The sequence below is a fragment of the Vombatus ursinus genome, unplaced genomic scaffold, assembly GCF_900497805.2.
Source record: "Vombatus ursinus unplaced genomic scaffold, bare-nosed wombat genome assembly UNPS02014812.1, whole genome shotgun sequence".
Taxonomy (NCBI): domain Eukaryota; kingdom Metazoa; phylum Chordata; class Mammalia; order Diprotodontia; family Vombatidae; genus Vombatus; species Vombatus ursinus.
This window is the reverse complement of record NW_020954590.1, coordinates 19,472,936-19,720,086: the sequence shown is the minus strand read 5'-3', so window position 1 is coordinate 19,720,086 and position 247,151 is coordinate 19,472,936. Positions and strand designations below refer to the sequence as shown.

Below are 247,151 nucleotides of genomic sequence, written 5' to 3'. Positions count from 1 at the left end.
ATTACAAAGACAACTTTGGAAGACTTGGGAACTCTATCAAAACAAATATCCACTCCAATTCCAGAGGAATCATGATGAGACATGTCACCTACTTCGAGAGAGAGGTAATGAACTCAGTGCAGATTGAGGCATATATGAATACACATACATACAAATATATGTATACACATACCTGTCTGTCTGTCTGTCTCTATCTAGCTATCTGGACATGGCCAATGTGAGAATTTGTTTTGCTTGATTATACATGTTTATAATAAGGATTTTGTTTTTCTTGCTTTCTCAGTTGGGGAGGGGGAAGGCAGGGAGAGGAGATAGGAAGAGAATATGAACCTGAAAATAAAATGAAATTAAATTTAAGAAAAAAAATAGCAGACTTTAGCCTATTAGCTTTTTTCCTGGAAAACAGAAATATCTCTGACATTACCCCAGTGTGCTTTCAATTTGTGCCAACATTGCATGCTAAAAGACTTCAGACATCATTTAGTCCAGCTCCTTCATTTTAAAGATAAGGAGACTGACACCCAGAAAAAGTTAGTGCTATGCCCAGAGTCACACAAGTAGTAAATCTCCGAGCTGGATGCCAACCCAAGAGCTAGTTCCAAATGCTCTTTCTATGACACTGAGCTACCTCTCCAATGTGCTGCAGCTTTGAGAAATGCTAATCTCCAAAATGGGGAACAAGAAGTCAAGGGATGGATTAATCAAGATGGAGAAGAAGCTCTCTACTTACTGCTCAGCTGCAGGCAGCATGTTCTCCTCTCTCTGCCTTCATCTGTGGGTCTTTTGGTCATTTCCCTGCTTATTAGGACCCCCTAGAGAATGAAGGGAGGAGAGTTGAAATTGCAATTCATCATCCCTTCAGCTGCACATTAGCAGGTAAAGGATGAGCAAGGAAAGGAGTTGGAGACAAGGGCCAAAGCTATATTAGGGCTGGATGGCCATGTATTCCCAGGATGTCTCTTCTCTATTAAAGAGAATGATGCCTTAACTGTACTTTCAGTGTCAAAACTATTTCATCTAGATTTTCCTATAGACTCTTTGGGATCATTTCCCACAATGAAGACTTATTCCTAAATCTATTTCCAGAGTTATTTTATTCACATGGACTGTTATAACTCAATAAATTCAATCCAACGAGATATGCACTTATTAAATACCTTCTTTGAGATGACCACTAGACTAGGCACCAAGGGAGGAAAGTTTTTACCCACATGAAGCTTAAAGTTTAGTAAAACAAAAGGATAGAAATATAGACACTGTGTTACATGATAAATATATCAGAGGGCTGGGAATCAGTGTTATATGAGATCTGGGAAGGACGGGTCACCCCTAGTCTCTCTTCAATCAATTTTTCATAGCACCTCCATATTCATCTTTCTTTTCTTTTTTTTCTTTCTTTCTTTTTTTGTTTGTGAGGCAATTGTGGTTAAGTGACTTGCCTGGAGTCACACATCTAGTGACAGATTCATCTTTCTTTTGCATAGATTTGGTGCTATTGCTCCATTCAACACCCTGCAATAGCTTCCTATGGCCAAATGAGATTCAGATTCCTTTGCCTAACACTCAAAGCCCTGCTTTGAGGGGCTTACTGGGGCTATTTGCCAGTGTCATAGAAGCTATCTTTCACAATGTCCAAATAAAAGAGAGATTTATCATTAATTGAGATATTCTACAAATGCTGTTTGCTAATGATATTACATTGATTGCATTGACTCCTACAATACTACCAAAATACTGCTCTATAATCACACAATATAAACTGGCCTACCTAACAACTACAGTAGAAAAACAAAGCAGATATAAAATGGATATTGCATAAATTATGATGCTAAGCATTTATTAAATGCCTACTATGTGTCAGGCATTGTGCTAAGTGTAGGGGTTACAAAGAAAAAGAAAAAGATAGTCCCTATTCTCAAGGATATTGGGAGAAGCAACCTGCAAACAACTATGTACAAACAAGATATATACAGGATAAATGAGATAATTAATACAGGCAACTCATTGAATTAATCCATTAATACTCCCAGCCACCTTCTGGACCTCTGCCCCAGGAACCTTCTTCACTTTGGCAAAGACTTTACCTCTACAGTCTTCTCCTTTGAAAATTCATTCTCAAACCTCCATAGGGAGGTGCAGACTTTGGGGGTGGGGATTAGCCAGGAGCCTACCTTGCTCAGTACTGTAGAGCAAAGGAAGAGGCTCTACACCCAGGCAGTAAAGAGTTCCAGATTCAGAACTGTCATTGCATGCAGGATATGGGAACACTATTGGTTGGCAGCTTTGTCACCCACTACCCAGTTCCAGGTCATAGATCCAGAGTAGACTGAGGAGGGTACCTGCATCCAGGGGTGGTGTTCAGGGGTAAGGAGCAGTCACATGCCCTAGGCTGTGTACTGAGAAAAGAACAAGTTCAGAAGCAAACAATTAACAGTATAGCTCAGACCCCAGGAACAGAGCAGGGTCTCAGGTTTATCTTCTAGCACAATGTGAAGCTGCAGGAATCCTAGACCAAACAGAAGTCTATCATTCTGTTACCCTGAATCTGGAGAACTTTCCAGCTGGCTGATAATAGGCTGAGTCCAGCAGCAATTCACTCTTGCTCAGTTCCATGCCCAGGTCAGGAACTTGCAGAGCTCAGACTAGGGGGACAGCAATCAGATTCAAACCACTTTGGACCAATTGAAAGCTTGCAAGTCCCCAGCCTGAGCTGGTCCTGAGGTCCTGGAATAACACAACACTCAGTATCCCAAGAAAACAGCAATAGGACCAGCTCAGACCTTTCCTTCAGAAATGCACAGAGCACAGTGGATAGAACACTAGGCTTGGAATCATAAAGGGTCATCTTCATGAGTTCAAATCTGGCCTCAGACGATTACTAGCTGTGTGACCCTAGGCAAGTCACTTAACCCTGTTTGCTTCAGTTTCCTCATCTGTAAAATGAGCTGGAGAAGGAAATGGCAAACCCTTCCAGTATCTTTGCCAAGAAAACCCCAAAATGGAGAGTCAGACATGACTGAACAACAACAACAGCAACAGCCCTGATATCAAGTATGAAGTCAGGAAGTAGGCCCAAGGACTGAACAAAGCAAAAAAAAAAAAAATACTACCTTAGAAAGCTTGTGGTCTGCAGGGATGCTCAAGACACAAATCCAGAAGAGAATGATGCTAAAACATCTGTAAGCAAAGCCTAAAAGAACAGCACAGCTTGGACACAAATTCAACTAGAATTCCTAAGAAGACATGAAGCGAAAGTTAAAAAATATTTTTACAAATGAAATGAGAAACTGAAGACAAAAATGGAAAAGAAATGAGCACTACAGAGTAAAGAATTGGAAAAGGAATTAGCAACTTGGTGCAAAAGGTACAAAACCTTGTTCCAGTCAAAAACTCCCTGAAAATTAGAATAGACCAAAGAGAAGATAATGACTCCACAAAACAAGATGATATAGTAAAACAAAGTCAAAAATATGAAAAAATAGAAGAAAGCAAAATATCTCATAGCAAAAACAACTGCTCAAGAAACAGAGTAAGGAGAAAAATCTTAAGAATCATTGAATTACTTGAATGCTACTGTCCAAAAAAGAGCCTAGCTAGAATATTTCTTAAAACTACCTAGATCTCTTACAACCAGAGAGCAAAGTGAAAATAAAAAAGATCCACTGGTCACTCTTGAAAGAAACTCTCAAATGAAAACTCTTAGCCCAAATCTAGAGCTTCCAGATCAAGGGGGAAAAAAAAGCACAAGTAACCAGAAAGAAAGAAAGAATTCAAGTACGAAGGAGCCACAGTCAGGATCACACAGGATTTAGTAGCCACCACTATAAAGGGGGCATGATATTACAGAAGGCAAAAGATTTAGGATTATAGCCAAGAATGACTTACCCAGAAAAATGTGTATAATGCTATGGGGATGGTGGGGGGAGGGAAAAGAAATGGGCCTTTAATGAAGTGGAGTTCTGAGCATTTCTGATGAAAAAACCAGAGTTACATAGAAACTTTGAAGTTCAGTCTCAGGAGGTAAACATGAACAAGCAATCAGGAAAAATTGCTTTACAGTCAAATATGGGCAGATGATACGTGTGTCCTCTTTGAACCCTATCATTATCAGGGATCAGAGAGGGATTCTAATTAGAAAAGGCCTAGGAACAATTCTGTTATGTCATGATCATCTTAAGAGAATGGAAACAGGGGAAGAAAAATACTCTAGGCAGGGTAGAAGGAAGGGAAAAGGTTAGAGAAAATTATCTCATCAATCTGGGTGTGCAAGTAGACATCTATACAAACAAGGACGAGGTGGGGGTGATGGAGGAGCAGCTGACACTTGAAACTCACTCTCATTGGAACTGGTCAAAGAAGCAAAGAATACACACATACACACACACACTCACATACGGGTACAGAGTTACATTTCACAGTAGGGAAATAAGAGAAAAGGGGAGAAGGGGAAATAGAGAGAGCGTAGAGTAAGAAAGGGATTAGTCCTAACTAATCAAACCAAAATCGAAGAATGTACAAAAATATTTATAGCCCTTTTTGAGATGGTAAAGAATGGGAGTCTGGGCGAGAGTGCCCATAAATTGGGGAATGGCTGAGCAAGTTAAGTGAAGTGTTATTATGCTATAAGAAATGAAGGGTATAGGGGCAGCTAGGTGGCGCAGTGGATAGAGCTCCTGCCTAGGAGTCAGGAGGGCCTGAGTCCAAATCAGACCTCAGACACTTGATACTTACTAGCTGTGTGACCCTGGGCAACCAGATTGCCTCACCAAAAAGCAGGGGAAAAAAAAAGAAATGAAGGGTATAGTTTCAGAGAAACCTGTGGAGTCTTGTATAAACTGATTACCAAGCAAAATGAACAAAATCAAAACAATTTATGTAATGACAACAATATAGTAAAAACAACTTTAAAAGAATTAAGGACCCAAATCAGCATAATGACCAACCACAATTGCAGAGGACTTGTGATGGTACCTACCTCCTGACAGAGGGGAGAAGGACTCAAGAGTGCAGAATGAGATATTTTTTATTTGGCTATTACCAATGCAGACATTTGTTTTGATTGACTATTCATGTCTGTAACAGGGGTATGCTTTTCTTTCATTCTCAATTGGGAGAGGGGGGATTGGAGTAAGGGGAAGAGAAGGTAGATTTTTGCTAACTGATATATATGTATATGTGTATGTGTGTATGTATGTATGTATATATGTATATATGTATGTGTATATATACATACACACACACACACATATATAAACCTCCAATACAAGCAAACAAGATAGTCCTTACCCTCAAGGAGCTTACGTTGTAGTAGGGGAAGACAGCACATAAAGGGAAGCTGGTACAGTGTAATGGTGAGGAAAGGGCTGGTAAGTGGCTTTTAATTGGTCTTTTCTTGCTTCAATCTATCCTCCATTCAGTAACAAAGTGATTTTCCAAAAGCGCTGGTCTAACCATTTTACCTCCTTTAAAATCAGTGATTCTCTATAGCCCACAGGATCAAATATAAAGTCTGTTTAGCAGTTAAGTTTTTTTTTTTTTAACAACCTAGCCCCTTCCTACCTTTCCATGCTTCTCATACTTCATTCCTCTCCAAGCATTCTACAGTTGACCTACTCTGGTCTACTTGCTGCTCCTGGCACACAAATCTTCATCTCTCTGTTTTTGTGCCTTTGCACTGGTTTGCCTTCATTCATGGAATGCTCTCCCTCCTCACCTCTATCTCTTAACTTCCTAGCTTGCTTTAAATCCAAGCTCAACTTCTGTCTTCTGCAGGAGGTCTTCTCTAGTCCCCCCCAGATGCTAGTACCTTTCCTTCTGAGATTATCTCCCATCTACTGTGTGTGTGTGTGTGGCGGGGGAGATAACCAGTTATTTCTGTGTTGCTTCCCCCATTAGAATGTAAGCTCCTTGAAGCCAGATGTCAATTTTACCCTTCTTTGTATCCTTAGTGTTTAGTATAGTGCCTGGCATGTAGTAAGCACTTAACAAATGCTTTATGACTGATTACATGGATTGACCTCCAGCTTATCAATATCTCTTAAAATGTGTTGCATAGGGGGCAGCTAGGTGGCGCAGTGGATAGAGCACCTGCCCTGAAGTCAGGAGGACCTGAGTTCAAATCCGGCCTCAGACCAAACACTTGACACTTACTAGCTGTGTGACCCTGGGCAAGTCACTTAACCCCAATTGCCTTAAAAAAAAAAATGTGTTGCATAAAAATGACCAAAATACTCCAGATGTGGTTTGCTAGGGCAGACTATGTCTGGATTGTTAATCGTGACCACTACGCTTCTCTCAATCCAGATAATATTAGTTTCATTGACTTCTATTTCATAATTAATACCAAGTTTTCAGTCTACTAAAACCCACAGATCTATTTCAAATAAACTGCTCTTTAGCCATATACTTTGTGAGGTGGAGTATGGCTGTATACATATAAACACACACACACACACACACACACACTTTGTGTGTGGAGTTGGTTTTTTTAATCCAAATGTCATACTTTACATTTATCACTATTAAATTTAACCTTGTTATTGGTTCTAGTCCATCAAGATCATTTTGCATCCTGTCATCCAACCCAAAAACAATAAAGAAAAATATAAGGAAAAGAAAGGCAAGCTTCTCTTCTCAATATCGACATCAATACTTGTACAAGATTCAATAATGCAGCAAGCATCAGTAATTTAATATTCAATGCATCAACAAATCTAAAAGTCTGGAAAAATTATTTCAAAAAGAAGTTGTCTGGTTTTTCCAAGATCTGTGAACTTCTATAGCTATTTTCCACTTGGAAAACTGAGGACTATATAATTGCAGTCTAAAATAATAAAGTGAGCAAGCATAGTAGCCTAATGTTTGATAAACCCAAAGATCCTAGATTTTGAGGCAACAAAATCTCTTGGAAATACTAGAGAGTCATCTAGCAGAAACTAGGTTTAGAACAGCATCTCACATGGTATAACTAAGAGAAGCTCCAAATGGGTACATGCCTTAGGCCTAAAGGGTGACATCATAAACAAGTTAGAAGACTAATGAAGGAATTGCTTATCAGATCTATGGATAGGGGAAGAGTTCATCATCAAACCAGAGATAGAGAAAGTCACAAAAAAGTGAAATAAATCATTTTTATTATATAAAATTTTTAAAGTTTTTGCACAAATTAAACCAATACAGCTAAAATTAGAAGATAAACAGAAGACAAATTGGGGGGAAAATCTTTGCAAGTAAGTTACTCTGATAAAGGTCTCATTTGTAAGGTATATAGGGAGCTGATTCAAATTCATAAGAAAACAAGTCATTCCCCAATTGATAAATGGTCAAAGGATATAAACAGGTTATTTTCAGAGGAAGAAATCCATGCTATCAATAGCCATAAGAAAAAAAATGCCTAAATCACTAATAAATAGGGAAATACAAATTAAAATAACCCTGAAGTTCTACCTTATGCCCATCAGATTGGCAAAAAAAGGAAATGATAAATTCTGGAGGGACTCTGGGGAAACAGGTATTTTAACTCACAGTTTGTGGATCTTGGAACTTGCAGGAAAACAGGGACATTAGTACACTCTTGGTGGATCTATGAAGTTCTATAGCCATTCTAAAAAGTAATTTGGAATTATGTCCCAAAAATTAGTGAGCTGTGCAAATCCTTTGATGAAGTGATACCACTAGTCTATACTCCAAAAAAATTAAAGAAAGAAGAAAAGGACCCACATATACAAAAATATTCATCGCACCTCTTTGTGTGGTGGTAAAGAATTAGAAACTGAAGAAGATGCCAACATCTGGGGGATGGCTGAACAAATTATGGTATGGTACCAATTATATATGGTATGATGGAATACTGTTGTGCTGTAAGAAATGATGAAGGGAACAGTTTCAGAGAAACCTGGGAAGACTTGTATAAAATGAGGCAAAGTGAACTAAAAAGAACCAAAAAAGAAGAAAGGATGTCAGTGGGGACATCCCAGGACCCTGAGCCCAAGAGTTCCTGGAATAGCAGTGACCTCACTCCACTGCGCCTCCCTTCTAGCCTGATCTCAAGCCATTATCCAGGAAATCAACCCTTGATGTGACCAGACAAGCCACAGCTACTCAAGGCTCAAAAAAGAAAGTTCTCAAAATCAGTCTTTGGTACCTTTGAATGATTCAGCATCAAAAATGAATATGGTCTTAGCAACATATGGTTTATAGTTTAAGATACATTACCATTCATCCTATAACTGCACCCTCCTTAATGTGTTGTCTCTCTCATTGAAAAAGCAAGGACTTTGTGTTTTTCTATTTGTATCCTCAGGGCATAGCATAGTACCTGGAATATGGTAAGCCTTAATAAATGCTTTTTCATTCATTCATTTATTTTATCCATTCATTTGGAACAATTTATGCAATAACAATATTGTAAAGAAAAACAATTTTGAAAGTCTTAAGAATTCTGAACATGACCAATGACCATTAACCAATGGCCAAGCATAATTCTAGAGGACTCATGGTGAAACATACTTCCCACTTCCTGATAGAGAAATAATGGACTCTGAGTGCAGATAGAGACATATATTTTTTGGACGTGGCTAATGTGGGAATTTGTTGCTTAACTATATGTGTTTATGGTAGGAATTTTGGGGTTTTTTACATTTTTTTAACACAGGATAGGAAAGGTGATAAAGATAGATAGAAAGATAGAGAGAGAGAGAGAGAGAGAGAAGAATCTATTTTGTTTTCAAGTTTTAACAAGCTTTTAGAAAACGGTGTTTACTAAGGTGATAAAATAAGAACAATTGGTACAACACCTTTCATCTGCCTATCCTCCAACATTTGTGACACATTCTCTTTCAAATATATACAGAGACCCAAGGATAAGGGACTCAAGCTGAGAGAGCACATATGTCTGTGGGGAAACTCACAGTTCCTGATTGCTGGAAGTCCTTTTCTCCCATTCATGAGGTGCTCAGGAGGTTTCTCCTTAGGTCTTGTATATTCTATTTACTAAGCTTATAGAGCTGTGAGTCCAATCTGTTCTTGGCTTTTGTAGACACTAAAACCAGGTGGTCTCGAGATGCTATTTAGTACACTGATGGCAGCTGCTGGCTGGGTAGTATGCTAGGACATTAATGGGAAGATAGGAAAGCCTAATATCCTCTGGACACTTCAAAGCTGGCAAGGTGATAAAAGATGGTGATAGTGGGGAGAGGGGAGAGACCTGGCCAAGCCCTCTCCTTCTTCTTCGGTGGTTCCTTTTTAGGAGTGTCCTGGAAAACCACATGCTCTGATTTTTGGAGTTGCATCTCTTTTTGACTCTTTGATAATTTATAAATGATCCCCATGGTGTGGCCAAGTTACCTCTGCATACAAGCCTGTCTGAATACAAATACAATTCTTATGCAATGTCAAAGACTATTTAGCATGTAATCCAAAGTCTGTTCTGATTTGATTAAGGCATTTCTCATCTAGCTAAATTATCAAGGCTAAAATGGGTGAGGTGGTTTTGAGGCCACCCTTACATATTATAAAAATCACTAAAAAATAAACCAAACTTTTAAATTATCAAAGAGTCAAACACAGATCACTGGGGCACCAGAATGAAGATTTCCTTTCAGTTGACTTAACACTAACAATTACTCTTTTAGACAAGCCATTCTACCAATTCAGAACCTACTTACATATTATCATATAGCCAATTTTTCTCTATCTTACTGACAAAAATAGCGTAAGAGACCTGGTTGAATACCTTGTTAAAACCTAGGTGAATTATATCTACAGCAGTCCCCAGACTTACCAGTGTAGTAATCCTTTCAAAAATGCCCAACTAAAGAGCATATATTTCATTCTAGAGGTGTTAGGGAGACACTGATGGGGAGTCTGAGCAGGGGAATAACATGGTCAGATTGTTGCATTAGGAAAAATTTTTTTTTTGTTAACTGTGTCAAGAAGGATGACTTAAAGAAAAGAGAGACTAAAGGGACAGAGACCATTTAAGAGGTTAATCCAATAGCCTGGAGAAGAAGTGATGAAAGTGAGAGAGTGGATATTACAGCCCTTCTTCCCTCCCCCCCCACCTCCACTTTTTTTAAAATCCAGATTTGTGATTTCATTGATGTAAGGAACTTTGAGCATAGATCCTCCTACCAATGGAGATTGGTACCTGCTCTGTAATTTATAATCCTAGAGAGTTGCTGGGGCACTTCAGGGTAAATGACTTGCTCAGAGTCCAACTAGTATGAGAACTGTTCTCTATCCACTGTGCTCTCATAAAAGATATTGCTAAGGTAAAATCAATAGGTCCTGGAAATTAAGTGGATTGGGGAAGGGGAAAGGGGAGTGAGAGAAATAGGAAAGAGTTAAAGGTAACTGAGGTTTTGAGCCTGGATTCCAAGAATAATGGTGGTGGCCTCAGAAGAAATAAGGAAGTTGGGAGAATGGGACAGGATTGTGGTAGAAGGTGGAAGATGATGAATTCAATTTGGGGGCATGTTGAGTTTGAGATGTACTGAAACATCCTGATGGTGATATGGGAGCAGGCAGTTAATACAGGCCTGTAATTCAAGAGGAAGAGTAATGTTGGGTATAGATTTGGGAATCATCTGTATAGAAGTGATCATTGAACTCATGGGAATGGATGAGACAATCTAGGTAGTGAGTAGAGAGCTGAGAGTCTAGGGCAGAAACTTTGGGGATACTTCCTGACTTCCAGTCAAGTCTTGCATCTCCTACTGCCTATTGACATCTGGAACTGGATGTCTCATAAACATCTTAAACTCAACATATCCAAAATTGAACTCATCTTTCCTCTCAAACCCTCTCTTCTTCCTAACCTCCCTTTCACCATCCTCCCAGGCTTGTAACCTAGGTGTCAACTCTACCTCCTCACTTTTTTGCCACCCTCCCACTGGCCCCCCACCTCTGCTCATCCCAAGCAGTTGCCAAATTCTATCAACTCTCCCTTGCTAACAGCTCTTGTATATGTCCCCTTCTTTTCTTTGACACTGCTGCCATCCTGGTGTTGGCCCTCATCAAGGCACACTTTCTGGTTGCTCTCCCTGTCTTGTTGCCTCCTACTCTAGTCCACTCTCAACGTAGCTGTCAATTCTAAAGTACAGGTCTGACCATGTCACCACCCCCACTTCCACCTAATAAACTCCAGTGGCTCTCTATTACCTCCAGGAAAAAATGTAATCTTCTTTTTATATTTGATCCTGAAAGTCTTTTAAAATCCTTCATAACCTGACTCCTTCCTGCCTTTTTAGTCTTCTTACACTTTATACCCCTCCACATATTCTGTGATCCAGTAACACTGGCTTCCTTGATAACCCTTGAACAAGTTACTCCGTCTCCCAACTCTGGGCATTTTCACTGACTCTCTCCGGTACATGACTTCCCTGGATTCCTTCAAGTTTTAACTAAAATCCTACCTTCTGTAAGAGGCCTTTTCCAATACCCCTTAATCTTAGTGCTTTTTATCTGTTGAAACTCATCTCCAATTTATCCTCTATGTAGCTGGTTTGTACATAGTTGTTTGCATGTTGTCTACCCTATCAGACTGTGTGTTCCTTGAGAGCTGGGGCTGTTTTCTCCTTTCCTTGTATTCCTACCACTTAGCACAGTACGTGGAACACGCTAGGTGCTTGATAAATGCTTGCTGACTTGACTGAAATTCACATTTATGATATGGATTCATGGTAAACCAGTGAAGGATTCGAAAGTGTAGTAGCCAGAAGGAGAAGCAGGAGTGTCACAGAAACCAAGGAAAAAAAAAATATCCAAGAAGAGTGTTGAATGCTGTGAAAAGATGAAGTTGTGGAGAATGAGAACTAAAATTGGATTTAGCAATAGAGAGGCCATTGGTGACCTTTGAGAAAGGAGTTTCAGGCCAATGGTGGGTTTGGAGGTTGGATTGCAAGGGGTGTAGGAAGTAGAGGCATTAAAAATAGATCACTTTTTTTCTAGCAGTTTAGCAGTGAAAAGGAGAGAAATATAGGATGTGATAACTTGAGAAGAAGGAATGATCAAGGGAAGGGAGCAGGGGATGGTTATTAAGGGGGAAAATTAGGGAGGTATTAAGAATGGGGGAGAGCTGAGCGTGTTTATAAGCAACAGAAGATAAGGTGGTAGGTAGAGATGGATTGTAAGTAGAGAGAATGATTGATGGGACAAATTCTTGAAAGAGATGGGAGGAGACAGGATCAGGGACAAGGGGAGGGACTACTAGTGAAGAAACATTTTGTCCTCTGAACTAAAGAATGGGTAAGGGTATAGAGAGGCTTTGAGGTTTAGAGGTGAAAAGATAACAGAGGTTGAAGTGCCTCAATCTCAGTAGAATAAGTATCCAGGTCATAAGGGTTTTTTTTTGGTGGAGGAGGGAGCTTGTAGGTATTGTTGAAATGGAAAAGTAGGTTTGGAAAATCTACTGTTAAGAGTGTGATGGGGGAGGGGGGGTCAATTAGAGATGAGCTAAAGAATTTCTGTGTAGCAGTGAGATTAGATAACATAAATTTGTAATGGACCCAACCCCTTCTATACAGACATCTTTCCTTCCAAATGTTTCTCCTAGATAAGTTTCACTAGCATATGGAAAGATACTCTTTCATCTTTTAAAAATTTTTTTAATTCCCTTTCTCTTTTCCTCCTCATCACATCCTCCTGGGACTGGTTTGATAAGAGATGGGATTAAAAAAGGTGTACTGACCATAAAAACCCAACCAAAACAAGGCACAGTTACAAAATAATCAAAATAGTCACATATGGAACTTCCTACCCATTCCTCACTCCCCAGCCCCAAACCCAAGAGAAGAATGTATGCATAACAACCACACAGATTTCCTGCTTGCTTTCACACCTTGGGTGGTCAACCTGGCCATCACTTTGGGCCCTTGAAGGGGGAGTGAAATAGCCAGAGCTAAAGGCCATCACCCAAAGTGTTAGAACTTTGTGTTTTTTCCTAGCCCAGTCTTAATCTTTCCCTTTTCTCTTTAGTTGACACTCTCCTCACAGGCATTACTAAACAAAGTTATGATTTTGACTCACCTTCTTAGAAGCTTTTGTTCTTCCTAAATAATTACAAACCCAATTCCTATCATTTTATTTTTTTTAAAGAAAGATCATATATTAAATATCACTTTCATTTCCAAATATCTTTCCTCTCCCCACCTACCCAGAGAGCCATCCTTTTTAAGAAAGAATAAGAAAAGGGGGAAAGCAAAATGAACACATAAACAGAATGGGATAGTGTAGTGATGTCCTACATCCATAGTCCCCTACCTCTCAAAAGAAGGGAGGGAGTTGCATTTCTTTTTTGGCACCAAGCTTTGTTGTTACAATTACACAGCATTTAGGGGGTATATGTGGATGTGTGTGTGCACATGTGTTACATTGGTGTAGTCATAGTGTGCATTGTTCATTATTGGTTCTCCTTGATTTACTTTGTATCGATTCATTGAAGTCTCAGTTCTTAAGGCATAGTGACATTTCATTACATTACGTACCACAGTTTGTCTAGTCATTCCTCAATTTGTTGGCATCTATTCTCTTTCCAGGTTTTGTTGGTTTGTTTGTTTTTGTTTTTGCTGCTATAAATATCTTTGAATATGAGACTGTCTTTGATCTCCTTAGGGAATGCATGCCAGCAGTGTGATCTCTGAGTCAATGGGCATCCTAAGCCCTTTCTTAACATCATTTCAGATTTCTTTCCAGTGTGATTGGCCGATGATTTTAAATGTCACTGACAGCAAGATGTAGTGGATGGGGCCCTGAATTTGGAGTCAGGAAGACTTGGATTTAGATTCCATTTCAGACATCTTCTGAGTTGGGTGATACCAGACAAGTCGATTAACCTGAGTTCCTAGTCTATAAAGTGTGAATAATAATAGTACCTAATTTATAGGGTTGTTATGAGGATCACATGAGGTAATATATGTAAAGTGCTTTGGAAATCTTAAAATACAATTAGATAGATTCAAGACTGGTTGGATTACTGGACTCAAGGAATAGGTATTAATGGTTCGATGTCAACATGGCAAGAGGATTTCAGTGGAGTAGCCCAGCGATCTGTGTTAGGGCCTGTGCTGTTTAACATTTTGATCAATGACTTGGATAAAGACATAACTGGTATGTTCATCAGATTTGCAGATGACACCAAGCTGGGAGGGATAGCTAATACAGTGGATGACAGTCAAGATCCCACAGGCTAGAGCATTGGGCTGAATCTAATAAAATTCAATAGGGAGAAATTCAATAGGGATAAATAAGTCTTCCACTGGGGAACAACAACAAAAAGTCAGCATCACAAGTATAAGATGGAGGAGACATGGACATACAGCAGTTCTGAAAAAACTCTGGGGAGTTTTAGTGGACCACAGCAGTGGGAGGTGGTAGCCAAAAAAGTGAATTAGATCCTGGGCTACATTAAGAAAGGAATAGCTTGCAGGAATAGATAGGTGATGGTCCCTCTGTACTGAGATCTCCTAGAGTATTGTACTCCAGACAAAGGTAACCAGGATAGTGAAAAGCCCCAGGTCCATATGACATGAGGATTGGTGGAAGGATCTGGACATGTTTAGCATGGAGAAGACTCAGAGGGAACATGACAGCTGTCTTCAGATATTTGAAGTGTTGTCATGTGGAGAAGATATTAGGCTTTTTCTATTTGACCCCAGAAAGAACAACTAGGGACCATGGGTAGAAGTTGCCGAGAAGTTTATTTAAGCTTGATTTCGGGAAAAGTCTGCTAACAATTCGGGCTGACAAAAAGTGTGATGTGTTACCTCTCGTGGTGGTGGGTTCCCCTTCCTTGTGGATCTTGAAGCAGAGGCTGGACAGCTATTTGCCAGCTGTGTTATAGTGAGGATTCCTTTTCTGTTTGGGTTATATGAGATTGCCATTGAGATCTCTTCTAACTCTCAAACTCAGCAATTCCATGAAGTGGTATATTGATGTCAGCTATGATAGGAATGATGATAGTGATATGGTAACATGCCTCTTAAGCCCATTTAAGCCAAAACTAGAGGCAGGCACAAGTTTCTAAAACCTAAGCCCAAAAGAAGGAAACTGAGTCTCACAGAACTTTTGCTACCTATATGACTCTACGCAAGTCACTTCACTGCTATGGGCCTCAGTTTCCTTCTCTGTGAAAAGGAAAGGCTGTGGCTTGATGACCTCCAAGATCCTTGCAACTCTAAATCTATAATTTTATGACTGTGGATACACTAAGCCAAGTTGTTCAGCTCTTCTGCAACACATTCAAATTCAACATTGCATCTTTAGCAGGTAAGAAGAGGAAATGGTTCTTTAGCCTTTCAGACTGCTGTGAGAATTATCTTCAGGGACAAACCCCAGGCCATGCCTGAGCAGGAAGTTGTAGCAGCTGGAGGAGCTGTGGTTAGGGAATCTCCCCATGGGGCTTAGCTTTTTGCTCCATCTTGTTCCTTCAGTGACAGCAGTATTCATTTCTTTACTTTCTGGCCAGTTTCTTTGCTTCCCGATTCCCTCAATCCTCCAGGCCCTGTACTTTAGGAATGCTGAGGGCAGCAGATTGTGTTAGGGGGTCCCTTGTGAGAGAATCATTTTGGGTCCAGTTCCAAAAATTTCACAGACAGCTCAGCTTCCTGAGGTAGGTCCCAGGAAAACTGACAACACCTCCCCATTGTTGAAGTTAGGAAAAAAGATACCAAAAATAAAATGTAGCATCTGGAAAAAAGAGAACTCATTTTATAAGAAAGAGCTGGGGAAATGGAGATTTTCCTTCTAAAAGGATAAGCTTTTCTGATCAAACCATGTTCTCAGTTATTCCAAATCTCAAATGCTCTCCAAATCAGAGGCAAGTTAGGTCAGATTTTTTTTTCATTTAAAACAACTCCAATACTTGTTTCTTGAACTTGTACAGGTAGTATGGATGAATTAGGTTTTGTCATCCTAATCAACTCATTGATTAGCTGTTCTGAGGGACTGGGAGAAAACTTCCTTTTTATGCATTTCCTGGAGCAGCCTATTGGGGAATGCTCTACTCCAAGGTAAAATGTTTGTGCATTCTTTTTAAAATTTTTTTTTGTTTTTGCATTCTAAATTTGCCCCATTTAAGGAGAGAATGTATAAAAAGGAACCCAGGTAGAAAATACCAAAAGGCCTGCAGGAACCCCTTTAAAGAAATGCAAGAGGAGCCCCAAACCCCAAGTAATATTAGAATACTGGGGATATTAGCTAGTATTTATATAGTGTTTTATAAATATTATCTCATTTTATCTTCACAACAACCATAGTGTGTAGGTGTTATTAATATTTCTATTTTACATATGAGGAAACTGAAGCAGAGAGAGGTTAAGTGGTTTGCCCAGGGTCACACAGCAAACAAGTGTCTGAAGTTGGATTTGAACTGGTCTTCCTGATTTCAATGCAACACTCTATCCACTGCATCCCCTAGTCCAAAAGCCACCTAGCTGGAGATTTAGGAGAGTTTCATGTCTCAGGTAAAGCAGAGGCAAACCATTTTCTCTACTTATAAAGTGATCTTATTATCCAGTGATATGCAAAAGGCAATGAGGTGCAATAGATAGAGCTGGTCTTGAAGTCAAGAAGAGTTGGTTCAAGTCACATCCTGCCTGCATGACTTTGGGGAAGTTATTTAACCCTTTACTGCTTTAAGTCTCTAAGACCTACCGAATAGTTGGAGATCCCTATATCAATGAAATCAAGGATTTAGTTCAAAAAGAAAAAAAAATGAAAGGGTATCATCTTCTGGATGAAAGTCACCAGAGATGATGTGTATTTCCATATTCAGAACCAAAGACCCTCTTTTCCTAGCTAGTCAGGCCTAGATTCCACAAAAGAAACAAACAAAAAAACAGGCTGGGTTAGTATGAAGGAAAGGTGTGTGTGAATGGCGGTGGAGTGAGTAGGGCCAACTAGGCTCTGATTACTCCTCTCCCTCTTGACCACTGAGAGCTCGAAGTGGACAGGAGGTAGACCAATCTGAATGGCCAGAAAGTGGGGAATGTGCATGAATGTTATGCAAGCGCAGTGTCATATCGATGTGTTTTTAATTACCTGAGAGTCTGGGCTAAAGAGGCTTTACTGCTCTTGATAGTCAATTTCCTTCTTCATATCTGCCTTACTCACCAGCCAGCTGCCTTTAGCTGAGAACAGGAAGTTTTTACTATGCTCATAACTAAAAGCCTTGGAACTCTTGTCAGAAGCTCCTGGAGGGTTACGATCTACTCAAGAACTCACAGTGGAAACTATTATTTTGAGAGCATAATTCTGAAAACTGTGGCAGCATTTTGTATTTTTCATCTAAGGAGACAGTTCTGAATATTTTAAGTGTTTTGAACCAATTAAATCAAACCTAAAGTAGCTATCATAATATATGAAATTCAAGCCCGAGGTTCACAACACAGTCCAGGCTGATGGATACTTCCCACTCTGCCTCAAAGCTCTGTGCTATTTGGTGAGGTATCAGGGGAGTAAAATGGATGTAAAGTTCATCACAGGAAATTTGTCCCTGGGCAGCTCCTGGCAAGGTGATTTTTAGTGATTTAACAAGTAATCAGATAGGAAATTGTATTTTAAAAGACTGATAGTGGCAGGTCCTCTGTCACATCGCTTAGAGTACAAAAGTGGTCCATTAAACTGAACCTATATTCATTTGGTGACATTTGAAAAGCATTTTCCTAAACCCAAGAGTTCTCACAAGTCTTCACATTTAAACAAGGTATGATTCAGAGAATCTGCCAACCCCCCTCCCCCAAAACACACACACAAACAAAAACAACAAAGATGTACAGGTTCTGCTAGTGAAGAAATTTTCCTTCTTATTTTTTAACAATTGAATAGGTTCTGTACCTAGAAACCTAACATTGGTGTTGTGGCTATATGTGTCATCTACCAACATTACTGACCCTAGTGGCAATCCCCATTCCTTTGGGCCTAGGGGCCAGTTGGGGAAAATACTGCTAGCACTCAATCTGAGAATGGATCATGCCCAGGAAAAGGCAGAAGTAGCTTATGCCTTAAATTTGGTCTCACTTTGGGGTGTGGAGGCAGGGTTGGGGGCCCAATTCTGAGTTGTGTCACTCTTGGAAAAAGAAGTAGAATGGAGTCTGACCCCCAAGTTTTTCCAGTTCACAGCAGACTTGGTCTTACTGACCTCTCTTTCAAAGGCAGGGCCTCTGACATGGAAAAAAAAAACAACCCATGATTGTATTAGTGCCTTTACTGAGATTATTGGATATCCCTATTACCTGGTAATTTTGACTTTAATCATTTCACTTGATCACAAAGATGATGCAAATTAACTGACTCATTTTAGGAGATATCTTCCCAATTCTAAACTGGTCCAAGAGATGTGATTGACTCAACTATGCACTCATTTATTGTGTAGGGCCAGGAACACGGAATTGATGTAGTGTTTATTTTTAACTAGAGAAAAAGGTGACTCAGCTAAGGAAGCGTCGTAAGTTTCATTTAAAATATTAGAAAAAAAATGACCTAATATACTAAGATGATGGAAAAGAAAACACAAAGTCAGTGAATCTGAATTAGAAGTAACTTTAACACATGGGGACATGATCAGGAACAAGTATGGCTGAAAGATGGAAACCAGAAAGAAGAATCGTGTGTGATATAGCATTATCTTTAAAGCCTGCTATTGAGATACCTATGTAGTATAGAGAGTGGAACTGTTATGGATGACGGAGCAGAGAACCTCAGAACCTCAAGCTACAGAGGGAACTTCCAGGCTTCCTGGTTCAATCTAGACCTAACATGTCAACAACCGTACTTTCCATCAGACTCAACTTTGATTATTTAGTTCAAAATTCTATAATGGAGTAAAGGGGAAGGGATAGAAAACACCTATTTGCCAGGCACTGCACTAAATGATTTACAAATATTATCTTACTTGATCCTCACAACCATCCTGCCAGGAAGGTGCTATTATTATTTCCATCTTACAGTTGAGGAAACAGGCAGAGAGGGGTTATGTGACTTGCCCAGGGTCACACAGCCCACAAGTGTTTGAGGCTAGATTTGAACTCTGGTCTTCCTGACTCCAGGTCCACTGTTCTATCTCCTGTGCCACCTAGCTGCCTCTTAACAGCTAAAGGTAACTAAAAGGATACAGAGAAGTGTGGGGTGGTTTGGGGGAGAAAGAGGATGAACTAGAAAAATGATTAAATGGTGTGGCATGTAAGAAAACAAAATCTAAAAGGAAAGGTTAAGCAAACTGGGATTATTCAAGCTTAGAGTAGGTAAAGCTGAGGGATAATCTTGAATAGCAAGGATGGTAACCAGCAAAGAAATAAAGGAAAACTGAAGAAATATGCTTAAATCATGGGGAAGGAATTGTGTTGAATATAAAGAACTTCTTTACTTTGAAGATTGTTACATCTTGGAGTGGGCTGTAGAATGTTTTTCTTTGGAGGATTAAAAAAAAAAAGGTAGATTTTAATCTGTCTTGGATGACTTTCAAATGACAATAAATGACCTTTTAAGGTGCAACCACTCAACTTTATGATCCTATTTTTCTATTGCTTGTTTAAATCTGTGATTTAAATTTATACCAAAGATGCAAATACCTTTGATGACACTGCTTATGTGTAATCATTTAAATAAAGCTGTATGTATAGGACATGTATCTTATAGACATAAATCTATATAGCTAATATAGATCTTAAAGATATACATATAGAGGTTATCTGGTAGGGCCTCTCTGATCCTGGTATTGGAGAAGGCTTCACCACAGCCCTTGGTGAAGGATTAGCATATGTTCCATTGAGCTGATCTGTAGTATAACTGAATCCACGTAACAAGAGTGCTGTTTGGTGGAGTTTTACTCTTTTTTTCTAACTCCTGTTTTTCTACATTCAGTATGAAATATTTAAAAAGACTCGAGTAGAGAGAATATTAACAAATGTATTTAGCAAAATCATCTCACCCAAATATTTTAAAAAGCCTAAGAGAGAACTTGGTGTACAAAAAAGACAGTGTTTCCCAACAGCACAGTCAATCACGGACAGGCATACAATCAGTTATCTGGAAGTTAGTTCTTTCAATTTAATCAGTCTTTTACAAAACTTCCCAATCATTTAATAAAAGATGGCTTTCTTTAATAACCATAGACATTGGTCACTATTTAAACGAGACATTCTAAAAAAGTAATCACAGAATAGTTTATAGTAATTTACAAGTGAATGGTACACATTTAGATACAGAGGTAGAAGTTCACTTTTACAATGTTTCACTAATACACAGATACCAAATTCAAGGCACAAAATAGTTTCCTTTACAAAAAAATACTGTAAAAATGTCATCTGCTGTTCTACAATTTGAATAAAACTTCTGAAAGAATCTTTACACCCTTTCACACTCCAGAGAGTAAGTTTTTTTTTTCCTTACTAATCATAGTTGGCACAAAAATGGGAATTTTATATAAACTGTTGCTTTGATGAGCTGCTATGTACTTTAGGCATGAATCCAGGTAAAGAAATATAAATACAGCAACTTCCTGGGGGAAGGACACTTTATGCAGCAAAATTCATAGGTAGAAAAATGTAAAGTTTTCCTAAACAGCTAGGTCTCCAGAGTGATGGATAGACACCTAATAAAGTTTTTCAAATATAAAATTTGGAATTAGGCTTAGAAAATTTATTGTAACTTTTAATAGAAGAGACCTGTTCAGCTTTCTACCATAACACTCAAGAACATTATTTTAGCTTTGAATAGGTGGAGATTTAAAAATTATTTTTTTGCAAACAGTTGAAGATACATGCACATATGAAAACAGCCCAACCACCACTTTTGCAAATCAGAGCTAATGAGTACAAGTAAGGAGAATAGTACTGCCATCATTCTTTAAAATTGCAAAAAGTTGGCTGAAAGGAGTTCTCAACTGCATGAATTTATAAATCCTGGAGAAATTTTGAAGAAAAACACCTGAAATACACCAAAGTTACTATCTCTAGACTTTTTCTTCATTTTCAACAACAATGATAGTCTGAAGATAGCTCACAGTGCATTTCTATAAAAAATGTTACTGGTTTTAATGTCCTCACTAAAGGACACTGTTGGCAGCTACTTAAGTTCATTTTTGCCTATCACATTTTCCAAGTACTCTAGTCAGTTAATTTACAATCTATTAAAGAAAAAAAGTTTGATTTCTAAAAGTTCACACAGGCTTAGGATCCAGAAAATGTCAGGATAGATGCTGATGTGCATCACTTTGAAACATTTTGATCGTCTTCAGCTCCAAATGACAATCTGGACCAAACATTCTTAAATTCCATTTTTTGCTTCATTGTTGTTTGTAGCTTGTTTTCTTTGCGCAATGAAGGGGTACATGCACTTGTCTGCTCCTAAGAATCGATACATGCAGACGACTGCTTCAAAAGGTAGGATGCTGAAAAGGAAAGGAGATTAGATCATTTTAAAAACAGAACCTTAGTTTCAGAAAACATCTGGAGTAGAAGACATCCAGGTTGACAATGTTGCACGCAAAGAGATTCTAAAAGTTACCTCTTCATGAAAGTTACAATGTACATGAGGCGAGGGGTGCAAATCATGGGCTGGTCTGTGAGGATGGCCTTCATGGCCTGTTTCACACAATAATCTGGCTTTAAAGGTGGCAGAAAAGGCTCAATTTCTTTCCTGGAAATGGTATATTTAAAAAAAAAAAACAACTAAAATCAGAACAAAAGCCAAGCATCTCTGTTTTCTAGTAAAGTACAACATAGTCAAATCTAATAAAAACCATAAAGCTAAAAAACATTCCTTCAAATTATTTTTGTAGCCTCTCCAGAGAAGGCCAAGGCTAAGGCTGAGGTTGTACTTAGGTGAGGTATAAACACTAAACATGGAGGTGATGTTTGTTGTTGGAGCAGTGGCAAAGCTTGGGGTATTGTGAGAGATGAACCTTTCTTTAAATTACCGAAGAACAAATGCTAAAATATTTTCTTAAGTAGTCTAAGAACATTTACTCTGTTAATGTTATTTAGTCCATTCCTCTCATTTTAATAAAAAAAAAACCAAACAAACAAAAAATGGGAAGTGACTTGACCAAAGGCATACCAATGGCCAGAGGCAGAGCTGAAGTGGAGCTCAGGCTCCTCGGCTCCTCTTCCAGTGCTCTCCCCACTAGGTTGGTGAACTATTTTTTTTTAAGGTTATCATCCATTTCCCCACTAACAGCCATCAAATCCATGGCTGATGAAGTAAAGTTCAAGTTTGAGGTGGTGTGTGCCTATGGATGTTTGAGTCTATACCATCTCCGAATGTATATCATCTTTGGAGAAACTGTTACTTTGAACTCACTATTTCTTCCTTTCTCTGTTAATGTGGTTAACTGAAAAGTGACTATGCTAATTAAATCCCCACTTGTCATCATGCTCAGTGCTGCAGAGAGCTTCTCAAAATCCACAGCATCAGCTGAGTACTTAGAGTAAAACAAAAACAAAATTGAAAAAAAGAAAACATGATTGAATTAGGAGTCAGGCTATTTATATCCTACTCTGTTCTGACTCATTTTTAAGAATGGAACAAATCATTTAACTGTGTCCCATTTGCAAATGTGGCAATAGTCTTCCACCCACCTGCTTTGATGGAATGTTGAAGTTAAAAAGCAACATGTTAAGAACAAGCTCTGACCAAGCTCAACAAGTTCAGTTGTCTTTCTTTGCTCAAAGTCATTTAAACAAACTTCTCAAAGCCTCTCATTCATCTTCTTATGGACGGGCTGTAGGGTCAGTCCTTAGCTCAAGTTAGAGAGAGCCACTCCAGGCTCTTTCCACATGGGACATTCTAGATCCGATCACTAGGGAAGAGAAGCACCTTCTCTCACCTTTCTCTAAGAAAGCAGGTGGCCTCCAACCGCTCGGCTGGGACCCACTCGGAAGAAATGCGTCTTTTTACTCTGCTGTCGTCAGTTATGTTCTATACGATCAAAACCCACATTAAATAAAGCTGCTGCCCACTGTTGCCCTTACTTACACTAATATAGAAACGAAGTTATTTCTCTAGAAATAACCTCTAAGAATCTTGCAATTGTTTGTCTTAAAACAAAAATTAGGAGTCACCTTGATACATTCTGTCTTGATGTTATAGGTATGCTTCCTATCATTTGGAAACAAGGAATCTGTAATAGAGAGAGTGAGCCTTCTCTGGCCAATGAAATTTTGAATAAAATATAGGTGAGACCTTTAAAAAAATAACCTCTAAGAGAAACCTTTGATGCTTAGGTTGACTCTTCAGGACAGAGAGTGCTTTCCTAACAATTTTCCTATTTGATAGATAATTTCATATTAACTTTTGTGAGCTTATCAATATGATGCTTTAGTCCTGTACTTTAATTTTAATACATACAAATGAGTTTTCTTATGTGTGAAATAGTAATTACTGTCTAATAGTTACGGTGACAAGGTAGGCTATAAATGTCTGAAAAACCATACCAAGTTCAAGGATGACTTTACTCTCCCCCTCACCTCCTGCCCTCTTTTATAGAAAAGGAGAAAGGTGGGTTTTTCTCACCTGATTCTGCAGCCTCTGAACATACCAGTATCTACAAGGTAAGGACAAACTAATGTTGTTTTAATTCCATCCTTTTCAGCAGCCTTTAGCTCATGGCTCAGGGATTCATGAAAACCCACAACTCCAAATTTGCTCGCACAATAATCCTGTGTTAGAGGCAAGAATAGAAATACTAAGAAGTGTCCACAAGTCAAAGCAGACTAAATGCACCAGTCCCATTAACTTTAGTTAGATGTCTGATATGTTACAGGTGAATGAACAAAGAAAAGGAAACTATTTTCATGGCAGATATTTGATTTGGGTCAGTGCAGAAATAAGATTTCCAAAGTGACAGCAGAAATAGATGAACTTTTTATTTATTTATTTTTTTTTGGCCACAGCTACTACGTATCACATTACTTTGGGGAAGTTACCACAAAGATTCTATGAAAGCTAACAAGCTAAAGTTAAAAATGGAGAGAGGCTGCCTTTGAAGTGTCTGAAAAGTTGACAAATGGTCTCTTGTTCAGTAAATGAGACTGAAAAACCAGTTTGTTTAAATTAAGGCTAGAACAAAGCAGACTAGTCTAGCTTAGAGTATAACTTGTTTGAGTCTCTGACTTTTTTTTAAAGCTAAAGTTCAAATGAAAAAATATTAAATAGCTTGGCTTCAAGTTAACACTAATTTAGGAAACTCATGCCCCCAGCATAGTGAAAAGGATGTCCTTCCTCATTACCTACACCTGAAGACCAGAACCAGGACTTTTACCTCCCTGACCATAGTAGAAAAGATTTATTTTTTCATAAGCCTGGATTTAAAGCTGTCGTGTTCAGCCTGTTCTCTTAACATGTTCATCTGCACTTATGTTTTCTACTTTATCTTCTAGAATTCTGCAGGGAAGACACAGTGGCCCTTTTATATGCTTAATAACACCCAACACTGTACCATGCTCACTTTTAAAATTAATTTGTGATGTATAACCTATACCAAATTGTTTTCCTTCTCAATGAGGGGGGAGAGGAGAAAAGAAGGGAGGGAGAGAATTTGGAACTCAATTTTAAAAAAAAAAGAATTTTTAAAAATTGTCTTTATATGTAATTTTAAAAAAATATAAAAAAAATAAAATTAGTATGTGATTAGGAAGGTCATTTTAAATGAAAAGGTAGTCTTGGGAGGTTTATGGGTTACATCTCCATGTACCATAGCTTCCCCTTCTGATCCACTGAAACAGGGATGAATTAACCTGAGTAAGTATTATGTGTCTCCACCATCCATTTTAATAAGGACTTGACCTGGCTTCTGCTTCTTTGCCTTAGTAACTTCGTTCAGGGGTCAGCTTATGGACCATCTCCACTGGGAGGGCTTTTCTGGGTCGCTTGATTGTTAAGGCTTGCTTCTACCTCCTCAAATTACCCTGTACATATTTATCTCTGTACATGCTGTATCCCCTCCCTGGCACCCCTGGCAGAGCGTAGGCTCCTTGGCAGCATGGTTGGGGTGGAGGTTCAGGGGAAGGAATGGGGGAGATTTGTTCTCTGGTGTCACCAATGTGTTGTACGGTGACTGACACTTTACAGGTGCTGTTTGGATGGGACTGCAAGTGTCCTGCCTGGGATGGCAAACCCTGGCCAAGGTTCAGCATTAGCAGTTACAAATCAGGGCCATTAACGTCCCTGACACCCAGGAAGAATCAGTACTTGTCCTTCTATCTGGACCAGTACTAGCACAAACTGACAGGTTTAAGTACTGATAACTGCTGTCAATTGTGATAAAAGTTTAGATTCTTAAGGGAAATTTTGCAAAAAGTCTCAGTCTCATTCTCATTCTAACTAGCAAGACCAGAAATCCTTTGAGGTGGGGGTTGGAAGGAGTCCTTAATGGGCTATGAATTGTTTAAACAGTAGTTAACCTTATTGCTACAAGTGGACTTGACACTTAAAATATACAGATTTAACAGAAGAAAATGATTTGTAGTTGACAAACCTCAACTCCAGCAGTACTGAACAATCCTAGGGAACTTGCAACTGTCACAATGTGACCATGATTAATCTCCAGCATTGTAGGAAGAAAAGCTTTGGTGGTCTGAAAAAGAAAGTTGAGTGCCAACAATTATTCCTAATTTCATCTGAAATTTATCTAGAACATGAAACACTGTTAACAGAAATCCAATTTTAGCCTCAAAATGTTTTATTTTCCCAATTTAGTAAAACAAAAACAAAAACTTCAAGACGGTGGGTCCTGTAAATGTCTACTTAACACAACAATGGATTACTCCTATGGCAAGGACACATGATCATCTATCCTGAGGTATTGTTAAGGAAAAGGGTAAGAACTGTTAAAAACGGCTCTTTAAATCAGTGGTCTAGATCAGTGATCTTCAAAGTAGGGCCTGATGCAAGGGGTATGTGATCAACCAATCAGAGGTGGGAAGATGGTTGAATCTCACTCTCCTGAAGATGATCAGTAATACATTTATTGCCAATACAACTCTACCTACCCTGATATTCTAATATTCCTCCCTGCTGCCTTTACTGTTCAGTTCCCGACTCCTCACTTCTGTACCAGGAACCGGTCCCTCTATCACCTAACTTCAGTGTAGCTCACAGAGGTTATAATCTAACCACTGGCCAGATGTCCATTTGGACCTCTTCTTTCCCTTCCCCCTACCATACCCAACTCTGACCAATCCTCATATAACACAGTTTCCAAAATCCGGCCACCACCAGGATATGCTTTACTTTGTCTATGCCATTCCTAACATGTGGCTTTCAGAAGTGAACACGGTGTTCTAGGTATGGGTCTGATCAGAAGAACAATGACCCCTCTCGTTCTGGAAGCTGCCCCTTAATGTACTCTGGTATGGCCACTATCATTATATATCTTTGGAAAAAAAAAGGAGTTGACTCATTGAGTTGCGGCTTACTAAATAAGAATCATTTTTAGAAGCACTAACACTCAGAATGGCTGAGACTGATTAAGAATACTAAGGACAATAAAGAATCTCCAGATCTTTTTTCTCCTCACATGAACTACTGCCTAGCCACATCTTCCCAGTCACTGACAGTTACTCAATTACACTGCCAATTTAATTGCCTAGTTCTTTCAATACCAGATGACACAGTCCATCTAATTCTGGTGACTTGATTCATTCAAGACAGTTATTATATTATCATCTTACTTTAGTTTTAACTCCCTCTTAACCTAAAAAAAAATTCTATCATTTCCACTCCAAAGAACAATTCTTCTTGGCACAGAAGACATTAAACAAAATAAGAGTTGAATAGTTTGGCCTTCTCGCTACCCAAAATACTCTAATAAGTAGAAATCCTATCCTTTCTTCGATATTTCCTTTTACTTCAACACAACTTTTTTTAAAAATCCCAGGAAACCCTTCTTTATTATCCTTAGTATTCTTAATCAGTCTCAGCCATTCTGAGTGTTAGTGCTTCTAAAAATGATTCTTATGGAAATATACCAGTCTTTTGTATTCATCCTCAAATCACCTACTCCCTCTTCCATCTTTTATATAACTTTTAAAAATCTGGAATGGTTAGTGGGTTCTCTTCATGCAGCTCCCTTTTCTTCACCTCTTTGGAATAACTTCTCTTTTTATCTTCAGGGTTTCTTTCTTGAGAGTTTTCTATCCCTCTTGGGCCAACTACTCTTATATGAAGCCACTGGATCCTGCCTATCATCAGTGTGAACTCTTTGAAATCTGTTCTGCCAAAATCTAAGGTGATATCTTTCCTCTCCTTGATCATAAGCTGTATGAATTCAAAGATTCCTTTCCTTTCTATTTCAGCACTTGGTGCCGTCCTTTCAGAAGGATGAAATTACCATAAAGGCAAGCCACAAGTTTCTCAGCCATTCTGCTTGCAGCAGAAAGAGAACTCCAGTAGATATTTAGTGTCGAAATCTCTCATTGCTAGGACATCATTCCTTCACACCAGATTTGTGATCCTCTTCCCAAATCCCTCATTTAACTCCTCCTTCAATTCTATAGTATACTTCAGTGACAATATCACTTCTTTTTCTCCTATGGTGAGGACTTAATCATTCAAAAAGTATTTTTTAAGCATCTATAATGTTCCAGGTACTGCTTTATGTGTTGGGGATATAAAACCAAAATAGTCCCTGTTCTCAGGGAGTTAAAATTTTATTTACATTTAACCTTACATGTTTCATCAATGCATTGTCTTGACTCAGCATCAACTCCTTGGGTTCTTGAATTTCCTCCTAAATGGGTCTTATTGCTACAAACAATGCTTCACCACCACCCCTTTTATCTAGTCTATTCCTTTTGTACAAGACTTATCTTTCCAGAGCCGTACTCAGGCACAAGTTCTAGTTTCAGTGATGCCCAGAAGATAAAACTCGTTTCCTTACGTTAGGATCTCTAGTTTATCCTGTTTATTACCCATACTTTCTGCTTTCTGTGTAGAGACATCTGAGTTTATGGGTTTAATTTGCTAGCTTTCAGACACTGTTTTCCATAAATGACTTGATCTTCTTTTCAGCTATCCTTTCTATGTGATACCTGTTATTCTCTCCCTCTCTTCATTTTAGAGGCTTCTTGATCATATTCATAAGACAAATTCCTGTGTGGTATTTCAAGCCTTTCAAGCCTTGTTATACATTACTCCATGGTCCAGTCAAATTGCTCAGCCTTGCTTTCCCTCATGTGTGACATTCCATCTCGGTGGCTTTTGCACTGTTTCCACATCTCCACCATTCTGAATCTCTAGTTTGCTTCAAAGCTCATCTCAAGAGCCCTCTCCTACCTCTCCCCACCTGATTAACCATCTCCTATTACCCTTTGGTTTTTATATATTTTGTATATACTTATATGTGTGCATGCCTACCCAGATCAAATATATCTGAGAGCAAGGATGGCTTCATTTTCGTTTTTTTATCCACAACAAATAGCAGAGCATGTAGCACATTGTAGGTGCAAACTAAATGCTTTTTTAATCTAATCCAACCCCTCTATAAAAAAAAAAAAGGTAACTGAGGCCCAGAGACAGGATATGATTTGCCCAAGATCACACATGTCATAATTGGCAGAGCTGAGATTTGAACTCAAATCTTTGGTTTCCAAATCCAGCACATGTTCCACTACATCCTTGCTGGTATCTTTTCAAAAGCACTGTCATTTTCCCCCATTAATTCTGGGGAAGTTTGTCCCCATATCCTCTAGTAAATCCTGCATAAGTTGCTAGATTAATTTTACTGGAAAACCGTTTCCATCATGTCCTCACCCTACTCAGCAACCTTCAAGGGTTTTTTACTGAATACTATAAAGTCTATTTTATGCTTGGCATTCATTTCCTGTATAATCTGGCCCCAGACTACCTATAAAACTTATGTTAGCAACTGACACATGTAATGTTTGTAAATTTGCAAAGAACTTTATGGACTATTACCAACACCAGCCCCATTTTATGGATAAACAAACAGAAAGTTTAGGTGACTTACTGTTGGTCACACAACTAGTAACTGTCAGGAGTGGTATCTGAACCCAAGCCTAGTGCTGTGTCCATTCTATCCCACTTCCTATAAATGATTAAAAAAAAAACCCCACAACCCAACAACCTTAACTTCCACTACTAACCAACTCAAAAATTTCGCTTCTGTCTCCTTATCTGTCTTACCGTTTGATATTCCTTTGACTCATGCTGTTGCCTCTGGGATGCTCTTCTTTTTAATTATCTCTTTTAAAGACCCAGCTCAGTCAAAATCCCTTATATACCAAGAAAGGCTGCATGGCGTATAAAGATTATTGCACTTGGAGTCAGAAAGCTTGGGTTTTGAGGTGAGTGTTTGCTGCCTAGCAGGAGACAATTTCCAGAACAACACAATGGTTCTCAGGGAAGATGACCACTGCCAGGAGGACCCTGCAGTGGAAAATCCCAAATGATACCCTGGTGAATTACTGAGGCAATACAGGTCCAAGGTGAATGTGAAATTGAAATGTTTGCTTGACACTTTTACAAAGTTATTTTTACCTCCCAAGAGAAGATAATGAGCATATCATTGTTTTATGTTTCTGTATTTGTTAATGTAGGATTGTGAGTCTTTTACATACTAAGCATTTTCTATGGTGGAAAAAAACTCCACCTCTATCCTCTCTGTAATATTCCTATGGTATACTGAATATGTTTTCAAAAGGGACCTTATTCCCCACATTTTGGGGATACCCTAAATATGAGTCATAACTAAACTTTGTTTCAGAGACTTCTCTAGTTACTTCCCCCCAAGATAAATCTAGATCTGTGGGAGCCCAGGCTAGAGCCCCTTGGGGGAGAGGGCTTGTTAGCTGTGTGATCCCAGGCAAGTCACACCTCTCAGTCTCAGTTTCTTGATCTGTAAGATGAAAATGTCACCTGTCCTACCTATTTCACAGAGTTTCTATGAGGATCAAAATGAAATAACTGTGTGAAACTTTTATAAGTTATAAAGAACTATACAAATAAGCTGGTAGCATTATTATTATACTTCATATATGTTCTCTCACTTAATCCCAACAATAATCCCATATTGTAAATTCTTATCCCAACCTTGTCTATAGTCTTCTCAGAATGTACCAGTCCACAATAATTGATCCTCCTTTCCCCAAATTCCTATATGACACTATGTCCTATACAGTTTAGCACTTAATTATACATAGACTGCCTTGTAATGTTGTTTGTTCTAGTATTAACAGCCTCTCCAACTAGATATTCACTCAAGGGCATAGTTTGTGTCATATAATTTCCCAGTACTACTCATATAACTAGCAATACTAAGCCGATGGTGGGCACAAGTTAAAGACACATAGTTTGCAGAAGGTTTTTATTTTTTTGGTACTGGCAAGTAGGAGTGACTGGGGTAGGTAGTTCATGTCATTACCTTTATTTTGTTCTGCTGAAATGGTTCATGAACCCTAAGTTTTGAGAACCAACTGTTTCAGGACATTAAAATCTGTCTTCAGGTTCTAGCATAAAAGTCCAGAATGAACACTCAATTGTATAAGTAAAATAAAGTCACATTATCACAGAGCACATATGTTCTCAAAATAGGCCAGGAAAAGTATTTGTGGGTTTCCAGATCTTTAGTTAGGAATCATGCTTTGGCTAATTATCTTTATATTCTCTAAAAGTACCACAAAGTAGTAATAAGTCAAAAATCACTAATGACAAATTCTAAATCAGTTCTCATTACCTTTTCAAGACTAGATTGAAAAGAAGAAAAATAACCAAAATGGTGGTAGTAATTTCAAGAAAAATTTCTACATATATCTTTGCTAAATGGTCCAACATTAAGTCCTGAGGAATCCACATGATATAAAATCCTAACATTTGCTACTTGGTTAACTGACATTCTGAATCATGTCTGCTGCAAACAAGAACACAAAAGCTGTTTACAATCCAATTCTGGTTCTTGTGTTTAGAAAAATGCAGACAAAATAGTTTTGCCATGATAATCTTTACATATTCTTATGAGACATTTTTGCCTATAGGTATTAAATGACATATCTGTATTCCGTAGGCCTTGAAAGATAATTTCGTCCATTGTATATCTGATAAAAGAGAGAAATTTAACTGGGTTTTGATTTTGCTTCATTGGCTATCAGATTCTGATAGTGATAATGGTAACTTCTTCCCAGTTCTGATGACATTTTTAAGCAGATTTTATTTCTGTTTGAGACTAGTATTTGGTGTGTGCATCTTTCTGCGCAATGTAACAACTGGGCCAAACATTCTAGGAAATGTCCATCTGTCACAAAAGCCAAACATTTAGGTCAATTTCATACAGAAAGAAAAACCATCTCCTCCCCCCTCCACCACCTATGCCCCCCTAAATTAAGAGTAACTGAATTCAAGAAATCCATGAAAAACAACTCTGGTTTGATAGAGATTTTTGCTTTTGAACTGGCATCTTGTGGACACAGTAAAATTAGAGGATAAAACCAGAAATACCTACTTAGTGAGTTGCCCTACTTTTAACAGCTACTAAAAAACTGTACCAAACAGCGTTTTAAAAATGGAAACTTTGTTTTTTGTTAGCAGTATCCCTTCCTTGTTCCCCATCAAGGATAAATTTGGCTTTCTGTGAATAAAAGACTAAATTTGCCATAGCTTTCTCTATAGCTCTAAGAAAAACATTCTTTGGCTAATCAGTTGAAGGCCTGTCTTTAGAAAGAATGTCATTTTGTAGGCATCACAAAACTACTCTATGAATGAACACCCAACAGCAAGGACTAGTATGGACATTCAAATCATTACCACTTAATCAGTCTCCTTTCTAAACCTTGGCTTAGGTTTCACATTGTAGCATAATATAATATGTGACTGAGTGCTGAGTTTCCATTAAACATTTCCTCAGCAGCTTGTATGGAAGGAATCAACTATGTTGTTTATGCTTTCTCAAATAAACTCGGGCTTTAAATTCACAAGAACAAGAGTAAATTACTTAATCAACATCAATCTTATCATAAACAAGAAAAAGGATGTTACGTACTTTTCATTTTTACATGTATTTGTATGGAAAGCATCACATTCTGTAATTTTCAAAAGCAGCTTGACTTTATGTGCTAGTTTACCTTCCTAATTATTCTTGTCCCCTGTAGTTTGGTAGATGCTATCTGAGATGACTGGTACAAGGTATTCACTGGTTGACATAGTTTGATGGCAGAATGAAATTTGGCACTTCATTTATGCATTATTAATGCACACAAATATTACACCAAGAATGAGGTAGGGATCAGCAAAGGGTGAAGTGTCAGTTGCTATGGCACCAGTCAGTTCAAACTAACGTTCTAAGAGCTTTTCACTTGTTCCAGAATAGTCATGAGAAAAAATATAAGGGCAAATATTTGAAACGCATAATCCAATAGCTTATGTACAAATCTAGGGCTATGTTGCCAAAGTGGAAAACAATAGAGTTACACAATTATCAGATGAATTTCTGCCAGTCCATATAGTTCACCTGAAAGAAGTTTTGCTTTGTTACCCAGATGATAACAAGTGACTACGTAGGTCAGTGGATCCTCAAACAGTAGACAGTAGTCTATCACTGACTCTCAGACTTACCTGGGCAGACCTCTAAGTTGGTTGTTGGCATGATGCCGGCTTCCCCATAGCTGGCAGGGGATACCAGCAAGGAGTTCAGCTGGCAGAGACTTGCACACTCTCTCAGCAACCATCACAGGACTTCAGGGAAATACAAAGTAGGTCTGAACATCAGAAAAAAGTCTGGGGCCCTCATCCTACGGGGTTTCAAATTCTAGAGAATTGCACAATGCGTTGTCACATTCTAGCTAGAAGGGACTTATAAAATGGAAGGCTTTAGAGTTGGAAGGGACCTTAAAGGTCATCTACACTTTCTACATAGTATGTAATACACCATTTTGGCTATAAAGACCTAGAGCTATACATAAATTATTGCATTGTATATTTCAACCCTAGCCAAATATGATAAATTGTAGAAGATGAAATGAAGAGTTTTATCAAGAACCTACAATACCAAATTCTTACTAAATCTTTCAGTCAGAAAGTTTTCTACGAACAGGAAATCAGATGGACAGTGAAATTGTAATAGATGCTACCATGTTTTGTGAAATATCCCAAACATTTTCCATAATATCTCAACATTTCTCTCAAAAGTATAAACAACTTCTTTTTCCCCATAAGTAACTTTCAATGTTAGTTGTAAACCTCTTATGTTCTCCTATGTTTGCATAGTCTTAATGACTTCTTAAACACATGAGTGAAACTAAACGAACAGTTATAAGCTATGTCACATCTTCAGTAATCTGTTCTTACAGGTTTACGGCAAATTAACTCTCAACAGTCTAGCAATCCTTCCCTTCCCTTTCCAAAAATCCTCTCGTTCATGCTTGGTGTTCTTAATGAAAGATTTTTACAGCACAAAGAGGACTGCAGCTGCAGTGTCAGGGCAAATTAGTTGAAAACTAAACAAATGAGAATGCAAAGAAATGCTGTATCTGCAAAGTGTGGCTTTTGAAAATTTGAGACTGATGACATTTTAAAAATGTATTTAAAAGGATATACAAATTTTAATTTGTAAATAAATTATATTAATGGACACTAATGAAGAAATTAAAATTCTCACAAGAAAAATATTCTTAATGCATATGTATAGCATTCTCCTGATCAAGAAAAAACTTCTAAAAAGCATCCTTCCTCAGAGCTTTCCTAACTCCCTATTATCTAGCTGTCGACAAATCAGAGAAAGGATCCCAAGGTTAGGCCCATAATATTCTAAAAAACACAGTGGAGATTATGATAGGAACAGGAAAAAATACCTTGATACCTCAAACTCTTCTTAGAAGCAGGCAAGTTATTAATCACAAATGTGGGAAAAAAAATAAATGTGATGAATAATGATAGGAATATGATCATTAGTAGTGATTTTAAAGGGCAACTAGATGGTGCGATGGAGAGAAGCACTAGCCCTGGAGTCAGGAAGATCTGAGTACAAAATCGATCTCGAACAATTACTAGCTCTGTGACCCTGGGCAAGTCACTTTACCCTATTTGCCTCAGTTTCCTCATCTGTAAAATGAGCTGGAGAAGGAAATGGAGAACCCCTCCAGTATCTTTGCCAAGAAAACCCCCAAAAAGGAGTCACAAAGAGTCAGGCATAACTGATTGACTAAACAAGAAGATGTAAAAGCGGGGAAATGAACCCAGGTTCTCTGAATCTCCAAACCTAGTGATTTTTTCCTACTATATTATTACCCTCTGACACAAAAAAATACTCTAAAGAGATGAATGACAAAAAAACCATATGCACAAAAATATTTGTAGTAGCATTATTAAATGATAAAATGTTCCCATGATTGAACAAACTATGGCATATGAATATAATGGAATATTATTATACCATAAGTAATGGTAAATATGAAGAATTCAGAAAAACATGGGAAAATTTTAATGAAGTGATGTAGGAATGAGGAAAGCAGAGCCAAAAGAAGGATATACACAACTAACAACATAAATAAATCTACTATGATGGTTGTTACCAAAGTCAACATACACATTATTCTTTTTTGTTAACATATGGCAAACTATAAAAGTAGAAAGTGAAATGTTCTATTAATCACAATCATGTAATTAGAAGGATTTGTTTATCTGTTTTGGAGAAATATATTTTATTGGGAAGTTTTCTGAGAAGTGCATTTTGTGCCAAAACAAAAACATCCACAAACAAACTGTAAAGAAGGAAATTTTACCTTCTTATATGAAGAGAAGGTGATATTTTGAGGTTGGTTTTTTTGTTTTAGCAAGATCTCTCTCTCATCTCCATTGGAAAAGTTTATATAATTATTGTACTGATAGTGTAATCTATTAAGGCACTAAGACATAGAAAACTTTGTAAAACCATGTAAAAAATTCTAGAAATAGTGAAAAAAACTAATCAAATGCTTAAGAAGGAGGAAGGGAAATCAGAGAGTTGGAAAACTAAAAAAAAGGTATAGGTTACATGGACTAAGATTCTTAAATTTGCAAGTAAGTGTTAATGTTTTAAGATGCTAACCACCAAAACGCTGAAACTTTACTATACTCAGAAGTATTTAGAAAATCTCTTTTCCCAATTATGAAGCTAACTTTTAAATGTTAACCAAACACAAACCTAACCTTTACTAGTATATAAACTGTATGAAATCATATTTTGGTTCTAACAAACATATATTTTGAAACTTGTACCATTGAATTATAGCAATCAAGAGTTATCTAAATGGATACATGGAGAGTGACAGAAAGGATGCTTAACCAAATTGTGTAATACATTCCCAAGACTTTTGAGACTGATAACAGTAGGGGCAGCTCTCCAAGGCAGAAGTCTATGAGCATTTTTTAAGAAAACATTTTGAAAATTGTATTTCAATATAATTGGCTTCCTTCGTAATCCTATGTCTTGTATTTTATGCACTTAAAAACATTACTCTGAGAAGAAGTCTGTAGGTTTCACCAGACTGCCAAAGGGATCTATAACACCAAAAAAGGTTAAGCACCCTCTAAGATACCTAGACATAAATAGGTCATCTTAACTTATATCTGAATTAAGGCAAGGTATCTTTTCCTTAAAAATATAAGGCACACTATAGTTCCTTCTTTATTACTTAAGTAAGGAGAAGGGAACAGAAAAAGCCCAAGAGTCAAATTTTCACCATTACCCCTCCTATATTTTTTGATTTATTGTTTTTGTGGCTAGAGAGATTTAAAATTGAATTGCAGAAGCAGTTAATATCTAATACATATATGCAAGAACATTTCTATAGTTGCCTTGCAGCCAAAAAGCTAATAAAAGAAGCAACTAGACTTTTTAAATGGATACAATTAGAATGATGGCAATACTAATAATTCAGCAAAAATAAGTGCTCGTTAAACAGTGACTGCTGCTATTAAAGGATGGGATGATGTTACCTCAAATGGTGACTCAGAACTACAAAAATTTCACAATAGTACTAGTATATCTACTGCTCCAATTCAAGTCTCATATTTAAAATTCAATCTCTTCCCATAGATAAGAGACAAAATAAACAATTTTAAAAGATTATCAATAATTTCATATGAAAAATTATTCAAAGACAGTAATAAGAAATACAAATTCAAACAACTCTAAAGTTTTACCCTCACAACCAGCAAGCTGGCAAAGGTAGGAAAAGATGGAAATAGTATTGAAAGGGCTGCAGGAACACAGGCTCGTTAATACACTGTGGGTGGTGTTGTGAATTGACTCAACTATTCTGGAAGTTTGGCATTATGTAAGACAAATCACTCAACTATTCATAGCTTTTGCCCGTCAGATCACTAGGCATATCTTCAAAGGAGGTCAAAAAACAAGAAGGTCTCACAAATACTAAAATATTCATAGCACCACTTTTTGTGGTAGCTATAAATAACCAGAAACAAAGTAACTGCCTGATTGGGGAGTGGCTGAAAAAAACTGTGTATATTAATACAATGCAAGCAATATTATTGCACCATAAGAAATGATAAAAGAGAAATTCAGAGAAGCATGAGAAGACTTGTATGAACTGAACCAATGCAAGATAAGCAGAACCAGGATAATATACATAATGACGACAATAATGTAAATATAAAGAGAATGCGAAGTGAAGCTGAACACTAATTGCAATAAACATTTTCCCTTTAGGAGAAGAGAGGAGGAAATGCATTTCCTCCTTTCTTTCCTTGTAAAGGTGGTAAGGGGGAGGTGGGGTGGGGGAATAGAGGCAGGAATCCCACAGCAAAGAATGTCATATTACATTATTAGACATGGTTGCTATGTTGGCTGGTTTTACTTAATCGTTTTTGTTACAAAGGAAGGTTCATTGGTGAGGGGGAGGTGGTATATCCAGAAATGACCATGATGTGAAAAAAGGGAATCAATAAAATGTTAATTAGAAAAAATTAATCTGCTTATGATTTTTATAGGATGTAGTGTGTTATACTGGAAAGTATGATGAACTTGGATGTAGTCAGGAAACTTGAGTTCTACCATTAACTAACTTAACTGTGTGAACTTTGACAAATTACTAACTTTCTCTGGGACTGTTCTCTCGTTATTTATTTATTTATTTATTTATTTTTGGCTAGGCAATGGGGTTAAGTGACTTGCCCAGGGTCACACAGCTAGTCAGTGTTATGTGTCTGAGGCCAGATTTGAACCATGTGCTCCTGAATCCAGGGACAGTGCTCTATCCACTGCTCCACCTAGCTGCCCCTATTCTCTCATTTATAATATGAGGTAGTTGGACTAAATCAGGGGTTCTTAACCTGGAGTTGTTGAACTTATTTTAAAAAATATTTTGATAACCGTATTTCAATATAATTCATTTCCTTTGAAATTCTATGCATTTTATTTTATGCATTTAAAAACATTCTGAAAGGGAGTCCTATGGGTTTCACCAGACTGCCCAAGAGGTGCACGATACAAGAAACATCCAGAGCCCCTGCTCGGCTCCAAACATGAGTGTAATGAGTTACAGAGAAAAATTAACACCAAATGGCGTTTAGAGCAACACCTGTAATTTTTCAGATGACCTAATGAGGTATCAATTCCATTAAGATAACTGTTAGCATTTGGCAATTAGTAAATTGAATATTTAATGACTTAAAAAGTCATTTCTCTCTTTTCATCATATCGGCAACTAGAATTCAAATTTCTCAGTTAGTCAACAAGTTTTCCTACTAGTGCCATGCGTGGTGTTCAGTGCTGGGGATACAAAGAAAGGGAAAAGACAGTCCTTTCCCTCAAGCTCGAAGCTCAAGGATTCTATGGATATTCTTCCTACCCTTTTTTAGCTTAGTAGCTAATCTTCCTCTGATGCTGAAAGTTTTTGTATAGCACATCAGGACCAACTAAAACTCAATAGATAAGTCACTTGTCTAAAGAACTTAGGCCCAAATCTATTTATAATCAGGACACAAAGTAGATCAGAATTTTAATTCAATCCATAGATTAGAAATCACTAATAATTTGATAATCATTAATTAGTTTTTCTACAAAGTTCATAGTAATCATATCAGCTAGAATTTTTAATGCTCAACACTATTTCTGAAATCTTATTTCCTCTTCCTTTTCAACCATGTCATTGTACCTCAGGAATAGAATACCAGATCTTTTAACTTTTTATTTATTTTAAGGGCTGGACCTGGATGATCTCATGCTTGTTTCCTCCTACATTAAAGCATTTCATATAAGAACTACGAAAACAATTAAATTTGGGGGACATTCAGATCCCTCTTCCTTTTAGCTAACCCTTTCTCCCCTACACACCTCAGGGCTATTCTTGAATTCTCAGAATAGCTTCCTAGAATGAAGGGCTTAGATTATCATGACTCCTTTTTCTTTAACCCAAAATCAGTACACAATTGTTGAGAACTTTCTTAGGCATGGATATATGCTTACTTTGTTCAAGCCACAGAAGTTGCTCTCTGTTCCTCTTGCCTCTGGAATCAGTAGCAAATTAGTAGGTGTTTCCTTATTATGCTTATATACTACTTTTTTGATATGCCTTCTACCTCATTAAGAGTCATCAGCTACAAGTTCTTTCTTAAGGCTTAAAAAAAGTGTACCCTTCCTTGGGCATTTAGGGCTTTTTTTTTTTTTTTGTGTAGGTGGGTGTTGGGGAATAGGCTAACTTATGGTCTTCAAAGAGTAAAATAACCAGTCTCAATGAAGTGATGAATATAAGTAAAATTTAACCCCCCAAAATTAATTTCTAGTTTTTAAGCCAGAAAAACATCATCATTTTAATTTATACTTGCTATCTGCTAGAAGCATTTATAATAAGAGCTAGCATTTATGTAGCACTTAAAAGATTGAAAAACACTACATATATTTTATCTCATTTAATCCTAACAACACTGTGAGTAGGTGCTATTAACCCTATTTTACATTCGAGGAAAATGAGTCTGGGAGAGACTAAGTGACTTGCCCAGAGTCACAGAGCTAGTAAGTATCTAAGGCAGTATTCAAAGTCACATCTTCCTCTCTCCAAGTCCATTACTACCCACTACTACACCATTTCTCTTTCCCAGAATTCCAATGATGACAAATCCATATCAGCAAAGAAGGACATTGAGTCTTTCCTTCATAATTCAAGTTTTTCACATAATTTTCCCAGAGGTTTAGAACTCTAACAAAAGAATCTTAATTTAAATCTAGGCTGAAGCACATAATTTTCGGTTTATATGACTTGTGTTGTATAATCACAATCCTGCTACTAAACCAAAAAATAATAGCTTGCTTATAAAATCAGTAATACAAATTCAGTCTGTCTGCTAAATAATGAGTATTGCTTTCACAGGTTCACTATTGCTGTATTACTTTCATAAGTCTCTTTAAAAACAAATAGGAAAATCACAGTAAAAAGAAATAAGGTCAATATTGATCAGTTAACAATCAGAATTGTGGCTATATTCCAGTATTTAAGACCACCATAAACTGCTAAAATATTTTTATGCTGTTAACAAAACAAAAAGAAGACAGTTTCTCACCCACAGCAAGTTTCTCCTCTCATCTAAACTACAATTTTCTCATCAAGATTTCCATTAGCTATTTTGTTTCTAAGAGGCAGGCTTTACTTTTTGCATAAGATGCTTCATATTTATCCAGGGAAACTATAACCAAGCAAAAAACAGCCAAATGAACACTAATCTGAAGGGCATCCCTATCTCCTACCCTTAGAAACCTATGCTATCTTTCAGGAGGATCCACGTGAGCCCAAGTAACTTGGTTTAGAATATCCCTCGTCTGGAAGACCTCATGACAATGGGTTGGTTTACGATAAAGTGGAGGAACATGGGAGGACATTGTTGTATACTTCAAGAGTTGTTTACTTGCTCTCATGCTCTAGAGAGCTCAAGCACGTGAGCGTGTGTACACACACACACACAATATGCTCTGAATAAAGGCTGCTCTTAGGGAAAAGGTAATAAACAGTGTGTTGTCCCTTCAAAATTTTTATATAGGCATAAACAGGTTTTGGGAAGTTATACAATTCTTTTAATGACCCCAAGCTTCTACCTGAAGTAAAGGTTCACCTTTTGACATCAATATTCTTCTGGTGATATCATATAGTTACAAGTCATGGAATACTAAGCATTTTAAGAATTAAAGTGAGGGTGATTCAAAGGGAAATATGATACATGAAGGGTTTGAGCAGGATGAAGCATATTAAAAATAAGGAATTAGTCCAGAAAGGTGGTGTAAAAGATGAGGAATCAGAAAAGGTCAGCCAGTCACATGGCAAGACTGTGGAAGACCCAATGGATGGTCCACATGCTTGATTCATATTCACATGTCAAGAGAAGAGTAAGGTACTTAATAAGTATGTTGGAAAAATTTGTTCCCTCCCCTTGTAGCAAATATATGGGAAAACATGTATGAACCACACACAGGATAAGCAGGTATGCTTGTGGTCTGCATTGTTTAGAGGGAATAATCAATCACATTGATGAGAGTACAGTTCTACTAAAGAAAAATCAGATTAAAATCAATCATCAATAGCCTTAAAGGGAAAAAAAAAGTCACAAAAGGACAACAGGCAACCCTGGGAGTAGAGCATGGGAGGAAGGGGAGACTTTAGAAATGATGAGGATATTTGTATCTCTATACCCCCATTCCTTTTTAGCTGGTAGAATTCTTCTTTATTGTCTTCTCTCTCCTATCTCAACCCAGCACAAGCAGCTTAGCCTCCTAAAGTACTGTCCAATTCATTTCACTCTAGGGCTAGGCCCTTGAGAATGTCTATTTCGATATTAGATGACCTCAACTCTCTGATGCTGTTTCTCACATAGAAAGGGTACACTACTCTCAAAATGACCTTCATTTGAAGAAAAAAAAATCCTCTTAAAACAGAAGCTAGGATAAGCCTGATTATTGGCACAACTGTCATAATTTTAGAAATTTGTGGTCTTGTGACATTTGGTTTTTGCAAAAGAAAATAAAGCTGATTTCATAAGACAAAGTATAAGTAGTTATTGGGAATTACCACTGAATTATCAATAAGGTACCTTAAGACTTTATTATGTAATAGATTAAACACTTAGTTTTTTTCACAGGGATAAACTGAAATCATACTGCCATACTACAATAAATAAACCCTTAAAATCTTTGGTGCTAAGTACTCATACAACCTAGTTCTTCCAACATAGGACTAATTGCTTATTGAAATTTTTCCTTTCCAATCAACAAGAGCTACTGCAACCATCACTTTTTCTTGCCCAATTTATCATACTGCAACATGCATATTGAATTTTTGTAAAACTAGAGTTCTTGACTAGCAAAGTAAGATAACAACAGTGACATATTTGACATTTTCTTATAGAAAATCTCAGCATTACCTACTCAGTTGCTTATAGGGGAGCCCTAAGAGGACTTGGGAGTTGGAAGGAGGCAACCAGAATGCCTTCACTGGTAAGAAAGGGAAGAGAGACATTCTAGTGCTTTATGCAGGAAAAATAAGATCACTGGTAGGGACAGAATCCACCATCTCTAAAGTAATAGCTATCCCATGCTATTAGAACTAGAAAATGAAAGAAGATAAATGTGGAAGATAAAAGTAAGGAAAATTAAATTTTGATAAGTCTCAGCATGGTGCTGGTTCTTTAGGATTCTAGTATTATATAATTACCTAATTTATGGGAAAAAACTTTCTGGTGATATTAACTTCAAAGTTGTCATTTAATCAATGCCAAATTAGCCATGCTAATCAAACTCAAAATTTATTCGAAGACACTCAATTTTGTACTCAAAGTCAGAAGAATAAGTGACATTGAAATCAACTAGTAAGTTAAAAGTTAATTTATGCCAGCGTAACAATGTTTGCCTATTTCGAAGGAAGGCCCTCTCAAACATTAGCTGAAGAATTCTTTTTCATTATAGTGTTCTTTTCAGTTCATGTAATTTCCATTTCTTCTTTTTTTTTGGGGTGGGGTGGGGTGGGTGGGTATCAGACCTATGATTTGATATAGGGATCTCAAGGACAGAAAGCTTGCTCTACTCAAGCAGATTTGTATCTTCAACAACAAACATTTGTTTTAAGCCCTACTATGTATGAGACAGTTGTCTCAGGCACTCAGAGGTGAAGTAATTTACCCAGGATCACATAACCAGTATATATTAGATGGGGGGTTAAATCCAATATTTCTAAGGACTTCAGTTAGAACTTTACTGAGAAAAGAAACCATTTGCTGAGAGCTTTCTCTTCTCCATTTTCTATATCTCATAACTCCTTGCATAATCCTCCATTATCTTCTTTTCTCTAGTCTCTAATAATGAGGAAACCTTTCTCCATACAGTCAATCTCTCTACATGTAATCTTGATGTAATCCTCATCAATGTTCTTTAGCAAATTGCCCCTACAACCATCCCTTTCCCCTCATTTTTGTTTTCTCCCTATATGCCACTGGTTCCTCCCCTGCTGTCTACAAACATGTTGAAGTCAGCTCTATCCTAAGAAAACCAAAACCAAAACCCTAAATGCTTTCTAGCCCTTTCATTCCCTCATCCTTTATCTCTCTTGCCTTTCAGAGCCAAACTCCTAGAAAAAGCTGTTTATACCCATCACCTCCATTTAATCTCTTCTCAACCTGGTGCAATCTCACCTCTGACTTCATCACAACTATAATTGCTCTCTCCAAAATTACCAATGATCTCGTAAAAGAGAAGTGTGATGATCTTTCATTCTTCAGCCTTTAGGTCAATGACCTCTCTGATGCATTTGACACTGCTGACCATCATCCCCTCCTGTATACTGTTTCCTCTCTGGGTTTTTGTGACATTGTTCTCATTGTTCTCATTTTCCTCCTACCTGATGGATCACTTTTTTTTTTTCCTCTAGTCTCCTTTTCTAGATCATCATTTGCATCCTGCCTCGTAACTGGGGGAAGAACCCCAAACTTCCTTCCTGGGCCCTTGCTTTAATTTTCTTTATATTGAGAATTCTCAGATGCATAAATTGAATCCTAAACTCTCTTCTGAGTTCTAGTCCTGTATCATCAACTGTGTTTTAGACTTTATGTCCATTAAGACTATTACATGTCTATTAGACTACACTGGATGTTTTACGGATATCTCATATTCATCATGTCCAACACATGATTGTCTTTCCCCTAAAACCTATCCCTCTTTCAAACTTTCCTATATCTGCAGAGTGCAACACCATTCTTCCAGTCATTCAGATTTCCAACCTTGGGGTCATCACTGATTCCTCACTATCCCCACATCCAATGAGTTGCCAAATGTACATAGTTATTTTACATCTCTTCCATTAGAATGTGGCCTCCTTGAGGACAGGGAGAGTGTTTTTGCCTTTCTCTGTATCCTCAGCACTTAGCACAATGCCTGGCACATAGTAATCACTGAGTGCTTGTTGACTTGTTAACTGGATTCCACCTTTCCAGACTAATTATACATTGCTCCCCTCCATGACCTCCATAGTCCAGCCAAACTAGTCTTTTTGCTATTTCTCACATATGATAATACACCTCCCACTTCCAGGCCCTAGCTCTGGCATTCAAGTACTAGCTATAACATGAAGCTTTTCCTGATTTCTCAGCTGTCAATGCTTCCCACCTACCCCAACCAAACTATCTGGTATATTCTTTTATTTATTGTTATTATTATTATTATTTTTTTGGGGGGGGTGAGGGAATTGGGGTTAAGTGACTTGCCCAGAGTCACACAGCTAGTGAGTGTTTTGTGTCTGAGGCCGGATTTGACCTCAGGTCCTCCTGACTGCAAGGTCGGTGCTCTATTCATTGCATGTGCCACCTGGCTGCCCCTGGTATGTTCTTTTACACCTCCTTGTTATCTCCCCTTTCTAGACTGTAATTTTGTGGAGGGCAGGGACTGTTTCACTTTTATCAGCTCCTAGCCCAGGAACTGGCATACAGTGAGTGATGCATGCTTGTTTAGAGCCATTTTTTACAGGTATCTGGAGGGGTTTGGGGCCATGCTTGTTGACTGATTCCTGACAGCAGCTCAATATTTACTTCTGTAGCCTGCCTAATTTTCATTTCCAACTTCCAGACTGTATTGGTTATGTGACTCTAGGTAAATTACTCAACCTCTGAGTGAGTGAGACAACTCTCTCAGACTCTTAGCACAGTGCCTGGCACATATTGGGCTCAAAACAAATGCTTGTTGATCAAGGTGAAGATCTGTTTGGATAGAATAAGCTTCTCTCCTATATCAAATCATAGGTCTGGTCTCTACTGTTCCCCAGCTGCCCAAAAAAGGAAGGAAAAAAAAAAGAAATGGAAACCACATGAACTGAAATGAACAGTATGATGAAAAAGAACTCTTTAGCTAATGTTTTAACTGAGCAATGTACTAGACATTTAGAAATGTGAGGGCCTTCCTTAGAAATAGGCAAATGTAGTTATGCTGGCATGAAGCATGCATAACTTACTATTATAGTGCGAAGCCTAGAAAAAGTTTTCTAGAAGCTGTTAGAATAGAATCTCCCAACCCCTTCTAGCAACAACCTCGGTAACTATGGGAGAAGAGACATTTCCTCAATGGCAATGCATCTCTTCTTAACTGTTCCTGATGCATCCCGTCCAGCCATTTACTTCTTTATTACAAAAATTGACTCTCTGGGGACACATATTTGGAAATGAAGGTGAAAAAGCCAAAAAGTAGCAACTAAAAATTGCTGGAACAAAAGTTACATTGTTAATTAGGTATCAAGGAATTCAAAAATCAGTAAAGAAAATTTTCAAATGTAGGCTAATATCTCATGCTTCTCTATTTCTTCTACATCTAATTCACCTACAGAAAAGATCTCATTCAAAATTTTCAATAGGGGAAGCAGTATGTTAATTACCAATTCAAAGAAAGCAAAATTTGAGGCAATTGTTTTGAATTTAATATCCTTAAAGTATCCACATGCTTATGTAAATTATAATGCAAGTATTTCCCCACTGCATTTATTTGAAGAAAAGTGTTATTTTGGGCTCTGTCATTTAAATTGATACTAAGTTATATAATCTTAATATTCAGAAGAACTTAGTAATTCACTATTTGGAGCCTACTAGTAAATTATTTGCAGCACAGATAATTAAGTTCACATCTTTGTGACAAATGGAAGTGAAACAATATTGCTAACCTTGCATTTCTGACAACATACCTAAAATGCTTCTGTGAAAGTTACATTTCTACATTCTATTCTCTTGGTAGTCTCAACAATCTAGTAAGTTTTGTTTCCAAATGTGAATTCCTCATAAGTGACTTGTCAATTGGGCTAACAGTGTGTGTCACATTCTGTGACATAACTCCAAGATTCTCCAGTATTTTCTTCATTTGTTAACATATTCCAGCAGCATTTGGTGCAAAGTGTTGAAAGTTTTATGATAATTATTCAGTTATTTCCCTGTATTCCGCTACTTTAAGCTTCAGACTAGGTGGGAAGGCAGTTTCTAAAAGTTGAGAACTAGATATCTTGGCAGACTATAGGCAAAAAAATGAAAAAGAGCTAGACAACATGCCCCTCTAAGATAACTGTTAGAAAAATGAATCCCTTAGAGCTCCAGCCTGGAGTCAGGAGGACCTGAGTTCAAATCTGGCCTCAGACACATGACAGTTACTAGCTGTGTGACCTTGGCAAGTCACTTAACCCCAACTGCCTCACCAAAAAGGCAAAAAAAAAAAAAAGAAAAGAAAAGAAAAGAAAATGAATTCTTAAGATTAAAACAAAGTTATATAAGACTGAAGGATTTTGTTTCAAAAAGGTTAAAAAATGCTAATAAAAGGGATTTAAAATGTGTTAGAGGAGTATGTATAAAAGTAAATCTGACTTGATCTCCACAGGAGAGCACTACAAAATGTTAAGTAAATTGATGACAAAAGGTGTCTTTCCAAGGCCACTTGATTGTGGGTAAAATATGTGCCTAATTCCTATCTACACTTACATAGACTTTCAACAGCTGAATTGAAGACAGTCCTGAGACCCTTTTGGGATGTGTGTGTGTAAAGATGTTGTAGAAGGGATTCTCACTCAGGCATGGATTAGACCAAATGATCTCTAAAGTATCCTCCTTTACTTTTTCCTTTTTTTTTTTTTTTTGGGAAGGGGGTTGTTAATAGTGGCCAAGAGGTTCAACTCACAAAGGGCTGGAACGATTAAGGTCCAGGCAAGAACTAAGGACCAAGGACACCAAGTCTGATACTGTACTTTTTGGCTTAAGGAAATGGGATTGTTCTTTTGTTCCCTGTTTTGACAGGGAAGGACATATTCCTACATTCTCTATATTAAGGAAAGATCATCTGGGTTGAACTAGAGAAGAAAAGAGGAAAAAAAGAGGATAATTAGGAAAAACTGCCAAAAGGCAAACAGATAAAGGTCATCAGGATCTAAACATGAACCCTAAAATGAACAGCATATAACTTCCCATCCCTTCAGCCTAACGTCTACTCAAAGAGGCAGGTGATGCTGATAAATATTAATGAGTATACTTTCTCTCATACCCCTCTTCCCCATTAGTCATAGTGGAGAAGTCAGAACACTCTTTGTTCTCCCCATTGCCACTTCCTGACTCCCCTCCTAGCATCATCACTCAGCAACATCTCCTTTGAGGTTCATACTATTCAAATTTATCCCACAATCCAAGTCCTTGTAACCTTTATCTATCAAATTCCAGAACATTCTCTTTCCTTCCTCAGGGAGGTCAGTGCCTTGATCAGTTTCTCCATCTAAGTTTTGTCCTCATGATAGGTGACTTCAACACACACTTATGACCCCCCAGCTACCCTAACTTCCACTTCCTTGATTTACTCAATTCCAGTGACCTACTCCTCCACTTCACTTCAGCTGTAGGCAGAAAAGGTTATACAATTGATCTTGCCTTTGCCACCAAGTGCTTCATTTCCATAAAGCTTGGAATTCATGAACTCCAAACCTGATGTCCTTTCCTTTTCAACTGACATCTTATGATAATCTATGTTAATGAGAAGCAGTCTTGCATTGTGGACAGGGTAAAAGACTTGGATTCAAGTGAGCTGAATCCCACCTCTGATGCTTACTAGCTAGCTATAGGAGTATGAATAAATCATTTAAGCTTTCTGAGCCTCAGTTTCCTCATATGTAAATCGGGGATCATAATTTCACTGGGTCATTGTAAGGATCCAGTGAGATAACACATGTAAAGTGCTTTGCAAACATTAAAATGATATACAAATGTACTTTAATATTATCATAACAAACAGCCTCCTCCCAGAAGGAACTCCATGAAATTGTGAAGATGACCAGGAGACAGAACTCCCTCTGAATAGGACTGAATACTTAACTGGTAGCCATTACTATCTTTTATAAGAAATCACTAATTAAACCTAGACAGAACAAAATCAAGATGCATGGTGTTGAATTTTTAAGTTCAAAACACTTAATTAGGCCACTGCAAGGAACTTTACTTTTTCTTTTAAATGCTACTAGAATATTAAACTATTTGGAACCAAAAAGATAAACTGAATGAGCCTCATAGAGAGACAGCAGGTACATAACATGAGTGGAAGGAAATGTATGCAAATGTCAATTCATCCTGACTACACTCCCCCTAGTGGAATTTTCTTAGGATGCAAGTTGGGAGCCTAAACTATTATTATGTGTCTTCTAGGACTATGGGCATTATCATCCTCCTTTTGAAAAAAACTATCGAAGGTATATATTATCATTAGAATAAGTTTAAAATATATTTTTCTATACCTGACTTCTATCACATAACTGTCAGAACAGACTATCCATGTCCATTAACCGTTCAAATTAACTTATTTTTGCTTTCATCCCTATCTGAATTATTCTCAAACATGAATGTTGCTGACCTACATATTATTTTAATTTGGGATATAAAATTAAAAATTTCAGTGAAAACCAGAGCAAACATTTTCTGATTCTACTATTAACATTCTAAAAACAAGCAAACAACCCCAGACCCCGACAGACCAACAACATATCTTAAAGAGAAAAGGAGATTTAGTACTGGGGCAAAAATCAAATCACAAATTGGGTTAGTTTGACAAGGGTTAAAATACCTAATAGAATACAAATTTAGATTTATTCATAGGGCCAAATACCAATTCAAGAGAAAATACAAACATCAGATGCTGTGTCAATTAGAAAGCAAATTTAAGTTAGGAAAAAAAATGAGAATATTGTCAGGAAGTGCAAAGTATCATACCACAGTGTTTAGACTTCTACTAGACCCTTATCACTACTAGATCCTGCTAATGAACTATTGAGCACTATATTAGAAGTAATCATCCCAGCCCTTTGAAAAAGCTATTCAACCAATGTAATTTTTAGTATAAGTTCAAGAACACTTCCTTTGACTTCTTCTACAGATTAGCTTCTTCTTGGGAACAGAATGGATAATGCCTGCAATGCACACATCAAACTCTAACTATAAACAAAGGGAAATATAGAAAAATGAGAAATAATGAAAACGTCTTTGTAGGAAGTCAGAAAAGTAGCACATTCCACAAGAGTACAAAATTAGTAATTAATAGAAATGTATATTAAAGGGAGAACAATTCCCTGTGTTCAGTTACTTTGTACATATAATACTGTACTTCACAGGACAAGTCAGTAATATTTATTGGTAAACCACCAAAGTCCTACTCCTCAGCTCAACTCAGTCCAACTTAGACACACTCTTGTAATTTTGTTTAAACATGCATTTAAAAATGAAAGCCTATGAAGAAAATGGCAGAATGAACTATCACTACCTAATAAATCTAAAATTTCCAAAGATGCATCTAAATCTCCTTTTTAAGAAGTCATAAATTCAAAGTCTCCTAGCAGTTATACTTATAGATAAATAATGCTGTGCAATGAACCATGACCTCAGGAAAATTATTTAACCTCCATAGGTCTCAGTTTTCCCATCTGTAAAATAAGGAGGGGTTGAGCTAAATAATTCTTGAGGGCTCTCTCAACAGCAAAATTCTATAACATACCAGGCCTTAAAATCCTTAATATTAACATAAAAAAATATTTAAAGCACCTAAAATGATTATTCATTTGATTATCTAAAATGATTATTCATTACTTGTAGGAATGTGATTTCTATCTTAAGTTTAAAGAAAACTGGGTTCCTTATTACCATGGGATAGTATACTTGTGATTAAAATCAGGTAAATCACACAAGCACTTGGAAAATATTAATGATCAGGGACCATTCATTTAATACTAGGTACAGTAGTAGCACTAATGTCCTTAAGTGCTTCATTACTCAGACCTTGCTTTTACTTTTCTGAATGGATTTTACCTAAATAGGCTTTAGACATTTGGATATAAATGCCTAATTCAGTAATTACTATTTTAAAACTGTGAAACCTTTTAAGTTAAGTGGACTATTAATTAACTACCAATTATCTTGTCTGCCTACCATGTCAATAGAAGTAAATTACTGACTAGCTTTTTGACAGATTTAGTCTTTTACCATGCAAAATTCCTACAGAACATAAAAGGACTAGAGTTAAATGCTTTTGCTTCCCCCTTTTGGTTATTCAAGGATCAATTTGCTCTTGTATAAAGGCCAGATGTTGTCTTTTGGTCAAAAAGAATCTTCAGATAAACACTGGCTAGCTTGCTCCTAGGAACAGCAGATTTTCCCACCTCTTACAAAGATATTAATAATAATTTGGAGAATAAGAAAACAGATTTGCAGATCCCATACTCAGAAACCTTTCCATATTCAAAACAGTGAAAGTTTATTTCAAGCATTTGTGTCCCAATGAAGCAAAGAAAAACCCAAAGTGATACATTCCAGTAATACTTGTACCAAAGTTAAAGAATATTAGCTAATGTACAATGTCCAGGGTCTCATGATAACCTTAAATTGTTTCCCAACAGATTATGCTGGCTAGAATCTACCCAAAATCCATCACTTTTTGAATGCTGACCAAAAGAAGGTTACTGGGAAAGCTGCCAATGGTAATATAACACTGGCAGATGTAAAGTCATATAACAGACTTGTAAGAATCCCAAAGACTAGTACCATCAATCTTTAAAATGTCCAACATCAGATAAATTGCAAATGACCCAGTAAGGGACAAACTACAGTACAGACTCCTCTATTTGATATTAGGCAGTTGAGTCAAGTCAGACAATTTGGTAGTATCACTTGGGCTACTTAAACTGCTAAATTAAATACCAATTGCTGCAGTAACCACAGCATATTTATAACAACAATATACTATTATTATTGGTGGCAGCAGTAAGGCAAGAAAATGGCAAAAGGATATAATAACAAAAAGGAAACAAAGCCAAGATTTCTATTTTTTTGAATTGGCTCCATACTCTATAACAATTAATGGTAGACCTTCATTGAACCCTAGTTTTGAAACACTATAAAATTTATATAACTGTTAGTGCCCAGAATACAGTAGGAACTTAATAAATGCTTGTTGACTATTGGTCTAAAGAAATGCTTACCTTTTCAGATTTACGAATATGGGAGTATGTAAGATTTTCTCCTAATAGAAAATTATTTTCCTTTAAATATTTGAACAATGGTCTAGAGTTAAGTTATTGAGAATCTACTCGGTGGCAAGGAAATGAGGATACAAAGATGCACAGCACCCAGTTTCTGTCTCAAAGTAGTTTGCAATCTAATTGGGAAAGCAGGAAAGATACAGAAAAAGATAAACAGAAATGCTAGCTAGAAGCATTTCTATAGATGCTAGATGGAAGACACCCAACCCTTCCCTTTTCCTTTCTTTTTTAATCCAGGTCATATAACTCCTTTAAAGAACCAACTCAGGGTATTTCAGCTAGGAGGAACGGTGTGAGCCATGGTGTAGAGGGCAGGAAGTCATGGCTATTTTCTGTGGACTGAATAGACAGGTCTCCATAATGATTTTGTTTTACTGTGTATGATTATATATGTATGTGATCTCTGAGTCAGGATCCAGACTATGAGTTATCCCTGTAAAGGCAGACACTTGCACTCAGAAGTAGGGTTCAAGATCACCTGGTCAAATGGCATATGCAGCGTTTGTCTACTGGTTCACTTTTTGAAACAAACTTACTCTTACAATTCTACCCCTTTCCCCATTTCAATTGTATCTACTCCCTTCCCATGCCCAAATATAGTAGAAAGAAGAGACACACTGATCATTCTGGATTGAAACCAGCACCTTTGAACATACCTTTGTTCAGAAGCTACCTACATCTTGGTACTATAAGAGGAATCATAACTTGTATTAAGTCAAATTCTAGTGGTACTGAGGTTGATAACATTCAAAACTAAATACACTGCAAAGTTTTGTTTCAGAATTTTAAATTGATAGAGCTCAGCTTTCACTTGAAAGATTAAAAGACTACAAGAATTTGGAAAGGGCATCTTTATAATGAGCTGACTCAATATTGAAAAGAATTTATTTAGCTTAGATGCCTAAGGCAAAAACAGCTGGAGAATTCAGGAGCCTCCCATATTTTAATATGAAGTGATGTCATAATTGACAAAGCTTCCAAGAACTCCCTAAATTCTGTAGTTAAGCAACATTCAGAACATCCAGAACTCTAGAAAGCCAATATTCTCCTGCTTAATGCACAAATTCAGTCTAAGTGTAGTTTTTACAATTAAATATTTGATTCAATTTTTCCACATTGCAGAGAGAAAGATCGAATTACAAGTGCTTCAATTTAGGTGCATTTTCATAGCCAAGGCTATGAAAGTCCCTAAAATGGGATGAGCTTTATAGTCTAGGGGATATTGACTACTGTTAAGCAGGTTTTATGGGGTTCCTTTAGGGTATATATTTTAACAATGTATTTGAAAATTTTAAAGCTTTACAATATGACACACTAAAACAGCAGAAAGATAGATTGAATTTCAGTCTTTAGTGATCATTCAAGTTAATGGTTATGAAACATTCTTGCATCATCTCAAAGGTTAAAGAACAATTCTAATCTTAACTATGGCTTGTTACTAACCCATCGAGTATCCTGTCCTATTCGAATTTATTTATTCATTGTATCTTTTTCTGTGGCATAAAAGCACATCTAACTCAATTCAAGTGGAGACCATAGCAGCTTCATGTGTTATTCTTTAAAAGTTTGTGTCTTTTTTGCACAGTGCGTGAAGTCCTCATCCCACATGAAAGTACTTTGGTTTACTTCAAAGTAGATTACAAAACACATTGTTGGAAATCCTGTGTAAATACTGTTAATAAAGCTTTTGGTTAGGTGTGTACCACCTCTTCAAGTATTCTTTTGCCTCTCTGTATTCCCTCCCCTGCGCTACTTTCCTTCAAAGTCTACAGCTTGGCCTAGGATCATTTTTCTTTTACCAGCTATGCTATAGACTAGAGCTATGGTTTAACTGGGAATTATTTTGCCTTGCCCCATTTAAGAAATGTACAGAAAAAGGAATCTCATTAATTTTTTTTGCAACATTAATATTAAAGTCACCTAAATGTTCATCTCTATAAAACAAACAGAAATTGTATATCTAAAAGTATGTGTCTATATGTGTATGTATGTGTATATGTCTTTCCACAGACACAAACACATATCCCTTAACTGACGAATGAATCCAGGATAGTCCACTGTGTGAAATGGAACTTGGGCAGGCATTTCCAAAGACATAATTTTTCAAGTAGTTATTTTAAGAAATTAATGATTTTAATGTGCCCTCTTAGGAAAGAAAATTCTTTGTCAAATTTTATTATAAGCCTTATCCACCTAGAAAAGAGGTAGGAAGTCCAACATCCCCTCACCTTTCTTCCCTAAATTATAGCTGTCAGAAAAGGATGGAAAGAAAAGCAGCAGTCAGAAAGAAAGCAGAAATAAAGTCTTTTAGTACCCTGAACTATGCTGCTCCAAGTTAATCTTCCACCTTGGGTGCTTATGGAAAATAAGGACCACTAAGATATTTCAGGGTTAGCCTAATGGAAGTTGAGGAAGTAGAACTCCTTCTATTACTTCCTCAAATGCTGCAGCAGCCCCCTGTTGGTTAGGAGCTATGACTGCTTTGAAAATCCTTGGCTTGTCCTGTCCCCTACCTTGCAATAGTGACTAACTGCCAGAATAGAGATGACCTCTCTGCTTACACATGGAGCATTTTCAAAGTTGCTGTGACCTCAGATCATCAGGGGTAGGAGAAGAAGTCAATAGGCTACCCCTGATGCTGTACAGTGCCATGTACCCTGTAGATGCTCCATCAGTGTTAACTGACTGACAGGATGGCTCTGACAGACAGGATGGTTCCCCACTGAGTCACAAATACTGATCTCAGAATCTCAGGCAAATTGTAGATATATACATGACCAATCAGTAGATGTGCATGGCTGAAACAAACTTTAGAAGTGTATAAGAACAAAAATATTATTCTTACACAAATTTAGCATGAAGAAAAAATATAGTACCAACATTTCATTTATACCTGCTTGCTTTTATGGCAACCTTGCAAAAATGTACAATGGTAATGAAGCCCTCCTTCTTCTCATGAGGCAATCAGTTTGTAAAACAAACTAAGTCAACATTCTTGTATAAATATCAACTGTTGACACCAATGCAGAAGTATTACAAGCAAGTAATTATTTGTAAGGCTGTTTTACAGTGACAAAGTGGTATATAGTTGCTAGCTATGTACCAAGATCTTCCCTCCCTCCCAATCATCCCACAAAAGAAAAAAAAAAAAGACATAAATCAAGAATGTTCATATTTACCCAGAAATGCGCATGGCAATTGACCATCATGGTTCTCTCAATAAGCTCATCAGGGCACTCCAAGAGATGATGCCCAGACACCACACCAGCATTATTAACCAGGACTGACACCTCTCCAACTTCCTTCCGGACTCTTTCAGCTGTCAGGTAGACATTCTCTCTTTTTCCCACATCACAGGTGTAGGTAAAAACCTGTAAGTTGCAGGGAGGTAGAATTTCCTCCTCACCATTTCCAGCTGTTTTCAGGAATATAGATGAGGGAAAAGAATAGAACAAGGAGGGGGAAAAAGTGACTGGAGTGGTAATCCGACAAAAGATCACACAAAGCAAAAATACTACAGCAAGCTACAATTTCTATAAACAAAAAGTTTGCCAATTATTAAAGTTACAGCTGCTTTTCTCCCCCTCCCCCCCCAGTTTTGAAGAATTACAGCAATTTACTGGATACTCTTACTTAAGAAAAAGCAACATAATTGTGACAAGTACAGTACAAGCCAGAATAAACCCCACACCATCTGCAATAAGGTTCAGTACCGTGAACTATATGAAAACAGCTTACTGGGATCTAAAAACACCTGGAAACAACTGACTTCATCCCAGAAAGTTTCTCCCCCTCCCCTTTTCTGGGAACTAGTGGTGGTGAGGAACAAAATCTCTTTGCATTCTCCTCTTCTTCTCTCTCACAACCAATACAAAGTTCTTCAAAATAGAAACTCACCTCAAGCTCAAGAAGAAAAAAAGTTTGTAATCTAAATGTCTCACATGGGCCAAAAAAATTGATTATTATAAGGGGAATTTATTAGTCTTAACTAGAGAAACCAACCTGTCAAAAAGATGCCCCTGCACATGCCAACCTCTCAAGTGAATATGAAGCTTCCATATGCTAATTTCTGGATAAATGACATTTAAACTACATAGCTCTCATTTTTTAAAGAAATTCTTATTTATTCATTAGGCTTTCTCCACAAACAAGGATATGACCTAGATTTTATGCCCTCAAATATTAACAATTTAATGTTTAAAGTTACATTTTGTACTTTATTTTTCCTGGCATAAAAAGCAGCTCAATTCACATTTTTGAAAAATGCAGTATCTAATTTTGATGGCTAAATGTTGTACGTTTTCTTGAAGGGGAGGGGGAGTATCTGATCATGCCTTCCTTTGAAATGAACTATCTCATTAAAAAAAATTCAATACGAAGTTTTCTAGACCAAGAAATGAGTTTAAGGTGGGCTTTGATTCTTTTAAAAAATAGCCAAATTTAGGAACAACTATTGTATATAATACTGCGGTCTCCCTGGGGTTACCAAAAATAGAAGAAATTCCAAAAATGAGGCTCAATCTAAAGTGATTTTCAATCATTTGGTAATATATATTGTGCGTGTATATACACACATGTGTGTTATGTTTAGTGAAATAATTTGAACATTTTTCTGTGCAGTTACAACGCAATTAATCCTGTCCCTAGATGAAGCTTCTAGGATTACAATATAATAACGCATGATGCTACACTGTAGCAGACTAGATACCTGCAATCAGAACAACTTCTCAACAATAAGTACTCTTCCCATGGCATATGGGTGTGAGAAATTCTCCTTAGACCCTAAGCACTTTGTAATAAGTCTCTCTTAGTAATGTGTGTTTAAGTCTACAGAGAGCTCTGCTAACCCTATTTTTTCCTTAGGAACTAAATGAGATCCAATTAACACACTAGTTTTGTTCTCAGATTGCAGCACATTTTCTCCTCCTTAATATTGTGAGATGACCAAATACGTAGTTGCTTTATCCTCTAAGCAAATTATATTCACTTTTCTGCACGGGGCAATTGGGAAGGACTCTAGTTCAGATTCATTTTCTCTCCCTAGAGGGAGGCATGGACCATACAGGGCTGTCACAGCCTTCTGCGGGGGGTGATGGGGAGGACGGGGTGCGGGTTCGGGTTACCTTGCAGGGCAGCGGCATCAGCTGCCTCCAGGTCCTGGTAGATGTGGCGCACCATGCCCGCCGTCTCTTCGTTGCTCTGGGTGTTAATGTCCCACAGAACCAGCAGAGCCCGGCGCCGGGCGAACTCGAGGGCAAAGAGGCGGCCCAGGCCGCTGCCGGCCCCGGTGATCAGGCACACCTGTCCCGCCACGCTCTTCTCTTTGGGCCGTACCAGCCACTTGGCCGCGGCCAGCACGAAAGCCCACAGCACTTTGAAAGTGACCACGAAGAACTCCACTAGGATATTCATCGCGACGCCCAGCCCAGCTCTGCACCCGCCGCGGCGGCGGCAGCAGCAGCAGCAGCAGCGCCCGCGCCCGCAGCACCCGCACGGACCGACCCTGGCCTTTTGGCTTTCCAGCAGCTGAGCGGCTGCGGGACCCTCTGGCTCCTTGCCCCGGGAGGTGGCCAAGTGCCGACCTCCTTTGAGCCCGAGGAGCTCCCGGGGGAGGGAAGGAAGGACCCGAGGAAAGACCCCACACCTAACTCCTCCCTCCCCCAACTTGCCTCCCTGACTTTCGGGGGGCCCGGAGCGCGGCTGCTGCTCCAGAGGCTGCCGCACGCCCTCGGCCGTGCCACCCCCTTGCCCAGTTAGGCGCTACTGCCCCCCCAGTGCGGTGCAGTCGCCCCTGGGCCGCCTCCTGCTGGCTAGCCGCCCGCCTGGGAGCGCTCGGCCAGGCTCCGGTCGCTGCCTGGGCGCCGGGTCCAGCTGCGGTGACAGCCACACGTTAAGCTGCCTTCATGCTTCCAGCTGCTGCTGTGGCTGCTGCTGCTGCTGCGACGGCGGCCGCACAGCCCTGGCCTCGCAAGAGCCGTGCAGAGCCCGGACCCGCAGGCCGGCCGGAGGAGTTGTCAACTTAACCCAAGTTTAAAGAGCGGGGTACGGAAGAGGGACCAGAGAAAGTGACCAGTCCTTCCCGGAGGCAGGAGCAGCCCAACGGCTTGAAGCACCCCTAGTACCTGCCAGGCCCCCCAGAGGTCTCGTGTCGCCCACCCCCTCGCTCCCCTCTCAGCTCCGCGGCTGTCACTCGGGCACCGGGAGTCCGGAGCAAAGTGCAGCTTGCAACTCGCAGGCTTGCCCGCGCGCACTGAGCGGGCTCCACGCTCTGCGCTATATAAACCGGGACGGGGAAAAGCCGGCGGCGGCGGCGGCAGCGGCAGCGGCGGCGGCGGCGGCGGCGGCGGCAGCAGCAGCAGCAGCCCTCCTTCCCTCCCCCCGCCCCCCTCGCTCCCTCCCCTCTCCCCTCCCCCCCACGGCGCACCCCGCCCCCCACCCTGGCCCAGCCCCCAGTCCGCCCGCCCGCCCCGCTGCAGCGGCCACCGCGCCGGGGCAGCCCCTCTTCTGGCCCGGGCCGCAGCCGCTCAGCCGGCTCGCACCTCCCTTCCCTGCTCACGCCCCGCGCAAGGGGGTGCCCCGGCCTTCGCCTGTCCAGCCCGGTAGCCCCCGACATGGAAGTCACCACCGCCATCCCCCTCTGTGGCCCCCCGGCCCTGACCCTTTCCAGCCACACCGACTTCTAGAGCAGGCCTGGCCCAGGCTCGCTCCTGCCCCCGCCCCGGGTCAGGCTTTTAAGGGGGACACCCCAGGCAGCCGGGGAGGAGGGAAGGAAGGGCCTCGGCAGAGCTCCACCGGAGCCTTCCGAGCCTATAACTAGTATTGGCAGAGCCGGGGAGGCGGTAACAGGCACATCCGCTGCAGCAATGCCTAATCGCCGCCATCCCTAAAACGGAACCTGGGTAGCCTTAATCATCCCAATCCCGGATCTGCCTACAGTCCCCAGCATGCCGTGCTTCCTGTCCGGCGGGCAGGAACGCGAGAAAGGCATACTGGGACGTGTAGTTTCCGAGAAACTAGGTAGCTCAAAGGAAGGGAGTGTTTTTTTTTTTCTCCCAAGTCGTAAGTAGGTAGAAAACTCCCTACCCAAACACGGTTAATGAATGCTATACGTAGATTTAGGACCTCATGTTGTCAAGTAGGATAACACAAAAATGTTAGCATTGTGATGGAAAAGTTTAGTTGCATTCTTTTCCCCAGTACCTATTTCCTTCCGTAATTTGGTCAGAAGAGCCTCCAACCAGACATTACTTGAAATTTCGATTTCCGCGTTCAAAAGCAATCTAATCTGTCTCTCCTATACCCAGGCACTACCTCAGGCACCTATACATTTTAGGACCCCAACTCTTGCCAAGTCTTTAAGTGTTCAGTACGCATGCGCATACTTCCTCTTTTTCCAGCAGGAATCATGGCGGGCGTAGAGTAAGTAAACGCTGCTCCTCTTGAGAATCCTCCTCCATCCTCCAGAATGGAGGCTTACCTGCCCTCATTCCCTCGATCTGGCAGTAGCTTGGACCTTATGTTTCTTATTCATGTAGTTTGAATTTCATTTGGACGCGGGATTCCTCGAAACCGGGCCGGGATGCGGGCCGCCTTGGGGTGAATGGGAGGGAAGGTGTCGGGAGGAATTGGAGTAAGCCGGGGAGGGGGCCCGGCCTGCGGAGGCAGAGGCCGGAGCTTCGGGGGCTCTCGGGGCGCCACGTCCCTCCGCTCTGCTGCCGCCCCGCTGCCCGGGGTCGCCGGCGTCTTCCCCTTGCTCTTGCCTTGTGGCCAGGAGCCGTGCCGTGGCCCATGTTTGGAAGCCCCCGGTCTCTTTCCTAAAGTTCAGAGCGTTCGTTCCTCGGAGCCACAATGCTTTTAAGTTCCTGCAAATATTCCCATGAAAGAGTGGCGTTTAATGCGTGCACATAGTAGGCACTTAAACTTGGCATCCAACCTCAGTATGTTCCCTGCTTAGATAAGGTCTGTGAGAGATAAAAATTACAAGCCAAGTTCTTTTTTGTTTTTGTTTGGAAGGAATCCAGGTAGAAATCAGTTCTGGGTTTTTCGTTTGCTCCTGTTATGAATTTAAGTTTTTTGGGACTTCAGTTTATAGTAATTTCCAAGCATTCCCTCTTATCTCCTTGCTGTATTCTTGTATGTCCTAAGTCTTGATGCTTATATGTTTATATTCCCTCGATGAAATGAGTAGCTAATTGAAGGCAGTGCTTAAACTTTTTATGCTTGGCACATGAGTAATATAGTGCTTATGGGATACTAGGAATTTGAAGAAGTAACGTGTCTTTGGTTTGGGATTCCATATCAATGGTAAAACATACCTGTTATAGGAACTGGACTGGTAATTTAAGTATGTTGTCTAGAGTAGTGAGAGGTGACTTGCCCAGGGTGGCATAGCCAGTAGATGTTGGAGGGAAGGTTGTGATCTCAGGTCTTCCTGGCTCCAAGGTCTGCCACTTTAGCATTTCAGAAAAAATGCTGCACTGATATTTAAGGAAGAGCTGGTTCAAATAGCTCAGGTGTTGACCAACTGTTCTACCCTAGGCACGCCATTTAACCTCTCAACCTTAGTTTCCTCAACTATAAAATGGGGATAATAATAACACCTACCTTACAGCATTTTGTGAAGATAAGATGAGATACCTGTAAAGTGGTTTGCAAACCTTAAAGGCACAAGGAAAGTTAGTTATTGTCATGGGGTTTCCTTTTCATTTTCAAGTGAGGGTTCAACTGGAGGACTTCTGACCTCAATTCTAAAAATTCTGTGATATTAAAGTAGACATAAGAATATTGTAGAAATAATAGTAATAATAGCTAATGTTTTTATAGTGCTTGCCATATGCCAAGTTCTTCTCAAATATTATTTGATACTACTGCCTTGGGAGGTGGGTGCTACTATTGATTTGTCCAGGATCACATAGCTAGTTTAAGTGTCTTGAGTTTGGTTTTGAGTTCAGGTCTTCCAGACTTCAGACTCTTGTACTTCTTGTGTGCCTTAGTATATAATTGTATTTAGTGTTAGAATTATTAGATTCTGTTTGTTTGAAAGAGAAATACTAGTCAGGATTGTTGTTATTTTTTTATATAGAGAAAAGAAGAAGCTACCATCTGTTCCAGAATCCCTTCTGAAAAAGCGAAAGGCTTTTGCAATACTGAAGGCCAAACGCCTAAAGAAGAAGATGGCTGTAAAAAAGGTAATAGTATAGCACTTGATTTTAAGGAAGGCATTTCATTACTTCACCACCTAGAAGACAGAACTAATATTCACCTTTTTGGATTGAGACAAAGTTCTTGAGCAACAGTTTGGGATTGGACTGATAGACAATCTCCTTGAGATTTACTTAAGCAACATGATCTAAAGTGATTTTTTTTTTTTAGCACCTGGATACTGGGATGATATAGATAGTATTATCAATCAATATTTTGAAATAGTATTTGAATTAAAATTTTATTCAGTGACATGTGGATATTTCTTTTTCAGCTTCGTAAAATACGGAGGAAAGTTATCTATGAAAAAGCTAAAGCCTACCATAAGGAGTACAGACAGATGTACAGAAGTGAAATCCGGCTGGCTCGAATGGCACGCAAAGCTGGCAACTACTATGTACCTGCTGAACCGAAGTTAGCTTTTGTGATAAGAATCAGAGGGTAAGTTGAGTTCTGACTTGGGTTAAAGTTTTTTCATGAAATCCATAGCTTTCAATCCCAGGTGACTTGATTACCTGGCTCAGTAAACATTCAGATAAAAACCTTTATAGGACTGAAGCATGTATTCTTGCCTCTCAGAGTCTTTAAGACTATGACTGTTTTACTCTTACTATGGGGCACTAAAGGAAGTGAAAGCCTGATCAATTTTTTAATCCTTTTTTTCCCCCTCCAGTATCAATGGTGTTAGCCCAAAGGTCCGAAAAGTTTTGCAGCTTCTTCGTCTTCGCCAAATCTTCAATGGCACTTTTGTTAAGCTTAACAAGGCTTCCATTAACATGTTGAGGATTGTGGAACCATACATTGCATGGGGGTAAGGAGTTCTTCCTGTTTTAATTTCATTCACATTAATGAAATAATTCCTTTACTAATACACACCTAATTTTTTTGTTTATTTTAGTTACCCAAACCTGAAGTCTGTGAACGACCTGATTTACAAACGTGGTTATGGCAAGATCAAGAAACAGAGAATTGCCCTGACAGATAATGCCCTTATTGCAAAATCTCTTGGTAAGTTTGGCCTATTTAGGGGGATTGTTGTAGAATTTAGAGCAAGAATGTTTATTATTATTGGTTCATTTAACAGAAGACAAAATTAAGTGTGCAAGAGAGGTCTCTTGCCCCCAGTTATACAGGGTAACAGCACAACCAGGATTCTAACCCTAGTCTAAAGATCTGGTGCTCTTCCCAGTAGACTAAGATTTGGACTCTATACATGTTAGCTATATGTTACAGTAAGATGATATGTTTTGAGTTAGTTTAGCCAGTGAATTCTAGCATCGGAAATGTAATATATTCCATTGCTTTGAACTTTTAAAGCTATCTCTAACAATGAACATATGTTTGAATAAATGGATCATAGTTTATAAAAGTAATAGCCCAAGTAAATTTCAGGTAAATATGGAATTATCTGCATGGAGGACTTGATCCATGAGATCTACACTGTTGGCAAACACTTTAAAGCTGCCAACAACTTCCTGTGGCCCTTCAAATTATCTTCGCCACGAGGCGGAATGAAGAAAAAGACTACACATTTTGTGGAAGGTGGAGATGCTGGTAACAGGGAAGACCAGATCAACAGGCTTATTAGAAGAATGAACTAAAGGTGAGTTTCAAGCATTTTGAGGGTTTTTTTTTCCCCCTTTTTGGCTAGGCAGTAGGGTTAAATGACTTGCTCAGGGTCACAAAGCTAGTAAGTGTCAAGTGTCTGAGGCCAGATTTGAACTCAGGTCCTCCTGACTCCAAGGCTAGAGCTCTATCCACTGTGCCACCTAGCTGCCCCAAGGAAATTTTTTTTCTTTTCAGATTTCGTAACATTGATGGTTAGATTTGAGGGCTATGTTTCAAACCTTTGGGGCAGAAACCAGTAAGAATATTCTTAGTTCAGTTTCTGTGAATAAGTTAATTAACTTATTTAATTTAAATAAGTTTAGTTGGGCAGAGATCATTAGGTCAGACAGTCTTATTTGAAGGAGTGGTGGTTGTGACTGCTTTATTATTTTTTGTGGATTATGTTTAGTGTCCCATGCTTAAAGGATACTTTATGTAAGAGAAAAAACATTTCTAACTGATGGGTTATTTACTTTAAAAAATCACTTGCATCTGATATATTTAGTCTGTGATATTAATTTGAGCTAATGTGTTTGAGTAAGTTTTAATGTCTTTTTTTTTTCCCATTTCCAGGTCTCTAACATGATTATTTTTCTAATGGTCTGTTAATAAAAATGCCTGACAAAATTGATACTTGCTTTATTGGACACATTTCTGATTAATCAGGTTATGTGCTTGCCCCTGTCCTTAAAGCGGAATGAAGTTCAGGGCTAGGGACCTAGAGAGAGAAACCCTGGAGAAGAGAGAGCATGGGGTATATTTGGGGTCCAATCCACTAGGACCACATCAGCATGTTGCTTTCAGACATTGCTTGAGGACTGTACCCTACAAAATAACACAACTCTACCTGCAGTACATGTAGCTGTAACTAGAGAAAATACAACTTTTATTTGTAGGGAATGTTTTGACAATGTCATTATTGACACAAATTTCCTCCTTATTTAGAAACTGGTTAAAATGGACTTCTGGATCTGTGTCTGACTTCTGAAGTTTTCATCAGTTTTCACTTTTTTACTAAATTTCAGGGCATCACAGCCATTCATATACCTATTGTTTGTGTCACATTGTTTGAATCTTTGTAGTTTATGGCCCTTGCCTAGAAAAGGGGTTTTTCATCTTTTTTTGTGTCAAAGACCTTGGGCAATCTGATGAAAGCAACTGATCCCCTCTCAGACTGTTTTTAATAAATGCATAAAGTAAAATACACAGGATTACAAGGGAAACCAATGAAATGGCAATAGTAGGGGGTATTTTTGTTTTTTTCCATAGACCCCAAGTTAAGAACCTTTGGCCCAACTGACAGGCTAGAAACTGGAAACTGTTCCTGAGTGATTACCTCTGTTTGCCAGAAGTAATCTTGGAATTTCCTCTGGCATTTTGTACCCTTGAACATTTAACACATTTTAATCATAATTATTTAGGTCTCTTTCTTAGTCCTGTTACTTAGTCTTATTTCACATTTGTGTAGGTATTTACCTATTATTACTACCTATACAAGGTAATTTGGTAAATGCCAAAAAAAAAACCCAAACCAAATAATCAGGAAAAATCACTGAACAATTGGATGCTCCTCTGTGCTTTATATAGCTTCAATTCCCTATGCCCCACACACCCCCCTAATTCTCACACCACCACCACCTCCTCCCCCCCATACAGTACGTTACTTGGGCCATCAACTGCTTCCCTGTGTCATCAGTATGCCTTCTAAAACAGGCCATTATTGGACCAATATGGTTTATCATCTCAACTGGATTATAACCTGGCAGAGTTTATATACCTCTTATATGCATATTTCTTAGTATGATAGGTACTCAAAAATAGTGGATCTTGGAAGGGAACAATGAATGTAGAAGCCAAAGACTAATTGTTTAAAAATGGAGTGGGGAATATTTGATGAAGACAGGATGTAAAACACAAGGACTATGTCAGCCTATGTTGTGAGAAGGAAAGATAAGTTAAGAGTTAGGTTATAGAAGGCTTTGACTATACTATTAGGAACTGTGCCCAGTTAATGGGAAGTGATTAAAGGTTTATGCTCTAGCAGGTAACATCTGTCATTTTATAGAGCTTTGTTTACAAAATGTTTTGATCGATCTTAGTATGCCACTTGAGCCCACCCTTAGTAGGAGGTGCTTAGCAAACTGCTTGATTCAGTAAGGCATTGAAGTAGAACTACCTTGTTGGCAGAGAAACATGAAATGATAACTAAGTCATCTGCAGAGGTGAGAGTTGCAGTTAAGAGTAAATAAGATCTCAGAAGATTATATAAAAGAGCAGAAAGAAGCAGAATCGTTCGAGAAGAGACCACATTTGGGGGTCTGGAGAAAACATCCAAGAACCAGGGTCCCACTCAGGCTCGGGACAAAGGAGGAATTTGATTTTACAGTAATAACGCTGAGGAGTCTGGGATGCTAAGAAAAGGGAAAAGGCCATTATCCTTAAGCGTCATCTATCTTACCCACTTAAGTTTCGGAATGAGACTGGTTGAGAAGGGTTCAGACTAGAACTGGAAGGAGGATCATGACCAACGCATTAAGAGCACACAGTAGGTCCAGAAACTCCCATACTCTATAATGGGGCAAGCACTGGAACATCCAGGTTGTGCCTACAGATTTTTCACTTTTCACTTTGGGTTCTCCGGGAAGATATGGAATAGCCGAGGAAGGAGAGAGCCGCCCAGACCAGTTTCACACCTGCCGCGTAGTGTCCAGCCTTCCGCCCTCTCCGGCTCCCCGGAGGCTGCCTCTCATTGGTCCCCAGCCCTGAGGCCCGACGCTGCTCCGGGGGCCCGCAGGCCCCGCCTTCCCGCCCCTCCCGGCCTCGCGCGCCGGGCACCTAGCAACGCGCGCGCGCGGCGTGGGGGTGGCGGCCGCCGTCTCCGCCCCCGCTGGGGTCGGCTGTAGCGCAGCTGGGGGCCAGGGAGGACACGCCGGGCCCCAGGAGGACTCTCTGCCCTCCTCATGGGGCTCCGGGCCGCCGGCCGAGGGGTACGCTCGCTGCTGGCTGCGGGGACCTCGCCGCCCGCCCCGGGCCGGCCGGAGACCACGCCGGGATGAGCCGGAGCGACCGCTCCCGGGAGGGTGAGAGCGGGCGGGGGCGGGGCGAATCCGAGCCTGAGCCGGAGCCTGGGGGGCAGCGGCGTGGCGTGGCGCCGCGCGGGTGATCTCACGGCTTCCCAGCAAAGCAACTCTGGTTTATCTCCAGAAGGGGTAACTGAGGCGGGCCGGGCTGGAAGTGCGGGTGGTCTGACTCCAAGTTCACCGGTAATGATGGATCGGGGATCACGTCCCTTTGGCTGGGGTGTGAGCACGTGTGATCCTGCTCACATCGCCCCCCTTTCACTAACTTGTACACTCAACTAAGAGATATGGGGGTGAGGGTGGGGGTGGGGAGGGGAGAGGAAGAAGACCCTGGAGGAGGGGAAGCCCCTAAGGCAGAAACAGCTTTTAGATGCTGTGCTGACGTCTGGATGACCTTGGTTTGGTAACCGAGTGGATGGAGGAAACAAGAATAGCTAGAACTTAAGTGGAGACCCAGAAATCGTTTAATAGAGATTCTACAACACTGCCTTACATTTAAAGGATACTTTATGAATCACAAAGGGTTTTCTTCTTAACATCCCTGTGAGGTATAGGTGGATTATTCTTATTTTAGAGACAGGAAACCAGTAAGTGACTTGCTTACGGTTACACAACCCACTAAGTGTTGGAAATGCAATTTCAGCACCGGTCTCCTGAGTCCAAATTGAGCACACTTTTCAGGATACATTATCTTTCTAGAAAGGAATATGCACAGAGAAAGGGAAACTCTAGTCAAGATTAGATAGCTGGAAATGTCTGGAGGTAATAGGGAAACGTGGATAAGGGTAACACAATTTAATGGACTCAAGTTCAGATACCTTTGGATTTGGGAGGATTGAGATTCATTAATGAGGAGGAAGAAAACAGGTGCCTCTGCAGGAGAAGTATAGAAATGAGTTCATTGTTTAGAGGAGGAAGCCCAAGTTAAAACTGAGAGGAAACAAAGCTAGAAGTGTCTAAAAGGATTATAGACAAAAGTAATTGGCCAGGTGAATTTAGTTAGGAGAAAAATAAGTGTGCAAATCGAATGAGAGGATTGGTAAGTAAATTAGGTGAAATAACATTTAAGGTGATGAGAGTATATCCATAAGGAAATTAAGGGAGCTGCATGAGTATGGCAGCGTAAATCTGTGATGATATACTTAAGGTATAAGTAGTATGGTATGAATGAATGGCTTCCCAATAGTGGATTTCAGGAGACATTTTTAGGTATATTTAAATTGGGAATGAGAGATAGCTAAGTAGATATGGCTGGAATGATGGAGTGGAAGGTATAAAGGAGAGGACGAAGGTTAGAAAAGACAAGAGAACAACAGATGTACACACATGGGGTAAAATAGACAAATCCATCTCAGAGCCAAATAAAGTAAAGGTGTTTTTGGACAGAGAACTGAGGAAAGTTTTGGATAGGATTAAAAGTCAGAACTACTGGAAAGAAGTTAAGTATAGCTTGTTTTTATGTGATGTATTCCATTCCTGCCTGGATCTTGTTTTATCTAATTTTTAAGTTGCTAATTTGTATTAAGTCATTAAATGTATGGCTGACCTGTAAAGACTTGGGTGCTAAAGGAATGGATATTTTTTTCCTTCAATAGGGGTCACCCTTCCCATTAAATCAATTGTGTGACTTTGGGGATATTGCTTTTGGACAAGAGTGGATATAAAAATGTATCTCCTGTTTTGTAATTTTAACAAGGTGGCAAATCGTGGTTTGTAAAAGCCAAATATTGCTTGTTGTCCAGAAGCAAAACCGAGAGATTGGGGCACAAAGAATATAACCATAGAATCTTAGAATGTTTGAACTAGGAGAAATCTTAGATCAACTTGTCCAACTATCTCATTTGGAAGAAGATGAAGCCGAGGCCCAGAAAAGTGTGTAATGACTTGCTTAGGATCACATAATGAAGCTAATGGTAGATCTAGGCCCAAACCCCAGGAATCCGTCTTCCCAGTTCAGTGATCTTTCCACTGACTCTCAAAAGTACGTCATTATGAGACAGCTAGGTGGTACAGTGGATAGAGCACTGGACCTGGAGTCAGGAGGACCTGGGTTCAAATTCAGCTTAAGATGCTTGACATTTAGCAGTGTGACCCTGGGCAAGTCACTTAACCCTGATTGCCTCAACCCCATCTCTCCCCAAGTACAGCCTTATTATTATCCTGTGTTACTTTGTGAATGGAAAGTTTTAACATTGGCCTCTTTCTAAAACCATAAACACTTATTAGCTTATACAGAGAAATTGCAGTTAGATATTTAGACAGCAAACAGAAAACTGAATTTTTCCATATGTTTTAGGTAGGCTAAAGATGACTTGAAGCAAGAAGTGTGGCAAATTTGTTATTTTTCTGTGATTAGGCAATAATTAAATAAGCTCCATTTTTTTTTTAGTAATGAAATTCTCATCAGTTTTTAATCATTTTTTAAAAAGTAACAACTTTCTTCAATAAAACAGCTCTACTGGAACATGATATTTGTTTGGAATCTGTTCTATTATTCGGAGACTTCAAAAGATATTTAATGTTTTGAAATTAATCACACTAATTTCAAATAACACATGAATACTTAATAATAAATATTTGGCATTTTCCATCCCTTTTATCTGAAATTCCAAGAAATTCAATAAAATAAAGCCATCTTTTTTTTTTTTTTTGAAGGTAAGAAAACTTAATCTGAAGAATGGTTTAATAGTATGGCAGCCAAAAAAGTTAATGTGATCCTAAGCTGCATTTTAAAAGAAGTATAATGACTGAACAAAAATTAATAGTAACATTGTCCACTGCCCTGATCAGTGTATAAAACTCCACATCAGGAGTTTTTTGTTCAATTTGGGTACCACATATTAGGAAGGACACTCATAAAGAACTGAGGTGGGTACAAGCAAGATAGTAAGAGGTGTGGAGACCATGCCATATGAGGATTGGTTGCACTAATTAGAGAGATTTAGTCTGAAAAACAGAAGATTTAAGGAGCACGTGATAGTAGTTAAGAAATGAAGGGCCTTCAGGTGAAAGAGGGATTAAGTTTATTCTGCTTGTCCTCAGATGGCAGAATGGGGAACAGATTTAGGCAAGGAAGCAGATTTAGGCTTGGTGTAAAGAAAAACAGTTACAATTATCTAAGAGTGGAATGTGTTTCCATTGACAGGTGGTAGGATGTCCACTCATTAGAGGTGCTGGGGATTCTTTCTTCAGATATGTTTTGGACTTGGATGGCCACTGAATTCTGTCCCTGTTTTGAAGTTTTGTGATTTCAGTAATTTGTTTTGATTGGTTCCAGAGGCCAGGACTGACAGTAAGGGGTAGAAGTTGAAGAGAGATTTAGGCTTGATTTAAGGAAAAACTTTGTGATGGATTTGTTCAAAAGTGTAATAAGTTGGTTCAAGAGGTAATAGGTTCCCCACGCTGGAGGTGAGCACTTGCTTGAGATACTGAGATTTTCAGATACAAGTTAGACCAGATGATTAGATAAACTTGGAAAACCTGTCCAACTATGATTGTGAACTGAGCCGGAATGAAATTAACCAACATGAACAGGAATACCCAACTAATGATTAGTGAAGGCACAGGTGTTGAGCACAGAATTTTTGTCTTTGTCTCTATAGAGAAATTATAATTTTTGTCTTTTGGAAATTTTAAAAATATTTTTATGTTTTAGAATCATTCCCATCAGAATTAAATTACTTGCTGTCCACATGCAGTCTAAGAAGGTGAGCATTGTATGTTGTGATTTATTAAATATTGCATTGTTGAACAAGTTTATTTGCATAAAACTCTTTCTACCTTATACTTTGAATGAATGCCTACACTGTGTTTATATTCTCAATGTTGTTGAGATTAGAAGGAACTTAAGGTCAGAGGGTTTGTCCTTTTCATTGAATTACATAAACTTAGTATGTATGACCACGATTTTTTTTTTCTCCCCAAATGAGAGGAAAAATCTTAATTCTAGGTTCAAACTGTTTGGATTGTAAACTGAGAATGTTAGCAAGAGTTCAGATAGTGGTAGATATGAGATCATGCTGCCAACGTTTTAACTGGGTCCTATATCTCCCTACAGTGGAAAGGGCAAAAATATGGATACCTGGTTTCTGGTCCTGGCTCTGCAAATGAATGGATATAAGAGCTAGGACAAAACATTTAACATCCAGTCATTAGTTTTTTTTTAAACTTTCAAATATCATAATAAGTCCTACTATTTATTATTGCCAGTGGAGAGTGGAAAGAAATGTCGTGTAGTGAAAAAAACTCCTGAATTTGGAGTCAGAAGACATGGCTCACACCTATATGACCTTGGGCCAGTCACTTGTCCTCTCTGGCTTTTAGTTTCCTTATCTGTAAAATGAGTCCCTTTTAACTCCAGGGAATTCTTACTCCCATCTTGGCTGATCTCACCAATAGCAGTCACATACTTAAAAATTGGATGACCTCACCACTTATAAATTATATGATCTTCAAGATAGAATCTTAGAAATTTCTGCCTTCTGATTGTAACCTCCTATCTTTCCATTTTTTCTACCCTTTCATTCATAATAAGCCGTTTTTTCACTTTCGTAATGATCTCTGGTTTCTTGACTCACCCCCACCCTTCCATTATGCTCCTGTTTTGCCTCTTTCTTTTTGACTTCACTTGCCTCTCTGTAGCCACCTTAATGATTGATTATCTCCCACTCTTGAATCCTCTTTACTTTTGTCTTTCCCAGACTCCTATTTTATTCCCTACAGCAATGTCATAAACCTTTTTCTCTTCAAGCTCTTACTCCCACACTTGAAACAGATGACCTGATCTCTCACTTGTTTAAGAAGATCAAGGTTATCTGAGGTCTTGTAATTCTTGTCCCCTAAACCTGCCCATTTCCACAGTCCTCTTTGGCTGCTGAGGCCATAACCATTCTTGTATTCACAGATTGGTGTCTTCAGAGTCATCTTTGACTTATCCCTTTCCCTCATCTGATTTATGAAGTCTTATTGGTTCTACATTCCCAACATGTCCTCTTTTCTGCACACACAGCCATCAGCTTTCACCTGGGCTATTCTAACAGTCTCCTTCTTGGTCTTTGTACTTCTAGGCTCTCTTCAACCCATTCTCTACACATCTACCAACATAGTCTTTGTAAGGAAATGTCTGACCATGTCATTCTGCTCAGAAACCTTTAGGAATTCCCTTTTGCCTCTAAGATCAAATAGGAACTCTTTGGCCTAGCTTTTAAAAACCGTCACAGCTTGGCCCCCACATATCAGTCCAGCTGCATTTTATACCTCTTACTTCACTTCAGGAACTCTCTGTTCCCGCAGTACTAGACTGCTATATGCTTCATCTTTTGTATCCGTGTATTTGCAGGAATCGTTTCTCTTCCACCCAGAGGCCTTGTTTTCTTTTTTTTTTTCCTCGTTTTCTTTTAAGGCTCATTTCAGGTGCATCTTCCTTTTTGAAGCCTTCCTTAATTTCCATATTGTTAGTTCTCTTTCCCTCTTCAGTTTTAGTTGTGTTACATTTATTTGTAGAGATGTTGTGTCCCAGTTGCAGAATGTAAGCTCCTGGAGGCCAATGGCTGTCTTTGTGTCCTTAGTGCTTAGTTGATCTCTCACCTAATTGTAGGTACCTAATGTTTGTGGAATTGAATTACTTTATTCCCCTAGAGTTCTTGAAAAAGCCTCCTGAATTCTATAGCACCATCACAATCTTTTTTCTAGTATTTTATTCACAGAAGGCTTTGTGATTTTAGAAGATTTTAGAGCTAAAGAGGCCTTAGAGATTACTCAGTTATATTACCTTAGAATTTTAGTGTTGGAGCAGGTTATCTCATCTAGCCTCACTGCCTGTAGCCTGAATCCTTGTACAACATCCCTGACAGGTCAATATCCAACTTTTGTTTGACTTATTGCAGTGGTTGACAATTACAGTCACTATCTGTCAAGGTAGCCTGTTGCCATTTTTAGATTGCTTCATTTTTTAGGAAGTTCTTCCATACATTAAGCTGCAATCTGTCTCCCTATCACTTTTACTTGTTGGTACCAATTCTCTCCTCTGAAGCAAAATAAATTTAATTCCTCTTGGAACTGATGGTTCTACAAATATTTTTCAAATGTTATCATGTCCTAGACAGCTTGGTGGCTCAGTGCATAAAATGCTGGGCCTGGAGTAAGGAAGACATGAGTTCAAATCCAGCCTCAGACATTTACTAGCTGTGTGACCCTAGGTAAGTCACTTAACCTCTGTTTACCGTAATCTGCTGGAGAAGGAAATGGCAAAGCACTTCAGTATCTTTGCCAAGAAAACCCTATGGACAGCATTGGTGTGCTGTGGTCCCATGGGGTCATAAAAGTCTGACAGAACTGCACAACTGAACAGTAACAAAAATCATGTCCTTTGCTGAGTCTTTTCTCTTCCAACTCTTTCAATTTGTTTGGTTCTGATGAAATATGATATTGAGTCCCTTCGCTATCCTGTTTGTCCTTTAGTAGATTTATCCACTTTGTCAGTATCTCTCCTAAAACATGATTCCCAAAACAGAATTCAACACTCTGAATATGCAGTGTTATAATATGAGTGTTACTATCACTTCTCTCTTTCTGATCACTCTATGTCTCTTAATTCTGGCTACTATCACATTAGCTTTTTGGAAGTCTTCTTACAGCCATTGAACTTTTAGTTCTCTAAGATTCTTTGAGATGAATAGCTGTTTAGCTAGATATTCCCTCCCAAACCCTTGTATTATTATTCTTTTTAACCTAAATGTAAGACTTAAAATTTAGTATTTTAAAATTTCATCCCTTTAGGATATAGAATTGGAAATTACTTTAGAAACCATAGGCAACTTTCCCATGTTATAGATGTGATAACTGTGGCCTAGAAAGGTTAAGTTACTTATTCAAGGTTACACTTTATTGTGGTTGTTTCATTTCAGTCATGTTCAACTCTCTGTGACCCCATCTGGGGTTTTCTTGGCAGAGATACTGGAGTGGTTTGCCATTTCCTTCTGCTCATTTTACAGATGAGGAAACCGAGACAAATAGAGTTAAATGACTTGCTCAGGGTCACACAGCTAGGAAGTGTCTGAGGTCAGATTTGAACTCAGGAAGATGAGTTTTCCTGACTCCAGGGCCAGCACTCTATCCCCTGGGCCACCTAGACACTCCAGCAACCACCTGACTGCCCCCAAGGTTACACAGAGAAAAGGAGAAAAAAATAAACTCCAGAGATGACCACAAGAACTTTGATTTAAAATAGTGCACTTTCCACTACACTACACTGCTCATGTATTACTTTAATCAGTCCAACAATTAATTGTATAGATGAAGAAACTGAAGCTCAGAGAAGTTAAATAAGTTGTCCAAGGTTATCCAGCTCATTAGTAGCAGACTAGTATTATGATCCAGTACAGAGTTTTTCTAGTACATGACTTACATTCTCCTAAGGATAGGATTGGAAACCTTGTTTCTGTTGAAAATCCCATATACAGAAATAAGTAAAAAAACAACTTAAGGTGATTTTAGGGTTTTTTTTTTAATAAAAATAAATACAAAATGTTCCATTTAACTCTGTATAAATTAAAAATGGTGAACATCTCTTAAAATAACCCCATTTACCAAACTATACTACGGTTCTATATTGTGACCAGTCAAAAGAGGGAGAAAAAAGGAGAAATGAAGGAAAGAGACAGACTAAAGAGACAAATGTATACTCAGAAATACTGAAAAAGACTGAGAGGTCACAGAGGGAACAAACAAAGAGACAGGTGCTGAATAAGAAACTGAAACATAAATCTCCAATAACCCAGAGAAGCACATACGGAGCATCAGAAGAGAAACGCTGGAGCTACAGATGGACTTTCACGAAGATTCATCTTAATCCTGTGTCCTTTTAGGCCATGGTTAAGGCTGATCAAAGTTGTGTTGTATTTTTAACAAGTATAAATGTAAATGGAGAGGCAGAGTATTGTGGGGGAAAGAGTGCTGGATGTGGAGTTAGTAGAGTGAGGTTCATCCCATTGTACCTCAAACCCTTACTGGCTTAGTGACCCATGGGCATGCTTTTTGACATCTCAGAAATCCAGAGGCCTTATCTACCCAATGCGGATAATAGTATCTTAGGACATCGCCCTCTGGGTCAGATGGAATTAAATTGAAGACCTTGGCCTTCCTGTGGGTCAGTAGTTCCCTTATGATTTTCTTAGTTCTTCTTCAGCTAATTTTCTAATCCTTTAGTGGTAGAAAGCAACCTCACTTTTCAATTCCTTTTCAAAGGGAATAAGAAGTACTGTTCTCTAGTTCACTCTTTGCTAATCTTTTAAAAATTTCATTGTCGTTTCACTTGTAAATTTCAAAATTTGCCACAGTCCATCTTAGAGGCAAGTGTCTACACTCACTGGGGAAAAAATTGGGATGAAAGTTACTATTTTGAGAAAATATTGATGGAGATGGTCATAAAGAGATTGGATTAGGACAGGGAAGACAAGGTATGTCCTCTGAGCCTGTTTGGTTTACGATAACGAATAGGAACTAGAGGAGAAATTGGAGAGAGAAGAGCTGCAGTGGTCACTGGGCTCTTATGGTAAAGGTGGTAAGTCCAGAAATGAAAGTCAGGGCTCAAATAGGAGGCTATAGTTCCTCAATTACAGTCAGATTATGACTCAGGGGGGACATGTAGTGTGACAGGGAAGAGCAGAAAGTATCAGACACATGCCTGTGCTGATGGCCCTGACAGCAGTATGTGCAGTCAGAATTTCAAGGAAACCCCAGTTTACAGTCCCTTGCTACAGTTAGGTCTTCCTGAGACATTGCTTAGTTAACATTGTTTTAGTCTGACATACTCAAGCATTCCTTACCAGACTAAATAATAGAGAGGTTTGTCTTGTTTTAGAACTGCTGTTATCTTATTTTTTCATTGCTCTATGATTTTTCATTCTTTTATCTAGATGTTTTTGAGTATTTTGTTGTTTGTATCCTTACCTGTGTGGACTAGTATTCAGGACCATTGAAATAAAGGTAGGGGCACAAATAATAACACATTCAATAACATTGACGTGAAACAGTGAAGACCAATGAATTATCAAAGACATTGAGATAGAAAGGGGAAAACCTTCATGGGGGAACCCCACCCCCATCTGCAGCCATACTAGTTTCAGCTAAAAGAAGCCAGGGAGACCTAATCTGCTTCAACCTAGAATCTGGATTTTTACTGTGCCCTGGGTGTATTGCACATGCACAAAGAATAGAATCCTAGCCATAACATTTGATAACTGTATTTCAGTATAATTCATTTAGTTTCCTTTCTAATCATGCATTTTTTCCATTTAAAAACACTATTCTTAGAGAAGCGATCCATAGGCTTTACCATCCTTCATGAGCTATTGACACAAAACCTTATAGCACAACCCTTGCTCTACAAGAACTCAGTAGTTGACAAAAACTGCTGGGAAAATTGGAGAGTAGTCTGTCAGAAACTAGGCAGAGACTAGTATCTCATACCATATACCAAGATAAGCTCAAAATGTGAATGTGATTTACACATAAAGGGTGATATTGTAAGCAAATTAGAGGAGCAAGGAAAAAAAATTATGTCAGATGTATGGCTAGGTGAAGAGTTCATGACCAAACAAGATAAATGGGTTCACAGGAGATAAAATAGATAATTTTGATTACATAACATTTAAAAGTTTTTGTGCAAACAAAACCAGTGCAACCAAAATTAGAAGGAAAGCAGGAAACTAGAAAAAAATTGTATGGCAAATTTTTCTGATTAAGGTGTCATTTCCCAAACATCTATGGAACTGAGCCAAATTTATAAAAATAAGAGCCATTTCCCAATTGATAAATGGTCAAAGGTTATGAACAGGAAGTTTTCACAGGAAGAAATCAAAGATATCAATAATCATATGAAAAAATATTCCAAACTGTGTATACCCTTTGACCCAGGATTGCTGTTTGGGGTCTATGCCCCAAGAAGATCAAAAGAAAAGGAAAAGGACCCATAGTTACCTAAATATTTTTAGCAGCTTTTTTTGTGGTAGCAAAGAATTGGAAACTGAGACTCAGGTTGCTCATCAGTTGAGGAATGGCTGAACAAGTTGTGGTATAGGATTGTGATGGAATACTATTGTGCTATAAGAAATGACAGAGGAGAAAGTTCTTTCTTAGATGTCTGCTGAACATTTTTAACTGAATGTCCCATAGGCATCAAAATGTTCAAAACAGAACTCGTTATCTTTCCCTGACAAATACACTTCTTTTCAAACTTCCCAACTTCTGTAATTGCACCACCATTCTTCCAATAATCTAAGTTCACAACCTCAGAGTTATCCTCAGCTCTTCATTCTCCTTATCCAGTCAGTTGTCAAATCCTTCTGATTTTTATTCTAAAGCTCTTCTTGTATCTATCCCTTTTTTTCTGAATACATAGCCACCTTGAGGCTCTCATCACCTCTGGCCTCGATCATTGCAATAGCTTCCAAAGTGGTCCCCTTGCTTCCAGTCTCCCTTTTTAAGTGAACCCTCCACACAGCTGCTAGGTTGATCTGACCATCCCATCCTTTTGGACAAGAAGCTTCAATGGTTCTCTATTCTGGGATAAAATTCCTCTGTTTAGTATTTACTAACCTTTACAATGACTCCAATCACTCTCTCAGGGTTGATCACAACACATTTTTTCCCTCATACTACTTTCCAATGAAAGTGACCCACTTAGATTGTGTACAATATTTCATCTCTGCCTCTGTGACTTTGAACAGGCTGGCTGCCATGATTATAATGATTTCACTTCTTACCTGACTCTTGGAATACTTAGCTCCCTTCAAAGCACAGCTCAAGTACTACTTCCTACATTGGGCCTTTCTTGATCATCTCAGTTATTAGTTCTTTCCTCCTGCCATACTATACCATGGTATAGTAGATGCTATTGAATTGGATTAAATGGAATTTCAGCTCCTACACTGATACATTCATTACTTTTGGGTACCAGTTCCTTCCCCTTAGGTTTCTTCTGTCACAGCCATTTCTTTCTTTGTTAAAAACTCTCCCATCTTTCCATTCCACTTTTGATTCTAATCTATGTGACCTTCTGCCTCATAACTAAGTGGTTGACAAGCATTTAACACATATATGATTGCTCATATCTATTCATAATATGCAAGTGCATTACAGAGGAATAGGGAGGAGGGGTTATTCATCACACTTTTACTTGCTCTTTAGTACTCTTTTAGGTCCTTACTATAGCAAAGAGAGCTTTGGGAAATTGCCAAAATAAGTATCCCTTATTTAATGCATCAATGGATAAGAGTAGAGGAATAGTAAAGTGCATAGTACACAAAATGATTCAGATTGTAAACTCTAGACTTGCTATGGGAAAGTCCAAAAGTGGATATTTCAACAAATACAGTGTCAGTTGGAGTATGATCCACTTTTAGGAAACAAAACTCCCTTTGGTTTCTTTTCAAAAATGAAAATTTACTTTCTCTGTAAATCAGACAGCTCTCCCAGAGCATTATATTCATTTGATGATAAGCTGCAGTTTATATTTTATTTAGTGTTCAGTTAACCAGACAAAAGTCTATTTCCCAGATTCCAAGAAAATAGGTTTTGACTTTCTTTGAGCATGATACCCATTGACTCAGTTATTTATGTGTTTCTCATAAGATGTTTCTTATATTTAATGCTTAAGTGCGAATTTTTCACATTACTTTGGGAAACAGGATTGTCAGAGCACCAGTAAGATACCACTTTATAGACATGCTGCTTGGGCCAATTAGTCCTGTGTTTCATGACGTGCATAGTCTACTACTCATTTGGCATTGTGATACTACTTTGTAGTATATTCATTCATAGATAAATGTTTCAGTTCTCCTCTAAGCTCCAAGGCCTAGTCTTGTATGAATTTGTTCCATAAAGCTGAGTGTAATGATAATAATAGTAACAACAATAATTAATATTATTTGTATCTGTAGAGCATTTTGATGGTTTAAAGTGCTGTACCTATGTTGTCATCTTCATAATGACCCTGCAAGGTAGGTACTATCTTTATCCCCTTTTACAGGTGGGGAAACTAAGGCATAGAGAGATTAACTAAGCTCATACAGCTAGTAAGTGTCTGGGGAAGGATTTGAACTCAGAACTTTGTGACTCCAAGTCCTGTGTTCTATCCATAGCTCTACCTAGCTTTCTACAGTGCTTTGCATATAGTAGGTGGTCAGTAAGTATCTATTAATTGATTGATTCATTTATACAGGAAATTCAGATCCAGTTTACTGCAATATGATGTTATAGATCCTCAAAGGTAAGTAAACTCTTTCTTCGCTCTACATTTGACGTTTGTAATTAAATTTTTCAGTCTATTGAGGCACCATCCAGAACTTTACTTCTCTAGTATATAAAATGACATTTCAGTGTCAGATGATTCATATCAAAACTACTCACATTTGAAACATCTAGGCAGTGGAAGTATTATTTCTTCACCTGTACCTATTAATCATGAAGACATTTACTTCAATACCCCACTTCACTTTGTTTCTGTAGATCTTGCCTAGTCATTATAATTTGACTCAATTTTTAAAGTACAACCTCAAATAGAGCATGATAGTCTGTAAACATTTATTAAGCATTATATGTGCCAGACACTGTGCTAAGTGCTGGGGATACAAAAAGAGTGAAAAGACAGTTCTTGTCCTCAGGGAGCTCACAATCTAATGGAAACTCACAGTGTAAGTGTTGTTCAGTCATTTTCAGTTGGGTCCAACTCTTCTTGACCCCATTTGGGGTTTTTGTGGCAGAGATACTGGAGTTGTTTGCTATTTCCTTCTCCAGCTCAGTTTACAAATGAGGAACCGAGGCAAACAGGATTAAATTGACTTGCTCAGGATCACACAGCTAGGAAGTGTCTGAGGCCAGATTTGAACTCAGGAAGATGAGTCTTCCTGACATCAGGCTCTGCACTCTATCATTTGCACTACCTAGCTGCTCTCAGCTGATATTTTTATAACTCTGTAAGGTTTGCAAAGCAATTTTCGTATTAACTTCATAACAACCTTTTGAGGTAGGTGCTGTTATTATCATCACCATTTCATGGAAGAGGAAAGTGAGGTTAAGTATTTTTCCCAAGGCTTACAGTTTATATATCAATAGACATGTGTATATTTATATCTATCGCTGAAATGGAGTTTGAATATATCTACATGCTGGTGGCACAGTGGATAAAGTGCCAGGCCTGGAGTCGGAAAGACCTGAATTGAAATATGGCTTCAGACACTTAATAGTTATGTGACCCTGGGCAAGTCACTTAACCCTGTCTGCCCCAGTTTCCTCACTTGTAAAATGAGCTGGAGGAGGAAATGGCAAACCACTGCAATACCTTTGCCAAGAAAACCCCAAATGAGGTCATGAAGAATCAGATATAAATGAAACAATTGAACAATAGCAATAAGCATGTATATCTCTCTGTATATATCTGATTCTGATTTGGAATTTGAACTCACATTTTCCTAACTCTAAATCTAGCACTGTGCACTACAGTACACCTCCTTTTTAAGTCATACTATTTAATTGATAGGTGTAATATTATTGTTTTTAGTAAGGAAGGAAAAGAAAACTTATTTGCCATGTTTTAAAATTCTTTTCTAAAAAATTAATTTATTTTTGGGGCAGCTAGGTGGTGCGGTAGATAGAGCTCCAGCCTTGAAATCAGGAGGACCTGAGTTCAAAATCAGACCTCAGACATAACTGTGTGACCCTGGGCAAGTCACTTAACCCCAATTGCCTCACCAAAAAAAAGCAACAAAAAAAATTATTATTTTTAGTTTTCAATATTTATTTCCATAAGCTTTTGAGTTTTAAATTTTCTCCGTCTCCCTTCCTTCCTTCCCTCCTCCCCCCCCAAGATGGCATGCAATCTGATATAGGCTCTACATATACATTTTCACATTAGTTGTGTTGTAGAGAAGAATTAGAACCAATAGGAGGAACCACAAGAAAGAAGAACCAAAACAAAACAGAAGGAAAAAAAAAAGAGCTAATAGTATACTTTGATCTGCATTCAGACTCCATAGTTCTTTCTCTGGATCTGGATAGCATTTTCCATCATAAGACTTTTGGAGATGTCTCAGATCCTTGCATTACTGAGAAGAGCCAAATCTATCAAAGTTAGTCATCGCATAATGTGGGCTATTACTATGTACAATGTTCTCCTGGTTCTTCTCACTTTACTCAGCATCAGAACATACAAGTCTTTCCAGGTTTTTCTAAAGTCTGCTTGCTCATCATTTCTTATAGCGCAATAGTATTTGATTATATTCATATACCATAGCTTGTTCAGCCATTCCCCAATTGATGGGCATCCCCTCGATTTCCAATTCTTTGCCACCACAGAAAGAGCTGCTATAAATATTTTTGTACATGTGGGTCCTTTTCCCATTTTTATGATCTCTGTAGGCTACAGCCCTAGAAGTGGTATTGTTGGGTCAAAGGGTATGCACATTTTTATAGCCCTTTGGGCATAGTTCCAAATTGCTCTCCAAAGTGGTTGAATCAGTTCACAACTCCACCAACAATGCATCAGTGTCCCAATTTTCCCATATCTTCTGCAACATTTATCATTTTCCTGTGATAGTTGTGATGTGGTACCTCAGAGTTGTTTTGATTTGCATTTCTCTAATCAATAATGATTTAGAGCATTTTTTCATATGACTATAGCTAGCTTTAATTTCTTCCTCTGAAAACTGCCTATTCATATCCTTTGACCATTTATCAATTGGGGAATGACTTGTATTCTTATAAATTTGATGAAGTTCTCTATATATTTTAGAAATGAGTCCATTATCAGAGACACTGGTTGTAAAAATCCTTTCCCAGTTTTATGCTTCCCTCCTAATCTTAGTTGCTTTGGCTTTGTGTGTGTAAAAACTTTCCAATTTAATGTAATCAAAATTACCATTTTGCATTTCATAATGTTCTCTATCTCTTGTTTGGTCATAAATTCTTCTGTTCTCCATAAATCTGACAGGTGAACTATTTCTTGCTCTCCCAGTTTGCTTATAGTATTAGCCTTTACATCTAAATTGTGTACCCATTTTGACTTTATTTTGTTATAGGGTGTAAGATGTTGGTCTATGCTTAGTTTATGCTATACTATTTTCCAGTTTTCCTAGCAGTTTTTGTCAAATAGTGGGTTTTTGTTCCAAAAGCTCAGATCTTTGGGTTTATCACATGTTTTTAAATTCTTAAGAAATGGTAATAAACTTTTTTTTAACAGACCAAAATTTTAGGAAAACATTTTATAACATAAGTTAAAGACAGTTGATTAATTTAAAAAACATGTATGCAGCTATATCTAAAAATATACTATATTACTACACATATCCATATACACATATGTCTCAAATTAAATGAGTGTGTTTAGTAATTGATTCTTTGAACTTTGGAAATAAATTTCAGTGCTTTTGATTTAATCCAGTTAGACCAAACCTTACGTCTACCAACACTAAAGCAAAACCAAGTAAAAACTTATCAGACCAAGTACTAATATAAATCAGGCACTAATATAAGAAAAAATCATTCAAACCTCCACAGATTTTATATACTGCTTCTAAAGATGTATTATACACACTATAGCAAAGATAATATCTTATACAGATGTCTCCTTCTTGCAAGCAAGTAGGTATATCACCTATACGTTAACATGTTCGGACCTAGGAAAAGATTGCTATATGTAAGCTTCTAGGACTGCAAAAGCTGAAACATTTTTTGCAAAGAAAAAAAAAAGAAAACAATAGTTTCAATATTGTTAAACAACAAATTAAAAAAATGGTTTTTTTCATCTTGGTATTGGTGCTTGAGGAAAAGCAGGTTGAATTAAAAGGCAGGCTAAGAAGATGAGGATTTTTGTGGAGATTTGTAAGGGACTTTTGGGTACTTGCAAAGACTAGAAATTTATGGTTTTTACTCTTTAGTAGATCTAATTTCATTTAAAAATGTGTCCTTTTTTTAAAAGACAAGCATACACTATCATTTTTTTTTACATGATTTCTTAAATGCCCTAAAAGCCATGATTTTGTCTGTGCAGGTATTTCTTCCGCTGTTCGATCTCAGCTCTCTTAAGTAGATAGTCTTTGAGAGTTATTGTAGCTTAAACCTATCACTGTGTGGCCAACCTGATAATGAGGCTTTCTGACCTTAGCTCAGGCCAATTTTCCCACATAGACATGAAGGCTCTTTTCAACCTATACTTCAAGCTTTTCCAACTGGCAGGAAGGACCTTCCAGAGTTTGGGCTTACCTGAGAACCCAGGATTATCCACATGCTGTAGTGAAGCATTAGAATAGGACGTTAGTGGGAACTACATTTAAGGTTATTTTTGAATCCACAAAATGGATAAGAGGGAGAGGGATGGCTCTGAGGTAACTGGCAAGAAAAGGAAAAGAACAAAGGGGGATTTTCATAGTGTTTATGGAGAAAGAGATTAGCTTTGTTAGAATTAATTTTGCTGTGAGTGCTACAAGAGAAAGGATAACTGGTTATTTACAAAAAATCCTCCAGGAGGTTATTGGGAAAGGGCTTTAGGCCAAGTAATTGCCCAGGTACCAGGTGTCATTCTTGTTCTAGAACCTCCACAATTTGGTTTTAACCTCCCTATCCAGTCATGTTTTATATCCATCTCCCTTAAAATCATAGTAGCTGGAATGAACTGTAGGTCAAACTACTTGTCTTAGAGAGGTTAACTAAGTTGCTTACGGTCTCAAAAAAGTAGTAAATGGCCGAGTGGGCTACACGTCCCTCTTGCCTTTGAAGAGATGATGGACTATGCATATGACACAGCACAGATACTATCAGATTCACTTGATGTGTTGGGTAGTTTTACAGAACTTCTTCCCCCCCTCTTAAAAAAAATTCTTTTGAGAAATGGCTCAGGCTAGAGTATACTGGGAAATGAAGGTAATGTAAAAAACAAACAATATCAGTAAACTTGTTTTAAATAAAAAATAAATTTTGCTCAATTATATGCTAACAAAACTATAATTTAAAGAAATAGATGAATACTTACAAAAATATAAACTACCCAGATTAGCAAAAGAAAATACAAGGTATTTAGATAAACCAGTATCAAAAAAAGAAAATGAACAAGCCATAAATGAACTCTCAAAAAACTCTCCAAGACCAAATATATTCACAAGTGAATTCTATCAAACTTTCGAAGAACAAATCAGTGATAGTAATAAGACACCCTTCCAGTTTTTTCCTGTGGTACAAATGTGGTGTTGATATTTAAACCAGGGAGAGACAAAGCAGAGAATGTTCCCTAAAGAACATTGATGCAAATATTTATTTTTTTTAATAATTAATTTATTTATTTTTAGTTTTCAGCATTCACTTCCCTAAGATTTTGAGTTTTGAATTTTCTCCCCCACTACCCCCTCCCCAAGATGGCATGCAGTCTGATATGGGCTCTACTTATGCATTCATATTAAAAATATTTTCACATTAGTCATGATGTAAAGAAGAATTAGAACTAATGGGAGGAACCATGAGAAAGAAGAAACAAAATAACAAAAGAAAAGGAGAGCAAATAGTATGCTTCCATCTACATTCAGACTCCAGAGTTCTTTCTCTGGATATGGATAGCATTTTCCATCGTGAGTCTTTTGGAGTTGTCTTAGATCCTTGCATTGCTGAGAAGAGCTAAGTCTATCAAGGTCAGTCATTGCACAGTTTGGCAGTTACTGTATACAGTATTCTCCTGGTTCTGCTCATTTCACTCAGCATCTGTTCGTATAAGTCTTTCTAGGTTTTTCTGAAGTCTACCTCATCATTTCTTACAGCACAATAGTATTCCATTACATTCATATACCACAACTTGTTTAGCCATTTCTCAATTGATGGGCATCCCCTCAATTTCCGATTTTTTGATGCAAATATTTTAAATAAAATTTTATCAACTAGGCTACAACTATATATTATAAATATAGTATATACTATGACCAAGTTGAGTTTATTTTAGAAATGTAGAGTTGGTTCAATGTAAGGAAGACTATAAATACAGTAAACCATGTTAATAATATAAATAATAAAACCATAAACTTTTGACAAAATCCAACTCTTAATTCTAGTAAAAATTCTAGGTATAAGAATAAATAGACCCTTCCTTGATATAGTAAATAGCATTAACTAAATCCAAAAGCAAACATTGTCAATAATGGAGAAAAGCTCGAGGCCTTTCCAGTAAGGTAAAGGGTAAAGCAAGGATGACCATCATCATCACTACTATTTTAATATAGTTCTAGAAATACTAGCTATAACGAGAAAAAAAAATGAAAAAATAAGTATAGATCAAAAAAAAGATTTTTTTCAGATGATATGATGGTACTTCGAAAGAAATTAACATTTGTTGGAATAATTAATAACTTCAGCAAAGTTGAAGGATATAAGATAAATCATCAGCATTCCTATACTAACCAACAAAACTCAGTAAGAAGAGCAAGAAAGAGAAATTCCATTAATAATAATTATAGAAGAGAGAAAATTCTTGGGAGTGTATCTTCCAAGCGTCACCCAGGGACTATATGAATCTAATTACATAACGTCATTTGCAAAGTAAGATCTAAACAATTAGAGAAGTATTACTCATGGGTAGGTCAAACCATCATAATAAAAATGACAATACTACTGAAATTTATTTAATTATGCAGTGCTGTACCATACTCCCAAAAGAATATTTTATAGACCTAAAAAAAAATAATACCTCATATGGGGGCATAAAAAGTCGAGAATCTCAAAGATAATCATGAAAAAGAGTGGGAAGGAATGGGGTCTATCAGTATCAGATCTCAAACTATTACAAATCACTAACTAAAATGATTTGGTATTGGTTTTTAAAAAAGTGGCACATATAAGGTACATCATATGTAAGCAAAAAGTAACATATTGTTTGATAAACCCAAATATCCTAGTTCCTGGGGGAAGTACTTGCTATTTCACCAAAACTATTGGGAAAATTGGACAATATTCTGGCAGAAATTAGGTTTAGCATCATACTTCATACCATACATAAGCCAAGATAACCTCCAAATGCATATGTGAGTTAGATATAAAAAATCACATCATGAATAAATTAGAGAAACAAGGAAGAAATTATTTTTCAGATTTATGGATAAAGGAAGTATTCATGATAAGCCTAAGGATTACACAAGATAAAATGGACAGTTTTGCTGAAAAAGATTTAAAGTTTTCACACAAACAGATCTAATGTAGTTAAAATCAGAAAGGAAGCAGGTAATTGAGAAAAAATTTACAAGTTTCTCTCATCAAGGTCTCATTTCCAAGACCAACTAATTCCCATTTATAAGAGCCATTCTCCAATGCATTGTCAAAGGCTAGGAATATGCAATTTTCTGGGAAAGAAATCCAACCTATCAATGATTAGGAAAAAAAATACTTTAACTGTTAATTATGAAAATTCAAATTAAAGCAACTTTTAGGTTTTGCCTTATATCTGTCAGACTGGCAAAAATGACAGAAGAGGAAAATGACAAATGTTGGAGGGGCTATGAGAAAAGAGGTATAATAGTATAACTGTTGGAAGAGCTGAAAATTGGCCCAGCCATTCTGGAAAGCAATTTGTAACTATGACTAGAAAGTCATCAAATTATACATATCTTTTGACCTATCTGTACTACTGCTTACTGGGTCTATACCCCAATGAAAGGACCTATATGTTCAAAAGTATTTATATTTCATACAAATTATATAAAACACGTTCATAAATATTTTGTAGCTAACCTCCTTGAGAAGGCCATATACGACTTCCGCTCCTCCCACCCTTTTCCTAATGTTTTACATTTTGGTGTTTGACCTTGTTATTCAGCAGCTGTCTCCAAAGTTACCAGTGATCTCTTAACTAACAAATATGATAGCCTTTTCTCAATCCTTATCTTTCTTGTTAGCTTTGCAGCCTTTGATTAATAACTGTTAATAACACTACTTGATATTCTCTTTCTCATTTTTATGATTTTCTTCTTTCTTGGTTTTCTTCCTACCTGCCCAATTACTTCTTCTCTGTCTCCTTTGCTGAATCTTCATCCATCTCATGCCTACTAATTGTTAGGGGTCCCTCAAGCTTCTGTCCTGTGATCTCATCTGCTTCCGTGGTTTCAGTTTTCATCTCCATGCAGATGACTTTCATATTTACTTTGTAGCCATAACTTCTCTGCTAATTTCCTGTCTTACGTCTCTACTAGCCTATTATGAATTGGATATCTTGTTTGTATCTTAGAGTCATCATGTCCAAAATTGAGCTCATTTTTTTTCCCCAAAAAACTCTACTCTCATCCTAACTTCCATATTTTACTGTCAAGGACACCACTATCCTCCTAGTCATGTAGGCTGAAACCTAGGTGCCATCCTTGACTTCTCACTCTCTCTTACCTAATGATTCTACCCTCAAAACATCTCTTGTATATACCCCATCTCTCTTCTGATACTGCCACCACCCTGGTGCAGGCCCTTATCACTTCATTCTTGAACTATTGCAATAGCCAGATGGTTGGCTTCCTTGCCTGAAGTCTCTCTCTACTCCATCTTCCACTCAGCTGTCAAATTGATTTTCCTAAAGCATAGTGTCCTCCCCCTCCCACTATTCAGTCAAATCCAGTGGCTTCCCATCATGCCCACTGTCAAATATAAAATCCTCTGTTTGGCTTTTAAAGCCCTCACAATCTGCCCTCTTCCGGCTTTTCCAGTCTTCTTCTGTGTTACTCCTTTCCATATACTCTTGGGATCCAATGTTATTAGCCTCCTTGCTGTTTCTCATGCTCAGAATGATCTCCTTCCTCGTATTCACCTCCTAGCTTCCCTGGCTTCTTTCAAGTCTCAGCTAAAGCCCCACCTTCTGAAAGAAAACTCCCCCAGTCCCTTTTAATCTTACTTCCTTTCCTCTGAGACTACCACTTTATCCTGTATATGTCTTACTTGTACAGAATTGTTTGCAAGTTGTCTTCCCTCATTTGATTTTCAAAACAACTTTGAAGACTCTAGAATTCTGACGATGATAAGATAAATCAGAATTCCAAAAGAATAAAGATGAAACATGCTGCCTTCTGACAGGTCACGAATTTAAAATACAGAGAGACTTCTAAAGTACTACAGCCTTCTGACTGCTTCTCCCCTAGACTTAACAGCTTCTGAATGGAATTATACCATTTATAAGCAGGATTTGTCATTAAAGTAACATTCAAGATGTGGCACCTCTGGGTGGTTTTATTTTATTATCTGTTAACTGACCACAACAATTTCAGTCTGTCTGAAAAATACATCTGCAGCAAATATGATGGACCATTCCTTTAATTGCTTTAATTTCACAGTTGTTTGTAATCTACAGTGCTACAAACAGTGACCATAATCCCAGAATCTGAAATGTGGACCTTCCATCTCCACATTCCAGCTACCTAAACAGATACTGCCAAAACCTGAGAATATTTAAGCACCTATGCCTTAGTTCAACTTTGTAAACCTGATTTGACAACACCAAGCCCATGATTTACACATTTAAACCCAGATAGCTACCATCATGCAGAAGGAACCTCCCAGGCAGAGAGAAGGTTGAAACTACAGAATCACAGAATCGGAAGGGACATCGGCATTCATCTAGCCTGACCCATACCCCAAAAGAAATTCCTACCAAAACATACCTGACAGGTGGATCCCCCAGTCTTTACTTGAATACCTCTAAGGAGTGAGAATCCATTACCTCCTGAGTAAGCTAAGTCCACTTTTGGACGACTCTAATTGTTAGGAAGTTTTTCCTACCAATGGGCTTAATGTTAATCATAGTTAATATTTAATATGTATTTTTGTTGTGTTGAGTTGTTTCAATCATGTCCAACTCTTTGTGACCCTGTTTCGGGTTTTCTTGCAAGGAAACTAGAGTGGTTTGCTGTTTCCTTCTCCAGCTCATTTTACAGGTGAGGAAACTGAGGCAAACAGGGTTAAGTGACTTGCCCAGGGTCACATAGCTAGTGTCTAAAGTCAGATTTGAACTCAGGAAGATGAGTCTTCATGACCTCAGGCCCAACACTCTATGCACTATGGCGCCACCTAGCTGCCTGCCTGGCACATAGTAGAAGCTTAACAAATGTTTGTTGACATTACTAATTTTAGGAGCATCCCTGGAAGTTTGAAGATCATAGGATCATAGATTGAGAGCTAGAAGACACTTTAGTATTCATCTAGTCCAACTGCCTTGTTTTATAGATAAGGAAACTGAGTCCTAGAGAAGTTAAGTTAAAGGACAGATAATTTAGGAAAAGAAAATATTTGCTTTACGTTGTGGATAGTAATTCTGCCCTAAGATCACTAAATTCCTATTCATCCCCAAAATTCCCTCTAAGATCACAGAAGCTAGAAACTGATTCTCTGATTGTAAGATCAAGAAGCTGATGATGGTTCCTTGACCTTGTAATGATCAGAGCAGAGGCTGTAAAAATTGTGTAAAAAATGATGCAGATTGGTGGTGGGGGAAGAAGGGGGTTGATTCCCAAGAAACACACTCTGCAGACAACTCTTTGGGTGGTAGTTTACTCACCTACAACCATGCTTCTGTACCTTTGTTACAAGATTAGGCCTGGTGGTCTTGAGACCACTGTGACAGTTTCTCCTTAAGAGAGACTTTAAGCTTATACAACATACTTATGGAAAAATACTGACAACAACATTTTTTGACAGTTGGTACAGCTGTGTCCCCCAAATAATATTTTGTCTACCACCAGATTATTTTTCCCTCTGACATGCAGGGCTTGAGAAGCAGTGACAGCAGACTTGCAAATTCATCAGAAGCTGGAGAAAACAGGCCTTGGTCGGACTTTACAATATTTATGTAGTATACAGCATTATTCATTTGATCCTCACAACCCACGAAGGACATACTATTATTATCCCCATTTTATAGTTAAGGAAACTGAGGTAGACCGAGGTTGAATGATTTATCCTGGGTTATAGAGTGACTAAATGGCAGAAAAGAGAGTGAAACACAGATCACCCTGACTTCAAGTCCAGTGCTTTATTCAGTGTACCACCTGGCTTCCTCAGATTTTCCTCTACACAACTTCTACCCGTTGCTTCTAACTCTGCCATCTGGAGCCAAACAGAACAACTACAGTACCTCTTCCACGTGACAACTCCCACAAAGCAGTTAGGTTCCACCCTGGGTAAGAACATTGGACTTAGACTCAGAAAGACCTGAGTTCAGATCTTGCCCTAGTTACTAGCTGTGTGACTCAGGGAGAGTTGCCTAACCTCTCTGTGCTTCAGTTTCCTCTCTGCAAAATGGGGTCATAATAGCACCTGCCTTACAGGGTTGTTATGAAGATCAAATGAGATTATATATGCACAACACTTTGCAAACCTCTATTACTATATAAATGCTATCTATCTATCTAATCCTGTATTTACTAGAAGACAGCTATGTGTTCTCTCTGAGTCTTCTCCAGGCTAAAAATGCTCAGTTCCTCCAGCTGATCCTCATATAATATGTACTCTCAGCCCTTTACCATCTTGATAATCCTCCTTTGGACATTATCGATGTCCTTTCTAAACTCAGAATGGCACTTGGATTATAATAAACTATTCCAGATGAAGTTTGAATAGAGGAGCGTATAAAGGGGCTATTACCCTTTCAAAACCACTGTTTGCCCAGGATACTTCATCCTCCTTCATTTCTTTTTCTTTCTCTTATCTCTCTTCTCGTCACTGTTGCTCTGAGTTACCCTGGGCTGTTCTGGCTCCTTGGTCCCCATGGTAGCTACAGATATCAAATCTGGCAGACAATGATGAAGAGCAATCTGAATTTGACCAGAAAGTTGAAGTAGGAGAAAAAGAAACTGGTGAAGATATAAGTAGCAAAGTTCATCAGCTTACTGTTTAGGTGATGCAGAAATCCTCAAATTCTTACAGTCCTCTAAGAAATATTATGTGGTTTGTTGGGAACACAGACTGCTTACATTGAATGCTTGACAAAATTAAGCAATGTGTCGGTGTCCTCAGAAACCTTTAAGTTAAATGTGCAGATAGAAGCCAAATTCTGTGGGGAAGTTCATGCCCTTCAAAGTATGCCCTTCTTTACCAGCCACTTTTTGATAAAAGAAGTAAAGTTAATGCAATTTGTGAACCTACAGAAGCAAAATATGAATAGCAACCAGATGATAATGAAGAAATTTCAGAGGAGATAAAGGAGAAGGCTAGGCTTGAAGAGGAGAAAAAAGATCACCCTAAAGGAATTCCTGAATTTTGGCTTTTTAAAAAATGTTGACTTGTTCAGTGATATGGTTCAGGAGCATGATGAACCTATTCTGAAGCACTTGGAAGATGAAATTAAGTTCTCAGATGCTGGCCAACCTATGAGTTTCATGTTAGAATTTCACTTTAAACTCAATGAGTATTTCAGTAATGAGGTGTTGACAAAGATATATTGGATGTAGTCAGAGCCAGATGATTCAGATCTCTTCTCCTTTGGTGGACCAGAAATTATGAGGTACACAGGGTTTCAAGTAGATTGAGGGAAAAGGTAAAAAATATTACTTTGAAAACTACTAAGAAAGAATATGGTCTTCTGGTGCCAACATGGTGGAGTGTGACAGGAATTCCCTGGAGCTCTCCCAAATTCCCCTGCAAACAACATTGAAAATCCCCTCATAACTGATTTAGGAGGGGGGGAAGCAGCTTACCAGCACAGCAGGAAAGGTCTGCCTCCCTGGGGTGGGAGGGGATTAAGGTGGAAGGCAGCAGCTGCAGGCAACCTGCAGGAGCCTTTAGCAAGGCTCTAAGCCCCCGGGCAATCCACTAGTGAGGCCCCACCTGCATGCAAGCCAGGAGTCAGTGCAGCACAGCCAGACCCCACCCCAGCACAGGCCATCAGTGAGGCCTTACCCCCATTGCTGACCAGCTGCAAGACCATGCCCCCAGGACCAGCCAGCATCAAGATTTTGTCCCCAGGGCTGGTCAACAAAGAGTCCCTGCCTTCAAAACAATCCAGCAGCAATGCCCTGCCCCTGGGACAGACCAGCAGTGGAATCCCATGGCCCTGCCCCTGTACAAGCCTGCAGGGACCCCTCCCCTCCAGAGCAAGCCAGCAGCTGAGCCTGGAGGTCCAGTGAAAGCCAGCAGCAAGGCCCCTGACCCCTGGTACGAGATGCTTGGGACAGTGAAAAAACAGAACCCAACTCTCACATAAAAATGCCAAGTCACAAAATATATAAGTATGTGTGTGTGTGTATTTTGCGTGCACAAACACACCCATAAGCACATATGAGCAAAAAACAAAAACTTGACTATAGAAAGTTACTATGGGGGCAGCTAGGTGGCATAGTGGATAGAGCACTGGCCCTGAAGTCAGGAGGACTTGAGTTCAAATCTGGCCTCTAACTAAACACTTGACACTTAGACCCTGGGCAAGTCACTTAACCCCAATTGCCTATAAAAGTTACAATGGGAACAGGGATGATCAAAGTACCAGTTCAGAAGAGAACAATAGTGTCAAAATAGCTACACGTGAAGCTTCAAAGGAAAATGTCACTTGGTCTCAGGCCCAAAAAGAACTCCTGGAAGAGCTTAAAAAGGATTTTGAAAAGTAAATTAGAGAAACAGAAGAAAAATTGGGAAAAGAAATGAGAGTAACATAAGAGAATCATAAAAAAGAGCTAATAGCTTGGTAAAAACAAAACAAAAAATGGAAGAAGATATAAAAAAATTCACTGAAGGAAGTAATGCCTTAAAAAGTAGAATTGGCCAAATGGAAAAAGAGATATAAAAGCTTATTGAAGAAAATAATTCCTTAAAAATTCCATAAGTGGAAGCTAATAACTTCATAAGACATCAAGATATGACAACATAAAAAGAAGAAAAAAAAAAGAAAATGTGAAAATTCTCATTGGAAAAACAACTGACCTGGAAAATAGATCTAGGAGAGATAATTTAAGAATTATTGGACTACCTGAAAGCCATGATCCAAAAAAACAAAACAAAACAAAAACCTGGACAACATCATTCAAGAAATTATCAAGGAAAAGTGCCCTGATATTCTAGAACCAGAGGGCAGGAAATTGAAAGAATCCACCAATCACTACTTGAAAGGTATCCCAAAACGAAAACTCCCCAGGAACATCATAGACAAATTCCAGAGCTCCAAGGTTAAAGAGAAAATACTGCAAACAGGCAGAAAGAAAAAATTAAGATATCATGGAGCTACAGTAAGGATTTCACAAGATTTAGCAGGTTCCACATTAAAGAACCAGAGGGTTTGGAATATGATATTCTGGAAGGCAAAAGAGTTAGGATTACAACCAAGAATTGCCTACCCAGCAAAACTAACTATAATCCTTGGGGGTGGGGGGGAATGGATACTTAATGAAATAGAGGACTTTCAAGCATTCCTAATTAAAAGACCAGAGCTAAATGAAAATTTTCATCTTCAAATAAAAGACTCAAGAGAAGCATAAAAAGGTAAAAAACAAGAAAGAGAAAATTTAAGAGATTCAATAAGTTTAAACTGTTTACATTCCAAATGGCAAGTTATTGTATAAGAACAATTAGAAGGATTATACATAGAGAGAGGGTGCAGATATAAAGTGACTTTGATGAGATGATATCCCCCAAAAAACAAAATAAAGGGGTGAGAAAGAAGATTGCACTGGGAAAAGAGGAAGGGGAATATAGAATGAGATAAGTTATATAAAAGAGGCGTGAAAGAGCTATTATAATGGAGGGAAAGATGGGGTGGGAGTGGACAAAACTTGAACCATACTATCATCAGAATTGGCTCAAAGAGGGAATGACATACACACTCAATTGGATACAGAAATCTATCTTGCTCTATAGGGAAGTAAATAGGGACAGGGATAAGAGAAGGGGGAGGTATGGACTGATGGGAGGGTGGATTAGAGGAGTGGTGATCCCAAATAAAACACTCGTGAGGAAGGACAGGGTGGAGGTAAGAGAAAGAATAAACAAGGGAAAATAGGACAGAGGGAAATAAACAGTTACCGTAACTATAAATATGAATGGAATGAACTCACTCATAAAATGGAAGTGGGTAGCAGAATGGATTAAAAACCAGAATCCTACAATATGTTGTTTATAAGAAATACATTTGAAGCACAGAGATACACACAGAGTAACGATAAGGGACTGGAGCAGAATCTGTTGTGCTTCAGCTGAAACAAAAAAAGCAGGGGTAGTGATCATGATCACAGAGAAAGCAAAAGCAAAAATAGATCTAATTAAAAGAGATAGGGAAGGAAACTATCTTGCTGAAATAGGTACCAGAGACAATGAAATAATATCAATACTAAACATAGATGCATCAAATGGCATGGCATCTAAATTTTTGAAGACGTTGAATGAGTTACAAGAGGAAATAAACCATAAAACTATGCTGATGGGGGACCTCAACTTTCCTTTCTAAAAACTAGATAAATCTAACAAAAAATAAAGAAGTTGAGGTAAATAGAATTCTGGAAAAGTTAAATATGACAGATCTCTGGAGAAAATTGAATGAGAATAGAAAGGAATATACTTTTGTCAGCAGCACATGGCACCTAAACAAAAACTGACTGTGTATTAGGACATAGAAACCTCACAACCAAAAGCAGAAATATTAAATGCATCCTTTTCAGATCATAATGAAATAAAAACTACATTCAATAATGAGCAGTGTAAAGATAGATTAAAAATCAGTAGAAAACTAAATCTAATCCTAAAACATAAGTGAGTCGAAGAACAGATCATATAAACAATTGATAATTTCATTAAAGAGAATGACAACAGTGAGACAACATGCAAAAATTTATGGGATGCAACCAAAGTGGCATTTAGGGGACAATTTATCTCTAATTACATCAATCAAATAGAGATAGAACAGATCAATGAATTGGGCATGCAACTAAAAAAAAAAATAGAAAAAGAACTAATTAAAAATCCCCAATTAAATACCAGTTTGGAAATACTGAAAATCAAAGGAAAGATTAATAAAATTGAAAGTAAGAAAACCATCAAACTAATAGAACTAGAAGCTGGTTTTATGAAAAAAAAACCCCAATAAAATAGATAAACCATTGGTTAATTTGATTAAAAGAAAAAAAGAAAACCAAATTACCAGTATCAAAAATGAAAGGGGTGAATTTTCCACCAATGAAGAGGAAATTAAAACAATTATTAGGAGCTATTTTGCCCAATTAATATGCCAGTAAGTTTGACTATCTAAATAAAATGAATATCTACAAAAACCCAGATTAACAAAAGAGGAAATAGAATTCTTAAATAACTTAATCTTAGAAATTGAACAAACCATTAGTCAACTTCCTAAGAAAAAATCTCCAGAACCAGATGGAGTCACAAGTGAATTCTACCAAACATTTAAAGAAAAATTGATCCCAGTACTATGTGATCTGTTTGGAAGAATTGGCAAAGAAGGAGTCCTACCATAGTCCTTTTACAGTACAAGATTGGTGCTGATACCTAAACCAAGAAGAGCACAAACAGAAAATTATAAACCAATTCCCCTAATGAATATTGATGCCATTTTAAATAAAATACTAGTAAGGAGACTATGGCAATATATCACAAGAATCATACACTATGACCAGCTGGGATTCATACCAGGAATGTAGGACTGGTTCAATATTGGGAAAATATCAGAATAATTGACCATATCAATAACAAAGTCAACAAATCATATCATTATTTCAATATATGCATAAGAAGCCTTTGACAAAATAAAATGCCCATTGCTATTAAAAACACTAGAGAGCATAGGAATAAGTGAAGCTTAAAATGATAAATAGTATTTATCTAAAACCATCAGCAAGTGTTATCGGTAATGAGGATAAGCTAGATGCCTTCCCAGTATAATCAGGGATGAAGCAAGAATGCCCATTATCACCACTATTATTCAGTAGTGTACTGGAAATGCTAGCTATAGCAATAGGAGAAGAAAAAGAAATTGAAGGAATTAGAATAGGAAATTAGAGAATCCTAGAAATCAACAAAAAAAAAATACTTGAAATTATTAACAACTTTAGCAAAATTGCAGGATACAAAATAAACCCACATAAATCATCAACATTTCTATATACTACCAACAAAATCTAGCAGCAGGATATAGAGAAATTCCATTTAAAATAACTATAGACAATATAAAATGCCTGGGAGTCTACCTGCCAATATAAATCCAGGAACTATATGAACACAATTACAAAATACTTTTCACACAAAGTTAGATCTAAACAATTGGAAAAAAGGTTAATTGCTCATGGGTAGGCCAAGTGAATGTAATAAAAATGATAATTCCACCTGAATTAATCTAATCTGTGCCATATCAACCAAACTACCAAAAATTATTTTATGGAGCTAGGAAAAATAATAAAATTCTTCTGGAAGAATGAAAGGTCAGGAATACCAGAGGAATCAGTAAAAAAATGCGGAGGAAGGTAGTCTAGCTGTACCAGATCTCAAACTGTAATATAAAGCAGTAATTATCCAAACAATCTGTTACTAGCTAAGAAATAGAGTGGTGGATCATAGATTAGGTACACAATACATTGTAGTAAATGACCATAGTAATCTAATATATGATAAACACAAAAATCCAAGCTTTTGGGGCAAAAAGAAATCATTATTTGACAAAAACTTCTGGGAAAACTAGAAAATAGTATGGCAGAAACTAGGTATAGTCCGACATCTCACACCATATACCAAGATAAGATCAAAATGGGTATATGATTTAGACATAAAGGGTGATTCTGTAAGCAGATTAAGACACCATAGAATAGTTTACCTGTCAGTTCTATGGATAAGGGAAGAATTTAGGACCGAACAAGATAAAGAGAGTATTATGAAATGTAAAGAAGATAATTTTGATTATATAAAATTAAAAAGCTTTAGCACAAATAAAACCAATGCAACCAAAATTGGAAGGAAACTTGAAAATTGGGAAAAAATTTTGTAACAAGTATCTCTGATAAAGGCCTCATTTCTCAAATGTATAGAGAACTGAGTCAAATGTGTAAGAATACAAGTCATTCCCCAATTGATAAATGGTCAAAGGATATGAACAGGCAGTTTTCAGACAAAGAAATCAAATCATGGGAAAATGCTCTAAATCACCATTGATTAGGCAAACACAAATTAAAACAACCCAGAGGTACCAACTCACATCTTTTGATTGGCTAATATGACAAAAAAGGAAAATGATAAATGTTGGAGGGGATGCAGGAAAATGGGGACACTAATGCACTGTTGGTGGAGTTGTGAATTGATCCAACTATTCTAGAGAGCAATATGGAACTATGTCCAAAGGGCAATCAAATTATGCATACCCTTTGATCCAGTATTGCTATGTCCCAAATATTGCAATATATTCTATGTCCCCAAACAGATTTTTAAAAAAGGGGAAAGGACCTGCTTGTAGAAAAATATTTATAGCAGCTCTTTTTGTGGGGGCAAAGAATTGGACATTGAGGGGTTATCCATCAGTTGGGGAATGGCTGAAAAAGTGGTATATGATGGTGATGGAACATTATTGTGCTATAAAAACTGACAAGTGGGATGGTTTCAGAAAAACCTGGAAAGACTTATATGAACTGATGCAAAGCGAAATGAGCAGAACCAGCAGAACTTTGAAAATAGTAACAGTGATATTATACTTTGAAGAACTGTGAGAGGCTTAGCTATTCTCAGCAATACAATGATCCAAGATAATCTGAAAGGACTAGTGATGAAACATGCTCTCCACCTCCAAAGAAAGAACTGATATTGTCTGCATAGAGGCTGAAGCATACTATTTTTCTCTTTCTCCTTTTCTTCCTTCCTTCCATTTTTTTTTTTTTTTTTTGGTTCGAGCCTTCTTGTACAAAATGAATAACGTGGACTTTCTAGGATTCTCTAAGGAAACCATCACTTGCAAGAAGTGATAATTTTGCTGCTTCTTTGCCTATGCTTATTCTTTAAATTTCTTCGCCTTATTGTTATAGCTATCATTTTAAATTCTATATTGAATGGTAATGTGATAATGGACATCCTTGCTTTATCCCTGTTTTTATTGAAAAAGGTCTCAAATTTATTCCCATTATATATAATAATGGCATTTGGTTTTAGATAGATACTGTTTATCATATTAAGGAGAAGCTCGATTTATTTCCATGCTTTCTAGTGTTTTTGATGGGATAAGCTTTGTATCTTTGTAAAAACTTTTTTATACAACATGTAATTTTTGTGGTTCTTGTTAATATAGCCAATTATGTTTATTGTTTTCTTAATATCGAACAATCTCTTTTTTGTTTTCCCTGATTTGTATCAAGACCATATTTGCATGATACAAGGAATTTCATGGTACCTTTCCTTATTTTTTTTTTTGTGCAGTTTATTTAGTTTTGGCATTAATTTTTCTTTAAATATTTGATAGAATTTGTTTGTCAGTTCATCAGGTCCTGAGGTTATTTTCTTTTGAAGTTCATTTATGGCAATTTATTTTTCTAAGACTGAGGTATTTAAATCTTCTGTTTCTTTTTCTGTTAAATTGGGCATTACATATTTTTTCATGTATCCATTTAATTTAGCATCAGGTTTTGGGGACATGTAATTGGGCAAAATAATTCTTGCTCATTTCTTTTACAGCTTCATTGGTTGTGAATTCACCTTTTTTATTGTGGTAAATAGGTTATCTTTTATTAATCAAGTTAGGTAATGTTTTATCAATTTGCTTTTTTTTTCCCTCTTCAAAACCACTCCTAGCTTTATTTATTTATTCAATGTGGTTTTGTTTTGGTTTTGCTTTCAATTTTAATCTCTTCTTTAATATCCTAGATTTCTAGTCTGGTACTTAATTGGGGCTTTTAATTTGTTGGTTTTCTAGTTTTTCAAGTTACATGCTCATTTTATTGATTTGCTCTTTCTCTCTTTTATTGATAAAAGTATTTAGAGATATACATTTTCCCCATTCTCAAAATTTTGGTATGTTTTTGCATTGTTGTCATTATCTTTAATGAAATTGATTGTTTCTGTGTTTTGTTCTTTGACCCACCCATTCTTTAGAATTAAGTCATTTAGTCTCCAATTGTTTTATTAGCAGCCTTTTGTTGAATAGAATTTTAATGTGTTATAGACCATAAAAGATACATTTAGTATTTCTCTTTTTCTGCATTTATTTGTGAAGTTTTTATACTCTAATACATGGTCACTTTTTGTGAATGATAGTTGGAAACATGCATACTCCTTTCTTTTCCCATTCAACAATGTCTGGAGGTCTATCATATCTAATTTTTCTAAAATTCTTTTCAGGTCTTTAACTTCTTTTTTTTTTTTTTTGTTAGATTTCTTTCTAGGCCTGTAAAGGGTAAATTGAAGTCTCCTACTATTGTAGTTTTGCTGTCTATTTCTCCCTGTACCTCATTTAACTTTTCTTTTAAGTATTTAAATGCTATGCCATTTGGCACATATATGTTTGGTGTTGATATTAATTTATTGTCTATAGTACATTTCAGCAAAATGTAGTTTCCCTCTTTACCACTCTGTCTGAAATCATGATTGCTACTGCTGCCTTTTTTACTTTGGTTGAAGCATATATATGTTGCTCTAGCCCCTTATTTTTAATTCTGCATGCATTTTTTCTGTTTCAGGTATGTTTCTTATAAGCAACATATTGTTGAATTCTGGTTTTTAATCTATTTTGTTATCCTCTTCTGTTTCATGGTTGTATCCATCCTATTCATGTTCACAGTTCTGAATTGTGTATTTCCCAACTGCAGTAACTTGTATTAACTAGCAAACGTACTTGAGAATAATAGCTATAGTGACAATAATAGCATTTATATAATCTCCTTTGGTTTGCAAAGTGTTTTACAGATATCCCATTCAATCCTTATCGCAACCCAATAGGTGCTATTATCGTCTCCAGTTTTACAGATGAGGAACTTGAGGTAGAGGTTAAGTGACTTGTCTAGGGTCATACAGTTAATGTGTCTGAGTCTGGATTTGAACTTAGGTCTTCTTGACCCCAAGTCCAGTGCTGTATTCACTGTACCACCTAACTGCAAGATCACATCTAATGTTCATAACTCTTCATGCTTATGGATTTTAGTATTTTAATGTGACTGTGATCTACAAAGAAACAGTCATATTAAGATTGTTGTTTGCCACTGGGTTGAATAAAATCTGACATTTTCAGAATTTAGAGTCAGCTTAAGAACTTTGTATATTACATTCAAACTAAGTTAACAAAACATCTTTCCTTCTCTTTGTGGAATTGTGGGCATCTTAACTAAAAATGATCACCTCTCCCACCTGATGAGCCCATTTTAGGTTCTTTTATTGCAGTTTTAAAATAAATTACCACGTATAGTTTAAATTTTCACTAGATGTCTTAATTTGATGCGTATTCAGATGGAATTCTACCTTGATGGCAGTGACCGATAACATTTTTTTGGGAGAAGGGACCAGACTTCAAAAAGCAGTGTTATGTCTACTAATATGCAAGTGTGAAGGAACCAGTGGACAAAATTTTGAATCATAGTAAACTCCTAAAGATCATTATTGTTGAATTTATTATAGTCTAGGGGTTAGAGCTCAAGAGAGACCAGAATCTCTGAGTTCTATTCCAATTTTCTTTGCTTTATACATGAATATATTATTTACTCATACCTTTATATACCCATGTACCGAAATAAATAGCATTGTTTACTTATCTCACAAGAGTTTTAAAGCTTATCAAGTTACATCATATAAAAATTGTTCTTGATCACTAAAAGGTCAGAAAATTTAACCTTTATTATGTATGTAAATGTAATCTTTAGCACTAGTTTGAATCTAGGTTAAGTAGTTATTTAGATTGAAAACCAGTGGCTAGTACCTTTATCTTAGATTTGTGCAAGAGGCATTCTGATAACACATCTTTGTGTGGCTCCTACTAGAGTTAGGATTATGGGTCACATGAAAGCATCCAGTAATTCTGGATTTAATGACAGTAATTGGATTAAGCCTTTTTCTTTAATTTTATTTCTTATTTATTTAGTATTTTATTTTTTACCAGTTACATGTAAAAACAATTTTTGGCAAGTAATTTGATATAGGTTATACATGTGTAGTCATGCAAAACATATCCATAATAGTCATGTTGTGAAAGAAAATGTAGATAAAAAACAACAAAAAAAACTCAAGAGAAATAAAGAAAATAAAGAAAAAGTATGCTTCAATCTGCATTCAGACACTATCAGTTCTTTCTCTGGCAATGGATGGCAATTTTCATCATAAGTCCTTCAGTGTTGTCTTTGATCATTGTATTGCAGAGAATAGCTAAGTCATTCACAGCTGATCATCTTAAGTTAACTGTTACTTTGTACACAGTACATTTCATTTTATATCATCCCATGGAAGTTTTTCCAGGTTTTTCTGAGAGCATTCTACTCATCATATCTTATAGTATGATAGTGTTCCATCATAATCATATATCACAATTTGTTCAGCCATTCCCCAGTTGATGAGTATCCCTTCAATTTCTAATTCTTTGCCCCCAGAAAAGAGCTGCTATCAATATTTTTGTACATATAGACCCTTTTCCTTTTTGTTTTTTTATCTCTTTTGGGACTAGTAGTGGTATTGCTATGTCAAAGGGTATGCATGGTTTTATAGCCCTTTGGGCATAGTTCCAAATTGCTCTACAGAATGGTTGAATCAGTTCATAACTACACCAGCAGTGCATTAATGTTTCATTTTTCCCACATCTCCTCCACCATTTGTCATTTACCTTTTCTGTCCTATTAGCCAGTCTAATAGGTATGAGGTAGTACCTTAAAATTGTTTTAATTTGCATTTCTCCAATCAATAGTGAGTTAGAGTATATTTTCATATGGTTATAGGTAGCTTTGATTACTTCATCTGAAAACTGATCATATCTTTTGATCATTTATCAATTGGAGAATGACTCTTATTTTTATAAATTTGATTCAGTTCTCTATTTGTTTGAGAAATGAGGCCTTTATCAGAGAAACTTGCTTCAAAAATTTTTTTCACACTTACTATTGTTAACTTTTTCCCTTCATCCGATTCCCTCTCCCATTTATTCTATTCTCTCTCTCCTTTCACCCTGTCCCTCCTCAAAAGTATTTTGCTTCAGGGCAGCTAGGTGGCTCAGTCAATAGAGCTCTGGCCTTGGAGTCAGGAGGACCTGAGTTCAAATCCATCCTCAGACACTTAACATTTACTAGCTGTGTGACCCTGGGCAAGTCACTTAACCCCAATTGCCTCACCAAAAAAAAAAAAAAATTTTGCTTCTGCCTACCCCCTCCCCCAATCTGCCCTCTCTTCTATCACCTTCTGCCCCTTCTCTTATTTGTTTCCCCTCCACTTTGCTATGGGTAAAATCGATTTCTATACCCAATTGAGTATTTATGTTATATTCCCTTTTTGAGCCAATTCTGATGAGACTAAGGTTCATTCACTCCCCTCAGCTCCCCCCTCTTCCCCTCTACTGTAAAAACTTTTTCTTTTATGTGAAATAATTTACCCCATTCTACCTCTACCTTTCTCTTTCTCCCAATATTCCTCTCTCACCCCTTAATTATATTTTTTAGATATCATCCCCTTATATTCAACTCACACCTGTGCCCTCTGTCTATATACATATATATATAATATATATATATGTACTTCTTCTAACCACCCTAATAATAAAAAAGGTCTTATGAGTTACAAATATCGTCTTCCCATGTAGGAATGTAAACAGTTTAAAATTATTAAGTCCCTTATGATTTCCTGTTCACCTTTTATGCTTCTCTTTAGTCTTGTATTTGAAAGTCAAATTTTCTATTTAGCTCTGGTCTCTTCATCAAGAATGCTCAAAAGTCCTCTGTCCCATTGAATATCCATTTTTCCCTTGAAGGATTATATTCCGTTTTTCTGGGCAGGTGATTCTTGTTTGTAATCCTAGCTCCTTTGCCCTCTGGTATATCATATTCTAAGCCCTCAGATCCTTCAATGTAGAAGCTGCTGAATCATGTGTTATCCTGACTGTGGCTCCACCATACTTGAATTGTTTCTTTGTGGCTGCTTGCAATATTTTCACCTTGACCCAGGAACTCTGGAATTTGGCTGTAATATTCCTGAAAGTTTTCATTTTGGGATTTCTTTCAGGAGGTGATCAGTGGAGTCTTTCAATTTCTATTTTACCCTCTGGTTCTAGAATATCAGGGCAGTTTTCCTTGATAATATCTTGAAAGATGATGTCTAGGTTCTTTTTTTGATCATGGCTTTCAAGTCCAATAATTTTTAAATTATCTCTCCTGGATCCATTTTCAGGTCAGTTGTTTTCCCAATGAGATATTTCACATTGTCTTTCATTGTTTCATCCTTTTGGTTTTGTTTTATTGTTTCTTGATTTCTCGTGAAGTCATTAGCTTACATTTGCTCCATTCTAATATTTAAGGAATTATTTTCTTCAGTGAGCTTTTGGACTTCCTTTTCCGTTTGGCCAGTCCTGCTTTTTAAGGCATCTTTTCCTTATTGGCTTTTTGGGCTTCTTTTACCATTTCGCCTACTCTGTTTTTTAAGGTATTTTTTTGTGTGTGTGTCTCTTTTACCAAGCTATTGACTCTTTTCTCATGATTTCTTGCATCACTCTCATTTCTCTTCCCAGTTTTTCCCTTACCTCTCTTACTTGATTTTCAAAATCCTTTTTGAGTTCTTCCCATGGCCTGAGACCAATTTGTATTTTTCTTGGAGGCTTTGGATGTAGGAGCTTTGACTTTGTTGTCTTCTGAGTGTGTTTTGATCTTCCTTGTCACCATGGTAACTTTCTGTAGTAGGAGGTTTTTTTTTTTTTTCTGTTGTTTGTTCATTTTCCCAGCCTTTTACTTGACTTTTAACTTTTTGCTAAAGTAGGACTCTGCTTCCAGGGTGGGGGGCATATTGTCCCAAGCTTCAAGTGTTTTGTAGAGTTGTGTTCAGAGATACTTCTAGGGACTTGTAAGTTTTTAGTTCTTCTAAGATGGTATGATCTAAAGAGAGGTGTTTACTACTCTCCTGGTCTGTGCTTTGATCTATGAGTGACCACAAGCACTCTTTTCTGCCCTGGAACTTTGAGGAGGGTCCCTCTCTACTGTAGCTATAAGCTCTGATGTGTTAGTGTTCTTCCTTGCCTTGGGACTGCCACTCAGGACTGCAAGCCAGATCTGAGTATGGGCAAAGCAACAGAGTCCTGCCTCAGTGCTAGCAAAAAGACCCCTGTAATCTCCTTCTGACCAGTTAGTTGTTCCACCCCTTTACTATCTGTGGACTGAGAGCTCTGGAAGCAGCTGCTGCCACTGCAGCCGCAGCTGCTGATTTCGTTACTCCCAAGGCCTACTCCTGGTTTTCTGGGGCCCAGGCTGTGTTGGCATGGCCTGTACTAGCCTATGCTCCACTCTCACCCAGGTGTGACAGACCTTTCCTGTTAACTTTCTAAGTTGTTTTTGATGTCTGTGGAGTGAGAGTTCTGTAAACTGCCTCTGCTGCTGGGGGTTCAGTTGCCTCAAGGCCTGCTTCTGGTTTGCTGGGACCCCATCTGCACAAGCCTGGCTTGTGCTGGACTGCACTTCTGTCTCACCCTGCCAACCTTCCAAAGTTGTCTTGGGCTGGAAATTTGTTCCACTCTGTCTTTTTGTGGGTTCTGCTGCCCTAGAATTTGTTTAGAGTCATTTTTAAAAGTTATTTGGAGGTTATGGGGGAGAGGTCAGGTGAGTCCTTGCCTTTACCCTGCCACTGTTGTTCCACCTCTTGGATTAAGCCTTTTCTAAGAAAACTTCATTAAATCTAGGAGATTAAGAGCCACACTAAGATACCTCAGGCTAATTACTATTATTTTGGAAGAGAGAAGAGTTGATATATTTAAAGATTGGATGGTGAAGTTGATCTTGTCCATTGGCAAATTTCTAAAAAAAGAGAAAGCCAAGAATTTAAGATAATTACATATTTTTTTATTTGGTAAAAATATTTAGTAAAAAAAAAAATGAATATCACTTATTCAGCCCATAATATCATTAGCTACTTTGGCTGTCATATCATTTATTGGGTTGCAGTATGCTTAAATTTCTTCTTTCTTTTTTTTTTTAAATATGAATTGCTGTCTAACAGGGATGGAGAACCTGCAGCGTCCAGGCCACATGTGGTTCTCTGGGTCCTCAAGTGAATTTGACTGGATTCAGTACTTGAGACCAAAAGGCCACATGTGGCCTTGAAGCCACAGGTTGCCCACTCATGCTCTAACCTGTTCTTATGACATTGGTATTTTAATTCTTTTAAGATTTTACGTGTACTTATTAGGTGGGCAACTGCACTTAATTTTCTAAACTATATATTCTCTCTGTAAATGAACAGTGAACTATGCTACAATTATGCTACAATAGTTTAGTGGGCCACAGATAGGGCTATTCAAGACATTACTTGTGGATTCTGGGGAATTCAGATAGCTCCATTTTAGGCACAATGATATCTGACCTATATAATCCTGTAAAGTTTACTTCCAGATTATTCTGTGCTTGGCCTAAGATAAAGCTGGTTCAATAATTTCAGGTTCAAGGGCTAAAATGTAATAAAAAGCTCTCATGGATCATAAAATATAATTAAAAACCAACCTCACTAATAATAGATCAAAAGAATCCATTTTTAAAAGGGTCAAAATAAAACACTACTCCCCTCCTCCTGCAGATATACCTGGAGGGCAGCAATTGTTCCTCTATAGCTTCCAGCTTCTCTATATGCTCCATATACCTTCTCCACCAGACTCTCCACCCCTTTAAAGAACCAGTCCAACACCTACAACCAGAGTTGTGCCTGGTATCTAAAGTTCAGGGCAGGGCTGCTGAGAAAGGAAGAAGAAGGGGGTGAGGATAAAAAGGTAAATAGGAAGAGTCTCTTGCCCAAGGCCAGTGCACAGTGCATCGACACAATAGTCTGGCTGTCCCTCCCTGGCAAAAGCCCCCTGGACAAAACAAGCACAACTCCAGCCACATCCTATCACTTGGTGATAGGGTCCCAAAAATTTTCTAGGAGACCTTCCATTATTAAAAAAGCACCTGCTACATCAGTAAAGGAAATCCCAGGATGTCTGCAATCCTAACACCCTTTAGTATTCTGGAGTGACCATCGTCCTATTTGATTCAATTGAACAAGCATTTATTAAGCAGCTCCAGGAAGCAAAATGCTGTGGTAGGCACTGGCAATACAAAAAACAAAAAATAACTCAAGCTTCATGGAATTTCCATTCTACAGGCTACCACGACATGTACACAAATGCATATGCCGTAAGACAGGGAGCCGTTGGAACAAAGGAAAGTACTATCTAGGAAAATGTGGAATAAGAGAGAAGACTTTCAGCTGTGTGTTGATGGGAGTTAGAATTGGGGAATTAGAGGTTTCACAGGCAACTGGCCAGATGATTGAAAGAAGAGAAGGATCTTATAATTCAAAGATGAAGAAGTACATTCCAGGCTTAGGGAGGGACTTGTATGAATACGTGGAAGCAGAAGTTTGGCTGAGTTTGAGGAACAGCAGCAGAAGTTGTAGTCTAATTTGATTAGCGTGGAGAATATGTGAAATAGAGTAATGTGAAATAAGGCTGGAAGGTGAAGTAAGATTGTAAAGGGTTTTAGATGCCAGGCTAAGAAGATTGCATTTTATCCTCTAGGCAATAAAAACCAATGACAGTTTTTGTGCGTGTACATGATATGGTCAGGCCTATTCATTATGAAGATTATTTTCACAGCTTTGTGGAATATAAATTGGAGAAGGAAGAGGCTGGACGGAAGCCTCTAAGCTAGTGCAATAGTCCAGCTGAGGGGTGATAAGGGCCTGAGATAGGGGGGTAGCAGAGTGAGCACAGAAAAGTAGATGAAAGAGATGCTATGGCTGTAGAATCTTGACCACTGATTGCATATTGGAGGTGAGGGAGGGGGGAAGATTCATAGATGATAGCAAAGTTTTGAGCTTAGGTGGCTGGAAGTATTATATTAATGGGAAAGGCAGGTGGAGAGGAGATGATTAATTTCATTTTGGATATATTGTGTTTAAAATACTAGTAGGACATTCAGTTCCAACATGAGTTGAAAATGTGTGACTATCATTCATTAGAGATTTTAGTGCTGTATCTATCAGTTTGAGAATTATCTCTCATATTTGAAACCATGAAAGTCGTTGAGATCAGTTAAGTGTTGAAAGGGAATAGAAGGTAGTCCAGGAAAGAGCCTTGGTGGGGAGTGGAGGTGGTAATCTACATTTAGAGGATAAGGGGAGGATGGTAAACCAGGGAAAAAACCAATTCAAATGGGTTTGAAGAGAACAGTTTCAAGAATCAATCCATCAGTCAATTAATAAACATTTATTATGTGCCAAGCACTAAGTACTAGGGATACATAAAGAGACAAAAGACAGTCCCTGCCCTCAAGGAACTTGCAATCTAATGGGGTGTGTGTGGAGAGACAACATACAAACATATATACAAAGCAAGCTATATATCAGATAAATAGGAAATAGTTAACAGAAGGAAGGCACTGGAATCAAGAAAGTTTGGAAAAGTCTTCCTGTAGAAGGGAGGGATTCAAATTGGCGTTTAAGAAAGTCAAGGAGGTAAGTAGTTGGAGCAGAGGAGAGAGACCATTGGGGCACAACCAGAGAAAATGACTGGAGCCCAGAGATGGAGTGTCTGATCTGTAGAACAGCCAGAAGGCCAGAGTCACTGGATCAAAGAGTACTTATTGGAGGGAATAAGTGGGATTAAAAAAAACTGGAAAGATAGGAAGGGCTGAGGTTATGAAGGGCTATGAATGCCAAACTGCGTTTTGTATTTGATCCTAGAGGCAATTATTGAGTAGGGGTGGGGTGGGGATAACATGATCAGGCCTGTGCTTTAGGAAGATCACTTTATTGACTTGATGAAGGATGGACTGGAGTAGGGAGAGACTTGAGGTAGGCAGACCCACCAACAAGCTATTGCAATAATCTAGGCATGAGATGATGAGGGCCTGCACTAAAGTGATAGAAATATCAGAGAAGAGAAGTGGGTGTATAGAAGAGATGTTGCAAAGATGAAATCAATATGACTTGGCCTAGTAGATTAGATATGGGGGTGAGGGATAGTGAGGAATCCAGGATGACTCCTAGGTTGCAAGCCTGAGGGACTGGGAAGATGGTGTTGTCTTCTGTACTGGTAGGGAAGGTGGGTAGGAAGTTTTAGGGGGTAAGATGAGTTTAACTTTGAATATATTGAATTTAAGATGTCTAATGGACATTCTAGTCCAAGATAGTAGAGAGTTTAGGGTTGGAAAGGTACACTTGCAAATCATCAGCATAGAGATAGTAATGAAATCCCTGGGAGCTGATGAGATCCCCTAGTGAGGTAGTATAGAGGGAGAAGAGAAGAGTGCCCCAGGGTAAGAAAGTAGCTAGGAGTAAGGGATGAGAGGAAGCATGAGAGGGTCAAATGCTTCAGTATGGTCAAAAGAGATTGAGAGAGCTGTTTCAGTATAATGGTGAGGTCAGAAACTAGATTGTAGTTTTCAGAAGTAAATGGGTAGTGATGAAGTGAGTTTAAACAGTTCTTTCTAGTAAAATGTTCTATCAGTAAAATAGAGAACAGAATAGGACAGTGATTTATTAGGAGGAGACCTGAGCCTATTTCTGGCTGTAACGATTATATTGATAGGGACAGACTAAGGATCAGAGAAACAGACAGAGACGGAGTCTAGTCCCATTTTATTACCTGATTTAACCCTTCACACTTTGGCTACCTGGAGGAACCCAAACTGGCCCAATGTATAGGAAACAGTACAGTCTATGAAGGTAGGTCCAACTGCCCTAGACCATTAGGGAATCTCTAAATGTGTGGGACAGCATATGATTTTTGCACAGATGTGTACTCACTGAAGCTGTCAGATTTGGCCCATGACCTCCCAAATGGAATATCCTTATATGCTATTGCTTCATTTATACTAACTTTTTATAAAATATTCAGACAAGCCCCTTGTGTTGTCTTGCTTGGACTCTGTTGACAACTGTTTATCTCTTTATTGTATGAATGTTTTCTTTTCCTCTTTTACATGATGGACTTATTATTGACTTTTTCCTACTGAGTACTTTGATACTTATAAAACCCAACTTTTCCTTGGCCCATTGCCAAGCATTGTCCCACATTAGACTCTGAGCTCTTTGAGATTAAGGACTTTTAGTTTTCTTTGTATCCCCCAGCTCTATGTGCCTGACATATAGTAGCCACTTAATAAGTGTTAATTGACTGACCAACCCAAGGCCACAGCCCCATGCCCTGCCAAACCACAAGTGATGGATTTTCCATTGCCCCTGATTGGGACAAGGGTGAAAAGGATTGAAAAAAAAATCCATTGTCTATACATTTTAGCTATATTCCTAAAGTTCTTTTGCTTTAAAATTTTAAAAATGCATTTTTCTTTTAACCTAAGGTTAATATTTATTCTTCAGTTTGGAGCAGAAATTAGAAAAAAATTCCTAAAATTCTTGCATTTTCCTTTTTATTTTGTGGTTCACATTAGGGATATATCTTCATTTTCAAAAGAAGAAAATAAAATGCCAGTACTCAGTCCTGAAAACAGATACTTAACTTCAAGAGTCACCAAAAGTTCACTTGATGGCTGTTTTTTCTTTGAAAATAGCTGGAAGAAAGCAGCTCTTGAAACACTAAAGATGAAAAAAGGTAATGCTACTTTATTTTTATGCTTCAGAAGAAATGCTTAGTAACATCTTGAATATACAAAATGAATTTTTAAAACCTTTATGAGACATTTTATAATTTACCCTATGACATTCTGGTAAGGGTAATCTTTATTTTAGGAAAAAAAATATGAAGTGAATAGAGGTTATATATTTTGGTTACTCAATGAGTCTGTGGTAGAACCAGAAACAGTGTCTAGTACTATTTGTAATCTACAGTTTAAATAGAAGAGGACCTGGCCAAGGAAAAAGCCTCGAAGGGCCCCTTGGGAGGAGGGGGTGCCTGGAGCTACAGGAAGAACAGGGATTATTGAAGGAAATGGCAGAGTTATCAGAGAAGCAGAAGATCCAGGAGGACATAATCCTGTGGAAGCCAATGAAGTAGAAAGTATCAAGGAAGAAATAACTAGCAATGTCTGATGTCACAGAGAGATGATAGAAGATCGTGATTAATAATAGATTTCCTTTATTTTGCAATTAGGTCATGGTGTAGTATTAACAAAGTAGTTTTAAAAACAGTAGTGGAGATAGAAGCCAAAATGCAAAAGGTTGACTGGATAGTGAGGAGATGGAGATGAGGAGTGAGAGCATTTCATGCATGCAGGACAGCCAATTAAAAGGCATAGAGTCAGGAGAAGTATTGTATATAAAGAATGGCAAGAAGGCCAGTTTCTCTGGATCACAGAGTATGTGCAGAGGAGTAACGTATGAAAAGCCTGGAAAGGTAGGAAGTCACTACGGTTGTGAAGAGCTTTAAAAGCCAAACAGAGGGTTTTATATTTGATTCTAGAAGAAATAGGAAGCCATTGGAATTTATTGAGTAGTGAGGTGATGTGGTAAGATATATGCTTTAGGAAGATCAATTGGACAGCTGAGTGGAGGATGGTTTAAAGTGGGGAGAAACTTGAGTCAAGAGGTGGGAGGTGATGAAGGCATGCACTATGGTGGTGGTAATATCAGAGGAGAGAAGGGAGTGCATGTAAGAGATGTTTTGAGGGTAGAATCAGTAGGATTTGGCAACTGAGTGGATATTGGGGTGGAGTAAAAGAGAGTGAGGAATCAAGGATGACACCTAGGTTTTGAACTTGGAAGGACTGTTGTGCCTTTGACACCGATAGGAAAGTTAAGAAGAGAGGAAAGATAATGAGCTCAGTTCTGGACAATTTGAGTTTGAGATATCTATGGAACCGACAGTTGGAGATACAAGACTGGAAGTCTGGAGCGAGGTTAGGGCTGCATGGATAGATATTAGAGTCATTTGTATAGAGAAACCATGGTAGCTGCTGAAATCACCAAACAAAATAGAGGGTGAAAAGGGCCCAAGACAGAGCCTTGGGGAACTCCCAGGTATCAAGTCTGACCAGGATGAAGATCTAGCAAAGGAGACTGAGAAGAAATGATCAGACAGGTGAGAAGAGAACCAGGAGAGAGCAATGTCACAGAAGCCTAGAGAGAAGATAGTATCAAGGAGAGGGTGATCTATAGTGACAGAGCCTACAGAGCGGTCAAGAAGGATAAGGATTGAGAAAAATCCATTAGATCTGGCAATTAAGAGCTCATTTGATGACTTTGGAGAAAGCAATTTCAGTTGCATGTTGAGGTCAGAAGTCAGATTGAAGATGGTTAAGAAGAAGCACCAATTGTAGATAGCTTTCTCAGGTAGGTTAGCCTTGAAAGGGTGCAGAGGTTATATGACAGTAGTGCTGATGGTCTCCCTAAAGTCTGATCTGTATCAATCAAGGAATAAATCAGATAATCATGTGCCCCCCAGGTCTACATAGCAATTTAAATAAAAGCTTTTGAGGGAATGCCAAACCTAAGGTTTTCTTGGTTATAAGGAGTTTTTGATTACAAAATTCCATGCATCGTGAAGATCAGCTCTTATTTTGCAACTTAGACTTAGAAAATTACTTGGAACACTGAATGGTGAAGTGATATGCCTAGGATTGTAAGCTACACATCAGAGGCAGAACCTGAACCCTGTTCTTCCTGGCTAAATGGCCAATTTTCTATCTATTATAACCATTTGCTTCTCAAATTGAGGCATAAAACAGGAAAACATGCTTGCGAAATATCATCAGCAGGAGCTGGAAGGGATCATCTATTCCAACCCCCTTGTTTTACAAATGAGGTACCTGAAGTCCAGGGAGGCGAAGTGTCTTGTACAGGGTCGCACATGGCATGTATCAATTGAGATTTGACTCCAGAGCCACCCTACCAGATATGTTTCACAGTGTATGGAGGATGTCTTGGAACAAGTTCAAATGGAAGAAATGTGTTATTGATGATGAGGCTTTCTAGACCTTGCATTTGTGGGAAACATGTTGCTGATTATATTGAAACTCAGAAAGCCAAAATACCTCTCCTATGAGATCTATAGCCACTCAACACAGACTAGCCTAGAATCTACACAGGTAAAACTAAATGAATGAATGCATATTACCTGTAGTATGACATGCTGTTGAATATGCAGTCAATTCAATTTGTCCAAACACTGTAGATAGAAAGTAAGCTGGGCCCAGTATTGAATAGGAGGAGAATGGGCTGGATTGAATTTGGGAAATTATGCAGTACTTTCAATGATTCCAAGCCCTTGCCGCAGGAACACATTTTTTTAATACCAGTATTCTCCCAGTTATCTTATGGCTGCAGATTCTGGATCATGACAATTTCAGAAGAATCAGAGTTTCATGTAACCCACATGCAAAGGAAAGACATTGTGGGAGTATAAGTATATTAAAGCATATTACCAATAATAACTTTTCCATGAGAAATGGCAAAAAAATCAGTGCTAGATATTGGGAGTATTGGGGATGGTAAGGATACAAATATTTATAAATAAGACACAATTCTTGCCTTCATTCTGAAATGTATAGTATAGTAGGATGGATTAGGCATGGACTTGTGTACTTGTAATACAAATGTATGAAAGCCATCATAGCATCATGAGGACAAAGTTGGCCTTAAAGTCTAAAAGAAGTGGGATCAAGTCCTGCCTTTGACACATACAAGCTATGTGATGCTGAGCGAACAGCATCACAGTTAACCTCTCAGCACTATGCTACTCTCTAGGACTAGAAATTACAGAGCAGTTGCTGGTCTTCATTAGTAGAAGGATTTTCTCACTGGGAAAATGCCAATGAAATCACAAATCTGGAACAACAACAACAACAAACTCCACTGAATAAGAGAAATACAAAATGCTAGAAACTCTGAGGATGGAAAGATCACTTTCAACTGCTGCATAATTATGGAACGCTGTACCAAAGAGATGTTCAGCCATAGAATTAACATGCCCAAATAAAGGATATCAGAATGAAGGGATGGGCATAGAGAGAACTGAACAAATAAAGTGATAGAAGCAAGAGAGCATAGTATATTTTCAGTGGATAATTACATTTAGTTTCATCATAGAAAATATGAATTAGAGATAATGTGAGATAAGGCTAAAAAGAAGACTGAAGTCAAATCGTAGAGGGCCTTGGATGCTAAATTTTAAGAAGCCATAGAAGGTTTTTGAACAGTGAGTGACCTGATCAGATTGAGTGTAGGGTGGAGTAAGGAGAGCCAGGAGTCCTGAAAATAGGCTATTAAAATAATCCATGCAAGAGGTAATGAGGAACTGAACTAGTGGGGTAGCCAAGGGAATGATAAGGATTGTATATGCATCCTTGGAGAGAGATAAGCCATAGATGACTGTGTTACAGCTAGAAGTGGGATGATAGGAAATTCACTTCACCAAAACAAAACTTAAGTTGGATATTTCCTTAATTTGCATCTAGATACAATTTCATATTTAGCTGAAGGGGACAAAAAGCACTCGATATGGATTCAGGGGATCTGTCTCAAATCCAAGCCCTAATTATTGCTAATTCTGTGACCTTAGTCAAATCACTTAATCTCCCTATACCTCATTTTCCTCTTCTGTAAAATGAAGAGGTTCAAGTAGAGCAGGGGTTCTTAACTTTCTTTGTGTGTCATGGACCTCTTTGTCAGTCTGGTGAAGCCAATGGATCCCATCTCAGAATAAAGTTTGTACATGCATAAAATCAAATACATTTGATTATAAAGGAACAAATTATATTGAAATAGTTATCAAAAAATTTTTTAGAAAAAAGTTCACAGACCCCAGTTTGAGAACTCCTGGATTACAGGGGCTCTAAGGTCCTTTACAGTTCTACATCTATGTTCACCACCATCAACAAATACTTATTGAATGCCTCATATATAAAAAGAACCATACTAGGTTTAGAGATACGACATAATCCTTGCCCTCAAGGAAGTTACACTTTAGTTAGAGAGACAGGACATAATACATGAGAAGATAAATAAAAACAACAAAGACAATATATCCTGTTGAGGTGGCTCAGCAATAATTCAGAGGACTAATAGTCTGTTGAAAGCCAACTCGTTAGACCAAAAGAGTTAAGACAACTTTCAAAGGTACCCTACTTATTAAACATGGTACTTATTAAATATAGCTTTGTGAGACTATAGCTATTGTGTCTCTATTCATATGGTTTTATTTCAAATTCTGAGCATCTGCAGAATATCTGGTGTATTATGTGAGTTTCTTGGATGGTTTTTTAATTTTCTCCCACTTCAGTTTGGAATTGTTCACTCCTCTTTACTTATTGTCTGTGCCTTTGATGAAAATTGGATGAGGAATGAATAGTGTTAAAACTGTAGCCACAGGAGGAGAGTCTCTGTCAGACAATGGAAAGATAAAGAAACTCTCTTGGAACCTAGTTGTTGTTTTCTAACATCCTTTTGGTGGGTCAAATTTAGCCTTGATAGTAACTGAAATTGGAGACTCCCAAGTTTCTATTGAATTGTCATTTTACCTAACTCTCAGCTATTCTTTGGGATTCTGAAGCTTTACATATACTTGTCTGTGGCAGGAATGGGTTAGGAGCACTAAAATGATAAAATCAAAATTACTTTAATGAAATTATGGTATGTGGAAATAAAAATCTTCCAAGTAAAGGCCCTATATGAATTCAAGATATTCTTTACTTTTAAAGGAGTGATTTAAAATATTTGTATTTAATATATTATTTTGAATTTAAGAAGTATTATATTTATGATCAAGCAATAACATGTATTTCTTTGAAAATATTTAAATTAGAGTACTCCTCAATATTTGGTCTGAAAGATTTCAAGGAAGTGGGTACAATTCCATCTCTACCAGAAGTGCAAAGATACAGAAAAAATACAGAGGCTCCACTAGACGTGCTTAAAAGACATCCATGTACTCCTCTGAAGACACCTAAAATCAGGTAGATTTTATAGAAATCTAGATGTATTTTAGGGGCTTCTTTGCAGAAATGATTTTGATTATTTTTTTTGCCCATTATAAATATTTTAATGAAGAATTTAAATTGTCTGCTTCAGTTGACAATTTCTACATGTTAAGTGTTTTTCTTCCTTTGCCAAATTTGTATAGACAGGATAGAGTTATGTAATATTCCTTGGAAACCGATGGCTTTTATGGTTAGGCTGGAGAAACTTTATATACATAGGAACCCATTCATGAGAGAGTTAGAAGTTTTTAACATAAAAACCCCGCAAAATCCAAATAATAAGAAAAATACTTAAATGTGACTATTAGAAAATTTTCCTACTTGCAGTGACTTGAGAGCAGGAGTTTTTAACCTTTTTTGAGTCATGGACCCTTTTGGCATTCTGGAGGAGCCTATAGATATACTTCCTCAGAATTTTTTTAATATTAAAATTTCAGTTATAGATTAAAAATAAAGCTGTAATTTTTTTCCTATCCAAATTCACAGATTCCTTTAAACATAGCCATGGGCACATTGTGGATACATAGACCCCAGGCTGCAATAGAAGTAGAAAATTATTTCTCTTGATGACTCATTTATTACAAGTTATCAAGAATAATTTCTGCTATTTTTCTTGTAACTTTCCAGTATACTGAGTATAGAATCCTACATATAGTGGAAAAAACATCACAGCTTTCTTGGCTAATCGAAGTAGGATGAGAAGAAAAGTTCCTTAAAAAAAAGTGAGCCTCGCTGGCTCAGTTGGATGCTTGCAGGGCTAGCTCTCACTCTTCCTAGCTTTATTTAGCTACAAGGATCCTTCTGGCTGGTTAACAGAGAAAGACATGCTTTAAGCACTGTAGTGCTGGGCATCTCCCCTCCTCCCTATTTTGGCTCTGCCCCAAGCATCCTACTGTATTATATTTCCCCCTAAGGGCATCATCCACACAGCTGTCTAGCTAACCCTAAGGCTTTGGTCAGCACCCTAACTACCTGTGAGGGAGAATGACTGGATTCTGTGGAAGAGAGAGGTCAGAGTTTAAAGGGCCTCTCCCTCATGAGTCAGATAATATATACTTTAGATCTGAGGTTCTAGAATAACCTAGAACTATATTTAATCTAAACACTTATCTTTGTGGGGTTAGAGCTTATTGGGTAACAGGGGGAGAATTCTTTGTAAGAGATGTAGGACAGAAAACAAACTGGGTAAAATGGGCTTGGGGAGTAGGAAGAGAACCATAGGCAACCATTAGTCAAGATTGGTTGTTATTCCACTCAAAACAAGTTTTGAGGCTGCTAATCTACCAAGATGCGTAGGTCTGGGATGAACACTAGACTTGGCCCCCAAATTCCCTCAGTTGGAGAAGACACAGGGTCGTGGATGAGTGTTCTTGGTCTATAGATGCAGTGGTGTCCTTTTGCCATTTAAGTGTTTTTACTTCCAAGCAACAATCCTCTCCCTGATCCTGCCATGAGCAGAGCACCTCTGGCGTTGTGGCCCAACTTTTATGCTCTAATCTTGAGTTGAGAAGATATATGCACAGAAGTCCCTCAAAGAAACATCTTTATATCTGACTGTACATAAATGATTTTTTTGTGCAATAAAGTTTGTTTTGGCAGAAAAAAAAGTAAGCCTTGTTAAAACCATGATGATGTTTCCATTCTCTTATCTTTTTTGGTATAGCTTTAATTACTTTAGATTTAATATATTTTTTTTCATCATTTGATTAATTCTACAGATTGCCAACTGAGAAGAGCTCCAAGATTGAAATTCCAAGGTAGGTAATAGTACATTTCAGAATTTTTATGCCAAGTAATAAATTTGGAAAGCAGCCAGGAAAAAGGCTTCAGCTTTGAAGAAATGTCAGTTCAAATAGTGCATTACTCTGCATACACGAGAAGAGCTTGAAATACGATTTTTTTAATTTAATTTTTTGGGAGTTACATTTTAAGTTCCAAGCTATCTCCCTCCCTCTCACTCCACCTTGCACTAGAGAAGACCACCATTTGATGTAGATTTATAAATATATGTAAAACCATACTCTGCATACTTCTGTTTATCAGTTATTTCTCTGGAGGTGGATAGCATCTTCCTTCATAGGTCCTTTGTAGTTGATTTGAGTATTTATGATACCAGAATAACTTAGTCATTCACAGTTATTCCTGGAACAATATTGCTTTTACCATATACAACGTTTTCTTGGTTCTGTTCACTTTACTTTTCATTATTTCATGAAAGTCTTTCCATATTTTTATAAAATCAACCAGCTCATCACTTTTTATAACAGTAGTATTCCATCACAGTCATATATTACAACTTGTGTAGCCATTCCCCAATTGGTGGGCATCCCCTAAATTTCCAGTTCTTTGCCACCACAAAAAGAACTGCTATAAATATTTTAGAACGTATAAGTTCTTTTCCTTGATCACCTTGGGATACAGACCTAATAGTGTGTTTGCTAGGTCAAAGGGTATACACAGTTTTATAACACTTTGGGTATAATTCCAGATTACTCTCCAGAATGGTTGGATCAGTTTACAGTACCACCAGCAGTGTGTTAACGTCTCAGTTTTTCCACATCCCCTCCAAAATTTGTCATTTTCCCCTTCTATCATTTTAGCCAGTCTGATAGGTGTGATATGATACCTCATAGTCGTTTTAATTTGAATTTTTATCAGTGGTGATTTAGAGCATTTTTTCATATGATATATATAGTTCTGATTTCTTCATTGAAAAACTGCCTGTTCGTATCCTTTAACTATTTGTCAATTGGGGAATGACTCATATTCTTATAGCAGGAATGCAGGGCTAGTTCAATATTAGGAAAACTAACAGCATAATTGACCATATGAATAATAATAACAACAAAAACCATATGATTATGTCTATAGATGCAAAAAAGCCTTTGACAAACTACAACACTAATTTCTATTAAAAATATTAGAAAGCATATAAATCAATGGAGCCTTCTTAAAATGATAAGTAATCTTTCTAAAACCAAGAGCAAGCATTATCTGTAATGGGAATAAACTTGAAGCCTTCCCAGTAAGATCAGGAGTGAGGCAAGGATGTTATTATCACTACTATTATTCAGTATCGTACTAGAAATGCTAGCTATAGCAATAAGACAAGAAAAAGAAATTGAAGAAAAAAATAGTCAACAGGGAAACAGAACAATCACTCTTTGCAGATGATATGATGTTATACTTAGAAAACTCTAGAGAATCAACTAAAAAAACTAGTTGAAACAATTAACAACTTCAGCAAAGTTGTAGGATATGAAATTAACCCACATAAATCATCAACATTTCTATGTACCATCAACAAAGTCCAGCAGCAAGAGATAGAAAGATATAAAATACTTGGGAGTCTACCTGCCAAGACAAACCCAAAGATTGTATGAATACAATTATAAAACACTTTTCACACAAATAAAGACAGATCTAAATGATTGGAGAAATTCAATTGTTATCTGTAAGCCCAGCCAATATAATAAAATGACAGTTCTATCCAAGTTAGTTTACTTATTCAATGTCATACCATTCAAACTACCAAAGAATTATAGAGTTAGAAAAAAATAGTTACAAAATTCATCTGGAAGGATAAAAGGTCAAGAATATCAATGGAATCAGTGGGAAAAAAATGTTAATGAAGGTAGCCTAGCATTTCCAGATTTCAAACTATTATAAAACAGTAATTGTCAAAACAAGCTGGTACTAGTTAAGAAATAGAGTGGGGGATCAATGGAATAGAATAAGTACACAATACACAGTAGTAAATGATCAAACCCAAATATCCAAGCTTTTGAAGTAAGAACTCACCATTTGACATAAATTGCAAAGAAAACCGTAAAGTATGCCTATCAATTGGAGAATGGCTGAATAAGTTGTTATATGTGATTGTGACGGAATACTATTGTGATATAAGAAATGATGAGCAGGATGCTCTCAGAAAAAAACCTGAAAAGACTTATATGAACTGATGCAGAGTGAAATTAGCAGAACAAGGAGAATATTGTATACTGTAACAGCAATATTGTAATGATGATCCACTGAGAATGACTTAGCTATTCTCAGCAGTACGATGATCCAAGACAATTCTGAAGGATTTGTGATGGAAATTGCTATGCATCTCCAGAGAAAGAACTGATGGTGTCTGAATGCAGATCGAAGCATACTTTTTCTTTACTTTCATTATTTTTCTTGTTTTTTTTGTTTATGTTTCTTTCACAACATGACTCACATGGAAATATGTTTTGCATAATAGCATATGTATAACATATCAAATTGCTTGCCTTCTTAGTGGTGGGGGGAGAAAGAGGAAAAGAGGGAGAGAATTTGGAACTCAAAAATAAGAAAAAAAAACAAATGTTAAAAATTGTTTTTACATGTATTTGGGGAAAAATAAAACAGTTAAAAAAAAGAATGAAAACTAGAAAGTAGTTTGGCAGAAACTAGGCATAGACTAACATCCCATACCTTATATCAAAATGGATAAATTGATTAGGCATAATTAGGTGATATAAGTAAATTAGGAGAGCTTGGGAAAATGTACTTGTCAGATGTATGGATAAGGAAAGAGTTTATGACTAAACAAGAAAAAGAGGAGATTACAGGAAGTAAAATAGATAATTTTGATTACATGAAATTAAAATGCTTTTGCACAGACAAAAACTAATGTAGCCAAAATTAGAAGGAAAACAGGAAACTAGGGGGAAAATCTGCAAAAAGTTTCTCTGATAAAGGCCTCATATCTCATATATGTAGGGAACTGAGCCAAATTTATAAAAATAAGAGCCATTCCCCAACTGATAAATGGTCGAAGAATATGAGAAGTTTTCAGAAGAAATCAAAGCTATCGCTAGTCATATGGAAAAATGCTCCAGATCACTAGTGATTAGACAAATGTTAATTAAAACAACTCTGAGATACCACCTCATGGCTATTATGTGTGACTGGCTATTGGCTAATTTGCTAATAGATTGGCTAATATGACAAAAGGAAAATGAGAAATGCTGGAGGGGATGCTGAAAAATTTGGACACTGCATTGTTGGTGGAGTTGTGAAATAGTCCTACCATTCTGGAGAATGATTTGGAACTATGCCCAAAGGACTATAAAAATATGCATGCAATTCCATTACTAGGTTTGTATCCCAAAGACATCAAAGAAAAGGGAAAAGGACCTATTTGTACAAAAATATTTATAGCCGCTCTTTTTGTGGTGGCAAAGAATTGGAAATTGAAGGGAGGCCCATCAGTTGAGCAATGTCTGAACAAGTTGTGTTATATGATTGTGATGGAACACTATTGTGATATAAGAAATGGCAAACAGGATGGTCTCAGAAAAACCTGGGAAGACCTATATGAACTGATGCAAAGTGAAGTGAGCAGAATGAAGAGAACATTGTACACAGTAATAGCAACATTGTAATGATGATCTACTGTGAATGACTTAGCTATTCTTAGCAGTACAGTGATCCAAGACAATTCCAAAAGACCCATGATGGAAAATGCTATCCAACTCCAGAGAACTGATTAACTTTGAATGCAAATTGAAGCATAGTTTTTTTTTTCCCCAGCTCTATTGTTTTATTTTGTTTGTGTTTTCTTTTGCAGCGAGGCTAATAGGGAAATATATTTGTCATGGCCTCACGTATATAATCAAAATTAAAGTGTTTGCCTTCTTAAGGAGGGGGGTAGGGCAGGAGGGAGGGAGGGAATTTGGAGCTCAAAAGTTTTAAAAAAAATGATTGTTAAATTTTTTACATGTAATTGGAAAATATTTATCAAAATAAGTTAAAATAATTTATCTTTTATAAGGATTTGGAACTATCCTGTCCTTTGACCCAGGGATTCTATTGCTGGAAGAAGATCTTTTATAGGCTAAAATATCTGTAATATCTATAGCAGTTCTTTGATTACAGCAAAACATTGGAAACTCAGTGGATTTCCATCATTTGGGGAATGGCTGAACAAATTTTGGCATTTGAATGGAATACAGTATTACTGAATTATAAAAAATAATTCATATGAGGATTTAAAAGAAACATGGGTAGACTAGAATGAACTGATGCAATGAAAGAAGTAGAACCAAGAAAACAATATACATAGGGTCTACAATAATATGAGCGAAAATAACAGTGAAATAAAGGTGAATATTGTTTAATTGAAGTGACCAAACTTGGCCCCAGAAAAGAGATGAAAAATGCACTTCCTTCCTTTCCTTCAAGAGGTGAAGATTTTAGGTGCAGAATGTGGTGTGTGCCCTCAGATGTGTCCCTGTGTTAGTTGGTTTTACCAAATTGCTTATCTTTGTTAAAAGGAAGCCTCATAGTGGGAGTGGGGAGAAGCACTATCCAGAAATGGCTACTATAAAAACAGAAGTTGTCAATAAAACTTAAAAAGGAAATTGGCAAGCAAAATATATGTGTATGCACATCAGCTCCTCCCCCTACAAGATATGGAGAGGGAAAGAATAAAGGATGATTCCTAACTTAGCAGCCTGGGTGGCTGACAGAAGGGTGGTATCCTCCACAGAAATAGGGAGGTTTAGAGTAGAGTTGATGATGTAGATGAGGTCCAACAATAAAGATGGTCCTTTTACCAAAAAAGACACCTGAGAAGATAGTTCACTTTTTCTTTTGCCTGCTTCCTCATCTTTATGTACAATTTTCATGAGAATAGTCTATATATTAATTTAGGGTATCATTGATGAAAATGTGGAAAGGTTAAGAGACAATTTTCTTAAACTAAATCATTATGGTCATATACATAACTGACTGAGAGACTTGGAATTTATAAGGGCTTACTCAGTCTACCATTTGTTGATTATTTTTAAAAAGCATTTGATTGGTAGAACAAGATGCAGCCTTAAGGATTTTCCTAAAATAAAGTATCTCTCAGGTATGTGCTAAAACCATACAAGACCAACACATACAGCCAAGGGCGTCTTGGAGCCAACTCTAATGGGCTTATATTTTCAGTGTGAGCATTGACACCTAAGAAATTGGAGCTTGATTTATTGTTTTGTGGATTGTCTAGATTTAAGAAAGTGTTAATAAGGCTGATTAAATTTAAAAGCGTGTGCACACACATTTTTTCCCCCACAGAACCTGGTTATTAGACATTTACCAGCACACCCCTGTAATGCTCTGTAAACATTGTTTGAGCACAGTGGGAGAGCAGTAGAAGGCTCAGGGAATGAAGTCATCACTAGACTGGAGGCCTGGTGACTGTAAGCTAATAATAATAATTATTATAGCTGGCATTTATATAGTGCTTTAAGTTTTGCAAAGTGTTTCACATCCATTATCTCATTTGAGCCTCCCAACACCCTGGGCATAACCATGAACATAGTTTTTATTCAATAATCTGTTGAGTATCAACATGAAAGCATGAAACAAGGAGACATACTTATTTACTTATGGTATTTGCCATATTTGTTGATGATGTCCTGAACAATGTCCAAATCAGAGCACTCTCTATGGTGATGTTTTCTAAATGCTCTTATTCACAGGTAATAATACTAATTGCTTCAAACAATGGGATGCTTACACATTCCTCCCGAAAGCCATGGTGATTTTAAAATTTATTAAATTGAGCTTAATAACTATAAAGAAGACAAATCAAGTAAACCTACAAAATAAAGGAATAAAAGCATAAATCAAAACTCTTAAGTATTTTAACATAATAAAAATAAAGCCAAATTAATTGGCAAATAAGCAAAAACCCACTTTTCTTCTAGACCTTCTTTCAGATATGTATGAATTTTTTCTCCCTCTAGTTTTGTTTTCTTGTTGATAATATAGTTGTGGTCATCATTCTAGAAAGGTAGAGACTTTCATTTTTGTCTTTGTCTCCCTAATGCCTACTGTAATGCCTTGCACATTGTGGATGGGTGCTTAAAAATGCCATTTGATTGTTTAATGAATATGTGAAATTTCACCTTAGTAAAATAAATATTGTGAAAATTTAGTATTACTCAAAATAGACCATTTTAGGGGCAGCTAGGTGGCACAGTGAATAGAGCTCTGGCCTTGGAGTCAGGAGGACCTGAGTTCAAATCCAGCCGCAGACACTTAACACTTCCTAGCTGTGTGACCCTGGGCAAGTTACTTAACCCCGATTGCCTCACCGAAAGCAAAAAACAAACAAACAGACAAACAAAAAAAAAAGACCATTTTTAAAGTTAAACACAGAGTATCTGCTGTCTTACTAGCCATTCATGTGTATGTAAATTCATAACTAATTGATAAAATTTTTATATCACATTAATATTGATACTGACAAGCAGCTGTTATTAAAAAGATTACCTACAATGTAAAATATCATTAGTTTAAATGACTAAATGTTCAACTGTCCTTGAAATTATTCCTGTAGATTTACTTGCATATTATTTTATGTTCAAATTATAGTAATAGTTGCCCTGCAAGGAATAAGTCTTTGAGATCAGTTGTGGGAGTTGAGGAGGAGAGTGGGCAAAAGACTCTATCTTAAATAAGAATTACACTTCCAGTTACATATTATATTAATATATTTTGTGAAAACTTAGAAAACAATGAGAAGGAAACACAGAACAATGAAAAGTTGGGAAAGATGGGCAATGTAGATAAAAGATTGGGAGTATAGATCACAATAACAATAATGAGAGAGGGTGAGGGTACAAAGAAGTAAAGAACCAATTAATCAAGAAACCACAGTTGTCCCTGATATTTTAGAACCAGAGGGCAAAATAGAAATTGAAAGAATCCACCGATCTCCTCCTGAAAGAGATCCCCAGAGGAAAACTCCTAGAAATATTGTAGCCATATTCCAGAGTTCCTATGTCAAGGAGAAAATATTACAAGCAGCCAGAAAGAAACAATTCAAGTATTGTGGAAACACAATCAGGATAACACAAGATTTAGCAACTTCTACATTAAGGGACCACAGGGCATGGAATATAATATTCCAGAGGGCAAAGGAAATAGGATTACAACCAAGAATCACCTACCCAGCAAAACTGAGTATAATCAATCCCGATTGCCTCACTTAAAAAAAAAAAAACAACAAAAAACTGAGTATAATCCTTCAGGGGAAAAAATGGTCATTCAGTGAAATAGGGGACTTTCAAGCATTCTTGATGAAAAGACCAGAGCTGAATGGAAAATTTGACTTTCAAATATAAGACTCAAGTGGCACATGAAGAGGTAAACAGGAAAGAGAAATCATAAGAGACTTATTAAGGTTGAACTGTTGACACTCCTGCATGGAAAGATGATATTTGTAACTCATGAGAATTTTGTCAGTATTAGGGCAGTTGGAGGGAAAAAATTATATGTATGTGTATATATATACATATATATACAGATAGATAAATAGATAGAGGGCACAGGGTGAGTTGAAGATGAAGGGGTCATATCTGGAGAATAAAATTAAGGGGTAAGAGAGGATTATACTAGGAGAAGGAGAAAGGGAGAGGTAGAATGGGATAAATTATCTCACAAAAAAACAGAAAAGAAAAGGCTCTTGCAGTGGAGGGGAAGTGGGGGAAGGTGAGAGGGAATGAGTGAATCTTATTCTCATAGAATTTGACTTAAGGAGGGAATAACATACACACTCAATTGGGTATGGAAATCTGTCTTACCCTATAGGAAAATAGGGGGGAAAGGTGATAAGAGAGTAGGGGGATGATAGAGAGGAGGGCAGATTGGGAAAGGGGGTAATCAGAAGCAAATACTTCAGAGGAGGGACAGGGTCAAAAGAAAGAGCAGAATAAATGGGGGGGCAGGATAGAATTAAGGGAAATAGAGTTAGTTTTTCACAGCATGTCTGCTATGGAAGTGTTTTGCATAACTGCACATATATAACCTGTATTGAGTTGTTTGCCTTATCAATGAGGGTGGGTGGGGAGGGAGGAAGGGAGAAAATTTGGAACCCAAAGTTTTAAAAACACATGTTTAAAAAAAATGTTTTCATATGCAACTGGGAAATAAGAAATACAGGAAATGGGGTACAGAAATCTATCCTGCCCTACAGGAAAATAGAAGGGGAAGGGGATAAGAAAAGGGGAGTAGAGACAGAAGGAAAGGCAGACTAGGGGAAGGGGTATTCACATGCCATCTTGGGATGGGGGAGGGGTGAGATGGGGTGAAAATTTGGAATTCAAAATCTTGTGGAAGTAAATGTTGAAAACTAAAAATAAATAAATTTATTAATTAAAAAAAAAGAAAGAAACCACGGTTGTTCCTTAAGGAAGGTGACTGATATTGAACTTTTCTTATTAATTTTCAAGAAAATAACCAAGAAATAATCAAAGGTTGAGTTCATAGCACAGCCTTACTTGATAGGCTTTCTACCAACTAGGACGAAGGACAGACAACACACACTCAGCACTGTTACAATTACTTGGAGGCCAGATTATTGGGGTTTTTTTGGCCATTTTATTATTCTAAAGGAAATGGAATATTAATTATGAAGAGGTCCTTCCCATTTGTCCATTTATTATATGTTCATTGAGCAAATGTTTATTTATTTATTTTATTTTTCTTTTTTGTTGAGGTGATCAGGGTTAAGTGACTTGCCCAAGGTCACACAGCTAGTAAGTGTTAAGTGTCTGAGGCTGGATTTGAACTCAGGTTCTCCTGAGTCCAAAGCCAGAGCTCTATTTACTGTGCCACCTAGCTGCCCCTGAGCAAACGTTTATTAAGCATCTTGTCCATTTAGTCTACTACACTGAATTTGTGCTGTTTTTATTTACTTTCTTTGTTTTGGATCTGTTCTAGTTTGTGAAGTTATTTTCTGGAATTCTAAATTGACTTGTATACTGTCATTTAACTTTGTGAAATATGAGGAACAATTAGGCTTTAGGCATGTTATATAAATATCTTTTAAAATGTTTTTAAATTTTATTTTAGCTTGAATGAAGATATGCCTACTTGCCTGCCATCATTTTCTTTATCTCAGAACCCTGGGCAACAGTCTGTAAAAGAAGAGAATTTAAAAAACAGGAAAGTATATATTTCTTGTTCATTTTGACCCATAGCCCCACAATAGGAATACTTTATTTTTTGAAACTCTTGAGAGAATATCTTTTGCAAAAGTTCTCTTTAGTGATAATGGGATCGTCAATAGTAATTCTTAGGTAATGTTCATGTTAACATTGTTACGGTAATCTTAAAGGGAAGTAATGTTTTAAATCAGACTGTCAACCTCTGATATCACATTGGTAGTATAGTTTAAATAAATTTATAGCTCTTGAGAAGTTATCTGGCATGAGTTAGAACTTTTATAAAATAGAAAGATAAGAGTTTTTTCTTATGTTCATTTAAAATCAGTTAGTTATAATTATAATGGAATTCATTTGTTTAAAAATATAGCATTTTGGAACAGTTAGGTGGCACAGTGGATAGAGCACTGGGCCTGGAGTCAGGAGGACCTGATTTCAAATCCAGCCACAGATACACACTAGCTGTGTGACTCTGGGCAAGTCACTTAACCTCAAGTGCCTCACCCAAAAAAAAATATATATAGATATAGATATAGATATAGCATTTTTCAGTCATGTCCGACTGTGACCCCATTTGGGGTTTTCTTGTCAAAGATACTGCAGTACTTTACCATTTTCTTCTCCAGCTCATTTCACTATGAGGAAATTGAGGCAAGCAGGATTAAGTGACTTGCTCAAGGGTCACACAACTAGGAAGTGTCTCAGGCCAGATTTGAACTAAGGAAGAGGAGTCTTCCTGACTCCAGGCCTGGAACTTTATCCACTGTGCCACCTAGCAATCCAATAGTAATATAGCATAGAAATAAAATAAACAAGGACATAATAAAACTGGGAAATTGTTTCTAGAGAAACTAGTCTGATTTTTTTCTACTGTGTGAATGTGAAGATTTCACATAAACTCTTTGGGTCTCAGCTTCTTCATCAGTAAAATAGAAGATTTATACCCAGATAATTTGTAAGTTCCCTTCTGGTTCTAAATCTTGTATTGTACTATAATTTTATAATATGAATTAACACAGCTAATAGGTGACTTTAAGGGTATTCAAAATGCTTTATATTCATTATCTTATTCGATCCTCACAAAGTAATGCAGGCTATATTATTCTTAATTTACAGATGAGGAAACTGAGGTTCAAAAAGATTGAGTAACTCCTATCGTGAAAACGATAACAAAAAATTATATAATTATATAAAACTAAAAATTTCAGAGGCAGGATTTATACCTGTTATCTCTCCAATCTGAAGCCCAGAACTGTTTCTGCCAAACTACAGCAGCTCCGTTTTTCCGTGTAGTACCCTTACTGAAGGGGTAGATTTCCTTATTTAAGGAGTAAGAAAGAAAGACAGACAAACCAAGACTCAGACTAGCTGAGTTCATTATTAATTAAATTCTACCCAGTTAAATGATAGATAATGAGGATAACTTCACTGTTGGAGGCCTGATATCTTTGTCTCTAGGATTCATCTTACAGCCAATGATGATCAAGATTTAATTTAATTCAACACACATTTTTAAGAGCCTGTAGCATGTGTGAGGTGTAGGGTATATAAAACAAAAATTAAAAAAAAAAGCAACAAAACACAATACGATAGTCTATTTTCTAGTATATTTTCTTGGGAGGAGCTTGCAGTCTGATAAATGTTTGATGGCAGAGGCCAGTTGCAGTTCTCACTCACTTGTATCACTTTTTTTTTTTTTAACCAGAATTCAGAGCTATCATTTCAGTACAACATTACAAAACATTTAAATGAGTTTCATTTTAAGCAGACTGTTCAATTCTAAAGGATTTAATTCAATAGTGTACAGCACTGCTTTTATATAAAAGTAAATTATTATATGTCATTATTTAGGTCAGTGAAGAGTAACCAAACAGACAGCATGTTATCACCTCAGGAGAAAACAAAACGTGAGCAGAATGATTATTTTCTACCTCCCCTACATTTCCAATAATGGTTCTGATGTAGTTTTACTTCCTTTATTTGAGGCAGTCTTGTGTAGTGGAAACACTGTAACTGTCAATAGTCAGGAGATCTGATTTGAGAGTTGGCTGTCCCACTTCCTAGTCACCTAAACTTTCTGAGCTTCATTTTTCTTGTCTCTACAGTGAAAGGATTGGACTGAATAATCTCAGGAAAGTTAGAACAATGTAAAGGTCAAAGAAGTGTACAAGACTATCAACACTTTTGTAGATCAGTAAGCTTTAACAAATAAAAAATGGGAAAGCCAATTTTAAAATTACTTTGAATTTCCACTCAAAATCTGTCCTGTTTCCCAGTAGGCTAAACTCAAGCCCAATCTCAAATGGCTGAAAATATTTAAAGAAGTTGTAAGGTCCAAGTATTAATATTTTAATGGCAAAATGTGACTATAAAGAGACTAATTGTGTTTATTCATTGTTAATGAACAAACCAGAACTGTGTTGATCTAAATATTGACCCTACCCCTAAAATAAAATCACTTTAGTAAGTAAAAAATACAGATATGTATACTGAAAAATAATTATACAGAATGATAATATGAAATATATTTACTGTACAATTTTTTTAAAAACATTTTTCAGTTAATGGTACTTTATTTTTATCATCACCTACTTTACCATAACTTTTACTGTCCTTCTGATCTGTCCATTATAGCTATACCATTATTAGATGTTGAGATTATGATTATATGCTACTCTCAGGGAGCTAGATTTGGTGGGGAGAGGGAGGGTAGTGTGGCCTTTATTGGCCTCTATATGGTTGGTATATCTAAATAAGTGTTGACTCCTTTAAAGTAGTTACTCTGAGAGCCTATAAATTATTCTAATGATGCTACCATTATTCAACACATTTTTGGAGTGCCTTTTTGAATTGCCTTCAGAGACACTCTTAGAAAATCCATCTCATTGCTTTGTACTCACAACTTGACTTTTGACCAAAATACGATTTTATTCACCTGATTCAGAAATCAAACCTACTCTCAAACGATGAAGATTTACCATCACTCAAAGTAGTCAGGTAACGGCCACTCATGGATGTGGAAACAATTCTAACAGAGGGGGAATATTCAAGGTGAATAGTTACTTAGATGTTCTGGTTTGGTTGTTAAGACAGTCACATTACTTCATAGTCACACTGTGTATATTAAATATTAGTTTCCACTTAGTGTTTTTTATAATTTCTAGAGAAATTAAAGTATCTTCCAGCAACTTGCAATTACTTTCTGTAGCTTTTCTCTGAAAGTTCTAATATTTCTACCATCATTCTGAGTTATCTCAGAGCTGAAGCAACTGCCTCCAATGGGTCAGAAAGATCATTCCTGTAGAAATCTAGCCTGAGAAGACTTTTGGTAAAATGTTTCGAAAATGATCGAATGCATAGAAAAAGACATTGAGACTAGTCATACAATAAAAATGAGGAGCAAATAATGGAGAGCCTGTTCGCACCGCTGATTTCCTTGTGATCAAGAAAAAAGTGTGAAAGTTCCCCAGTATGTTGGGCAGACTCCCTCTGAGAGTTTCTGAGAGGATGTAGACAAGGATGGGCAGACATGAAGGGGTTTGATCTGCATCCTTGAAGGAACCAAGCACATTAACAAAATCTCGTATGTATTTCAGTCTGAGATGAAAAGTGATCCTGTTACATGTAGAGAGGTTGATGTTCTCCTCTAATCTAGCTACTAGGGAGGCGGAGACTGGTGCATCACTTGAGTTTAGGAATTCCGAGCTATAGTGGGCTAAGCTGAGAGGGTATCTGCATTAAGTCCAGCCACCAGTATGGTGAGCTCCTATGATTATTAAGGTGAGGCAAATAGCCCAGGTCAAAAACAGAGCGGATAAAAAGCTGCCATGTTGATGAGCAGTGGGATTCAGACTCAGTGGCCAGCTACCACACTTGTAGCCTGGGAGAGAGATAGGAAGAGCTAGTTTCAAAAAAAAGAAATGTAGTTTCTGGATTTTTTAAAACCATGGTTTTCAGGGAGCACAGAATTTTTAAATTAATTTTTCCTTGACTTGTTTTCCACATCAATTGTTTTTATATCATATAGCTTCCATTTTCTTCTACTTTTTCTGTCTTTTGATTTTGTTCTAATATTTCTTGCTATCTCATGGCTTTATTAACTTCTGTTTTGTTATTCTAGTTTTCAGGAAGTCCATGTCTTGGGAAAGGTTAACTGTTTTCTGTCCTAAGCTATTTATTGTCCTTCCAGTTCTTTCCTCAAAGCTTTTATTTCACTCTTTTAGCTTTGGTTTAATTTCTTCTAGGTATTCTTGTAGGACTTGTAGAAAATCATTTTTTCCTTTGAGTTTCTGCTTAACAATTTTTAATGTAGTTTTTCTTTGCTTTTGGAGGAATATCTAGTTTTGCAGACTTTTTTTAGTCAGTGTTTTCTTTGATATACTCATTTCCTCAGCCGGGGTGGCTAAATGAGGGCTTTATGTTAGGGTCAGGTTATACCTGCTGCTGCATTTTTAGGTGAATTGGTTGGTCCAGCTTGGTCATGTCCTGGGTTCCTGAGCTTACCTCTACCTCCAGGGTTAGGTATCCCTGGATCTTTGCGATTTAGAGTACTGGATCTTCAGGCTCCTCTCTGGCATCTCAGGACTAAGCATGAAGACTTAAGAGCCCTGGACCTGACCTGTCTTCATCTGAGCACTGCATAGTCACACTGGTTGGCATCAATTAGCACATGCTGGCTGTTGCTGCCACCAGCACTTCCAGCATCCTCACACTGGGGCTTTCTCAGGGGAATTCTCAGTTATTGCTGCCTCAGGACACAGAGCCTGGCATGGCCGTGGCCCTCTCTAGTTCCATACTAGCCATCCTATACTAGCCCTGGCTTTGCTCTTAGGCTTTTACCTGACTTCATGCAATTCTGGGATGAAAGAAGTCGCTGTATTCTCTTATTGGATCTCTTGATCATTATTCAGTCTGCTGTGAATTTCAGGGTTTTGCTGGAGTTCCTGTCTGATCACTCCCCAGTATCATTTGCTAGTTCATCAACCATATCACACGCCCCAATTGTAGGTATTCCCAAAGCTCTACCCTCTTCTGTTCTCTCTTTACCCTCATTAATCTTAGCAGCTCCCATAAATTTAATTTTCATCTTTAAGTATCTCACTCTCAAATCAATATATCTCACTCTAGTCTTTTTCCTGAACTTAAGGTATGCGTCTCCTACTGATTGTAGGATATTTCAAAATGGAGATCTTGTCGGCATCTCAAAGTATCCAAAACTGAACTCATTCTCTCACCTGTCCCCCCCCCCCCACAAGTTTTCTATTTCTGTCCAGGGCACCATCATCCTTCCAGGCACTCAGGTTCACACCCAACATCTCCAGTTGACACATTAGTCATTTCTTCACAATATCTTACAGACTTGTGTTTCACATCACCACCTTAGTTTAGGCTATCATCACCTCTCTCCTGAAATATTATAGTAGTCTTTTAATTGGTCTTCCTATCTCAAGTCTTTCCTCACTCCATCTGTCCTCTTTTATAGCATATATAAGCATCAAAGTGAAGATCTGACCTCAGTCCCCTACTCAGAAAATTCAATGGTCCCTACCACCTCTAGGATTAGATAGGATCAATCAATTAACCGGCAGTTATTTAGTACCTGGCACTACTGTGTGCCTGTTACTGTGTTAAGCACTGGGGATTCAAAGACAAATGTGTCCTTAAATACATACCTAGCTTTTGAAGTCCATCCCAACCTAGGTGAATCAATCTCCCTTTCCGGCATTGCAATTCATAATTCCCCTTGCAGCACTCTCTGGTTGAGCCACAGTGGCTTTCTTGATAATCATCATCTGATATATTTGTTTTCCTTCTTCACACTAGCTATCCCTTATGCCTGGAATGTACTCCCTCCTCATCTTCAGGGCAGTGAATGGAGTGCTGGGCCTGGAGTCAGGAAGATCTGAGTGCAAATCCTGGGAAGGAATAACATAACCTTTGAAAGCTCCCTGAAATTTCTGTATTCATTTTGGCTTGTTGGTTTTCAATAGCTCTGTGCTATTCTTTTATAGATAAAGCCAAGGGTGTTAGGAGACTCAATGCATGAATGAATGGTCAAGTATTTTGCAAAGCTTAAAGCATTATATAAATGCCAGTTGTTATTGTTTTTACTAGCCTGTGGTCATCAGGTCAATCAGGTCATCAGTGTGGTAATAACCTCATTCTCGAGCCTTCTACTACATTCCTGCGAAGCTCAAGTAGTGTTAATAAAGCAATACAGGGTTTTGCAGGTAAATGTTTAACAACTGGGCTGGAAAGAAATTTCAAGTTTAATCTTCATTATTAGCAATTTCTTAAGTCTAGACAGCCAGCAAAACAATATATTAAGCCCTGATATATACTTTCCAGTTTTTGAAGTGTAAGTGATCCCGCTGCAAATTTAATAATCAGCCCTCCCAAGCCAGTTAAATCTGGTTTCAGTACACGCCTGAATAAAGCCCTGAGTCACTGGATAAATGAGTGATGAACCACGTTTCTGGTGACTATTTCCTGAAGCAAAAATTCAGGCATGTGGTCTGACAAAATATATTCTTTTAGCAAACTCTTAATAAAAGAAAATTTTCTTTTCATGAAATCAGGACTGACTATATATGACTGCCTATAAGCGTATTTGTGTCTCTTGTTTATATAAAAATTCTTTAAGAAGTGGCAAACAAAATTTATAAGTATACAGTTTCTGATGGACAATAAAATATTCATGGAAAAGAAATAGAACTGGTTAATATTCTGAGGGAAGAATCTTCTGTTTGCTTGATAATCTGGCCAGAGAACCTACTTGCTGATCTACCTAAGCCAAGAATTACTTTTCTTATGATCCTGGCCGAGTCACTGTGTTTTGGTGGGAGATAGGTAGGCCAGATCACATTTAGGGAAAAAATTTGAGAAGTATGACATATATGCCTTCATCAAAATCGGTGAAAAAAGTTCTGAATGGCCTAGGAGAAAGGACAGATGCCTGGGACACTCCATTAGGGCCCACTCTCTAAATTGACATAAACCTATTACTTTTTTGGTCTTATCATTCATCTAGTTCCAAATCAATCTAACGATATCACAGCTCTCCATTTTGTCCACAAATATAGCATGAGAAAATTTGTTAAATGTTTTGATGAAATTTATGTGTATTGTTTCTAAAGCCCTCCTCTCATCTCCCCATTTAGTTACCCTCTCAAAAAAGGAAGTGAAATTGATCTGGTATGGCCCCACCTTGATAAAGCTTTTCTGACTTTTAGTGATCATCACTTCCATTTCTAAATTATTGTAAGTCATTCACTTAACAATATATTCTAGAATTTTGTCAAGAATTAAAGTGAAATCCATAGTTTCTGGACCATATCCTCTTCCGTTTTTGAAAATTGAGGTTACATTTAAATTCAGTTCCACAAGCATTTATGAGTGCCTACTCTGTATAAGTGTTGTACTGTGAGGTACTCAGCACACTAAGATAAAATACCCCCAAAAGGCTTCTATTCTCCTGAAGGGAACATTTGCGCTTCTCCATCTGTGGCATCTCTTCCACTCTCCAAACTTTTTCAAAGATCACCAAGCGTGGTTCATCAAAAAAGATGAGAAGAAGCAATTGGGTGTAAGTGACTTCCCCAGGGTCACACAGCTAGTGTCAAGTGTCTTGTCTGAAACTCTCTTACCATCTCTTCATGTCTTCACCTTCATATCTTTGTTAATAGTCAAAGACCATTCTTCAGGTGCTGGATTTGGAGTTAAGAGTTGTTGTTGTTTGGTCACTTTTTAGTTGTGTCTGACTCTTTGTGACCATATTTGGGGTTTTCTTGTCAAAGATACTGGAGTGGTTTGCTGTTTCCTTCTCCAGCTCATTTTACAGATGAGACAACTGAGGCAAACAGGGTTAAATGGCTTGCACAGGGTCACACAACTAATAAGTGTATGAAGCTAGATTTGTTTGAACTTATGAAGATGAATCTTCCTGATACCAGGCTCAGCACCCTATCCACTATGTCACCTAGCTTACAGGTGTTATCTCATTCTAAATATGAGGAAAATGAAACTCACAGAATATAAATGACTTGTCCATAGTTGTATAGCTATTGAGTGTCAAGAGTATTTGTACTGAGATTTAGTTTAAGATTTAAATCTCAGTACAAATCTGCTGACACTAGTTGTACCTTTCTTGCTGTGTTGTTTTCAGGCTCAAATGAGATAATATATGTAGACTTTTATTAGTAGTATTGACAGAGAAAAGAGAAGTAAGACAAATTTGGTTATGTCAGCCTCCTCATCATCATTTATCATCATCATCCTGTTTATTCAAGCTGCCCTGTCCCTTCTTTGACCCACCTCCTAGTCCTGTATAGCTAACAAAATCCTATTTTCTTTAGTATTACTTGACAGCTTCAGCCGGTTTTCAGCTTTCAATCTCCATATTCTCATAAGACTGGGATGCTGTTCTGTATTCATCCTCATTTACTTGCCCTTTCTTCCATCTTCAATAAATTTCTTCAAAAAATTATGAGCAAGACTATGAGTTCTTTATTTATGCATGTTAGTGTCTTTAACTTTGCCACCCTGCCTCTCTTCCTTTTTCTTCCCCATTGGGATAATTTCTGCAATGTCCTTAAACATGAGAGGCAGCCTTGGTAGAGTGCTTGGAAAGCTGACCTCAGAATCAGCAAGACCTGGATGCCAGTCCTGCCTCTGATATGTACTCACCTGTGTGACCCTGGACAAGGCACTTTACAAAGCAATGCTTTAGACAGCTCTCTAAGGCTATGAATTGTACAGCAGTTGCTTACCTGTACTGGTAGAGGGAGTTTGCTTATCTGAGTGTTCCCTGTACAAATGATAATTGCAGTCCTAATAACTATCCTGTCTTCAAGTATCATTCCTATCCCTTTGGGGCTAACTTCCTTAGTAGAAATTTAGATCATTGGTTTGTCCTTTTACTTTAAATTCTCTGTTAATCTGTTTTCCTAAAATCTAGGATATATGTGAGATTACATCCAGCTTTTCAGCTCGTTTCTATTATGAATTTTTTTTAAAAGGTAAACTCCTATCCTGCCTTCCTTTCATTTTTACTTCAATTACTAGTTTCTCCATGTATCCGATGATGATAATCATGATGATGGCTAACATTAATATAGTTCCTTGAGTTTGCAAAACTCTTTACGAATATTATTTCATTTTACCCTCACAACAGTTATGAGAGATAGATGCTTTTATTATCTCCATTTTGTAGCTGAGAAAACTGAGGCAGACAGAGGTTAAGTGACTTGACCAGGGTCACATAGCTAGCAAGTATCTGAGGCTGGATTTGAACTCATGTCTTCCTGACTCCAGATCCAGTGTTCTATCTACTGTGTCACCAGATACAAAATAATAGTTTTTCTCATTACCAAATTAAACTAAAAAAAATTCATATTGGTTAAGGAAAATTAAAGGAAAATATTCTTGACACTTTAGAGCTATTGAAGCTTTTGCCGATGGTAGTGTAGAAAAATATCATATTTTTGTACATATTCTACAGACGCACGGTTAATATAATCTCAATTATTAGGCTCTTTAACATGTACCACTTTACTTCTTCCTTTAGCCAGCTAAGTTGACCATAAAGGGTCAAGAGAATGAGTGAAAAAAATAAACTTTCAGTGAGTTACTGATTGTCTTAAATGTAACTGTTCCTTTTAGTTTTGTATTATTGAAATTCTACCATTTATTAATACTAATCACACTCCTCCCCTTGCCTTCCATTCTCCCTGTCACCTTTAATAAGGGCATATAACAAAATCTCCATGATGAATTAATAATTTCTTTCAAAATGTCTTACCATTTTGCTTATATTGATCTTATTGGCTAAGTGATAAGTAGTAGCATTTCTGTTTCAGAGTGTTCTGTGAAGACATAATTGAAGTTCAATTGTGAAGCAAGTATTTTACTTATTAATTAGATTTGTCAAATAAATATATGTATATATATATAATATATATATATACACACACACATATATATGTACAAACACACACATACACACATATATACATGCCTGATTGAAGTCTCGAGTTTTTGTGTGTTCTTTTTAAGGTTTTAGTTTTAGAAGTCCTCTCACTGGAGCACCACCAGAATATTTACAGAGACTTTCTGAACTGGCCATATTAGAATACGATACTATTCGTCAGGAAACAAGCAAAAAATTTAAAAAAGTCAAGAAACGAGAGCTGCCACACTACTGACAAATACTGTTTGGGGTGATATTGTTTTCTTCACTGGTATCTGATGTAGGTGTGTGTTGTTGGTTGTTGGTTTTTGTTTTGTTTTGTTTTGTTTTTGCAGTCATGCATAATATAATGTTCAATGATTTACCTAAAAATGGAAGTGTAAATAACCAATAAATATTGTATGTGTTTATATACTGAGCAGTATGTGGAATGTTTTGTGAACACTACAAGGAGACATTTAAATTTATGTCTTATGGAAAGATATACATGGTAGAAAATTTCTATATCTTATGACATAAACAGTCACTGTCTTTTGTGTGTTCTCATTAATGCCTATAAATGAACTATTAATATGGATGTATTTGTAAGCATTATATTTAGTGCATGGTTTTATAAGGGAAATTATCCTTTGACTACATGTAACACTCCTCCAACTCAGATGGGCATTAGCAGATTGGATCCCCAGAGGCAGAGTTGCTTCTACTCCAGGCTTCTAGGGGTAACCCCATGTGTGGCTATCCTTTTAACACTATCTCATGAACCCCAATGTGTGTACTTCTTTCTGATAATTAGTTAGCAGAGTCAGTTCTTTAGGAAAAGAATTTACTCAAATGTCATAGCAAAAACAATACTTATCATGGATAGAGCACCGACCCTGGATTCAGGAGGACCTGAATTCAAATCCAGCCTCAGATACATAACACAAGCTGTATGACCCTGGGCAAGTCACTTAACCCCATTGCCTAGCCAAAAAAAAAAAAAAAGCTCTTAGAAAAACAGTACTTATCACCCTAGAAATTGCAGCAACTTTGGTAGTTGTTATCTCAAGACATAGGTCAAGACGACTGTCGAGGGTCCAGATACATTGGCAGGCTTTGGCCTTTTTAAGCTCAGTTTTGCCCAGGTCTCAGTTTGTCTGAGGCAATGCCCATTCAGTAGTTAAAGGCTAAGTAAGAATTGAGACAGAAGATGGCCTAGTTTGCCTTCCCAAAATAATCAGTCTGGGAAGGGAAGACTCTCAGAATTTCTGGTCAAAACAAAAAACAATTGTTATTTGCACTCAGCCTGAGCCATCAAAACCCAAACCATGAGCACTTGAAGCTTGGGCTGGGACCTGTTGTTAGCCAATCAGTGAAAGCCTGAGTGATCTGGGTTCAAAGGTGTAGGCAAGTAGCTCTATGACTTTAACATAGTCTGGTTTTCCAGAACTATATTCCAGGAAATCATAAATGAAACTACACAAGACAAAAGAGTTAGTTGTCCTGGCTTTTTGAAAAAAAAATGATAGAATAAATAGGGAAGAAAAAAATCTAGCCCCCAAATCCCAAGATACCTTGTGAAGTATAAGGATCAAAAATTTAACTTTGGTATTCATGCCTCATCAAAAGCTGTAGTAGCTCTGCCCCTCTGAGTTGAGTGTGGAGCAAAACACTCCCCACGCTTCCATCCCAGCCATTTCCCACCACCTCACATTCAATTCCACCATCTTCCCCCCACCCCATTAGACTGTAAACTCCTTGAGGGTAGGGACTATCTTTTTCTAACTTGTATCTTTAGCACTTAGCACTGTGCCTGGCACATAGCAGGTACCTTAAAAATGTTTATTGAACAGAATAGTTACAAAGCATTTCCCCCAAAACCAAGGGCACATTCTCCCACAAGTACACATTGAGTACATAGGGTGAAAAGTGGGCATGAACTTTACAGTACCCTGATTGGGAGGCACACTTCTAGGGAACACTCATGGCTAAGGCAAGTCACAACTCCACAACTGAAGGAATGAGGGTTCTCATGAAGCTCTCTCTCTGTGGGCAAAGCATCATTGATCAATAAGAGGCTCTGGTAGGCTGGCTACTTGCAGGACATGACATCTCTGTTGGGTAAGCCATTCAGGAATGAACCCAGGTGCATTCCTCATAGGGTGAGAAATTGAAAATTGATTTTAATTCTATTTTTAATATGGTCTCCCATTCCATATGAGTGCGACTTCAACCTCCACCTTCATTCCCCTACTTTCAGGACAAACTCTCCTAAAGTGTGAGTTCTTGTCTTGTAATTAATCTCCATTCTCGACTCGGTTCTGTTGTGAATTGAATCTCCACCCGTGTGTTGAGTACCTTTGTAACCTCACCCACCACCCACTTAACTCAAATTCAGTTTGATTCACAATCAAGTTGTTTCAATCTAAGCAAGGTGCAGATTACACCTATGTCTGCAGACTAATCCTATCTCCTGAGAATTACTACCATCACCCAGCAGGAAGTATGGGGGAGGAGCTGAAGCGATTCTTAACCTACCTCTTCATTAAAATGTCTACCAGTTGGGATTGTCTTACCTTTGTCAGGGGAGCTCAGGCCAATCAGAAAGAGGACACACCTAGATTTAAAAGACCCTGTCAGCCCTCACTGAGGTGGCTGTCCACCCATTTTTGCTGCCAGCCATACCCATCACTGTTAATAAGCTGATTTTGCTTGGGAATCTGTGCCTTTATTAAATTTACTCAAGCAGGGTGTGGTGTTTTGGCCGGTTGGGTCCGCCTACTACTGGGCTGGGTCAGAGTGCTGAGCTGTTTCCTTACCAGGCTTCATCATTGGTCAGTTGGTCTCGTTACTTGGCTGTTGGGCACAACTGCTGTCAGACTGCCAGGCTCTTCTCAGTTTGGTCTCTGCTGGAGAAGTGCTGGATCCTCTGAAATTCCTGGGCTCATTCTTTGATGGAGAGCTATAGTCTTTCACCATTTTCAGCCCCTGGTTCAGCTGGTCAGTACTGCAGTCTCTTCAGGAGGAGTGTTACTTTGCTCTTGTTTAGTTGCGCTATGCCATGAGATTGGCAGAAGCCTCTTCTCTTTGACTCCCTGAGAATGTTAACTCTGAGGTTTATTACCTCTGTGGATGAGGTGGGAGTGATCTAACCTCTCCTGTATCACAGTCATTTTAGGTTCAAAGCAAGTTCTTTTAGTAAAGATACTCTATTCTCCTTCATGTTGATCAGATCCAGTAGTATCAATTACACTTAGACTATTCTTGGGGTCTTATGCAGATGAGCAGCTATGGACAGAGGTAGGAACTCCACTGGCCTCTTAATATGCAATTGAACTATTCAAGCCTCAAAGCCTTCCTAAAGTGGAGAATGTTTATTTTGCATTTCAGTACCTCTGACTTTTCACCCTTTACTTTGTATTTGTACTTATTAAATATTAGAACTGTGAATGACAGCTAATTCCTTATCCACCTCCTCCTATGGTGTTTGGAACTGGAAGGGACCTTAAAAAGCATCTAGTCCAGATTCCTCATTTTATAGATGAGGAAGCTGAAGCCTAGAGAGATGGGATGAGCTGTCCAGTCTTACAGCATGTCATATTCAACCTCAGGTCTTCAGACTCCAAATCTAACACTCATTTATTTTTTTTTTGTATGCAACAATAATATCATTGACGGACAAAGCAATTAGAAAGAAAAGTACCACCCAAAAAACTGGGAGAATAAATTTTATCTTAGATGGGAGCCAAAATGGCAGAGTGGTAGGAACCAGTATGGCTGAGCTCTCCTCCACAAACCCCTGCAAATGGATCTAAAAAGTGCACCTGACAAACCCTATGGGGATATCCAGGAAGTTCAAAAGCTACAAGCAGCAGCAGTGTGGCTCAGATTCAAGGCACAGAGTGAGATTGCATTTCTAGCATCTAATCCAGCCAGTAGAGGAATAATCAAGGCAGATGAAATCCCAGATGAAAAAGGAGCCTAAATTCTGCCACTCTGAACCAACAGAGCTTTTCAGCTGGTTGATAGGGACTCTTGCTCAGACCCAAATCCAAGTCAGGAACATACAGAGCTGGGGGATGGGGAGAAAGGAGGAGAAGGAGGCCAGAAGAATATGCAAACAAACAAACAAACAGAATCCCACCATTAAAAACTTAATGGTAGAAGGGAAGCTTCCACCCACAAAACCAAAAGATGAGAATGACTTCAAACATATATAAGCAGTGCTTCAAAGAAAAACACAGTCTGGGCACAAATTCCTCAAAGAGATGAAGCAAGAGTTTAAAAAGTTATAAAATGTTTTCACAAATGAAATGAGAGCACTTGAGAAAAATTACATAAGAAACTGGAGCTATAGAAGAAAGAAGGAATTAACTGGTATAAGAGGTACAAAATCTTGCTCAAGCGACAAACTCCCTGAGAATTAGAATGGACCAAATAGAAACCAATGACCTCATGAGACAACAAGAAATATTAAAGTCAAAACACTGGAAAAAATAGAGGAAAATGTAAGTGACCTCATAGGAAAAGCAACTTACCTGGAAAACAGATCAAAAAGAAAATATTTAAGAATCACTGGACTGAGTGCCATACCAAACTAAATAAATAAATAAAGAGCCTGGACAGTCCTATTTCAAGAAATCATTAACAAAAACTGCCCAGATTCCTTAGAACCAGAGGATAAAATGGAATGGCAAGGATGCACCAGTGACCTCCTGAAGGAAACTTCCAAATAAAAATTCCCAAGAATATCATAGCCCAAATCCAAAGTTTCCAAGTCAAAGAAAAATACTGTAAGTAAACAGAAAGGAAGAATTAAGTACTAAGAAGTCACACTCAGAATCATACATGCTTTAGCAGCTCCCACTATTAAGGAAGAACTTGGAAACAATATTCCAGAGAGCTACAGATATATGGGCCAATGGCCAAGAATAACTTATCCAGCAAAACAAAGCATAATGCTAAAGGGGGAAAAATGGACCTCTTTCTTATCTGAACTAGTCAAAAGAAAGAAGAACACACAGAGAGAGAGAGAGAACGGGGTACAGAAATACATTTCACTCAACAGGGAAATATGAAGAAAAAAAGAAAAAGGGAGGAGAAATATGAGGGAGAGTAGAATAAGGGAAATATAAGTCCTAAGCAAAACAAACTCTAAATAAGGACAAAAATATTCGTAGCTTTTTGAGGTGGCAAGGAATGGGAAAATGAAGAGGTACCCATAAATTGAGAAATGGATGAATAAATTGAGGTAAATAAATGTGATGGAATATTAACACTGTTCTCAACTGAGGAAAAGGAATGTGACACACAGAGGAGAAGGCAAATTTTGGCTGATGAAAACATAAAATATTTTTTCAAAAACACCTTAGCTTTGAGGCAGCTAGGTGGATGGAGTGGATAGCTAGGTGGATTGAGTACCAGCCCTGGATTCAGGAGGACCTGAGTTCAAATATGGCCTCAGACACATAACACTTACTAGCTGTGTGAAGCTTCTTGATTAATTTCATAAATTCAAAGAAGGAGGGTCTATAGCTTGCCCATGAATTACACACACACACACACACACACACACACACACACACACGCCCCTGCAGAGACTTGCATCTTCCCTGCAGCAGCACAGTGGAATAAAATTTTAAGCAATTATTTGCTGAACACAGTTATTTAGCAAAGCTGAATTATTTAGCCCACAGAGGCTTTTTAACTAGAAAGACCTTCCTAATATTGAGTTGGCAGTACTGAACCAATGAGAACATCTAAGAACAATGAGAAGATCTAACATTTTGTTGAACCAATGAGAACACCCTAACCATTGAGAACAACGAAGGTTTTGTTGGATCTATAATGGTTCAGTGGATAGCTGGAATAAAGTATGTAGTTAATTCAGTGGGGGGAAAAATCTAAACCTTACTGTTGAGAAAAAGAATTGAATGTGGGTACTATGAAAGCATCTAAATCAAGCCTACTAGGGAAAGGATCAATGTTTATATCCTTTGGATAAAACAAGTTATTAACAAAATTGTAATTTTCAACTTTGTGACTGAATTTGACACAAATGTTTTTCATTAAAGTTTTACAAATGCCTTCAGGGAGTTTAGATTGTATTGGGAAGAAACAATGTACATATAAATAAGTCATTGTGCAAGGGTAGGTCTCACCAATTTAATTAAAATGACAATACTACCTAAATTATAAAAGCAGAAATTCATTTGGAGAAACAAAAGGCCTTAGAATATCAAGGAAAATAATGAAAAAGGAAGGGACTTCCAGATCTCAAAATATAAGGTAGTAATCATCAAAAAGAAAATTGGTATTGGTTTAAAAAAATAGAAAACTAGACCAGTGGCACAAATTAGACAAGGAAGAATTTTAAAAATATATATAACTTAAAAAAAAACAAAACAACCTGAGAACACAAATAACTCAAGTACAACTTCCTCTTTGAAAAGAATTGCTGGAAAAACTGTCAGAAATTAAGTTTAGACCAACATCTTAAACCACATAATAAGTACAAAAATGGGCGTACAACCTGAATATGAAAGATCACAACATAAACAAATTAGAAGGAAATAAGATCAAGTGCTTTTCACATTTATGGTTAGGAGGAAAATTCTAAACCAAATAAGGACTACATTATAAGGCCATTAACCATTCCCCAATGGATAAGATATCAATGAATATGAACAGTTCTCAAAAGAAAAATTTCAAACTATTAATGACTATATGATTGCTCAAATCATTAGTAATAAGAGGAATGCAAATCAAGACAATTCTCAGATTTTACACACACCTAGCAAACTGGCAAAGATAACAAAAGATGGAAATATTTTTGGTAGGGCTACAGGAAGACAGGCACACTAATACACTTGGTAGAGCTGTAAATTAACTGGTACTAACATTCTGGAAAGAAATTTGGAATTGTGCCTAGAAAGTGACTAAAATTTTTACATCTTTTGACCCAGAGGTTCTACTACTGGGCATATTTCCCAAAGAATTCAAAGACAGAAATGTATGATTGGATATGGAGGGCAAGAGAGAGTAAGGAGTAAAAAATGACTCCAAGGTTTTTAACTTAGGTGATTGGAAGAATGATGGTGCCATTTAAATAGGAATGGGAATTCTTTCTTGGAGGACATTACTCAAATATCAGAGATAAGTTCTGTTGTGGAAATGTTGAGTTAGAAATGAAGCCATGGTTGGAGAGATCTGGAGTGAGTCACTTTTCCTTTCTGAGATTTGGTTTCCTCAACAATAAAGTAGGAATAATACTTAACACTACCTTACAGGGTAACGATGAAGAAAATATTTAGTACACATTAAAGTGTCATATAAATATAAGCAATATCCAAAAAGAAATAGAACATGATTTGATTTTCTCTTCCCCTTATATAAGAAGCAGAGCATCCCCTCACAGTCAAGAGGATGGGAAGTTCTTTGCCTACCATGTAATAATAATATTAGTATCAGCTAGTATTTATATAGTACTTTAAGATTTGCAAAGTGCTTTACAAATACTATTTAATTTGATCCTCACAACAACACTGGGAGGTAAGGGCTACTATTATCCCCATTTTATAGATGATGAAAATGAAGTTAAGTGACTTATCCAGGGTTACATAGCTAGTAAGTGAGGTCAAATTAGAACTCAGGTCTTCATGACACCAGGTCCAACTTTGACCCATGGTATCACCTGATGCCTACCAATATGTGATTTATACTTTAGAGTTTAATTGCTAGTTTCCTTCAGATTTCACATAAAGTAATTCAAATACACGAAACCATTCTAGATTTTTTTAGCTAGTTTCTAGCATGTTAATAAGAAAGGAGAAGGGTTGACTACAGTTATAAACAGCTGGCTCCCATTCATCAGGTGATTTGGCATGGAGTCATTTTTTAATAAGGGTGAAATAAATGGCTTATGTCACAGAAACATGCCAACTTCTGGTTGCTTGGCTCAGCAAGCAATCCTGTGTCTGTAGAAGACTGAATTAAGATCTACCTTAAAATAAATATTTGTGATTCTGAAAGCAGCTTTTGCTTTTTAATGTCTATCAGTTTCAGAATGGTTGGAGTCTGCACATTGATTGATGTTTATGTTTAAAGAATGGAGCCCTGGGTTAGTATAGTAATTGCTTGCAGGAATTGGTAATCTTGCTAAAGTGATGACAGGTTACCTTAAAAGCTTTTGCTAAACGTGGAAAATGCCTGATTTCACAATTAGGGACACAGTTACTTTCCTTTGACTTCCCACTGATGAATACATAACACCAATTCACGAAGGGAAAAAGCAAGCATTTCTTGAATTTTAGGAATTAGAATGTATTTCTGACATGGTGTTGTCTCTTATTAGATACAAACAAGACTTTGGCCTCTTAGTTTTCTGTGTCTTGGGCCAAATATGAGTATTCAGTGAAACATAGGTGAAAAGGGATCTGATGTTTATCTACCCATATAGTTAGGTGAATAAATTTGAATTAACCTTAAAATTCATAACTGATAGTATCAGTTTTTTGTTTTTGTTTTTGTTTTCTTAATGAAAGCATTTTATTACTAATTTAGCAAACCAGAGATCTGAGTTCTAATCTCAGCTGTGGCCACTAAGTGCTTGTGTGACTTTGGGCGAGTTACTTCAACTCTTGACATGAATTTCATCATCTGAAAAATGAGGGAGCTGGACAAGGGGGTCTTTAAAAAATTTTCTAGTTCTAATATTTGACAAATCTTGGTCTATATCATTTAGTGCATGTTTCTTCCATGTAAATTCATTTTGGTAAATTGCAAAGCTTATAATAATAATAATAGCTAACATTGCTGTAGAGCTTATTACTGTGTGCCAGGCACTGTACTAAGCACTTTACAAATATTATCTCAGGACTTAAGTACCTCCTCTGACATCAGTATATTATGTATTTGACTTGGACCTTTGATATCATTGGTGTAAGGAACACAGGCATATAGTTATTTGGTATTTTCTTGATTGTCTTTTTTCAGTAGCACTATCTTTGCTTTTCCCCAAGCATTTGATATCCTCTCACCTTTCAGATGTTTTGGTACTTAGTCCTTCAATGCTCTTAAATGTAGACCTTTTTTGCTTCATTTTTCTAGTTCTATTTCCATTTTTTCCTACAGCACATGGACTTTGACATCCAAGTCCAAATGTGAGGCTCCCCTACCATTAATAGAGAAATGAGTTTACTCCAAAAATCTCCATAGATCTTTTCATTTTTTATCTGTTATTCTACTTCTAGTTTCATTTTTAAATGCACCCAGGATAACTTGTCTTGGGAATTCTCTACAGTATTCCATAGAATTATTTTTCTCTGTCAATTTTTACTGTTTTATGAGATAATTTTCTGTCATCCCTCTTGGTAAGATGGTTTATGTTCTAAACTATTGTTGTCCTCAGCTGCCCTAATTCTCTACTTTGAAAGAAGATTAAATATTTGCTGGCTAAGTTAGTTACAAAGCTTTTCTGGTTCCCTAATTGTGGTGATTGGTTTTACAGCAGTTACACTTCCATAAGAAATTTTAAGTTTGTTGATATCTACTATTATTTTTATTGTCAGGTTGGAGTTCTTTTAAGGAGGACAGGTTGGAGTTTCTTTAATTGCATGTTGCATTTTCTCACTTTTTGCTTCTAGTTTGGTTCTGATTGTGACTCTGGGCAAATTACTTAACTTTTTTGCCTCAGTTTCCTAACTGTAAAATAGGAATAATAATAGCACCTACCTCAAAGAGTTGTTGTGAGGATCAAATGAGATATTTGTGCCTGGCATGGAGGAGGCACTTAATAAATGCTTATTCCTCTCTCTCTCTCTCTCTCTCTCTCTCTCTCTCTCTCTCCCTCCCTCTCTCTCCTCCCTCTCTCTCTTCCCTCCCCCACCCCAGAGTCACAGACAGTATGTGTCAGAGGAGTATTTAAACCTAAGACTTCCTTACTCAGAGACTAAGTCTTTATCCACTATGCCATGCTGTATATGTATATGTTTTATATATGCATATGTATGTGTGTTGTGTCATATATGTGTATATAGGCACATGCATGTATATATGTGTGTGGTGTATATATGTGTGTGTAAAGCTATTATATGTGTGCACACATATACATATGTATAATGTACATTTGTGTGTATATAAAGCTATTAAAGCTTAAAACTTAATTATGACTTTTGGGATACTTTGTCTATATAAAAATATACATGTAAACATATAAGTTAAAAAACAATGACACCATGAAGCAGGATAGGATTGTGTAGAGGTTTGTAAAGATAGGAACACCCATTCATTGATGGTGGAATTGTAAGCTTAAAGTTTCTCTTTTGGATCTCTATGTATATACATTATATGTTTTTGCATGTGTATGTATAATGGGGGATATGTTTCTATTTATAAAAGTTAGGGTAATACAGGTATGCAGTTTTACTTGCTAACAAGTACATTTGTTTGGTTATACACACATACATGTGTACCTATGTGAAGAAAAGGGGGAATGAAGAGGGGAAAAGAGGAGGAGAAAGGACAGAGAGAAAGAGATATAAAAAGAGAAGAGGGAGGAAGGGGAGAGGGGAGGAGAAAAGAGGAGGAGAAAGAACAGGCAGAAAAAAGAAAGGAGGAAGGAAGGATAGAGGAAAGGCAGATAGAACAGGCACATAGAAAGGGTAGAGGACAGAGACAGAGACACAGAGGCATAAGAGAGACAGAGAGAGGAAAGTGAGATGAAACATGTTGGGGAATACTCTTCGCTCCCTCAACCCGAGGATTTCTGTGCTTGATTGGTCCTTTGTTGAGGTCTCTCTTTGTTTTACTGTTAACCAGACTAATCTAAAGTTGGAAGGAAGCACACCTATAAACTATTTTTGTTTCATTGTTTTATTAACAGTTACTAAATATAAATAGATTCTTTTATAAGAATATAAGCTTCTTAAAAATAAGGATTGTTTCATTCTTTATTTTTGTATCCCTAGGACCACATCTGGCATGTGATAGGCACTTAATAGATGTATGTTGATCAATAAGTGTTTTACCAATCAGTTTCTTAAACACCTCTTGGTACATATACACATTACTATTTATATGATTTCAGTTGGGAAGCCATATGTATAAGAACATACGTTTATATACATTTATGTCAGAATCATGTAATTTTATAGTTTGAAGGGAATTCAGAAGTCATCTTCTCCACCATAACAATATTAATAACATTTATATAGCACTTTAAAGTTTGCAAAGCACTTTACATGTGTTACCTCATTTGATCCTCACAACAACATTAGGTATTGAGGTAGGCACTATTAATATCCGCATTTGATAGATGAGGAAACTGAGGTTGTGACTGGTCCAGGGTCACATAGGTAATAAACATTTAAGGTAGAATTTGAAATTAGGTCTTTCTGATTCCAAGTGCATCATCTTCTGTGCCATGCCACTTAGCAACTTCTTGGTAATTCAACAAATTGTGAACCAGCCTTTCAGTGAGTCAGCATTCACTGCCTCCTGAGGAATTTCATTCCACTTATAAGTGGCTCCAAATATTAGAAAATTGCTCCTTACATCAAGACTAAATTTGTCTCATTGCAACTTGTATACCCACTGTTCCTAGTTTTTTTGTTTTGGGGAGCAAAAAGAAATCTAATTCTTGCTGTTGTTCGTCCTTCATTTTCAAGGAGTCTTAGTGACATCGGGGGTAATATCTTAACTTGCTTGTGACTTGGACTTAAATGAGGCAGAACTCTACAAAGTCATCAGCCTCACTCTTTCCCAGAGTCATCGAAGTCCAGTGGCAGAACAAAAGTCAGGGTGACTGGCAATGGCCGGTGCATGCTCCACAGCACCTGCTTCAGCCGCCTTCATGAAACAAATGGTTCTCATCCCCCCATTCCCCAAGTGGTTTTCATCCATACATTTCATTCATTCGCTAATTCCTGTTTGCATGATGCCCTTCAAATACTTAAAGATAGCCATCATGTCCAGGCTGTAACCTATCAGTCTTTTCTTCTCCAAGCTAAATATCGCACTATATTATCCTCATTTTACAGTTGAGAAAACTGAGGCAACCTTTAAGGCTAAATGACTTGCTCAGGGTCATACATCTAGTAAGTATGTGAAGCTGGATTTGAGTTAGGTCTTCCTGATTCCAAGGGCAGCACAGAGTTGCCCAGCCTTCTATTGGGTCTGTGGTCTCCAGTCTCATCCTTACCTTTAGAATGTTTAAGAACATCTGGGGGCAGCTAGGTGGTGAAGTGGATAGAGCACAGGCCCTGGAGTCAGGAGGACCTGAGTTCAAATCCGACCTCAGATGCACTTTGGGCAAGTCACTTAACCCCAATTGCCTCACACACACAAAAAAAAGAACATCTGGCAACATGGTAAACGGTTATGACATGACTCCATAATTAGCTGTATATCCAAAGTGGGTGGAATTTAGAAATTCAATCCATATAGCAGTTAGTGATTGGGCCAAAAGCTTTTAGAGAACAAGGGAGGGTGAGAAATCAAAGCAAAGTCTGGCTCCCAGATTTCAAGGATTGAGCAAAACCCCTGCCATGTCAGTCTATCAGTGCAGAAAATATAAATATTACACGTGTTGAGATCTCAGCAGACCTTGTTAAAAACAGCAGAGTATGTGGTATTATAAACTGAGAATGACTGGAATTAGGTCCCTGATACTTTCCTCTCATCTTTAGAGGCTGGTAGAGTGAGGTACAATTACCAATTCCTGACTTTTTTTTTCCACTCACTCCAGGAAGGGTATAGTTTTAATAAGATGAAAGGTAGTCAGCAGGTTTTTGATAACAGAGAAAATCACAGACCATTCTCTAGTGTGGCCAGACTTATTTGAACCATTAAAAGAATCCTAATTGTTGGAGAGACTGCAGTCAGAGGGTTATACCTATACACCTTAATGAACCCTTCCTTTCCATCTAAAAAACCTAGAAGGGATTCAGCCCAAGTCCTCCTTGTGATCTTTGCTGATGTTTGGGGTTTGAGAATGGGAATATATTTTAATGTAAGGGTGGGGCTGATTGAGTAAATCAATCATGTCACCTCAACCTACTTGCATATATTACATTAGAAAAACTTAAGCAGGGATTCCTTAATTAGTAGATTGTATGGCTCCAATTTTTCTAGATGAAAGGAAGACTTTAAATATTTGGTTCTGGGGGGAAAAGATTGATTGTTGTGGTTCATTCTTTTTTCAGTTGTGTCCTCAACAAAGATACTGGAGTGTTTTGCCATTTCCTTCTCCAGCTCATTTTACAGATGAGGGAACTGAGGCAAACAGGGTTACATAGCTAGTAAATGTCTGAGGCCAGATGTGAACTCACAGGGATGAGTCTTCCTGACTTCAGGCCTGGCCTCTATCTACTGTGTCACCTAACTGCCCCTCCACCCCCAATGACTACATGTCCATGAAGAACTCAACTAGCACTCTGGTTTGCCCTTAGAAAGATTATACACAAATGCTAAGAATGAGAGTGAGCTGATTAGGTTTACCCTCCCTCCTTTCTCCCAGAAAAAGAAACCAATGCTCAGCCGCTAATTTATTCCTTGGTTACGGGCAAATTTTACAAAATACAACCGCTTGATAAATTCAGTTTCTCTACCCTTCTAGTTCTTTTTTCTGAGTTCTTTATGGTATGTTTGCCATGAAAAGTACTTTTTTCTTTTTCTCAGAACAGATGCACATAGTTAGTGTGGCTGCAAAATAGATACAGGGGAGTCAAATGCCCTAGGAACTGAGAATCACCCCGGTGATGGAGAATGTATTGTCTCTGTCACAAAAACTGTAGCTTGTTTTTGACACTGTTGTCATGGGGTTAGCACCAAGGTTCTTCCTGCAGTAGGCTAGAGGAGTTAGGAGGTTGCCAAGGAAGGTTGTGGAATCTCCTTCCATGGTGACTTTTGAGAAGGGGAAGGAACCAATTCACAGAAGTATTTATATGGTGGACATTGGATACATGGCACAATAGTAGACGCTATAGGGAAAATATGATTATTGTTCTCAAGTAGTTTATATTTGAGTTCAGACAGTAGGCAAGCAAACACCCAGGACGATTAAATATAGACAAAGTTAGATAGAAGTTATATACATAGACTTTGTATATATTGTGTGAAGGAAAGATACACACTGGTTGAACTGCGTCTGGATAGGTGGTTTAGATTCTGTTTGCTGAAAGAATGAAAAATAGGATGTTTAATATTTAAATATATGTCAGGTGCTGGAAAATGGTATTTAGTGCAAAAAGGTGATCTCCCTGCTCTGCTTTTTAGCGTGCCAACGTGGGGTGGGGGAAGCTATCACAATCTTGTAATTCCAGTCTGTAGTCCAGTTTTGAGGTGCCATTAACTTTTGTCCCTAGGAGCATAACTTGGAGTGGGAGAGGTAGGAAGAGGGGAACTGCCCCAGCTACAATATGGCAGGGGGTACAGAGCTCTAGCACAAGTGAGGGGAGCCCCCAGGGCCTGGGCCCACTTACTTCCTGGCTCAGATTTTTGGTCTGTGGTTGTAATCCTTTTCCTTTGATTTCTTCTGTGAAAAAGAACATTCTGGCTGCACTCTGAAAAGGGGCTACTCATGGGGGGAGGGGAAGGGAGGGGAGGGAAGGAAGTATCCCATAAAGCCAGAGATTTACAAATGCAGTTAAAATCCCAGGATTATTTCCCCAGGGGTTTTGTCCATAAATTGGGGAAGCAGTTCTTGGAACTTGTCCTGGGCACAGAAAGACTCAATACTGCATTCTTTTGTCCCTTCTCATTTTTCATTTTCAAATTAATCAAATAAAACAAAACCAAAAACCCCACCCCAAACCTGAGAAAGGACACCTATTAACTTGATACTGTGCTGCAGAACTGCTTTGATCTATGACAGAGTCTTCAGAGAGACCACAGCGACACTGCTCTGGTTTATTAAGGTTCTTGGTCCACCCACCCTTGATAATATCAAGAATGACTAGGTGGCACAGATGTATGGAAGAAAGCTGTGTCCAAGACCTCTCCCAGACATATATTACTTGTTTGTTAGAGAAGAACATCCAGACCTGAATTAACTATGGAAAGGATGAGCAAGGAAAAACGGTCACAGAGATTTATGGCATAAAGGAAGAAAAAAGGAGGGGAAAAAATGTAGGGAACAGAAGATGGAGGGATGACAAAAATGAAGTAGAAAGAAAACAAGCCTATGGATCTCCCTGCCTGTCTGGGCTAACCATGGAGCAAGCTTGTCACCGTCTGACAATGTTTAGAACTTTCTCTGGTAGAAAGAGGTAAATTTCCAGTGCCCCCTGAACAAGGTGTGGGGGAGCCTGGGAAAGATATGCGGGAAGTTGACAAATGGGGGAGATGAATTGAGGTGCTAAAGGTGTACAGCCCATTCTGTTTTCCTGCTCAGTTTTTTTAGATTTAGCCTCTTGAAAGTGAAGCTTGAAAGTAAGATTTGTTTTGTTTTGTTTTCAGTGATATTCCTGTGTCCAAGAATCCTCAGCACCTTATACTAAGCCTGGCAATTAATACACACAGCAGGCACTTAATAAATGTTGTTGACTGATATTTTGATTATGACATAAGAATTCCTTTTCAGTGGCCATCTTCATTTAGCCACCAGTTCCTAGTTAAGGAGAAGACACTGTTTTTTGCCTTCAAGCAGTGGTTAAGTGCCCAGCTTGTAGTCAGGAAGACTCATCTTTGTGAGTTCAAATCTGGTCTCAGATACTTCCTAGCTGTGTAACCCTGGGCAAGTCACTTAAGCCTGTTTGCCTCAGTTTCCTCATCCGTAAAATGGGCTGGAGAAGGAAATGGCAAACCACTCCAGTATCTTTGCTAAGAAAACAGCAAATGGGGTCACAAAAAGTTGGACACAGGGGCAGCTAGGTAGTGCAGTGGATAGAGCACTGACCCTGGATTCAGGAGGACCTGAGTTCAAATCCAGTCTCAGACACATAACATTTACTTAGCCATGTGACCCTGGGCAAGTCACTTAACCCCACTGCCTAGCCCCCCCCCCCAAAAAAAGTTGGACACAACTGAAATGATTGAACAACAACAATTGCTTTTTTCTAGCAATTTGTCTGAATTACTAGGTAACTTCAAACTCCAGTTTAGGAAGTAGACTGTGACAAGCTCGAGGTAGGCATTCATTTTCATACACCATTGACTTTGCAAAGGCAATATTTCAAGGATCATTTCAAAATGAAGATGTCTAAATGAATTATCTCTAAAGCACTATCTAGTGAGAGAGAAAACTTGCATCCTTAAATAGCTTTGGTGAAGGTATTGGAGATTTACAAAGATTCAGCAGCTCTTTGAGGCCACCAGAGCAGTATTAGTAAACATACAGGCCATAGAAACACCTTCTGGGTCAGAAAGTAGGCTGCCTAAGGCTTGGGAGTTTCTTTGTGGCATTCTCTTACCCCCTGCTATTGTGTCAGAGCTAGAAGTAAGGGGCTCTAGTGGTCAGTCAACAAGCATTTATTAAGCATTGACTCCAGGCACTACATGCTAGGCCCTGGGAATACAAAGAAATGAAAAAAAAAAAAATAGCTCTTGCTTGCTAGGAGCTCACAGTCTAATAGGGGAGAAAATAAGCAGACAAATTTTTATAAACAAACTCTCTACAGGATAAATAGAAAATAAATGAGAGGGAAGAACTAAAATTAATTTTTTTTGGATAAGGCCTCTGATTTTTTTGGTGTAAGAAAGTCCTGGTGTGTAATATCAATATACTATATATATGTTTGTATGTATGTATGTATATATATATGTGTGTATATATGTGTATATATATGTGTGTGTATATATATATATATGTATATATAACATGTAGTATCAATATAGATCAGCATCTACTCTACAATTTATAGGGGTAGCTAGGTGATGCAGTGGATAGAGCACTGGCCCTGCAGTCAGGAGGACCTGAGTTCAAATCTGGCCTCAGACACGTAATACTCGCTTAGCTGTGTGACTCTGGGCAAGTCACTTAACCCCAATTGCCTCACAAAAAAAAATGTTAAAAAAAATGCAATTTATAAAGTTGTTCCTTTCACATTGCAGGGGTTAGGGGCACAGTATCCCAGAGATCTAGGAAATCTGTGTAAAATTTTTTGGCCCTCCCTTCGTACCAGAGAAGAGGTCTAAATTTTTTCTTTTTCTTTCATGAGGTGTTCACAGTACCTTATTGTAAAATCTGAGTTAAGTATTTGGCTGTATGTCATCTACTGACCTTAGTAGGTTCTGTAAAACTTCCCAAAAATTCCCATTTAATTTCTTATGCTGCCCAAGATACATTGCAATCTGGACAGGGAAAGCCTCAATGTGGGAGGGATAATTATAGTCTTAAAGTGTTCCCTGGGGCAATGAGACTTGCCCAGGGTCACATAACCAGCATGTGGCAAAGTTCAGACTGGAGCTCAGGCCTTCTTCAGCGGCCCTCTCACCATCCACTATGCCTTGCTGGCGCTCTTTTGTAAATCCTAAAATGCTATAAATAGATATGAGCCTTTATGAATTTTAAATGTTTAATAAGAGATCTAGTCTATGCCATGTTTCAATCCTTTCAGAATATAACGTTGCATATATAACACTAAATTACCGATGATAGTTAAGGTTGGAACCAAGAGTTCAGGGACAAAAGGTTTACTCAAATAACCTGAGTTAAATTACTGCTAAGTAGTTTGTATACTCTCTGGGCTTAAGAAGCTCTGGGAGGTCTTGGAACCATCTTCTGGTAAATTCTCCACAACCTGCTTTCTGCCCTTTCTAACAATGATTCCAATCCTTTATGAGTCAGAAGATTCTCTAGCGAGTTTGGAGAAATCTGGATACTTTGATCACTGGCTCTTGTGCCGCGAGGACCACTCTTAGTGCTTCTTCTCATTGGATTCATTGTTGCCCTAACTCAATGCACCCTACATAGATGCATTAGTCTGTGTTTCTCTGAAGTCATAGTGATTTCTACTATTTCTTATTTTATTTTCAATTAATAAGCATTTATTTTCTCTCCCTACCTCCTCTCCCCTCTATTGACAAAAAAACACAAACAAAAGCCTTGTAACAAACATGCGTAGTCAGAAAACTCAAATTCTTATTGACCACATCCAGAAATATATGTCACATTCTGCATCTTGAATCCATTGGGGAGGTAGGTAGCAAGCTTCATCATCAGCCCTCTGATGGTTGGTCATTGCATTGAGTGAGAGTTCTAAAGTCTTTCAAAGTTGCTTGTCTTTACAATGTGGGGTGATCCTATTGTCAAAGTGAGTCTGTTACAGTTGGAATGTTTCTCTTTGAAGGTCAAAAGGAGAAGCCAAGCACAGTCATGAAGTTATGACATGACTGGACTTCAATTATGGGCAGAAAAAGTGAAAAACAAATGTGGCCTCCTTACATAGTTGGGAAAAAGAAAATGAACTATGTCCTGTTCAGCTGTCCATTCCTAGAGGGGCAGTTGCCCAACATTTCAGAAATGGAATTTATCACTTGCATATTGATGTGTGTTTGCAACAATTTTTTGGATTTTCTTTTTCAATGCCCCTTTCACAGTTATGAGTTTTTCCGGGATGAGGCTGATCCATCTTGAAGGCTTACACATGACCAAATTCATTTCACTCTGGATGACAAATTGCATTTGAATGCAAAGGGTGGAAAGGCCAGTGCTGTTATCCATTAAGTCACCCAGCCTTCCCTAAAGTATTTCAATTATGAGAACATGCTGGAATCCCCAAGTGCTAGATGTTGCTGCCTATTCCTAACATAAATGATCCTTATGAATATAGAAATATGCACTTATTTAGAATCCTAATTACTTGCTCTATCAAAGGAAAAATCCTTGAATTATGACATTATAGCCAGGGAATTAACAGGATAAACTTCACAGTGCCTAGTATGGTGCCATTCACCCTAAGGGCACTCCATAAATATTCAGTGATCATTAGGAATTTTCAAAATGATTAGTTTCATGAGCTCTAAAAAGGAGATCTGTACAGAGAGAGCCTCCAGAGCTCTACTTTAGTCTTTCAAGACCAGAGCAAAATTATGAATCTAAGGCCTTTGGCACAAAGATATATGAAGAAATGTGAAGAGGTAAACAAAAACATATTTCCTACCTCTACAGCACTTAATGAAGAGGAACCCATTATGAGTTTTAAGATGGGTGAAGGCTATTTCAATTCAAGTTGCCTGCAGGCCTACCTGCCCATCCTACATAGCTTTGTTTAGAAGAGTTGCTTTGCTATTAGGCCAAGTTTACACTGTTTAGTTTAATTAATAATGATGGAGGATCTCAGGATGCCTAAAACTCTACAAGACATTAAGTACTACAGTATATATGAGTGTGTGAGCAGGCACAAACAGTAAAATCTGATTTAATTTCGAACTTGCTGCTTAATCTAGAATTTGGGATCATGTAGATTTAGAGCTAGAAGACACCTTAGAGATTATCTAGTAAAATGTCATTATCTTCAAGATCAGAAAACTGAAGGCCAGAGAAGCAAAGGATTACACAGGTAATAAGGGGCAGAGCTGGATTTGAATCCAAGTCTTTTGACTCTAAGTCCAATTATCTTTTTTTTGTTACAATATGCTTCCTCCTCTGGGTTATCCAGCCAGGGAGTACATTAAAGTTTAACTGTACTGTCTGTTTTGTTGTTGTTGTTCAGTCGAGCCTGACACTTTGTGAGATAGTTTGAGGTTTTTCTGGGCAAAGATACTGAAGTGGTTTGCCATTTCCTTCTCCAGTTCATTTTATAGATGAGGAAACTGAGGCAAACAGAGTTAAGTGAGTTGCCCAGGGTCTCACAGCTAGGAGGTGTCTGAGGCCAGATTTGAACTCAGGAAGATGAGTCTTCATTTCTCCAGGCCCAGTACTCAGGGTTCTTTTTTATAGGCCTACATCTCAGGGAAATCTGGCCCTCTGTGTTGGTCTCTTCTTTATCTCTAAAATTCATTCTCATCTCATTTAAATAGATAACTCATGAATCCCTAGCCAGGCTACTTTAATTTGAATGCACAAATCCTCAATAATTTTAAGCCACTTTCCTTTGGGATTGTTCTTCTCCATTTTTACTACACATTCAAGTGAACACCATTGTCAAGGATTCAAAAGGTTATCTCGATTTTAATAGTATCACAAGCATTAAAAAAGTAACTTAAACAATACTACTTAAAGAAATAACAATTAGAAGGGTGGCCTCACCGTTTGAATTCACAAGAGAGACTAAGAAAAGAAGAAACAGCTTGGTTAGCTTCATCTTTGTCCTGCTCTCCATTGGGGAATGGGCAAAAGCAAGGGAGTGCATGAGACGTCTAAAAGGTGAGTGGAAGGGAGGGATCTCCAAGTTCATCTCATCAGTAAACTCCAATTCCTGTATGTCAGATGAGTGCTCTCTGGCTTTGAGCTGACCCCACTTTTGTCATGATATCCCAGGCCACAAGTTCCTCTGTGGGGCTCTAGTCCTGGGGAGAAGTAATTCAGTTGCCATGAACTGAACCCCAGGTGAAAAACTTCAACATAAGGATCCCGGTGGGGATAACATGCTGGCTCCATTCTTCACCATTCTCTACCATATTCCATCATCCTCAAAGTCAAGACAGTGGCCTTATTTTTCAGCTAGATGGAACCAGAACTTGTCTCTTTCCCAAGATCAACAAAGGCATCTTGCCCTTCAGACAAAAATGCCACTGCTCTCTGTCTAGTTCCCAGATTCCCAACATTCTAACTGATCCCTGGAGGGAGTACTGTATTCCACCCTGAGGCTGGAAATTTTCTGTTCCTTACAAAATCCTGAGGTATACTTGACATCTGCAAATAAAAATCACAAAGTAAACATCAAGACTTAAGAGAATAAAAATGATTAATCATCTTAGGGTGTCATACAAGAGATGTGCAAGTAATACAGTACAGTGTAAAACAGGGATTATTAATTTTTTTTCATGGACCCTTTTGGAAGTCTGGTAAAGCCTAAAGTCCCTTTCTCAGAATAATGTTTTTAAATGCATAAAATAAATAGGATAAAATATGCATAAAATAAAACACATAGGATTATAAAGGTGACCAATTATGTTCAAATAATTTTATATATGTATATACACATATATATGTAAATTTATAATTATATAAAACCAAGTTCATGCACCAGGTTAAGAACCTCTGGACAAAGGATCACTTGACAGGCTGTATTGTGTTTGGTTTTTTTTTTTTTTTTTTAGGAAATTGGGGCTAAATGACTTGCCCAGGATTAGCTAGTAAGTGTCAAGTGTTTGGTCTAAGGTCAAATTTGAACTCAGGTCCTCTTGACTTCAGGGCTGGTGCTCTATCCACCTACCTGCCCCGACAGGCTGTATTGTGTCTAATACAGCTTATATCTACATTACACACATGGCATATAATATGCACATTCATGATAATACACGATTATCCATAGTACCCAAGCTAAAAACAGCAAAACAAAGCAAAGACATGAATATGCCTACATAACAATAAAAAACACCATAAGCATGAGAAATTATGCAAATAAATAAGCAGGTAATACTGTATGACTCACAGGCAAATGCAGCTACAGTAATACATAGCAATAGCATATGAGCAAATAAATGATACATAATAAAGTAACTATACTTAAAACATGAAGTAATTAATACTGGCATTAATGAACATATTCAATATATGTAAAGCATGCATTACATTGGTAAGCTTAGTATTGTCTGTTACATGTGTAACCTCTTCTCTGATTTCTGCTGTGACATTATCAAATAGACCTAGCTCTCCTGTGACTTGTTGATCTATGTTCTCCTGTAACTGAACTAGCTGATGATATGGGCCGATCACGTCTCCATCAGAGCCATGGAAATGCATTTCTAAATTTGAACTGAAGGGTTATGCTCTGTAAGTTTTTTCAGTGATAAATGTTCTAAGTAGGAAAATTGTTACCTCTGGGTTTAGTCTTCTCCTTTCTCCTAACTGGCATTTCCCTTGGTTCAGGGGGAAGGTTGTTGGGTTATAATACAAAATCTTTTTTACTTGAAACATCACTTTCTGAGCTATTGTCTGGTTGAAGCAGTTTCTGGATCACTGGTGGGTAATTTCTTTTACTCAGCATCTGGCAAGCTAATTATCCACCACTTCTATTTTTCTCCTCATCAGAGAGTCCAACTAATTTTTCTATGGACAATAAGTGCGTGGGGGTAAATTGTCTTGACAGGGTCCCTGACAGTCTCTGGGGCTATTTCATAAATAAGCAAATTGTGCAGCCTTTCCACTAGTAAGTATGGAATAGCCTTCCATTGATCTACCTTGGAGGTACAAGGGACTTGTTTGTCCCTTGAGCACCAATATTTCTCCACATTCTTCTGACTCTTTTTGAAGCCCTTGATAACAAACAGGGGAATCTTTGGGGGTCTTTCTGGAACCAATGAGGTCTTCAAGGTACATCAATATTTCCAAGTAGCTCATGTCTCCAACTACTAACATCTACACTACAGAAGATACATTAGTAAATGTGTTCTAGTTTCTGTTTAGACATCTCTTGTAAAGGATCCTTGGTAATAAGCTGAGTTGGGGAAAGGGGGAGGGCTAATTTCCACCTCTCCCTTTTAGGCCCTATAGCCCCAAGAAACAGGCTTGGTTTGGGTCTGTTTCATTTGTTCTTTTCAGTTCCAAGTGGAGGTGGAGGTGTCCCCAGACCCAGAAGATGAAGCCATGGTGATTCTAGGATGGATATTGGATGGATATTGCTTCTGGCCCAGAAGGATGGCCTTGAGAAGCCAGGACACTGGGACTTAAGCCCAAGAGGGCTATGGACTTGGAACTTGGTAAGAACATACTTTTTGTTGTGGTTGTTCATCCTTTGTTTTGAAGAGGACTAATGACATCATGGGGTGATGTCCTGACTTGCCTATGAATTGGATTTAAATGAAGCAGAGCTGCACAAAGTCATCAGCCTTACTCTCTCTTCTAGAGTCATCAATGTCCAGTGGTGACACAAAAGTCAGGATGACTAGCAATTGCCTGGGATGCAGTGGATGACTGGTGTCTTTGATGTCTGACCAAACTCTAAGCACCTTAAAATACCTGCGTCAGCAGTTTTCATGGCCGCTGCAACAAACTATTCTCATCTGCCCATTAGGCTGAGGGAAGTCTTCACATACTTGAGGTAGACAGTCCTCCCCCCGCAACTCACCTACCGGTTTGAGGCCTGTCACCTACCTTCAGACTGGCTTGGCCCATCTGCGCAGATGGAACGTTCTATGTAGGAAGTGAATTAAACTGTGAACCTAATGCCCCTCACCTGCCCCAGAGATTGAAGTGGTGTAAGGAGGGAATTAATCCCTAGCAGGTATGTGTGTGAGCATGCTTGCTTTACCTTGGAAGTAAATATTTCTTTGCAAAAAGTAATATGACTGGTAAGTGGTTAAATGGAACTGGAGTGTAGGGAACCCCTAAAATTGAGGAAATGTAACCAGTGAAGGCTTGAGCTAATGGCAAAGAGACTAGATTCCCCCAAACCTCTGTAAGAAAACTGGAGAATCCTGGGGGCAGTTAATGTAACATCCCTGGCCTAGAGGCAATGGAGGCCTGAGTACTCACTGTTACATAAGTAAGGAAGCAGTGAGAAATGATTCATTTGGACCTCTACTCTGTTCCAATCAGTATTAATCAGTTTGATGTTTTACATAAATCACATAGGGATAATTAACTAAGATAGGTCTTTATAGTAGGCCTTTATAATGGGCCTCAAACTTTAGTGTAATGTTCACTACTTGTTTACCAGTTATGAAGCTCACATGTGCAACCACAAGAATGCTGATAAAGATATATACATCCTGTTTTATTCAAATTCCATGTCCAAACCCAGCAGGTCTTGATTCTTTGGAAAGTCTCCTAACTTATTTTTGTACCTCTGGACCACTCTCTCTTGTCCAGTATGAGCAGGTGACCATCATATGACCACTTAGTGGAGATGTCCTGTGCTTCACCCAACCTGTGATACCCCCCCATCCCCTTACCCCTGCTGATATATCATTTTGGGCCCTCAAGAGCAAGGTCTATCAACCAATGAAGTTCTATATTTTACCATGTCTCTTTTGCATATTTGGGTATCAAACACTATAAAAAAAGATCTTCATGAAGAAGATCTGAAGTCCACTTCATTAGAGGGGACCATGGACCCTTTAATAAAGTACCAATGGCTCAGAGCTAAGTGGTTTTTCTTACAGATTGGGTAATTATAATTCCCACAAAGCTGAGACCCAGAGAATTTAAATGACTTTCTCAAAGTTACAAAACAGTTAATGACAGCAACTGTACTAGAGCCCAGATCTCATGACTACTGGTCACTTTTCATTATTACCTCAATGTCTTTATTTTAATAATACTTCTGCCAGAAATCATCAGGTTTCTTTCTTCTTTCTTTCTCTTTTTTTCCCCCTTTTACAGAATGTCTAGTCCTTTATGCCTAAGAATAAATTAAAATGAGGAGGATTTGTGATTTTATCGGCATGGAGAATTCAGTGTTAGAGAACTACATGAGTCAAGGAGAGGTGATGACTTTTTTTTTGTTTGTTTTTTTAGGCAGTTAGGGTTAAGTGACTTGCCCAGGGTCACACAGGTAGTGTCAAGTGTTTGGTCTGAGGTCACATTTGAACTCAGGTCCTCCTGACTTGAGGGCTGGTGTTCTATCCACTGCACCACCTAGCTGCCCCAAGGTGGGGACTTTTTTCAGGGTCATATTGTTATTACAAGTCAGATCCAGTTCTTGCTGATTTTAATTCCAGCACTGTTCTACTCCCTCCTTTTAGGTGCCCAATGAGTATTTGTTATTTTATTTGCCAACAATGACACTGAGTTGCTGTTCCCCTATATCTCTGTGACCCACAGACTCCAAGTGGCACCCCTGAAATTCAGGGCACATCTTACACATGCCCAATTAGTTAAAAATAAATATTACTTTAATTTTAGGTAAAGACTCATTTGTGACAAAGGGAAAAACCAAGAGAAAATATATTATGTTAATTCTGAATAGCACTTGACAATGTTCCCTTGGTCTGAGTTATCTTTGAATTTGTGAAGGGAACAGGAACAGAGCTTTCCCAGAGACCATTCTGATAAGGACATTTGTGGATGCCCTGGGAACAAGTTTGTTGCCTCAGTCTCAGAATAGCAAGGACTTGTTTTCCTGCTTTTGATTGGGGATATAAAGGTAAATATGCAGTCACTCATGTGGAAAAATTTTCTGGCTCAGAGATGTTTCAGAAGACATGGATTACTTCTCAGTACAGTATGTGATAAATAAGGGTTTTTCATCTCACCCACAGGAAATACCCATATTCTCTGCTCAGAAATTTGATCCTTCTTATAGAGAACATTAGAGCCCTAGCCTCAGAAAAATGCCATTGCTTCAGTGATTCATTCATTCATTCTTTTGATGCAATGAAAAGAAACAAAGAGAATTCTGGACATAGAATCAAAGAAACCTATATTCAAGTCACATAACTTACTAGTGATGTGAACATGGGCACCTCTATGAACTTCAGTTTTCTTATCTGCAAAAGAAGGAGAAGGGCACCTGCAGATGCTTTCCTCAATAGGTTGTTAGGAGGAAAGAAGTTGGTAAACTTGGAAGTGCTTTAGAAATGTGAATTGTTATTCACTTATTCATTCATTCATTCAATAAATGTGCATCAAAGGCCTGCTCTGTGCCCATTGCTATACTAGGTATTGTGAGAATATAAAGATATTAAACATTGTTTTCAAAAATCAGAAATGGAGATAAAACAAGCACACAAATAATTACAGTGCTTAACTATGTATGGCAAACATATGAGAGTTGTCCAAGTGTGATGAAGTTTCAAAGGAGTAGAAAATCAGAGGAGGTAGACTCCATAGAACACATTGACAGACAGGATGGAAGAGGATGGGGGGTAGAAGAATCCTGTCTCACCATTATTTCAGTATTTGCTTTATGCTGGAATAGTGTGAAGGCATTTTAGGGAAAGAATAATATATAGTTCTTCAACTCTGATCTAATCATCTAGTCTAATCATTATATCCCTTCTTCCAAGCTTTTATTCATATTACTCCCCTTCATGTACTCCTTTCCAACTAAATTGGCCTGGTACCAATATACAACATTTCATCTCCCATTTTTGTACCTTTGCACAGGTAGTTGACCATGTATGGAATGCACTTTATCCTCTCAGAATCATTGACTTCCTTCAAAGGACAACTGAGGTGCCACACTTCTCATGCAAGTCTTTTTCTGATCCTCCTACTCCTCATTATCACTATTTCTTCCCACTGGAATGTTTATGTACTTTGTATTTATTACCTAGATTCATGTTATATCCTTCAATAGAATGGAAACTCTTTGAGGACAGGGCCCATTTTTGTACCACCACCTGCTTCCCTTTTTTGTAAGTCTAGGGATATGTGCCAGTGCCTGGCACATAGTAAGCACTTAATAACATTCTTTCCCATAACATTTTACAAATGAGTTTATAGTCTGCTATTGCCTTTGTGGGCCATCTCTCTCTCTCTCTGTCTCTCTCTCTCTCTCTTTCTCTCTTTTTCTCTCTCTCTCTTTCTCTCTCTGTCACATGTTTGCTGATTAAGGGGTATCTTGAACTCTTTTGGTCTTCTTATGGCAATTCATTTACTTTGGTTAAATTTCTGGATGAAATTATTATAGTAAGTGTCAATGTTGGTTCTGTTGTCCATTATCCATTTTTTACTTTTAATGAGTTGTTTGAATAATTCATGGTTCAGTCATTTTAATTGTACTCCATTCCTTTATCTTATATTTATTTTTTCTTCTTGTTTGTTTAAATTCTGGTCTTAGCTCTAATCAACTAAGATCAGAATTTGTCTAAACTCCTCTAACTCAGGGATAATTCCCTCATCAACAACATGTTGATAAAGTGTTCTGTAGTATGAAACTTGTGTGTAATCTACATATCTTTTGTCTCTCTCTTTTTTTCTTGCATTGTACTTTCCCATTTATTTCTCCTCCCCTTTACCTTTTCCCCATCTTTATGTTGAAATAACCAGGTATTGGGGTTCATGGTGATTTTATTTGGAGGATTTTGTCAACTTCTTCATAGAATTCCCTACCACTTTATCCTCACCAATCAATATTGGTCCATAAGTTGCAACTATTTTCATGATTTTTTTTATTAATACTTATCATTAGTACTGCAATACATGATGACAATGTGTCTCATAAAACAGTGTTGTTTGTAGCTCTTGGGCATACGACAAAAACCACTCCAACCATTCTTTTCTTTGTTTCTCCAAGGTATACCTGTGGCCCACTTTTACATTTGGTTTCAACTTCATCTTTTCTTCTGGTTTCATTTATATTAATAATGTCAAGATTGATATGATTGAGCTCCTCCAGCAATATATCCCCTTGCTAGTCATTGGACAAGGATCTCTCATGTAGAGTATCAATAGTCAAATGAAAGATTGTTGATAGTCTAAAAACTAGTTGATTGTTAGCACCCCTTTCTTCTTTCCCTCCACTCTGCATTTATCACTGCAGAAGTAGAGGGGACCACACAGGATTGAGGGCATTTTTCAATTTTTTCTTTGTTTCATGGGTTGCCATAGCTTGCATACTTCTGTGGGAAGTACTCTATGTGCAATGAAGGCATTGAGTACACAGTGACTTTAACTCTCTCTACCACAAAATATGTATGTCAACAAAGGACTCAAAGGCATACATAAACACATTCAGGAAGAGAAAAATAGCATATTGCATGCATTTTACTCTCCCTGGAAGGTAAAGATTCATTGTGAAACTTCTGGATAGATATTATATAGTCACCTTGGATCTGATCACTATCTGATGAGAGAAATGATTATTAACTAACCAATTATTGAGGAGATCCAGGTTTTTTCCCTTCCTAGATCCTCATTCTCTAATATGCCAAGTCAGGACATTGCTGATGGATGAGATTGCCCAACTCCCTGGGGTACAGCCTTTTGATTGTGGGTGGGAGTTGTTGCCCCACCCAACTAGAGAATCTTATAAAGAATTTAATCTAAGGTGAATTCCAGCCTATTGTGTACCACTCTGCCAGGTCTCAGCAGAAGTGGACACCCTTTTGTCTAGATTGCCTTGGGGGGGTAGTCTGGATAAGAAATAAGTGTCTTTGTCTAAGACAATCACATCTCCCAGCCCTTCATTAGAATAAACCCACCTCTCATCAGTCTTCTCATTACTTGCTTACCAGTCAGAGTTGATTGCCACCCCAACAACACCCACTCTTCCAAGGGCTTATAAGTGTTGAGTGGGTTCCATGACAGGTCATTGACATTTGAGAGTGCCATTGACCCCTTTTATTAATTATTGTTAGCATGATTAATGAAATGATTAATTACCCAAAGACAATGTCCCTTGAACTTTTTATATGTCACACTGAACAATTCACAGCAATTATTATGGAGGGTTGGCAAGGTCCTTTATCTCCTAGCCCCTCACCAACTGGCGTTTGTTATCTAGCTGTATAGGTATCATGACAGCGTATTTTTTTTCCTCATCTGAGAAATATCTTGTTTTGGAAATCTCCCTCTGGTTGGTTGAGGCTCAGCCCATGCAACTGGAAATGTTAATTTCAAACGATGCCAGTTGCTGGTATATGATCAGAAAAGTAAATAGAAAGGCAGAAGAAAATAGTGAGATCTATTTTCAGTTCTAAGATCAGTTCTATTTCCATTTCTCCTTTTTTATTTTTAGTTACTCATTTAAGTAATTCAGAATGCAATGATTTTAATTGAGGTCTATTCCTTTTTCTCATATTAATTTCTCTTATTTTTTTATTTTTTACACATTTTAATTTTTGCTCTAATGAGTTGATAGTCTATTTATATACACACAGCTTCAGGGATAATTTTCATATTAATAGCTCTTTTACTCTCTATTCAAATAAACTCTATTTAATTCTTTATGGTGTTATTTGGTGTTCATCATGTCCAGTACCTACCAATGTTGTTTTTTTTTTTAATTTAATTTAATTTTAAAGGAAGTGGTTTACAATATACGGAGATCTCAGAATCCTAGTCTTAGTCTCATCTCTGCTATAAGCTACCTTTGCTACTTCTGGTTAGAAGGGGAGAGAAATCCCCTCTCGTGTTTGCTGGAAGTCCAAGGGATCCAACACTTCTGATGTGAGTGAATTGTCCCCAAGAGGCATGGAGCCATTTCTCCTTGAATACACTGCAGAGAGAGGAGAGTTTCATTTGACAAGAGTCTATTCCCCCTGACTCTCAGCCACCAATCATTAAGAGTTTGTACAATTGTTTGTGAAGCTGTGAACTAATTCAACAATTCTAGAGAACAGTTAAGAATTATACCCGAAGGGCTATAAAACTATGACCCTTTGACCCAGCAATACTACTACTAGTCTGTACTCCAAGGAGATCAAATAAAAAGGAAAAGGACCCACATGTACAAAAATATTTATAGAAGCTCTTTTTGTTGTGGCAAAAAATTGGAAACTGAGGGGATGCTTATCAATTGGAGAATGGCTGAACAATTTATGGTACATGAATGTGATGGAATACTATTGTTCTATAAGAAATGATGAAGGTTATCATTTCAGAAAAACTCAAAAAGACTTTTAAGAACTGATGCAAAACACAATAATAGTAATATTGTAAAGGTAATCAACTGTGAAAGACTGAGTAACTGATCAAAATAATGATCCACCACAACTTCAAAGGAATCATGATATAAGATGTTATCTATCTCCAGATAGAGAACTGATGAACTCAGCATTTTTTTCTTTATTTTTCTTCCCCCCTCCCCTCCTAGAACATGGCTAATGTGGCATTTTTTTTTTTTTTGCATTAACTTCTCTTGTGTAATAGGTATTGTATTTCTTGTCTTCTCAATGTGTAGGGGAGGAGCTAGAGGAAGGGAGAGAATTTGGAAGTGAAAATTTTTTAAAAATATTCTTTAAAGGAGGCTGTGCAATAACTGGAGACCAGTCAGGAATTCCTTGTATCCTTCCAGCAATGTCCTGAAACAAAGGGTCATGATGCCTATTCAACTCGTTTCTGACAAAGGTGTACACACTATACTCTTATCAAGTGGATCAGAGGACTCATCAAATTAAGCAGAAGTTCTCAATATAGTGTATATATATATTAGAATAATCAATTACAATAAAATTTAGTCAAAATAAATGGCAAGCTCTACACTTGGGCTCAAAAAATCAATTCACAAGGACAAGACGTAGGCAGTGAGACTATATGGTATTTTGTATTAAAGAAGTCTGGAGGTTTTAGCAGCCTGCAAACTCAATATGATTCAGAGTGGTACAGCAGCCCCCCAAAATGAAGGTGCTCTTAAATGGCATCAAAAGGCATAATATTCAAAACAAAGGAAGTGATAGTTCCATGGTACTATGCTTTGTTCAGACCAAGTCTGGAATATTGTATTCTATGTTGGGCACCATATTTTAGGAATAACATTGATAAGCTGAAGAGGTACAGAAGAGGGCATTTGGGATGGTGAGGGGACTGGAAACTATTCCATATGAAGATCTGTTTATGGATCAGATTATTATCAGGGAGAAGAGAAGGCACAGGTGGACATGCACTGCGTACATTCAAGTACTTGTAGAACTGTCATTGAGGTAGCATAGATAGAGAACTAGGACTGAAATCAAGAAGACTCATTTTCCTGAATTCAAATCTGGCCTCAGATACTTGTGTGAGCCTGGGCAAATCACTAAATTCTGTTTACCTCAGTTTCTCATCTGTAAAATGATCTAGAGAACGAAATGGCAAACCATGCCAATATCTTTGCCAAGAAATACCCAAATGGGGTCACAGATCTTAAGAGGACTGAACAACAAAGGATTTAGGGCTCCAAGGGCCTTTAGAATTCATCCAGTCTAATATCATTGGCAATTTGAGTTATCTAAAGATAGACTGGGTTGCCTCAGGAGGTAATGAGCTTCCCATAACTGGAAGTAGTTAAACAGAGACTGAATGACTCATAGAAGTTGCAGAAAGGACTACTATTGAGATGTAAATTGACCATGACCACTTCTGATAAGCTTTCCAAATCTGGGATTCTGAGTTTTTGTGATTTCAGATTTTGTTCTACAAGAATGAGGTAAGGTAGACTATGGACAAATATATTCTAGCCTAGTGTTACATTCAGTTCTATGCCAATTGTTCTTCTCCAAGCATAATAATTTGAATATGGAAAGAAACTGATCTATGTAAAAGATAGGATTCTTTTCAAGGAAAATTAAATATATAAATTCAAGTGCAAGCAAGTGAAATAATGGAGTTAAACTCAGGAGACCTGGGCTTGAGTCCTGTCTTAGCCACTAATTAGCTATATGTCCACACTTGTCTGTCTTAGTCTCAGTTTCCTCGTCTCTAAAATATGATTAATACATTCGCGCTAACTACATGAATGTGAGATCTTAATATTATTTAATGACAATATCAGATGATTAAGGACCTACTTTAACTTCCTAGAAATTGCATCAGAGTAATTACTAACTCCTCAACATTCAGGGGTAACTAGATGGCACAGTGGAATCAGGAAGACTTATCTTCCTGAGTTCAAATATGGTCTCAGACACTTACTAGCTGTGTGACCCTGGGTAAGTCACTTAATTTTGTTTGCCTTAGTTTCCTCATCTGTAAAATGAGCTGAAGAAGGAAATGGCAAACCACTCCAGTATCTCTGTCAAGAAAACCCCAAATGGGGTCACAAAAAATTGGACACAACTGAACAACACCATACATTCTGAGTTAGGTAACCAAGTTCACTGCAGTTGAATGTGGGAGTGGTTATTGAGGTTTTCATATTTGTGAAATCACCACTGGTTCCATGGCCCTGTTCAAATATTGCCTTTATTATCTAAGTCAAATTTTTCCTCTTCCCCTCTCTCCCTCTAGATTGCCCTGTCTATGCAAGGTGCTGGCTGCAGCTCCAGAATCCCAGTTTTTCTTTTTGAATGTATTATTGTGGAATTCATTAGTTTTCTCAAGGGAGTATATTTCACTACAAAAAAAAAAAACCATGGTATTAGGAACTTGCTAATGGGGTATAACTGATGATTTTCTTGGTTTCACCCTTCTTTAACCCCATATGTTTTATCTATTATTATTATTATTGGGGAGTTAGTTGGCACAGTAGACAGAGGTCTACACACTATTCTCTTATCAAGTACATCAGAGGACTCATCAAATTGAGCAGAAGTTCTCAATATAGTATATATGTTAGAATAATCAATTACAATAAAATTTAGTCAAAATAAATAGAAAGTTAAGACCTGAGTTCAAATCCAGCCCTGGATACTTACTAGCTGTGTGACCCTAGACAAGTCACCTAACCTTTGTTCACCTCCATTTCCTTATCTGTAAAATGGAAATAATGACAACACCTACCTCCTAGGGTTATTGTGAGGATCAAATAAGATAATTGTAAAGTGCTTAGCACAGTGCCTTGCATGTAGTAAGCTCTATATAGATGTTAATTATCATCATCATCATCATCATCTTGTTCTTATCTTCATATTCAATTTAATTCAGATAGAAATGATCCTAGTCAACAAATCAATAAGCATTTATTAAATGCCTACTATGTCCCAGGCACTATGCCAAGTGCTAGACAGTTACTATTCTATTATGGTTCTTTTACGTTTAATGATTGGTGAACTATTGTAAAAGTGGATAAAATAATTTATTTTTGTAATTGAACCAAAATGATGAGATGCAAGCTCATCTCTTGGACAAGTTCAGTAGTGGACAGGATGATAGGGATAATATATACTTCTTTCTGTATGTACATGATTTTGATTTCTTTCACAACCTCTCTATATTTTTAGAGCTTTTCATCTCATGAAGTTAGTAGGTTATGAGTATTTGGCATAGAGATACCTATAAAAATGTTATTAAATTTTTGCAAATTGATGTTCTTTCTTTAAAGAACTAAGTTCTACAACTTTCCCTAGGAATCCATTCCAGGAAATTAGGAAGGGGAAGAGAGAGAGGAAGGAAATGAGCATTTATACAGCACCTACTATGTGTCAGGCACTGTGCTAAGTGTTTTGCAAACGCAGAAAGAACACTTTAATTTCATATTCCATAGACCAAAATGAGTGATGATTATGAAGACATGGGGAAAGTTGATGTCATTTGTGATTTCAGTTTCTTGGTTAATGGCATAGAGACCTATGATGTCATTGGTATAGGAAATTTCTGGCTGAGGAAACTCCTCCACCAATGTAGTTCAATGCTTCCTCTATAATTTATAGTTGCAGAAATTTGCTTAGAACATGGAAGGCTTAGGTGACTTTCCTCAATCAGTATGTGTCAGAGACAAGACCCAGCTTTCTTTAGAACTTTCTGATTGCTGCTTCATCATAATGAGAGCATGGAAAAAATGACTGTCCAAGAGGATGTCAGAAGCCTACCTACCATCCAGGGTAGGAGCAAAATGACTCATATAGAGAATGAAAAAAGACTTAGAAGCAGGAACAGGGTATTGTAAAATTATCAAGCGGGAAGCAGGTAGCATCACATAGTGAACTGATTACAAGAGCAGTAACCCAGGTTCTCTTAGTCCCAACTCTGCTGTGTGAACTCTTGATATATGAACTTGGTCAAGTCATCTCTTTGAGCTTTAGTTAGCTTATTTTTTAAAATGGGGAATTAGCCCATGCTAGGTATATTCCCCAAAGAGGTCATAGACAGAAAAATCTCATATACACCAACATATTCATGGCAGTACTTTTTATGGTAGTAAAGAACTGGAAACAAAGTGAATGATCATTGACTGGGGATTGGCTAAATACATTATGGCACATGGAATGTAATGGTATGTTGCTGCACCATAAGAAATTATGAATATGAAGAATTCAGAGAAGCAGGAGAAGATGTAAATGACCTGGTGCAGACTGAAGTAAGCAAAAACAAGAAAATAATACACATGACAGCTGCAGCAATGTAAATGGAAAGAACAGCAAACACAAACTAAATGCTGTGTAACTATAATGTTGAAGCTTAGCCCTGGAAAAGACTTAGGAAAATGTACCTCCCTTTTCTTTGCAGAGGTAGGGGTCTATGGGTATGGAATATTCACATATATTTAGACACCATTGTTGTGTCTCTTGGTTTTACGCATCTGGTTTTTTTTCTTTATAAAATTTTTTGTTTCAAGAAGTGGTTTATTGGTAGGGACAGGATCTGGGAGGGACCTCAGAAGCTATAAAACTCCTTCTTTACATAAAAAGAGGAAACTGAGGCCCAGGGAGGTTAAATGACTTGCCCAAGGTCACATAGGAAGTAAGAGGCAGAAGTCCCATGTGAACTTTAGAGTTTCCTGACTCCAAATTCACTGATCTTTCCATTGTACTAGGCTGCCAATCAATGAAGATGTTGTTTTAACAAAAGATATAAAGACAAATTATAAACAAGTAAGCTAGGAGGGTTGGGCCTGATGACCTTTAAAGTCTTTTCTTGCTCTAAACACCTCTGGTTTTAAGTCAGAAGGCAAAAAAAGTTAGGGTTATACTGAACTTCCTTTATATGTGTGTGTGTGTGTGTGTGTATACATATCATACATATACATATATACACATACACACACATACACACATACATACATACATGAGTTCTTATTCAGAGTAAAAGTCAATGAACCCATATTTCAGGAGCTACAAAGAATTGGAAAGAAATCAGCACTGGTAGGAGAGCAGTACTTTCAACTTTGCCCATGACCAATTCACCCAGGAATAATTAGGCCTCCACACTGAAGAGCAGCTTTTTAGTTTGTCAAAACCACAGTGGAAGGAAGTTCATTATCTCCGGTCTTTCAGATTTTCTCATTAGTGAGCTTTTTCCACATTAAATGTGTTAAAGGGCCTAACAACAGACATGATTTTGAGTTTAAATATTTCAGTAATTCAGAACAGGCATGCTAACTCCAAAAGGGTAAGCAGAATGGGATGGCTTGGAAAAAAAAAGTTGAGACCAAAAGAATGGGAAGGAATCATTCCAAAAAAGCAAAAAGTTTCTCTATTCTTGGTTCTCTATTTAAGGATTTATGTTATAGAATCTGTATCCTTTCCAAAACAATACCTTATATTTAATATTCTAATTGGACTTCTCAAAGTGCTAGTCATTGTCCCACTTGCTTCTTGTAGGAAATGATGAGGACATAATGTTTATTGATGGTGAAGTTGGTTTAATGTTATCACCTCCATTTTACAGATAAGCAATCTGAGGCAAAGAAAAATTGAGATGCTGGCCCAATATTAGCCAGCAAGGTAGTCAAGGAGCTGGAACTAAAACTCAGGTTCCTTCACTCCCAGCTATCATAACTGTTATGCTGTAACAATGTGCTTGTAGTAAAATCCCATCATGCACACATACTTTTTGTTGACTGTGTAACCTGTGACCCAGCATTCCAAGCTCTAGGCTTACATGGACTGGGCTCAGTCTTGGAGGGGGTACGATAGGGCAGTTCTTCTCAAAAATAATTTCTCATTGGGCTTGTGTTGTCCTCACCCAGAGTTTCCTTTGTTTATTAAGCAATTGGGGTTAAGTGACTTGCCCAGGGTCACACAGCTAGTAAGTGTCAAATGTTTGGTCTGAGGCCGGATTTGAACTCAGGTCCTCCTGACTTAAGGGCCGGTGCTCTATCCACTGTGCCACCTAGCTGCCCCAGTTTTATTTTGTTTTTGTTTTTTTTTGTTTTTGTTTTTGTTTTTTTACCAGAGTTTCCTTTGGAAACCTCAGAATAGAGCTTGTGTCTAGTTAGCTACTGATGTGACTAAGGGTCTAGGGTCTGAAGGTCTAGGACTAAGGGTCCTAGCTTCTATGTATATAGGCATTTAAGGCAACAATGCATATTAAGTATAGGACAGACTCCCAATGGGGAATGTGAACAACATGAAGACCTCATAAACAATCCACACAATTCTCCTCCTCTTTTCAATAGTTCTCATTGTCACCTTAGGGGCTTAGATCATCCTCCATCATTACATTACTATCTTAATGGCTTGGACTCCCCTCAGGCAAATGAACTTAAAGTTGTTACACTAATGCAGGGGTCACAAACCACAGCCAATGGGCCAAATTCAGCCCACTACCTGTTTTTGTATGATCTGCAAGCTAAGAATGGTTTTTATATTTTTAAATAGTTGAAAAAAAATCGGAAGAAAAATATTTTGTAATGCATAAAAATTATAGGAAATTCAAATTTCAGGGACCATAAAGAAAGTTGTATTACAACACAGGCATGTTCATTTGTGCATACATTGCCTATGACTGCTTTTGCATCACAAAATGAGTTGTGCCCAGTAGAGTAGTCACAACAGAAATGGGCCGAAGTACTCATTACTTCTCACCGCTGCTCCTTACATTACAAATTGCAGGGACAGTGAGATCTCCACTTACGGCCATACAGCAACGCCTTATTAATTTTTTTTTTTACCAGTGCATATCTATCATATCAAAACAAGAAAAGAAGAGAAAAGTGGACTTTGAATGTTGACTTTTAAAGCACAGTGGAATGTGGATTATTTTGTTGTAAAATTAGATAGCAAAGCATTGTGTTTATTATGCAATGACATTATAGCTGTGCTAAAAAATATAATATACTTTGACATTACAAGGCCTAAGTACTCATCATAATATTCCCCCCAAAAAAAGAAAGTAAAAAGAAAATTTTAAATGGGAATATCTTGTCATAGAAGAATTGTTGACAAAAATTAAAAATGAAAATAAGGCTGCAACCAAAGTAAGTCCGTGAAATGGCTCACTTATTAACCCATCAAGGAAAGCTGTTTGCCTATGATGAGTTAATTAAATCGTTTTTGACTGCAACAGCTGAAGAAATGTGAGGGTTGAGGGTGTAGGAGGTATGTGGGGGAGGAGGAACTTATTTATGACCTTGTTTAAAAGCCTTTTGGCTCAATTAAAATCATGTGCTTGTGAAGTGTTGTCAGTATTTGGTAGTACCTATCTGTGTGAAAAAAATTTTTCAAAAATGAAACTCATGAAATCTCATTATAGAATAGCATTCCCAGATAATCATTTGTGATTGAATTTGAGCATAGGAAACATTAATTTTAAACCCCAGTGAGGCAAAATGTTATTCCTCCCCAAAAGGAGGGATTCTTCTCATTAGTAGACCTAAATTACAAAAAGTGGTTCTAAATTATTATTATATTTGGAATTTCATCAATAAAATATTTGTGGAAATTTGTTTTTTCCTTTTGTTCTACAAGTATCTGCCTAATATACTTTATTTTGCCTCTTGGAGTGCAAGGCCTAAAATATTTACTATCTATCCCTTTACAAAAAATGTTTGCTGACCTCTGCACTAATGAATTGTTGGTGGAGCTGTGACTTAGGACAACAATTCTGGAAAACACTTGGGAACTATGTAAATCAAGTGGTTAAAACATCCATACCCTTTGATCCAGAGATTCCACCATTAGATATATACCCCAAGGTGGTCACTTATATAAAAAGAAAAAAAGGCTCCAAATATATTCAATGTTTATAAGATCAACTGAGTTAGCATAGGTGAAGTACTTTGCAAATTTTTAAGTGCTAGATATTATTATATTATTATGTTATGCTATTATGATAAGTGCTAGGTATTGCTATTATTATTCTAACAGCCTTTTTTTTTTGGTGGCAAAGAACTAGACCTTTTGAATTTAAGATGTCTTTGGGATACTGAGTTTGAAATGCCCAGCAAGCAGTTGGTGATGGACTAAAGCTCAGAGAAGAGACTAGGGTTGTATACACAAAGATGATGAGAATGATGCTGAGGATGATGATGATGATGATGATAGCATTTATATAGTGCTTTAAGGTTTACAAAAAACTTTACATATATTGTTTCATTTTATCCTCACAAGAGTCCTGTAAAATATTTAATACTGCAAGGTGAGGAGTGGGAGTAATATTACCCCAACTCTATAGATGAGGAAACTGAGGCTTGGAGGTTAATTGACCTGCCTAGGGTCACACTGCTGTTGAGTGTCTGAGGAAAGAGTTGAACTCAGCTCTTCCTACTCTAGGTGAAGCACTCTATTCACTGCACCACCTAGCGACCTGGACTGGAAGTCATCTGCATAGAGATGAGGATTAAACCAGTGGGAGCTAATGAAGTTATCAGGAGAAAATATAAAGGGAGAAGAGGAGCCAGGTCAGAACCTTGGGGAATAAGGGGAATGATATGGATGATAAACCAGAAAATGAGATTGAGAATGAATGACCAGACAAGTAGGAGGCAAACCAGGAGACAGTAATGTCATGAAAGCCTAGAGGAGAGAGAGTATCCTTGGGGACAGGGTGGTCAACAGTGACGAAGACTATTGAAGAAGATAAGTTCAGAATCTGGGTTTCAAAGAGCAGAGGAATGAGTGAGAAGAGAGGAAGTAGAGATATACCATAAACCAGAGATGTCAAACATGGTGCCAGCTTTCATTGGGCCTGCAAAACTCCTGAGTGTGTCTGGAAGCAGATTAAAATATAATTAGTAAATACTAAACAAAACAAATAAAAATGTAATAGAACCTAGATAATGTTCATATGTGCTTTTCTATGTTAGTATGTGGCAAGTAGAAATCCTTATGTCTAGTTTAGTGAGCTCCATTTCGATCTGAATTTGACATCACTGCTATAGGCAACTTTTTCAAGGAGCTTGGACCATGTGGAGGAAATACAATGTGTACCTTGGAGTGGGGAGGAGGTGAAAGGAATTTACTCTGCTGGCTCAGGTAGAATAAAAACTCTGGACTCTTTTGTAAGGGGGTGAGATGAGTAGGTAAAGGTCTGATGGCTGCCTGACAGCCCTTTTTTTTGTATTGAGGTAGGCCTTTCTAACAAAAGAACTGAAAATATTTTGATTAGTCCCAGGCCAGTTGGCCTGAGTCATTCTCACAAAAGAATTCTACCTCTCTCCATCCTACTCCCACACTACAGTGTGAGCAATATTTCAATTTATTTATTCTTTTAAATTAAATGTTTTCAATCAACAAGCATTTATTTTTTCTCCTTCACCCCTCACCCTTCCAGTGAAAAAAAATAAACTGTTTTGCAATTGAAATACCACTCCCTCCTCACCTTGGAATATAAAGTTGTTTTTGTTTTTGTTTTTTTGAAGGGGGATGTTCCTTTTTCCTGTTTGGAACTTCCCTGACTTCTCCACCGTACCTCCTCACCCCCTTTTCCCCCCTTACTTTTGTGTGTTCTCTTATCCCATTAGAATATAAGGTCTTTGAAGGTAAGGACTCTCTCTCTCTCTCTCTCTCTCTCTCTCTCTCTCTCTCTCTCTGTGTCTCTTTCTGTTTGTCTCTCTGTCTGTCTCCCTGTCTGTCTTTCTCTCTGTGTCTCTGTCTGTCTCTTTCTGTCTCTGTCTGTCTGTCTCTGTCTTTGTCTCTGTCTCTGTCTCTCTGTCTCTCTGTCTGTCTCTCTGTCTGTCTCTGTCTCTCTGTCTCTCTCTCTCATTGTATCACTAGGGCTCAGCACCATGCCTGGCACACAGTAGATGCTTAATTCATGTTTATTGACTATGACTATGACTATGACTTAATAAATGCTTGTTAGGTTGGAGTTATTTTCCCATTCTTCCCAATCAAGTGCCTTATTTGATTTATGGTTTCTGCTTTCTAGAGGATCTACCTGATCATGGTAGATCTAGCTAGGGATGCAAACTGTGGACAAGACCACTAAGTTTTTCATGTACCCAAATCAGGTTTTCTAGGTGCTTAAAATTTTTTCTAATAGTATTTGGTATTTATGAAAACACATTAGTTTGGAAATTATATTACTTTGCCTTTTGAGCATCATTCTTATTCCCTTTCCTTCTTATTTATTAATCAATCCAGTAATAATAATAAAAAAAACACATGGAAATAATTGAAAAGGTGAGGAAGGAAGGTCCTGAAATAGAATTTTCCCATGAAAACATAGAGGAAATGATAAAAATCCTTGTAATAAAAACAACTCATTTATAAAGGATTTAAAGTTTTACCCGGCACTTTCTTCACAACACCATGAGGTTGGTAGTGCAAGTGTTATCATAGCTATCACTTCCATTTCACAAATGAGGAAACTGAGACTTATGGAAGACTGGCCCATGGTCACAGAGCTCATGAACCCAGGTATTCTAATTCCAGAGGTCCAGAGCTCTTCATTATACCAGGGCCGCTGCTTACATGCAATCAGATGGAGATGTGTTCTATCTTCCCCCTTTTCTCTGTTTCCCAATTATGAGCTTGCTTCATACAGTAAAAAGAACATGGGACCTGGAGTCAAAGGATTTGTATTTGAATCGCAGCCCAACTATTTGCTCCTTAGGTCACCTGGGGAAGTCACTTAACTTCTTCATCTACAAAATGAAGGGTTTAGACCAAATGACCTCTGAAGTCCTTTCCAGCACTAAATCAATGATTCTATGAGTGTATCAAAATTTGTGATGTTACTTTTCCTGAAATAGGATTTTCCCAAGAAAATGTAGAGGGAATGATAAAAATGTTTTTTTTTTTTTTTGAGGGGCTGGGTGGGCTGGATCTTACTGAGAATATGACAAGAATGACTTGTTTTAGAGAAGAATATGTGATCTCAGTGAAAGAGCTCATAGATTAGAGAGAATCCCAGCTCCAAGCTCCTTTCTTCTTACAGTGTAGAGGCCCAGCATGTAAATGCTTCTAGTTCTTCAAACTCTATTTGACTGGCTGATTGAGGGAGGTTATGTTCAAGGAGGAGCATTCTGAGCAAGAGCTAGGGTTGAGAGCTGACACCTGACTTACCATTGAGGGGTTGTGAGTATAACAGGAGCAATTGGGAAATTCAATAGTCATCTGTGGGAAAAGGGTGACCCTTTAAGCTGCTAATTATGTTTGCATAGTATCAGGATTCCTTGTAAACCTGGCATAATTTCTCTGCCTTGAATACAAGGGTGAAGTTGTGGAATATAGTGGAGTTGGAGGTGGGGAATTCTGGTTCCGAATAGCAACCAGAGCTCTAATAATGATTGTGTATGTGTGACTCTGACTCGGTAAGAATGTTTTGGTGAGCTTCAGCCAGCATTCTTGTACATGTACCAATGCCTTTAAAAAAACCCAAAACCTAGATAACAGGGGCATTTAATAATCAATAATAGTCCTTGAGATGAGAGGGAGGCAGCACAATGTGCTTTGGGGAGTTCTCATTTCTGAGATAGTATAGAAATATAGTAAACTGGATAGTAAACTGGACTAGAATGCCTCTAGTTTCCCTTACCTTCTCTCTGTTTCTACCCTGGTCTTTCTTCCCCTCTCCAGGGAGTTGCCTTCAAATATTTGAGCAGTTCTTAAGAAGGAAGGCTTAGCATTATTCTTCTTGGCCCCAGAGGGTAGAATTATGAGCAATGCTGGAAGGTAGCAGGGAGTCAGATTTCGGTTCAATACAAGGAATGACTTCATAAAAGTTAGAACTGTCCAAAAGTGGATTGGGTCACTTTGTGAGTAAGTGAATTCCCAGTCACTCAAAAAATACAAGCAGAAGGATAGCCACTTTCCAGGGAAGTAGTATCTAGAGGGAATTTCTTAGCCAAATGGGAGGTTGGAATAGGTGTTCTCTATGATTCTTCCTACAATGCACTTAGCCCAATGCCTGGAACATGGTAGGCACATTAAATGATTACCGTTGACCTGACTCTTCAATTCTTTGACTTAGGAGGTGGTGGTTGTCCTTCATTCTCTAAGAGGACCAAAATGATGTCACTAGGTCAGAGTCAAGTTTTAGTGTGTCTGACTGTGGCTGATCAGACCAATACGAGCTCAGAATATTCTACCACAGGTTGGGCACAAATGGTCATGTGAATATTTGGGGTGAGTTCTCTAAATTGGTGCATTTTACATTTCTTTTGAGCTACTTTACATATATGAGATATGTAAAAAGCCAACAGGCTTATGCAGTTTGTACTTAAGCTGGTAATTAAGGGCCCTTCTTCTGTGGCTAGAGGGCTGGGTAAGATTGAGTCTTGGGGTGGGAGGGAGAGACATGGAGAAGGCAGCAACATCAACAATGCCCTCGTTAAATGTGCAGTTATGAGATGCAAACTGGTGCCAGGAAGTGGGTTTTGCAGTGGCAAAATGAACCAAAAAGCGGAATTTTCTCAGGTAAATGACCAGGCAACTCAGAAATGTGGAACTAATCTGGAACATCTGTCCAGGCAGGATGTGCAGGCAAAAAAAACCATAGCTAACCTACCGGATGTAAAACATCTAGTAACCCAAGATAGGAAAGAAGCAAGGTTCTCCTAGTTTCTGAAAACACTCAATTTGTACGATTCATTCCAATAGCTGGATGACCCTTAAAAACTAGTGTTGAATGGTTTCAGACAGTCAGGTAGTTTGAGTTAGTCCAGGCCAAGTGTTCTTTAAGAAATATGTTGCCAGCAGGAGGTTAAGGAGATGATTTCTTTCTCCTCTGCCCCTGGGAACCATGGTGCCCAGCAACTGAGTTGCTCACCCAGCCTGAGACACTTGGATTAACAATTGGAGAATCAATTCAAAAGAGTCTGAAATTTAGTAGGTGGAACATTTTCCAGAAAGACAGGAATCTAAAGACACTCTCACTTGAGGCTGGAAATGTCTTTGAGGACCTCTGACAGAAATGAAGAGAGATGGTCTTGAACTCAAGGTAGAGTTAGCCCTCGTCATCAAGAATTGAGCTGCAGCTAGGTGGCGCAGTGGATAGAGCTCCAGCCTTGGAGTCAGGAAGATCTGAGTTCAAATCTAACCTCAGACATTTGACACTCACTAGCTGTGTGTCCCTGGGCAAGTCACTTAACCCTAAACACCTCACCAAAAAAAAAAAAAAAAGCAAAAAAAAAAAAAGAGCTGCAGAAGTAGTAAACCGTGAGAGCCTAGCAGAATCTCCTCACCACCTTTAGAGAGAGACACTGCCTAGAGAGGAGTTAGTAAGGATGTACCACCAAAGAAAGGACCCCGAAGCCCTGCAGTTGTGGAGTTGTACATTACTTTGGCCATGTGTTCCCTATATATGTACCTGACTACTGTTTACCCTAAGTTTGAGGCCACCTTGCCCACAGATGGTGTTTGTATTTGTGGAAGAATGAGCCGAGGTCTATCGAGGAGGGGAGAATATTTTGTAGCTGCTATTTTTACTTGGCATTTTGGTAAATTCATTTGCTTTGAACTTATTCGATTTTCTTGCTTACTTTTAAAAGGAAACAAAATGGTGAGGCTCATGAGCTTTAGTTATAGGGGGGTATGGACTCGTAGACTACCCCTAGGACTTGAAGTAGCAGCCACCCTCTGGGTGACCCAAGCTGCAGTGCAAGTATGAGTTAGGGGAGTAGCCCAGAGGAGGTGCTACACTAATATACATACAGAGATTACCATAGTGAAGGAAAGCCACAAAAAGCGTATTAAGAATTTGAGGTCATGTCTGGAATCTTTATCCCTTTGGCTCTTCTCTATCCAAAAATTTCTTTTCATAGAATCAGGACTCTTAGAGTTAGAAAGGACTTTCTGGGTTATCGAGTTCAAACCACAGCTGAACAGGGATGCCTTCTATCGGATATCTGACAAGCAGCCATCCATGTTTTATTTGAACATATCTAGAAGAAAAGCCCAATACCTTCTAAGGTAGTATATTTCACTTTTGGTTAGCTCTAATTGTTAGGAAGTTTTCCTTATATTGACCTGAAATTTGCCCTTTTGTCACTTCCATTCATTACTCCTAGTTCAGTCTTGGGGCCAAGCAGAGCAAGCCTGATCTCTCATCCACAGAGGAGTCCTTCAAACACTTGAAGTTGTCTTTTGAAGTTGGCTAAACATTCCAAATTCCTTCAACCAAGCTTTGGCCAGCATGGTCTTATCCCCATCCCCATTCCCATCCCAGGACCTTCCTCTGAACAAGCTTCAGTTTAGAACAGGCACACACACAGACACACAGACACACACACAGACACACACAGAGTTGATGCTGGGAATTGAGCGATGATGAGATAGGCTGCCTCAATAGGCAGTGAGTTCCCTGTCACTTCAAACAGAGGTATATTGGTGATGTTCATGGGATTCATGTTTTGATTAAGGTCTGATCTATGTATCATCTGAGATTCCTTTCTAACTCTACAATTCAATAAGGTCCAGAAATATAATTTGAATGTTTATGGTTAAATATTTCTTTCCATCTAAAATTGAGTAGCCAAGGAGGAACTGAGTCCTAGAGCATTATAATTTTCTGTTATAATGTGGAATTTTTAATGATGGTGTCAGAGCTCAATCATCTGAACCCCTTGTGTTTTGGCCATTATACAAAGTAAACCCCTTCATAGGGTAATTATGTGGGCCCATATATTTTGTTGACTCTAGGCCCAAGGTAGTGATTTTCCTTAGTGATTGATTCCAATCCCTTAGGCTTTAAAGTTTAATATTGGTCAGCTCTGGTCAGTGAGCCCAGGCACCAAGGGCAAAAAATGAAAATGAGATGATTATGGGCCTGCAAACATCTCTCGAGGGTCTATCTTGTCTTTGATTTGTTTTTTATGCGGACACTCTCACTCTCCTCTATGGCTGCAAATATCCCTTGACCTACGTGCCAGAGCTGAATAATTGGACGGGTAGTGCTTACATGCATTCTGGGGCTCGGCTTTTAATCATCTACAAAGACTGCTTGGCCCCCCTCTAAAAACACTTCTATAAAGTTGGATTCAGTCCTCTGTCTGCACCACACTTTGTGAGCCTTCAGGCTGCTGCTGAGCCAAGATGCAGTGAAGCCAGAAACACAGGTCAAAAATTACTAAGAGTTAGCACGTCTTGTTGGCAAGCTCTCATGGAATATCCTTATTAAAGCATATGTTAAGCCTTGCCTGAATTCTTTCTGCCTCTTTTAAATACAGCCATGTCAGCTTTCATTCCTTACCCTGTGAGTGGTTTTGTAAAGATGCTCACGATTGGAGTGACGGATGGACTCTAAAGGAGAGTTGCCTCCCATTCCAAAGGGATTTCTGGCATCCCAGATGGCTTGCTACTGTGAGGATGTCCAGGATCTGAAGTGGCTTATTGTGAAATCATCTGGGAACTGGCTGGAAGGAAACAAGACAAGCCGTGAGATACCATCACCTCCAGGGACACAGAGCCAGACAATGCTGTCTTGGGTCTGTGAGAGTTGCTGCTACTTTCATCCACTAGATGGCGCAGTGATACAAATCACTATCTTTTGAGGGTTATTGTCTGTATTTTGTTTTTGTTTTTCATTTTTTCTCCTATTTTCAATGGCATTGTTTCCCCAAACAGGAAGGTAAATGTTGGTTAAGGCAAAGAGCTGAGGAAAAGAATACCAAAGTTCCATCTTTTAGATCCACTTCTCTGTGTCTCAGTATACCTATCTTTAAAATGGGAATGATAATGTCCTACAAAGAAAACTATGTGAAATCTGCAAAACCTTTGGCAATGCTCAATAGCAAGGTGCTATCAAAATGCAGAATCAATCATTTATTAATTAGTTGAGGAAAGACACCATTTAACATTGATTTAATTTGCCCTCTTGTTCAGGAAGGATAATGTAGCATTTGGAAGGGGGCCTAGAAAATGAAGGTCTCCGCTGCTCTTCATGAATGCTTAATAGCTTTTGGTTTTCTCTCCAAAAACAAGCTCTTGACCTCTATGCCCTTGCTACAGATTTGGCCTTCCATTGTGTTGTGTCCTCATTGCTTTTGTGGGTAAGAGAAATATTCCAGTGTTGTAGTACTGACATGTTTTGTAATCTGTCAAAATGATTTTGAATGACATTTATAATAGCTGTTACTGTCCCTATGCTAATTAATAATTGGAACAGTTTATTTTTTTTCAAAGATGTTCTACTTAGCAGGATACCACGTGGTGTTAAAAAAAATCCTCCTGTTGGTTTTCACAGAATTCTTGTTACCATTTTACCGATAAGGAAATTGAGGTACATGGTAACTTGCCTGCTTGTCCACAATGGCTGTGTCTATAGGATGCCACACATTCAGATAAGAAGTGGAAAAATATAGCCTTTCTTCTAAATGACACTAAATACTTGACATCTGGAAAACTGATTTTCTCACACTTAAAATGGATGGATGGGTAGATAGATGGATGAATGAATGAAAAAGCATTTATTAAGCATTTACCGGGTTCCAGGTACTGTGCTAAGTGCTAGGAATACTCAAACAAAAGTGTAACAGTCCTGCCCTCAAGGAGTAGAAGTGTGGATGTCATATAGACACAGAATGCAGTGAATGACAACTGATACTAGATTCTAGTACTACTCTTAGACTTCTTATTCTTTTGTGACTTTTTGTGACTTCCTTTTCTTCTGTCCATAGTAACCTAAAGAGAAGTCCTGCCTAGACTAATTATGGGAAGAAGACCTTTTAGAAGTGAGTTAGCTAAGTCTTTGATTCTAGGCAGGACTATACCCTCCCAAGAAATATAGTAGCAACAGGATCTAAAAGCAGAAATTTTCCCTGACAGGTGCAAGTTGATTTTGTTAAGAAAGGGAGGAGGACTAGAATCATCCATGGGCTAGTATTTATTTTAAAACTATGGGTGTTTAAAATGTGATATGTCAACTTGGCTTTTCACTTTAAACAGCCCAGGCTGTTAACCATTAAACTCCCTTGGTGCTCAGTGTAGATATACTTTTGTCTGGCACATCAAGTACTGAGGCCACTCTATATAGTCAGGACTATAATTGCATAGGATACGTAGAAATTTTACTCTGCTCAGGAGGGGTTCTTAACCAGGGGCCTATAAACTTGTTTTTTAAAATATTATAATTGGTTTTCTTTGTAATCCTACATATTTTATTTTGTGCATTTAAAAAGATGATTCTGAGAAAGGATTCAGACAAAGGGGTCCATGACACAGAGAAGATTAAGAACTCCTTGCTTGGAGGCTAAACCATGTTGCCAAGTATGTTTCAGATATATTCAGAGATCATGAGGATGAATTCAACAAGCGTTTGTTAAGTGTTTACTATGTGCCAGGTGATAAGGCAAAGACAAAATCAAAACACCCCTGCCTTTGAAAAGTTTCCATTCTGCTGATACAATAATGTTCCAGTTCTGAGGTAGAATCTATTGCAAGGAGCCCTCCTTCTCCAGATACCCCCAGACCTGATTCTTAAGTAGTGGAGCCACTACAGAGTAGATTCAGTCCTGGGCTTACAATATGCCAGAGGGCAAGCAAGACCAAACACCTATGCAATATTTTTGGCATGGATGAAGGGGATATCCAGTCTGGATTTCTGAATACCCAGAAATTCGCATGGACAACTTTAGTTAAATGGTAGGGCACTATGTGTTTATAGTATGTTTCTCTCTTCTACAAATTCTTTTTTTAAATTAATTTATTTTGCTTTATCAACAATCACTTCCATAAGCTTTTGAGTTTAAAATTTTTCTCCTCCTCCCTCCCTATCTCCCTCACCAAGATGGTGTTGATATGTGATCAGATTGATCACAATCTGATATAGGCTATACATATACATTCCTATTAAACACATTTTCACATTGGTGATGTTGTATGGAAGAATTAGAACCAATAGGAGGAACCACCAGAAAGAGGAAACAAAACACAACAGAAGAAAAAGATAGCAAATAGTATGCTTCGATCTGCATTCAAACTCCATAGTTCTTTCTCTAGATGTGGATCTCTTCTACAAATTCTGATCAGTCCCATGGGCATGTCCAAAATTACGTGCCATTTCATCTTTAAGAGCTGATCAGGTACCAGTGAACTTGTTCAGGCAATCAATTAATGAGCATTTATTAAGCACCTATCATTTGCTAGGCATTGTGCTAGGTGCTGGGGTCACAAAAACAAAAAAAATATAGATTCTTCTCTTAAAGAAATTGATAAAAAAAACTTGAGAATAATGTAAATGTCTTTATTTTCCTATTCAATAGTCACTAGAAATCTCAAATTGTTCTAAAGTTCTACTCAGATATTTAGCTTTTCTTTTGTTTATTTTTTTAGGTCTGAAAGGGGTAAATTTGAGATCCCCTTCCATTTAGTTTTATTGTTTATTTCTCCCTGCAATTTTATAAACTTTTTCTTTAAGTATTTAGATGCTGCAACATTTGTGTGTGTATATTCGTGTGTGTGTTTGTGTACACACATATTTTGAGTTTACCTGAAACATACTATATTCTATCCCCTAATTCTACATGTAAATTTTTACGTTTCAAATGTATTTCTTGTAAACAACATATCATTGGATCCTGATTTCTAATCTATTTTGCTAACTCTCTGTTTTATGGGTGAGTTAATCCCACTCATGCTTATAGCAACCGATTGGATGTGGGGGGCGTGGTAAGAGAGGGAATTAGGAACTGAGGATGACCTCAAGTGACTGAGAGGATGGTGGTGCCCTCAACAGTAATAATGAAATTAGGAAGAGGGAGAAAGATAAGTTCAGTCTTGGATATGCTGAGTTTAAGATGTCTATGGGACAATGTCTATGGTGAGTTCAAGATGGCTGCTAGGCAATTGGAAATTTGAGTCTCGATAAGTAGAAGTGAGACTCATTAATGTACAAATGATAACTGAATCTGTGGTAGCTGATGAGATTACCAAGTGAAATAGTATAGAGAAAGAAGAGATATGTTTTGGAATCTATCAGATTCCAAAGGATCTGAATTTGGCAGAATACGTTTGATTAGTGGGCATGACCTGTACGAAAATCCACAAAGGAGACTGAGAGGAAGCAGTCAGTTGGGGAGGAAGAAAAGCAGGAGAGAGCTGTATCACAAAAACCTGGATAAAAGAGAGAATCGAGGGGGCAGCTAGGTGGTACAGTGGACAGAGCTCTGGCCTTGGAGTCAGGAGGATCTGAGTTCCAATCCAGCCTTAAACACTTGACACTAGCTGTGTGACCTTGGGCAAGACACTTAACCCGGATTGCCTCACCAAAAAGCAAAAAAAAAAAAAAAAGAGAGAGAGAGAGAGAGAATCAAGAAGAGGGTGATTGACAGTGTCAAAGGCTTGCAAAAATGATAAGGATTGAGAAAAAGCCATTAGATTTTGCAATTAAGAGATCATTGGTATCTTGGGAGAGAATGACTTCAGTTGAATGATGAGGTTGGAAGTTAGAGTATAGAGTTAGTAAGGCTGGGGTAGAAGTGGGAGCACCAATTATAGACAGCCTTTTCAAGGAGTTTAGCCACAAAAGAAAGGAGAGATATGGGACAATAGTGAGCAGGGATGGAAGGATCGAGTGAGGATTTGTTGAGGATGGGGAAGATATGGGCATGTTCATAGGCAGTAGGGAAACAGCCAGTAGATAGGGAGAGATTGCAGATAAGTGAGAGTAATGATAGAGAATTAATCTGCTGGAGAAGATGGGATGGAATGCGATCATTTGTGCATAGAGAGGAGTTTGCCTTGCAAGGAAAATGGCCATCTCTTCGTGTAAGAGAGAGATGGAGGAGATAGTAGTAGAATGTATCTTACTGACGTGGGATGAGGAGGAGGGGAGAAGAGGGGGCTCTTGATGAATGGCCTCCCTTTTTTTTTTCAGTGACATATGTAAGACAAGGTTTTCAGCTGAGAGGGTGGAAAGAGGGGGAGTCATGGGGAGTTTGAGCAGAGATGAAAAGATGCGGAAAAGTCACTGTGGTGAGTGGAAAAGTGAGAGCCTTAGGGAGGTGTGGCAAGGTTTGCCTTGCCACAGTGAGGGCCCAGCTGAGATTATGTAAAACATAAATTTGTAGTAGATCCAGAAAACATGATCTTGTGAATTTCTCCAGCTTCCTTCAGCAGCCTGTGAGTAGAGCAAAGGCAGGAGACGATGGGAGTCATTCAAGCCCGAGGTTTGGCACTGCAAGATCCTGAGATAGGACCAGGGGCAGGGGCCTATAGAGAAGACAGTGGAGAGCGGAGCTCCTTCACCAAGATTAGGAGGGGAGGTGTGGCCAGTGTAGGAGGGATTGTCTTGGAAAGGACGGAGGGGTAAAGGGATTGAAGGTCTCTGGGAGGGCAAAGAAAGGGACTTTGGGTCGCTTTGCACTATCTGGGCTCTGGTATGGCTCAGTCTCCTTCTGGGCCTCCCCTCCTGCCTAGACACAGGTCACTGACAGGCCGTTGTGCAGATCCGGCCCTATTCCCTGCCCTTCCACCTACCTATATGTGTCTCCTCTCAGAGTTTCTTCAGGATTCTGAAAGACTTTTTGTGTAGTTCTGGAGTAGATGAAGGACCTTATGGCTCTTTTCTCTGATTTTCTCTAACGCTGTTTCTTCTGATGCATTTTCAAAGCTTTCCTGGAGATCTGGGCTCTTCTCGGTCCTAACATACAGCATCTTCCCACAGTTCTGGAATAAGGGACTTTAGGAGGCCTGCAGGATACACAGACATAAATGCAAATACCCAGATTATACCAACCACTACAGCTGTCCAGGGGTTGTACCCTAGACTGAGTTCACAATCTATGAAAGGAGATAACAATAAAAAAGGATATAAAGCAAAGAGAAATTGGGGGGGGGGGGGGGGGAGATGGGGAGGGAGGGTACCTGAATGGGGGCATGATGAAATCTTCCACGCTGGAGGGAAATGATGGAATGACTGCCTTAGGGTCCCTCCTTAAATAGAGAATCTGGCAGGAGCTCTCCTATGTCCACCCTCTACCCTCTCTAATCAGATAGGGGGAAGGGCCGGAGAAGCAGAGGATACTGAGGATGTTTGAGTTTCAGAGTAAATGTGATCTTGCAGGTAGCTCTTTTGCCTTCTTTTTGTCTTTGTATCCCTAGTACCTGGCAGAATACCTGGCAGAATACCTGGCACACAGTAGGTGCTTAATAAATGCTAATAGTAAAATGAGAGGTTTGGACTAGGTGACTTCCAGTTCAACATCTATAATCCTATAAATTGAATTGAGAAGGAATTGACATAAGTCTACTATGATTTTTTCATGTATTCTTAGTCACTTTTTGATGGAATCCGAAAGTCCAAAAGAGATAATGTATGTAAAGTATTTTACAAAACAAAAACATAACTCCACTATATGAATGTCATTGATCATAATTAATCTCTTCAGCACAGAGCATTGTGATGTCAGCAGGTAGAGTACATGCATGAACCTTGGCTTTCAGGGTGGAAATTGCCATGATAAACAGGGGAACTTTCTAAGGGAGAGCTTGGAAAGAAAGTTATTGCAGGAGCTCAAAGAGGTATGGTCAGTGTGTTTTCCACATTCACTCATTCCTGGTTCTCTTGATTGGGATCCATGGTCACAGGTGATTATGAGCAATCAATCAATTTGTGACTCTCCTGCTATGTGCCAGACTATGGGCTAAACTCAGGATACAAAGACAAAATAAAATACTAAGCCCTCAAGGAGTTTACATTTGAATGGAGTAGACGACACGTACATATGTAAATATATACAAAAAGACTACAAGGTAATTTTGGAAAGGAGGGGTCTAGCATTTGGGGGAGCAGGAAGGCTCTCTTGTGGAAGGTGGAACTTGAGCCATCAGTTGAAGGAAACCAGGAATTCCAAGAGGCAAAGGGGAGGAGGGGGTGTATTTCAGGCCGAGGGGAAAGCCAGTGCCAAGGAAAAGAGTGTCATCTGTGAGGAAAAGCAGGTAGGCCAGAATGGATGAACCATAGAATTTGGGGAGGGAGGGTAATGTGTACTCAGGGCCTCTAGGGAAGTTTTTATGTGACTGGCTTAAGCTGCTAGCAAGCCCAACCATGCAGAGAAACTGTCTATAAAGCTTAGCCAAGATTTATTTGGAATGTGTAGCCTCTACCAAAATGAACATAGACAGTGCTGGCACACTGCTTACATGAGAAAAACTGGGGATTTTGTTAACAGTCATCTCTGAATTCCTTTCCTCTTTAAAAAGATTAATTAGGTAAATTTCATTACAGAAACACCAACTTTCTTGGAAAAAAAAAACACATTCAACCTGAAAATGACTCTGAGTTTATATCTGGAAACTAAGCAATGTTAATGTTTATAATTGCAAAGGTGAAACATTAGGTTTTAATAGATGTTGATGTCATTCTTGGCATCCCATAATCATATAAACTACTCTACAAAGAGGTAACACATTATTAAATGTAGCTTAAATGCAAAGATAAAGTGGAAGTCCCATTCAGGTCTGCATCTCTGCTGCCCCTCGTTCAGCTCCTTCTCTGACTTTCCGTCAGAGTTCACCTTCTGAGCTGAACCAGAAGGTAGCTGTTGACGTGACTGAATCCATAACTCGTATGTAGAAAAGCTGATGAAACAGTTTTCCCAGAATGTTCGGTAGCAACCTCCATTAAAGCTCTATTCCACTGACTCATCATGGCACAGAATTGATCTCAGCTTCTTAAGAGTCTCTGATGGTAGAAGGCAGGTCCTACCTGGCCAGAAAGGGTTTGAATGAGAACTGGTAACGGACTGCATGTGTGTTGCCTGAGAACTGACCTAGCTAAATTCAGAGACGCAAATCACCAGCTTGGCCTTGGAGTTATGAGTTTTTTGGCCATGGAAGCTCTTGAAGGCAGGCTACTAAGTCACAGAGGTCGTGATTTGCCTAAGTGGGGAAGTGGTAAAATCACACATCCTTAAAATAAATAATTTCGGCTAGCAAACCGACATTGTAGCATTTTTTTTCTTCTTTTTTCTTTTTTTCTTTTTTTTTTAATTGTAGCATTTTCAAATGGGGTTAAGATGGCAGGGCAAGTTTTGACTGAAGTGAAAATGTCTACTATTTGATATATCTAGCTTCCTGATATAAGCTAATGAGTCTCCATTGCTACTTTCTAGCATACCAGTACATCAAGGGGACAATGAAATGGTGAGGAAATGATCTTTCTGTACTGTATGTCATAACAATATGAATGACTGCTAGGCCCCTGGACCTGGAACATTTTCTTTTTCTCTCCACTAAGAGACCCCTCTCAACTCTGGATCTATACATGCATGGACCATATTTAGTTTTAGAGGGCTCTAACCACCTAAAAGAAGGGTCAAGCTGTTTATTTCTTGTACATTTTGACTCTTTACCACCCCCACAAAAGCCCAGAGGAAAATTACTTAAAGCTTAGGTTTTGGCTCATGAATAGCCTATCTAAGGGAGAGAAAAGAAAGGTATTCAATATACATTCTAGATCAGGCATATAGGGTAGTTATCTATTTTTTCTTTATAGAAAAAATGCTAAATACAAAAGAATAGCAAGCATTCATTGAAGGACTTAAAACAGGATATAGGAACATAACTACTGCTATACTGTGGCAAGCTGAGATATAAACTTCTAAAAATGATGAGGTTTACAGGGCTGTTGAATAGGCATTTTATCACTCTGCACTGTCTAAAAAATTTCCTCTGGGTCCATGGATTGGGCTTGTCCTCTGGCTAGCAGCTATCTTCTTTAAAAAGTGCTATAGTGGAAGTAAAGAGGCTACCGCCTGTACCAACTGAGGACCCAGAAACTCTGGCCCTCTTAAAATCACAAGGAACCTGCAAGACCTGTGATGATCTCATTGGTGTAAGTTACTCCCAGGTGAGGAAACTCCTTCTACCAATGCAGAAGGTGGCCCCTGGGAGGCTACCAGACTCACTCAGGAGGATCCCACAGCCATTACGTGTCAGAGTTGGTACATGAACACAAGCTTTCCTGGCTTGGAGGGGGCCATCTCCAGTGGTCCTGATCTATATCTTGCCAGTGGACCCAGATGGCTCCAGAGGAGAAAGTAAGGCTGGTGACTCTGCACAGCCCTCCCTCACTTAAATCCAATTCGCTTACAAGTCATGGCATCACCTTCCTGATGTCATGGTCCTCTTCGAGAACAAAGGACAAATAACAGACAACAAGAATCCTGGCTTGGAGACTGACTGTCTTCTATGCTATGTTGTTTCTGCTTTGTCCTTGCTTGCTGAAGTGAATTGAATCTGCTTTGACCTCTTAGGGTCTCTTTTGTCTCCTAGAGGCCCACTGGACTACTGTGGCCAGCCTGTGACTCAGACAGACTTTTCATTTATACTTACTGCAGGTTGATTTCTCCCGAGTCTCTTCCAGTCCTCCTTCAGTTGAGATAGGAATAAATAGGAGACTAGTTTGAGATAGGAACAAATGGGACACCAGTTTGGGATGGACAGGCAAACAGACCAGATTATGCAGTTTCCTCAGCCCAGCACCAACATACCCTAGTAGGCTTGGGAATTAATATGAGGAATGTGGAATGTCTGTTATTCATATAGGGCTGTGGTCACATCCTTAACATACCATGGTTTCTTCTGAGCTCTACAACTTAAGGGGGATGTGTAGAATCAATAAAAAGTGTCAAAGGAGAGCTGCCACGATAATTAATGGGTTGGAAAATGTTACCTTTCAGTAAAGATGAAAGGAACTGAGGTTATTTGATTTAGAGAAGAGAAAGTCAAGTAATAATCTTCAATTCAGTGAAAGGTGGTTTTAAAGAAACTAGTCATCAGTTGATTTATACTAAGAACAGAAATGGATTGGTACTTTGGATGGAATGGATTTTATTTATCTTAAGGAAAAATATCCTGATGTGGAGGATCGTTAAACTCCACTGAGTTACTTAGAGAAGTTGTATAATTTCCTTCTGACATATTTAAAATCAGAATTGGCTCTATAAAGCTAGGATGCTTAATAGGTTGTCTCTCTGGAAGGAAGAGCATCAGTAATCTATCAATCAATCAACAGGCACTTATCAAGTGGAGCAATGGACAGAATGCTGGCCCTAGAGTCAGGAGGACTGGAGTTTAAATACTGCCTCAGATGCTTACTAGCTGTGTGACCTTGGGCAAGTCACTTAACATCTCTCAGATTTAGTTTCCTGATCTGTAAAATGGGGAGGATAATAATATCCTTGTCCCAAGGTTATTGTGAGGGTTAAATGAGACAAAACATGTAAAATTCTTTTAAAAGTCCATTGTAAAACCTAGCAATTCTTATTATATTTATTATTATTATTATTATTATTATTACTAGTTCCTCTGATGGGGATGTATGGGAGAACATAGACAAGAATCACAAAATCGCAAAAGCTATAGATGGCTTGCGATCTGAGCCAATGGAGGCAACTACTTAATAATAATCTTCCTCAAATTAGTAAGATTATGGAGACATTGAAGAATTGAAGCAAGCTAACTGCAAGTTTCCATGAATTCCTCACTATGGATACCCCCTCCACAGACACACATCACAATTCCCTACACTACACTAGTAGACTACGTTCACGGAAAGACCACAGCACTAATTTGGGAGAGGGCTACAAAGGTCAAGCTTCCTCTGCCACCGTTTCTGCTGTCCTAGCAAAACCCTATAGCCAAAACCCTATTCCCTCTTACAAGCAAATTAATATCTCAGCCAAGTACTGTTGATTGGACACTGAGGCGGATATACACTTACTCCTGTAGCCATCTTATACTCAACATATCCGAAATGGAACTCATTATCTTTCCCCTCAAACTCCCCTTAAAAATGTATCCTCTTATAGTCAGGGGCACCGCCATCCTCCCACTCCTCCAGGTTCTCAGCCTAAGCAGTGTTGTCTTCAACACCTCACTGTCTCTGATCTCCGCTCCCCTATATCCAATCTGTTGGCAAGGCCTGTTGGTTTCACCTTCATAACTCTTTCAAAATCCATCCTGTTCTTTCCTTTGATTCTGCCACCACTCTGGAATAGTCTATCATCACCTCATATCTGAACTATTGTAATAGCCTTGTGGTCGGTCTATCTGCCACAAGTTTCTCTCTATTCTAATCCATCCTCCACTCCTAACTCAACTCCAGTGGCTACTTATCACTTCCAGAATCAAATACAAAACCCTCTGTTTGATGTTCAAAGCCCTTCAGAACCTACTGCATCCCCACAGCCACCTCTTTCCAGTCTTCTTACATTTTACCCTGCTTCCACCTCCCCCCCCGCCCCAACTCTTCTGTCTAGTGACATTGGCCTTGCCATTCCTCTCACAAGACACTCCATCTCCCAGCTCCAGGCATTTCCACTGGCTATTCCCCATGCTTGGAATGCTTGTCCTCCTTGTCTCTACCTCTTGGATTCTCTGACTTCCTTTTAAGTCCCAGCTTAACTCTTACCTTCTATAGGAAGCCTTTCCTAACAATCTTTTACTTCTAGTACTTTCCCTCTGTCGATTATTTCCTGTTTATTCTGTATATGGATCTTTTTGGGTACATATTTGTTTACATTTGTCTATTAGATTTTGTTTCGTTTTGTTTTTCGTTTGTTTGTTTTTGCTAGGCAGTGGGGTTAAGTGACTTGTCCAGAGTCACACAGCTATTAAGTGTCAAGTGTCTGAGGCTGTATTTGAACTTAGGGGCCGGTGCTCTATCCACTGTGCCACCTAAGTGCCCCTTCCCCTATTAGATTGTGAGACTCCTTAAGGATGAGGGTTGTCTTTTTGCCTTTCTTTGTATCCTGAGCACTTAGCACAGTGCCTGGCACATAGTAGGCACTTTGTTTACTGATTATCTGACTAGATTTAGTAGCTTCCTCTGTAAAGTAGAAGAAAGTTTATAATATGATATTTCAAAAGTCAAAAGAAATAAACTTGCAACAACAACAAAATTTACCCAGAAAGACTGAATATAATCATGAAGGGGGGAAATGGACCTTTAATTAAATAAAAATTAGGGGACTTTCAAGCATTCCTGAGGAAAATAGTGGAGCTGAGTAGAAACTTTGAAATATAAACACAGGAGTAAGAAAAACACAAAAAGGTAAAAAGAAGCTAGCCATCAGAGACTTTATAGGGATGAAGTGTTTGAATGCTAATGGGGAGGGAGGGAATTAGCCAGGCATCCACTAAGAACTGTAGTGTTAGCAGTGGTCATAGAGGGAATCAAATAAGATAAAGGACCTAGGAGTGCTTTTTGTTATATTATGATGTTAAAAGAAGAAAGGAAAGTAGGGGCAGAGGGTGAAGATACATCAAGGAAGAAAAAGGAAGAAGTGACATATTATTATTTCACATAGTCATGGCATACAACTAGAAGCCTAAACAAACGAAGAAGAGGCGGAAAAAGGAGTGTCACTTGAACCTCATTTTAAGCTGATGGACAGTCAAGTGAGCAGAACCAGGAGAATGATTTATACTATAACAACATTGCAAAAATGAACAATTTTGAAAGCTGTAAAAACGCTGATCCACACAGAATCCAGAGGACTAATGGTTTAGAATGCTGCCCACCTTCTAAAAGAGAAATGATGGACTACATGTGCATAGCAAGACAATCATATTTGAACATGGCCAATGTGGGGATTTGTTTTGCTTGATATGTATATCAAGCAGGGACTTTGTTTTTCTATCTTTTTTTCCTCCAGGGGTGGTAACGAGAAAGAAGATAGAAGCTTGTTAATTGAAAAATAATAAAGCTTAACTAAAAAAATTTAAAATAAAAATTAATAATCTCCAACTTCTCCTTGAAACAAAGGTCCATCTTATTTACATTAATAGTGTATCAGTGGTCTTATATATAGCTATGAATCAGGGAATGTTCTACTCTCTGAAGAATTAAAAAGGAGCAGCTCTCAAAGGGCAACAAAGATGCGCATCGTAGGTATCAACAGGTAAATGAGAAATTTAAAAGAAGAACTGGAGTAAAGGTGTTTTTTTTTTATGATAGAAAAATAAACTAAGCTGGCAAGATAATGAGAGTCCTAGCATCCTGCACAAGACAAGAGAAAACAAGGAAGATTCCCATATCTGGGAGAACTCCAGTGGTAAATTTAGGAGAGGATATAAGTCTCCTGGGATGGGCAAGCACAGATGGATTGTGATTTGTATTGTTTGAAGGAACATCCATATGGAAAAGAGATCAAAGTTAATATGAGTACTTGAGAGTTAAAGGGAGCAGACAGGTACAGCACCAAAAATTGTTCATAGGAACATTCTCTAGATGATTAGACATTGGTAATGTGACTGTGAGTCTCAATCAGAGGCAATTTCAGCTATCAAATCATCATAGTTGTTTTGGTTGTTGTTTTTCTTTCAGCAGGGCTATATGCTCCAAGCTGGAAGCATGTTGCATTTATCAACTTGAAGGAAGGGTTGGCAACATCGCCATGTAAAATCCTTTAACTTGATGGTACATCAAAGTGAAACAACTTTCATCTTCCAGCTAAAGAAAAACTCTAGGAGGAAATGTTATCTTAAGAGAATTATACACTTTGGGATTCCCTCCCTTTGGCAACAGCTTGCATTTCTCAGTAATTCCCCACCCTTTCCCCTATCTCCCATGGGATACTTTCTCATGACATCTGAGTTTACTTTCTGTTTAGTGCTTGGCCCATATTACTTAATGCACAGAGGGGATAAACTGCAAATATTTTCTTCTATCATAGAATCTTAACCAAAACCTGGGGAAAGCATTTATCTATTGAAGTGCGTTAGTCACAGTCTCTTATCGTTTGTATGTTGGAAAACTGAGACACTCCTCTCCCAACTTCACGTGAGACCGAGAAAGAACAAGCTGTCCCAGACCAAAACCTGTGACTCAAAGACCTCCCCAAGCAGACTTGGCAAATGTGAGCTTGCTGTCTGTCACTAGATAACATCTTTTCATTCTTTGTGCCTCACAACATACCATAAACACCTGTAGGCTTGGCCAGTTTCCTAAAGCTAATCTCCTTGTGCCCTGTCAGTGCTTGATGACAGACTGTCAAGCTCTCTGGGAGGGCATCGTGGTTAGTGTTACCACCTCCCTACCCCCACCGTCCACTTAACTGTTTCTTCAACAAGAATGAAACAGTCAGATGCCAACTCACCAGAATCTAGTCTCGGGCTTGCAACCCTAGGCAGGGAGTTTCGATATTCACTTAGCTATTTTATGATGTACTTATGGAAGTCCTCCCTGCCAGAAGCCTGCTCACTGAATTGTCCCACTGATCAAGTTAAATTCTGGGCCTTAAGCCCAGCTCTTGGTTTAGCTTTCTTTTAATGTCAAAATAATTGATTCTACATTTAACTTTAAACAATAACAAAACAAAAATAAACATACATTTATCACTATTTTCACTTAAGAACTTCTACATACAATGTGTCCATAACAGCATGTTAGTTTATGCCTTCTGTATCCCTCCCACTCTCTGCTCATCCATCTCTATATTTATGTATACATTAATTTAATACAGTCATGGTCTGTCTACTGTTCTGCTTCTGTTTTCTTTGTCTCATACTACTTCATATAAAGGCAGCTAGGTGGCACAGTGGATAAAGTGCCAGGCCTGGAGTCAGAAAGATTCATCTTCCTGAGTTCAAATCTGGCCTCAGACACTTCCGAGCTGTATGACCCTGGGCAAGTCACTTAACCCTGTTTGCCTCAGTTTCCTCATGTGTAAAATGAGCTGGAGAAGGAAATGGCAAACCACTCCAGTATCTTTGCCAAGAAAACTCCAAATGGGGTCATTAAGAGTTGGATGTGACAGAAACAACTGAACCACAAGAGTAACAATACTTCATATAAATCTTGGTATTTATCATTTATCTTTATTAATACTATGGTAGTCTTCCATTACATTGCTATGCCATAAGTTTTTTAGCCATTCACTTTCTCTTGTACATTTAGGTTTTTTTTTTTTTAGTGCTTTGCAATTACAAATAATGTTGATATGTATAGAAACTTCTTTTTATTTATGGTAACACTTAAAACTATATTCCCCCAAAGGAGATTACTTGTTTAAAGCATATGATTATTTTTGTGCATCTTGTGTTCCAGATTGCATTCAAAAATTTTTCCAACTCACAGTTCCTTTTTAAAAAAAAATTTACAATTTTATCAGCAACATGAGTGGATTTGCTTAGCTACAAATAAATCTTCATTTCTTTGATTATTAGTGAGCTTGAATTTTTTTCAAGTTACTGTTTATGTGTATCAGCTTTTGTAAATTGTTTATTCATATCTTTTGATGTTTCCCTAATGACCACTTAAGTTATCTCAGTGAAAAATCCCTAAACCTAATATCAGTCCTTACTCCCTCATCCTTATCCCCTTCAGCCCTACCCCTCCTATGTCTCTCTCTGGGTCTTCCTTTCCATTGTGCCCTCTGGAACCCATGTTTTGTTGTTAGTATCATCTTTCATATTATAACTCTTCCTATCCCATTCCTTTCATCTTCTTACACTCGGGAAAATCCAAGTCCTCCCAAAAGATATTGCATCTCTGGTCACATTATCCAAAATTGAATTACCTTCTTTTAGGTCCATGACACACTGGTCCAGGAGGAGGGGTGGAATTATACCTTGCTCCTTGCTGCCACTTCCATACCCACACGCTGCCACCATCATTCAGCAGTCTTTCCGCTTTGGAAACTCATTCCATCTGTCTGTATCACCCTATCCAGATCTTGGTTGCTATAATCTTCTTATCCACAGGTGATGCTTCCTCTTTTTTCAAAGAGTTGAGCACCTGGCTTCATACACACTGCCTGACACATCAATAAATATTTGTTGATAGATTGATTGATTAATCCTACTCCACTGAATGCAGATTGAAGCATACTATTTTCACTTTATTGTTTTGTGGTTTTTCCCCTTTTGATCTGTTTTTTTTCTTCTGCAACATGACTAACATGGAAATATGCTTTACATATATATATGCACATATATGTATTTATATATATGCACTTATATAACCTATATAAAATTGTTTACTGTCTTAGGGAAGAGGGAGGAGAAGGAAGGAAGGAGGGAGAAAAATTGGAACTCAAAATTTTAAAAATTTTTAATTGTTTTAAAAAAATAACTGCTTGACCTTATGTTACAGAACTCTCAAATTCTTCTTTAGACCACAACATCCCATCCTTCCATCTTCTCTTTGCTTCATTCCTCCTAAATGTGTTATTTGTTCTTTTCATGATTGTCATTCATTTTACCCCTTCATGATGTCCTAGTCCAGGGGTGGGGAACCTATAGCCTCAAGGCCACATGTGGCCTTCTAGGTCCTTGGGTACAGCCTTTTGACTGAGTCCAAGTTTTATAGAACAAATCCTTTTATCAAGGGGATTTGTTATTGGAAGTTTGGATTCAGTCAAAGGGCCTTGTACCTAGTCCATTATCCTGCTCTGATCTTGTTTTTCTCCCTTTTCAATCAAAGGGTCAACCTTTGGTTAACCAATCCAACTTTATATCATCTTCTATCTTTGAATCTCTTGTTCTATTGATTACTTGCCAAATCCCAACCTTAGGTTACCCCCACTATCAACCTTTGTTGTTCCTACTCTCTTGCTGCTGAACATCACTAGAGGAAATCACATGACTGTGCTGTTTGGGTCCATGACAAACTGAAGTTCTCTAATTTTAAGTGGGCCCTCACTGCTTCTTGTCAATCTTTTTTTTTTTTTTTGGCTCGGCCAGTAGGGCTTAAGTGATTTGCCCAAGGTCACACAGCTAGTAGGTGTCAAGTGCCTGAGACTGGATTTGAATTCAGGTCCTCCTGACTACAAGGCTGGTGCTCTATCCACTGAGTCACCTAGCTGCCCCTTGGCAATCTTTCTACTCAGACTAAATTGGCTATCACACAACCTAGTTGTTTAAAGCATGAAAGGAATGGCCCAGAGGCAGGAAGGGGTTCAGAAATATTTTCCAGAGCTAAAATTGCCTTTAGAGTGCTTCATTTAGTTCCTAACTTAATAAGGGGAGTCATGTTTTACAGATTTTTTTTTATTCTGTCATTTTTTTTATTCTGTCATTATTCTGTCATTCATTTATAGTAAGACTCTCTTAAACGTATGAGAACAGTCCTGCTGATCCCTTTCATTATTTTATTCTGTCATTATACTTCAAATATAAAGTAATTTTAATTATATTTTTTATGTTTCACAAGGACCAAATGTAGTCTTAATTTAATTTATTTTTTTTCTGTTATTTTTTAAAATTTTTATTTATTTTATTCTGACCTTAAGAAATAAAATGAGCGTTTCCATAACATTTGTATTTTAAAACAAGAAAACCCTTGAACCTGTCTGACTAGGCCAAGTTTAGCTCAGCCACAAAGCAGGGAGTACTGGGCAGTCTTCACAGAATCACAAATCTCACATTTGGAAGGGACCTCAGAGGCCCATTCGTCTAACCTGTGCTCAAGCAAGAATCCCTTTTATGAGATAATAATCAACTGCTCATCCAGCCGCTGTTTGAAAACTTCCCCTGAGGAGAAACCATTTCCAAGAGAGGCAGTCCGTTCCACTTTTGGATAGCTTTGACTTAGGGAAGTTTTCCTTACATTCAACTCTCCCTGAGACTTTTACCTCTGTGCTCCTATTTCTGTTTCCTGGCACCAAGCAGAAGCAGTCTAATCTTTTTTCCACATGACAGCTCTTTAAATACTGGAAAAACATTAATAGGATCAGAGATTTAGATCTGGACCTTTGTCCAACCTCCTTGTTTTCCAGATAAGGAACTAAGGTCAAAAGATGCTAACAGAATTACCTATGGTTGCACAGTCAGTCTGAGGAGGTGTTTGAATCCAGGCCTTCTGAACTTTAAGTCTATCACTCTATCCTCTATACTGACTTTCAGTTATCGTGACTAAACTATCTCCAACTCTGATCTTGGGGCAGCTAGGGGGTGCAGTGGATAGAGCTCCAGCCTTGGAGTTAGGAGGACCTGAGTCCAGATTGGACCTCAGATACTTAAGTAGCTGTGTGACCCTGGGCAAGTCACTTAACCTCGATTGCCTTGCCCCCTACAGAAAACACCCCAAAACCCATCTCTGATCTTTAGTTTCTTTATCTGATCCTTACATGGCTTTATGTCAGGAACTTTGGCTGTCCTAATCACTCTCAAGGGGCTACTTTCTAGCTTATTTATTAGTGTACTTCCTAAAATGGAGTACCCAGACTAAACACAATAATCCAGATGTAGTCTGACCAGGGTAAAGGATCACTGAAGCATCTCCTTCCTAACCCCGGACTCTATCCTTCTCTTAATGTATCTTTCCCCTAGTGCTTGGATACATCTGAGGCCTTAAGAAATACAGCAAAAATTTTTTTTGTAATGGAATTTGAATAATATTTTGTTTTTTCCTAATTACATGTAAAAACAATGTTTAACATTCATTTTAAAAAAAAAAAATTTGAGTTCCAAATTCTCTCTTTCCCTCCCTCCCTGAGATGGTAAGCAATTTGGTATAGGTTAGGCATGTGAAATCATGCAAAATATATTTCTGTTGTGAAAGAAAACACAGACTAAAAAACATGGAAAAAATAAAATGAAAAATAGTATGCCTCAATCTGAATTCAAACTCCATCAGTTCTTTCTCTGGAGGTGGATAGCATTTTTTTTATTGTGAGTCCTTTGGAATTAATTGTCTTAGATCATTGTATTGCTGAGAATAACTAAGTCATTCATAGTTGATCATCACACAATATTGCTGCTACTGTGTACAATGTTCTCCTGGATCAGCTCACTTCACTTTGCATCAGTTCATGTAAGTCTTTCCAGGTTTTTACGAAATCATCCTGCTCATCATTTCTTCTGGTACAATAGTATTCCATTATAATCATATGCCACAGCCTATCTAGCTATTCCCCAACTGATGTGTATCCCCTCAATTTCCAATTCTTTGCCACCACAAAAAGAGCTGTAAAGAACCAATCTAAAAGAAAGAACACAATATGTATAGTCTACCTAAATGAACTTATCTACAACATGACTAATGTGAAAATAGGTTTAATATGAATGTATATATAGAGCATATATCAAATTGCATGCCATCTTGGAGTGGGCAGAGGGGAAGGATGGGGAGAAAATTTGGAACTCAAAATCTTATGGAAGTGAATGTTGAAAACTAAAAATAAATAAATAAATTTTTAAAAAGAAAGAAAATTATCAGCCTGTTTTTAAAATTCCAGACTCAAAAGCGAACCTTGAGAGGATTCATGGTCCTATATGTGGTTCCCAACTGCTTCTTTTTTGTTTGTTTGTTTTAGGCAATTGGGGTTAAGTGACTTGCCCAGGGTCACACAGCTAGTGTCAAGTGTTTGGTCTGAGGTCGGATTTGAATTCAGGTCCTCCTGACTTTAGGGCCAGTGCTCTATCCACTGTGCCACCTATCTGTCCCACACAACTGCTTCTTCCTGCGTGAACGGGTATAATAAGTATTCTACAGGGACATTTCTCTGTACCAGGTCTCTTCTGTTGCCCAAGATTGATGATTCATGCAGGTGTTAAAAGGCATGTGGTTTCATGAATCATGGCCTGGAAGTTGGCAGTTATTTATCGCCTTTTGAAGGCTTCCCTAGGTTATCCATCTACTGAGGAATACATGATTCTCTTCAAACTAAGGCATGCTGGCACTTACGTAAAACTGTTATCCTTATCTCATAAGTGAATGATGGCTCTTTGATGGCCCAAGAAAAACTTATCCTCTCCTTATAGCTGCTGCCATACCCCAAAGCTGTTCCTTCCTCCCCTTCCCCTTTTTCCCCCTCGTCATTTAAGTGTTCAGTCATGTGACCCAGAATAACATTTAAAATGGTAATTAGTACAAATATGAAAACAATCACTTTTTGCCTCTAACCTCCAGTTGTCTGTACCTTAGTCTTAGGTAGCTGTCAGCCTCAGCAATTGTATGTAGTTATCAGGATATCTCTCAGACTCCCCTAACCCCCTTCAATCCAGCACGCGTTTATAAAGTCTGTGCAAGGCAATGGGCTATGTATGTGTGTGTGTGTTTAGGGGTGCTGGTGGATACAAATGTAGCAGATTAGGTTCCATCTGCTTGAGAGGAGCAGTATTCATTGCATGGTTGCATATAATAACGGCCTGGGTGGCTGCAGTATTTTTTTCCTTTTGTCCTTATAAGGAAATCATGAAAACTTTCTTCAGGATAGGAACCAAAAATAGTGGCAAGGAGAAAAGATTGCCAAAGATGTGTCCTATTTTCCCCCTCACTTCATTTATAGTAAGACTCTCTTAAACATATGAGAACAGTCCTGCTGATCCCTTTTGTTAGGCACAATTTGCTTGGAGCAGCTAATGTCTCTTGTGATAGGCTACATTTAAAGGCCCAGAGTCAATGCTAATTTGTATATTTCCATTCATTTTTACACAGCAGTAATTTTCCTTTGTGTCATGCTGTAATGGAAAGAGCCCTGAACTGAGTATGAGAAGCACTGGATTTAAATCCCAACTCTTACACTTTCTGGCTGTGGGACCTTTTCTGATCACTAGTTTCCTCATTTGTAAAATACGTGCAGTATTTATTACCTGTATTACCTACATCACTGGCCTGTTGTGTATTTCAAATGAGATGCTTCAGATGCCAAAAGTGAAAGTGTTTTGTAACCTTGGAGAGCTATATACTTTTGAATTATTAATGCCCTTCGTGATTATGACCATAAAAACAACAAAGCTTAGATTTCCTAGATTATCCTTGATTTTTAAGAATTTCTTTTTGCATTTTATTTTATATCACAATTACTTTCCAATAACACACCCCCAAATCACTCTTTTATGCAAAACCATTCACCAAAACAACCCACCAACAGAGCAACATTTTGTATCCATAGTCTTCCACTTCTTTGTATTGAAGATGGCCATGTGTTCCAGAATCAGCATTTGATCTAAATTCCATTGTATTTTAATGTTTTCATTTACCTTAGGATAGTCAATGTATCTGTTTTCTCCTGGTTCTGCTTTATTCACTCTCCATCAGTACATGCAAGTCTTCCATATATAACAAGTGGCCCCATATACAAATATAGCAGTGGACTGCAGTACTGTCCCTCAGCACCCTGGCCATCCCCCAAAACAAGGGTATTCCAGGCACGGAGCCCAGTGATGTTATCATCCTTTTATGGATTAAGGTAGCAAATATTTGTTTATAGTTTTTTGTGTCTACAAAAAAGTGGTGCTGTGAATATTTTGGTACATATAAGATCATTCTGTCTTTGACCTCCTCAGGATCAAGGCACCAAAGCTTACATATGGTTTAGTAACTTTTCTTGCCTTTTCTAAGTTGTTCTCCAAAAGGGTCAGAATAATTCATAGTTCGACCAAAAATGTTGGATTTCCTTCATATATTAGAAGTCTAGAATTGGAGGGAAACAGGACATCTAATCCAACCCCTGCCTGATGGATGAACCTGCTTTATTACATTGTTAACAAATGGTCATCTAGCCTCTGATTAAATACTTCTAGTGAGAGCAAACTCATTACCTCACAACACAACTGATTACATTTTTTTTGATAACTACCATAATAAGGAGAAAATTCTTCCTTTGCTTGCAACAGTGATTTTTAAGATATTAGCTTAGACATCAGCAACTGAGATTAGTATAGAATTTACCCAGATAATTAGGTGTTGAACCAAGCTGTAAGTTTAATATGATATAATTGTTGGGGAATGGGGAAAGAGTTGGTTCTGCATTTTTGCCATAATTTTGCTATTTCTGCTATCATGTCTTTCAGGCAATGGACAGAGGTCGACCCTGGTATCAAAAATGGGAAAACTGGGAATTTACATTAAGTAGCAGAAAGCAGGAGTAGCTAGGTGGCGCAGTGGATAGAGTGCCAGGCCTGAAGTCAGGAAGATTTATCTTTCTGAGTTCAAATCAAGGTCTCAGGCACTTAGAAGCTGTGTGACCCTGGGCAAGTCACTTACCCTGTTTGCTTCAGTTCCTCATCTGTAAAATGAACTGGAAAAGGAAATGGCAAACCACTCCAGCATCTGACAAGAAAACCCCAAATGGGGTCATGAAGAATGGGACACAACTGAAATGACTGAACAACAGCAAAGGGAAAAAAAAGGGTAGCTGATCAGGGATAATATTTACCTGAAGCCAAATGGCAAAACAGTGATTAGAATAGAAGCTAAGGAGAATGACACAGGAATTAGTTGCTGAGTAAAGTCTGTCTTTCACTCATCAACTTTGCCCTGTGTATGTGCTCACTGGGTCTGATATCCTGTATAGAATTGTGTGTGTGTGTGTGTGTGTGTGTGTGTGTGTGTGTGTGTGTACCAATCAAAATCTATTTCTTGGTTCCATCCGCATTGCCTCAGCCATTCCCTCTATCTATTTATAGCTGTTGCTCAAAAACATATATCAATGTGTCATCATGGGAAATGCTTCAGCCGAGTTTGATAAAAGGTAGTAAAAGTGAGACAGTATGGTGGAGTAGAAAGGTCCTCTGGAATCAGAGGACCAGGGTTCAAATTTTGCCTGATGCTTACTACCCAAGTGACCATGGGCAAGTCAGGACCCAACTTGGCCTCAGTTTTCTCATCTGTCAAATAAGGGAGTTGTTTGAGGTGGTCTTAGAGTCTCTTCTAACTCTAGGTCTGTGATCCTAAGTAATCACAGACACACGTGTTCAGAAAGTAGCAGCCTTGTTTCCCTATTTCCAGTGGGTAGAACCTCACCCTCAGTGGCTCCCATTTCAGGGTTAAAATGAACAGTAAAATTGCAGGTGCTGAAGCAAGAGGGGATGAGTTCAATCTCTTATGCTATCCACACGGCCAACTGGGCTCTGAAATTTTTATTTGACACTTATTGTGACATGAATCCAGGTCCCACCCTGCATTTCTGCACCTATGCTGCTCAGTTGGACTGCACTATTTCTGTTTAGCCACAGTGGAGGGGCTCTGTCTTGCTCTACTGCTCAAACCTGCTTTCTTCTTTTCCAGAAGAATAGGAATCTCCCTTATTAGGCACAGAATCAGAGCAGAAGCAGCCCAGGATGGAAGAGAGATTTTTTCCTATAGCCATCATTTCTGCACCCGTCACATTTAAAGTCCCGTGATCAAAGAAGATTAGGTGTCGTCCCCCATGAGCCCCTGGTAATATTATTTCAGAGCTCACATATGCCCTGCCTTATAAGAGATGTAATCCAGGGACACAGAGGAAGCACACAAGTCATTCTGATGTAGGTTACATTTATATCTCCCCTCCCATACTCCCCACCTCCCACAAACATTCCCCTCCCGCTCCCCATAACTCATTGCCTCACACATACTTTATAAAGACTTGCTGAAGGGGGTTAAGGGAGCCTGAAGGGGATCCTGATGACTACATACAACTGTTAAGACTTATAGCTCTGTAAGACTAGGGCATGTAAGGGTACTGCCAACTGGAGGTTAGAGGCAGAAAGTGATCATACTCATATTTGTGCTAATTACCATTTTAAATGTTACTCTGCTGTTATATGACTGTGAACACTTAAATGATGAAGGGAAAAGGGGGGAACAGGAGAAAGGAACAGCTTAGGGGTGTGGCGAGTACAGGGAGAGGATGTTTCTCTTGGACCATCAAAGAGCCACCATTCACTTAAGAGATAAGGGTAACAGTTTTACCTAAGTGCCAGCATCCCTTAGTCTGAAGAGAATCATGTATTCCCCAGAAGGTAGATAACCTAGGGGAGCCTTCAAAGGATGATAACTGCCAACTTCCAGGCCTTGACTACTCATGAAACCATACACCTTTTAACACTTGGATGAATCACCAACCTTGGGCAAGGGTAGAAAAACGCTTAACATCTAGCTTCATACAATGTAAGCAGGGGTCTGCTTAAGGGAAATTTACAAAAAGCTATCTCTCTGGGAACTGCTGGACTTAAAAATATCATTCAAATCTCTGAGGCACTCAGTTGGTGATCTAGAATGCTTATCAAAGTATGATGGTATGCTCTCATTTATTTAGGAAATTAAAACACAGCTTGCCAAGCAATAGGGAGAGAAGGGGGTTCTGTGCACCCCACCTAGGCATTCGTCAGCATCTCTGTCTCTCCTGTGCCCGATCTTCACGGGGCAGGTGTTTTCTGATATTTAAGTCCTCCTAGCCGAAAGTTGTTTCTGAACTAATGATATTTGCTACCTCTCCTATTTCATTTTTCACATAATAACAAGTATGATAGCTATTTGCCTTTTGTTGTATCCCTAGCACTTTGCATAGGGACTGGTACATGATAAGAACTGGCTGACTATTTGTATATATGTCTCATTTCCCCCCAGTAGACAGCAAGCTCCGTAAAGGTCCTTTGTCTTGTTCTTTTTAGCTCTTCCAATCCTGCCCGTGCCATCTTCAGCTGCCTAGTATGGCACCTTACACACAATGAACTCTCAATAAATATTTACTGAATAGATGAGGGAAGAAAGCATACATAAATGTAGCTGTAAGACAGACTTTCTTTCCCCTCTAGAGGAGAATGTCAATTTAAGATATTAATTCATGGAGAATAACATTGGACTTTCTGAACCTCAATTTTCTTACCTTTAAAATAATATTGGACTTTCTGAACCTCAATTTTCTTACCTTTAAAATAATACCTGCTTAGGCTACTTCATATGTGCATTGTGAAGATCAAACATAAAAATGTACAGGGAGGATTTCAAATAGTAAAAAATGTTTTTAAAATAAAAGATAGTACCACCATTATCACTCTAACTTCTGTGAAGGTTTTCTGTTTTATTTTACTCTATACTTGTTATGGTTTCAAAATAGATTTTTTAAAAGGTATAGTTCAGAAACTTAAATTCTTATGTTGTCCAGAAGTCCTTAGAATTATTATTCTTCCTTTGGCTTAAATTTAAGGATATTCCATTGTATCCATAATTAAAAACCATTCATTATTCTCATGTCAACCAATCAATAAGCATTTATTAAGAACCTACTAGGTGCTAGGCTATGTGCCAAGCACTAGAGACACAAATACAAGGACTGAAAGAGTCTCTACTCTCAGGGAGTTTACATTCTATGAGAAACAAGTACATATAAAAGTATAATATATATACACGGGAGTAGGGTTACTAAAATATGCATAAAATAAATACATCTAGTAAGAGAGGAAGGGCATTAGCAGTTCAGCAATTAGAAGACATTTCGTGTAGATAGAAGGTGATACTTCAGTTGTTTCTTGAAGGAAGAGAGGGAGTCTATGAAGTGTAGGTGAGAAGGGAGTGTGTTCCAATCATGGCGTATGGACAACGAAGAAGCATAGAGATAAGAGATGGAAAGTTGTGTATGAAGAACAGATAAGGACAGTTTGGTTGGACCATAGACTAAGAGAAGAGGAGTAATGTATAATAAGGCTTGAGAGAGAGGTTGGGGCGGCTTTAAAAACTAAACAAAGGACTGTATATTTTTATCCTAGAGGCCATAAGAGCCCCTGGAGTTTATTGAGTAGAGGAATGACGTGGTCAGATTTACACTCTCTGAAATTCACTTTGTGAGCTGTGTGGAAGGTGGACTGGAGTAGAGACTAAGAGGCCATTACAATTAGCCAGGACAAAGTGGTGAGGACATGAACTAAGATCATGGCTGTGTGAGCAGGAGAACGGCAAGATTTGGCAACTGATTGGATATGTGTGGTGAGAGTGAAGAATTGAGGCTACAAACCTGGAAGAGTGCAATAATGGTGGTGCCTTTGACAGGAATAGGGAAGTTTGGAAAAGGGATGCATTTGGGTGGGGTGATAATGATAGAATGAAAATGAGCTCTTTTTTAGATGTGATGAGTTAGTGATGTCTTTAGAACATCCAGTTGTCTCTAGGACACCCAGTTAGAAACATTACATTCACAAAAGAAAAGCTTGCTTTAAAGACTCATCCAAGGTCTTCACACAGACTCATATTTAAATTCTTCAAGGCTACAAAATATTTTAATAGACCAAACTATCTCTCACATACAAGTTTCCTGGAGATGGTATACTTGATGTGAGTGAGCATGGACGACATTGGAGATCTGTGGGTTGTTGTGTTAGTTTTAGTTGAAGTTTTTACTTACTTGAACCATCATTTCTTTCAGGCCCACTTTAATTAACTTTTTTTTTTAATTTTTTGGTGAGGGAAATTGGGGTTAAGTGACTTGCCCAGAGTCACACAGCTAGTGTGTGTTATGTGTCTGAGGCTGGATTTGAACTCAGGTCCTCCTGACTTCAGGACTGTCACTCTATCCACTGTGCCACCCAGCTGCCCCTAATTAGCCTATTTTAAATAATCCAGGAATGCATTGCTCACTTTTAGCAGGAAGGGGGGGTACCTTCTGCCTTCTTCCCTCTTTTTCCCAAGATGATCTTAAGCTAAACATAGTAGGATCATATGAGAAAGATTAAGACCAGGTATATGAATATCAGAACTTATGAATGGTAGAGATGTATCTCTATCTCTATCTATCTAGATCCAAATAAATAGGTATTAATATAGACTAAGATATAGATAGACATACATATTATGTATATCTGAATATGTTTCTGCCAAACTACAAGTCTAAATTTAAAAATAAATAAATTGGATTATTCATTATTTTATATTAGCCATGCTTCCTTATTGCTTTGCATAATTGAGAGTTGACTACACATTTAATGATCCAATTTTCTAGCTTCTACTTTATAAAAAAAAATTTAATTAGTCAAAGTTCCCTGAGAGATAATGGCAAAACAAGGGAAAGAATTTGGGTTGATTACTTCTAGGAGTTTCTCTTGGGATACCAGATCTACCACTTTGTTACAAGAGAAAAACAGATCAGTCTGGAAGGTCTTTTTCCAATTTAAGTTATGATGGTTGTTATCTTATTCTTTTCAAATTGATTTTTATGATATTTTCTAGTATTTTTCTCCTTGAAAAAAATCTAATTGTTATTTTCCATTCTATCTCTTTTGTATGTATGTACTGTTCCTTTCCCTATATTTAGGCATCTCTGAGTCTACTCAGAATGGTAATTAGTGACCCAGAAATGACCTTGACCAATTATTTTCATACCACAAGACTTATGTCTGGGCCCAGTAGGTCTCTCTATATAATCTACCTCTATATAATTTACCTATATATAAAATTTCTACAATTTGGCTTCCTGACTTTCCAAAATATGCATTATCTACTTGTATTACCATTTCAGATTTCACTATTTTTATGTTAGTTGTCTGATATTAATATAGAAGTTTTTTTTAAATTTTTAAACATTTATTATTATTATTTTTTACATCTATTATTTTTTTAAAGCCTTGGAATTTATTCCTTGATATTAATTTGTGCACACCTCTATTTAGGTCAATGATTCTGTCCTTCAAAACAACAAAAGAGGGAAAAATGAGTTTGCTTAATGTATCCATGACGCCCTATTTAGAACTTAACCAGCTGGAAAATCTGGCCTCAAAATGAGGAATAGCAAAGCCAGAAAATCTTGGTTTGTATTCTACCTTTGCTACTTACAGCCTGCATGACCTTGGGAAAATCATTTCATTTCTCTGGTCCTCATTTTTCTCATCTGTAAAATAAAAACATTGGACTAGATGACACCAAAGGTCCCTGCCACGTTAAATTTTGAGGTCATATTGTCTCTCCCATTAGACTGTGAACTTGAAGACAGGGTCTATTTTTGCTTTTCTTTGTCTCCCCATTGCTTTAGCATAGTGCCTTGGCATAACAGATATTTAACAAATGTTAACTTGACTATCAGAATGACTTCAATCTGTTCCCAGGAACATTTGTCTCTTTTTTGCCCTGGCTCCCTCAATTAGCCAGAAAACACGGCTTTCTGGAATTGTCCATGATTCCTAGGATCAACATTCTCTAAGAATGTAATTCTGCTTGATTGTTAGTAAAATGGATTTTATTGATTATCTTGAAAGTCACCATGTAAGGGAAGTCCTTAAAAAAAGTTATTTGTAGAGTTTCTTAGAAAAACCATCAATTGGATATCCATTACCTTTTATGGTGTTTCCATCAAAAGTAGTGTTTCTGGAATTCTTATCTCAGCAGACTGACAGAGGAGAGATAAGGGAATTTATCTAATATCCTTTTAAGAGGAGTGTTTTTTGGTCTCACTACAAGTAACTTCATTGACAACTAATTGCTTTGGTGGCCAAAACGTCTCATCAAATGTTGGATGAGGGTGGGAAACAGGAAACCAAAAGCAATAAAGGTAACTGCTATATCCATTGGTCCTTACTCATTGACCTCATCCTCCACTTTTCTGTAGCAGCTGACACTGGGGACTCTCCTACCTCCTATACACTCTCTCTCCTCCCTTGGCTTCCCTGGATTCACCTCTTGTGATTCTTTTAGGTCCCTCTCAGTCTCCTTTACTGGATCATCATCCTCTTATTAGCCTTTTCACAAGTGATCCCTCATGTCTGAAATGCATTTTGTCCTCACCTGTGCCTTGTAGGATAGATACCAAGCTTCCTTGAAGGCATGGCTCAGGGCCAACTTCACCCAAGGTCTTTTCTGATTCCCCCTGGTTATTAACTTACTTTGTATCAGTGGATTTTTTTTACTTTACATCATGGCCTAGTTGATGAAGGGACCTTGAGATCAGAAACATCTGCGTTCAAGTTCTGCCTTGGACACATACTGGTCATGTGATTACAGACAGTTTTTCAACCAGGCAAGTCTCTAAGGCTCTATGTGTGTCAAAGATGAGTTTGAGTGCCCTATACCAAAGAAATCACAGATCTGGATTGAACACCCCCCCCACACACACACACAAGGTGGAAGGAATAACCTCCTGAGGAAGATTTCAGGACCTAAGATTTAAGAAATTCCCCAATATTCTCTTTTGTCTGCTCAGTTACGGACCCAACTCATTGTTTGCTTTCAGTCCCTGTCAGGGAGATCTATATGGATAATAACAAGAATTCATTAGAGAAATATTCCCAAATTTGTTCCATTTCAGTTCTACCACTCTATAAAAATAAAAACTCACATCTATGTTGTGCTTTAAAGTTTACTTGTCAATTTTTTATGACAAATGTGAGGAAGGAATTGCAAGCATCATTATTCCCATTTTATGGATAAGTAAAATGAAGTTTAGAGAGTTGAAATGGCTTGTCCATGGTCACAAGGCTAAATATGTCTAAGCTGAGATTCAGTCTAATGTCTCCTGACTCCATCACCATCACCCATCTTTCCACTAAGTCATAATCACTTCTAAGATTCTAAAAGGCAGCCTTTTGACTAGAGTTCGATAAATCAAGAAGCAAGGCTAGAAGATAAAAAATTTAATTAGCTTAGCTGATGGGCATTTGCCTGGTGGCCAGTAACTCTAAGGAACCCAAGGGAGATACACACATCTAGGGTACATATATCACACATATTTAGGTATACATATATATGGAGTGAAATTGTTGTTGTTTAGTCATTTTCGGTCATGTCTGAGTCTTTGTGATCCATTTTTGGGGTTTTCTTGGTAAAATACTGGAGTAGTTTGCCATTTCCTTCTCCAGCTTATTTTACAGATGAGGAAACTGAGGCAAATAGGCTTAAGTGACTTGCCCAGGGTCACGCAGTAAGTGTCTGAGGCCATATTTGAAATCAGGAAGATAAGTCTTCCTGACTTCAGGCTTGGCATTCTGTCTTCTGCTATCTAGCTGCCCTAAAATGAAATTACTGGTAGCAAAAGGAGCCTATCAGATGAGGCCACTCAGCCATTTTCCTTTTTTGTGAGGTTGAGTTAAAAGGACTGGATGTCAGGTAATTTTGGAGAGAATGTCTTACTTAACTTTGGAGTTTTAGGAGTTGCAAAGATCAAGTTTGTCCCAGTGGGAATGTTTTCTTTGTAGTTAATCCTATCAGAATATCTTCATGGGATTGGAGGTTTCTAAAATAGTGGAGGTCTTGTTCAGGATAGAATCAGTAGGCTTATTCCTGTGGTTGAATAAAATATAGACTGAAGGTTTATTTACACAATCTTATAGCTCCATTTCTTTGACCTCTAACATTACTTTTTTCTTGGGGGGGAGGAATGTTTTCCTCCAAACTCACAGAACACAGGTTTTATCCATTTCCTGCACAAGAACAAGCTGAATTTCATTTGGGGAATTATGTAGCGCTTTTAAAAGATCCCACACAGTTCCTTGTTACAAAAATCCAAGAAAACCCCCAAAAAACCAAAAGACATATTCTGCATATTCTGCTGGGGATGCTATATGGTTGTGAATCTTGTAACAACAGATCTCTGAAGAATTTTGGAGTGACCTCCAAATTATGGAGAGATATATGGTAGGTGCAAGTAGGCTGCAATATGCAGGGTATCCCAAAAGTCTTAGTGCAATTAACTGTAGTTCAACATTTCATATTTCCAGTGTTGTCCTATGTACAAGAAGTGATATATGAGATGTTACCAAGGAAAAAAATGATTAGAAAAGGGTTGGTCACATGGAAAGAATGAAGAATAACAGGTGGGCAGTCCCAGTGATGCACTGATACCTTCAAAATATAAAAAGACAAAAAAAAGAAAAGAAAAAAAGAAAAGAAACAAAATATAAAAAGACCTCTGACACATTCAAAGGATCCTCCATGAAGGATCTATGAGAGCAAGGACAAGAATCAAGTGGGATGAGAAATGCACATATGGGTTGTAAACTGTACTAAGGATGGAAATCCCCACATAGATAAGATTCATTGAAGTACTGAAAAAGTGCTAAAACCCAAGTCAAGTCAAAAACATTTATTAAGTGCCTACTATGTATCAGGCACTGTGCTAAGTGATGGGGATACAAAGAAAGGCAAAAAAAAAAAACCAGTTCCTGCCTTCAGGGAGCTTACAGTATAATTATAGTATAATGAGATGGCATTCAAGGAGCTATGTACAGACAAGATATAGACGGGATTAATGGGAGATAATCTCAGAGAGAAAGCACTAGCATTAAGGGAAATTGGGAAAGGTTTCTAGAAGGGACCTAGAAAGTCATCTAGTCCAATCCATCATTTTTTAGATGAGAGACCTGAGAGCCAGAGAGGTGGTGATTGCACCAGATCACACAGAGTAGGGCATAGTTGTAGAACAAGGACTAGAGCCCCAGTTCTTGGAGGGCAGTAACAGCATTAGGATACATAAGGAAAGTGGATACAATCCTAGACTTTGGCAGCTTCCTGCCCCCATGCCCTGCAACTTCTTTCTGACATCTGTTTTAAATGCTTTATTATTAGCAACTAAGCCATAAAATGGAAATAAACTCAGTCTCTCCCATAAGAGGAAAGGGGAAAACATTGCTGCAATGGAAAAAAAGGACAGTTTTAACTATTTCCCAATGTTCAAGCAATTATTATATCAGAGATATTTAAAATCCAAGTGTAAAATACAATTATGCCCAGAACTGTAAAAGCTGGCTTTGGTCAATTTTGGGGGGAGGGGTGAGGGATGGGGTATAGAGATCAGTTTCATGATAACTTTTGACTAAGATCTTTGCTAGAAAATATGCTACTTGCTATAGTAAATAGGTCAACAGGCATTTATTAAGCACTGACTATGCACCAGGCATTCTACAATGTTCTAGGAATACAAAGAAAGTAAAAAAAAAAATCACTTTCTCTAAAGGAGCTCACAGTCTACATGCAAACAATTATGTACAAAGAATACAGACAATGGGATAAATTGAATATAATGAATAGAGGAAAGGCACTTTCAAGCCAGGGAAGCCACGGGATCCAGTTGAGGAAGGCAAGCATTCCAGGGATGAGAGACAGCCAGTGAAAATGCCTGCAGTCAGGAGATGGAATGTTTGTGCCAGGAATAGCAACACAGCCAATACCATTGGACTGAAGAGTACATGGGAGGGTATAAGCTGCAGGAAGCCTGGAAAGGTAGGAGGGGGCTGGGTTATAAAGGGCTTTGAATGCCAAACAGAGGATTTTATATTTGATCCTGGAGATAATAGGGAACCACTGGAGTTCATCGAAAAGGGAGTGACTGGTCAGGTCTGGGTTTTAGGAAGATGCATTTGACAACTGAGTAGAAGATGGATTAAAACAGGGAGAGCCTTGAGGTAGGGAGACCAACCTAAAGCCTATTGCAATAAATAGTTCAGGCATGAGGTGATAAGGGCCTGAAACAGGGTGGTGGCAGTGTCAAAGGAGAAAAGGTGACATAAAGGAGAGATTGGCTGTTGTCCTTTCTTGAAGAAGACCAAAATGACATCATTATGTTAGAGTCAAGTTTTAGTGTGTGCGACTGTGGCTGATCAGACCAATATAAGCTCAGAATGCTCTACCACAGGTCGGGCACAAATAGTCCGTGTGAACATTTGGGGTGGATTCTCTAAATCTGCACATCTCGTATTTCTTTTTGAGCTACTTTAATTCTGCTTTACTTATAGAGCACAGCACCTTCTTTGATGAGGACACACCATGCTGAGTTGTCCTGTACCAGTGTCTCCCATGCCACACAATCAATTCCAAAGTTCTTCAGAGAGGGTGTCCTTGTATGGCTTCTTCTGACCACCATGTGAATGCTTGCCCTGTGTGAGTTCTTTATAAAATAGTCTTAGGTAAGTTTATGTTTGGCATTTAAGCAACGTGGCCAGGCCATCGGCGTTGCACTCTCTGCAGTAGAGTTTAAATGCTTGGCAGTTTAGTTTGAGAAAGAATCTCGGTGTCTGGTACCTTATCTTGCCAGGTGATCCTCAGAATCTTCCTCAAACAATTGAAATGGAAGCGATTCAGTTTCCTGACATGGCTCTGGTATACTGTCAAGGTTTCACAGGCATACAACAATGAGGTCAGCACAATAGCTCTGTAGACTTTCAGTTTGGCAAGATGTCTAAGACCTCTTCTCTCCCACATCTTCCTTTGGAGCCTCAAAAGCCCTGAGCTAGCTCTGGCAATGCATGCATCAACTTCATTATCTATGTGCACATCCTTGGAAAGTATATTGCTTTGGTAAAATGAATTTATCTATAGTATTAAAAACTCCATTTGCCAAAACTGATGGTTTCATGTATGGATAGTGGTGTGGTGGTGGCTGATGGAGCACCTGTGTTTTCTTGGTGTTACTTGTTAGCCTGAAATTAGCACAAGCAGTGGAGAATTGATCCATACTTTGTTGCATCTAGAAACCACAGGTCCTGGTAACTAATTGGGGATGTGGAATGAGAGAGTTTAATGAGTGGAAGATGATAAATAGGGCTGGATAGATTGTAAGTCTGGGTGACTGGGAGGTTGATGGTACCTTCAACAGTAATAGGAAAGTTAGGAAGAGAGGAGGGTTCAGAGGAGAAATGATAATGGGTTGTTTTAAACATGTTGAGTTAAAGATGTATATGGGACAGCTAGATGGCACACTGGGTAGAGACAGTCAGGAAGACTTGGGTTCAGATTCAGCCTCACTCTGAGCAGGTCACTTAACCTCAATTGCTTTCCCCTGCCCCAGATTCTAATACAAACCTTCATCATCTAATATTCAGAATATCCCAAGAGTCTTCTAACCAATATCCCTGCTTCCTGTCCCTTTAGCCTCCAATCTATTCTACACATTGCTAATAGATTAATCTTCCCAGCGAAGGGGAGATGTTGATCAGGGGATCAATTGAATCCTTCTTTCCCCTACTCCAATCCCCCATCCAGTTGATGAAATTATAGGATATGAAGGGCAAGCAACAGAGAAAAATGAAATGCAAGGGCTCACTCCTTTTAGACCCTGAATGGGTCCATTTACATATGAAAAGATCAGGAAACAGGACTGAGAATTGTCTAGAAATGAGCCAGGCCCAGTGCCCTTTTCTTTGCCTACTCATTGGTATGAACAAACTGAGGGACTGAGTATTCAAAAGAAGAGGCACTGATCCTTCTAGGAAGTGAACCTGTGATTATATTGCCATAGCTAGGATTTAGGAGGGCTTCTAGCCAGCCCAGCAAGAGGGGTGGGGGGGGGGGGGGGAAGAATTCTCTTATCTTCCTCACTCCCCCAACCCCTCACCATGGCAGTGTTCAATGGAGCAGAGTGCAGTCTAGTTGAGTCAGTAAGAGGAGTCAAGAGTCTGATGCCGGAAGCTAGGATGCTGCTCTGAAGATAGTAGGTCCCGGGGCCAAGTCTCTCTGCTGGTCTAAGGTTGAGAGCTCAAGTTCTTTTCAAAAGTGCCTAATAGTACCCCAGGCCAGGATGCAGCTAAACCTAAAAACAAAGGCAGTGATGGCTACAGCCCAGCCGGAAGGCAGCATTCCTCATAACAGCATTTGGAGGCATCCTTTGGAGCAGTGTTCAGCAACAACCTGGAATAGTATCTGGCAGAGCAGTGTGAGGACACCGAAGCCCTGCAACATCAGAGATGTGAGTTGTTCTTCCTTACACATGACTTAGCCTTTTATTTTTTTTAATTTTTATTTATTTTATTTTATTTATTTAATTTGTTTATTTTATTTATGTTTCCTATGTGAGTGTCTTTCCCCTTTGTGAATTCTATATTTTTGAACTCTTCCCATTGATACTATATGTATTTGTGGGAAAGTACATCCCAGGGCAATGGGGGGAACCTCGCCCCCTCCCATTTTTTCTGTTCTATTTCAGGAAATGCCTTCCTTAGCTTAGAGCTAATTGTGTCCTCTGGCTGACTAAAATCAAGGTAAACACAATGGTAGGGGCTTGTGGGCTACAGATTTCTAAGTGTGTATCAATAAAGTATCTTGAAGTGATAGGTTGAAGTGTGGGTCAAAGTGATGCAACCTTCTAGTGGGAACTGGAGTGGAGGTAGCCCAGAGAGGTGCTACATTATGCAGATCCATCTGCTCTAATGGTCTTTGCTTCAATGCTTAGCTATGGTCACCACTTCCAGCTTTGGGGTCAATTGCCATCCTAGCCTAGGGTACTGCTTCATGATTTCAGAAAGAAACAGAGCTCACACCTTAGGACCAATAGATTACCTCCTGAGCAGGATCCCAGCTTCAGATGCCACACCCAAAATTATGTTCAATAACTCAACTCTGGAGCTGTATTCTGCTCCTCTGAACACTGTCATTAGGTGGGATGGAGAGACAGATCCTGTACTTTCCCCTCCTCCTCTACTGTACTTTGCTAGAAGTGCTTCCAAGACCTTGCTGTCTTGACTTTTTCTGCAGCTCAATTCTTAGCAGGATTGGTTCCTCTGCTTTCAAACTTTTTGTTTCTTCTGTTTGCCTACGGCAGTGAGTGGGCAGAGAAAAAGGCACTGGGCCAGATCCAGTGGGGGATTTTTACAATCCTTAGCTTTGTTTCCCGGTCCTTTTAGATAAAAGGGACCACTCAGGGTCTGAAAGGGGTTGGCTTTCACATTTCACTCTCTCTGTTGCTTGTTCTTTACATCATATACTTTCATTAAATGGATTGGAAGGATTCAACTGATCAGGGTCAGCTGATCAACCAACTGCTATAACAGGACATAACTTGGTACATGTAACACAACTCTATCACCATCACTGCCCACAGCCCCCAGGTGCTTCAACACCTCCTGCGGAAGAGTTCAAAACTTATCCTGGCATTCAATGTCATCTGCTCTGTGACTTGTTGTCTTTTAATTTTATCTCCCATGATTCTTCTACACAAAGTCACTGATTAGCCTAAATTAGGTTACTTCTTGTTCCCCAAAATAAAGTTAGCATTCTTATCTTTGTTCATGATGTTCCCCCAGATTGAAATGCACTCCCCTCTAGTTTTTCTAAGTCCTATCTTCCTACAAGATCCATTTCCTCCATGAAGTTTTCCTTTACTATCCAAGCCCTTGGTAGTTATTATCTTTTTTGAAGTCCAAAATATTTATTTTCAATAGTGCATAGCATATACTAAGATACTGTAATTAATCTTTGTTTGTGTTTGTCCTAGCTCTCCAACTAGACTGTAAGCTTCTTTTTGGGCAAGGATTATATCTTATACAATTTTGTATCTCTAGCACCCAGCACAGAATCCTAAACTTAATAGGTATTCAATAAATATTGTAGATGATGATAATAATGATATAGGTAGTAGCATTGAAGTTTTTAAATCATAGACTAGATGATCAGAAATCCTTGTGTAGCATCCCTCTGGACTCACTCTTCTAACTCCCACTCCAACTATTCCCCTCAGGGTTCTAGAGATAACCCTGAAGAGTTGTGCAAGGGGTTTTAATGCTCTTGCTCACAGGACCCCACAAGTGTGTGCTTACCGTTATCATCCAGTAGACTCAATGAGATTTTTTTTGGGAGGGGAAGTCAACACAAAAATGTTAGTTCCAAAATGTTTTACATGTAATTTACATTATATCCAGAACCAAATTAAATAGCTTCCAAACTACATTCCAAAGGCTGGGGAGAGTTCATTCAAATAATTCTCAGGTCACATAAGTCAAACCACAAATACAGCTGAATTTATTAATGTTCATGGAGAACCCTGAGTGTATATCCGGACAAGCAAAATGACTGTCCACATGTATAAAAACGGAGTAAAAGTCCCTGTGTCAAATGCTGACCTCGTAGATCACTGCTGCTGAGAAATCTGATCTTGCTTATCTCTGGTTTTCAGCCCCAGAAGCTCTTGTCTTGAGTTCACCACATTTTGGGAGGACTTCAGGTATAGTCAGATCGGGTCGGTAGTACCTGTGCACCACTTCTGCCCCCGCCAGCCTGGCCCCCATGCTGGCTGCGACCATTTTCAGATAGTAGGGCCACGACACTCCCGCAGGCATGTCGATCTGGGGGCTGGGACCCGCGCGGGCTGGGACCTGCAAAGACAACGGACGGCTGCACAGCACTCCCGCAATGGGGGTTTCTGGACGTGCATCCACTTTTAATCGACTGATTAATTAATAACCAGGCATTAAGAGCCTATTAGGTGTTAAGCCCAGTGCTAAGCAACAAATGCTTGCTTGAAAGACCCGGCTTTTGGAATGCAGCTCCTGCGGGGTGGGCTGGAAGGTCAACGTCAGCCCAGTGCGGAGCCTTCCGGGCCTCTGTTCCAGGAACCGGTTCTCGGGTTCCTTGCCTGACTGTCTGCAACACGAGTTCTAGTTTAAACCTGCAACTCACAGGCAGAACCTCGAGACTGGCTGCAGCCCAAGCTGGAACCCGAGCAGCGGCGCGCACACCCTGGGGAACCCCTGGGTGCAGCCAGCGCAAGCCCGGGCCTCAATGAGCTTTTAACAAAAGTATTTACTAAGGTAGTATGGTAAAGGCAGTTGGAGGAAAATGTTTCCCCTCCAAAGCCTGGAGCATACTCTTCCATAAGCACACATAGAGTCCAGAGAAAGAGTGGGTTCAAACTTAAAATATGATGGTAGTAAGGCACACATGGGGAGAACATGTGCGGCCAACACCAAAGGGTAAACTCATCACTTCTGGTTGCTGGAAGCTCTTGTTTAAGTCCAGAGGTGGCATTATTTCCTGGCCAAAGAGGTCATGCACCTTCAAGTTGCTTCCTCCTTTACCTGGCTTTCTTTCTGTATGTCTGTGTCCTTGTTTGTTTGTCCTTGGCATAGCTCTCTCTTTCCTGGTTGGATGTATTGGCTCCTACTCGTTCAATCTCTCTGAGGGCATGGTCAGTAGAGTTGGGATGGGGTAATATAACACTCCTTCTGGGCTCAATTACTACCCCTTGCTGCTTTCCTGTGTACATGAAAGAGTCTACCTTTGCAAGGTATGAATTACCCCAGAAGTTCCAGAAGCTTAACTGTTTCTCTTGTTGGATTTCCTTCTGCTGAAATTCTTTCACAAATTTAAAACCACCAGAGGCTCTGCTAGCCACTTGGTCCTCCAATCTCCTTAATTCCATCAAAGAGGTTCGTATCTAAGGTAAAGAAATCCCGGGTTGTGAACCACAATGTTTACACACTTAAAACTTCATCACTACTCTTACACTGATTACCTTAGAGACAGCTAGGTGGTAAAGTGGATAGAATTCTGGACCTGGAGTTAGGAAGGCTTGAGTTCAAATCCTACCTCAGAAATTTACTAGCTGTGTGACTCTGGGTAAATCTCTACCTCAGTTTCTGCATCTGCAAAATGGGAATAATAATAACCAACTATCTCTCAAGGTTGTTGTGAGGACCAAATGAGACAATTTTTATACTTTGCAACTTTAAAACCCTATATAATTTATATAAACTTATGTGAAATATATTAATATATAAACTTATACAAACATATAACATATGTAATATATAATTTCTATAAACATCTATAAATATATAATAATATGTAAAATTTCTATAAATATACAATTTACGTGTAATATGTAATTTAAACAAATTATGTAGGCTTTAAAATTGCAACGTACTTTATAAATATTGTCTCATTTGATCCTCACAACAACTTTCCCTTGTACTTACACATGTGGACTGAAAGAATTTAATTACATAATTAATTACTTTCCATTTGAGTTATAATTATTGACTCAAGCCTACTAACCTCTAGTTTCTTTCCTTCACAATATATTCTCCAGACTGCTGCCAGAGTAATACTCCAAAAGCACAGTTCTGAACATACTACTCCTCCGATCAAGGAGGTTTTAAATGATTCTCTTGTCCCTAGGATAAAATCAAACTCCTGATTGGCATTTGAAGCCCTCCTTAATCTGTCTCCAATCCACCTTTTTCAGGCTTACTGCACATTTAGTCCCCTTCTCATGCTCTCTGTTCCAGACAAAATGTCTGACTTGTTTTTCACTAAATCTGATACTCTCTCCTGCCTTTTGCACATACTGTCACCCTATGTCTGGAATGCTTTATCTCTGCTCCATTCTGCCTCTTGGAGTTCCTAGTTCCCTTTAGGGCTTTAGCTGAAGCCCTAATCTATGGAGGCCCTTTCTGCACATCCCAGTTGTTAATACTCTCTCCTGATTACTTTACATTTTCTTCTTACATATTTTGCCCTTAACTTATCAGCATACAGAACAAGTTCACTGAGCTTTGGAACACTCCTCCACCCACCCTACTACCCCACCTCTAACTCCCTTGGGGGCTAGTGCTATTCTGATTGCTGAATGTTTGTGCACAAACTCACAAAGCCCATGCTATCTAGCAGGCCCCAGACCTACCACCAAGTCTCACTCCCCCCATCTTTCTCCTTCACCCTACCTGCTTTCCTTTCCACATCTTCTCTACACTTCTATTCCTTCAGGAAAGGGAGTGTTTATAGACTGCCCTATGGCCTCACTCACCATCCCAGACAACAACAACTACTACTTTTCTACCCTCTATTCTTTCCCTCTATTTAAAAGATCTTCTTTAAGGCTGAGAGTGTCTCTTTTTTATTTATATCTCCAGCTCTTAGAATAATGCCTGACACATAAGTGGTTAATAAATTTTCATTCATTTATTTTGTCTTGCTTCTTCATCCCCCAATGTAAACATCTTGAGGGCAAGGACACTTTCCATTTTGACTTTGTATCCCCAATACCTAATATCTGCACTTCAAAGCCACTCCATTTGGCAGAAATTAGCCACAGAGTTGTATTAGTGGACTAATCACTAAGCTCTAATATTCACTGTGCTCATTAATTAGATAAATTTGTCTTTTATTCCTAAAAATCTCAAATGGGCCATGCCTTGGGGCCACATGGGCCACAGGATCTGCAAACCATGCCTTGGATGCCTGAGATCTAGAAATCCACCTATCTCAAAAAGGCAGATATTATAGATTCATAGAATTTCAAAGTTGGGAAAGACCTTAGAGTTCATCTAATCCAACCCACTCCTGAGCTAGGGATTCCCCACAAGAACATGCATAATCCACCCATCCAAATACCTTGTTGTATTAGGAAGTTTTTCCCTTCCATCAAACCAAAATCTTCTGTGTGACTGCACCCATTGCTCTAACTTCTCCTACAGTAGAATGAAACAAGTTAAATTCCTCTTCCACATGAAAACCCCTGAAATATTTGAAGACAACGATCATGATTGCTCTAAGTCTTCTCTTCTCTGGGCTAAACATCCCTGACTCATTGGAACTTAGCGTGGGATGACATGGTGTCACATGCTTTTCAACATTCTGGTCACTTCCTCTGGACATTTACTAATTTATAAATGTCATTCCTAAAATATGGCACCTGGGACTAGAGACACTACTCCAGGTAGGGTCTGAATGAGGAAGAGTACAATGGCACTATCAGCTCCCCAGTTGTGGATACCAGGCTTCTGTTAATGTCACCTAAGATTGAATTAGCTTTTTTTGGCTGCCCTGTCACACTCTTTACTCATGTTGCCCTTCCAGTCAACTAAAACTCTTTGGATTTTTCCATATGAACTTTTCTCAGGCCACAACTCTTCTATCTTGTTGTACAGTTTATTTATTTTTTTCAATTCAAGTAAAGGGTTTCAAACTTATTCTTTGTAGCTCAATGCTCTAAGCTGTCAAGAACTTTTTGGCTCCTGATCCCTTCTCTCTCTCATCTAAAGGATCAGTTTTCCTAGCTTCATGTCATCTGCAAATTTGGCATATATGTGCTCTGTGCTTGTAATCACATCACAGATATGTAGTGAGATCAATGAAGTTATTTACTGGTCAAAATATAGAACAAGACAATGGTTTTTGTTTTGTTTTGTTTTGCTTTAAGATATGCGCAATCAAGGTGGGAATATGGACCTTGACTGCTTTATTTGTGTGCCAATTAAAGATGATCTTAGGAGTAAAACTCATTTCAGAGTCTCACCCACCACTTACCTCCTGTAGAGGTTTGGAGGTCTTTTGTTGTTATTCAGTCATGTCTGACTTTTCATGACCCCATGAACCATAGCACGCCAGGCTCTTCTATCCTCCACTAGCTCTGAAAGTCTGTCCAAGTTCCTGTTTGTTATTTCCATCTCATCGATGTTTAATCTAAGTGGATTGTGAAGGCATAGATGTTCAATAAGGATTTATAGCATGTAAGAGGAATTTTATATAATCTTAAGTCAGATCCTTGTCTGGGACCACTGACCTGAGATCAGTACCTGGCAAAGGTAGTCAAAAAGGACATTCTTAATCTTAGCTTGGGAGCTTTCTGTTGATTTTTGTTAGCTCCCTGGCTAGGTGTGGTGACACTAGCATTAACCTGATCTGTTCAGGGAAAGGCTTTCTAACCACTGAACCTTAGTCAGTGGAAATAGTGATGATCCAGAAGAGCTGATATGCAGCAGATGGTAGTAGAGATAAGTTTGATAACTATGAGACCAGAATAGATGGTGTCAGTCAACAAACATTTATTAAGTGCTAAGGCACAGTGCTAAACACAAATGATACAAACACCTAAAAAAAGACAGTCCCTGCCCTCAAAGAGCTTACAATCTAATGAGGAAAGACAACAAATGAAAGGAAGCTTAAAAGGGAGTGAGGCATTCACAGGCATGATGAAGAGCCCAAAGTAGCACATTCTGGAGGGAAATGAAAAGACGGGGTTCCTCCTTAAATGGAGCTTTGGGAAGGAGCTCTTCACTCTACCCTCTATTAAGAGGAATCCCAAAGTTAGTGTGATGAATAACCTCACCCCACCCCCACCCCCCAACAGAGTTTCTGGGTAATTAATAATATCAACTTATTATTAGCTAACCCAATTAATAAATTGATTATTATTTACCCGGAAACTCTGTCTCTCAGGGGTTTTTATTTATCCCAGTAGAAAATATTGATGAGATGTGAATACCAAGGCTGATTGTGATGGAGATCAGAGATTTGACACACCCAACAGAGATTAGTGTGAAGATCATTAAAAGACATTGATAGCTCTGCAATTCTGAAGTTAGTGGTTGCCCTGGCCACAAATGCACCCAAACTACCCTTGTCCCTACAGGTGTACCCTCTATGCATGTGCCCTGGGCTCATGGATTCCAGATGTGTGTGCCCCCCATGCATATACTCTGGTAATATATGTTCTCTTCATGATGTCTTCCCCTGCTGGCACTATGGTAACTTGTAGGAGAGTATACCCCATATGTGCATTGTGTGTATGTATGGGAATCTTTTTTTTTTGATTACTATATTTGCTATGTATTTATTGTGAACTAAAGTGATCCTTGAATTACTGATAAACATTAATACATCAGTGAGGGTTCAGAAGCTATTCTTTTGAATTGATGTTCAATCATTTGAGAGTGTCTCAAAACTGGTATGCCTTTTATGGGAACCCCCAAGTGGGGAGAGAGAAGCCCAAGTGGTAGAGATAAAAATTATAAAGAGAAGAGTACCCTGTGGTACTCCATTAAAGACTTCCCCCATGTTGACAACATAATCTTTTTCATTTATTTGGTACTTCATTAATCACTATTCTTTAAGTCTAGTCATTCATTCAGTTTCAAATTCACCTAACCATGTTACAATCCAACTCATGTTTCTCCATCTTACATACAAGGATATCATGAGACACTTTGTGAAATGCCTCTCCAAAATCCAGATACATTGACAGCATTCCCCTGGTCTTCCAGACTAATAACCGTGTCAGAAAAAGGAAATGAGTTATTCTTGATAAAATTGGGCTGGCTAATAATGATTATGGCTTCTCTCTTTAAGTGTTCACAAACCATTACTTTGATAAAGTGTTCCAGAATTTGTCCAGAAGTTGAAGTCAAGCTCACTGGTTTTCAGCCTCAGAATCTACCTTCTTCCCTCTCTGCCTCCACTAGCCTTTTTTTTTCAAACTGGCAGAAAATTTGTCTGTTCACTGTTCTGTGGCACCTCTCCCAATTTCTATGACTTTTCAAAGATCACTGGAAGCAGCTTAGCAATCACACCTGCCAGTTCTTTTATTCTTCTGGGAAGTGGTGCTTACAGACCTAGTCACCAGAACACAATGAAGGTTGCTAGATGCTATCCTACCATCTCTTTACCTATCTTGGATTTTAGTTCCCTGTTAACCACTTTTGTCTTATGCCTTCCGGGCCAAAGGTCATTCTCCTTAGTAGAGAAAATAAAAGCAAAATTGTTGAAAAGTTCTGCTTTATATCTATTGCCTTTTATCATTCCTCCATATTCCCTGAGTAGTGGTCCTAGCCTTTTTTTTTAATCTTCCTTTTGTACCCAAAATAGCTTTTAAAAAATCCTTTTCATTCATCCCAAGTATCAACTTATTCTAGACTGCCTGGTTTAGTCGGTCAGTCAATAATCATTTATTAAGTGCCCACTCTATGCCAGGCACTATGCTACCATTCCATTTATAGTATTATATCCCTTTTTGTAGAGTATTTATTTTTTTTTTAGTTAACTACATTTGCTCCGACTTTCTGTATATTACAAACAACAATGACAACAGGTAAGTTAGTTGAGTTCCCTGGGAACCATACTGGACAGTTTCCCACTTCCTTCCTTGTATAGCCCCAATGGGCTACACTTATTAGAATCTTTTGTGTTCTATCGAACTAATTTCCTTCTTGAGAGCATTCATCCTTCTTGAGCCAACTTTCCTTATAGGATCCTTACAGGATTCTACCTAACACTTCCTTTGTAAACTTTTTGTAAATTATATGGAATTGAAGTGCTGATTCTTTCCCACTATGGTGATCTGGGGTGGTGGCAAGAGGATGAGAAGAGAGGAACCTGGATAGCCCAAACCCATTTATGCAAAAAAGGAAACCTTACCCCCAGAAAAGAAGGTGTTCAATTTCATCCTTAGTTGGAAGAGTGAATGAAATTCACTAAAGGCAATGAGAGCATTTACCTGAAGCAGTCAATATCCTTCCTAAATGATCACAGCCACTTTTTCTTTTTCTTTTTTTTTTCTAGCTAGACAATGGGGTTAAGTAACTTGCCCAGATCACACAGCTAGTAAGTGTTATGTGTCTGAGGCTAGATTTGAACTCAGGTCCTCCTGACTCCACACAGCCACTTTTTCAACCATCGTATATATTTTGCTGCCCTGAAGGTAGCATGATATAGATGCTTATGTCATAAAAACCCATTGGACTTGGAGTTTAGAGAAATCTGATTAATATTTTACCTGTGACACATGATTGGATCTATGACCATGGGCACAATACTTGGCTGGACCTCACTTATAGAAGCTCTTAAATGGGTCAAACGCCTGGAATGCCAATCTCACAGGGTTGTCATGAAGATCCAGAGAAAAGTGCTTTATAAACCTTTGTAAGACTATTATTGTTGTTCTCGTTGATCATTGTCTAGGCTGCTGAGCATTGATTCTCTTTCTCAGACCAAAAGAGATTCCCAGACCAAAGGAGATCATTTTAGAGGTGGATAAAAGGAGAGTTTTCTTCTTTCTGTGCCTGGGACAAGAGGGGATATATTTTTAACACCTTCCAAATTATAAAAGGAAGACTGTAGCTTAATTCATTTCAAAGGCATGGAAAAGTTATTAGGAAAAGAGTATAGGTCTCTTGTCTTGTAGGGCAGGGAATTTTCCACTAGCTTCCCCCTCCCCAAATTATGTGAATTTTCTAAAGATGATGTTTAGGAATTTCATTCTTTAGGTTGCTCATTTGTTCAACAAGTATTTAACAAATGTCTGTTGTATGCACCAAACAGTACTAGGTACTTAGTGTTTAAGATTCAGTTTTCTTATTTTACTTGTGAAGATTGCAATTCTGTAAGTTAAGATTATAAAGACATTTATATGTAGATGGCACTACCCTTTTTACAGAAATGAATCAAGTTCAAATGATCGTAGATTTAGAGGTGTAAGGGGATTTTTGAGGTCATCCAGTCCCACTCATTTTATAGATGTCTCCCTGAGATCCAGAAAGTTAAGTAGTAGTAATAACAATGTAACACTTATTGTATATGTGCCTGGCACTGTACTAAGCACTGTACAATTATCAACTCATTTGATCTTTACAACAAATCTGGGAGGTAGATGCTATTACTATCCCCCTTTACAGGTGAGGAAACTGAGACAAAGAGAAGTTTAAATGACTTGCCCAGTTAGCTAATGTCAGAGGTCATATTTGAATTCAGGTATTCCTGACTTCAGACTGGGTGTTCTATCCACTGAGCCACCTCTTTTCCCAAAGTCATACAGCCAATAAGAGATAGAGCAGGATCAGAAACAATTTAAAGCGTACACATATGTGCCTGTACACACAGAAACTTACATTTATTTGGACTTTAAAAATATCCATCTTTCTTCAAAAAGTAGTTACTTTGTTTCTTGCTGGGATTACTAAATATAGTCTTTTTTTGGGGGGGGCTGGTGGTATTGACATGCTTTAAGAGCTCTGGATTCAAGTCCTTCCTCTGACAAATATTGGCCGTGTGACTCTGGGCAAATTACTTAACCTCTCAGTGGCAACGGCCTAAAACTATAGGTCCCAAAGCAGGTGCCAATCTGCATTGGTAGAGAAAGTTTCTTAACTAGAAATGCTCGACGCCATTCAAATTACAGGTCTAGTAAAAAACAAAAAACAAAGACCTTGTAATAGTGGGAATGGGCATCAAGGTGGCACCATCCCTGGAGTCAGGAGGATCTGAGTTCAAATCCGACCTCAGATACTTACTAGCTCTGTGACCATGGACAAGTCACTTTACCCTGTTTGTTTCAATTCTTCATCTGTGAAATGAACTGGAAATGGAAATGGCAAACCACTCCAGTATCTTTGCCAAGAAAACTCCAAATAGGGTCATGGAGAATCAGACATGTCTGAAACAACTCAATAACAAAAATAGTGATGTCATAGAGTGTGCCCTAAATTATAAATGAATACTTTCTCAGAATGAATATGTGAAAAAGCATTGGTTCACCTCCTGACTCCAAGGCTGGTGCTCTGTCCCCTTCACCAGCAAGCTGCCCCAAAATATTTATAGCAGCTCTTTTTGTGATGGCAAGGAACTGGAAATTGAGGGGATGTTATGGTATATGAATGTAATGGAATAGTATTGTTCTATAAGAAATGAAGAACAGGCAGATTTCAGAAAAACTTGGAAAGACTTACATGAACTGATGCTGAGTGAAGTGAGCAGAACCAGGAGAACCTGATACACAGCAACAGCAACATTGGATGATGTTCAGCTTTGATAGACTTAACTCTTCTCAGAAATATAATGATCTAAGAAAATTCCAAAAGACTTATGATGGAAAACTATGGAGTCTGAATGAAGATCAAAGCATACTATTTTCTCTCTCTCTCTCTCTCTCTTTCTCTCTCTCTCTCTCTCTTTTGGTTTGTCTTTTCTTTCTTGTGGTTTTTCCCTTTTGTTCTGATCCTTCTTTCACAACATTGCTAATATGATTGTACATGGATAGCCTATATCAGATTGCTTGCCGTCTAGGGGAGAGGAGAAAGGAGGGAGGGAGAAAAAAAAGTTTGGAACTCAAAATCTTATGAAAGGAAATGCTGAAAATTATTTTACATGTAATTGGAAAAAATAATACTATTAAATGGAAAAAAGTTCAAAAAATAAATTAAACAGAGAGAAAGAAAAAAAGCATTGATTAAGCACTTACTTTATGCACTGTGCTAATTACTGGGGGATACAAATACAAAAGGGAAGACAGTCCCTGCCCTCAAAGAGCTTACTTTCTAATGGGGGAGACAACACACATAGAGAGGAATGGTAACCAGGTAGAGGTATTTTGGTTTGGAAAAGTACAGGAATGATGAGTAGAGTCATAAGGTAATAAGGTCCCATAATTGGAGATAGAGAATAAAAGGTACATGTGTTGTCTCATGTTGGCTAGTGAAGACAAGCCTGGGTAATGCAAATATAATTCACATAGTATTTCCTACTTGCCTTTAGACTCCTTAGTGTCAAAAGGAGTCCAAAGCAATTTTTAAAATTCATTATTGAATAAGAAAGTAGGTAGTGGTATTGGATAGACAGACTATGGAGGGTACTCAGTTCAAATTTGATTGTGTTTCATGATTTGAGGTCTATTGATGGAAGTCTTGCTATAAAGAAGTACTTGTGTATTATATAATCATCACCACAGGATGAAGTGTTTTTGACAAAATGAAACATAATACCCTCAAAGAGTCCTTTCTTATATTGTTCTAGGCTGTAATAAATTAAATACCTTTCAACCCACACTAAGCAGAACACTCCCATAAATCATAGCCTACTCAGTTAGCCTGGGAAGTTATACTTGTTTCACTTCACCTAGTGAAAGTTTTCCAAGGAAAAAAAATCTAGTGAGTGCTTTTTTTTTTTTCTAATGGTAGCAGTTCAGAAATTACACATTTGTGAGTTCTTTCAGTATCCTGGCTAGAAGACTCAGATTCACATGTGACAGGTAGGAGCCCTCTGGCACTAGTTTTGAGCTTCAATTTCCACTTGCCATTTTTGTCCTTTCCTTTTCTTTTTGATAATCATTCTTTTTGATGGAGAAGACTAACTGATCAAATGAGGTGACATATGTACAATTCTTTGTAAACCTTAAAGTGCTACGTAAACAGTGGTTATTATTATTAACAGAAAAATAGGACTTGAGTAATTTTGTCCTTTCCTTTCAAGTCTTCCTCTTCCTTGCTCTTCTCCGTGCTCTAAATGTAATCTAAATAGCCCTTGTTCATTGTCCTTAGCATTTGTGGCAAGTTTCTGTTTACTTGGGACCCTTGAATGCTTGATGTTATTCTTACTCGACTGTGTTACTTTTTTCCTTTTAATTCTTCCTTGATTATGAATCCCTGCCATCATCTTTGTCGCCTATTCTTTTGAAAGCTGAATCTATTGAAGAACTCCCTGTGTGGTCACCTTGGTCTATTCCCCCATTTTCTTCCTTACTGGAATCACTCATGAATCTATCTCTAGAATTAAAATTTTTAGAATTGCCACCACTCTTGAGCCATCTTTTCTTTGAGAATCTTGGACAGTGAAACACATGTATATTTTCTCTGAAATTCTTAAAATCTAATTTCCTGAAGTCTACATGTGATTATGTCCCATAGTCTTCTCCTTGGCTGTATGATCTCTGACATGGACACTATCTGAAAGTTCCTATTTCTCCCATCAATTCCTTCTCATTAATCAGGCCTAGAGGAAAAGCATTCCCCTCCTCCAGGTCTTCAAGAATCCAATGGTATACTGAAGCTTCCATTTTGAATATGGGCCCCTTTCTTCTCCCAAGCCTCATGCCTTGACATTATCACAGGAAGCCAACTTCTGTCCCTTCTTATGCAGCCACCACTGCTACAGTCAATCAGCCAGGCTAACAGCTCTCCAGGCTGATTTTCACACTTAGCACTTCAAAGAAACTTTGTCTACATCCTAAAGGAGTTCCCTGGCAGTGCTACAGCTGAACAGAAACAAAATCTACTCCAAAGAACAGAACTGTGGTCCTATCCTTGCATGTGAGAAATGGTTCCCAAATAAGCACAAACTATCCCTAGTTTAGAGAAGTCATGTGCAAATAGAATATAAGTCTCTTGAGGGCAGGGACTGTCTTATTTTTGTCTTTGTATCCCTAGTGTCTAGCACCATGCCTGGCACATAGTAGGTGTTTAACAAATGCTTGTTGAACAACAGAAGTCAATCAAGATTACTTAACATTATTAATTTTAAGATACATGGGAAACACTGAACTGAAATTAACATTTGATTTGTTGCATAGTGTAACTTCCTGTTATTGTAGATTTAGAGAGGGAAGTAGATAAAACTGGAAAAGCCCTGAGATGACAGTATATGGTTTGTTGCCTTTTAAATGTTTTTTTTTGGGGGGGGGGAAACAGAGATATTTATCAGGATGGAACTGACGTGGCTTTCATGGAACGTCTATTGGCAAGATAAATTTGATATCTATCAGTTTTTTTTCTCTTTGCCAGAGTTTTCCCACAACTTCCAAGAGAAAGCATCCTGTGTTCTCACAAGCACAGTTACACTGGTGGTCCCTCACAATCCAAGATGACTCATCTTACACATGACGTGAAATTTCCTAAGGATTATATCCTAGCAAATTACACCAGACTACCTTACCACTGCTATGGTAGATGTTTAACAGCACAGGAAGAAACATTTTATTTGTACATAAACTTGTCACTAATCAAAAGATTTGCAAAACACATCATATGCATGCTCTCATTTGTTCCTCATAACAGTTCAATAAGACAGATATTATTTTATAGATGTGGAAACTCATTTTATAGATGAGGTTCATAAAGGGTAAGTTATTTGTCTGTGTTCATACAACTAATAAGTGTTGGAGGCAGTAGCTGAACCCACATTTTGTAAAGTTGTGAAAGAGGAAGAAAGCTAAAGTTTGCCCACAGTGGAGTGATGAAGGTGGTAAAGGATCATGAAACTTCACCATACAAGAAAAGACAGGAGGAAGTAGGGATTTTTAGCCTAGGGAAGAGAAAACTTAAATGGACTTGATAGCTGGCATAGATTAAAAATTGGACCAAAGTATTGCAATCTTATGAAAATTAGGATGTGAAACATTCTAAGGTGGAGAAGACTGAGAGGGAGGGAGGGAGAGAGAGAGAGAGAGAGAGACAGAGAGACAGAGAGACAGAGAGACAGAGAGACAGAGAGAGAACAAGGAAAGGATATGTAAATATATAAATAAATTTTATCTTACTTATGACAGTTGTTGTTCATTGGTGCACAACTCTTCATGGCCCCATTTGGGGCTTTCTTGGAAAAGATACTGGAGTAGTTTGCCATTTCCTTCTCTAGCTTATTTTACAAATGAGGAAACTCAGGTGAAAAGGGTTAAGTGACTTGCCTAGAGTCACACAGCTAATCTGAGGCCAGATTTGAACTCAGGAAGATGAAGCTTCCTGACTTCAGGCCCAGAACTTTATCCACTGTGCCACTTAGATGCCTCCACTTATAACAGAGGGCATGACTATTTTTCTCTTCTTTTAACTTAGAAGTGATTATTTGTTCTCCTTTTATTAGGATAATGCAGATATTGTTTTTTCCTTATATTTTGTTGATTTGTTATTGGGATTATAAATTCTTTTAAAAAATACCCAGACATTTGACTTTTTGTATTTTTAGTTATCTTGTAGCCTTTCTGGAGACTGGACCTGTGATCTCACTGGTTTAGAGAACCCCCAAGTGAAGAAACTCCCTATACCAGACCTGCACAACTTGTAAACTTCTTTGGCCACTGATAGTTTACACTGGAGATAGACTGTTGATGGTTGGTTGCCACGGGTCATGTGACAAACAGGAGAGTGCACAGTGGCAACCTTACATTTCTTTTGAGGGGGGGAGGGCACCCAAAAATCCTTTGGCTGGCTGTATGTTATGCAGGCCTACCTTATACTAATGCAAGCTGGCAGCATCTTTGCAATGTGTAGTCCAAGGAAGTTGTTAAGATCACACAATCAGTGTTGCAGAGATGAAGCAAGGTCTTCTGGCTCCAAGACTCTCTAAGAGGCCACAATACCTCACAAATGTATGATTCTATGTTACACCTAATTCACACAAAATGAATGTGAGGTCATTTGGAGAGGGAATGCACTAGAGCCTGTGGGAGGCAGGAAAAGCTCCATGCAGAAGGTGACACGAGCTCAGTCTTGAAGGAAGCCAGAGCTTTCCAAGAGGCAGAGGCGTGGGAGGTGGTGTTTTCCAGGCGTGAGAGATTGCCAGGGCAAAGGTACAGAAAGAAGAAATGGAGGTCATGTGGGTGGAATACTGAGTATGCCAGCATGGCTAGATGTCAGGGTAAGAAGAGTGAAGTAATGTTAAAGAAGATGCCCACGCTTCACATCACAAGTTTCTCCAAGTCCCTGACTCTCTTTAATGGTACCTTGTACAAAACAGCCTAGGAAGACGTCACAAGGGTACTGCTAGTGTTTTTCCATCTTGCCCTCCTCTGTCCAGAGAGTCCCTAGTCACTTAGCACTTGGGGTAGTGGGACCCTAACTGGTTGCCCCCAATTCTTTTTTTTTTTTTTGGCTAGGCAATGGAGTTAAGTGACTTGCCTAGGGTCACACAGCTAGTAAGTGTTATGTGTCTGAGGCCAGATTTGAACTCAGGTCCTCCTGAATCCAGGGCCGGTGCTCTATCCACTGCACCACCTAGCTGCCCCTGGTTGCCCCTAATTCTTACCTATTTACTGAAGAGCTCCATCATGTCCCCAGTAATTGGGAAAGTAAGATTTGAGGTGATACATAGGGCAGCCAGGTGATGCAATAGATAGAGTGCTGGGCCTGGTGTAAGGAAGATATGAATTCAAATCCAGCCTCACTTACTGGCTGTGTGACCCTAGGCAAGTTACTTAACCCTGTTTGCCTCAGTTTCCTCATCTGTAAAATGAACTGGAGAGGGAAATACCAAACTACTCTAGTGTCTTTGCCAAGAAAGCCCCAAATGGGGTCATAAATGTTCAAACATGACTGAAAAATGACTGAACAACAACATGTAGCTACTTGGAATACTGAAGGGACTGCTGTGGCTGTGTCTAATAGCTCAAGAGGCAGCTGATGGACATCTTGCTTCACTATATAATCTTAATGTTCTGGCATAAGTCATTTTCTATACGCACTTAATTCGAAATTCAAACCCAAGCTTTGTTTGCATGGTTTGTCAGGCTAATATAGGCTAATAAAGCTAATACAGGCTAATAAGAAATGACCAGCATTCTAGGTCTTGTGGTGCTTGTCGTCTGATGAATGGGCTAATGATACTGCACAGGGACTGATGCCAGTGGCAGCTAGGTAGGAACCTGTTGAACCAGGTGCCCATTGACAACACTGCCTGTGAAGCATCTGTGCCCTGAGTGCATCTGGAGGTGGTTAGACTAAGCATTCACAGGGGGTACTTATAGAAACCCTGTTTATAGTCATCATAGCCACGTTCATAGGACGGGGCTCTATCATATAGACAATATTGACCTGTTGTGGGCCTACTTAGATGTACCAATGTCTCTAATGTGCCACTTCTCACAGGATGGTGCTGGGACACACCATTGCTACTACTTGTAACTTGATAGCATGCAATTGCTCCGAGAATGCTAGTGAAACAGTAACCTGAGAATGAAAATCAGGATGGTATTTTTCATTGAGTTAAGGAACTAAGCCATATTCTCAGGTTTCAAGGCATGTCTGGTGTTGTGCACATTCTTTGCATTATTTGCTCTCACTGGACCTAGAAGCACTTTTATTTTATTTTTGCTTTATTATAAATTCAGAAGAGAGAGGCAGTCCAGCTCAGGGGAGAGAGGGGGAGAGCTGTCCTCAGAGCCAGAAAGGCCTGGGTTCCAGTCTTGCCTCTGCTACAGAAAGGCTGTGTGACCCTCAAAAAGTCTCAACGTGTCAGTGCTCTAAGCAATTCTCCAAGACTAGAAGTTTTGAAGAAGATGCTGACTCACATTGATAGAGGGAATTTCCTCACCTGGGAGTACTCTGTACCAGAGCTTCTTAAACTTTTTCCACTCACGACCCCTTTTTGCCTGAGAAATTTTTACATGACCTAGGGTATATAGGTATATAAAATAGATACACAAATCAAACATTTACTGATAATAAATCATAAAGAAATTTATTTTAAAACAATTCTTTGGTATACATATAATTTTACCATTTATTAAAGATAAAAGCAAATTTGCATACTAATGAGATATATATACTTGCTTTTACATGAAGAAATCTTGGTGGAGTATTTGAAACTGATATTTTGGTCATTGTGTGTTCAGAAATCTTTTACTATTGCCAAATATTTTTCAACCCACACATTCGGTTATGTGACCAGATATGGGGTTGCGACCTACAGTTTAAGAAGTGCTGCTCTATGCCAAAAAAAGTACAGATTCAGTCCCTATGTAATGAATTCAATAACCTTTTTTTATTGGTGTATTTTTGTTTTTATGTCATAGTCATTTCTCTGTGGTGAATAGAGCATTGGGTCTTGAGTCAGGAAGACCTGAGTTCAAATCTAGCCTCACACACTAGTTATGTGACCTTGGGCAAGTCACTTAATTATGTTTGCCTCAGTTTCCTCATCTGTCAAATAAACTGGAGAAGGAAATGGCAAACCACACCAGTATCTTTGACAAGAAAACTCCAAATGGCATCACAAAGAGTAGGACACAACTAAAATGACTGAGTGATAACATTTCCCTTTAACCATCCCATTCCCCTAGAACTCTTCCAGGTAAAGAAAAAATGTAAACAAACCAGTAGACACAGTGACTGCATGTGATACTGTATTCCTTCCATATTCTGTACCTTTAGTCCTCTACTCTCTCCTGAGAAGAAGGCCAGCTTAGTCATAGGTCCCTAGAATCAAGATTGGTTATTAACTTTGATTTCATTGATATGATTGAAGTAATTGACTGAATCACTTTAAGTCATTAAGAAGACCCAATAGCAGATAAGATTTAGTGTTAATAATAGCTAACATTAGCTAGCATTTTTCAGGGTGCTTTAGGTTTATAAATTCCTCTATAAATATTATCTCACTTGATCCTCACACGTCATGGGAATAGGGCTATTATTATTATTCCCATTTTATAGTTGAGGAAACTGAGAAAGACAAAGGTCAAGTGACTTACTCAGGGTCACACAACTAGTAAGTGTTTGAGGCTGGATTTGAGCTCACCTGCTCTTCACTCTGGGCTCATTGTTCTATCCACTGCACCACTTAACTAACAGCTAATCTATTCAGTCACTCTGGTGATTCATTAGATTATATGATTTAGAATCTTAGAGCATCACAGGAGAGGAGGGATTATCTAATCAAACCCTCTTATTTTAGGAATAAGGAAATTGAGGCCTAGGGAGGTGAACTGATTTAATTAAGGATACATAGCCAGTAAATGGCTATGCCAGGGCCTAAATACAAGTTTCCTGATCTCTGAATAGTCTCTTATCTGTGGCATGGTGTAGATAATTCAGCAATCCTATAATATTTGGCCCTATAGCCTAGTACGAACCTTTGGGTACAGCATTTTGGAAGATCACGCTGCTTCCATCCAAGATCACGCTGCTTCCATCCATCAACTAATACATCCTAATAGCAATAAAAAAAGAGAAATTACTAGAATTGTTGATTCTAAATAATAACTCAGATTTTAAAAAGCATTTTCCTTGCAATGGTTATGGTCATCCAGGGAGTGCTAAAGCAAGGACTTACACCCCCAGATCTTCTAACTTCAAGCCCACAGCTCTTTCTATTATGTAAAATAAAATCCATTCTAGAGTTATATATATTCATTCCGTCAGTTGCCAGTAGTGTTGTGGCTCTTTTGGAATTGAAGCAGCGTGATAGCTATCTTAACATCATGGGGGCTTTGTGACCATCACTGAAATCACCTACAGTAGAGAAATAACATGGGTCAAAGTGTTGCTCTAGAATGGTCAATTCAACAAATATCAAATTCAACATAAACTTTCTAAGCATGTGCAAGGCACTAGCCTAGATGCTGACAACTTCTTGCCTTGGGTGTAGGCTATCAGGAGCACCTTAGCTTTAGAATCAAAGTGAGAGAGAGACCAACAGAGACAGAGAGAAACAGACACTGAGACAGAAAGAAAGATGCAGAGAGGCAGAAACAAAGTCAACAGAGCCCTTCAGAATAAGGCATATCAGAGATAACAAAAACCAACCAGAATTTCATTGTGTGCTTAGCTCAAGGTGTTGTAAAAATCCAATGAGAGATTATGTGCATAAAATCCTTAAAGCACTACATAAATATTACCTACTGTTACTTAAAATTATGATAAAACTAGCTTTTGGGGGGCTATAAGTGGTTAATTAGCTAAGAATATTTGGACTTCTTTAGTGAGAAAAGACTTAAATAGGGATGGGTTGTCAATCGGACAAGGAAAATGATTAAATAGATGAGGAATTTGGGAGTATATAAAATAGGGAAAGGATTTGGGGTGGCTGTGTAAATGGTGATGATTTCCCCAAGTTCTCCTAGCACAAAGATCATGGGCCAGCAGAGTACTGTGCTAACCTCATGGGGGTGGAGGGGCTACAACAGGAAGGACTTAAGACAAACCATGACCAAACGGCTAGGAAGAATTGCTGGTGATGAGAAAATGAGAAAAATTATTTTCATTCTTGCTGAATGTTCATTTTAACTGCCTACAGCATTTATATCATAAAACCACTGGGAGAGGATATAGTCATGGCTTCACAATATTAAGTAATTTATATTAAATGATTTATCGAATAAAGATTTTAATGGACACATAAGACTGATGAGCTTAACCATTGTCATTGATGCCTCAGTGTCACTGATGCAAGAAGCAGGAGTTGGAGCGCCTGGGCCCGCTGCTCATGTTGTCTGGGAGAAGCAGGGCTTTGTTTCCATGGTTGACATGCCTGACTTTGTTTAGTGATGCTCATGCTCCCTTTGGACTCATTCCACTTGCCACATCTGCAAAGCTATCTCTCAAACTGTATTTACTACTCATTTAGAAAACATCTTAAAAGCCACCCTTGGCTCTAGTTGCAGGCAAGGCATCAGTGGAGGGATAGCTTATCAGAGATTTGTAGTCCACATGATGGTAAAAGAATTATAAAGAACATTTGCTTACCTTTGAAACCAGAAACTACAGAGCAAGGGGATTTACCACAAGGATCTATATTCCTTTGACAGACTTATTATTTTATAATTGTGTTCTTTGATTCAATCAGTATAGTGTAGTGGGTATAGTGTTGGACTTTGAGGAAGGAAGACCTAACTTCAAATCCTGCCTCCGAAACTTTTCATCTGTGTGACTGTGGGTAAGGAACTTAATCTCTATAGGCCTCAGTTTCCTTATCTTTAAAATGAGAGGATTGGTTTCAATGACCTTTTAAGATTCCTATCAGCTGTAAATATATAGTCCTATGATGCTATGATTTCTCTGACTGCCCTCAGTTAATTTTTTTAAAAAAAGGACTTCCTTTTGGTAGAATTTTGTAAAAAAAAAAAAAAAAAATAGAGACAGCTAGGAGTTCTTCCAACAAGGCAAGTAATAACAACAAAGAAATCATCATTGGTTAGTGCTTTTTTGCCTTCTACTAATACACCATTTTGATTAACTCAATGATCATCATTTCTGAAGCACAATGGATCTTTGCTGGTCTCTTGCAAAATTCCAGCAGCTGTTTTGAGTCATTTATGGCCCACTGAGCAAGATGACAAGTTAGATTAGTTCATTTTAAAACTCAGATTTTTTTTTAATACCATGAAGTATAAAATCCCAATCTCTTTTTTCCTTTCCAAGATTATTTTCTAATGGTTCAGTTTTCAACCATGTCTATTTTATGTGAGCTGGGTTATATAAAAAATGCTTTTGAAAGCTCTGAGTGTGTGAGAAGTGCCTAAGGGTGTCAAAGTTCTGATATGTGGTCCATTGGTATTACAGTAGTAATTGGTGAATTCAAGCTTTAATGTTCAAATTTAATCAACAGTCATACCAGGTTCAACGTAACTAATAAATCACCACTCAGCAAAACACTCAACCACTCACTTCTCTGTTGAATTTTCTTCTCTCCCTTTTTGTCTTTTCATTTTTATTCCCCCTTCAATTTTGTTCAACACATTGCGGGATCAGGTTAAACATGTTTAAAGTGATATATCATTTCAGAAACTCTTCACATAGGCAATGTATTTTGCAAGCATTTATTATTTCTCATTTTTTAAAGACTAAATTGGGAGATAGAAGATGAGTGGTTTGCCTAAGGATATATAGAAAATTGCAAGGTAACTAGGTTAAGACCCAGGTGTTTTCAGTAATCTACCTTCATAGATGGCAAGGGTTCAAGGGAATACAGGAACCTAGTTCCCAGGGCTCCCTAATACAGCCCTCTTTGGACAATTCCATCTTCATTGTATTTAATTACTATTGTCTATCTCAATCCATTACTCATGAGCTCCCATATCCACTAATTCTTCCTGATAATCCAGAATAAAACATGTAATATCATAATAAAGCAAAAGAACACTGACTTTTTTTAACTGTATTCTCTTTTTAATTTTTATTTATTTATTTTTAGTTTTCAACATTCACAAGATTTTGAGTTCTAAATTTTCTCCACCCCCCCCATGCCTGCCCAAGACAGCGTGCAATCTGATATAGGCTATACATGTACATTCATATTAAACATAAGTTCACGTTAATCATGTTGTGAAGACGAATTAGAACCAATGGGAGGAACCACGAGAAAGAAGAAACAAACAAACAAAAAAGAGAGCAAGTAGTATGCTTCGATCTGCATTCATACTCCATGGTTCTTTTTTTTTGGATGTGGATAGCATTTTCCAATCATGAGTCTTTGGAATTGTCTTAGATCCTTGCATTGCTGAGAAGAGTAAATCTTTCAAAGTTAGTCACTGCACAATGTTGCTGTTACTGTGTACAATATTCTCCTGGTTTTGCTCACTTCACTCAGCATCAGTCCATATAAGTCTTTCCAGGTTTTTCTGAAGTCTGCCTGCCCATCATTTCTTACGGAACAATAGTATTCCATTACATTCATATACCACAACTTGTTCAGTCATTCCGCAATTGATGGTCATCCCCTCAATTTCCAATTCTTGACCGCCACAAAAAGAGCTGCTATAAATATTTTTGTACATGTGGGTCTTTTTCCCATTTTTATGATCTCTTTGGACTATAGACCTAGAAATAGTATTGCTGGGTCAAAGGGTATGCACAGTTTTATAGCCCTTTGGGCATAGAAGAACATTTACTTTAAATAATATAAGGTAAATAACAAGGAATTAAATCAAATAGTGAATATGTTCATTATCCATTTCCCAAAACTACACTTCCCAAGCTTCTATGTATTGGAAAGGTACGAATGCATTCTCCACCTCATTTTCAGCAAAACAGGAGGGACATGAATTATTTTATTGGTATTTTAAAGAGGTTAGCATAATCATTTGGCTACACTGAATAGCACTCACTATGTGCCAGCCACTGTGCTATGCACTTTACAAATATTAGCTCATTTGAGTCTTACAACAACCCTGGGAGGTAGGTGCTATCATTATCTCCATTTTATAGTCTAGGAAACTGAGGCAAACAGAGGTTTAGTGACCTGCTTGAGGTCACACAGGTAGTAAATGTATGAGGCTAGATCTGAACTCAGGTCTTCCTGACTCTAGCTTGAGAACTTTATTTACTCTACCACCTAGCTGCCTCTACTTTATGTTTCTTGTCTGTTTCCCACATTCTGGCTCTTCAGTAGAGCAGTGTAGTCTAGAATAACATGAGTTGTTGGAAACTTTCTGACTTTAGTAATAATAACTATCATTATGTGGCACTTTAAGTGCTTTACAAATATCTCATTTTGTCCTCACAACAACTTTGGGAAATAAGTGCTATTATCTCCATTTTAAAGATGAAGAAACTGAGACAGACAAAGGTTAAAGTGATTTGCTCATGGTCCCATAGCTGGTAAGTGTGAGGCAGAATTTGAACTCAGATCTTTCTGACTCCAATTCCAGTATTACGGACCTACCTGCCTCAAGTAGATGAGTACTTTAGGCAAGTGTCTGGAAAGAGTGCCTTCTTGGCACAGTAATTACATAGTAGTGTAGCAAGCCTTGTAGCATCCTCTGAAAAACTGAAACGGGAGTATCCTGCTGCCTTTCTTATCTGTGAGAAATCACACTGGAATGATCTAGATTAGACCAAGAATTCTTAACATTTTTGTGTCATGGACTCTTTTGATGGTCTACTGAAGCTTCTGGACCCCTTCTCAGATTAACGATCTAAATTTATAAAATAAAATGCACAAGATTCCAAAGGAAAACAATTATATTGAATTATAGTTATGAATCTGTATATATATATATATATACATACACACATTTAGATGCACATATACACACACATATGAATGTGTATACCCACACATAAAATTTTTGGACCCCAGGAAAGGTGTCTGCTGCTTTTCTTTACCGTTCTCTCACTGGTTGTGCCTCCCAGACTTGTATCCTACTATCTTTTCCCATGATGAGATTCCCATTCTCCTTTCAAACTGAGTGTGTTGAAAACCACTGATTTAGTGCACAGGCTTCTGGGAGATGAAATCGCCTGAGAACTTGGGATATGCAAATCACTATGCTTAATAAAAAACATAGTTTTAATCAGCGATCATGATGCCAGTCGGTTGTGAGGTAATGTGGTCTAGAGTTCTATAATAAGAACAAAATCATCACAGTGAGAAAAGAGAATTTGAAAACACTTTGGTTTCTTTTTGAAATATTATTATCTTGATGAACACCACTAAATTTGATCATTTTCCATATAAAAAACTGAAAAAGAGAATTGCATATGAAACCACAAATGACAATCATACAATTTATTTTTTTAAAGATATATAACAAAGTTAATACCATAGTTTCTGCTTGTCTGTGACTCTCTGAAATTCCTTCTATTTTCTTCTGTATATTTTAAAAAATGTTTCATTGACACTCTTCTTTCTCATTCTTTTTTTGGTATTATTATACCTATTGCTCTTCTTCTGACAAATAAGTATTGTCAATCCATAAAATGACCTTGTCTGAAAACATCTCGTTTTACACCTCTAGTCCACCACCTCTCTATGAAGAGGTGGGGAGCATTATTCATAATCTATCTTCAGGAATCATGGTTGATCAATGCATTGATCAGAGTTCTTAAGTCTTTCAAAGTCATTTTCCTTTACAAAGTAGTTACTGTTGAAAAAAATTGTTCTCCTGGTTCTGTTGACTTTACTCAGTATCAGTTCATAGAAGTGTTTCTGGGTTTCTCTGAATTCACCCTATTCATCATTTCTTATGGGTCAATAATAATCAATTATATCCATACACCATAATTTGTTTAGCCATTTCCCAAAGCATAGACACTCCACTAGTTTCCAATTCTTTGCTACAACAAAAGAGCTGTGGTGTCTATTTTTGCATATGTGGGTCCTCTCTTTCTTTCTTTGATTGCTTCAGAATATATGTGTTCTATCACTGAGTCAAAGGGTAGACACAGTTTAATGAGTTTTTGAGTATAGCAACATATTCCTTTTCTAAACAGCTGGACTATTTCATAGCTCTACCAACAGTGCATTAGTGTGCTCATCCTTTTAATCTCCTTCAACAATTATCATTGTCCTTTTTTGTCAGTTAGGCGAGGTGGAGTTTCAGAGTTCTCTTAATTTGTATTTTTCTTATTGTTAGCAATTAGAAGTTGTTTTATTTTTCATATGGATGGTGATAGTTTGCCTTTCTTCTTTTGAAAACTGCCTCTAAATGTTCTTTGTTCATTTATCTATTGGGGAATAGTTCTTATTCTTATAAATTTGAATAAATGACCTATTTAACTTAAATATCAGACCTGTATCAAAGAAGCTTACCAGAAAGATTTCCCCCACTTAATTGTATTTCCTTTAAATTTTAACTGCATTTATACCCTTTTTGCAAAAACTTTTCCATTTTATGTAATCAAAATTGTCCATTTTGTCTCTTGTTTCCATTATATTCCATATTGGGTCAACAACTCTTTCCCTAAACATAGCTGTGAAAAGTATTTTTTTCCCTACTCCTGTAGTTTGCTTATGATATGACCTTTTGTGTCTATCAATGTGGAATTTATTATGGTATATGGTGTGAGATTTTGTTATAGGCCTGATTTTGTTGTATTATTTTCTAATTTTCCTAGAAGTCTTTGTTAAGATTAGAGTCAATTATCTTTGTACTTGGGATCCTAGCATTTATTGAACACAATGTTTCTACCTGTGATTGCTTCAGCATTGTGTGCCTCACCTGTTCCAATGTTAAACTTTTCTATTTCCTAACCAACATAAAACAGTTTTGATGATTATTGTTTTGTAGTATAGCTTGAGCACTTGTGCTCCTAGGCCCCTTTCCTTCTTATCTTCAGTAACCAACACTTGATATTTGAATTGATCTAGGTAGTATTGTCATTTTTTATTATATTGGCATGCCCCAACCATGAGCTGGCAATAGCTCTCCAATTTTTAAAGTTGTTTCTAAGCTATTTATTCTTCCACTTCTTTCATCTATCTTATAATTTTATTTTTAAAACAATTTTTGCGTCACTTTTTCTAACAATGCTTGGGGCCAAGTAATTTTTTGTCTATGCTTGTGCTTGTTATACAGTTACTCCTCTTTTCCTGGATTTACTTCTTAGCCATTTCTTTAACCATAGTATATCTGCATTATATTCAGTGTCTTCTGTTTGCTCGTATTGGCAGCCTCAATTCCTTATTTGACGCTTTGTGTCAGGGCCAGACCCTAACCCCTCCCACGCTCTCAGATGGGATAGTCAGACCATTTGACCCAGTCTCTGATTTTCCGTGCTCTTGCTACTGGCCTCTACATCCTCTGATGTTTCTGGACTTAGAATATTGTCAGGTTTCAGGCCTCCTCTAGAGCAAGGATTGGTAAACTATGGTTGCTGTAGTCATTGTTGTTGAGTCATTTTAGTCGTGTCTGTCTTTTCATGACCCCATTTGGGGTTTTCTTGGCTAAGATACTGGAGTGAGTTGCCATTTTCTTCTCTAGATCATTTTACAGATGAGGAAACTGAGGCAAACAGGGTAGGTGACTTGCCCAGGGTCACACAGCTAGTAAATCTTAGAATACTGGCAGGTTTTAGGCTTCCTCTTGAGCAGGGGTTGGCACTGAGGGTCAAATCTGGCCCCAGCCTGTGGCTATAGTTTGCCAATGCCTGCTCTGGGGGATTACCCATCACAGCACATGGAGTCTTCAGGCGCCTCTGGAGTATACTTGATCGGAGGTCTGTCAAACTTCTAATGTATTTACCCGAGTTTTGCAGGCTTTCCTGGTGGGACTGACCTTTCCCAATGCCCACAAGCTTTTGTGCAGATTTGAACTTGGTGACAAGAGCATAATATTTTCTTTCTGGATTTCATCACAAATATTCCAGCTTGTTCCCTTTTTAGATCCTTTCTAGAGTCTGTGTGAGAGAACTGGGATCCCTCTGTGACCTTTCCCAGTACCATCTTTACCAGAAGATGAAACTATTAACTTCTAACAACAAGAAAACAGTTTTTCGCAGGTGGAGGGGGAACCCTCGGTAACTAAATGCCTCAACGAATTATTATGCTATAAGATTCTTGAGGACAGAGATAATGTTTTTGCTGTACAACATACCCAGCACAGTGTGAAGACTGAGATTCACATGAAAAACAATAGCACATAAAAGAATTAATTAGCTGGATTTCTTAGGAATTTCAGCAACCACCACAACAATTCTGTATCTTCAGGGTGGGAGGAGATAGTTGTCTTAACATGCTCAGAGAATCTAATTTCATTTTGGAAAAACAAATGAGAAAGAATAACATTACACATAAGTTACAGGGTGCTGGCAAAAGCTTTGAATATGCACTAGTAGTCTTGTGAAAAGAAAACTACTGGCATTCTGGATGATAAACAGAATTTAAATGATGTAGAATTCTCTGATCAGAAAGCCCAACTAATCACACAGAAAATATTCTTTATGTTAAACATAACAATGCATCCACTGTTGGATGGAATTAAGACATTAACTCTTATGGAATGGAACAGAATTATCTGTACTTCATGCTAGAGTTTCCAATGTGCATGTCCTTTTCTGTGCCTTGTTCTGCTCTTTTTCTTCCTAAGCTCCTTCTGGGCTTTAGATTCCTGTTCAGTGAGAAGACTAGATTAGATCAGTAGTTCTTCATTGCCTGTCCGCAGATTGGTCTCCTTCCTCATTAATAAGTGCTTGTTGAATGAAAAGAAATTAGATGAATAGGGGCAATGTGGTACAGTAGAGTCGTAGATCTGGAGACAGAGGACTGGAGTTAAACTCCTGCCTCTGGTGCTTATTTCCTATGTGACCTTGGGCAAATCAATTACCTTGTCTGGGCCTGAGTTCCTCATCTATAGAACTAGATGATTGGGCTACACAACCTCTTCAGGGCTTCTTAAACTTTTAGAATACTGGCAGGTTTTAGGCTTCCTCTTGAGCAGGGGTTGGTAAACTACACACTGAGGGTCAAATCTGGCCCCAGCCTGTGGCTATAGTTTGCCAATGCCTGCTCTGGGGGATTACCCATCACAGCACATGGAGTCTTCAGGCGCCTCTGGAGTATACTTGGTCGGAGGTCTGTCAAACTTCTAATGTATTTACTCGAGTTTTGCAGGCTTTCCTGGTGGGACTGACCTTTCCCAATGCCCACAAGCTTTTGTGCAGATTTGAACTTGGTGACAAGAGCATAATATTTTGTTCTGAGAATGATGGGGATGAAGTAACATCTGAAAGGCATGGAAAAGGGTTTTTTTTCCCTCTAGTGTTATACAAATACAGTGTTGTCATTATTTTACTGTGGAATTATTGTTAGAACAACCCCCAAAAGTATTTTCCGAACTTGCATTATTCCTATTTTTATTGAGTAGTTGATAAATTATAGTCATTGAGTATCCAATTTACTAGGGGGAAGAGGGATTTTGCAGGCTTTCCTGGTGGGACTGACCTTTCTCAATGCCCACAAGCTTTTGTGCAGATTTGAACCTGAGTAGTTGATAAATTATAGTCGTTGAGTATATGTGCTATGTGCCACTCATAACCCCTTCAGTACTTCTTAAATTGTGGGTCACGACCCCATATGGGGTAAGGGACCTTCCAGCTCTAAATCTATGGTACTATGAAGTGAATTGAGTTGGCACTGATCTGTAGCAAACTTTTACCAGTCCATAATTTTTTTGCTGCCTCAAGACTTCACTTTTAAAATCGTGCAAATTCAAGCTGACTCTTCCTTCTCTTTTTTTCTCCTTTCATTTTTGCTCATTCACACACTGCTTCTTTTTCCAAGCTCTTGTTCTCTGACCTCTGGGCTACCAAGAGCTGTCATGCTAAGGTTTCAGAGCCTAGAGAGACTCATGATAAATAAATCAAAAACATTATTAGTCCAAATATAATTTAGATTGGGAAACACTGGACTAGAAAAATGTCTTCCAGCCCTAAAATCTTATGATATCATGCCACTTTCACTTGTAGGCAATTGCATGTTATAGAAGCTGCAGCTACCCCTCTTCCTCCCTTTGATGGTATTCGTGGAAGAAGACTATATCTAATCTCCAGACATCTGTAAAACTGAATTATAACCTCTCTGTTGCTAGCCTGAAAATAATGAACCCTCCCAGTCACTGATCCATGGCTTCCTTCACAAGTATGCCTCTTCTCCTCCAACAGCATTAAAACGCAAATAACTTGCGCTGTCTGCCATCCAAATCGTGATGCTAAAAGGGGAATCTTAACGCAAATAAAAAGAAACAGAGCGTCCTTGATGACAGATGACTTCCATCATGGCCCCAGGGCACCAAAGCCCTGAAGTAAAGGAGCTTTTACTTCATGCTCAAGTACATAGTTACCAACCCATTTCATTTCCACTGTGGTGTCAGCTCCCATTTTAATAATCCTTCTTGGCTTTGCTACCAGCCATACAATTAACTATTTAAACAAATTCCAGAGAACACATCAATTATTGTTAATGAATTCCAAATCAAATCATCCAGAACTACAAAGAACTGCCAGATGTTTTAGGCAACAACAAGTGAGGGAGAAAATCCCTCTTCCCCCTAGTAAATTGGATACTCAACGACTATAATTTATCAACTACTCAATAAAAATAGGAATAATGCAAGTTCGGAAAATACTTTTGGGGATTGTTCTAACAATAATTCCACAGTAAAATAATGACAACATTGTGTATTTGTATAACACTAGAGGGAAAAAAAAACCCTTTTCCATGCCTTTCAGTTGTTACTTCATCCCCATCATTCTCAGAACATAATAGAAACTTGCATTTATGGTTTACAAAATACTTTAGCTACACTACCCAATTTTATGGAGGAAGGTAGGGCAGGCAATTAATATTCTCATTTCACAATGGAGGCATGGAAAAGGCAAAACACAACATCCATTAATGGAGGGGCTCTAACATTCCATCAGTCTATAATTCTAACTCTCAATCTAGTCCCTACTCTGTAGTCAGACTTATCTGAAATGCTATCACAAGTACTCATTTAAAGAATCTGTGTTTCAGAAATTTTCTTTTAAAATATACTGAGCAAAAAGAAAAGAAAAAATACTAAGTAACTTTGAATACTTGTTTACCACTTTAAATTACTTTAAAATCTTTCAAATGAAGTTTTCACATAGCTAGCTACTTGTTCTTTGTTTGGGCAACACAATATAATAGAAAGAGGGATGCTGCCTTGGAAGTTATGACACCTAAGTTTTAGACCTGGGAGCATCATAGAAAATGGAATGGCTGCAAAGAGATGAACTTTAATATCTATTAGAATATAATGATGATAATAATAACAGTAATAGCTAAAATTCATTTAGTGCTTTAAGGTGTGCAAAGCACACCTTTTTTACATATATCATCTCATTTGAGCTTGACATCAATCTTATAAAATAGTTGCTGTAATAGTACCCATTTTGAAGACAAGGAAATGGAGGCAGAGAAAGTTTTATCTTTAACTATATCCCAGAGGCAGATAAAGGGTAAATGATTTGCTTAGGCTCACATGGCTAATAAGGGTGCAAGGTGGGATGTTAACTCAGGTCTTCTTAACTAACTCAAATATCCTATCCACTACCACCTAACTATTTCTCAGAGTTCTACACTGTTAGAGATGGAAGATACCTCAGAGATCATCTATTCCAAACCCCTCATTTTATGGATGAGGACAATTGCTGACAATGATAGTTCTAAAATGCAGAACTGACCATATCACTGCGCTACTCAGTACTCTCCAGTGGTTCTCTATGACAATTAGGATTAAATATAAATGCTTCCATTTGACATTTAAAACCTTTCCATAATCTGGCACCAACCTACCTCTCCAACCTCATTACACGTTATTCCCCTTCACGTATTCTTCTGTATAGCCACTTTGGCCTTCTTACTCTTCCTCATGCAGGCTACCTCTATGTGCCATCTAAACTTAAATTTTCTGTCTCCGATGCCTGGAATGCACTTCCTCTCCCTTCCCCGCCGCCGCCCCACCCGCACCCCAGTCCTGCAAGTCCCTGGTTTACTTCAAAAGTCATTTCAAATACTATCTTCTACAGTAAGTCTTTCCTGACCCTCCCAATTGCTAATTTCTTATCCCTCAAAATCAGCTTCTAGTTATTTTCTTATATATTTGGAATATATCTATATATGCATATCTTGTCTCCCCTAGTAGTAAGCTTCCTGAAGGCAGGTAGCGACTGTTTTATTTTAGGTTTTGTACCACCAGTTCCTGGCACATAGCAGATGCTTAATACATTCTTGTTGATTAATTGATTGAACACTGAGCTCCAAAGAAATGAAATGCCTTTCCCAAGGTTATACACTATTTTTTTTTTTTTTTTTTTGCCGGGGAGGCTTGAAGGTGGGTCAGAGAAATGGAGGATCTCTCTAGGAACTTATTTCTTTTATCTTACTACCATCTGCCTTAACCATTGGCTCCCACTTGTATGTAGATATTTGAAAATCAAAATCTAAAGGTTTAGAGACAATATGAATCAAATGCTTGTTTTTTGTTTTTACTTTCCTGCCCTATTTTAGATACACAAATAACATCCTGTTAGTTCAAATAGCCAGAGTATTGTTTATTTTATGGTAGCTTCCTAGATCCTTTCTAGCAAGAACGCTCATATAAAGGTCACTCATGTTATGGTTTCATCTCAGAAAGGGCCTACAATTGTAGCTCTCATGCAGACAAAATTCTCAGTAGCTGCACTGTGTTATTGATACTCTACAAGGACTAAATGCCGAATCTGGGAATAATCTGAAGTTTTGTTTGCGAATGCATTATATGTTACATTCCCACGTCAAACCACTTTTGCTTATCAACTCCGAAGTAAGATCAACTTGATTCCTCTGCTTGTGTTCTGACCAAGTTCCCTTCTTTTCATTAAACAAATTCCAGCAAACCCAAACATTTTAAAATGATGTTCCAAGGTGATAATAATTGCAGAAACAATTTTCTTGTGCCTTAGCTATACCAATCAGTGCTGGAAAACCCTGTTTATGGCTTTAACCATTTATTTACCAGTTATACAACTCCACAGTCAAACTTTTAACTGTAGGCTTTGATTCTCACTCACCAGGGAAATATATGCCCTTTTTCCCATCAGCCTTAGCAAAACCATCCTTTCATCACTTCAGGCTAATGTGCTATCATGGAAATGATCTTTTTCAGGCATTTCAAGCATGTTTTTTTTTCCTCCTGAAAGTTCTTTACTAGATTCCCATAGCTCTCCACAAGTTTGCATCCTTATTCTGTATGTTTAGAGTGAATATTTTTATTCTAAGATACATCTATTATCTCCCTGTTTCCTTCCTCCCCTCCTTCCTTTTCTCTCCCCGTTCTGGATTTCCTTCCTCATTTAGCATTAAGAATAGCTGCTGGATCCATGGGGCTGGAACACTAACCCCTCTCAGTTACTTGCTAAGGGGATCCTCTGCTCTGGACTCATGCACATAGTTGGACCAGTTTCAGCTCTGGGGAGTCTTTCCTCTAATGAGAGGTTCTATACTCCTTTCCCTCATACTCTTTAACTTATTAAATGCCAAGTGTCCTGGGGACAAATTACTAAAAGCTTAGTTTTTGGCTTATGTCTAGGTCTCCCCAAAGGAGGAGTTAAAAAGTACTAAATATACAATGAAAATCAAATTTGTAATGGGTATTTATTTCCTACACACAAAAGAAATGATAAAATACAGAAAACTCTTAAGTTCATAATGACAGAATGGCTTTAAAAAAAGTAATCAGTAACGTTATAATACTTTGATAACTTGTCCCAGGTAGCTGATAATTAAACCTCATCAGACAATAAAGCACTTTGTGAGACCACCAGATACCATGGACATGTTTTACCTAGACTCAGCCCTGTCCAAACAACCCCTCCTCATTCTCATGTCAGTGGTCATCTCCAATGAAAAAAAAAACCAAAAAACTTTCCCTACTGCCAGAGATCTGGTGGACCTCTGGACGTCTTGAACCCATAAGTCACCTCCAAACCTAGAAAAGTTATTTTTGAGATGAATGCTCAGTCATCTGTTTAGCAAAGAAAACACAAAACAGAAAAGGCAACCAGAGCTCAGGCACAAGTTTGCCTAGATGAATCCATGCTCCACGTGTGAGTAGGGTGCTGGAATAGAAAAAGGTGAACCCATCTTGTACCCAGCATTGGAAGTCTCAGAGTTATGTGATGTTACATTGAGGATCTCAGCTGTCTCCCATTTAAACTGATGTAGCACTCTATCCTCCTCTCCTGCGTTGGTGGAAGGACCAAGGAACCACTCAGGGGGTTTCTGTCTTATAACAAAACCACAGATCCTTTGAGCACTTGGTTACACATAACTGGAAGCAGAGAATAAGTTGATCATCTTTAAAAATCCCAAATGCTGAATCATCACATCCCTGGAATACCCCCAGAATTTCTAGAGGAACTCTGGACACACGCTCTCTGGCATTGCTTCTACATAGTAACTCAATCCCCCTCTATACTGAAATACTTATTGAACACCTACTATGTGCAAAGCACCATGATAATGCAAAAAAGGAGAGATGCAGGAACTACAATTGAAATGAAGTTTAGAATTCTGATATAAAACCCTAATTTTATACCTGACAAAAATGAACCTCAAACAGTTTAAGTGATTTCTTCAAAGCCACATAAGTAGTAAGTAGAAAAAGCAGGATTGAAATCTAGGTGTCCTGAAACAAAATTCACACTTTTTCCACTACATCATCCTGACTCTGGCCCATATTCTCATTTCCCGCACATTTTCCTGCTTCTTATGCTGAGCTCACTATCTAGTAGCTCCAGGCAAATAAATCTTCCCTTGAATTTTTTCAAAACATTTTCCCACTGTGAAGTGCACCATATGCTTATTTTCATACTGTCTCAAAGCCTCAAAAGCTTTCTATATCTTCTTTGACAAATTAGGTCTTTTATTCTTCCCCAACTAGTAAAACTTAGTGAACCTGTTTCTTCACCTATCAAATGGGTACAATAATACCCATTCTATCCCATAATAATATAATACTCACAATATCCACCATTTATCTGACAGGATTACAAAAATCACAAGATTTATGTCTAATAAACTCTGCAAGAGAAGGAATGTGATCAGAAGTGAATTGAATATAATTAAAGCAATCTAAATTCTCCACTATAACCCTCCTCCCTTCACTTAGACAAGATATCCATTGCTGGTTACTTAGACTTCCTTCCTACCTTCCTTCCCTACTTCCCTCCTTCTTCCTTCTTTCCTCCTTCTCTCCTCCCTCCTCCCTCCCTTCTTTCTTTTTCCCTCTCCCTCCTTTTTCTTTCTTTCTTTCTTTCTTTCTTTCTTTCTT

The 247,151-nt window shown here is 38.2% G+C and overlaps 3 protein-coding genes and 2 pseudogenes across 3 annotated transcripts; 3 read left to right on the top strand and 2 right to left on the bottom strand.

The window, feature by feature from the left end:
- Positions 1-20,009: 20,009 nt before the first annotated feature.
- On the bottom strand, positions 20,010-55,954 carry LOC114053908 (retinol dehydrogenase 10). The gene is made up of 6 exons (XM_027877032.1): positions 55,625-55,954; positions 53,681-53,916; positions 25,472-25,570; positions 23,509-23,654; positions 21,502-21,633; positions 20,010-21,385 (listed from the first exon to the last, which is right to left on the bottom strand). The coding sequence occupies exons 1-6, from the start codon at positions 55,911-55,913 to the stop codon at positions 21,262-21,264; spliced, it is 1,026 nt and encodes a 341-aa protein (XP_027732833.1). The 5' UTR covers positions 55,914-55,954; the 3' UTR covers positions 20,010-21,261.
- Positions 55,955-57,817: 1,863 nt separating this feature from the next.
- LOC114053909 (60S ribosomal protein L7) lies at positions 57,818-61,941 on the top strand. The gene is made up of 7 exons (XM_027877034.1): positions 57,818-57,920; positions 59,584-59,689; positions 59,977-60,143; positions 60,376-60,513; positions 60,601-60,710; positions 61,095-61,305; positions 61,884-61,941. Exons 1-6 carry the CDS (start codon positions 57,874-57,876, stop codon positions 61,301-61,303), a joined length of 777 nt encoding a protein of 258 aa, XP_027732835.1. The 5' UTR covers positions 57,818-57,873; the 3' UTR covers positions 61,304-61,305; positions 61,884-61,941.
- Positions 61,942-69,374: 7,433 nt separating this feature from the next.
- Positions 69,375-89,511, top strand: LOC114053851 (annotated as a pseudogene).
- LOC114054135 (putative uncharacterized protein C8orf89) lies at positions 76,624-133,703 on the top strand. Its single transcript, XM_027877278.1, has 7 exons — positions 76,624-76,658; positions 106,939-107,099; positions 112,245-112,395; positions 114,138-114,176; positions 123,295-123,387; positions 125,238-125,293; positions 133,440-133,703. Exons 2-7 carry the CDS (start codon positions 106,973-106,975, stop codon positions 133,586-133,588), a joined length of 615 nt encoding a protein of 204 aa, XP_027733079.1. The 5' UTR covers positions 76,624-76,658; positions 106,939-106,972; the 3' UTR covers positions 133,589-133,703.
- An 80,769-nt stretch (positions 133,704-214,472) lies between these two features.
- On the bottom strand, positions 214,473-214,680 carry LOC114053770 (annotated as a pseudogene).
- Positions 214,681-247,151: the final 32,471 nt, after the last annotated feature.

What these genes read in the sequence shown, in the direction of transcription:
- LOC114053909 (XM_027877034.1), top strand. Translation starts at nt 57,874, where the DNA reads ATGCGCATACTTCCTCTTTTTCCAGCAGGAATCATGGCGGGCGTAGA. An exon ending in GGAATCATGGCGGGCGTAGA is followed by an intron (nt 57,921 to 59,583) that starts GTAAGTAAACGC and finishes TTTTTTATATAG; the next exon opens with AGAAAAGAAGAAGCTACCAT. An exon ending in GAACCATACATTGCATGGGG is followed by an intron (nt 60,514 to 60,600) that starts GTAAGGAGTTCT and finishes TGTTTATTTTAG; the next exon opens with TTACCCAAACCTGAAGTCTG.
- LOC114053908 (XM_027877032.1), bottom strand. Translation starts at nt 55,913, where the DNA reads ATGAATATCCTAGTGGAGTTCTTCGTGGTCACTTTCAAAGTGCTGTGG. An exon ending in ATTGCCATGCGCATTTCTGG is followed by an intron (nt 25,571 to 53,680) that starts GTAAATATGAAC and finishes TTTCTTTTTCAG; the next exon opens with ACCACCAAAGCTTTTCTTCC. An exon ending in TCAGTACTGCTGGAGTTGAG is followed by an intron (nt 23,655 to 25,471) that starts GTTTGTCAACTA and finishes CCTCTAACACAG; the next exon opens with GATTATTGTGCGAGCAAATT.
- LOC114054135 (XM_027877278.1), top strand. Translation starts at nt 106,973, where the DNA reads ATGCCAGTACTCAGTCCTGAAAACAGATACTTAACTTCAAGAGTCACC. An exon ending in CTGAAGACACCTAAAATCAG is followed by an intron (nt 112,396 to 114,137) that starts GTAGATTTTATA and finishes TTAATTCTACAG; the next exon opens with ATTGCCAACTGAGAAGAGCT. An exon ending in ACCTCAGGAGAAAACAAAAC is followed by an intron (nt 125,294 to 133,439) that starts GTGAGCAGAATG and finishes GTTCTTTTTAAG; the next exon opens with GTTTTAGTTTTAGAAGTCCT.